Source organism: Rhinatrema bivittatum, chromosome 19 (genome assembly GCF_901001135.1).
Source record: "Rhinatrema bivittatum chromosome 19, aRhiBiv1.1, whole genome shotgun sequence".
NCBI classification, from domain to species: Eukaryota; Metazoa; Chordata; class Amphibia; order Gymnophiona; family Rhinatrematidae; genus Rhinatrema; species Rhinatrema bivittatum.
Window position 1 is genome coordinate 2,855,648 of NC_042633.1, and position 232,421 is coordinate 3,088,068.

The 232,421-nt window shown below is 46.0% G+C and overlaps 1 pseudogene; it reads left to right on the forward strand.

Annotated features, from left to right (window-relative positions):
• Nucleotides 1–62,099: 62,099 nt before the first annotated feature.
• LOC115081052 lies at nt 62,100–190,242 on the forward strand (annotated as a pseudogene).
• The last annotated feature ends 42,179 nt before the right edge of the window (nt 190,243–232,421 follow it).

Genomic DNA, 232,421 nt, shown 5'->3' on the forward strand with positions numbered 1-232,421 from the left:
AAATATAAACAATATCGAGTAAGAAAAGGGAAGTGATTATCCCCTTGTACAGGTCCTTGGTGAGGCCTCACCTGGAGTACTGTGTTCAGTTCTGGAGACTGTATCTCTGAAGAGACAGAGACAGGATGGAGGCGGTCCAGAGAAGGGCGACCAAAAGGGTGAATGGTCTTCATCGAATGACTTATGAGGAGAGATTGAAGAATCTAAATATGTGCACCCTGGAGGAAAGGAGGAGCAGAGGTGACATGATACAGACTTTCAGATACTTGAAAGGTTTTAATGATCCAAAGACAATGACAAACCTTTTCCGTCGGAAAAAAATCAGCAGAACCAGGGGTCACGATTTGAAGCTCCAGGGAGGAAGACTCAGAACCAATGCCAGGAAGTATTTCTTCATGGAGAGGGTGGTGTATGCCTGGAATGCCCTTCCGGAAGAAGTGGTGAAGACCAGATCTGTGAAGGACTTCAAAGGGGCGTGGGATAAACACTGTGGATCCATAAAGTCTAGAGGACGTGAATGAAGAGTGGGTGGCTCGCGGGAATGACGGCTACTGCCTGGAGATAATACCCTTATTCAATAAACATACACACGGTTAATGTGACTCCAATATTGCTCTAAGCTTCAACGGCAAGAGGAAACGTGGAAAAAGATTTGCATTCACAAAAAAAGCGGGGAGTAGCTTGCTTGTTACGGCAGTTGCTACCCCAAACCAAATAAGCCTGGTACTTCACTTTCAATGCATATCCAGCATAGCTCTTTGCTTCAATGGCAGGAGAAAAAGTCTCATAGTTAACTTTCAATGCATATCTAGCATAGCTCTCTGCTTCAACGGCAGGGGGAATGAAGAAAAGTGGTTCTATATACAGACAACAACCAACAAGGTCTGAATTATTTAGTCTGGGTAAACAAATAAGCATGAGTATAGCTTGCTTATTGTGGCAGTTACTACCCCCTAACTAATTAAGCTAGATATTTCACTTACAGGCAGTTCCAACACTGCTCTCTACGTTAATGGTGGGGGTGGAAGGGAAATAGAATCAAAAGGTTACTAAGAGCCAAGAGTAACAGATAAGTATGAGAAAAAAAAAAGTGCAAAACTTGCTGGGCAAACTGGATGGGCCGTTTGGTCTTCTTCTGCCATCATTTCTATGTTTCTATGTTTCTATTTTTTATATTTTTGTGATTATACTGAAAAGGGGGTAAAAAAGCCAATTCATGACTAACTGAATAAACAGCAGGCAAACTTGTAAGCCTGTCGCTCATGTGCCAATAGGCCTCAAGGGATTTTAATCTGTACTGGCATAAAACACCCCATTATTTTTTTTTTATAGCCTTGCCAAAAGTTCTTAATGAACAAGCGTCAATCTTGAAAGATAACTATAATGAAGATCTCATATAAAATGCTGTGTAAGTAACTTCTCTTGTAGAATGTATGTTATGGGGCACTTATAAACCAGCACAGTGTTTGTGACCACATTTGCAACCAGTGACTATCTCAGGGTGACTGGAAATCAAAAGATCCCTGGTATCAGGAGCAAGATGGTGGATCAGAGTGGACGACAGTGAGAGTGCTCCGTCAGTGTTTTCCCCTTAAGATTCTGCAATGCCGCATACCGTGAGGAAAAGGCGAGCCAAGGAGCGAGGAGTTCTGCCTTCTTCCTTGGTTCTCCTAATTTAGGTCCAATGGATGCCCACGTCATCAGAAAAGCAAATGCTCCAGGAGAAGGCGAGCCAAGGAGCGAGGAGTTCTGCCTTCTTTCTTGGTTCTCCTAATTTAGGTCCAATGGATGCCCACGTCATCAGAAAAGCAAATGCTCCAGGAGAAGGCTCGCAGCAGGAGGAGCAGGAAGAAGTAGAACCCGCTCCACCATAAGAGCTCCAGACAACTCTGTCCCCAGAGGATTAAAGACCTCCGGAGAATCTGGCGGCATGGCGGCTCTTGGTATCGCTTTCTTCATCGCTCGGAGGTGTGGAGGAAGAAAATCCTGATGTAAGCGAACTGAGTGTGGGAGATCCGGGAGGCCCTGTAAGGCCTGCAATACAACTTGTAACACATCCTCTGTAACCGGAGGAGCTGAAGTCGGTATGGAAAACCAGCAACGAGGTGAGGGTTCTTGGCATAAAACAGTAATGCATGGGAAAACATTGGTTAGGCCTCAAGTAATGTCTCTGGACTCAATTTGGGATGCTATCCAGAAATTAAATGAAAACTTATTTCTACAACTAAACCCTTTGATAACTATAATAGAACAAATGGATATTCGTGTAAAAAATTTGGAGAAAGAGGCAGAGGTGGGCAAAAAGGCTGATTCAATGTTGGAGGAACAATTAAAAGAATCTCTTAAAGTTCAAAAGAACATTATATTGGAAAATCAGTTGTTACTAAACAAAATGGAACAACTAGAAAACCAGTTAAGGGGGAAAAACCTGAGATGTATACATTTCCCCAAAGATCCACTGGTGAAATCGAGAGATATGTGGAAAATATATTTGGTTGAGTCATTGAAAGTTCCTGAAACGGTTTTGCCAATGATGTCAAGAGTATATTACATCCCCCCATATAAGAAATCAACAGAAGTGGGAAAAGGAATACAAGTTCTCACCCCTGCATTCCCAGAATTGGACTTCACAAATAGGGATGTGAATCGTGTCCTCGATCGTCTTAACGATCGATTTCGGCTGGGAGGGGGAGGGAATCGTATTGTTGCCGTTTGGGGGGGTAAAATATCGTGAAAAATCGTTAAAAATCGAAAAATCGAAAAATCGAAAAACCGGCACATTAAAACAGGAGATCGACTGCAGGAGGTCGTTCAGCGAGGCGCCGGAACCCTCGCTGAACGACCTCCTGCAGTCGATCTCCTGCCGGCGCCATTTTCCGTACGGAAAATGGCGCCGGCCATACGCGTATGTCCGGCGCCATTTTCCGTACGAAAACGATTCGCGGCGGGAAATCGCTCCCTGACCCCCGCTGGACCTCCAGGAACTTTTGGCCAGCTTGTGGGGGCCTCCTGACCCCCACGAGACTTGCCAAAAGTCCAGCGGGGGTCCGGAAGGACCTCCTGCCGTCCAATCTTTTTCGTCTATGGCCGCCGCCATTTTTCGGCGCCATTTTGGAAAATGGCGCCGGCTGAAGACGACAAGATTCAGAGCAGGAGCCCGTTCCGGACCGCTGCCGTTCCGGACCGCCGCTGGACCCGCAGGTTATTTAAGTTATTTGGGGGGGGTTCGGGAGGGTGGGGGATTTAATTTAAAGGGTCGGGGGTGGGTTTTAGGGGGTTTTAGTGTGCCGGCTCACGATTCTAACGATTTATAACGATAAATCGTTAGAATCTGTATTGTATTGTGTTCCATAACGGTTTAAGACGATATTAAAATTATCGGACGATAATTTTAATCGTCCTAAAACGATTCACATCCCTATTCACAAACGTTTTGGAATCCACCCAGAAAGACAAGTCTCTCCGTCTACCTTAATTGTCTTTCCTACTTGAGTCGGATAAGGACTGGATATTGCGATTGTACTTTAAACATTGAACTGAGTCTTTTCTTAGTTTAAATCTACTCAATCCAGGAGAAGATCTTTTCTTCAATTGAGATCTCAAGTAACACAATTGCAATATCTTTGTGTGCGACATTGCGGACGGGATAGAAGGTAAGGTTTGTCTTTTTGCGGATGACACTAAGATCTGCAACAGAGTGGACACGCCGGAAGGAGTGGAGAGAATGAGACGGGATTTAAGGAAACTGGGTCGAAGATATGGCAGCTGAGATTCAGTGCCAAGAAGTGCAAAGTCATGCATATGGGGTGTGGAAATCCAAATGAACTGTATTCGATGGGGGGGTGGGGGGGGAAGGCTGATGTGCATGGAGCAGGAGAGGGACCTTGGGGTGATAGTGTCTAATGATATGAAGTCTGCGAAACAATGCGACAAGGCGATAGCAAAAGCCAGAAGAATGCTGGGCTGCATAGAGAGAGGAATATCGAGTAAGAAAAGGGAAGTGATTATCCCCTTGTACAGGTCCTTGGTGATGCCTCAGCTGGAGTACTGTGTTCAGTTCTGGAGACCGTATCTAAAAAGAGACAAGGACAAGATGGAAGCGGTACAGAGAAGGGCGACCAGGAAGGTAGAGGGTCTTCATCGGATGACATACGAGGAGAGATTGAAGAATCTAAATATGTACTTCCTGGAGGAAAGGAGGAGCAGGGGTGATATGATTCAGACTTTCAGATACTTGAAAAGCTTTAATGATCCAAAGACAACGACAAGCCTTTTCCGTCAGAAAAAAATCAGCAGAACCAGAGGTCATGAGCTGAGGCTCCAGGGAGGAAGACTAAGAACCAATGTCAGGAAGTATTTCTTCACGGAAAGGGTGGTGGATGCCTGGAATGCCCTTCTGGAGGAAGTGGTGAAGTCTAAAACTGTGAAGGACTTCAAAGGGGCGTGGGATAAACACTGTGGATCCATCAAGTCTAAAGGGCGTAAATAAAGAGGAGGCAGCAAAACACTGCACGGAGCGGCAGTAGCCACAGAGGCATTCATGGAGCGAGATGCCAGTGGCCAGTGGTTGGTGTTCCACCTTCGCGGAGCGGAAGGATGGAGGGCTGCCATCTCCAAAGAAAACACTGCACGGAGCGGCGGTAGCCACAGAGGCTTTCACAGAGCTGGATGCCAGTGGCCAGTGGTTGGTATTCCACCTTCATGGAGCAGAAGGATGGAGGGCTGCCATCTCAAAAAAAAAAACAGGGGTGGGTAAGAGTATGGGGCAGGGGTGTGGCCTGCTTGTTACAGCGGTTGCTACCCCTAATTGAGCTGGATGTTCCCTTGGATGCAGATACGGTGCTGCTCTCTACATTGGTGGTGGGGTGGAGGGGAATTAGGGCCGGAGGGTACTGGAAGCCAATAGTAACAGGTGGGAGAGAGAAAAAGGGGGGGAAAAAAAAAAAGGATAAAGTGCGTAGCTTGCTGGGCAGACTGGATGGGCCGTTTGGTCTTCTTCTGCCGTCATTTCTATGTTTCTATGTTTCTTTCTTTTTGCTCAAATGCCCATGCAAATGCATAATTAGGTTTCAGGGTAATACCTATATGTTTTTTGTGCCACAGCAGCTTTTAGAGTTTTTGGAAGAAAAAAAGCCTATTATAAATGCTTCCTCTCCTGTAGCTGCTAAATGAAAACCAATGACTTCAGTTTATTCGATCAAAATTAGCTTAATGAATCTGATCTCATATATTTCCTCTTGTTAGAAAATTATGCTTGAAGTTGTGTTTTGTGTCCTCCCCTGTCGTGGACTATATTGACAATATTTCCTGTATTTGTTATATGAATATTCTCATTCACTAAGTGGCTCAAATTACCTCACGTATTTAATATCAAAAAAACACCACACCACTCATGAGGATTAATTTATGTACTTATTTAAAACTGTTGTTTTCAAAAGGTATTCAGTATCAGTGAGAATCGTGCTCTTTCAATCTCCAGGCTCTTGCCCGCAATGGGCTTCAACCAGTATCATTAATAAGCACATGGCTTCACATCATATACTGCTTCCCATTTATTTTAATTTATCCTTTTCTTCCCAAAACATTGTTATTATTTTAACTCATTCTAAAGCAAATAATTTCTTTTATGCTTCTATACTTTTCTACTTTTCTACTTAAAAACATCTCCAATACCTACCCAAATTTAAGTATACTTATCTTAAATTTAATCTTTTTAAATTTAGCCTGCTGCGTTCACTCCACTCAATACACCCGACATTGACAATGTTTTGGCATAATTTTGTGCCTTCTTCAGGGGATATTCCTGTATCTAAATACAAAAGATCACATCAGTCTTCAAACAACATTTAAATTTGTTAAGTATTAAATTTACTGCCTCAGCTGAACCTACCGTTTTCTCTTAGCCACCCTGGCTTAACTTCGCAGCTCTCACAAATGGCGAAAAACACTCTCCCGCTGTTATGATTCCTGCTTGCGGAGCCCATCCCGCGAGCAGGCATCTCCACCTCACTCACCTTACTGATACTGCCAACTTCTGTCTTCGTGGCCTAGTGCTGCTGCCGCCGACACTGAGACCTTCCTGTGCGCCATGCTCTCGACCAACCAAGCGGCCAATGCCAAGAAGTGCAGAGTCATGCATCTGGGGTGCGGCAATCCAAAAGAGCTGAATGTCTTAGGGGGTGAAGGGCTGTTGTGCATGGAGCAAGAGAGGGACTTTGGTGTGATAGTGTCAAGTGATCTGAAGACCGTGAAGCAATGTGACAAGGCGATAGCTAAAGCCAGAAGAATGCTGGGCTGCATAGAGAGAAGAATAACCATTAAGAAAAAGGAGGTGATAATCCCCTTTTGTTGGTCCTTGGTGAGGCCTCGCCTGGAGTATTGTATTCAGTTCTGGAGACTGTACCTCATAAAAGACAGAGACAGGATAGAAGTGGTCCAGAGAAGGGTAACAAAAATGATGGGGGTCTCCATCAAATGATTTATGAGGAGAAGTTGAAGGACCTAAATATGTATACCCTGGAAGAGAGGAGGTGCAGGGGGGATATGATACAGACCTTCAGATACCTAAAAGGTTTTAATGATGCACAATCAACAAATGTTTTCCATTGGTAAGAAATCAGTAGATCTAGGAGTCACGTAATGAAACTCCAGGGAGGATGACTCAGAACAAACATCAGGGAATATTTCTTCTTAGAGAGGGTGGTGGATGCCTGGAATGCCTGGAATGCCCATCCAGAGGAGGTAATGAAGACAAAAATGGTGAAAGATTTCAAAGGGGCATGGGATAAACACTATGGATCCATAAAGACTATTATTTATTTATTTATTTTTCAATACTGACATTCGATATGGTATATCACATCGGTTTACATATAACAGAATGTCTAAGGCTGGCCTTAATGACATGATACAATATAACAGTTTAATTGAGAACCTAGCTAACTATATACAGTAGATTGATAGAAGATAAAAATAACATGCTTGTTAACTTCAATTACTACGGAGTATATACAGGTTTAGGTTAATTATGTACAAAGGCTGGGCTGGGAACAGGGGAGGGGCAGGGAATGGGGTGGGGGGAATGTTGGTGGTGGGGGGCCGTGGTGGGGTCATTTATCTGGAGGGAATAGAGGATAGAACATTTAAAAAAAAGGCTAGAGGATAGAAATGAAGAAAAGAATGCATGGGGGTAAGTTGTTGGTGTGGTGGATACTACCCTTAACCAATAAGCCTTCATACTGTTGATGCAACTCCATTATTGCTCTCTGCTATAACGGCAGGGGGAAAAGAGGAAAAGGGGAATTAGATTCAGACAGCAACCAATAAGGACATTGAATTTTATGGTTTGGGAAAACAAATAAGCATGGGGGTAACTCACAGATGCAGCTGTTACTACCCTTAACCAATGAGCCTGATACTTTTGATGCAACTCCAACATTGCTCTCTGCTTCAACGGCAAGAAGTAATGGGGAATTGGACTCAGACAGCAACCAACATGGGCCCTGACTTGGCTGGCTTGGGAAGCTAAGAATGGGGGGTGACCTGTATGGCGCGGCAGATGCTACCATAAGCTTGCTGGACAGACTGGATGGACCATTTGGTCCTTTTCGGCTGTCATTTTCTCTGTTTCTCTGTTTCTAATAGGAGAATCAAGCTTCCTAGTCTGTATGCAGCTCTTGTGCTGCATAATTCGTGCCTTTCTGGCTGATTTAGTGTAGCCTATGTACAATTTTAAACATGTATCACATACTGATCAGAGGAAAATAATAAACCACAATTATAACAAACATTTTTATAGTTTATTAACAAAACATTATCAAAGATATACTAAACCACTATCAATATCAGATATTGTATCCACTTATATGCCCCACATGGTATCACATTTTAAATCCATACAATATTATTGCCCCGTATTAACAACACACGTGCTTTACCGACCATTCATACCTAAATCCACACATAGTACTGATACATACACCATAACCACTCACATATAAAATACATACATAATGGAGTTGCAAATGACAAACCTTTTCCAGTGGAAAAAAATCAGCAGAAACAGGGGTCATGATTTGAAACTTCAGGGAGGAAGACTCAGAACCAATGTCAGGAAATATTTCTTAACGAAGAGGGTGGTGGATGCCTGGAATGCCCTTCCGGAGGAAGTGGTGAAGACTAAAACTGTGAAGGACTTCAAAGGGGTGTGGGATAAATACTGTGGATCCATAAAGGCTAGAGGATGTGAATGAAGAGAAGAAGCATGGGGGCAGCTTGCGGGAATGATGGCTACTACCTGGAGATTAATACCCTTATTCAATAAACATACTCACTTTCAATGCGACTCCAGCATTGCTCTATGCTTAAGCGGCAAGAGGAAATGTGGTAAAAAGGATTTGCATTCACAAAAAAACAGGGAGTAGCTTGCTTGTTGTGGCGGTTACTACCCCAAACCAAATAAGTCTGATACTTCACTTTCATATCCAGCTTCAACGACAGGGGGAAACACTGATACTTCACTTTCAATGCATATACAGCATAGATCTCTGCTTCAACGGCAGGGGAGGAAGAGGAAAAGAGGATTTATATTCAGGCAACAACCAACAAGGACTGAATTACATAGTCTGGGTAAACAAATAATTATGGGTGTAGCTTGCTTGTTACGGCGGTTACTACCCTGAATCAATTAAGCCTGATACTTCACTTGGAATACATATCCAGCGCAACTCACTGCTTCAACAGCAGGGGGGAATAAAGAAAAGAGGAATTATATTCAGGCAACAACCAACAAGGACTGAATGGCACAGGCTGGGTAAACAAATATGCGTGGGCATTAGCTTGCTTATTGCAGCAATTACTACCCCTAACCAATTAAGCTAGATACTTCACTTAGATGCAGCTCCAGCACTGCTCTCTACATCAATGGCGGGGGTGGAAGGTAACTAGAACCAAAAAGTTACTAATAAGGGCCAAGAGTATCAGATAAGTATGAGGAAAAAAAAGTATGAAAGCTTGCTGGGCAGACAGGATGGGCCGTTTGGGATTCTTCTGCCATCATTTCTATGTTTCTATGTAACACAAAAGGGAAAAATTCCCTGAAACATTTGCTTAAAATATATCTTACTCCTAAAATATGTTACCAATAGTACCCTCAGGATTAATGGGTTCAAAATTCCAATAGCTCAAACAACCTATCTTGACTCATTATAAGTCCCAAATGAACTCCGATTCCCAATAGCCAACCGGTATGAATCCAATCAGTTCAATTCCTAGAGAAATGAATCTCCCATAAATCTCCTAGAGATGGGATAAAAAAGCCAGTTCATGCCTTACTGAATAAACAGCAAGCAAACTTTTAAGCCTGTCACTCATGTGCCAATAGGCCTCAAGGGATTTTAATCTGTACTGGCATAAAACCCTCCATTATTTTTTAATAGCCTCACCAAAAGTTGTAACTGGGTCTTCGAGCGCCGGGCCTATTTTAAAAAGGCCCGGTGACGCGTGTACGTCCCAGGACTTGCAAAAATGGGCAGGGGAGGGGGCGGGGCATGGGCGGGGCAGGGCGGTCTGGGGGCGGGGTCAGGAGCCCGGCACAGCGGCCATAATTGCCTCTGTGCCAGGGATTGCGCCGGCAGTCGGCCGGTACGTGCAACTTACTTCAGCCCCAGGAACAAAACTAACAAAAACAAAAAGTAGGGGGAAAGGGCGGGGAAGGTAGGGGAGGGGACGGGAAGGGAAGGTGGGGTTGGGGGGGTAGGGACGTTCCCTCCGAGGTCACTTCGATTTCGGAGTAGTCTGGGAGGGAATAGGGGAAGGCAGCATGGCTCGGAGTGGGCTCGATCCCTGGAGAATTGATCCCCTACCTCGAGGGTGTGAGTACCAAGCGCCCCGAGAATGGGAAGGTGACCCCCACACAAGGGGAAGGGTTACAACAGCAAAACCTGTCAATATAATATAAAGTGATATTTTTATCTCAGCAGGCTGGACTTTGTACTTTTCCATGTAAAATCTATTATAAATACATAATTCTTCCCTGTGTGTGTGTGTATGTGCTCCTAGGGCACCCGATACCCTGGCACCACCATGGGATCTGGGGGAGGTGCTGAAGAGTCGGGCAGTGGGGGTGTCAGTTTTTAGAGTTTATATTGCTGGAGGGAGCTGGGGATTTTTTTTGATGGGCCTGGAAGATGGACTGAATAAATGGGGAATAAATGCTAGCACCAGCTCTGATGACTTCATTTCTCTCCGGCTCTGGAGTCTGTTGATTTATTCTGTACCAACAAGAGAAAAAATGAATTCTCAACCCTCCCTGTATTTCAGAGATTGTGTGACGATGCCATTAATAAGCATCTGAGATGGAGCATGAAACCTTTAAATATCAGAACTGAGTTCTATGTAGATTTGGAGAAGAAATGCAATGTGTTTATAGCAGCACTGAGTCTGTCCCTCCATCCATCAGTCTATCTCTGTCTGTGTGCATCTATCAGGGCAGAAGCCTATGGATGGGCAGAGTCCAGGAGTTAGTGCTGAGTGCATGAGGGGAGAAAGTCCATTTGGCTGCTTTGGCTTGGAAGCAGGGCGAGTACATGTTGAGCTATTAAAGACCACGGAGGCAGAGGACAGTGAGAAAAATACATTTACCTACTTTGTGTTAAACTTACAGTGGGTACTTTCACAATTCTGTCTGATCATTGTGCAAAGCACGTAAAGGCTCCATCCATTTTACTCACGTTTACAACCAATGGCTGTGATCCAGGTCAGATGTCACCTGGACCAGGGCCGGATTTAAGTTGCCACTGCCTACAGGCAAAGCGTAGGGAGAGGGGTTTGTCTGCATTCACTGCCCACACTCTCCACGAAGGCAGAGTACAATTTATCCCCCTGTTCCCCCTGCTGAAATGATCCCCTCTTAGGGTATCCCTCCTCACTTTTATGTTGGGACACCGGCACCAGAACAAAAGCAACCACAAGTAGAGCCAGGAAAATCAGCGCAGGGCCTCCTACAACCCTCACATGCTCACCGGCCTTTTGGCACCCGGCCCTTCATCCCGCATGGGTTTCCTCATACTATAGAAACCCATTTCAGGGGAGAGGTGTCAAATGGCCGTGAGTGTATGAGGGTTGCAGGAGGCCCCACGCTGAGTTTCCTGGCATTGCTTGTTGTTATATTTGTTTTGGGGTCGGCATTGCAGCGTAGAAGTGAGGGGGCCTGGATTTATGTAGGCATTGGCTGCAACATCACTTCAGCATCTAGAAGTATTTAGCACTGGAGGTAGTTTCTTACGTTGCCTAGGCCTAACTTCAGACCTGACTTGGATTGAAAGTGACTTGGTATAGAGGTTAGAACTATAGTTTTAATTCTGCATCACAGATGATCTCCTGTTGGGTCTGGCCCCTAATCCCCAGCTCCTGCCATGAAAAAGACAGATTGAAAACTCTTCTGGACCTTGTTCTCACCCATCTCCAGCCCCCTAGTATCTTAAAGCATCTTCTGGCTATGGACTGGGTCTTCACAGTGAACTAGTGATCCCCAGTCCCTCCTGACCCACTGATGCTCTGTTTCTGAGATTCCAAGTCAGGGTTTCTGTATCTTGTAGTTGGGTATGGATTTCATATTATCTGACAGTGAGGGGTCATTTTTGGAAAGGTTTACATGGGGGCTGTGTGTGTGAAATCATGATATACCTGTGCATGTAATCCCCGTGTGTGATAAGTGAATTTTCTGAAGACAAGGTTACTTGTACTTCCTTGTGAATAAAAATGAGGGTGTTTGAGGGATTCTGGGTGGGGGTAGGAAGTCCATGCACAAGTGAATATTTTGTCAGTGTTGTCCGTGCAAATTCCCATCATGCTGTTACCCCTGCTAGTCAAGTCACGGAGATGAAATCACACTTTTATTTTGTCTGCAGTTTTTGGATGGAAGGTCAGGGGACCTTGATGGGGGTCTCAGGGGGAAGTGATGGATGTCTGAGTGAATTGGAGGAGGTGTCAGTGAGCTGGTGATTAAAGAGTGTGCACAAGTGAGTGTGTTTATAAGTGGGGAACACTTATACATTACAAAGTTCCTGCCTCTGCACATAAACAATGGGGTTATTGCATGCACAGGTTACAATTATTTCCTGTTTAAAATATATAGGCACACTTTTATACAATAGGTACAGAAAGTATGTGGATCCCCTTAGTAAAACAATGTCCACATTCAGATGTGCACAATTTCTGGGTGGAGATACGGGGTATTTGATAAACTCTACATTCCCCACCATACTGTTTGCAAAATACAGCTTTAACTTTAGATGTACCCACTTGTGTGTGTATGTGCTGACTTATGCACACCATTGAATATTATTCCCTTAATATCCTTACAGGTTAATCTTAAAAAATTACTACAACTTCCTGGCCTTGGTTTTTGCAGTGGAGGAGATTAACGAGAGCTCAGAGCTCCTCCCCAACCTCACACTGGGGTTCCACATTATCGATTCTTACAACTTTCTGACTCATATGATTTCTGCTGCCGTGAAAATAATTTCAGGAAGGAGGATCTGGATCCCCAACTATAGCTGCCGAACATCTGGCACCCTGGCTGCAATAATTGAAGGCATTCCTGCTGAGGAATCAAGTCAACTGTCCAATGTGCTGAGGATCTACCACTACCCACAGGTCAGGGGGTGCTCTTCTCGATTTAACTTTACATCCTGCTGCATAATCCTCCCCTCCTGAACGTCATCCTCCATGGAAATGAATCCAACTTGTTGTGCACAATCACTGAAATGTGACACAGTGCAGAGAATTAAAGAAGGGTAGTAAGTCCAGATGTGCACAGAAAGGCAATGATAAAATGTGACCCTGAAAGAGTCAGTAAAACCCGGGCACTGTGGCACACCTACGTTTTCATAAACCTTGCTGAGGGCTCCCGTGTTACTGACGTGTGGTGGAATAAGTAGAAGGTGTGCAGGGCAACAGCCATAAGGCAAGATTTCTCGAGGAGAGGTAGAGATCATGGTGTAGGGGGAGGATGCACAATTCTCACATTACTGTGGGAGCATTCTCTAACCATTAGTAATTTTTGTAAATCAAAATAAAACGTTCTGACAGAAATAGGGATGTGAATCGTTTTCCATATCGTCTTAACGATAGAAATCGTGTGGAAGGGCAAGAAAATCGTCTTAGGCACGATTTTTTAGTTAAAAAATCGTTAAAAATCGTTTTTTCCGATTAGTGCGCACTAACTCGAGTTAGTGCGCACTAACTGGGAGTTAGTGCGCACTAACTGAAAATGATACAATTTGACACTTTTCAGGTCAGTTAAGGTCAGTTTAGGAATGAATATGTATTCCTATTGGCTGCCCTCTTATTTATTCATGTTACCAAGTTTCCTACTGACAGTATATGGGGGATGGGAAATGGAAACAGTTGGTAGCTTGACAAAACAAGTAATGTGATCAGTCAATGTGACTAGAACTTGTGCCCTAACCCTGATACCAGGGGTATTGTGATCTTCCTGCACACAGTGCCCTATCCCTATTAATACCAGGAGTGTTGTGATCTTCCTGCACACAGTGCCCTATCCCTAATACCAGGGGTGTTGTGATCTTCCTGCACACAGTGCCCTATTCCTGATACTGGGGGTGTTGTGATCTTCCTGCACACAGTGCCCTATTCCTGATACCGGGGGTGTTGTGATCTTCTTGCACACATCCCGGTATCAGGGATAGGGCACTGCATGCAGGAAGATCACAACACTCCTGGTATTAATAGGGATAGGGCACTGCATGCAGGAAGATCACAACACTCCTGGTATTAATAGGGATAGGGCACTGCATGCAGGAAGATCACAACACCCCTGGTATCAGGGATAGGGCACTGTGTGCAGGAAGATCACAATACCCCGGAGGAGTGAGGGTCAGGCAGCTCCCCCCTGTCTGTGAAGCCAGCCTCTCACTAGTAATGCAGGGAGGGAGCTGTCTCAGACTTCACCATCCTCCCCCCCCCCCTCACCCACACACCATTCACTAGCTGGGACATGGGGGAAGTCAGGAGTGAGGGTCAGGCAGCTCCCCCCTGTCTGTGAAGCCAGCCTCTCACTAGTAATGCAGGGAGGGAGCTGTCTCAGACTTCACCATCCTCCCCCCCCCCCTCACCCACACACCATTCACTAGCTGGGACATGGGGGAAGTCAGGAGTGAGGGTCAGGCAGCTCCCCCCTGTCTGTGAAGCCAGCCTCTCACTAGTAATGCAGGGAGGGAGCTGTCTCAGACTTCACCATCCTCCCCCCCCCCCCTCACCCACACACCATTCACTAGCTGGGACATGGGGGAAGTCAGGAGTGAGGGTCAGGCAGCTCCCCCCTGTCTGTGAAGCCAGCCTCTCACTAGTAATGCAGGGAGGGAGCTGTCTCAGACTTCACCATCCTCCCCCCCCCCCTCACCCACACACCATTCACTAGCTGGGACATGGGGGAAGTCAGGAGTGAGGGTCAGGCAGCTCCCCCCTGTCTGTGAAGCCAGCCTCTCACTAGTAATGCAGGGAGGGAGCTGTCTCAGACTTCACCATCCTCCCCCCCCCCCCTCACCCACACACCATTCACTAGCTGGGACATGGGGGAAGTCAGGAGTGAGGGTCAGGCAGCTCCCCCCTGTCTGTGAAGCCAGCCTCTCACTAGTAATGCAGGGAGGGAGCTGTCTCAGACTTCACCATCCTCCCCCCCCCCCTCACCCACACACCATTCACTAGCTGGGACATGGGGGAAGTCAGGAGTGAGGGTCAGGCAGCTCCCCCCTGTCTGTGAAGCCAGCCTCTCACTAGTAATACAGGGAGGGAGCTGTCTCAGACTTCACCATCCACCCCCCCCCCCCCCTCACCCACACACCATTCACTAGCTGGGACATGGGGGAAGTCAGGAGTGAGGGTCAGGCAGCTCCCCCCTGTCTGTGAAGCCAGCCTCTCACTAGTAATGCAGGGAGGGAGCTGTCTCAGACTTCACCATCCTCCCCCCCCCCCTCCCCCACACACCATTCACTAGCTGGGACATGGGGGAAGTCAGGAGTGAGGGTCAGGCAGTTCCCCCCTGTCTGTGAAGCCAGCCTCTCACTAGTAATGCAGGGAGGGAGCTGTCTCAGACTTCACCATCCTCCCCCCCCCCCTCACCCACACACCATTCACTAGCTGGGACATGGGGGAAGTCAGGAGTGAGGGTCAGGCAGCTCCCCCCCTGTCTGTGAAGCCAGCCTCTCACTAGTAATGCAGGGAGGGAGCTGTCTCAGACTTCACCATCCCCCCCCCCCTCACCCACACACCATTCACTAGCTGGGACATGGGGGAAGTCAGGAGTGAGGGTCAGGCAGCTCCCCCCTGTCTGTGAAGCCAGCCTCTCACTAGTAATGCAGGGAGGGAGCTGTCTCAGACTGGTATCAGGGTTAGGGCACTGTGTGCAGGAAGATCACAACACTCCTGGTATTAATAGGGATAGGGCACTGTAAGAGATGACTGTAGTAGATTGAATAAAGATCTGATGTTTCTGCTCTCCTCACACCAAACAAAAACAACACACAAGCAGAGAAGCCCTTCTTACAAAGCTGAGCTAGTGAGTTAAGTAGGAGGAAAAGTAAACATACTGGTGCCAGTGTGGCTACTTAAAAAATACACTTACCAACAATCAATTACATATATTTGAACTGTGTACAGTTCCAGCCAGGACCACCTTTCTAAAATGCACAGTGATTGGCAAATTCAACATGCACTAGCATTTCAGGTGCCTGCTAACAAAAATAATAAACAAACAAGTTCTAGTCAGGTGAGTGCTGATCATTACATTACTTTTTTTGTCAAGCTTCCAACTGTTTCCATTTCACATCCCCCCAACCATATTGGTAACATCAATAGATAAGAGCACAGCCAGCCAATAGGAATACATACATACATATTCATTCCTAAGTGACCTTTACTGACCTGGGAAGTGTGAACACTTTGTTTCATTTTCTGTTGGTGTTCGTTAGTTTCCAGTTCCATTTCCCATCCCCCCAACCATCACCTCAGTGGTAACCTTGGTAACATCAATAGATAAGAGGGCAGCCAGCCAATAGGAACACATATTCATTCCTAACTGACCTTCAGTGACCTGGAAAGTGTTTATTTGTATCATTTTCAGTTAGTGCGCGCTAAATCGAGTTAGTGCGCACTAACGGGGAGTTAGTGCGCACTAACTCGAGTTAGTGCGCACTAACACGATTTAACGATTTTTAACGATAAATCGTTAGAATTTCTATTGTATCGTGTTCTATAACGATTTAAGACGATATAAACATTATCGGACGATAATTTTAATCGTTGAAAAACGATTCACATCCCTAGACAGAAATACAGTTTTACAATCACAATCAGATACATGGGATGCACTGCAACTGAAAAAGTGGTCAGGTACTTAAATGGTATACGTGGACAATTACCAATACATTTTAAAAATGAACTAATAAAGTAAAAATATATTCCCTGTACATACTCCGATCAGTCCAGACTGCTGGGTTTTACCTCCCTTCCAGCAGATGGAAACAGAGGAAAACTTGAAGGGCACCCCCTATAAGTTCGGTGCACCACCTGCAGCCCCCTTCAGTATTTCTCTGTCTCCAGCAGATGAAGGTGGCAGAACCTGCAGTCCTGGTAGTTTGGTGTTTGAAAAAAACAAGACAACAGAATCTATTCCAATCTGGCTAAATCAGACATATTTCTTTAAAAAAAAAAAAAAAAAAAAAGAGAGCACTTTGCCTACCAAGGAGAAGTTTCTTCTGAGCTTCCTTCCTTGGTTGCGGGCTTGCGGGGGTTAAGCTTACAGCAGCCCTCATTCCCGGAGCATTTCTACACCGGCGAGTGACTGAGGGGATTTACCAGTGGGCCGGACCCTCCCCTCCTGGCCCAGAGAAGATAGTCACTTATTCCTCTGCTGAGGCCTGAGCTTTCACTAACTGCCTTGTTTAAAAAAAAAAAAAAAAAAAAAGAGGATTTCAGCAGCATTTACGGTCTCCCGCGCGCATCGTGTTGTGCTGCCTGCGGGGAGCCGGCAATGCGGCTCTCCCCACGAAAACCTCTGCTCCCGCTGTATCCCCGGGGGAGAGGGCCCATCGATGGCAGCAGCCGGCGAGAGGGGGAAGTCTTCGGCACGGTCCCGAGGTGCGGGTAAACCGATGCTGTCTCATAGTCCTAGGCCTGCCCCGATCCCGCGCAGCGCGGGAACGGCGGACACTTTGTGTTCTTTAGATGCTGCTGCAGATTTCTCTGCAGGGGGAGGGGATCTCCCTCCGGCGTTGTCTCCACACGATCAGAGTCCAGGGTCTCCCCAGGATTCATTGGCAGCCTCCTCTGGACCTCTAATGACCCCCCCCACCATGGGGAAAGTTAAAGGGCCAATCCTCCTTTTCGGCGGATTTTGTCTTGATAATGCACAAGGCTTATTTAGCTAGCCTTATGCCATCAGGGGATCCATATCCTAATCCTTGCCAGCTGGGGACCGAATTCCCCCCCCCCCCCCCCCCCGTGAAGGTTTCTAGGGTGGATCCTCCTGAGGTGTCTCTCAGTCGGATGGTCCGGGGAGCGTCGGGTTCAGGTGACCATTTGGCCAAGGGTAATCCCGTTCCGGTGGATCCGCTTCAGGCTGATGTGGACGAGGATGCAGAGCGCATGGCTCCTGTGGAGGGGGATGATCCTCGGGTTCTTTGGTTGTTTTATAGGGATGAATTAGAGCCAATGATCCCACATGTTCTTGCAGAGCTGGGAACTCAGGTCGCACAAGAGCCGCAGGGACAGGACATAGTGGATCCAGTTCTTTCTGGACTACGCCCTCCGGCTAGAACCTTCCCTTTTCCTCCCATGTTACTCCAGCTTATGTTCCGGGAGTGGGATACTCCAGAAGCTAGCCTTCATGTGGGGCGGGCTATGGATAAGTTGTATTCACTGCTGGAGGATTCTCTGGACCTCCTCTGGGTTCCTAAGGTAGATGCAGCCATATCAGCGGTCACGAAGTGTACGACTATTCCAGTTGTTGGAGTGGATGCCCTTAAGGATCCCCAGGATCGTAAGCTTGAAGTTCTTCTCAAGAGAATCTTTGAGGTGTCGGGTCTTGGTGTTAGGGCGGCAGTTAGCAGTAGTTTGATGCAACGTGCGAGCCTCAGGTGGGTACAACAGCTCCTGGGTGCCAGGGAACTTTCCATGGAGGAGGCAGAGCAGGTGGATCGTTTGGAGGCGGCAGTGGTGTATGGCACTGATGCTTTGTATGATCTCCTTTGTACTTCTTCCCACACGATGGCTTCTGCAGTGCTGGCCCACAGACTTTTGTGGCTTTGTAATTGGTCAGACGATGTTTCGTCTAAGTCACAGTTGGGAACACTTCCCTTTAGAGGGAAATTCCTCTTTGGAGACGATTTGGAACAACTCATTAAATCCTTGGGGGATAATAAGGTGTACAAGCTCCCTGAGGATAGGCCCAAAGCCTCCAGGGGTTCCGGTTCTCGTTTTCAGGGTCAGCGCCAGTTTCGTCTGTCTAGACCACCCACCTTTAGCCAGCGACAGCCAACAAGAAGGCCCAGTCTTGGACTCATTCCTTTCAAGGCCACAGACCGGCCCATGATGGTGTCGTTCTGGGTGCAGCAGGAACTAAGTCCTCACAATGAAATAGCACCGACCAATTCCTCCATTCTGGTCGTAGGGAGGCGGTTATCCCTATTTTACAAGGAATGGCTCAAAATAACATCGGACCACTGGGTTCTAAGCATCATAGAACACAGTTTCGCATTAGATTTTGCTCGTCTGTTGTGCAACCTGTTTCTGGTGTCTCCCTGCGGGTCCTTGGAGAAATGACGCCATGTCTCTCAAACGCTTTGTCGGTTGGTAAACCTAGGAGCTGTGATCTCGGTTCCTCTGGAGAAGCAAAGGCCCGGAAGATATTTGATTTATTTTGTGGTTCCCAAGAAGGAAGGGTCTTTCTGCCCAATTTTGCTCATGAAGAGGGTCAACAGAGCCCTTCAAGTGCCCCGGTTTCACATGGAAACTCTACGGTCCGTCATTGCCTCCATCAGAGGAGGCGAGTTTTTAGCTTCCCTTGATCTGACAAAGGCATACCTACACAAAGGGATTCACAAGGACCATCAGAGGTATCTGTGTTTCATGGTTCTCGGCAGGCATTATCAGTTTCAGGCCCTCCCATTCGGGTTGGCCACCGCTCCCCGTATCTTTACCATGGTAATGGTGGTAGTGGTGGCAGCTCTCTGGCAGGAAGGGATTCTGGTTCATCCATACATGGACGATTGGCTCATTCGAGCAAAGTCAGAGGACCTATGCAGGAAGGCAGTTGGCAAAGTCATGCAGACCCTTCACTCTCTTGGGTGGATCATCAATTCCACCAAGAGTCAGTTGTGCCCTACATAAATCTTGGATTTTTTGGGAGCACGGTTTGATACTCAGATCGGGGAAAGTCTTCCTTATGCAGGAGCAGATAGACAAGCTGACATCTCAGGTTCGTTGTCTCTTGTCCCTGCAGGTTCCCAAGGTCTGGGATTACTTGCAGATACTTGGTTCTATGGCGTCTATGCTGGAGTTGGTTCCTTGGGCCTTCGCTCATATGAAACCATTGCAGAGGGTTTTGCTCTCACATTGGGATCTCAGATCAGAGACGTTTCAAATTCCCTTGCTGCTCCCGGAACCCACCGGGTCCATTCTCAATTGGTGGCTGATCCTGAATATTTGACTCAAAGGGTGGATCTGGAAGTCCCTCAGTGGATGATTGTGACAATGGATGCCAGTCTTTCCGGTTGGGAGGCAGTTTGACAATCCCAAGTGGCGCAAGGCCAGTGACATGGCAGGAGGCGCAGTGGTCCATCAGTCATCTGGAAACAAGAGCAGTGTGACTGGCTTTGCGGAAATATCTTCCCCTCATCCACTATCAGTCGGTGAGGGTACTGTCCGACAATGCGATGATGGTAGCATACATAAACCATCAAGGAGGAAAGAAGAGTAGTCCAGAAGCCTCAGAGGCAGACAAGCTCATGGCCTGGGCAGAGCAAAATCTGGCCAGGATAGCGGCTTCTCACATTGCTGGGGTAGACAACACTCAGGCAAATTTTCTGAGCCGTCAGTGGCTGGATCCCAGAGAGTGGGAGCTATCCAAGGAGGCGTTCAAGCTCTTAACTCATCAGTGGGACATTCCCCGATTGGATTTAATGGCGACTCGTATGAATACCAAGGTGCCATGATTCTTCAGTCGCAGAAGAGAACACAGAGCAGAAGGAGTAGATGCTCTTGTCCTTCCGTGGCCCTGCAACATTCTGCTCCACATCTTTCCTCCTTGGCCCCTGGTGGGCAAGGTCTTAAGAAGAATAGAGGCCCATCTGGGGACAGTGATTGTACTAGCTCTGGAGTGGCCATGGAGGCCGTGGCTCGCAGATCTAGTAACCTAGCAGTGGATGGTCCGCTCCGTCTAGGTCATCTTCCAAATCTACTGAGGCAAGGTCCAGTATTTTTTGACCAGGCGGATCACTTTTCTCTAGCGGCCTGGCTTATGAGAGGAGACAGTTAAGAAAGAAGGGTTATTCAGATACAGTCATTTCCACTCTTTTGCGGGCACGTAAATTATCGACCTCTCTTACGTATGTCTGGGTCTGGAAGGCTTTCGACTCTTGGTGTAGAGGATTAAAGGTTTCCCCTCGGCATGCCTCAATATTTCACATTCTTGCCTTCTTGCAGGAAGGTTTGGCGAATGGGTTAGCTTACAGTTCTCTAAGGGTTCAGGTGGCTGCCTTAGGCTGCTTACGTGGAAAAGTGGAAGGAGAATCCCTAGCCGCTCATCCTGATGTAGTGTGTTTTCTTAGAGGTGCGAAGCACTTGAACCCTCCTCTTCGGGCTGTTTGTCCCTTTTGGAGTTTGAATTTGGTTCTCCGAACGTTGTGCGAACCTCTTTTCGAACCACTTAGGTGAGTTACTTTAAAGGACCTAAAGTTAAAAGCAGTCTTTTTAGTGGCTATCTGCTCGGCTAGGAGAGTGTCTGAGCTTCAGGCTCTATCTTGTGAACATTTTCTTCGGTTTTCTGACTCGGGGGTTTCCCTTCGAACGGTTCCATCATTTCTTCCTACGGTTGTATTGGCTTTTCACATGAACCAGTCAGTAAAGTTGCCAGCTTTTCCAGACCTGGATCAAGAATCTCTTCATGCTCACAAATTGAGGATGTTGGATGTCAGGTGGGTGCTTCTGCATTACTTGGAGATCATTAACGAATTCTGACTGTCAGATCATCTCATTGTCTTGTGCAGCGGTCCTAAGAGGGGACATAAGGCTTCCAAAGCTACCATTGCTCATTGGCTAAAGGAAGCTATTGCTTCAGCATACATATGTCACAGATGCACGGTTCCTGACGGTCTAAAAGCTCATTCACTTCAGTCTCAGGGTTTCACCCCAGGAGATCTGTAGAGCGGTGACTTGGAAATCTTTGCATACTTTTGCTCGGCATTACCGTCTGGACGTTCGGACTCCGGATTCCGACAGTTTTGGGAGCAGTGTTCTTCAAGCGGGGCTTTCTAGGTCCCACTCCATTTAAGGCAGCTTAGGTACATCCCACCAGTGTGGACTGATCCGGGTGCGTACAGGGAAAGGAAAATTGGTTCTTACCTGCTAATTTTCGTTACTGTAGTACCACAGATTAGTCCAGACGCCCACCCCAAATAGGAGTTATTCAATTTGCGAAGTCCACTCGAATCCTTTTTTTCCTTCAAGTTTCCTGGAAGACTGCGTAGCAGAATGAAGATTTCAGAGTGCTCTTGACCTGTATGTAGTTTTTTGTATTACATTTCCATAGATTTTATCTAGCCATTGGATTTGGATTGCTGTTAGAAGTTAAAATTCAATTTCTGCTTGATACTGTTTATACTGAAGGGGGCTGCCATAGGTGGTGTACCGTACTTACAGGAGGTGCCCTTCAAGTTTTTCTCTGTCTCCATCTGCTGGAAGGGAGGCAAAACCCAGCAGTCTAGACTAATCCGTGGTACTACAGGAATGAAAATTAGCAGGTAAGAACCAATTTTCCTTTAATATTCCATCACAGTTATCAGATTCCTTTTAATTAAAGAAGAATTTAACGGATGAAAATAGGGCAAAATGTGAAGAGCACTGTCTTTTGCTGTGCTGAAAATATTTGAGAGAATATATCCCTAAAGCTGAATAACTTAGTTTCCTGTAATTACCACCTTCTGCTCTCCAAGATTACACCGGATCTCAGAATACTACTCCCTTTACTTATCTTTTTGCTGGGTGGAACAGCATCAATTACAATGAACATCTCACCCAGGATTAACTTTATTTTTAGGATTAATTCCCTTGAAAAAACTTAGATTTTTCTAAAGAACTAAATAGAAGCATCACGAGGTTTATATGGAGAGGGGACAGGCCTAGGGCAGCAGGGAGTACTTTGTCACATATCACAGCACAATGATGATTTGCACTCCCGCACTTTAAAATGAGCTCCTGGCAGTCTTCTCCATGGAGTAAATTGAAAATAAAGAGAAATATTGGGCAGATCTGGAAAGGGATCTTCCTCCTAATGATGATCTTACATTTTGTCTATGGAGTCCCAGCCATTTAGGAAAATTATTGACCCTAGAATAACTCCTAATTGTAGTTGGGTTACAGACCTGGAAACTGATGGCTACAGATTTCCTTTGTTCTCTCTCTGCTTCCTGTTTCCTATGCGCAGATTAAACAAAGAGTTTAACTCGCTCTTTACTGACAGAGGAGGCAGCTTCAGCAACTTCCAATTTTATGTAAGGCTTTCTTTGTTTATAATAGCACATTCATGATTTCACCCTAGGACCTTTTGAAAAAATCATTATAAACAAATAAAGAAGGCCTACTGCCCCCAAACTGGAGATGACAGATACAGAAATGCTGGGGAAGCAGGAATCCTGTCCTCAGCTCCCGATGTCCTGGCTTGGGAGTCTGTACAGAAAGTTAAACCTCTTCCTTAAAGATCTCTTCCTGTTTAGCTTCCAAAGTCAGAGAGAACTCATCATGTTTGAAGATCTGCAGCTAAAAGGAACAGAGGATGGGGAGCAGCAGTCATTTGAAAAGACAATTAAAAATGCTACCTAATTTTTTTGCATTCTTTTATTTTATTGGCGATGAAATGGAAGAGCACAATCAACATAGAATGTGTTTCATTTTGTTTATTTTGTGTTGTTGCCATTGTAGTAACCTATAAATGATGGCAGACAGATCTGAATGGTCCATCCACTCTGCCCAGCTGCTTAGGGAAGTAACTGCTGCTCCATGTAGGTGACCTCCATGCAGAAAATATTACACCTAAAGTTAAAGCAAGAACAAAAGAACCATCCCCTGCTTAACAAGTGTGGTGACGCTGACAGGATGATTTTTTCAAAAGGTCCTAGGGTTAAATCATGAATGTGCTATTATAAAGCTGAATGTTAAAAGGCTGACGTGCACTGAAATTAGGGGAAGTGCGAATATGTCAGGCTCATGCACACTGAGTGGATTTTAAAAGCTGTCCGGATACGCCCATAAATGTCGGAAATTCTCAGAAAGGGTTGGGGTGTGGACATGATCTGGGTGGGACGTGAGTGGTGCATGAACGTTTTGTGACTTTAACCAGAAATTTGCATATAAATATTTAGGCAATCCGGCGCGCACCAAGGCTCCCTACCCCGTAACCTTACTTCTGCTATGGATGACGTGTGGCAAAAAGAAACAAAACGAGGCATTTCGGAGGGGTTTAAAAGGTCTGGGGTAACTGGGGGGGGGGGGGGGGGAGGGGTTGCAGACTATCAAACCAGGGGGGACTGGAGTGCCTGGTAACTGGGTGAAATGGGCACTAACTGGTAGAAGTGGGAAATGCGTCACTGCGCGTCCCGTTTAAAATTTCCTCACAAGTGGTAGAAGCGGCTTTTGCCTGCCCAGGCACGCGCCCACCTAAAATTGGGCGACGTCGGCCCGTATGACATAGTGAGGGCAAAGGTAGTGCCGGCGCCATTTTGAATACTGGCAATACGGCCCGTGTGCAGGAGGTCGCTCCCGGACCCCCGCTGGACTTTTGGCAAGTCTTGTGGGGGTCAGGAGGCCCCCCCAAGCTGGCCAAAAGTCCCTGGGGGTCCAGCGGGGGTCCGGGAGCGATCTCCTGCACTCGTGACGTCGGGTCACAGGAACCAAAATGGTGCCGGCGCTATCTTTGCCCTGTCATATGATAAGGGCAAAGGGCCACCGGCGCCATTTCTATTAATGCAGCCGTGGCCAGAGAGCGGGAGATCGTGCCGGGACACCCCCCCCCCCCCCACTGGACCCCAGGTAATTTAAAACATTTTGGGGGGGTTCGGGAGGGTGGGGGATTTATTTTAAAGAGTGGGGGTGGGTTTTAGGGTTGTTTTGGTGTGCCGGTTTTCCCGCCCTCCCCCGATTTACGATTTTTTGACGATAAATCAGGGGAATTGCTATTGTATCGCGGCTCTAACGATTTTTGACTATTTAAAATATATCTGACGATTGTTTTAAATCGTCAAAAAACGATTCACATCCCTAGTGGGCACCAATGACATAGGAAAATGTGGGAGGGAGGTTCTGGAAGGAAAATTTAGGCTCTTAGGTACAAAGCTTAAATCCAGAACCTCCAGGGTAGCATTCTCTGAAATGTTCCATGTTCCACGTGCAGGGCTCCAGAGGCAGGCAGAGCTCCAGAATTTCAATGCATGGATGAGACGATGGTGCAGGGAAGAGGGATTCAGTTTTGTAAGGAACTAGGGTACCTTTTCGGGAAGAGGGAGACTTTTCCGAAAGGAGGGGCTCCACCTTAACCAGGGTGGAACCAGACTGTTGGCGCTTACTTTTAAAAAGTTGATAGAGTAGCTTTTAAACTAGAACAAGGGGGAAAGCCGACAGTCGCTCAGCAGTGCATGGTTCGGAGGAATGTATCCTTGAAGGATACTAATGAAACAGGAGAGTTAGGGCATCCCAAGAGAGGTTCCAATAATTAGAGATGTGGTTCATTTATCACAAATTAGGCAATTTCAACGAAATTGCCTAATTCGTCGTGGGTCGGGAGCCCCGAACCCCGAAACGGATTTTCCCCGACCTTCGGGGAAAATCCATTTTTTGGGTTTGTACAGGGAGAGGGGCATCCCCAGGCATTACAATTAAATATAATACAAACACCCCCCCATCCTGATCCCTTCCCAAGACTTACTAACATCCCTGGTGGTCCAGCGGGGTCCCACGAACTATTTGTTCCTCCGTGCCCGGCGTGCCTGCCTCGCTCAGAATGGCGTTGAAAGCCTCTGAATTACTATGTCACAGGGGCTACCGGTGCCATTGGTCAGCCCCTGTCACATGGCCATCGGCGCCATCTTGTGCTCCTACCATGTGACAGGGGCTGACCAATGGCGCCGGTAGCCCCTGTGACATAGTATGGGCAAAGTCTATTGGCGCCATTTTGGTTACAGGCAGCCGACAGCCCGAGGGCAGGAGATCGCTCCGGGACCCCTGCTGGACCCCCAGGGACTTTTGGCCAGCTTGGTGGGGTCAGGAGGGTGGGGGGGTTGTAGTTAATTCAATTTTAGCAGGGAAACAAATAAGAATTAACGCATGAACGTATCGGGGACCCTCCTTGCCGAATGCAACGTATCTGCCCCCCCCCCAACAAATACAAATCCAGAATGCAACGTATGGAGTCCCTCTGCACATCCCTAGTGCTGGGCAAAACTGATCTTGTTTTCTAGCCAGTCAAGGAAGTTATTTTGAACTGTGTTTGAATTTCTGAGCTGGGCCACATTGACCTGGTTTTCTAGCCAGTCAAGGAAGCACAAGGCTTCTGGATAATGTAATTTGAAGACCTTTGGACAAAGAACTAATTAAGCAAAAAGCAGCGGCCATGAAAAGCAGTGTTAAAAACTGGAAGCACAGCTGAAGCCAATTACATCGTGCCTGATATTAAAAAAACTTAGACAGATAAATGTGACTTATCTGGCTAAGTGATGCCACTGAATACCCAGCTACAGTCAGCAAGTGCCACTAAGCCAGATAAGTGACTTATCCAGCTAAGTTTTTAGCCAGATAACTTGTGGGCAGAGAATGGGAGGATCAGGGAGGAGTCAAATTACCTGGATAACTTATCTGGCTAACTCTGGTCGGAGCACAGGGCTGTCCTAAAGTTAGCCACATAAACTTGTCTGGCTAGCTTAAAGATAGCCAGGTATATTCAGTGGTGCTGTCTGATCACTGAATATCCTGGCTAAGGCCTAGATTCACCATTCTAATGCAGAATGGTGAATCCAGTGAAAACAGGGAGCGGAGGTGCAAAAGGGGGGGGCGGGCCTGAAAAAGCCAGCAGCCATCGCACCACTGCAGTGTTATTACTGCCGGCTTTTGCTAGAATTTCCATTGAAAGGTGGTGCTATTGGGTGCACTACTGGAGACAATAATGGTGCTTATCTTATCGCGGCCAGCGAAGACATCGCAGCGTTTGCCTCCTTGCTGCCTCAACTCCTCCCCTCACTACCCTGACTTCACCCCCGTCAAGCTATCACAAGCGAATAGGGACTTTTCATGTGCGATAGCCGCTTATCGCACGCAATAAGCAATAGAAAATGACCCCCTAATTTTGCTGGATAAGTAAATCTGGCTAATTTTCCGAGTCGTACAGTGGCTGAATATGGACCTCAAAGCTGTTAGCTTTTGTTTAAATAAAGAGAGCGCTGCCTATAGGAAGGAAGGGAGAAAGAACTTGAATGAAGATGATGGACACTCTGCTTGGGTGTTAACAAAAATTGACTGCAATCAAAAATACTGAAAGTCCAATTCACAACAAAAATTCCCGAGATAATCTCACAGAAAATGAACAGTCCCAAAATACCTCTCTCTCAGTTCTGTTAGCTGAGTCCTTGTCACACTCAATGGTTTACAGGAGTGGGGGAGGATCTGGGCTGTAGGGGGTGCTTATAGCCGACTTAAGTGTCAGTATGTGTTAGCTTACACTCCCAGTTACAAACATTGGATCAGGCCTGGGGTAATGTAAAACCCTGTCCCGATCCAATGAGGTACAATCTGCAGCATTTGGACTCTTCACCCACTAGGAACAGTAAGTTTGAAACTTCCAGGTGGGTGCACGCGCGTATGCCAGCTCACGCCAATGGATGCAGCTGTTTTATAACATACGTGTGTATATGCATGCATAATATAAAATGGGCTGTAGGTGCATACATGTGCATGCAATTTTATATGGACATGTGCATGTGCTTGCAGATGCTGCCTCTACTAGGGGAATGCATTTGTTTGCAACGTATGAGCAATCCACAACGTATATGTCCATATTCTTTGTATTCATGGGGTTGCAAAACGCAAGGCGATTCCCCACGAATATAACATATCATCCGTTCCATCCGTTTGGCGCCGCACACTTTTCTTAGCCGCCATTTGAAATCGTAGAACACCATTTGGGTGTATCCATAACCAAAAGCCAGCGCTTTCCTGTGAGTCATCAGTGACCTCACAGCCCTGTCACAGTGGGTCGGACAGGTTGGCAAGGAGACCAGAATGCAACGTATCAGCGAAAAGAATTTTTGCAAGGCAGCCAATCGCGCTCTCACTCAGTGGTCGGTGACGCTTTTCCTCATGACCCAGCACTATATATACTTAAGCACGCAGCATGCCACGCACTTTCTTTGCAGGGGTTATCTGGGGAGGCCGGGAGGTGGTCTGTCTCTGCAGAAGGTAGCTGTACTCAGAGCTAGTCTGAGTTTTCAAATCTGTATTCAATTGCTAGCTCGGCTAGTTACTTAGATAGAAAAATATATTTGTTCTTCATTTGGCTGCAGTGCCAGCTAGACCTGTTGTTTTTTTTTTAAGCACTTTTTTTAGTTGATCTGAGATGGTCTCTCTGTGCCATGGAGAGAAGCTGCTAGCTAGTTTGCTAGAATTTCCATTGAAAATATATTTCATAGATTTTCCTGCTGTGCCAATTCCAGCATTTTGGTTAACTGCATTTTTTAATTGAACTCACTCAGTCTGTCTGTGCACTGGGCATCATTGCCAATGGGCACTGGGTAGTTTTGCAGACTCAAGTATATTGGGACAGTGGGTGTTTGTGAAGCCAAATCCCCAGTGAGCCTCTTTTGTAGTTACAAGCTCGGTGTGTGCACACACATTACATTAGTGCATATCAAGGCACTGTGCCCATGGGCAGCCAGTTTTGCAGACTCAAGTATATTGGGACAGCAGTGGTTTGCGTGCCAAATCCCCAGTGGACCTCTTTTGTAGTTATAAGCTCGGTGTGTGCACACACATTACATTATTGCATATCAATGCATTGTGCCCGTGGGCAGCCAGTTTTGCATTCTCAAGTATATTGGGACAGTGGGTATTTGTGAAGCCAAATCCCCAGTGGGCCTTTTTTGTAGTTACAAGCTCGGTGTGTGCACACACATTACATTAGTGCATATCAAGGCACTGTGCCCGTGGGCAACCAGTTTTGCAGACTCATGTATATTGGGACAGTGGGTGTTTGTGAAGCCAAATCTCCAGTGGGCCTCTTTTGTAGTTATGGTGCAATCTAAACTCTTTGGAGGGGCAGGCAGTTCCATCCAGAAAAAAATGAAATCTAAACATGGTGCATCGCCACCACCTGTTTCTGACCCTGTAGTTTTGGAGGTGAGGGAAGGGGAGGCTGAGTCATGCAAGACAAAATGGCGACACCCAAAAGCAGCAGTGGGACAGCAGTCTCAACTTAGCATTGACAATGTAGCACAGGCACTGTTTGCTTCTGATTCCGATGAAGAATCATCTTGTGTGGGATTCTCATCAGAAACCGAGGAAGTAATACCTGACAAAGTTTTAGGAGGATTAGTTAGTCATGTCTTAGCCTCCACTTCAATGTAGCAGGGGAGAGATGAAACTGATGATGATGAGGAGGAGGAAGAACAGTCAGCGCAGGCACAGAGTGTGACTGATGCCACTGCCATTTTTTCTCAGGGTGCACTCACTACTTCAGCTCCAGTGACAGCATCCACCCCCAAGGCTATACAGAAGAGAGGATCACGAAAGACATCTGCGATTTGGAGCCACTTTAAAGTGAGGGAGGACCCGCGTTTCGCTTGGTGTAAACACTGTGGCAGGGTTATTAGCAGAGGCAAGCAAATGGGACATCTATCTAATTTTGGCATGATGCATCATATGAAGAGGCAACACCCAACAACAGTACTGCCATCTGGGAATGGTGGCAGTACCAGTCAGAGGACCCCTTCCAAGCAACATAAAGTGGTTGAAAAAGAGCAGAGTCACCCCATGCCCTCAGCCCATTCTAGAAGTCAGGTGGCAGGCCAGCAACCCCCTAACATTTGGCAGAAGCGACAACCCACCATGGAGAAAATGGGGATTGTGGTAACACTATCCCGGGGTAGGAGGCAAGCTGCCTCAAAAGTTTTAACCAGGAGCATTGGGGAAATGATTGCCCTTGATGACCAGCCCTTGCAGTTAGTGGAGAATATGGGTTTCAAGCGTTTTCTGAAGGTCGTAGTTCCAAATTACAAACTTTCCTCCAGAACCACATTTAGCAGAAATGTCATCCCCAGCCTGTAGAAGCAGTGTTGCAGTCGCATCCAAGCACTGCTAGCTAAAGAAGAGAGGAGTGTGCATTTCACCTGCACTTTATGGACCGCCATGAATGTTGCACACCTCTCCCTGACAGCACACTGATGGGACCTAGCTGAGGCAGGGGCAGGCAGCAGGTCTATTACTGAACAAGTATCAGGGTGGAGGTGGGCTTTACTGCACACCCACCTGATGGACCAGGCCCATACCATAGGCAATATTCTAGCACATATCAGACAGATGCTAGAGGGCTGGCAACAACACCAGCGAGACAGGAATCCTCAGGCAGGGCTCTTTGTCACAGACAATGGTGCAAACATGGTTGAGGCAATACCAACGGGCTCTTTAAGAACATCCGATGCATTGCACAAACTCTGCACCTGGTAGTGAAGTCAGCTCTGGGGTTGGAGTCCAATGACCAAGAGAATGAATACTTGCATAGGTTAATACTGAAGTGCAGGAACATAGCAGCGCACTTCCACAGAAGTGTGAAGGCGGGGCAGGTTCTCCAACAAAAGCAGACTGATTTGGACATGCCTCACAAGCGTCTCATTCAAGACATTACCACCCGGTGGAATTCCACTTTGTGATGCTGCAGAAGCTAGTGGAGCTGCAGACAGCCCTTCATGAATTTTCTGGTTCAATGGACATAGGTGTGCAGAATCCCCTAGGGCATCATGGTTGGTTAGTCATGAGTCAGCTGGTAAAAATCCTGCAGCCCTTCAAGGATGTCCCGGAAAAGCTGAGTTCAGAAGTGCCACCTTGGCTAACATCGTCCCTATAGTTAATTTCTTGGATGAAAATTTGGAAGCCTTTAAACAGGAAGAGGGAATGACAATTGAGGTGCTGCATTGCCTGGACGTTTTGCAGCAGCTGGTGGAAGAGAAATTAAGCCTTTAACAGAAGAGAACACATACATGCTCGCCACAGCCTGTGATCCCCGTATGAAAGGGAAACTCGCCCTACAGATTGTCTCCTATTGGTGAAGGACCTGCTGTTAGCAAAACCCCGTGAACAGGAGCATCATAGGCAGAGACAGATTAGGCGTGAAGCAGAGGAGGAAACAGCGGGAGCTTCAGAGAGTTGTGCTAGCCCAAGCAGGAGCAGAACTCTGTCAGCGACAGCTAGTACCTCTAATATCCCTGGCACAGTAATTACACCGAGCATAACGCGGGTCTTCTGTCACTTTAAAATGTGCCCAGATCGCAGATTTCTTTTGTGATCCTCCTCTCTTCCGCCCTGGGGGTGGATGGTGGCACTGGAGTTGAGGTACTACTGGGTGTGGGTGGTGCACCCACTGCACCCGGCGAAGCAATGCCAGCGGGGGCAACAGTCACCCTCTGTCTCCCTTCTGACAGCTCTTCCTCCTCCTCGATATCAGTGGAATGTCTCCCCTGCCGCAGATTTCTGGAGGTGGAGGCTAAAACAGGACTAACTGACAATTCTACCGAAGATTGCCTCAGGTATTACATCTTCCGTTTCTGATGAGAATCCCATCCAAGAAGATTCTTCTTCTGAATCAGAAGCTAACAGTGCCAGCGCTACCTTGTCACCGCGAAGTTTTGCAGGACACTTCTGTCCCCTGGCTGCTCTTGGGTGTGTAACTTTTGTCTGGCTAGACTCTGCCTCCTCTTCACTCTCCTCCAAAACTACAGTGCCAGAACAGGTGCTGGCGATTGCAAAGTTTCATGGTCTGATTTCTTTTTTTTTGCCATGGAACTGCCATCCCCTACAAAGACGTTTGATTGCGACAGTTGCCTTTTTACCTGTACTGGTGGTGTTGCGCTGGTGTCTTTTGCGGTGCCTCCGCTGCCATTCCCACTAAGTCGCTTGCATCTCCCTTTCCCTGACATTATGGATTTAATGTCAATGAGTACTAGTGGTAACACTGCCCACTGTCCCACAATAATAATGTTCGGTCAGTTTAAAATAACTAAATTAACAGACCCACTCAAGAAGAATGCTCAGTCTGTTTAAAATAACAAAATGAACGGACCAAGTCAAGGACAATGCGGTTAAGTCTGTTTAAAAATAGCAGATTGAACAGACTCGCTGAAGGCCAATCTTCACTCTGTTTACAATGCCCACTGCCTCACTGCCTGCCTGGCAATGCACGGAATGTGTCTGTCTGTGTGTGTGCAGTGAGTGTACAGAGAACAAGCTTCCTTTTCAGTAGATATGAGGCAGGGTACTCCCAGCCCTGGAACTGCTGCCCACCCAGCACTGAACCACTCAAGGACAATGCGGTTAAGTCTGTTTAAAAATAGCAAATGTAACAGACTCGCTGAAGGGCAATGTTCACTCTGTTTACAATGCCCACTGCCTCACTGCCTGCCTGGCAATGCACGGAATGTGTCTGTCTGTGTGCACTGCAGTGCACATAGAACTAAAGTAGATATGAGGCAGGGTACTCCCAGCACTGGAACTGCTGCCCACCCAGCACTGAACCACTGAAGGAGAATGTGTTCACTCTGTTTACAATGCCCACTGCCTCACTGCCTGCCTGGCAATGCACGGAATGTGTCTGTCTGTGTGTGTGCAGTGAGTGCACAGAGAACAAGCTTCCTTTTCAGTAGATATGAGGCAGGGTACTCCCAGCCCTGGAACTGCTGCCCACCCAGCACTGAACCACTCAAGGACAATGCGGTTTAAGTCTGTTTAAAAATAACAAATTGAACAGACTCGCTTAAGGCCAATCTTCACTCTGTTTATGCCCACTGCCTGCCTGGCAATGCACGGAATGTGTCTGTCTGTGTGTGTGCAGTGAGTGCACAGAGAACAAGCTTCCTTTTCAGTAGATATGAGGCAGGGTACTCCCAGCCCTGGAACTGCTGCCCACCCAGCACTGAACCACTCAAGGAGAATGCTTTTAAGTCTGTTTAAAAATAGCAAATGTAACAGACTCGCTGAAGGGCAATGTTCACTCTGTTTACAATGCCCACTGCCTCACTGCCTGCCTGGCAATGCACGGAATGTGTCTGTCTGTGTGCACTGCAGTGCACATAGAACTAAAGTATATATGAGGCAGGGTATTCCCAGCCTTGGAACTGCTGCCCAGTGCCCACCCAGCACTGAACCACTCAAGGAGAATGCTTTTAAGTCTGTTTAAAAATAGCAAATGTAACAGACTCGCTGAAGGGCAATGTTCACTCTGTTTACAATGCCCACTGCCTCACTGCCTGCCTGGCAATGCACGGAATGTGTCTGTCTGTGTGCACTGCAGTGCACATAGAACTAAAGTATATATGAGGCAGGGTATTCCCAGCCTTGGAACTGCTGCCCAGTGCCCACCCAGCACTGAACCACTCAAGGAGAATGCCTTTAAGTCTGTTTAAAAATAGCAAATGTAACAGACTCGCTGAAGGGCAATGTTCACTCTGTTTACAATGCCCACTGCCTCACTGCCTGCCTGGCAATGCACGGAATGTGTCTGTCTGTGTGCACTGCAGTGCACATAGAACTAAAGTAGATATGAGGCAGGGTACTCCCAGCACTGGAACTGCTGCCCACCCAGCACTGAACCACTGAAGGAGAATGTGTTCACTCTGTTTACAATGCCCACTGCCTCACTGCCTGCCTGGCAATGCACGGAATGTGTCTGTCTGTGTGTGTGCAGTGAGTGCACAGAGAACAAGCTTCCTTTTCAGTAGATATGAGGCAGGGTACTCCCAGCCCTGGAACTGCTGCCCACCCAGCACTGAACCACTCAAGGAGAATGCTTTTAAGTCTGTTTAAAAATAGCAAATGTAACAGACTCGCTGAAGGGCAATGTTCACTCTGTTTACAATGCCCACTGCCTCACTGTCTGCCTGGCAATGCACGGAATGTGTCTGTCTGTGTGCACTGCAGTGCACATAGAACTAAAGTATATATGAGGCAGGGTATTCCCAGCCTTGGAACTGCTGCCCAGTGCCCACCCAGCACTGAACCACTCAAGGAGAATGCTTTTAAGTCTGTTTAAAAATAGCAAATGTAACAGACTCGCTGAAGGGCAATGTTCACTCTGTTTACAATGCCCACTGCCTCACTGCCTGCCTGGCAATGCACGGAATGTGTCTGTCTGTGTGCACTGCAGTGCACATAGAACTAAAGTAGATATGAGGCAGAGTACTCCCAGCCCTGGAACTGCTGCCCAGCCAGCACTGAACCACTCAAGGAGAATGCTTTTAAGTCTGTTTAAAAAATAGCAAATATGAGGCAGAGTACTGCCAGCCCTGCCTGGCACTGCCCAGGATAAAATGTACAGACTCACTCAATAAGAATGTTCTTTTTTTTTTTTTCCCTAACAAAGAATCTGTTCTGTGTTGTCTATCAAATCTGGTTCTGTTCTGTGTTGTCTATCAAATCGGGTTCTGCTATCTTCTCTGCCTCAGCCTGCCTAAGCCCACCCTGCACGATCCCGATCCCACCTCCCCACTGAATCGCTGACAATGTCCGTCAGTCCTCGTGCTGCTGCTGCTTTTATAGTGCTGCTGGCTCGTCAGGAAATCCTCAGAGAAGCACGGAATGACAGCGCGATTCGCTGCATTCAGTGCTTCTCTGAAAAGGTGAACGCAGATTTGCTGCGTTCCGGTATCCATGCCGACCTGTCCCACCCTTTCCTGTGAGTCACTGAGACTCACAGGACAGGGTCAGACAGGTTGGCATGGTTAACGCAGGGGCGCCGCCATTTTCAGGTAATCCGGGGCTCCGAGCTCGAGTCGCAGGTAATGGCGGCGAGAAAGCGCGCGCATGGCGATTCGCCGTATCCGACATATCTATGTTCATTTATGTCGGAAATCTGCTCGTATACGCCCCATCTTTTTTTTAAGTAAAAAAAAAAAATTGAGTTGCGTTTTCCATATGCGGTCAATCCGAATGCACATCCCTAGTACCTCCTCCTCCTCCACTTCAGAACGCCAAAGGCATGTTGCCCATAAAGATTCATCTTTTGTGCTATGGGCTAGAGAGAAAGCAGCTGGCATAGTGACTCTAAGCCCACCCAAGCAAAGGAGACACCAGCACAGCTGTCAGTGACACGGTATCTCTCAGAGCCCTCAAAGAACACACAGACAGATCCACTGGCATATTGGGCATACAAGTCCACTGTCTGGCCACACCTAGCCAAAGTAGCTCAGCGATATCTGTAATGTCCACCAACCAGTGTGCCCAGTGAACGTGTCTTTTCAATGACAGGGGATATCATGAGCCCCAGCCACTCAAGGCTGGCACCAGAGTTGATGGAAATGCTAGTGTTTTTGAAAGTAAATCTGTCTTTGATTGGGTTTCCAAATTTTACCTGTAAATGGCAAGATGAATAAAAGCAATTGAATGCCTTGCAGCAGCTCCAACTGCCTCCTATGCTCCAGATAATATAAGCATTGCAGCACATGTACCTGACCTGAAACGCTGTGCCTGTCCGTCCACTATCCACTGGGTATTAAAAAATAATCTCCAGCTCAGTTCTTGCTTCACAAATGGCAGTCTCTATTGCTCTAAAAGCATCCTCTGTTGAATTAACTTTCAGAAATGAAAAAGATGCAATTTTCTTCTGGCAGTGAACCAGTTCAGTAAGAAGTGACAGGTCTTACTACAACATACCTGCACAAAGGAAATCCTTGAATGCTGTGCCTGTCCGTCCAGGTCTTATGTCCCTAAAAGGGTATGACCTCTGTCCTCGAACGCTGTGCTTGTCCGTCCAGGCCTTATGTCCCTACCTGGGCTTGACCTCTGGCCTTGAATGCTGTGCCTGTTCATCCAGGTCTTATGTCCCTACAAGGGCTTGAACTCTGTCCTCGAATGCTGTGCCTGTCCGTCTAGGCCAATGTCCTTAAGTGGGCTTGACCTCTGTCCTCGAATGCTGTACTTGTTCATCCAGACCTTAAGTCCCTACGTTGGCTTGACCACTATCCTCGAATGCTGTGCCTGTCAGTCCAGGCCTTATGTGCCTATGTGGGCTTGACCTCTGTACTCAGATGCTGTGCCTGTCCGTCTAGGCCTTATGTGCCTACATGGGCTTGACCTCTATCTTCGAATGCTGTGCCTGTCTGTCCAGGCCTTATGTCCCTTCAAGGGCTTGGCCTCTGTCCTCGAATGCTGTGCCTGTCCATCCAGGCCTTATGTCCCTACAAGGGCTTGACTTCTGTCCTCGAATACTGTGCCTGTCCGTCCAGGCCTTATGTCCCTACAAGGGCATTATCTCTGTCCTTGAATGCTATGCCTGTCCATTCAGGCCTTATGTCCCTAGAAGGGCTTGACCTCTGTCCTCGAATGCTGTGCCTCTCCATCCAGGCCTTATGTCCCTACAAGGGCATGAGCTCTGTCTTCGAATGCTGTACTTGTCTGTCCAGGCCTTATGTCCCTATGTGGGCTTGACGTCTGTCCTCGAATGCTGTGCCTTCCTGTCCGTCCAGACCTTATGTCCCTAGAAGGGCTTGACCTCCGTCCTCGAATGCTGTGCCTGTCCATTCAGGGCTTATGTCCCTACTTGGGCTTGACCTTTGTCCTCGAATGCTGTGCCTGTCTATCTAGGACTTATGTCCCTATGTGGGCTTGACCTCTGTCCTCAAATGCTGTGCCTGTCCGTCCAGGCCTTATGTCCCTACAAGGGCTTGACCTCTCTCCACGAATGCTGTGCCTGTCCATCCAGGCCTTATGTCCCTACAAAGGTTTGACCTCTGTCTTTGTATACTGTGAATGTCCGTTCAGGCCTTATGTCCCTATAGGGGATTGACATCTGTCATCAAATGCTTTGCCTGTCCGTCCAGGCCTTATGTCCCTAAGTGGGCTTGACCTCTGTCCTCGAATACTGTGCCTGTCTGTCCAGGCCTTATGTCCCTACTTGGGCTTGACCTCTGTCCTCGAATGCAGTGCCTGTCCATCTAGGCCCAATGTCCTTAAGTGGTCTTATTTATTTATTTATTTATTTGTGATTTTTATATACCGGACTTCGTAGGATAACATCAGTTTGGTTTACATTATAACTTCAAAATCAGCAAAACAGAGGCTTTACATAGAACTTATAGGAAAACAGTGAATAAAATAAAATAACATTTTATTTTATTCACTGTTTTCTCCCTCCGGCCCTCCGCTTCTCCCTCCAGGCCCACTTACCTTCGCCTCCCTGCAGCCCTCCACAAATCCAGCGCAGTGGTGACGTCATCACCAGGCGTCGCCGAGGGGATTTAAAAACCCTCTCTCCTCCCGGCGTCGCGCGCTGGGCGTCGCGCGCCGAAGGAGAGCGACAAAGGGGCCCACCCCTTTGTGCGCCCCTTCGTGCAGCCCCAGCGGGCAGCCAAATAGCCAAAGCTCTCTTTCCACGCCATCACAAATCAAATTAATAAGAACTAACCGTCAACCCCTCGCAAGCAATAAATGGCCCTCCAATCCACGCAACCTCGGCAGAACCCCAGACTCTTTATTTATTTATTTATTTATTTATTTAGGATTTTTATATACCGACATTCTCGATACAAATATCGAATCAGGTCGGTTTACATAAAACAAAACTGTCGCGGTTAAGGCGTTACAATAAACAGATTTTCTGAACATAAGAACATAAACATAAGTTACAATAAAAACATGTTACAATAAACAGATTTTCTGAACATAATAACATAAATATTCAATAGATAACAATAACTCGTCAAAAGACGAGAGTAAATGTAGAAAATGGCTAAAAATAGACGGTGAGTTAAATTGGGGTGGGCAAGTGACAGTGAACAATGTTGATAGGCATAAATATGAGTAATGCATGAGCTAAAGAACTAATGCATCAACAAGGGAGTCTTTCAAAACAAGTGTGCTGTCCAGATAAGGCGTAATCGGGCCTTGAGGGGATATGGGCGGTCATGGAACTTATAGTGGACTATTTTGTTCTTTGACCCGTGTCGGAGTATTCCTGCGATTCCGGAAAGGCTTGCCGGAAGAGCCACGTTTTTAGGTTTTTCTTAAAAGTTATGTGACATGTTTCCTGGCGTAGATCCGGCGGTAATGAGTTCCAGAGGGTGGGCCCGGCTGTGGAGAGTGCTCGTTTTGTTAGTGAAGTTTTGATCGGGGGAGCATATAAGGAACCTTTGTAGTTGTATCTGATAGGTCTTTGTGATGTATGAGGGCGGAGTTGCGAGTTTAGATTTAGGTGGGCGATGCCCATGATATCCTTGTGGATCATTGATAATGTCTTGAATGTGATTCTGGCTTTTATAGGTAGCCAGTGAAGGCTGTGAAGAATTGGTGTAATGTGGGCTCTTTTGTTTGTGTTGGTGAGTAACCTCACCGCGGCGTTCTGCACCATCTGTAGGGGTTTTGTGGATAAGACCGGAAGACCTAGCAGTAGCGAGTTGCAGTAGTCTAACTTAGACAGAATTATAGACTGAACTACTAGACGGAAGTCACTGAAGTGAAGGAGTGGTTTCAGATTTTTGAGCACTTGAAGTTTGAAATAACATTCTTTAGTTATGTTGATAACGAAGGATTTAAGGTTGAATTGATTGTCGAGACGCACCCCTAAATCTCTGACGGAAGGGGAGTGGTTAATGGATGATTTTGCGAATTGTGTTGCGCTTTGGGAGTTGATGAGAGTATGGTTTTCATCTGGCGAGATGATGAGGATTTCTGTTTTATTTGAATTGAGTATGAGGTTCAGGCTGGATAGCAGGGTATTGATAGATTGTAAGCAATTGTTCCAATGTGCCCAAGTTTTTTGCAGTGATTCTGTGATAGGAAGGAGGATCTGGATGTCATCAGCGAAAATATAATGCTTTAGCTTGAGGCTGGAGAGTAGGTGGCAGAGTGGAAGCAGGTAAATGTTAAAAAGAGTAGGGGAGAGAGATGATCCTTGTGGTACTCCTCGGATTGATTTAATAGGAGGTGATTCTTCGTTATTGATCTTGACTTTATAGAATCTATTCTCCAGGAACGATTGAAACCAGCTATGAGCTTCTCCTTGAATTCCTATATCGGATAGCCGCTCAAGAAGGATGGTATGATTGACTGTGTCGAATGCGGCGGATAGGTCGAGAAGAGCGAGAAGGTATGGTTGTTTTCTTTCAAGATTGAGAAGGATGGTGTCAGATAATGATGCTAGTAGAGCTTCTGTGTTTTGCGATTTCCTGAAGCCGAACTGGAAAGGGGAGAGTATGTTGTTCTCCTCCAAGTACTCAGATAGTTGCTTGTTGATGAATCTTTCCATCACTCTTGAGATCAGGGGAAGGTTAGCGATAGGGCGGAAGTTTGCAGGGTCAGCCGTTGAAAGGTTAGGTTTTTTTAGTAGGGGTTTCAGAATGGCTATTTTGAGTTGATCTGGGACCTTTCCTTGAGTTAAAGAGCAGTTGATGATGTCTGCTAATGCTTTTGAAATGGTGTTGGGAGTCGATAGCAGAAGATTAGAGGGTATGGTATCCAGTGGATGAGAGGAAGGTTTAAGCTTATTGAGGATGATTTCGATTTCCAGTGATGATGGGGTCTCGAACGATGATAAGCTGCATTCTTTGTTATGTGATGAGGGGCTGGGGGGCGTTGCTGTCGGCTGTTGGGTGGAGATTGGTTTAAGGAGGTTGGTGATCTTTTTATCAAAGTAGATTGCTAGTTCCGAGGCTTTGTTGGCTGCTTGTTCGTCCGGGATGATAGGTGGAGAGGGTTTTGTTAGGGATGATACAAAAGAGAATAAGGCTTTGGAGTCAAATGCGAAGTTGTGGATTTTTTTTGAAAAGAAGTCTTTTTTGGCCTTGAGGATGGCTAGTCTGTATGTGTTGAGGTGGGATTTGTAGTTTAGAGTTGTGATGGAAGAAGGAGCCTTGCGCCAGCTGTTTTCTTTTTTCCGAAGTTCTTGTTTAAGGATTTTAAGTGTTGGAGTGTACCACGGATGTCTATTGGCTTGGGGTGGTTTCAAGGATTTGGTGGTGGAGGGACATGATAGATCTGCGACCTCGTTTGTTATCTTGAGCCAGGAGTTGATAGCTGAGGAAGCGTCTGTAAGATCCAGTCGGTCGAGTTCTTTGGTGAGCAGATTGCTGAGACTGTCTATGGAGCAGGGTTTCCTGTATCGTATAGTGGTTGCCGGGTAGATGGGACGAGGCTGGTCTTTAATTTGAAGATTGGCATAGATGAAGTGATGGTCGGACCATGGAACCGGGACGCAAGTAGGGTTATTGGTCGGAGTTATGCCGTCGTTGAGAAAGATCAGGTCTAGGGTGTGTCCCGCTTTGTGCGTGGGATCTTTAACAATCTGATTGAAGTCTAGGTGATTGAGTGCTGTGAGAAGGATGTCGCAGTTATGAGATTGACGAGCGCTGTTTACATGTAGGTTAAAGTCTCCCATCAAGATGGCTGGTTTGTCCTGCTTAAAATGTTTGGTTGTGAATTCAATTAATGGTGAAGGGTCTGTATCTAAGGTTCCTGGTGGTGAGTAGACTAAGGCTATTTGTAGATGGTCTGAATTGAAAAAGGCAATTTCGGTATTGTTTATTGTAGTGGATAGTTGCGGTGAGAGCCCAAGGCCCTTTTTTGTGGCTAGCAGGATCCCTCCACCCCTTTTTTTGATTCTGGGGACTGAATGTAAGTCATAGAGGTGGTTGGGGAGCTAGTTTAGAAGAACAGTGTCTGTGGGTTTCAGCCATGTTTCAGTAATGGCGCAAATATCGGGGTTGTTGTCCGTCAGGTGGTCATTGAGAAGATGGAGTTTTTTTGTGATCGATTGGGCGTTGAATAGTGTGAAGGTGAATAGTGTTAATCCTAGCATTTGAGAGATGGGGGAAATCATAATTGGAATCAATCTCTGGTGTCGGATGCCTAGAATCCTGGGTTTGCTAGATTTGAGTTTGGGAGTGTAAGGGATTGTGGGTATAGTGATAGGGTGCATGTTGAAGTGCTAGTGTGTTATATTGTATCCTTGCTTGAAATCAGGAATTGTAGTTGGGATTACAGGGAGCTGGGAGCCTGAATGGAGGTTAGGTAGAGACTGGTTAGATATGAGCTAATCTGATCCCGTGGATTCTAAATTTATGGTTTAGAGGTATCTGGGTCTGGATAATGGTGGGCTCCGGTAGAGAGGTGGGGCGTATAGGAGTTGTCTCCTAGGTTGGCGTTGGTAGTCTGTCGCCCGCTGAGGTAGTATATTGATAGTAGTGGTAGATTGGATGAGAGGTTGCTGTATGTAGATTAGATGAGTGGCTACTGGATGAAGGATGGATGAGTGACTGCTGGATGAAGATTAGATGAGTGGTTTCTGAGTGACGATAGAATACTTGCTGGAGATTGCAATGTTAATTGTTGGGTTAGGATAAAGGTGATTGCTGGCGCTAGGTGTGGAATGTACTGGGCACTCTAAAGAAGGCAAAGGTGAGGTTGTTTGTCTCTGGATGTGTCGTCCTGACCTTGGAGGTTTAAGAGTGAGTGCTAGAGGTATTAGTGAAGGTTTTGCAATGGTAGACTTGGAGGGTGTAAGCGGCCCTGGCTCTGGGACGCTCCAAGGGGCGTGCTAAGGGGCAGGCCCCTTAGGTCGCGCTCCTTCGGGCGCGCGACGCCGAGGGGAGTGGCAGGGATTTAAATCCCCCGCTTACCTCGTCTGCTGACGTGGAGGTCGGGCCTATCCCTGATAGGCTGGTTCCTTCGTTGGGGGAGGCACGCCGGGACAAGCCTCGTGGCCGGAGCTGGAGCCCCCGGGGTGAGTGCTTTAAGTTTTTATTAGGCCTTCTCAAGACAAGGACAACGCCACAGAAACTACAAGGACCAACGCCACAGAGACCACACTACAGAGACTACACCAACCACGAGACTACGCCACAGAGACTACACCGACCACGAGACTACGCCACTGAGACTACGCCACTGAGACTACACTTCAGAGACTACACCTCAGAGACTACTCCTCAAAAGCAAAAATGCTGAACCGCTTACGCACCTACAAATCCCTCATCCCTATAATGATTTCCCCCACCACTCAGTTTTTAGGACTCTCTCTACACACCATCATTCTATTTAACGCTCAATCACTCACTAACAAAACAATAATACTCAACGATCTTCTGCAGGATACAACCCCAGACTTTTGCGCTATAACCGAAACATGGCTAAAATCTTCGTACATCGCCCTCATAAACCAATTACCAACACAGACCGACAATTTCTTCTCTATCCCAAGGCAAAAAAAAGAGGCGGGGGTATCTTCCTAGCTGTCAAAAATTCTCTGAGATTCTCACACTACCCAATCCACTCCGCTACAAACTAGAAATAGGATTGTTTAAATCTGAACATCTGCAAATCCTCCTAGTCTATGACCCTCCAGGCCTACTAGATTCTGATGCCTCTCCCATTCTCGAAATCATAGCCTCTCACTTAAACTTAGACACCCCTGCTATAATCTTAGGATACTTTAACTTGCATGTAGACAAAGTCCCTCTCTCAACAAATTGCGAAGCTTTCCTCACAGCAATGCCAGCAATGGGTTTCAAACAACAAATCAATAAACCTACTCACAAAGCGGGCCACACGTTGGATCTTCTATTTACTAACTCCGGTATTTCACAAACCAAACAACCAGAGTGCAAACAAGTCCCATGGTCAGACCACTCAATAATCTCCACTACTTTTTCACTATTACAACCGGACTCCAAACAGACCGCCAGTCCATCATTTATCTACAGGAAACCCTGCGCCTCAGAGTACCTCACCAAGCTCCTAACCCCGGATCTCGCATATATAGACGTCACCTCACCCAACACAGCCCTCCAATCCTGGTCCAAAATAACAGAATCAGTAGCCAACATACTAATGTCCTCTGACAACAAAAAAGCTTAAACAAAATGTGTCTAAAAGACAACCCTGGTTTAACGAGGAGCTGCGAAAACTCAAACACCTGCTTCGTCAGAAAGAAAGAAAATGGCGTAAAGCCCCCTCTCCTTCCTCACTATCCGATTACAAACGTTCTCTCCACTTATACAAAAACATGACCTTAAAAACCAAAAGAGACTACTATGCCAGCAAGATCCACCACCTCATCTTCGACTCTAAAGCTCTTTTCACCTACGTCTCCAGTCTCACTAAAGCTATCACTCCAGATATTCCAACAGAATTATCACAGACAAAAGCAGACGAACTGGCTCTTCATTTCAGTAAAAAAATCTCCGACCTCCTCAAATAACTGTCACCAAACAAGGGCACATCCGATAGTACATATATTCTCCCAAACAAAGACACTCACCTAAACGCCTTCGAACCCATCACCACTTCAGAGATTCAATCGGTTCTGAAGAAAATGAAACCGTCAACACACCCGTTTGATCAAATCCCGTCCAAATTACTTCTTCTAATCCCGGATACTATATCGAAATCTCTAGCCGACATCATAAATTGTTCCCTGTCCCAGGGTATCTACCCAGACGACCTCAAAACGGCTTCAATCAAACCACTCCTAAAAAAAACCCAACCTAAATGCGAACGATCCCAACAATTACCGCCCCATCTCCAACCTTCCGTTTATAGCCAAAGTTATGGAAAAACTAGTAAACACCCAATTATTAAATTACATCGAGGATCACAAGATCCTCTCCCCGAATCAATATGGATTTCGCAAAGAATCAAGCACGGAAACACTTCTTCTCTCCCTCACGGATTTCCTACTCTCAGGCATAGATAAAGGTCACGCTTACCTATTAATCCTCCTCGACCTTTCGGCTGCCTTCGATACAGTCAACCACCACCTCCTCATAAAACAACTAGCAAACATAGGAGTGAAAGGCACAGCACTGACCTGGTTCAAAACTTTCTTGGACAACAGAGGATACAAAGTCAAAATTCATAACAAAGAATCACATTACTTTCCTTCCTCTCAAGGGGTGCCACAGGGCTCCTCCCTCTCACCCACGCTCTTCAATGTTTACTTGCTCCCTCTCTGCTTACTACTAACGAAACTAAACCTAAAACACTTCCTTTTTGCAGACGATGTCCAGATCGTGATCCAGGTAAAAGAATCCATATCTAAAACACTAGAATTCTGGAATAGCTGCCTAACAGAAATCAACCACCTCCTCACCAATCTAAACCTAATTCTCAATGCCTCAAAAACGGAATTTCTACTTATTTCCACGGAAAACAACAACACCCTTTCAAAGCCACCATCTATCCTTCAAACCTCTCACGTAAGAGACCTAGGAGCCATCATGGACAACCGTCTCAACTTAAAATCATTCATCAACCAAACCACCAAAGATTGCTTTCACAAACTACATATCCTAAAAAGAATAAAACCTTTATTCCACTCACAGGAGTTCAGAACAATTCTTCAAGCAATAATCTTCTCCAAAATAGATTATTGTAACTCGCTACTACTAGGTCTACCAGCTTCCCACACCAAACCTCTACAAATGGTGCAGAATACTGCTGCCAGAATCCTGACAAACTCTAGGAGAATGGACCACATCACCCCAATCCTCAAAGACCTTCACTGGTTACCGATCCATTACAGAATCATATACAAATCCATCACCACCATCTACAAAGTCATTCACCAACAAGCCCGGATCAACTTACAAATTCCCTTCAAAAAACACTCATCCATCAGACCCATCAGGGAATCCTACAAAGAATCTCTTCAGGTGCCTCACGCAAAAACCATGCATCATAAGTCTCTCAGCGCCAGAGCATTCTCAACCGCAGGTCCACCATTATGGAACTCCATCCCAGCGGACCTGAGACAAGAACCCTGCCTTCCAACATTTAGAAAAAGGCTGAAAACTTGGCTTTTTAAAAAAGCCTTTCCAATCCCTAACTGAGACCTTTACCAGACATCTTAACCACACTATCCAAGCTCCGACTGAGACCTACACTCCACATCTCAACCACACTATTAAAAATGGTTTTAAACAACAAACTTTGTCATTCGCTGCCATCACCTTCACAGTGTTAACACTATCATTTACTATTCAAATCACATTTAATCGGACTCAATCTTGTAACTTTGTAAATAATTTGCTGTAAGTTATATCCCTCTCTTCTCACCTCTAACTCCCAGTTATTTATTTCCCTGTTTTATTGTAACTGTCACTCTCCTTACAATGCTCTTGTTACAGTTGTTTGAGTTATCACTTTTATTGAACACTTTGTTAAAATGTAAACCGGTTTGATGTGATCCATGTCATGAAAGCCGGTATAGTAAAAATAATAAATAAATACATAAAAATAAATAAATAAACTATACAATGAACGAGGCTTAAATAGAGAGACTTAAATAGAGGTTGTTGGATAACTGAGATGGTATTGAGAGAAATGATTTGGGGATGGAGTAGGGGGTAGAGGGTGGATGAAGATGGATGGAATGTATAGAGGGGAGAGGGGTTGTATATTGCATATAGGGAGGGGAATGAAGAGTTGCAAGGGTTGCATGGTGGAAGGAAAGGAGGAGTTGAATAGATTGCAAGGAACTATTTACAATAGATGCATTGGGGAGGAAATAGCATATATGTTAATAAAACTATATACAAAGTGTACATTATTGATGATATGTAAGTCAAGGCATGAAGTTGAAAATCCAAGATGGTAGCAACTAAGAGAGGGAGTTATCTTTTGAGGGATCGTAAAGTTAGAACTGAGGGATCTGTTAGGGGCAGGGACGCGGGAGAGGAGGGGCGTTATTGGGATGGGGGGGAGGGTAGAAGGGAGGTATGGGGGAGAGTTGAGGGGTGGTGAGGGTAGAAGCATTGTGTGGCAGGGAGAGAGTTTTGTCGGCAAAGAAGATTGAAGGGTGAGCAAAATGAGTGAGTTTTGGTAATATGTACTATTTGAATGCCTTCGTGAAAAGCCATGTTTTGAGTTTTCATTTAAATGTTTTATGGCAAGCCTCTTGGCGTAGATCTACTGGCATAGTGTTCCAAAGGGTTGGTCCTGATACAGAGAGTAGACGAGCTCTAGTTGCAGCCAGTTTGGTGGTTTTGTGAGAGAGGGTTAGCATGGTTGCATGATATTGGTGTCTTGTGGGTCTCTTGGCTTGGTGGAATTTAAGGGAACCGTTAAGCCAGTATATTTCTGGGTTGTAAAGGGCTTTGTGAATGAGAGAGAGGGATTTGTACTGAATGCGAGAAGTAATAGGGAGCCAGTGAAGGTTCATGAGTATGGGGGTTATATGCTCATTTCTGTGTGTGTTGGTTATGATTCGAGCAGTGGTGTTTTGTAGAATTTGTAAGGGTTGTGTGACACATTCTTAGGTAACCCCAAGAGGAGGGAGTTACAGTAGTCAAGTTTGGATAGAATTGTTGCTTGAAGTACAGAGCGGAAGTCAGTGGGGTGTAGAAGAGGTTTCAGTTTTTTGAGGGTTTGGAGTTTGAAGAAGTCATTCTTTAGGGTATTGCTGATTAACTTCTTTAGATTAAAGCTATTGTCAATGATGACCCCTAGGTCTCTGGCATGTTGAGAAAGCTGAAAGGAGGGTGGTGGGAGAGATGATAGGGGGGGGGGGGCGTTATGTGGTGGCTTGGTGACTTGATTAGCATAATTTCAGTTTTAGTGGTGTTAAGGGAAAGATGAATATAATTTAGCAGTTTGTTGATTGAGAGGAGCGTGGAGTTCCAGATTTTTAAGGCATTCGGGAGAGTGTCTGAGATAGGGATAAGTATCTGTACATCATCTGCATAGATGAAGTGGGGTAGCTTGAGGCTGGAGAGGAGATGACAGAGAGGTAGGAAGTAAATATTAAAAAGGGTGGACGACAGGGAGGATCCTTGTGGGACTCCTTGGTTAAGAGGAATGGCTTTGGATTCATGATTTCCTATTTTAACTTTGAAATTGCGGTTACTGAGGTACGATCGGAACCAGTTTAGGGCAGATCCGGAGATACCAATCTCAGAGAGGTGTTGCAGGAGAATGTGATGGCTAATAGTATCAAAGGCAGCAGAGATGTCAAGGAAGGTGAGAAGGAAAGATTGTCCTTTGTCCAGGCCTTTTAGTAGATAGTCAGAGAGGGAGAGAAGAAGGGTTTCTGTGCTGTGGAATTTCCTAAAGCCATACTGAGAGGGGTAGAGGATGTGATTGTCTTCAAGGTATTCCATGAGCTGTTTATTGATAGTTTTTTCCAGGAGTTTAGAGATGGAAGGGAGGTTCGAAATGGGGCGGTAATTGGAAAGATCTGAGGGATCAGTTTTTGGTTTCTTCATTATGGGCTTAACAATAGCTTGTTTGAGGGAGTCCGATACAAAGCCAGAGTTGATTGAAGAATTTATGATATTGGCGATGGGTTTAGCAATGAGTTTGGGAATAGTTAAGAGGAGTTTGGTAGGGATCGTGTCAGAGGGGTGAGATGATGGTTTGGCTTTCTTGAGGAAGGATTCTACTTCAATGGCAGTGGTGCAATCAAGGGTAGACATGCCCTTGAGAGGGTTTCTGGGGAGCGGCTGGTGTGCGTCTTGGTGGGTTGGTGTAGGGGATGTGGTAGTGGAGAATTGGTTAAGCAACTTGCTTATTTTATTGTGGAAAAATGTAGCAAGCTCTTCACATTTCGTTTTAGTTTGACCTCTGTCCTCGAATGCTGTGCCTGTTCGTCCAGACCTTAAGTCCCTACAAGGGATTGACCTCTGTCCTCGAATGCTGTCCCAGTCTGTCCAGGCCTTATGTCCCTACGTGAGCCTGACCTCTATCCTCGAATGCTGTGCCTGTCCGTCCAGGCCATATGTGCCTATGTGGGCTTGACTTCAGTCCTCGAATGCTGTGCCTGTCCGTGCAGGCCTTATGTCCCTACAAGGGCATGATCTCTGTCCTCGAATGCTGTGCCTGTCCGTCCAGGTCTTATGTCCCTAAAAGGGTATGACCTCTGTCCTCGAACGCTGTGCTTGTCCGTCCAGGCCTTATGTCCCTACCTGGGCTTGACCTCTGGCCTTGAATGCTGTACCTGTTCATCCAGACCTTAAGTCCCTACATTGGCTTGACCTCTATCCTCGAATGCTGTGCCTGTCCGTCCAGGCCTTATGTGCCTATGTGGGCTTGACCTCTGTCCTCGAATGCTGTGCCTGTCCGTGCAGGCCTTATGTCCCTACAAGGGCATGATCTCTGTCCTCGAATGCTGTGCCTGTCCGTCCAGGCCTTCTGTCCCTACAAGGGTTTGACCTCTGTCCTCGAATTCTGTGCCTGTCCGTCCAGGCCTTATATACCTATGTGAGCTTGACCTCTGTCCTCGAATGCTGTGCCTGTCCATCCAGGCCTTATGTCCCTACATGGGCTTGACCTCTATGCTTGAATGCTGTGCCTGTCCGTCCAGGCCTTATGTCCCTAAAAGGGCTTGACCTCTGTCCTCGAATGCTGTGCCTGTTCGTCCAGACTTTAAGTCCCTACAAGGGATTGACCACTGTCCTCGAATGCTGTGCCTGTCCGTCCAGGCCTTATGTCCCTACGTGGGCTTGACCTCTATCCTCGAATGCTGTGCCTGTCTGTCCAGGCCTTGAGTCCCTATGTGGGCTTGACCTCTATCCTCGAATGCTGTGCCTGTCTGTCCAGGCCTTGTGTCCCTATGTGGGCTTGACATAGAAACATAGAAACAAAGAAACATAGAAATGACAGCAGAAGAAGACCAAACAGCCCATCCAGTCTGCCCAGCAAGCCACGCAGTTCATCCATTTATTTTCTTTTTTCCCACCCTTTATCTCCCTCCCACCCTTCTTCTCCCTCCCACCCATCACTATTGGCTTCCAGCACCCTCCGGCCCCAACTCCCTTCCACCCCTCCACCATGCAGAGAGCAGCACCGTATCCGCATCCCAGTGAACATCCAGCTCAATCAGGGGTAGCAACCGCCGCAACAAGCAGGCCACACCCCTGCCCCATACTCTTACCCACCCCTGCTTTGTTTGTTTCCTGTTTTTGTTTTTTTGGAGATGGCAGCCCTCTGTGAAGGCGGAACACCAACCACTGGCCACTGGCATCCCGCTCCGTGAATGTCTCTGTGGCTGATGCCGCTCCATGCAGTGTTTTGCTGCCTGAAGGTGGAACACCTACTGGCCACTGGCATCCCGCTCCGTGAACGCCTCTGTGGCTACTGCCGCTCCGTGCAGTGTTTTGCTGCCTCCTCTTTATTTTCGCCCACTAGACTTGATGGATCCACAGTGTTTATCCCACGCCCCTTTGAAGTCCTTCACAGTTTTAGACTTCACCACTTCCTCCGGAAGGGCATTCCAGGCATCCACCACCCTTTCCGTGAAGAAATACTTCCTGACATTGGTTCTTAGTCTTCCTCCCTGGAGCCTCAGCTCGTGACCCCTGGTTCTGCTGATTTTTTTCCGACGGAAAAGGTTTGTCGTTGTCTTTGGATCATTAAAGTTTTTTAAGTATCTGAAAGTCTGAATCATATCACCCCTGCTCCTCCTTTCCTCCAGGGTGTACATATTTAGATTCTTCAATCTCTCCTCGTATGTCATCCGATGAAGATCCTCCACCTTCCTGGTCGCCCTTCTCTGTACCGCTTCCATCTTGTCTTTGTCTCTTTGTAGATACGGTCTCCAGAACTGAACACAGTACTCCAGGTGAGGCCTCACCAAGGACCTGTACAAGGGAATAATCACTTCCCTTTTCTTACTCGATATTCCTCTCGCTATGCAGCCCAGCATTCTTCTGGCTTTTGCTATCGCCTTGTCGCATTGTTTCGCAGACCTCATATCATTAGACACTATCACCCCAAGGTCCCTCTCCTGCTCCGTGCACATCAGCCTTCCCCCCCCCCCCCCCCATCGAATACAGTTCATTCGGATTTCCACTCCCCATATGCATACTTTGCACTTCTTGGCATGAATCTCAGCTGCCATATCTTCGACCACTCTTCCAGTTTCCTTAGATCCCGTCCATTCTCTCCACTCCTTCCGGGCGTGTCCACTCTGTTGCAGATCTTAGTGTCATCCGCAAAAAAGACAAATCTTACCTTCCTATCCTCTCCACTCCTTCCGGCGTGTCCACTCTGTTGCAGATCTTAGTGTCATCCGCAAAAAGACAAATCTTACCTTCTATCCCGTCCGCAATGTCGCTCACAAAGATGTTGAACAGGACCGGTCCCAACACCGATCCTTGCGGTACACCACTTAAAACCGGTCTCTCTTCAGAGAAAGTTCCATTTACCATCACACATTGTCTTCTGTCCGTCAACCAATTTGCAATCCAGGTCACCACCTCGGCACTCAAACAGTTTAACCTGGGACAAGCTGGGTAAAGCAGGGCACTTCCTGGAACATTAATAGTCCTTTATCTATTAAATGATCTCTCAGTACTTATGTGCCACTATTAAACAGATTATAAAGATAGCTCTACAATAAGAGAAATGCAGTTATACTGAATCTTAAAGCAAACGAATTAGCAAAGAACCAGACCAATAATATACTCCAGCCTGTGCACTGGACCACAATGGCTCTCCTGCTCTAAGTTTACCTCCCCCAAGGTCTGAGACACACCCAATCCAGTTAGATTAGGTCACTTCTGGAAGGTTATCTGTCCTTTTTGGTCAATTGTTTTAAAAAACAGTCTTTATGCCCCAATATTAAGATTTGAACAGATTATTTGTGCCAGCTAACTCCAAAAGAGAAAGAGATTTTAACAGATTAAAAGCTGGAGAGCTTTTTTTGGGTTTTTTTATTCCCCTTAACTTTATGCAGCAACCAAACAGCAAATTAACTTACTAGAATAATATCTTACTATAAAGAAATGAAACACAGACTATAAAGAAAATTAAAACACAGACAGGAATTATTCACAGAAGCTTTCTACAAAACTTGAAAGTAATAAGCAAACATACTTAGCCACAATGCAGATTTCACATGCAAAATGCACTTCCACCAAGAGAAATCCCTCCAGCGTGTGCACATAGAAACATAGAAATGACGGCAGAAGAAGACCAAATGGCCCATCTAGTCTGCCCAGCAAGCTACGCACATTATCCATTTTTTTCCCCTTTTTTTCTCTCCCACCTGTTACTATTGGCTTCCAGTACCCTCCAGCCCTAATCAATTAGGGGTAGCAACCGCTGTAACAAGCAGGCCACACCCTTACCCCATACTCTTACCCACCCCTGTTTTTTTTTTTTTGAGATAGCAGCCCTTCATGCTTCCGCTCCGTGAAGGTGGAACACCAACTACTGGCCACTGGCATCCCGCTCCGTGAATGCCTCTGTGGCTACTGCCGCTCCATGCAGTGTTTGAATGCCTCCTCTTTATTCACGCCCTCTAGACTTGATGGATCCACAGTGTTTATCCAACGCCCCTTTGAAGTCGTTCACAGTTTTAGACTTTACCACTTCCTCCGGAAGGGCATTCCAGGCATCCACCACCCTTTCCGTGAAGAAATACTTCCTGACATTGGTTCTTAGTCTTCCTCCCTGGAGCCTCAGCTCGTGACCTCTGGTTCTGCTGATTTTTTTCCGACGGAAAAGGTTTGTCGTTGTCTTTGGATCATTAAAGTTTTTCAAGTATCTGAAAGTCTGAATCATATCACCCCTGCTCCTCCTTTCCTCCAGGGAGTACATATTTAGATTGTTCAATCTCTCCTCGTATGTCATCCGATGAAGACCCTCCACCTTCCTGGTCGCCCTTCTCTGTACCGCTTCCATCTTGTCCTTGTCTCTTTGCAGATACGGTCTCCAGAACTGAACACAGTACTCCAGGTGAGGCCTCACCAAGGACCTGTACAAGGGGATAATCACTTCCCTTTTCTTACTCAATATTTCTCTCTCTATGCAGCCCAGCATTCTTCTGGCTTTTGCTATCGCCTTGTCGCATTGTTTCGCAGACTTCATATCATTAGACACTATCACCCCAAGGTCTCTCTCCTGCTCCGTGCACATCAGCCCTTCTCCCCCCATCGAATACATTTCATTCGGATTTCCACTCCCCATATGCATGACTCTGCACTTCTTGGCATTGAATCTCAGCTGCCATATCTTCGACCACTCTTCCAGCTTCCTTAAATCCCGTCTCATTCTCTCCACTCCTTCCGGTGTGTCCACTCTGTTGCAGATCTTAGTGTCATCCGCAAAAAGACAAACCTTACCTTCTATCCCGTCCGCAATGTCGCTCACAAATATATTGAACAGGACCGGTCCCAACACCGATCCTTGTGGTACACCACTTAAAACCTCCCTCTCTTCAGAGAGAGCTCCATTTACCATCACACATTGTCTTCTGTCCGTCAACCAGTTTGCAATCCAGGTCACCACCTCGGCACTCACTCCTAAGCTTCTCATTTTATTCACCAGTCTCCTGTGCGGGACCGTATCAAAAGCTTTGCTGAAATCCAAGTAGATGACATCGAGCGCTCTTCCTTGATCCAATTCCTTGGTTACCCAGTCAAAAAAGTCAATCAGATTTGTCTGACAGGATCTTCCCCTGGTGAATCCATGCTGCCTCTGGTCCAGCAATTATCCCGACTGTAGATAGTTCACTATTCTCTCTTTCAACAGTGACTCCATTAGTTTTCCCACCACCGAAGTGAGGCTAAGCGGTCTGTAGTTACCAGCTTCCTCTCTGTTCCCACTCTTGTGAAGCAGAACCACCACAGCTCTTCTCCAATCACTCGGCACCGCTCCCATTTCTAGGGATCTATTGAACAGGTCACACAGCGGACCCGCCAGCACATCTCTGAGCTCCCTCAGTATCTTGGGATGAACCTCATCAGGTCCCATGGCTTTGTCTACTTTCAGTTTCCCCAGCTCTTCCCATACATTTTCTTCTGTAAATGGAGTTACATCTACTCCACTCCCCTCCAGTATCTTGTTAACTAGGGACGGTCCTTCTCCAGGGTCCTCCTTCGTGAACACAGAACAGAAGTATTCGTTTAATATTTCTGCCATTTCTTCGTCTCTCTCCACACATTGATCCTTTCCACCTTTCAATTTCACTATACTACTTTGAACTTTTCTCTTTTCACTGATGTATCTGAAAAATGTTTTGTCACCTCTCTTTACTTCCTTGGCAATCCTCTCTTCTGCTTGACTTTTTGCTCTCTTGATAATTTCTTCGTCTCCCTCAGTTCTACCAGATATTCTTCTTTGTGCTCTTCTCTTTGGGATCTTTTGTATTTGTTGAACGCTGTTCTTTTAGCCTTTATTTTGTCAGCCACCTCCTTTGAGAACCAGATAGGTTTCATTTTTCTTTTGCTTTTCTTTACTTTTCTAACATATAGAGCAGTTGACTTGGCAATTGCTCCTTTTAGATTGGTCCACTGTTGATCCACTTCTCTCACATTCTCCCAGCCTTTTAGTTCTTCCTCCAGGTACTTCCCCATTTCATCAAAGTTGGTGTTTTTGAACTGCAGAACTCGGGTTTTTGTGCTTCTTTTCCGTATCTTTTTTGTGATATTAAACCATACCGTTTGGTGATCACTGGTGCTGAGGTGGGCGCCCACCTGGACATCAGAGATGTTATCTCCATTAGTGAGCACTAAGTCAAGTATTGCTCCTTCTCTCGTGGGTTCCATAACCATTTGTTTGAACAAAGCTACTTGCAGGGCATCCACTATTTCTCTACTATTATTAGATTCTGCAGATGGGATTCTCCAGTCTACATCTGGCATATTAAAGTCTCCAACGATCACCACTTCTCCCTTCTTTCCTATCTTTTGGATGTCTTCAACCAGATCTCTGTCCAGCTCTTCCTTTTGGTTTGGAGGCCTGTAAACCACTCCAATAAAAATTGATGTCCCATCTTTTTTTAGGTTGGCCCATAGTGCTTCTTCATTGCCCCATCTTCCTTGCAGCTCCGATGCTTGGATATTGTTTCTGACATAAAGAGCCACTCCTCCCCCTTTCCTGTCCTCTCTGTCTTTCCTTAACAAGTTATAGCCCGGTATTGCCGTATCCCAGTCATGAGATTCCGTAAACCACGTTTCCGTGACAGCAACAACGTCCAAGTTCGCCTCCACCATTAGGGCTTGCAGATCTGGGATTTTATTGCCCAAACTACGAGCATTTGTGCTCATAGCTTTCCAGCTTTCTTCATTCAGGTTACTGCTGTTTCTGGACTCCTTTTGTGACCACTTTAGTTGAGTTTTGTTATCCACTTTACCCATTGCCTTTGTGTAAGGGAAAGGATTAGTGCCTCTGATGGCAGAGTCATCCATCACAGTGAGCTTATTCCTTTGGTTTCTGATCTGGAATTTCTGTGTGCATTGGGTTTTTTCTCTCTTTTCAGATAACATTTCAATCTTTTCCTCAAGAACTTCTTCAGTATTTAATACAGAGAAGGCATTTTGTACTTGTTGCAGTTGATACAGTGTGTGTCTCTGCATCACAGGTCTGATTCTACCAGATCCCACTATAATTCTGTATTTTGAGTTCCTTAATGCTCTATGTGAGTGAGAGGGTAATCTTGTGGGCTGCACAGCTGTCAAGAATGGGTGTCTGTGGGTCACAGGTCTTATCCTGCCTGAGCCCACTGTAAACCCCTTTGGTTTTGACTTTTGGTTTTTATGTGGTTATGTGGGATTAACTCCTGAATTATATAAAGTGGGTGAAACTTTCTTTATTGCTTCCAATTCAGCATTATCTTTAGCCAGCTCTTTTTTCAAGGAAGACAGTTCTGAGCATTTAGGGCAAACCCTAAGTTTCCAGATGACTTCCCTGACAATAAATGTTCCACAATGGTTACATTGGATAGTCCTCATTTTGATAAATTTATCTGATGGATAACACCTAAGGAACAACTAAATTACAAATTTATCCTGTTGCCAATTGTATTTAGGTAGACTATATTAGAACAACAAACCTAGGGGTGGGTGGGTAGAGGGGTAGGGTGGGAGGGAAGCAGACAGAATAGCAAAATTAAAGCTTTGTAAAAAGGCTTAATTTAAAGAATTCTTAGCTTTGCCGAGTAAGTTGGACTGTAGTCTCTCCTCTCTCTTTCAAAGCAGACTAGAGCTGGCCTGATCATCCACTATGATGCACTAGTCACCTGTTAAGTGTCTGTTAAAAACTCCCTCTTTTTTTTTTTTTGGTATATTTTATGAATGCTTTTGGAACAGGCTACCACACAACAATTTAAATCACTTATAACAATATCTGGAGAAATAGGCACATAAGATTAATAGTAGACAGAATAGCAAAATTAAAGCTTTGTAAAAAGGCTTAATTTAAAGAATTCTTAGCTTTGCCAAGTAAGTTGGACTGTAGTCTCTCCTCTCTCTTTCAAAGCAGACTAGAGCTGGCCTGATCATCCACTATGATGCACTAGTCACCTGTTAAGTGTCTGTTAAAAACTCCCTCTTTTTTTTTTTTTTTTGGTATATTTTATGAATGCTTTTGGAACAGGCTACCACACAACAATTTAAATCACTTATAACAATATCTGGAGAAATAGGCACATAAGATTAATAGTAGACAGAATAGCAAAATTAAAGCTTTGTAAAAAGGCTTAATTTAAAGAATTCTTAGCTTTGCCAAGTAAGTTGGACTGTAGTCTCTCCTCTCTCTTTGAAAGCAGACTAGAGCTGGCCTGATCATCCACTATGATGCACTAGTCACCTGTTAAGTGTCTGTTAAAAACTCCCTCTTTTTTTTTTTTTTGGTATATTTTATGAATGCTTTTGGAACAGGCTACCACACAACAATTTAAATCACTTATAACAATATCTGGAGAAATAGGCACATAAGATTAATAGTAGACAGAATAGCAAAATTAAAGCTTTGTAAAAAGGCTTAATTTAAAGAATTCTTAGCTTTGCCAAGTAAGTTGGACTGTAGTCTCTCCTCTCTCTTTCAAAGCAGACTAGAGCTGGCCTGATCATCCACTATGATGCACTAGTCACCTGTTAAGTGTCTGTTAAAAACTCCCTCTTTTTTTTTTTTTTTGGTATATTTTATGAATGCTTTTGGAACAGGCTACCACACAACAATTTAAATCACTTATAACAATATCTGGAGAAATAGGCACATAAGATTAATAGTAGACAGAATAGCAAAATTAAAGCTTTGTAAAAAGGCTTAATTTAAAGAATTCTTAGCTTTGCCAAGTAAGTTGGACTGTAGTCTCTCCTCTCTCTTTCAAAGCAGACTAGAGCTGGCCTGATCATCCACTATGATGCACTAGTCACCTGTTAAGTGTCTGTTAAAAACTCCCTCTTTTTTTTTTTTTGGTATATTTTATGAATGCTTTTGGAACAGGCTACCACACAACAATTTAAATCACTTATAACAATATCTGGAGAAATAGGCACATAAGATTAATAGTAGACAGAATAGCAAAATTAAAGCTTTGTAAAAAGGCTTAATTTAAAGAATTCTTAGCTTTGCCAAGTAAGTTGGACTGTAGTCTCTCCTCTCTCTTTCAAAGCAGACTAGAGCTGGCCTGATCATCCACTATGATGCACTAGTCACCTGTTAAGTGTCTGTTAAACTCCCTCTTTTTTTTTTTTTTTTGGTATATTTTATGAATGCTTTTGGAACAGGCTACCACACAACAATTTAAATCACTTATAACAATATCTGGAGAAATAGGCACATAAGATTAATAGTAGACAGAATAGCAAAATTAAAGCTTTGTAAAAAGGCTTAATTTAAAGAATTCTTAGCTTTGCCAAGTAAGTTGGACTGTAGTCTCTCCTCTCTCTTTCAAAGCAGACTAGAGCTGGCCTGATCACCCACTTAGAGCAGGAGACCACAATGGCTCTCCTGCTCTAAGTTATCTCCCCCAAGGTCTGAGACACACCTAATCCAGTTAGATTAGGTCACTTCTGGAAGGTTATCTGACCTTTTTGGTCAATTGTTTTAAAAAACAATCTTTATGCCCCAATATTAAGATTTGAACAGATTATTTGTGCCAGCTAACTCCAAAAGAGAAAGAGATTTTAACAGATTAAAAGCTGGAGAGCTTTTTTTTGGGTTTTTTTTTTCTTAACTTTATGCAGCAACCAAACAGCAAATTAACTTACTAGAATAATATCTTACTATAAAGAAATGAAACACAGACTATAAAGAAAATTAAAACACAGACAGGAATTATTCACAGAAGCTTTCTACAAAACTTGAAAGTAATAAGCAAAAATACTTAGCCACAATGCAGATTTCACAATGCAAAATTCACTTCCACCAAGAGAAATCCCTCCAGCGTGTGCTCGAATGCTGTGCCTGTCCATCCAGGCCTTATGTCCCTACAAGGGCATGATCTCTGTCCTTGAATGCTGTGCCTGTCCATTCAGGCCTTATGTCCCTACAAGGACATGATCTCTGTCTTCGAATGCTGTACCTGTCTGTCCAGGCCTTATGTCCCTACGTGGGCTTGACCTCTGTCCTCGAATGCTGTGCCTGTTCGTCCAGGCCTTAAGTTCCTATAATATCTTTAGCTCTGTCCTCGAATATTGTGCCTTCCTGTCCGTCCAGACCTTATGTCCCTAGAAGGGCTTGACCTCTGTCCTTGAATGCTGCGCCTGCCTGTTCAGGCCTTACGTCCCTACTTGGGCTTGACCTTTGTCCTCGAATGCTGTGCCTGTCCATCTAGGTCTTATGTCTCTACTTGGGCTTGACCTCTATCCTCGAATGCTGTGTCTGTGCGTCCAGGCATTATGTTCCTACAAGGGCTTGACCTCAAACACTGTGCCTGTCCATCCACATTTGGAATGTACGAACATAAAAAGCTGACTTAAGATATTTTGAGTTTGCGTATTTCATATGCTCAATAGTTTTCGTGACCTTCATAATATGGGCCATGTTCTCTAAATCTTTCCTAGGTATCAACATTAATGTTTCTTCTAGTATTATCGAAAACTGGTGGTAGTGGGACTCTAGTTCATCCTCTTTGTTCCCATAGTTTGCACAGGCATTGTAGGGTACAAAGTCAACATAGGTTGATATTGTCGATTTGGGCGGGAGATGACGTTAGCGCTTCTTTTGGTCCTAATGGCTGAACCCTCGTTGCAAAGGGAAACCTCAGTCTATGGCAATTCAAACTATTAATCCTTCATAGCATGGATCCTTATATAAAACAAACAATTTTCTTTAGTTTCAGGGCAGAGAAGAGAACTTCCTCTGTCTTGCTCATGAAGTCATAATCTGTTTGCAAATGCTTAAATCCTAACAATCTGTACCATTATACACTCTAGGGGCCAACCCATTCCAGGGAGCCCTTTCCTGCTCAAAGGAAAGGGAACTCTCCCTGGGTGTAGCAGCCTATCTCTTAGCACCTGTTGACCCATGTTCAGAACGAGAAAAGAGCTCAACGGTACTTAGACTGTGGCAAACACAGTGAGACCATGCTCACAGTGAGACCATGCTCCACGTCGCCATGCTTTGAAGGCTAGTGCTCCACTCTAGGGGCCAACCCATTCCGGGGAGCCGTTTCCTGCTCCAAGGAAATGGAACTCTCCCCAGGTGTAGCCAGCCTGTATCTACCCTCTGCCACTCTGCCTTGCTGCCATACACCAGATGACTCACTCAACTCCTCGTGGTGTTCTTGCCACTATCATGGTTCCTCAGTGTGTTGGTGCTAGTCTTTCTGCTTGCTACGTTCCCCCTTCATTGTGCTGTAGGATGTTGATGCCACTTGTCTTGCCGCTTTGCCTGTCGTGCTGCCTTCTAGAGTTCATGCATCTGTTGTCGGTGCTCTTTTTTGAAGCTGTGGTGTGTTTTTGACACTCTCGCTGTTACGGCCCCGGGCCGTGTCCCGGTTCCTGCGCTCACCCCGGGGCCGGTCCAGACCGCTGGAGTGATTCCCTGGCCGAAGCGGCCTGGTCTGGCTCCTGTGGTGGCGTTCTCCCTGCGAGGGAGACGCCATCATCCTCCCGTCGCTGGCCACGCCACTTAGGCATGGCCACGCGCAGGGGCTCTGGATTTAAAGGGGCCAGCGCAGGAGAATGAAGCTCAATCCTCTGGATGACGTCAGACACTGCAGCTGGCCTAGAACCTGCCTTGCAATGAAGTTCTCTCAGTTCGCTGAGTGTCAAGTTGCTGCTTGGATCAGGATCATCTCTACTGTCTTCTGGCTTCCGACCCGGCTTCGTCTCCTGACTTGTCTTTGGCTTCCACTCCTGGTTTTGGTATTGTCTTCTGACTTCTGACCTGGCTTCGTTCCTGGACTCCGACTTGGCTTCTTCCATCACCTCAGGTATCCGGTACTTGCTGGCCCAAAGGATTCTCCTAAGTCCCAGCAGTTTGGGCTCTCACGGGCTCCTCCCGATGGGAGCCGTGGGTTTCCGAGGATGAAGACTCTTCCAGCCTCCTGGGCCCAGCCATCCTAACCATCCACCTCTTCGGCCACTGCCTGGATTCTTGGTCGCATATGGTCCTGCCTAAGTCCAAGAGGCCCGGGTCCCTACAGGCTCCTCCTGGGGGGACCTCGGGATTCCAGTGGTGAAGTCTCCTTCAGAGTCTCTTCAGTGCCGCCTTCAGGCTGTGACGCTTCCTGTGGGTCCCCACAGTATAACATCTACCATCTCAGCCGGCCCAAGGGTCCACAACCGTAACACTTACTGCTGCTTTGCACCTCTATTAAAGCATTATTGCCACTCCTGGTACCCCTTTGCCCCTTTACAGTGCCTTAGGCTAGTCATGCCACTTTGGTGCCACTTTGCCACAGTCTAAGTACCTTGGAGCTCTTTTCTTGTTGCACGAACGTCACACGCGCCCGTCTATGCGCTTTCATTGGCCGGAGCGCCCAAATCGACGGGCGCTCCGGCCAACGAAAGAAGGCTTCGCTCCGCTCGTGCCGGAGAGGGCACAGAACAGTGTAGGGCTCACGCCGAGCCAGGAGAACCGGGATCTGCGCGGGGGGGGGGAGGAACGCTGCAAGCCACTGCCGAGCCAGGAGAACCGGGACCTGCGCGGGTGGGGGGGGGGGGGAGGAACGCTGCAAGCCGCTGCCGAGCCAGGAGAACCGGGACCTGCGGGGGGGGGGGGGGGGGGAGGAACGCTGCAAGCCGCTGCCGAGCCAGGAGAACTGGGACCTGCGCGGGGGGGGGGGGGGGGAGGAGGAACGCTGCAAGCTGCTGCTGTTGCCGAGCCAGGAGAACCGGGTAAGTTGGCACATGTCGAACTGCTTTGGGAGGAGGGGACTTTCGGTTTTTAGGGTTAAAGTTGGGATTCACTTCCTGGTGCCTGTCATTTGAAATGTCATTTGAAATGACAGGTACCAGCGCACCCAGGATACTGTATAGGCGCTGTATTAAGCACCTATACAGAAAAATGGGTTGCGCGGGCCTAACGCTTCGCCTAACGCTTTGCAGACGCGGCTTGCATTTGCAAGCAATTTAAATAGAGTATCGAGCGGTATGTGATCAGAACAGTGCGTGGGACAAACGAGGGTGCGCCCGGCACTGCCGCACTCTTTGTAACGCGGCCTTACAGTATCGACCTGCTAGTAAGGGCAAATGTCCGCTGAGGATATGGCGCCGACGGGCTGTTGCCCTTACTATGTCACATGGTGTACTGATGTCATTGTTGTCTCCGTATAGCATAGTAAGGGAAAGGTCTGCCGGCGCCATTTTGGTTGCTGGCATCCGACAGCCCTACTGAATGCGATGTGTCCTGGACCGTTCCTGTGGTGCCGGCGGAGAAGCACGGACTTTTATCAGGTGTAGTGTGTGATCGGAGTGCAGTGCGTGGGTGGGTGGAAGAGGGTACATTAATTTAAATTCAGAGGGTGTGTGAAATGCGTGGCTTCCCAATGTAGCAGCCAGGAATTCGTGTTTTGGTGTGTTTTGGGAGGGTGGGTGAAGTAAGTGACATTGGCAGGCGTGTGGGTGGGGGTGTGTGGTGTGATGAGTGTGGATTTATGTGTGTTATGAGGGAGTGTGAATGAAAGACAATAGCCTTGTGTGGGGGTGTGGTGTGGTGTGTGAATGTGTGTGAAAGGTGTAAGAGGTTGCGCTTGCGCTGACGGCCACCAGATGTCGCTGTTTTGTGTAAGCAATTTTTAAACTTGTATTACCTGTCACAGGTGTGACCTATATGTAATGTAAGTGTATAAGATCCTTCCCGTATGGGAAGTGAATGTTGTGTGCAAATTTGAACGCATTCGGTTAAGCGGTTGGTGAGATTAGCGACGACGTACAAACTTTTTAACATTTTTATTTATATAGATTTAAAGGCAGCGGCCACGCTGTGGAGCTCGGAGCTCGGTGTCGTGTGTGGAAATGTCACTTTGGCTTGCCCCCTTCATACTTACCTTGATCCCCATTGCTCTCCCCCCAATTCTGCCTAGAGACGCCACTGACTTTCTGTGACCTTAAGCGTTACTATAAGAGGATGGGGGTGCGGGGGGAGGAGGGTGCACAAATGCATTGACCCCCAGGCACCGGAGAATTTCGGTACCTCTGCAATTACCAGGAAAGACCCAGCACTCCTGGTCGAGGGAGAAGGGACTCCTAATGGGGCTGGGATCTCCTATCTCTTTCTCGGATGGTAACCAGCTGGACTTGTGGGTCAGAACGTCCTGAAATGTGAACAGAATTCAAAATGATCTCTTTCATTCTCAGTGGGCAGGAACTGATGCCAGAAATCCAAAATAACAAGAACAAAGCACTGCAGAAATGTTCCTTTCCTCTTCCCTGTCAGTAATCTGTCAGGTCACTGCTGTCCATTCTTACTTGGGTGAGGGAAGCACCTTCCTGACCTCCCAAGGAAGGGGAAAAATCCTCCTTAGGAAGGCACAGGGTCCCAAAAAGCAAAACCTAGTGAAAAACAAAACAGCTCTTCTCGAAACTTCTCTCAAAATCTCCTTCCCTCCTCCAGGACAATCCCTTCCATATTGTGGGGCACTGGCACAGGGCAGAGTCTCTTCCCTTGAGTCAGGCTGTGAAACCTAAAACAGAGATCAGCCACCATACTACTTCTCCAACTCAGCACTGCAAAATGCAGAAACAAAAGCCACTTCCCCTGTATTAGGCTGTGGGACCCAAAATAGGGAGAACTCCAAAATTGCAGCAGCTCAACACCAACTCCAAACCTAGAGCAAACTCCACTGCTCCTCATACACATCCTGCTGACTAATCCAGGCAAAGCTCTATGAAGGTGCCTGCAGGGATCGTCTCCAAACTACTCTCCCTTACTAAAATCCTTAAGCTAGGGACCAACTGGATAGTGGAGACTTAGGGTCTCTACATGAGAAATGAAAGGAAATTAATACAAATACAAAGATATCAAACAACCAACATGAATGAGGAAATAAACTGAGAAATGAAAGAAAGCACATTGTCTTTGCATGCACCTCCCTCACCTAACCTGAGTGGCTGTTCCACACTGGTGTATGATGTCACCTCTCACTCAGAGCTCAGCATAGCTGCCCTGCCGCTGCGTGCAAGTTGGCTTTATCTTCCATTTTCAGTCTTTTACTTTTCCAGGTATAATTATGTTTTGAATATGCAATATGTGAATGAAAATGTAATCTCACAATGACAAAAACTGTGAGGAATCCAATATATTTATTTCAACAGATCAGCTACACCTCCCAGAATCTTCTTATGAGTGACACTGTTAAGTTCCCTTATTTCTACCGCACCGTTCCCAGCGAATTGTCCCTCTGCGCTGGGATACTCAAGCTACTGAAACATTTTGACTAGACCTGGGTTAGTATCATGGCATCTGATGATGAAAGCAGCACGAGGGCTGTCCAGATCCTAAAAGAAGGGATTGAGCAGAATGGAGGCTGCGTTGCAGTCACAGAAACCTTCAGTCACAACAAGGCCATAACCGAAGAGCAGATGATTAAAATGATCAACCGCATGCTGGCAACTAATGTGTTCATTCTTTACTGTCCTTCAGAATATGCAGGGAACATATTTACGATCACAAGGGATGTTATTGTACCTGGCATTGTCTGGATCACCACAGCTGAAATGGACATTTACTCCTCCTATGTCATAAACGTACATGGGCTGAACGAAACCTGGCAGCAAAGAAACAACTTCCTGGCATTCACAGTAACAAAAAAGAATATTCCAAGCTTTTCTAAATTTATCCGTGAGGTGAATATCACCTTGTTTCCACGTGATCTGAACCCTATAGTGTGGTGGAAAATGCTATGTGACAGCCGATGCCCCAAGAGCATCCAAAGATCCTGCAGCACTAATACGACACCATACAGAGAACTGCATTGTAACAGGAAATACTTTGGGAGCAGCTATAGCGTATACAATGCGGTGTACGCCCTGGCACACGCACTGCATGACAGGGTCACTTCTGGCTCTGGAAGCAACGCTGTGTCGCAAGGAGACAGTGAGAGATTTCTGGATTTCAGGCCATGGCAGGTAACATGCTTTGTCAGTGTAATGAAATAATCAGAAAGATAAGTGAGGGACATACAGTGGCAGAGTGTGAAAGGGAAGCAGGACGCAGGGCAGACCCTAGGCTTATGCAGATGTTCACAGAGTGCTCTTCATCTCTACATTAGAAGCCAAGCTGAGCTCAGCAGATAAGGAGAGGGGGAAGAAAAGAGAAATTAAAGTCTCTGTTTGTTGATAGAATTGAAAAAAAATGAAAGTGTGGTACAGAGCAGTCAGAGGGAAGCCAGAGAATAGACTCGGGCTGGACTCTGGCAAAATCTTTTATAAATCTCTTTTTTTGTAGAAAGTAACAGACAAAGCACCTTTGCTACTCTCAACGGTTCAAGAAACAAATGTGACAGTGCAATTCTATTTCTTGAGGCTCGAGGGGCTGCCTAACCCCTCTAGGTCCTGCTTATTTACCCCTGGCTGAAGGGAACCTCCCTGACCCAGAATCCCTTGCTGGGTGAGATTTAAGAAGGACAGGGCCAGATAGTCATGTCTGATCCTTTAAGGTGCCTGAGGGAGTTTCTAATGCACTACCTCACAGAAGGGTTTTGCTAGAAAGGTGAACAATTAAATAAAACAAATAAATGTAAGCCAGAAGCTTAAGATATTATTCTTGCTCTGACTAGCAAAGGTGAATTAAATTGCAAAGGGGAGAACCCCTGTTCACTCTCTGAAGTAAAGAATTGCTAGGGAAGAACAGTAAAGGCAAATGGTGACGTGAATTACTTGGCAGTACCTTTGTTGGTTGAGACAAAGAGGAGCAATGCAAATACTTTCCTTTGAAGCCTACAGATGTCCTTCATACCTATGTAAGTGTTAAATTACCCTCTGGCTCCACTATAAGGGGGGGGGGGGGAGGGGGTACCATGGCTGGAAGCCATTGGTATTATCCCCTGAACTGCAGTGACACCAAATGGACCTGGCTACAATTGCTAGGATTAAATGAATATTTCCACAGAAGGAAATTTTGAGTTGAATGGAGCTATGGCAGTTCTTGGAATCAGAACTTGAGGTGTTATCCCAGACCAGAGCCAATGAGGAGCAGGAGATCGATTGCTAATGAATTTTTTAATTAAGTATAAAAGAAAGGTTGTCTTTTGTGTACAGTCAGACAGGCCGAGCAAGGAAAAGACAGAAAGACATAGCAATGAGGTAAGGTTCCTACCCCAGCCACATGACTGCTACCACAAAGGAAGGAGCAGTTGCAGATAGATGGGAGCATTCCTCATAGCCATAGTCTGTAGAATAGTAATTATATAGCAGTGCCAAGAAAGCAGTGGTTTGTTATTTTGTAGTGAGGGAAAAGAGTGTGAGTTTCAGGTATTTTCTGACCTTTTGATTCATTTTTAGCTAGAAGGACAGTATTTAGAATAGTATCTGCATACATTCAGTATCAGGCTGACTTAGTTGCAGGGAAATTCAGAAGATTTTTCATGATTTTATACAGAGTAGAGAGGGAATTTATATATATATATATATACATATATATATATTTTTTTTTTTTTTTTTTTTGTGAGAACCGGGACTTCAAATCTCCTGAAGCAAGTAGACCCTGTAGCTGAGCTGAGTATAGGATCTCAAGCATTTGCATCGGCTTCATGAAGCACACAGTGGAGCAGCTTGTCTAAAGAACAGGAAAACAGAACTCACTTGAGACTTAACTGAGAACTTATGTTATTATTTTGGCCAGAATTTAGGTGGGAGTTTGAAGTATTTTGCAAGTGAACTGAACTCAAGTACAGAGCAGTGCTAGTGATTTTTCTTTTATAATCTTGCAACCTAATTTATCTCATTTTGCCATGTTAATAAAATCATCTTTCATTTTTTAATGTAGTGCCATTTGTCTATGTTTGCTATAGAGTATAATAATCCTAATACATTGTGTAACTGTGCAAGCATTGATTTTAAATGTCATACTTGCTGTAGCTACATAAAGTGGATTTTATGTTATCACTTATTGTTCTATTCTCTGCTCTAGCCTCTCCTTCCCATCCCTGGGAGACCCTTTAGTTATGTGGGTGCAATACATGTATCTGTCCCTAAATACACAGCTGAGAGGTGGAGTTATGTTTGTGGCCCTTCCCACAATATGGGAGAGGTTTACCTATACATTAAAGTATCTCCATGTAGGGGGAGGTGGGCAGAGAGGGAGAGGAGAAGTGACAGCCCACAAAAAAGTGATCTATGAGATCATGAGGAGTTCTCAAGCACTTGATGGCTACGTTCCAGTATTAATAAATTCTAGGGGTGTGCATCCGTTTTTGACGTATTGGCGATCTGCAACGTATTTTGTCTTATCCGTTAAATACGTGGGGAGGCGAAACGCATCGCGACTCCCCACGTATTTAACGGATTTTCTGTTTAATTCGATGCGCCCAGCGGCGCGCGCTTTTCTTCGCCCCCATTAGCTACTTACTATCTATGATTTGCACAAAATGGCAGCGCCCCTGCGGTAACCATGCCGACCTGTCTGACCCTTTCCTGTGAGTCACAGTGACTCACAGGAGAGGGTCGGACAGGTCGGCATGGATACCGGAATGCAGCGTATCCACGCTGACATTGTCTGAGCTGCACTGAATGCAGCCAATAGCGCTGTCATTCAGTGCTCTCTGTCGATTTTACTGATGAGCCAGCAGTATATAAACATCAGCACGAGGAGCCACGCACTTAATTCCAGCGATGCTGTGGGGAGGTGGTCTGGGTGGAAGAGGGAGGAGGCTGAACTAAGAGAGATAGGCTACTAGTAAAGGAAAGAAAATTATTCTTTGTTTTGCTGCAGTGCCAGGGTCAGCTACAGTCACTACTAGTCCTGTTTCTTTCAAGCTGTTTATTTTGGTCATCTCTGACTGAGAAGAGAAGCTGTGCTAGGTCAGCTAGCACTGACCACCATTTAGGGTGTTGGGCTGACTTGGAGAGATATATTATTTTCAATTTCATCCATTTTTCTGGAGTGACAAAAATTCCTGCTTTTTTTAATTCCAATTACTTAGTCTCTCAGTGCACTGGGCTTCACTGGGCAGTTTAACAGGCTGGGTCTGTGCAGTCAAGTGCACAGGGAGTCTGCCTCTTTTGTGCTTACAAGCAAGCAGCTTGTGTGTGCACGCCACACACATTAGTGCACTGCCAGGCACTGTGACAGTGGGCAGTGGGTAGCTTTAACAGATTGATCCTAACTATTGGGTGGGTCTGTGCAGTCAAGTGCCCAGGGAGTCTGCCTCTTTTGTGCTTACAAGCAAGCAGCATCTGTGTGCACGCCACACACATTAGTGCACTGCCAGGCACCGTGACAGTGGGCAGTGGGTAGCTTTAACAGATTGATCCTAACTATTGGGTGGGTCTGTGCAGTCAAGTGCCCAGGGAGTCTGCCTCTTTTGTGCTTACAAGCAAGCAGTGTCTGTGTACATGCCACACACATTAGTGCACTGCCAGGCACCGTGACAGTGGGCAGTGGGTAGCTTTAACAGATTGATCCTAACTATTGGGTGGGTCTGTGCAGTCAAGTGCCCAGGGAGTCTGCCTCTTTTGTGCTTACAAGCAAGCAGAGTCTGTGTGCACGCCACACACATTAGTGCACAGCCAGGCACCGTGACAGTGGGCAGTGTTACTACTCAGTGACATTAAATCCATAATGTCAGGGAAAGAGAGATGTAATCGAGTGATTGGGACTGGCAGAGGAGGCACCTCAAAAGACACTTGTGCAACACCACCAGTACAGCTAAAAAGGCAACTGTCGCAATCTAAACTCTTTGTAGGGGATGGCAGTTCCATGCCAAAAAAAAATGAAATCTGACCATGATACATCGCCATCGCCACCACTTGTTTCTGGCCCTGTAGTTTTGGAGGTGAGGGAAGGGGAGGCAGAGTCATGCCAGACAAAATGTAGACACCCAAAAGCAGCAGGGGGACAGAAGTCTCAACTAACACTTAGCGTTGATAAGGTAGCACAGTCACTGTTTGCTTCTGATTCAGATGAAGAATCTTCTTGTGTGGGATTCTCATCAGAAACGGAATAAGTAATAGCTGACAAATCTTCGGTAGAATCAGTTAGTCCTGTCTTAGCCTCCAGAAATGTGCAGCAGGGGAGAGATGACAGTGATAACAAGGAGGAGGAAGAGCAGTCAGTACGGGCACAGAGGGTGACTGATGCCCCCTCTGGCATTGCTTCTCAGGGTGCACCCACTACCTCAACTCCAGTGCCAGCATCCACCCCCAAGGTGTTAGAGAGGGGAGGATCACGAAAGACATCTCTGATCTGGAAACACTTTAAAGTGACGGAAGACCCGCGTTATGCTCGGTGTAATTACTGTGCCAGGGATATTAGGAGAGGCAAGCAAATGGGACATCTATCTAACTTTGGCATGAACCATCATATGAAGAGGCAACACCGAACAAGATTACTGCCATCTGGGGATGGTGGCAGTTCCAGTAGGGGGACCCCTTCCAACCAGTGTGTAGTGGTAGGAAAGCAGCAGAGTCAGCCCATGCCCTCATCCCCTTCTAGCAGTCAGGCGGCAGGCCAGCAACCCCCTGACATGTGGCAGAAGCGACAATCCACCATGGAGGAAATGGGGTGGAGTGTGGTAACGCTATCCCTGGTAGGAGGCAGGCAGCCTCAAAAGTTGTAACCAGGACCATTGGGGAAATGATTGCCCTTGATGACCAGCCCTTGCAGCTAGTGCAGAATGTGGGTTTCAAGCGTTTTTTGAAGGTCGTACTTCCAAATTACAAAATCCCGTGCAGAACCACATTTAGTAGAAAGGTCATACCCAGCCTGTACAAGCAGTGTCGCAGTCGCATGCAAGCACTGCTAGCTAAGGCAGATGGAAGAGTGCATTTCACCTGTGATATCTGGACCGCCATGAATGCTGCACACTCTTACCTCTCTCTGAGATCACACTGATGGGACATGGCTGAGGCAGGGGCAGCCAGCAGCTCTATTACTGAAGAAGTATCAGGGTGGAGGTGGGCTTTACTGCACACCCACCTGACGGACCAGGCCCATACCACAGCCAATATTTTAGCATGCATTAGACAGATGCTGGAGGGCTGGCAACTACTCAGCGAGACAGAAAAACACAGGCAGGGTTCTTTGTCACAGACAATGGTGCAAACATGGTTAAGGCAATAAGCGATGGGCGGTTTAAGAACATCCGATGTTTTGCACACACTCTGCACCTGGTAGTGAAGTCAGCTCTGGGCTTGGAGTCCAGTGACAAGGAGAATGAATACCTGCATAGGTTAAAACAGAAGTGCAGGAACATAGCAGCCCACTTCCACAGAAGTGTCAAGGCGGGGCAGGTTCTCCGACAAAAGCAGACTGATTTGGATATGCCTCACAAGCGTCTCATTCAAGACATTGCCACCTGGTGGAATTCCACCTTTATGATGCTGGAGAGGTTACTGGAGATGCAGACACCCCTTCATGAACTTTCTGGTACAATGGACATAGGTGTGCAGAATCCCCAAGGGCATAATGATTGGTTAGTCATGAGTCAGCTGGTAAAAATCCTGCAGCCCTTCAAGGATGTCATGGAGGAGCTGAGTTCCAGAAGTGCCACCTTGGTTGACATCATCCCTATATTTAATTTCCTGGATGAACATTTGGAGGCCTTTAAACAGGAAGAGGGAATGACTGCTGAGGTGCTGCAGTGTCTGGACGTTTTGCAGCAGCAGGTGAAAGACAGATTAAGGCCTTTAAAAGTCGACCGCACATACATGCTCGCCTCTGTCTGTGATCCCCTTGTGAAAGGTAAACTCGCCCTACAGTCTAATTGTCTGTCATTTGTGAAGGAGCTGCTGTTAGCAAAGGTCCGTGAACAGGAGAGCCATAGGCGGAGACAGATTAGGCTTGAAGCAGAGGTGGAAACAGCAGGCATGTCAGAGAGTTGTGCTGCTAGCCCAAGCAGGAGCAGCATTGTGTCAGCGACAGATAGTTCCTCGTCCTCCACGTCAGAACGCCCAAAGCATGTTGCCCATAAAGATTCATCAGTTGTGCAACGGGTGAAAGAGAAAGCAGCTGGATTGAGGGACACTGAGCCCGCCCAAGAACAGGAGACATCAGCACAGCTGTCAGTGACACGGTATCTCTCAGAGCTGATAGAGAAAATGCAGACATTTCCGCTGGCATATTGGGCACACAAGTCCACTGTCTGGTGACACCTAGCCAAAGTGGCTCAGCGATATCTGTCATGTCCACCAACCAGTGTGCCCAGTGAACGTGTCTTTTCAATGACAGGGGATATCATGAGCCCTCACCGTTCAAGGCTGGCACCAGAGTTGATGGAAATGCTAGTGCTTTTTTAAGTAAACCTGCCATTGCTTGGGTTTCCAAATTTTCCTTTGAATGGCAAGATGAATAAAAGCAATTCAAAGCCTTGCAGCAGCTCCAATTGCCTCCTATGCTCCAGATAATATAAGCACTGCAGCACATGTACATGACATGAAACGCTGTGCCTGACCGTCAACTATCCAGGCCTTGTGTTCCTACAAGTGTTTGACCTCAACTGCTTTGCCTGTCAGTCCAGGCCTTGTGTTCTACAAGTGTTTGACCTTGATTGCTGTGCCTGTTCATCCAGGCCTTGTGTCCCTAGGTGGTATTGACCTCTGTCCTCGACTGCTTTGCCTGTCAGTCCGGGCCTTGTGTTCCTTCAAGTGTTTGACCTCGATTGCTGTGCCTGTTCGTCCAGGCCTTGTGTACCTAGGTGGGATTGACCTCTGTCCTCGACTGCTTTGCCTGTCAGTCCGGGCCTTGTGTTCCTTCAAGTGTTTGACCTCGATTGCTGTGCCTGTTCATCCAGGCCTTGTGTCCCTAGGTGGGATTGACCTCTGTCCTCGACAAATTTGCCTGTCAGTCCGGGCCTTGTGTTCCTTCAAGTGTGACCTCTATTGCTGTGCCTGTTCATTCAGGCCTTGTGTTCCTACAAGTGTTTGACTTCGATTGCTGTGCCTGTTCATCCAGGCCTTGTGTCCCTAGCTGGGATTGACCTCTGTCCTCGACTGCTTTGCCTTTCAGTCCGGGCCTTGTGTTCTTACAAGTGTTTGACTTCGATTGCTGTGCCTGTTCATCCAGGCCTTATGTCCCTAGGTGAGATTGACCTCTGTCCTCGACTGCTTTGCCTGTCAGTCCGGGCCTTGTGTTCCTTCAAGTGTTTGACCTCAATTGCTGTGCCTGTTCATCCAGGCCTTGTGTTCCTTCAAGTGTTTGACTTTGATTGCTGTGCCTGTTCATCCAGTCCTTGTGTCCCTAGGTGGGATTGACCTCTGTCCTCGACTGCTTTGCCTGTCAGTCCGGGCCTTGTGTTCCTTCAAGTGTTTGACCTCGATTGCTGTGCCTGTTCATCCAGGCCTTGTGTCCCTAGGTGGGATTGACCTCTGTCTTCGACTGCTTTGCCTGTCAGTCCGGGCCTTGTGTTCCTTCAAATGTTTGACCTCGATTGCTGTGCCTGTTCATCCAGGCCTTGTGTCCCTAGGTGGGATTGGCCTCTGTCCTCGACTGCTTTGCCTGTCAGTCCAGGCCTTGTGTTCCTTCAAGTGTTTGACCTCGATTGCTGTGCCTGTTCATCCTGGCCTTGTGTCCCTAGGTGGGATTGACCTCTGTCCTCGACTGCTTTGCCTGTCAGTCCGGGCCTTGTGTTCCTTCAAGTGTTTGACCTCGATTGCTGTGCCTGTTCATCCTGGCCTTGTGTCCCTAGGTGGGATTGACCTCTGTCCTCGACTGCTTTGCCTGTCAGTCCGGGCCTTGTGTTCCTTCAAGTGTTTGACCTCGATTGCTGTGCCTGTTCATCCAGGCCTTGTGTCCCTAGGTGGGATTGACCTCTGTCTTAGACTTCTTTGCCTGTCAGTCCGGGCCTTGTGTTCCTTCAAATGTTTGACCTTGATTGCTGTGCCTGTTCATCCAGGCCTTGTGTCCCAAGGTGGGATTGACCTCTGTCCTCGACTGCTTTGCCTGTCAGTACGGGCCTTGTGTTCCTTCAAGTGTTTGACCTCGATTGCTGTGCCTGTTCATCCTGGCCTTGTGTCCCTAGGTGGGATTGACCTCTGTCCTTGACTGCTTTGCCTGTCAGTCCGGGCCTTGTGTTCCTTCAAGTGTTTGACCTCGATTGCTGTGCCTGTTCATCCAGGCCTTGTGTTCCTACAAGTGTTTGACTTCGATTGCTGTGCCTGTTCATCCATGCCTTGTGTCCCTAGGTGGGATTGACCTCTGTCCTCGACTGCTTTGCCTTTCAGTCGGGCCTTGTGTTCCTACAAGTGTTTGACCTCTATTGCTGTGCCTGTTCATCCAGACCTTGTGTTCCTACAAGTGTTTGACCTCGATTGCTGTGCCTGTTCATCCAGTCCTTATGTCCCTACCAGGGCTCGGCCTCTAACGCTGTGGCTGTCTGTCCAGCTTGGAGCTAGGATATAGTTTTCATGACCTTCATAATACGGGCCATTTTCCCAAGCTGTTTCTTTGTTGATACATTAATGTTTCTAGTGCTATAGAAAACTGGTGGTAGTTGTACTCTAGTTCATCCTCTGTGTTCCCATTGTTTACAGAGGCACTGTACGGTACAAAGTCAACATAGGTTGATATTGCAGATTTGGACTTGAGTAGTAGTATTCTTATTTCTGAGAGCTCTTCAAGTTCCTTTGTCATCAGCTAAAGTGCGTAAGTACAGTCGGTATTCACTAGACGCCAACGGAAACACCCCGCTCTAGGGGTGAACCCGTTCTAGGGAGTCCTTTCCTGCACAAAGGAAAGGGAACTCTCTCCTGGGCCAGCCTGTCTTTCCCCTATCAAAACCACAGGGACCAGACTACCTCCACTCTGCCAGCCTGTCTTGCCCCTATCAGCTTTCTGCCACTCTGCTTTGCTGCCATACACCAGATGACTCACTTAACTCCTTGTGGTGTTCTTGCCAATCTCATGGTTCCTCAGTGTGTTGGTGCTAGTCTATCTGCTTGCTATGTTTCCCCTTCATTGTGCTGTTGGATGTCAATGCCACTTGTCTTGCTGCTTTGCCTGTCATGCTGCCTTCGATGGTTCATGCATCTGCTATCGGTGCTCTCTTTTGAAGCTGTGGTGTGTTTTTGACATTCTCACTGCTGCTTTGTGCCTCTGTTAAAGCACTCTTGCCACTTATGTTACCCCTTTGCAGCTTTCTAGTGCCTTAGGCTATTCATGCCACTTTGGTGCCACTTTGCCACAGTCTAAGTACCTTGGAGCTCTTTTGTTGTTGTGATGATTGCTCCCCAGAAATTTCATGAAAACTGATAATAAAACCCCAATTCTGCAGCCAAAAATAGGCTGGAAATCCTTCCCCCATTGACTTTAATGGGAACTGAAAACATATTCACATATCGACGTATCGGGGGCGCCATACGTCCGAATGCAACGGATATGACCCCCATCGAATACGTATCATGAATGCAACGAAATGTTTTTGGCTGCACATCCCTAATAAATTCAGACATGCATAGGAAGTACTGAATGGGAATCAGAGTTATGTATACTGACTACAGAAATCCAAAGGGAATACACAGAGAGTTGTATTTTGATGTCCACAAAGCAGGAAAGTGACCTCAGCGTGATAATATCTGATGATTTCAAAGTATGGAAACAGTGAGACAAGGTTATTGCCAGAGCTGGAGGGATGCTAGGGTGCATGGGAAGGGACAGATCTAGTAGAGAATAGGGAGTGAGTTTGTCATCGGACAGGCCCAGGCCCCTAGTGAGAACTCAGTGGGAGTATTGTAGAGATGTGCATGCTTGAACTTTCTTGTATTCATTCATTTCATTTTCGTGGGGGTCAATATGCTTTAGATTGTTTCATATGTGTGTGTTGGCGGGTGGGGGTGGCGGGGGGGGGGGGGGCGTCCCTGGCCATTTTGCTTCATTTTGTTTGTTTATTTTTGGTAAATAATGCACCTTTTTGCAAATAAGTGCACAATTGGATAATTATTAAATGACCCCACTGATCAAGCAAACCCCCCTCTCTCTCACAATCCCAGCAGCAATTCCTGGCTCTAGTGACAAACCCAGTACAAAAAACGTCTAATGCCGTCCAACAACTCAGAACAAAATATTCCTGGGGCTGGGCCTCCTAAGTGAGGCTAACCATAGTCAATGTATCCCTGAGGCCTAGTGGTGGAAGGAGCGGGTCTCCGTTGCTCTTGTTGCCATTTTTCAACATGTATGGAGTGATTGCTGGAGGGGGACCGCACCCTGCTGATTTGTTTTGGTCTTACTCTGAGGTCATATAAATTTCCAAGTGCTAAAACGGGTCACATTGGTTAAAAGTTTGGGAAGCCCTGAAATAGAGAATGGCAACCAAAATGATAAAGGGGATGGAATGGCTCCCCTATGAGGAAAGGCTAAAGAGGTTACATCCCTTTAGCTTGGAGAGGAGGCAGCTGAGGGAGGATAGGATAGAGGTCTATAAAATCATGAGTGGAACAAAATATATAAATGTGAACTGGTTATTTACTGTTTTGAAAATATGAAAACTAGGCGGCACGCCATGAAGTTTGCAATTATCACATTAAAAACAAATCGGAGAAAATACTTTTTTGCTTAGCATACAATTAAGCTCTGTAATTCAATACTGGAGGATGTGCTAAAGGCAATTAACATAGCTGTGTTAAAAAAAAAATTGGAGAAGTTTCTGGAGGAGAAGAACATAAAATGTTATTAATCAGATATACTTGGGGAAAGAAATTACTTATCATTGGGCTTTATTTATTTAGATTTTTATATTCTGCTTTTTGCACTTTAAATTGGATAACATTCAGGTACTGTAGGGATTTCTCTATCCCCAGAAGGCTCACAATCTATGGGGGTCATTTTGTAAGTATATCAAACGTGAAAAGGGACTTTTTGCGTGCAATAGCTAAATAGGGGTGGAGTCGGGGTGGCATCAGCACCAGAAGAGGAGGAGTCTGGGCGGCATCGAGGCGGATGCTGTGAAAACTTCGCTAGCGGCGATAAGGTAAACCATGTTATCGCCGCCAGTATCGCAGCCAATAGCACCACCTTTCATGGTGGTGCTATCGGGTGCGAAAGCCGGCAACGATAACACTGCGGTGGTGCGATCGCTGCCGGCTTTCGCAGGTCCGCCCCCCGCTTCTCCCCCCGCCCCCCATTACTATGAAATTCAGAGAGCTCTGTGTCATTAGAAAATCTAGCCCTATGTTTGTACCTGAGGAAATGAAGGGTAAAGTGACTTGCCCAAGGTCACCAGGAATGACAGTGGGATTGAACGCTAGTTTTTCTGGTTCATAGCCCACTGCTCTGATCATTCATTAGCAGCATTCTATCTATCTTCTCTTTGGGATCTTGCCAGGTGCTTGTGACTTGGATTGACCACTGTTGGAGATAGGATGCTGGGCTTGATTTATTTATTGAGAAGCTTTTATATACCGATATTCATTGGTACATCATATCGATTTACATGGAACTTAACGAGTTACATGGAACTTATCGAGTTACATGGGGATTGGAGGAGGTAACGTAAAAACTTGTGGGATTTCAGGGAACATATCAAAGGTGGAAAATTTAACATATTACAATAACATATAATACATTTAACATATTGCATTAACAATAATAAGAGAAGGCTTGTTTGAAGAAACAGGTTTTAAGATTTTTTTTAAATTTCTGGGCGTAGTGTTCCTGGTGGAGGTCAGGAGGCATGGCGTTCCATGTAGAGGGACCTGCAATGGAGAAGGCTTGTTCTTTTGTGGAGTTAAGGTGTGTGGGTTTTGGGGCGGGAGTGTGTAGGGTTCCTAAGTAGGCTGATCTTGTAGGTCTGTTGGAGATATGGTAGTGAAGGGAGTCATCTAGCCAATGCATATTTTGGTTGTGTAGGGTTTTGTGTATGATAGAGAGAGTCTTGTAGAGAATTCTGAATAATATTGGGAGCCAGTGGAGGTCTCTAAGGATGGGGGTGAGATGGTCTTTTTTGTGGCAGAGGCGTTTTGCAGCATTTGGAGAGGTTTGATGGTTGTTGCGGGGAGGCCTAGGAGTTGTGAGTTGCAGTAATCGATTTTGAAGCATAATGTGGCCTTCAGTACTGTACAGAAATCATTGCAGTGGAGGAGGGGTCTCAGTTTTTTTAGGACATGGAGCTTAAAATAGCATTATTTTATGGTGGAATTGAATGTTTTAAAGTTTAATTGGTTGTCTAATATGACACCTAGGTTTCGTGCATGTTGTGAAAAAGATAATGAAGGGGGAAGGGGGTGTTATGCCAATTTCAGTAAGACGGTTAATTAGAATGTTGTGGCTGATGGTGTCAAAAGCAGAGGATATATCAAGCATGGCAAGAATGTAAGAGTGGCCATGGTCTAATCCCTTAAGTAGTGTGTCTGTGAGGGAGATTAGAAGGGTTTCTGTACTGAGGAATTTACAGAAGCCAAATTGGGAAGGGAATAGGATATTGTGTATTTCTAGGTGGTCAGAAAGTTGGATGTTAACTACTTTTTCTGTTAGTTTTGCTAAAAAGGGTAGGTTTGAGATAGGCAGGTAGTTTGAGGGATCTGCGGGGTCAAGGTTAGGTTTCTTTAGAATTGGTTTGACTATGGCCTGTTTTAATGAAACCGAGACATTGCCAACTGAGAGGGAGCAGTTGATAATCTCAGCAATGGGTTTGGATATTGCTTTCGGGATTAAGAGAGATTTTGTGGGGATAGTGTCAGATGGGTGTGATGAGGGGTTTATTTTCTTTAGGATTGATTCAACTTCAAAGGCGGAGGTGGTCTCAAGAGAGTTCATGATAGCATTTGGTTTTTTTAGGAGTGTGTTTGTGTGTGGGGTGGATGGGGGGAAGCGTGATATGAGTTCATAAATTTTGTCATTAAAGTAGGAAGCAAGTTCTTTGCATTTGGTTTTGGAGTCCTGGTCAGATATAGGGAGGGGTAGGGTTTTCATAAGATCAGCTACATAAGAGAAGAGAGCTTTGGTGTTGAACTGATAATTATGAATTTTAAGGGCATAAAAGTCACGTTTAGCTTTAAGGATGGAGGTTTTCTAGGTGTGAAGGGAAGATTTGTAGGAGGCAAGTTGGTTGGTGGAAGGATCTTTGCACCATTTTTTTTACTTAATTCTGATGTCGTGTTTAAGGTTTTTTAGTTCCGGTGAATACCAGGGTTTTTTGGAGATATGCGGGTGATTGATTTCTTTGGTAATTAGAGGTCATAGTTTGCCAGCAATGTTTTCAGTGAGATTGTACCACGAGGAGAGTGCAGCTTCTGTGCTAGATAGGTCGAGTTTGTCCAGGGTGTTGGTGAGGGAATTGACCAAGTCATCTTTGTTGCATAGTTTTCTGAAGTGTATAGTATTGCTGTGTGTGGAATGCGGTGTTGTTATTTTATTTATGGTTAGTTTGGTTTTTATGAGATAGTGGTGGGACCAAGGGACGGGAGTGCAGAAGGGGGTGTCAGTGGATTGTATGCATGAGTTTACAAAGATTGAGTATAGTGAATGGCCTGCTTTGTGTGTAGGGGAGGTGATGATTTGTTTGAAGCCAATGGCAGTTAAGGAATTTAGCAATGTTTCGCAGGAGGCAGATAGTGGGGTGGAATCCACGAGAAGGTTGAAATCTCCGAGTATAATGGCTGGGATATCTATGTTATAAGTTATGAACTCAATGAGGGGGGAGGGGTTGTTATTGAGGAGACTGGGGGGGGGGGGGGGGGGTAGACTAGGCATATTTGTAGGTTGGATGATTTGAAGAGTTCAATTTCAAATCTGGATGAGGTATTGATGTTTAGGTGTTTTAGTTTAATGTCTTTCTTGGCTGCTAGTAGAAGACCTCCACCTCTTTTTTTAAGCACTCTTGGTCTGATCCAGGAGGCAAATTCTTATGTTCTTACCTAGTCTGCCCATCAATCCAACCAATTTAGCTTTACAATTCCCATCACTCTCTCAGAGATCTCCTATATTTATCCAATGCTTTCTTGAACTCAAATGCTGTATTTTTCTCCACCAAATCCACTGGGATGCTGTTTGATGCATTCACTCCTCTCTTTGTAAAGAAATATTTCCTAAGATTATTCCCAAGTCTACCTCCTTTCCCTCTCATCCCATGAACCCACATCCTAGAGCAGCAGAATGAACAGCTTCCTGTCAGATACCACTTCCTCCCCCACCAAAGTCATGTTGCCCACAAAGAAGCATCTCTCTTAATAGAAGTCATAGCTAAAGCAGCTGGCAGGAGAGACTCTCTGCCCACTACCCCAGCACAAATATCTGTGACCTGCTATCTCCCACAGCCCATCAAGGATATGGATACCGATGCCCTAGCATATTGGGCAGACCTAGCCAATGAGGCTCAGCACTATCTTTGTTTCCCAACAACCAGTGTTCCCAGTGAAGTGCTCACTGCAGACACAGAAAGGTTCACTTTCAGGAACTTCTGGCAGGGGCAGGTTGCTATCAGGGCAGCAGATACATGACGATGACAAGGAGGAAGGGCCACATAGCAAAGCAGGATGAGTGATGGGTTAGCATATGCAGGCAACTCAGGGGTTTTGGCTGCAGTCATGGCTCCTGGCCTGATCCTGGTCTGGGCTGTCACTGTTTCCATCTCTGCTTGTTGGGGCCTGGCCTCCCCATGAGCCACTTCTTTTCCTGAACTACTGCTGGCAGGGCCTGGGGTCCCTGTTATCCAGGATTTCACTTCCAGCTCTGCTCTTCCGAAACAAATAATTTTAGTAGCTTTTGTGTGACATCATGCATTGGCATGCACAGACATATCCTATGTACCTGGAACCCCTAATATTTAATAATAGAGAGAGGTAGCAAACATACAATTGTGACATCATATGTACATATATGGATATAGATAGCTATAGATATAGCTGCAGTATGTAGATAGATAGATATAGATAAATAGAACTAGATATATAGTGTTGGATTCGTGGACCCTTGAGCCGATCGGAACCGAAAGGTGTACTGCTGCAAGGTAGCAGCAGAGGCCCCGATCGGGAGGCGGCAAGGACGGAGATGTGGCTGGACCGAAGAAGACCCTGGGACGCCCTTTGCGACCAAGGGCTAGGCAAGGAAGAAGGGAATGGATGGAGCTGACACAGTGGTGAGGAAGTCTTCGCCCTGGAAGCCGAACCTCCCCCGAGAGGAGCTCGTAAGAGTCCGGCCGCTGGGACTTAGGAGATTCACCCTGGAAGCCGGAGTCCCCCCAGGAGGAGCCCGTAGGGACCCGGCCGCTGGGACTTAGGAGCGCCCGCAGGGGCGGAGTCAGACGGGATCCAAGGTCGAGTGCCAGAGGGTCGTTGCTCACCAGTCCGGAGTCAAGTGCCAGAGGGTCGCCGCTTGCCAGTCCAAAGTCAGAAGCCAGGGGATCACCGTGAGCCAAACCGGGGTCAGAAGCCAGGGAATCGTCGTAAGCCAGTCCAGAGTCAGGAGCCAGGAAACACAGTCAGCCAATCCGGGATCAGGAATCAGGAAGACCAGGAGAACACAGGATGCAGCAACTGGAGACAGGAAACCTGGGAACCTCGTTGCAAGGCAAGGAAGGCTAGTAACTGCAGGGCTTAAATAGCCCTGCAGCGTCTGACGTCAGGAAAGGAGGAGCCGTGCTTTCCCGTGCTGGGCCCTTTAAGAACAGGGCTCAGCCACGCGCGCGTGCCTAGGGGGCGGGGCCAGCCGCGGGAGGACGCCGGCGGCGAAGAGAGAGCCGGCGCATGGCGCCTGAAGGCCCTGCAGGCCCGCGCGGGGTCGGAGCACAAGGAGGGAGCTGCGCCCGGGGTCCCGAGGAAGGAGAGGTGACCGAGGACCCGTGGCGGGGTGAGTGGCGATTCCGGGGCCGCCCCGGAATCGCAACAGTACCCCCCCCCCCCTTACGCCCCCTCCCGGGGGGTCTCGGCTTGTCCGGATGCGCCACATGGAATAGGTGAAGGAGGTCCTTATCCAGAACGTGCGAGGAGGGCTCCCAGGAATTCTCCTCAGGACCGTATCCCTCCCAAGAGAGGAGATACTCCCAGTGATGATGATGGAGGCGGACATCCAACACCTCCTTAACCGTGTACGTGGCCCCGGGGTCAGAAGCCACCTCAGGGGGTTCCGGAGGCAGAGGTCAGAAGCGAGAGAGAACCACAGGCTTGAGAAGGGAGACATGGAAGACATCATGTATTCGAAGGGTCGAAGGAAGACGTAAGCGGTAGGAAACCGCGCCCACATGTTCGGCTACTTGGAAGGGTCCAATGTAGCGAGGCGCAAGCCTCATGGAAGGAATCCGGAGCTGGATGTTCTTAGTACTGAGCCATACCTTAGATCCGGGCAGAAACACTGGAGCACGTCGCCGAGATTTGTCTGCGTAGGCCTTGAACCGGGCGGCGGTGCGGTGGAGCTTCTCTTGAGTGGCGTGCCATAGCTGATGAATCTGGTTGGCCGTCAGTTGCGCCGCTGGCGAGGAGGTGGATACTGGTAACGGTAGTGGAGGTTTGGGAACCTTCCCATAAACCAGCTGGAAGGGAGACTGTAGCGTGGCGGAGTGTCGATGGCGATTGTAAGAGAACTCGGCCCATGGGAGAAGAGCAACCCAGTTGTCCTGTTGCTCCCCTACAAAGGCACGGAGGAACGCTTTCAGAGTTCGATTCGTGCGTTCAACTTGGCCATTGCCCTGGGGATGGAACGCCGTGGTTAAGTCCAGCTGAACCCCAAATTTTCTGCAGAGTGCCCGCCCGTATTTTGCCGTGAATTGGGGCCCTCGGTCCGAGGCAATATGTAGAGGCAAACCATGCAGTCGGAAGATATGCTGGATGAATAGTTCAGCTAACTCAGGAGCCGTAGGTAATTTGGCAAGTGGCACAAAATGAGCCATTTTCGAGAAGCGGTCAATAGTGACCCAAACCACAGTCTTCCCCTGGGACGGGGGCAGCTCAACGATGAAATCCGTGGAGATGTGCGTCCACGGCTCCGTGGGTACAGGGAGTGGCTGGAGGAGTCCCCAGGGACGACCAGGCGGGGTTTTCTGCTGCGCGCACGTGGGACAGGATTATACGTACAGGCGGACATCCTCCTTCACCCGTGGCCACCAATAGAACTCCGTCAGTAATTGAAGAGTCCGGGTGATCCTGGGGTGACCCGCCGTCAGGGAGTCGTGTGCCCATGCTAGGACCTTCCTTCTAGCACGTACCGGGACTACCACCTTCCCCGCCGGTGCAAGTTCGGTGGCTGCCAGTCGGACTTTAGCCGCGTCCAAAATGTATTGAGGGGGTTCGGAGGCGTCCTCAATTTCAGTAGTGCGTGAGAGGGCGTCAGCCCTAGTATTCTTGGCCGCTGGTCGATACCGAAGGGTGAAATCGAACCGGCTGAAAAAGAGGGACCAGCGTGCCTGCCGGGGATTAAGTCTCTGCGCCTGGGACAAGAACTCTAAATTTTTGTGGTCCGTGTAAACTACGATCGGATGTTGGGCCCCCTCCAACCACTGGCGCCACGCTTCAAAGGCCAACTTAATGGCCAGTAGCTCCTTGTCTCCGATGCCGTAGTTTTTCTCTGCAGGCGAGAACTTGCGGGAGAAGTAGGAACATGGCCGAGTTTTCCCGTCCTTGGAAGTCTGGGACAGGACGGCCCCCACGGCTACATTGGAGGCATCCACTTCCACAATGAACGGGCGTAGGGGGTCCGGGTGTCGGAGGCAGGTGTCCTGGAGGAAGGCCTCTTTAAGGTCGTGGAAGGCCTGTACCGCAGTGGGAGGCTAATTCCGGGCATCGGCATCCTTGCGGGTGAGAGCTGTTAAAGGCGCCACTAAGGAGGAGTAGTGCGGGATAAAGTGGCGGTAAAAGTTGGCGAAGCCTAGAAAACGCTGGAGCGCCTTAACTCCCGCAGGTTGTGGCCAGTTCCGGATAGCCGCGACCTTATCGGGATCCATGCGGAAGCCGGTAGAGGAGATGATGTAGCCCAAAAAGGGCAAAGCTTCCTCCTCGAACTGGCATTTCTCCAGTTTAGCATATAATCGGTTCTCTCTTAACTTCAGCAAAACCTGGCGCACATGTTGACGGTGTTCCTCAAGGTCCCGGGAATAAATCAACACATCGTCGAGGTAGACAATAACGGAGGTATACAGGAGGTCGCGAAGCACCTCGTTCATTAGGTTTTGGAACACGGCTGGGGCGTTGCAGAGACCGAATGGCATGACGAGGTACTCATAATGACCGTCCCTGGTGTTAAAGGTGGTCTTCCACTCGTCTCCCGGCCGAATCCGTACGAGGTTATACGCCCCTCTAAGATCCAGCTTGGTAAAGATGCGGGCCCCCTGCAGGCGATCCAGGAGTTCCGGAATCAGGGGCAACGGATAACGGTCTCGTCGAGTGATCTGGTTCAAGCCCCGGTAATCGATACAGGGCCGAAGAGACCCATCCTTCTTGGTGACAAAGAAGAAGCCGGCTCCTTCCGGGGACTTGGATGGTCTTATAAAGCCTCGGTCTAGATTCTCCTTGATGTAGGCAGACATGGCCTGGGTCTCCGGCAGAGACAGAGGATAAACTCTACCGCGAGGAGGCGTGGTGTCCGGTAGCAAGTCAATCGCACAATCGAAGGGGCGATGCTCAGGTAGTAATTCTGCCTTCTCCTTAGAGAAGACATCCCGGAAGGCCTGGTACTGGGGTGGCACCGTCAGCGGAGCTGCCAGAAGCGGAAGTGTCTGAAGCGGGCGAGCAGGAAGACAGCGACGGGCGCAGCCTGGCCCCGAAGATGTGATCTGAAGCGAGTCCCAGTTGATTACTGGGGAATGTTTCCTGAGCCAGGGGAGTCCTAAAACAAGTGGATGAATGGATTTCTCCAGGATGAGAAAAGAGATCTCCTCTTTATGAAGCAGTCCGACCTGAAGCTGGAGTAGTTGTGTACGAGTGGTAATGGTCCCTGGGAGAGGGATCCCCTGGATGGACGATACCCGCAAGGGTGGTTCTTGAGGCACGACTTCAAGATGCAGTTGTTGTACCAGATCTCGGAGGATGAAATTCCCCCCGGACCCGGAGTCGATCAGTGCCAAGGTATCGAATCCCCCTCCTGGGAAACAGAGTCTCGTTGGGACAGTACATGGGGAGTTCGGAGAGGTACTGCCTAGAGTCAGCTCCCCACTAGACTCTAGGTTCGGCCGTTTCCCGGACGCTCTGTACAGCGAGCCAGAAAGTGCCCCTTACCACCGCAATAGAGACATAAGCCCTGCGAGCGTCTATGCCTCCGTTCTTCGGCCGAGAGAGGGCCCCGGCCCAATTGCATAGGTTCTTCAGGCGGAAGGGCAGGTGCCGCAGGAAGCGAAGCTCGGGCCCGAGGTGGCGTGGTTCGACGAGCGGCCGGCCCCTGGACGGGCCTTCGCTCCCGGAAGCGGCGCTGGATGCGTCGGTCCACTCGTCCAGCCAGTTCTACGAGCTCTTGGAGGTCATCCGGAAGGTCCCGAGCCGCGAGTTTGTCCTGGAGCCGTGGGGAAAGACCCTCCAGGAATATCCCATGCAGGCTGTCCTCTCCCCAGGCCAATTCGGTGGCAAGGGTCTGGAACCCCAATCCGTATTCCTCTAGGGGGCGATTACCTTGTCTCAGCTGGAGGAGTTCCGAGGCAGCAGTAGAGGCACGAGATGGTTCATCGAAAATCCTCCGGAAGGCCTTGACGAACTGTATGAGGTTATTTAGTCGGGAGTCTTGGCGCTCCCAAAGGGAAGAAGCCCAAGCCAGGGGTCTCCCGTCCAGGAGAGAAATAATGTAGGTCGTCTTGACCCGGTCTGTAGAGAACTGCACAGGCAGAAGGTCAAAGTGGATGTAGCATTGGTTGAGGAATCCCCGACACGCCTTCGGATCTCCAGCGTACCGTGGCGGGGATGGCATCTGTACCAGGACAGGGGAACCCACGTTGACCTGAGACGAGGATGCGGAGGGACGAGCAGCGGAGGCCCCTTCCACACGATCCACCAGGCGTTGAACGGTCGACATCAAGGTATCAAGGCAGGACTGTTGTTGTTGCAGCTTCTGGGCTATGCCTGGAATAGCCTTGAGACCGGCAAGGTCCGCCGGGTCCATGGCCTTGCAATCTGTTGGATTCGTGGACCCTTGAGCCGATCGGAACCGAAAGGTGTACTGCTGCAAGGTAGCAGCAGAGGCCCCGACCAGGAGGCGGCAAGGACGGAGATGTGGCTGGACCGAAGAAGACCCTGGGACGCCCTTTGCGACCAAGGGCTAGGCAAGGAAGAAGGGAATGGATGGAGCTGACACAGTGGTGAGGAAGTCTTCGCCCTGGAAGCCAAACCTCCCCCGAGAGGAGCTCGTAGGAGTCTGGCCGCTGGGACTTAGGAGATTCACCCTGGAAGCCGGAGTCCCCCCAGGAGGAGCCCATAGGGACCCGGCCGCTGGGACTTAGGAGCGCCCGCGGGGGCGGAGTCAGACGGGATCCAAGGTCGAGTGCCAGAGGGTCGTTGCTCACCAGTCCGGAGTCAAGTGCCAGAGGGTCGCTGCTTGCCAGTCCAGAGTCGAGTGCCTGAGAATCGTCGCTTGCCAGTCCAAAGTCAGAAGCCAGGGGATCACCGTGAGCCAAACCGGGGTCAGAAGCCAGGGAATCGTCGTAAGCCAGTCCAGAGTCAGGAGCCAGGAAACACCGTCAGCCAATCCGGGATCAGGAATCAGGAAGACCAGGAGAACACAGGATGCAGCTACTGGAGACAGGAAACCTGGGAACCTCGTTGCAAGGCAAGGAAGGCTAGTAACTACAGGGCTTAAATAGCCCTGCAGCGTCTGACGTCAGGAAAGGAGGAGCTGTGCTTTCCCGCGCTGGGCCCTTTAAGAACAGGGCTCAGCCGCGCGCGCGTGCCTAGGGGGCGGGGCCAGCCGCGGGAGGACGCCGGCGGCGAAGAGAGAGCCGGCGCATGGCGCCTGAAGGCCCTGCAGGCCCGTGCGGGGTCGGAGCACAAGGAGGGAGCTGCGCCCGGGGTCCCGAGGAAGGAGAGGTGACCGAGGACCCGCGGCGGGGTGAGTGGCGATTCCGGGGCCGCCCCGGAATCGCAACATATAGTTGTATTTTTCTTTAACTGTAACTGGATGTTGAGTGAGGCACTGGATGTACTTTGATAATATAGGTTAATCCTGTGCCCTATGGAGATGAAGATGAGACCGACATATGTTGAGGGCCAGGAAGGGGAAAATGAAATTGTATTTTCATTATATAAGGAAGAGTTTTGTAAAATAATCTTCTACAAGCCACACATTTCCCCTGCTCTCATTGAAGACAGGGATAGGAAATGAATTTCAGCATTAACCAGTTAAGTCCCTCTGATTCTCTCCCACCTCCTGAACCTCCTATGTTTTGGTGCTAAATAGAGCTGCTTGATAACCCTGCATGACAATGTGCAGCCACCCTGCATGGGCCAATCTCCCCCTGAGGGCTCTGGGCAGCTGCATAATAGGGAAATGCATTCATTTCATTTCTCTGCCTGTGTGTGAATCGTGTACACACCTAAGGGTATATTAATGTGCTTAAAAAGGGAAACTAAATAAGGTGTTTCTATGAAAATGAGTCTCTCTATTTCAGCAATCACATTTTAGGATTTTCTCCACCACCTGCTCATGTTTTTTTATTTTTCTCATCTTCTTTATTTCTTCATTTTTACAACTATGCGCAGTTTCAAAATAAATATTTTCCTTCTATAATTGTGACTAAAATTTTGCAAATATAAACTTAATCTTTTTAAAAAGTATATGAAAATAGGTTATGGGTGTTCAGGAAAAAAATTCTTCATTTTCTCTTTTGTTTTATTTTTTTTCTTACTAAATTTCATTTCATTTTTTTATTTTTGTATATGCTTTAGCATGCACAAAACTATTTATCCAGTGCTAGCTTTAGCGCCTGATAAAATACTAAAAAAGATTCTAAATTAATTCCTGTGGTGTTTTTCTAGAATTTTCTTTTCTAAATGACATTAATTGAATCACCAAATGCTAGGGAAGTTTTCATGTCATTTCAGCACAAAACTGAGTACTAAAATCAGGTTCACTCTGCGTGTGCTTTAAGCTATGGGTGTAGCCCTGCTGTTAGGGGAATTACTGAAAACATCTCCCTCCTTCTTTTTCAGCTTCATCGTTATCTGAAGAACGTCCACTATAAGAATAGTCTGGGTGATGAGATCTTTTTTGATGAGAATGGAGACCTCCCCATTGGTTACTATATAATAAATAGGGCCGGTCTACGCAATGGGACACAAATGTCTGAGATTGTTGGGAGTTATAACCCTTATGCTCCTCAGGGGAGGGATTTCACCATCGATGAGAAGGCGATTGCGTGGGACGGCGAGTTACTCCAGGTTAGATTTAAGTGACATTAGAACATGATGGAAGGAACTGTTTCCTTGTGATTAGAAATGTAGAAATTTGATGAGAGAAGAAGAACATATGGTCCATCTAGTCTGCCTTCTGTCCAATTTATCCAGCCCTACAATTTCCATCTCTCCCTCAGAGATCCAATAGAAACATAGAAACGCTGCCCCAAATGCTGGTGCTTGATAAAATAACAGAGAGAGAAACAAAATTTCTAAATCTGGATGGGAAGAATAATGCAGGTAATATGTTCAAAGGAACCTGCCATGCAGGGCTCATTCCCTCATCCTGCAGGCTGTCTGTGGACCGATGCTCAGAGACTTCCAGCTCATTCTGATCTACCACTGGTTTACATCATTTCCTACACTCAGTGCACAAAATGCAATGTTTGGACTGAGTTCATTCTACACCTGATACCATTAACCAAGTACAGAAAGGATATTCCAACTAAGAGAATATGAGCAGTGAGTGCGCGTTAATATAATCTGAATATGGGGGGGGTGACTCACAAAATGGAAGGTGATAACAATTCTGAGAACATTTCCATTTATAATTTTCAGGTGCTCTAATCAGCCAATGGTAAACTGTACAATCCCTGGTTATCCTGTTTGACATTTCTCTCCTGATAACAGGTGTAGGTCACAAATAGAGGGCACGATGCAATAAGAACGTGTAGAAATTAGGCGCTTGTATTGAACGCCTGTTTTCCTAACGCGTGTACATCCACCTTTCCTGGGCACGTGATTCAATATGTTAATGAGGTGCCGTTCAATAAAGGACACATTGGGGATCAATTGTGCATCCCTAGCACCTCCTTGTCATTGGGTGCTCAGGAGATGTGGCTGTGTGCAGTTTAGGAAAATGGATGCTGAAATTATGAGCATCCATTTTTCTAACCTGACTGCTATCAAGACTTTTTTTTTCCTTATGCTGTCTTCGGTGGTCAGAAAAGCAGTATTTTCTGCTATTTTGTGAAGGCTTGGGGTGCATCAAGATGTAACATCAGTTCCGAGTTAAAACGTGAGCACCGGATGCACGGTAAGTTTTTGCTTAGGGAGAAATGGCAAATACACTCATCTACATGGCATTTACATATGATAAGTGCTATGAGCTACGTGCCGGTTTGGATATGCTAATCCCATTATTACATCGGGTGTTTTTCTAGCGCGTCTAAAACGTGCACGTCAAGATGTGCACTACACTGAGCACACTATATTGCATCAGCCTCAGAGAGATGGAGTGAGTTCAGTGTTCTTAACTAGACCTTTATCAGGAATGACAGCAGAATGCCTCCTCTCTCCTCTCCCTCACCCGATATCTCTGTCACTCAGCCCCTTCTACTGGTGCATCCTCTGAGATCCTGAATCTGTGTGCAGCCTTCTGCCTCCTGCCTCCCTGCATGCTGTCCTGCATAACATTGGAGATCCACCACAAGTTACCCATGCTCTTCCTAGCAGTGAGGAACAGGACTCTGTCTCCCATCCTGCATGGCCCAACACAACCCCTACATATTCTGTTGTCCTGTGCTGGGCTGTGAAAGTGGATCTTTGTGATCCATCACATGAGGCATGCTGGCTCCATGGTCTTTTCCTTCTCGGCATGGTGCCACCATCTGGGTGTTCTCCCAGGCCAGCAGGCCCCATTTTGATGAGGAAAGTGTGAGATACTACAGCTGCAGCATCTTCTTTCCCTCACTACAGTGCCCAATGAGGCTGCTATCCTGAGCTGGCCAGGCCTGCCTTGTGCTCTCTTTGCTCCAGTGCTTTGGTTGCCATCTGGTGATTTCACAGCACAGCGCCCCCATGTGGCAGATCCCAAAGCAGTAGAAGAAACAGGTCACAGACAGATGGACAGGACATGGAAGTGAGACTTTATTAATTCATTTTTAGAAAGAAGACCTAAAAGGAAACTCTGAAATATAAAAGTAGGCTGCAAAAGCATCAAAGGTGCTGTTTTTATACCCTGACTCTTAGCAACAGAGAAACTATTTAAATGTAATGGAAATATCAAAGGTATATTCTCATACTGCTGATTCAATTTATTAATTTTAAGTGTAACCTGTATAATAGAAACGGGAGTGGTGCCCAGTGATTGGAGAAGAGCGGTGGTGGTCCCGCTTCAAAAGAGTGGGAGCAGAGAGGAGGCTGGAAACTACAGGCCGGTTAGCCTCACCTCTGTGGTAGGAAAAGTAATGGAGTCGCTGCTGAAAGAAAGAATAGCAAACCATCTACAGTCAGAAGAATTGTTGGACCAGAGGCAGCATGGATTCATCAGGAGAAGGTCCTGTCAGACAAATCAGATTGACTTTTTTGATCGGGTGACTAGGAAATTATATCGAGGTAGAGCGCTCGATGTCATCTAATTGGATTTCAGCAAAGCTTTTGATACAGTCCTGCACAGGAGACTTGTGAATAAAATGAGAAGCTTAGGAGTGAGTGCTAAGGTGGTGGCCTGGATTGCAAACTGGTTGACTGACAGAAGATAATGTGTGATGGTAAATGGAACTTATTCTGAAGAGTGAGCGGTGTTAAGTGGAGTGCCGCAAGGATCGGTGTTGGGACCGGTCCTGTTCAATATCTTTGTGAGCGACATTGCGGACGGGATAGAAGGTAAGGTTTGTCTTTTTGTGGATGATACTAAGATCTGCAACAGAGTGGACACGCTGGAAGGAGTGGAGAGAATGAGACAGGATTTAAGGAAGCTGGAAGAGTGGTCGAAGATATGGCGGCTGAGATTCAATGCCAAGAAGTGCAGAGTCATGCATATGGGGAGTGGAAATCCGAATGAAATGTATTTGATGGGGTGTGAAAGGCTGATGTGCACGGGGCAGGAGAGAGATTTTGGGGTGATAGTGTCTAACGATCTGTAGTCGGCGAAACAATGTGTTACGATCAGTGGACCCTTGGGCCAGCCTTGCAGATGAGGAAGGAACATTGAAGAGGATTCCGCAGAGATGGAATGGCCAGGAGGCAGAACAGAGCCAGGAGACCAATCTGGAGCTTCACCAATGGAAGCCTGAGGTCCCCCCGGGAGGAGCCCGTGAGGATCCGAGTCACGTGGACTTAGGTGCGGTCTCCCGGAAGCGATAGCAAGCAGGAAGAGTGAACGGTCCGATGATCAGGGCTGGCAGCAGTCAGGAATTCCAAAGAATGTAACGGATTCAGAAACCAGGCAATCAGGCCGAAGGAACAAGGCAAGACTAGAACAGGAACAAAGGCTGGAACACAACTAGACAACTCACAGGAGTCAACCTCATTGCAAGGCAAAGTCTCAAGGCAGGAGCTGGGTTTAAATACCCTGCCGGCGTCTGACATCATCCCGGGGGCCGGCCGAGATTTCCCCCCACTGTCCCTTTAAATTCCTCCTACTTGCACGTGCCTAAGGGGGCGGGGCTATGTGAGGAGCTCGGCAGCTTCTCCTTTGTGGGGACACCGCCACGGAGGAGGCCTGGTCGAGCCTCGCAGCAGTTAATCGGGCGGTCCCGGAGGAGGTAAGGGCCCAGTCGCGGGTCCCGGGACCAGGATCACAACACTATGTGACAAGGTGATAGCTAAAGCCAGAAGAATGCTGGGCTGCATAGAGAGAGGAATATCTAGTAAAAGAAAGGAAGTGATAATCCCCTTGTACAGGGCCTTAGTGAGGCCTCACCTGGAATACTGTGTTCAGTTCTGGAGACTGTATCTCCAAAGAGACAGACACAGGATGGAGGTGGTCCAGAGAAGGGCGACCAAAAAGTTGGATGGTCTTCATAAAATGTCTTATGAGGAGATATTGAAGAACCTAAATATGTACACCCTGGAGGAGAGGAGGAGGAGGGGTGATATGATACAGACTTTCAGATACTCAAAAGTTTTTAATGATCCATGGTCAACAACAAACCTTTTACGTTGGAAAAAAATCAGTAGAACAAGGGGTCATGATTTGAAGCTCCAGGGAGGAAGATTCAGAACCAATGTCAGGAAATATTTCTTCACAAAAGGATGGTGGATGCCTGGAATGCCCTTCCGGAGGAAGTGGTGAAGACTAAAACTGTGAAGGATTTCAAAGGGACATGAGATAAGCATTGTGGATCCATAAAGGCTAGAGGATGGGAATGAAGAGAAGAGCCATGGGGGTGCATTCTGGAGTGGAGGCTAGTACCTGGTGATACTACCCTTACTCAATAAGCCTTTGCACGGTTAATGCAACTCCAACATTGCTCTCTGCTTCAATGGCAAGGGGAAATGTGGAAAAGAGGATTTGCATTCAGATAACCATCAACAAGGACTGAACTTCACAATCTGGGTGAACAAATAAGCGTGGGGGTAGCTTGCTTATTATAGCGGTTACTACCCTAAACCAATTAAGCCTGATACATCACTTTGAAAGCATATGCAGCACTGCTCTTTGCTTCAATGGTAGGGGGAAATGTGGAAAACAGGATTTACATTAAGACAACATCCAGCAATGCATTGATCTGTGCAGTCTGGGTAACCAAGCATCAGGGTAACTTGCTTGATGCGGTGGTTACTACCCTTAACCATTAAGCCTTATGCTCACCTTTGATGCAACTCCAACATTACTCTCTGTATCAATGACAGGGGTTGGCAGGAAATTTGAATCAAACAGTTACCAACAAGAGCCCTGAACTTGGTGGTTGATAAAACAGATAAGTATGGGAAAATAAGCGTGGGAGCTTGCTGGATGCTAGAAATATTGCCCAAGATATTGCCAGATCAACCAGATTGTCTGATTCCAGATTTTAATAAAAGTTGTTTTGTTTTTTTAAATCAAAAAAGTGCTTCTAGCTTGCCACAAATATAACAGGATATGTTGGTTGGTACTATAAAACTAACTTATTTGAAATGGCTCCTATCTAGACAAAAGAGTAACAGTGCATTTAAAAAGTGACAGCCCAGTGTTATGTCAAGTCATCCAGATTTTATTTTCTCAATGTTTAGTTACCTGTACGTGCCAAATGCAGCCATAGCTGCCCTCCTGGCTTCAGGAAATTAATCAAGAGAGGAGAACCCGTCTGCTGCTATGGATGCATCCCCTGTCCAGAGGGAGAGATCTCCAACAAAACCGGTAGGTGATATCATCTGATCATGTGGCAGGACCTATCTCCACGGCTCTTTGAAATTATGAAGCCTGCCAAAGACTATGCAGATGAATACAATTTCATGGGGGGGTACAGCCAGTTATTTCACAGGCAGGCCTAGATGTCTCTATTTGAAGAGTGAGGAAAAAAAATGTCCAGATTCAAATATTCTTGTTTTTCATCTATTTTTGTTGTGCAGAAAGTTTGTAGTATTATGACTTAGCTGCCTTCAAACTGCAAGTGTGCTTAAGAACATGCCATACTGGGTCAGACCAAGGGTCCATCAAGCCCAGCATCCTGTTTCCAACAGTGGCCAATCCAGGCCATAAGAACCTGGCAAGTACCCAAAAACTAAGTCTATTCCATGTTACTGTTGCCAGTAATAGCTGTGGCTAATTTCTAAGTCAGTTTAATTAATAGCAGTTAATGGACTTCTCCAAGAACTTATCCAATCCTTTTTTAAACACAGCTATACTAACTGCACTAAGCACATCCTTTGGCAACAAATTCCAGAGTTTAATTGTGCGTTAAGTGAAAAAGAACTTTCTCCGATTAGTTTTAAGAGAGGATTGCCAAGGAGATAAAAAATGGTGACAAAACATTTTTCAGATACATCAGCGAAAAGAGAAAGGTCCAAAGTGGTATAGTGAAATTGAAAGGTGGTAATGATCAATGTGTGGAGAGAGACAAAGAAATGGCAGAAATATTAAACGAATACTTCAGCTCTGTGTTCACTAAAGAAGACCCTGGAGAAGGACCATCTCTACACAACAAGAAACTGGAGGGAAGTGGAATGGATATAAATCCTTTTACAGTAGAAAATGTGTGGGAAGAGCTAAAGAACCTGAAAGTGGACAAAGCCATGGGGCCTGATGGGATTCATCCAAGGATATTGAGGGAGCTCAGAGATATTCTGGCAGCTCCGCTGCGTGACCTGTTCAATAGATCCCTAGAAACGGGAGTGGTGCCAAGTGATTGGAGAAGAGCGGTGGTGGTCCCGCTTCACAAGAGTGGGAACAGGGAGGAGGCTGGCAACTACAGACTGGTTAGCCTCACTTCGGTGGTGGGAAAAGTAATGGAGTCACTGCTAAAAGAGAGAATAGTGAACTATCTACAGTCCGGAGAATTGATGGACCAGAGGCAACATGGATTCACCAGGGGAAGATCCTGTCAGACAAATCTGATTAACTTTTTTGACTGGGTAACCAAGGAATTGGATCGAGGAAGAGCGCTTGATATCATATACTTGGATTTCAGCAAAGCTTTTGATACGGTTCCGCACAGGAGACTGGTGAATAAAACCAGAAGCTTAGGAGTGAGGGCCGAGGTGGTGACCTGGATTGCAAATTGGCTGACAGACAGAAGACAATGTGTGATGGTAAATGGAACCTTCTCTGAAGAGAGAGCGGTTTTAAGTGGTGTACCGCAAGGATCGGTGTTGGGACCGGTCCTGTTCAATATCTTTGTGAGCGACATTGCGGACGGGATAGAAGGTAAGGTTTGTCTTTTTGCGGATGACACGAAGATCAGCAACAGAGTGGACACGCCGGAAGGAGTGGAGAGAATGAGACGGGATCTAAGGAAACTGGAAGAGTGGTCGAAGATATGGCAGCTCAGATTCAATGCCAAGAAGTGCAAAGTCATGCATATGGGGAGTGGAAATCCGAATGAACTGTATTCGATGGGGGGGGGGGAAAGCTGATGTGCACGGAGCAGGAGAGGGACCTTGGGGTGATAGTGTCTAACGATATGAAGTCTGCGAAACAATGCGACAAGGCGATAGCAAAAGCCAGAAGAATGCTGGGCTGCATAGAGAGAGGAATATCGAGTAAGAAAAGGGAAGTGATTATTCCCTTGTACAGGTCCTTGGTGAGGCCTCACCTGGAGTACTGTGTTCAGTTCTGGAGACCATATCTACAAAAAGACAAAGACAAGATGGAAGCGGTACAGAAAAGGGCGACCAGGAAGGTGGAGGATCTTCATCGCATGACGTACGAGGAGAGATTGAAGAATCTAAATATGTACACCCTGGAGGAAAGGAGGAGCAGAGGTGATATGATACAGACTTTCAGATACTTGAAAGGTTTCAATGATCCAAAGACAACGACAAACCTGTTCCGTAGGAAAAAAATCAGCAGAACCAGGGGTCACGATTTGAAGCTCCAGGGAGGAAGATTCAGAACCAATGTCAGGAAGTATTTCTTCACGGAGAGGGTGGTGGACGCCTGGAATGCCCTTCCGGAGGATGTGGTGAAGACCAGAACTGTGAAGGACTTCAAAGGGGCGTGGGATAAACACTGTGGATCCATAAAGTCAAGAGGCCGCCAATGAAGAGTGGGTGACTCACCAGAATGACAGCTACTGCCTGGAGACAATACCCTTATTCAATAAACATACACATGCTTACTGTGACTCCAACATCGCTCTAAGCTTCAACAGCAAGAGGAAATGTGGAAAAATGGATTTACACTCACAAAGAGGGGAGTAGCTGGCTTGTTACGGCGGTTACTACCCCAAACCAAATAAGCCTGATACTTCACCTTCAATGCATATACAGCATAGTTCTCTGCTTCAACGACAGGGGAGAAGAAAAAAGGGGTCGCACTCACAAAGCGGGGAGTAGCTGGCTTGTTACGGCGGTTACTACCCCAACCAAATGTGTCTGATACTTCACTTTCGATGCATATCCAGCATGGCTCTCTGCTTCAACGGCATGGGAGAAGACTGATACATCACGCATTTCCAGCATAGCTCCCTGCTTCAACAGCAGGGGAGAAGAAAAACCACCAATAAGGACTGTATAACATAGTCTGGGTAAAACAAATAAGCATGGGTGTAGCTTGCTTATTGCGGCGGTTACTACCCCTACTACCCCTAACTAATCAAGCTAGATATTTCAATGGTGCGGGAGGAAGGTAAATAGAACCAAGAGCTAAGAGAAACAGATAAGTATGAGAGAAAAAATGTGTGACGCTTGCTGGGCAGACTGGATGGGCCGTTTGGTCTTCTTCTGCCGTCATTTCTATGTTTCTATGTAAATGTGCCACATGCTAACTTCATGGAGTGCCCCCTAGTCTTTCTATTATCTGAAAGAGTAAATAACTGATTCACATCTACCCATTCTTGACCTCTCATGATTTTAAACATCTTTATAATATCACCCTCAGCTGTCTCTTCTCCAAGCTGAAAAGTCCTAACTGTTGCGTCCGTCGGTCGTAGACGGCTGCAACCGCTCTGCTTCAACTCTCTCTTACCCTTTTCCTCCTCCCTTGGAAAGATGGCTGCCTCCACTGGTGTTTGCCGAAACCCTTGGCGTCTCCGAGCCAGCATGGGCGTCCCCGTCTGCCATGCTTCTTCCTGAGTCCTCCTATGGCACGCGCGTGCACGCTGCCTACGTTTTTGTATACGTCATGGGGGGAACCTCGGGGGCTGCCCTACCGCATGACATCAGTACCTCCAGGTATTTAAACCACCGCTCCGCTCCAATTCAACGAGTTAGCAAGGACTTCGGTTTTGCTACTCTGACCGCTTCTAAGCTGCTCGCTTGGATTCCTCGCTACCCTCCGTGGTTTCTCGCTCCTACGGAAGCTCTGGGTACCCGCTCCTCGGGGGCCCTTCGCTTCCACTCGCCCTCCGGGTTTACTTAGCCTAACCTTAAGGACACCAGCTCCTCGGGGGTCCTGTCTGTTTTTTTACAGGAACCCTCGGTGCTCCTAGGAACTCGCTCCTCAAGAGCCTATTCTGCTCAGGGCATCCCGCACCTCGGACCTCGGGTCCCTCTCTTCATTCATCTACCAAGGAAGGGATCAGCACTGCCGCTCTGTGAGTATCACTACGCTTCAGCTCTCCTCATTCCACCCTTCAGGTTCACGGCCTATCCCACACTGCGGAACACTACCGGACCTTTGCTACATCTGGGTGAGCCCATCAACTATAGAGACTGTCTGAGGTATTACAGTGATATCGTTGGACTACAGCGCTGTCCGTTCCTGGGGCAAGATTCTACCTCATCTACAAGCAGTACAATAAAGCTTTCCTTTCTCAGTGTCCTCTTACTAGAGTCTAGCCAATCGTTGTGGTTCCTCACGGGGCCCCTCCCCGTGGGAGGAGTCATCACCACTTCGACCAAGAGTCCACAGTATGCCACAAACCAAACACTAACCTCTTAATCTTTCCTCACTGGGAAGCTGTTCCATTCAACTTATCATTTTGGTCACCCTTCTCTGTACCTTCTCCATCACAATTATATCTTTTTTGAGATGCGGCGACCAGAATTCTACACAGTATTCAAGGTGCGGTCTCACCATGAAGCGATACAGAGGAATTATGACATTTTCCGATTTATTCACCATTTCCTTTCTAATAATTTCCAACATTATGTTTGCTTTTTTGACTGCCACAGCACACTGAACTGACAATTTCAATGTTTTATCCACTATGACGCCTAGATCTCTTTCTTGGGTGGTAGCACCTAATATGGAACATAACATTGTACAACTATAGCATGGGTTATTTTTCCCTATATGCATCACCTTGCATTTATCCACATTAAATTTCATCTGCCATTTTGATGCCCAATTTTCCAGTCTCACAAGGTCTTCCTGCAATTTATCTCAATCTGCTTGTTGATTTAACTACTCTGAACAATTTTGTATCATCTGCAAATTTGATTACCTCACTCGTCATATTTCTTTCCAGATCATTTATAAATATATTGAAAAGTAATGGTCCCAATGCAGATCCCTGAGGCACTCCACTGCCCACTCCCTTCCACTGAGAAAATTGTCTATTTAATCCTACCCTCTGTTTCCTGTCTTTTAGCCAGTTTGTAATCCATGAAAGGACATCGCCACTTATCCCATAACTTTTTACTTTTCCTAGAAGCCTCTCATGAGGAACTTTGTCAAACGCCTTCTGAAAATCCAAGTGCACTACATCTACCGGTTCACCTTTATCCACATGTTTATTAACTCCTTCAAAAAAGTGAAGCAGATTTGTGAGGCAAGACTTGCCCTGGGTAAAGCCATGCTGACTTTGTTCTATTAAACCATGTCTTTCTATATGTTCTGTGATTTTGATGTTTAGAACACTTTCCACTATTTTTCCTGGCACTGAAGTCAGGCTAACTGGTCTGTATTTTCCTGGAGTGCCCCTGGAGCCCTTTTTAAATATTGGGGTTACATTAGCTATCCTCCGGTCTTCAGGTGATTTTAATGATAGGATACAGATTTTTACTAATAGTCTGAAATTTCATTTTTTAGTTTCTTCAGAAATCTGGGGTGTATACCATACGGTCCAGGTGATTTAATACTCTTCAGTTTGTCAATCAGGCCTACCACCATGATTTGGTTCAGTCCATCTGAATCATTACCCATGAAAACCTTCTCCAGTACGGGTACCTCCCCAACATCCTCTTCAGTAAACACTGAAGCAAAGAAATCATTTAATCTTTCTGCGATGGCCTTATCTTCTCTAAGTGCCCCTTTAACTCCTCAATCATCTAACGGTCCATCTGACTCCCTCACAGGCTTTCTGCTTCAGATATATTTTAAAAAGTTGTTACTGTGAGTGTCTGCCTCTACGGCCAATTCTTTTCAAATTCTCTCTTAGCCTGCTTTATCAATGTTTTACATTTAACTTGCCAACGCTTATACATTATCCTATTTCTTCTTTTGGATCCTTCTTCCAATTTCTGAATGAAGATCTTTTGGATATAATAGCTTCTTTCACCTCCCCTTTTAACCATGCTGGTAATCGTTTTGCCTTCTTTCCACCTTTTTTAATCTGTGGAATACATCTGGACTGTGCTTCTAGAATGGTATTTTTTAACAATGACCACGCCTCTTGGACATTTTTTACTTGGGGAGTGGCATGCAGTTTGTACTAAGCCTTTGTCTTAGCTGCATCTTGCTGGCAATAAAAGTCTATCTTTACGGATCAGTTGTCTGGACCTCTTTCCTGACTTTTTACTGACGGTTACATTTGGCGAGCCAGCCAGGAGGTGCCAGGGACGCTATATTAGCCCCCCAGTTGGTCCGGCAGTTTGGTGGCGGAGTGATCCTCCAGACTTACCTGGTGAGTGGCCACCGCTGAGTTCAGTGATCAGGTTTCTGAGGGGACCATTCCACAAAAATTCTTCTGAGACCTCTGGGCTGGTGATCCGGAAAGAAGGCTTTCTTGATGATCGGAAGTTAGAACTTTGCAGGCGAGTATGTTGGGGAAATGAAATATGAAATAAGAAATATTTTAAATCCGATCCGTTATTACGAAGGATCGAGGGGACTTTGATCACGCCCCGCGCAGTGGCCGAGTAAGAACTAGGTTCTGAAACCCCACAGCGATTTGGGAAAGATTTTGGGAACAGGTTTCTTGTTGTGTGAAAGAGAGTGAGTGGCCTCGCAGTTCTAGGCTGGGCGACCGCGTCCTAGTCGGGGCGATTGTGACCCTATTGTGTCTGGCGGATACGGACCCCTTACCTGTCCGCTTTCCCTTCCCTCCTTTGTCTGTGTTTCTATTCTAAAAATGGGTGGGGGAGGTTCTACTCCATTAAAAACCATGACGGAACACTTTAGTGAAGTGTTCGATAAGCATAAATGCACGAAATCAGGAATGATTCAGCGATGTGCATATAAATGGCCGAGTTTAGGAGATTCTGTGAATTGGCCTCCAAAAGGAACTTTCGATTTTCAGACAGCCACCAAAGTTCAAAATATAGTAATTGTAGAAGGAAATCCAGGATGTCCCGAAGATATACCATATATTGATGCCTGGATTGCAGTTATTCTTGATCCACCGTCATGGGCAAAAAAGTTAGTGGAGGGAGCCGCCCTCATAATGATGGCACATATACAAAAATGAAAAGACCGGAAGTCCTCATACCGGAAGAGAAGGGAAAAGACGGCCATTTTAGCTATAAAAGAAGATACGTCATCTGTGGCGGCCATCTTTGTAGCGAAAGGAAGTAATGGAGATCAAGTGAAAGTGAAAGTGCAGCCTCCTTTAGTAAAACCCATATTGGCAGATGAGCCGGAAAATCCCCCTCCACCACCGTATGTTCCAATATATCCACAACTCCCGCCGACTCCCGCTTATGAACAAATCGATTCTTTAGCAGAACCCGCACTTGCAACAGAAACCGTAGAAGCGGCGGAACTTAAAAAGGATGTGGGAACATCCGTTTCAGAGTGCACTCGAAGTAAAATAAAGACCGCAAGTTTACAGCTACCAATTAGAGAAACTGCAACTGTAGTGCCAGTACCACCAACAGAAGAAAATGATTTTATTACAACACAAACTATAAAGTTATTTACATATGTACCTTTTTCATCTGCTGATCTTTTTAACTGGAAACAACATGGTCCTTCATATGCAGAAAAACCAGATCAGATGATTGACTTTTTATCTGGAATTTTTACAGCTCATAATCCTAATTGGGATGACATTCGTCATCTAGCCTCCTTTCTTTTTACTACAGAAGAACGACGACAAATACAGCAAAATATGGAAGAATCAGCTAGAGAAGGAGCTGGTTCAGATGGAAGCCCTGATGAAGCAATGAGGGAATTTGCCCCTCTTACAGACCCCCTTTGGGATTATCAGACATCAATAGGACGAGAACGTATAGCTGCTTACCAAAAAGCCTTCCTAGAAGCTTTGAAGAAAGGAAAAAGAAAAATTATGAATATGAGTAAAATACAAGACATTGTGCAGAAAAAAGAAGAAAGTCCTGGAGATTTTTTAGAGCGGTTAATGGATGCTTATCGCAAATATAGTCCTTTTGATCCCGAAGATTCAAAAAATCATTCTATCATAGTAATGAGTTTTGTAGGACAGTCATACTCAGATATACGTCACAAACTTCAGAAGACACAAGGATTTGAAGGAATGACTATTAGCCAATTAAAAGCAATGGCAGACAGAGTTTATGGAAATCGGGAGATAGAAGAGGAGAATAAAGATAAAAGAGAAGCTGGCCGTCGAATGAGAGAAGGTGTTAGTCTTCTAGCTGCAGCCTTAGAGGAAACTAATTTTGGAGACCAAAACAGTTATCATCAAGGATATCCTGGATATAGAGGAAGAGGTAGATCTCCATTCAGAGCACCATTCAGAGGAAGGTTATTCAGAGGAGGATCATTTAGAGGAGGAAGAGTGCCCTTAGGACAAAATCAATGTGCATATTGTAAGCAAGAAGGACATTGGAAATCTGATTGTCCAGAAACACCACAACGAAAAGAAAAAGGATATAAACAACATCCCAAATCACAAGAACCTGAGTGGCAATTGGCATTAGATGAGATGTCTGGAGATGATGGTGATGATGCTGGACGAGATTCCTGACTAGATAAGGAAGATCTTCCACTTGATCCTTTAGTGGAAATAAAAGTGAGAACAAAGACATTTAAAGGACTATTGGACTCAGGAGCACAACGATCAGTCATGACTACTGCAATAACTACTCCAACATCAAAAAGTATTTCCATTGTAGGAGCTTCTGGAAAACCACTAGCAGCTCCTATTCTTCAAAATCGACAGATTCGAATTGGAGGACAATTAGTATCTCACCAATTTCTTTATGTTCCAGGATGTCCAGTGCCATTAATTGGTAGAGATCTTCTTTGCAAACTAAGAGCAAATTTACAATTTGAACCAACTGGTGAAATTAAAGCTTCATTTGCTGATAACCCAGTCTCTTTAATTTGTCCTCTTCAAGAAGAATGGAGACTCCATCTTCCTGTTATTGAAAAAGCAATTGAACATCGATATGAGGAAGAAACACCTCTCAATGAAAAACGAAGACAATTGATGGACAGTATACCTTAAGTATGGTCTGAAAATAACCCAGGAGGATTGGCTAATGAAGCTATCCCTATATGGATCGAAATGAAAGAAAATGCTCAGATTATTAATCAACCTCAATACCCCATTCCATATATGGCCAGACAAGGAATACAAATACATCTTCAAAGACTATTTGATTGGGTATCCTTAGACGAATTCGATCTGCTTGGAACACTCCTTTATTGCCAGTAAAAAAGCCTGGAACTAATGATTACCGACCAGTGCAAGATCTAAGAAAAGTGAATAATCAAGTGGCAGATTTGATAGCCCTTGTGCCAAATCCATATTCAATCCTGGCTCAAGTTTCTTCTAGTTCCAAATGGTACAGTGTTATTGATCTCAAAGATGCCTTCTTCTCCGTTCCAATAGCGGAGAAATGTCAGAAAATTTTTGCCTTCACTTGGGAAAATGCCCAAACTGGAGAAAAACAACAGTATACTTGGACTCGTTTACCTCAAGGATTCAAGCATTCACCTACTCTGTTTGGAGAACAAATGGCAAAAGACCTGAAGATGTATCAGGTTATATATGGACCCGTTGTACAATATGTGGATGATCTCTTGCTATTTAGGGAAACCTATCATGAATGCGCAGTATCAACCCTACACTTGTTAAAGACTTTGTACTCGAAAGGGTATCGTGCAAGTAAAAAGAAAGCGCAAATTTGTGAAGTAGAAGTGGAATATTTGGGCTTTCGTATCAAAGAAGGCACTCGTCGCCTTGGAATCTCTCGTACAAGTTCTATAAGAGATCAACCTGTACCAACCTGTAAAAAGGAACTCCATGCATTTTTGGGAGCTGCAGGATATTGTAGACTTTGGATTGCTAACTATGCAATCATTGCCCAACCATTGTATGATAAACTATGAGGCAAAGAAGCAGAATCTCAGCCCTTCCAGTGGGAAAAACAAGAATTAGCAAACTTACATCAACTGAAAGATGCCTTGATCTCACCCCCTGCTCTAGGATTACCTGATATCACAAAACCATTTCATCTGTTCATAGATGAGAAGAAAGGAATGGCCATTGGGGTATTGACTCAAACTTTAGGATCGTGGGAAGGACTTGTTGCATATTTGTCAAAAGGGATGGACAATGTTGCTAAAGAATGGCCTGGCTGTCTTCGAAGCATTGCTGCCGCATGCTTATTAATACCTGAAGCCGTTAAATTAACATTTGGACAAACTCTGCAAGTGACAACTCCCCATACTATTCAAGGATTACTTGAAACTCATGGACCAAAATGGATGACTAATTCACGTCTGGTCAAGTATCAAGCTCTGTTATGTGAAATGCCTGAAATTCAAATACAAGATAGTAAAAACTTGAACCCAGCTACTCTAATGCCAGCACCTGAACCAGTTATTCATAACTGTGAAGAAATCATGGCTACTGTACATTCCAGTAGACCCGATTTGAGAGATCAACCTTGGCAAGGACCTGGACCTTATTCACTGATGGAAGTAGCCAATTTGTAAATTGAAAACGTGTTGCTGGATATGCTGTAGTTTCTGAAGATGAAATTGTTGAAGCTGAACCTTTACCCCCAGGAACATCTGCACAAAAAGCTAAACTGATTGCCCTTACTCGAGCCTTACAACTATCAGAAGGACAAACTGTCAATATATACACGGATTCTAAATATGCCTTTCTTACAATTCAAGTACATGGAGCCCTATATAAAGAACGAGGATTTTTAACTGCAGAAGGAAAACAATTAACCAATGCACCAGAAGTACATGAATTACTAAATGCAGTCTGGTTACCTCACAAAGTGGCTGTAATGCATTGTAAAGCACATACAAGAAAATCAGATCCTATTGCTCAAGGAAATCAAAGAGCGGATACAGCAGCAAAGGAAGTAGCTCGAGAACAACATTTTCAAGCAGCCACAACAACATGCCCTCTTTTACAGTTTCCAAGTGAAGTTCCCATCTATACTACAAAAGAAAATGAATGGGCACAATATGAAAACTTTCATCAACAAAATGGATGGTGGATTATACAAGATGGTCGAATATGGATACTTGAAACTATTGCTTGGATAATAGTTAAAGAAGCACATGATAAAACGCACCTTGGCCGTGATTCATTAGCAAAATTACTGGGAAAAACATATTATATCAACCGAATCACTCAATTAACTAAGCATGCAATCAACCAATGTATCACATGTGCGCAGAACAATCCTCGAAATGGACCTGCTCCTGCCCCTGGACATATTCTTCGAGGAACTATACCTTTTCAAGTCTGTCAGATTGATTTTACCCACATGACTCCATCAAAAGGATACAAATCCATATTAGTGGCAGTCTGCACTTATACTGGATGGATTGAAGCTATACCTACACGAACAGAAACAGCTAAAGAAGTTACCACTTTACTTCTATGTCAGATTTTACCACGATATGGACTTCCAAGACAAATAAATTCTGACAACAGACCAGCCTTCACTAGTGAAGTGACTCAACAATTAAGCAAGATTCTGGGCCTTAATTGGCATCTGCACTGCACATGGAGACCACAAAGCAGCGGAGCAGTTGAGCGAGCTAATAGAACTTTGAAAAGTCAATTAGCAAAATTATGTCAAGAAACAAAAACCAAATGGCCAGATATCCTACCATTGGCTCTGCTAAACATCCGATGCACTCCAAGAAAATCTGGCCTGACACCTTATGAAATGATGTATGCAAGACCACCACCACTTCCATCGTTCCCTGAATCATTACAAATCCAAGGAGAAATGTTACTCAGCAAACAATTAAAAGGATTACATGATACAGTGATGGCAATCCGCACCTATACATGTGAAACGGAACCATTAATTCTGATTACCCCAACTCATAAATTTCACATTGAAGACACAGTGTGGGTAAAGGAATGGGATGAATCTGACTGCCTCAAACCTCGATGGAAAGGACCATATACCATACTGTTGACTACTCCTACTGCTGTAAAAGTCTCTGGTTATCCATCATGGATACATTGGACCCGGATCAAACCTGCCTCCAATACTTGGCAGGTCTCCAGGATTGGAGAACAACAACTAAAATTCACCAGAAACATACCAAAAGCTGAGTAATACAAATGTTGATTCTGAAGAATACAAATAAACACATTATTTCTTTTCCTTCTTTACAGGCATAATAATACATGACTTCATCACTTTGGAAGTGGGCCATCTGTGCTCTCCTTATCATCACTTTAAGTATTATATGCCCATCTGAAAGTTCTTGGAAATGGTTCATCTGCGCTATCAGATCACTAACGAAGCAGCTACCTCTCCAATTGATCACACGACAAAGGAGAGAGGAGACTAAACCCACTCTATATTTCCAACATACAATTTTCAAAAAGATTTTTTATATATATAACAATTAAATACCCAACAAATGACAATATCATAAAGATTTTAGCTCTCGTGATAATGTAATCTGCAGCCTCTCACCTGAGAGACTTTAAATTTGGGTCCGGGTAAGTTGAGAATATTTTAGACTCCCCAATATAGGATTGATCATATGTTGTAGTGGTGAATGTGTTGTAAGATGGGCTGTGTGGTCTGTTTTGAGTAGTTTTAATTTGTGTTTTTAATTTTTAGGGTATACAGAATATATTGGCCTGATTTGATAGTTACAATTCCCCTGAAGAAGACTGGACCTCAGTTGAAACATGATTCATGTTGGGATGTTTAAAATTTAACAGCAATGCAGTGTATCTGCCTGATTGAAAATTTGAATGGCTAAGTATTCTATTTTTGAATTCAATATTTAAAGAACGTTAGTTCTAAGAAAGTGGTGAAAATTTATACATTTATAGAATTAGATTGAATAAAGGTAATAGGTGGGTGGACAAATGACAATAAATGATTATAAATAAGAAGCTCTAAAGGCTGATTACTAGAGATGTGAATCATGTCCTCGATAGTCTTAACGATCGATTTCGGCTGGGAGGGGGAGGGAATCGTATTGTTGCCGTTTAGGTGTTTAAAGTATCGTGAAAATCGTTAAAATCGTGAGCCGGCACACTAAAACACCCTAAAACCCACCCCAGACCCTTTAAATTAAATCCCCCACCCTCCCGAACCCCCCCAAAATGCCTTAAATTACCTGGGGGTCTAGCGGGGGTCCAGAACGGCCTCCTGAAATCGAATCGTGTTGCCTTCAGCCGGCACCATTTTGCGCCGCCATTTTGCAAAATGGCGGCGCAAAATGGCGCCGGCCATAGACCAACACGATTCGACTGCAGGAGGTCGTTCCGGACCCCCGCTGGACTTTTGGCAAGTCTTGTGGGGGTCAGGAGCCCCCTCCCCAAGCTGGCCAAAAGTCCCTGGGGGTCCGGGAGCGATCTGCTGCCGCGAATCGATTTTTGCAATTCGCAGCAGCAGATCGCTCCCGGACCCCCAGGGACTTTTGGCCAGCTTGGGGGGGGGCTCCTGACCCCCACAAGACTTGCCAAAAGTCCAGCAGGGGTCCGGAACGACCTCCTGCAGTCGATCTCCTGCCGGTGCCATTTTCCGTACGGAAAAACGATTCGCGGCAGGAGATCGCTCCCGGACCCCCGCTGGACCCCCAGGGACTTTTGGCCAGCTTGGGGGGGGGCTCCTGACCCCCACAAGACTTGCCAAAAGTCCAGCGGGGGTCCGGAACGACCTCCTGCAGTCGAATCGTGTTGGTCTATGGCCGGTGCCATTTTGCGCCGCCATTTTGCAAAATGGCGGCGCAAAATGGCGCCGGCTGAAGACAACACGATTCGATTTCAGGAGGCCGTTCCGGACCCCCGCTGGACCCCCAGGTAATTTAAGGCATTTTGGGGGGGTTCGGGAGGGTGGGGGATTTAATTTAAAGGGTCGGGGGTGGGTTTTAGGGTGTTTTAGTGTGCCGGTTTTCCCGCCCTCCCCCTTCCCCGGATTTACGATTTTTTGACGATAAATCGGGGGAATTGTTATTGTATCGTGGCCTTAACGATTTTTAACGATTTAAAATATATCGGACGATATTTTAAATCGTCAAAAAACGATTCACATCCCTACTGATTACAGCCTGCGGCCCATTGCGTGGTGAGAGACTGCAGATTACATTATCACGAGAGCTGAAATCTTTATGATATTGTCATTTGTTGGGTATTTAATTGTTATATATATAAAAAATCTTTTTGAAAATTGTATGTTGGAAATATAGAGTGGGTTTAGTCTCCTCTCTCCTTTGTCGTGTCATCTGCGCTATCTACATCATCAGTTCTGCTCTACTATGGATCACTTTCATTATCTTCAGAGAATCATTCAGTTACTAATGATAATCATGTGCACAATAACAAGATCTCTCAACTCTCCATTAAGTCAAAATTGCTCTGAATGTATCAAACAAGTGTGCACTACAACTCAAGATGGATTTCAACTTGTTTTCACAATAATACACCAATCTCAGCCTCCATCATCCTGTATATCAAAACCTGCTTGTTCATTGAATACTACTCAAGGATATCAATCTTTTCATCGATGTACTTTGAACAACAAAATTATTTGTCATTCTCCAACCACTAGAGATGTGAATCGTGTGATCGATCGTCTTAACGATCGATTTCGGCTGGGAGGGGGAGGGAATCGGATCGTCGCCATTTGGGTTTTTAAAATATCGTGAAAATTGAAATCATGTCTATTAAATGACGTGTGCAATGGTCTGATAATAAGCTACACCTACTTGAAAGAATGTATAAAAGTTCACTCCCCACGGGGAGTGGCATGCAGTTTGTACTAAGCCTTTGTCTTAGCTGCATCTTGCTGGCAATAAAAGTCTATCTTTACGGATCAGTTGTCTGGACCTCTTTCCTGACGGTTACACCAGTAATCGTTTTGCCTTCTTTCCACCTTTCTTAATGTGTGGAATACATCTGGACTGTGCTTCTAGAATGGTATTTTTTAACAATGACCATGCCTCTTGGACATTTTTTACTTTTGTAGCTGCTCCTTTCAGTTTTTTTATAACAATTTTTCTCATTTTATCAAAGTTTCCCTTTTGAAAGTTTAGCACGAGCGCTGTGGATTTGCACACTGTTCCTCTTCCAGTCATTAAATCAAATTTGATCATATTATGATCACTATTGCCAAGCGGCCCCACCACCGTTACCTCTCTCACCAAGTCCTGTTGTAACCGTCAGTAAAAAGTCAGGAAAGAGGTCCAGACAACTGATCCGTAAAGATAGACTTTTATTGCCAGCAAGATGCAGCTAAGACAAAGGCTTAGTACAAACTGCATGCCACTCCCCGTGGGGAGTGAACTTTTATACATTCTTTCAAGTAGGTGTAGCTTATAATCAGACCATTGCACACGTCATTTAATAGACATGATATGTTAGACATCTTATAGCAGCAATCGTATTAATACAATACAAAATATTATTACAAAATGGTAGTGCGTTTCACTGAATGTCAGTACGTAAGTGCGTAGTGCATGCCATTGCATATCAAATGTTAGTACATTCAATATGGCTGTGCGTTTCAATGCGTTTCAATGCTGGCATTATTAATTAGAAATTCTCAGTTTTCTCATTCAACGATTGTTCATAGGATTGAGCTCCTACACCGGCATGGTTAAAAGGGGAGGTGAAAGAAGCTATTTTAGCCAAAAGATCTTCATTCAAAAATTGGAAGAAGGATCCAACAGAAGAAAATAGGATAAAGCATAAACATTGGCAAGTTAAATGTAAACATTGATAAGACAGGCTAAGAGACAATTTGAAAAGAAGTTGGCTGTAGAGGCAAAAACTCACAGTAAAAACCTTTAAAAATATATCCGAAGCAGAAAGCCTATGAGGGAGTCAGTTGGACCGTTAGATGATCAAGGGGTTAAAGGGGCACTTAGAGAAGATAAGGCCATCGCAGAAAGATTAAATGATTTCTTTGCTTCGGTGTTTACTGAAGAGGATGTTGGGGAGGTACCCGTAATGGAGAAGGTTTTCATGGGTAAAGATTCAGATGGACTGAATCAAATCACGGTGAACCTAGAAGATGTGGTAAGCCTGATTGACAAACTGAAGAGTAGTAAATCACCTGGACCGGATGGTATACACCCCAGAGTTCTGAAGGAACTGAAAAATGAAATTTCAGGCCTATTAGTAAAAATTTGTAACTTATCATTAAAATCATCCATTGTACCTGAAGACTGAAGGATAGCAAATGTAACCCCAATATTTAAAAAGGGCTCCAGGGGCGTTCCGGGAAACTACAGACCGGTTAGCCTGACTTCAGTGCCAGGAAAAATAGTGGAAAGTGTTCTAAACATCAAAATCACAGAACATATAGAAAGACATGGTTTAATGGAACAAAGTCAGCATGGCTTTACCCAGGGCAAGTCTTGCCTCACAAATCTGCTTCACTTTTTTGAAGGAGTTAATAAACATGTGGCTAAAGGTGAACCGGTAGATATAGTATACTTGGATTTTCAGAAGGCGTTTGACAAAGTTCCTCATGAGAGGCTTCTAGGAAAAGTAAAAAGTCATGGAATAGGTGGTGATGTCCTTTCATGGATTGCAAACTGGCTAAAAGACAGGAAACAGAGTAGGATTAACTCCTCACAATCCTAGTCAATGACCTCCCGGCACCTCCCCTATATCCCCCCCTGCCCCCTTGTACAACCCCCTTGTACAGCAATAGTAAATGACCGCCTATTCCATGTGCAACACCTCTCTGCCCACCCCACCCAACATGTACAGCTCCCTCTGCCCTCCCTACCCCGCCCTATCCCCTAAACATTGTTTCCCTAATACTCCTCCTCTAAAAGGCCACAGTTTCCCTCGCATCACACCCATCCCTACCATTTCCCCCCTTCCCTCCGCTCCTTTCCCCTCCCCACTCCCCCCCCTAAATTCCCCTCCCCACTCCCCCCCCCCCAAATTCTTCTGCCTTACTTTCTATTGTACAAAATTTCATATATCAACTTAATATTGTTTTTTAGTTAATGTTGATTATTTAACCAATTTTATTAGTTCATGTTGATTTTCTAACCAATTTCTACGACGCTCGTTAGCAGTATAAAAAAAAAAAAAAGCTTCCTACATCTTTTATCTAGCTATCCCTCTTTCAGTGTTCATTGTAATTTCCTTTCTCAGTTACCTGTAAACCGACATGATATGTTTTACGAATGCCTGTATATAAAAGCTATAAATAAAAAATAAAAAATAAAATAAATGGACAATTTTCTCAGTGGAAGGGAGTGGACAGTGGAGTGCCTCAGGGATCTGTATTGGGACCCTTACTTTTCAATATATTTATAAATGATCTGGAAAGAAATACGACGAGTGAGATAATCAAATTTGCAGATGACACAAAATTGTTCAGAGTAGTTAAATCACAAGCAGATTGTGATAAATTGCAGGAAGACCTTGTGAGACTGAAAAATTGGGCATCCAAACGGCAGATGAAATTTAATGTGGATAAGTGAAAGGTGATGCATATAGGGAAAAATAACCCATGCTATAATTACACAATGTTGGGTTCCATATCAGGTGCTACAACCCAAGAAAGAGATCTAGATGTCATAGCGGATAACACATTGAAATCGTCGGTTCAGTGTGCTGCGGCAGTCAAAAAAGAAAACAGAATGTTGGGAATTATTAGAAAGGGAATGGTGAATAAAACGAAAATGTCATAATGCCTCTGTATCGCTCCATGGTGAGACCGCACCTTGAATACTGTGTACAATTCTGGTCGCCGCATCTCAAAAAAGATATAATTGCGATGGAGAAGGTACAGAGAAGGTCTACCAAAATGATAAGGAGAATGGAACAACTTCCCTATGAGGAAAGACTAAAGAGGTTAGGACTTTTCAGCTTGGAGAAGAGACGACTGAGGGGGGATATGATAGAGGTGTTTAAAATCATGAGTGGTCTAGAACGGGTAGATGTGAATCGGTTATTTACTCTTTCGGATAATAGAAAGACTAGGGGGTCCTCCATGAAGTTAGCATGTGGCACATTTAAAACTAATCGGAGAAAGTTCTTTTTTACTCAACGCACAATTAAACTCTGGAATTTGTTACCAGAGGATGTGGTTAGTGCAGTTATTATAGCTGTGTTTAAAAAAGGATTGGATAAGTTCTTGGAGGAGAAGTCCATTACCTGCTATTAAGTTCACTTAGAGAATAGCCACTGACATTAGCAATGGTAACATGGAATAGACTTAGTTTTTGGGTACTTGCCAGTTTCTTATGGCCTGGATTGGCCACTGTTGGAAACAGGATGCTGGGCTTGATGGACCCTTGGTCTGACCCAGTATGGCATTTTCTTATGTTCTTATGGTTCCCTGTACATACCAGGATCAGTGCAGACAATGGGTTATCTCTCCCTTCCAGCAGATGGAGTCAGATAGAACTTTGAAGGATGCTTCCTTATAAGATAGTGCACCCTCTACTAATCCTCAGTATTATCTTGACTCCAGCAGATGACAGTGGTGGCTTTCGTTCCCCACTGAGATGACTCGAAAGCTATTTTAGGAATGTTCTCTATTTTCCTCAGCTTTCCTTTCTTTTGGATGGATCAAGTCTAATTAAAAAAAAAAATCTTTGAATTTTGAATTTTCTGAGGGAATTATTTGGAGAGCTTTCCGGTAGCCTCCGCTCCTGTTTTAGTGGGAGCATTCTATTGCTTGCAGGCAGTACTATTTGCAGCTCTCCCCCTCCTCCTATCTCTGTTGTCGGGGTAAGTTTGTTTTTATTTCCTTTTGACAGGTTATTTCCTCTCTTCCTCTCTCCGGGGAGCATGTCAGTGTTGCCGGCCTCTCCCCCTGTTGCTGCTATCTGACCCGCTGTCCCTGAAACGCTATTTTCCTCGGGGCAGCCGGCACAGAGAGGCGTTATTCCTCTGTGCCTCTATCTGTGGGTCAGTGGCGTAGCCACGTGTGGGCCTGGGTGGGCAGTTGCCCTCCCAATTTGGACCCAGGCCCACCCAACCAGAAGAGGCCTTTCGGAGCATTGCCGTCGTAGGATCCGGTCCCCGCTGACCCAGCTGCTCCATGGTCCTCCTCCGCTCGGGCTTAAAATGCTGTCAGCCCGGGCGGAATGCGGCAGGACAGCTGGAGTCAGTGGCACTGGCATGGTCTCTTCTTCCCGCCCCCCCTCCCCCCGCGGCCCGGAAGCGGAAGTGGTGAGCAGCGAGTGCGTGCGCGGGAAGAAGAGACCATGCTAGTGTGGTCAGCATCGGCCCGAAGAACAGAAGAGAGGTGAGGTCTGAAGAATGTGCAGCGCGGCTCGGAGGAAAATGAAGAAGATCGTCAACCCCCGCCGCCGATGGGACTCCTCCTCCGCGAGGGTTGAAAGTGAAGTAGGTTGCTGCTGCCTTTAGGGATGGACGTGGAGGAGGCTGTTGCTGCTGCTAGTTTGGGGGGGGAGGGGGAGTGAGTGAATGAGCAAGCATGTGTGTGTGTGAGATAGCATGTATGTGAATGATTGAGAGCCTGTATGTGTGTGACTGAGAGCTGGTTTAGGTGAGAGAGCATGTGAGTATGTGATTGAGAGCATGTGTGTAAATGAGAGAAAGAGAGAGAGCATGTTTGTAAGCATGTGAATGAGAGTCTGTGAGCGAGAGAAAAAGGCAGCATGTATGTGTGTGATTGAAAGCCTGTGTGTGTAAGCATGAAAAGATAGACAGCATGTGTGTAAATGTGTAATTAAGAGCCTATATAAGTGAGAGAGAAAAAGCATGTATATATGTGAGCGACTGAGAGCCAGTGTGTGAGAGAGAGAGAAAGGAGAAAGTTGCAAGCAAACCATCCCTCCTCCTGCTAATTCAAAACAATTTCATGGCATCTGGATATCAAATGTTCTCAAGTATACAGAGCAAAAAATGTTTGTATCCTTATTTTTCATTACTGGGTCTTTGTGTCTGCTATTTTTAAATATTTTATTGGTATCTAGACATTTTTTATATGATTTTTTAATTATTGGATATTCCATTCATCAGCTGTATTTGAAATAATCTGTTCTTTTTGTTAGTATGGTTTTACTGCTACTGATTTTATATTTCTTGATTTATTTTATAAGGATGGGAGATGTTTCTTTTTCCTTTGTTACACTGCATACAGAGACTCTGGCTTGTTGCGGTTTCCAATTCAGTTTTTGTCTGCATGCTTCTAGTTATGCATTTTGGTCTCTTTATTCTTTGTTAGGTGAGGGTCAGCACATGTGACTCAGGTGAGGTTTTCTGCTAGCGTGTAGTTTCTGTGTAGGGCTCTAGAGCAGCCTGACTTGGTCCGTTCTCCTAATAGGAGATTTATTGGTGTCTTAAGGCCTGGTGTAATATTTTCAGTGTTGCCTTTTCTTAGGTAAGGTGGTTACTGTTTAAGTGCTGGAAATTGGTGCTGTTTTGGTGTGGGATGTTTACTATTTATGCAATTTCTGTTCAGACAGAATATGTATCTTTCCTTGTGTCATTCTTAACAATAAAAATAATACTGGACCTTTATTTTTTATTTTCGCCGTGAATTGTAATGAGCAGTGTGTCACACATGTGAGCATGGTCTGTCAGGTGTGTCACGATGGGGAAAAAGGTTGAGAACCACTGCATTAAAGAGTCAATGTGGACAGGAAGGGGCCAGACAGGTCGCCATAGGATTCCATCTCCACGGTGGCAGAAGTAGGACTTTGGCTGTGCCTAATGAAAAAGCCCTGTGTGGGTGTGGGTGAGAATGGGAGCCTGGGTGCGCGTCTCTGTGTGCATAAGAATGGGAACCTGGGGGGTGAGAGAGTGAGAGCTTGTGTGTTAGGGAGTCTGTGAGAAAAAGTATGTGTGTGTGTGTGTGTGTGTGTGTGTGTGTGTGTGTGTGTGTGTGTGTGTGTGTGTGTATTTGAGGGAGGAAAAGAAGAAGACAGTAGGAGACGAGAGAGACTGAAAAGGATTAGGAAATGAGTAACAAGGTAAAAATGGGAAAAAGCGACCAGGACCAACTGATTAGAAAAGTATAAACATCAGACAACAAAAGTAAAAAAATAATATTTTGGGATTTTAGCAATTGGACTATGCCATCTTTTGGAATGTGCATTTCTTATATTTTTAATTTGGCTCTTTCTTCAGTATTCCACTGTTCTGAGTCTAGTTTCTCAGGCTTTCTATTTTGGTTTTGTCTGCGTGTTTCTGTTTCTAATTTGTAGTCTCTTATTTCTATATTATGTAAGGGTTGGTCTCTGTTTTGCCTGTGTGTGTGTGTGACTGAGGTGCAGTATTTCAGCTAGCGTGTAGTTTCTCTGTAGTATTCCAGCTTGTTCTGTAACTCTGATAAGTGATATATTAATGTTCTAGGGTCTGGTTTAGTATTTGCATTGCTACTTTTTCATAAGGTTGCTGTTATTTGAATCCTGAGAGTCAGTGCTGTGACTGTACGGTATGTCAAGGTTCTAGATGTCTCTTTGCAGGAGTTTCTATTACTTCACAAAATAGCAGTGGAGGGATTATTTTCCTGAGGTGACACCAGAATTTGAGTATTCTTTTTTACATGTTAACATAAAAACATGCCATACTGGGTCAGACCAAGGGTCCATCAAGCCCAGCATCCTGTCTCCAACAGTGGCCAATCCAGACCATAAGAACCTGAAAAGCTCCCAAAAACTAAGTCTATTCCATGTTGCCATTGCTAATGGCAGTGGCTATTCTCAAAGTCAACTTAATTAATAGCAGGTAATGAATGTCTTCTCCAAGAACTTATCCAATTCTTTTTTAAGCCCAGCGACGCTAACTGCACTAACCACATCCTCTGGCAACAAATTCCAGAGTTTAATTGTGCGTTGAGTGAAAAATAACTTTCTCTGATTCGTTTTAAATGTGTTACGAGCGTGCGCGGGCGCGGTCGTCTCAGGCGGGTGGTGAGCCCTTGGGCCACGGCAGGACCCCAGGAGGAGCCCAAGGCCACACCGTGGGAGGTGAGCTGAGCAGGCATGGTGAGCCAGGCAGGCAGGAACAGAAGCAGGGAGTCCGACCCTCAGCCGGACCTGCATGCCCATGGTAGCCAACACGGGGAAGTTGACTAGTGAACGGTCCTCCGACTGTTCCCGGCCCTTTCGGACCTGCCGCAGGGAACGGCAATGGGCAGCAGGCCGGACAGAGGCGAGGGCAGACAGAGTCCTTAAACGGAAGACATCAGACGGGGCAGAAGCAGGCTGAAGCAAGACTGAGACATCAGGACAAGGGCTGAAGCGAGACACAGGAAAGGTCCAGGCGAGCAGGAACTCCGATGCTGGGATACTCACATCCGAAGCCCCCTCGGCTGGCAGAAGCTCAAGAGCCCGTGGGACGAATCCCTCCTGTTGGCCACTCCAGGGCCCAACAGGACAGAAGGCTCAGGAACCAGGTCAAGGCAGAGACAGGAAGACATCCGGACAAGGGCTGAAGCAGACACTGTAGACAAGGCTGGACGGGAACATTGCACTGTCCATCAGGGCGCCCTACTCAGCCCGCCCGTGGGACTGAGTCACGGACCACCCTGTCCCAGACGCGCCCTACACAGCCCAGGAAGGCTGGTCGCGGACCACGCTGAGAAGGAGGGTGCGGGGAAGACCCAGGCGAACAGGAACTCCGATGCTGGGATACTCACATCCGAAGCCCCCTTCGGCTGGCAGAAACAGGAGCAGACATCAGGAAACACGTCAAGGCAGACATCAGGAAACATGGAGGACCTGGATCGGCAAGGTTACAGACAACTGTAATGCACAATCCGAAGGCCGAAGACAAGCAGGAGTCGGAGTCACGGACCAGAGTCAAGGCAGGCTGAAGACAAGCAGGAGTCGGAGTCACGGACCGGAGTCAAGGCAGGCTGAAGACAAGCAGGAGTCGGAGCCACGGAGGACCTGGATCGGGAGAGGCCACAGACAACTGTGTAACCCAATCCGAAGGCCGAAGACAAGCAGGAGTCAGAGTCACGGACCAGAGTCAAGGCAGGCTGAAGACAAGCAGGAGTCAGAGTCACGGACCAGAGTCAAGGCAGGCTGAAGACAAGCAGGAGTCAGAGCCACAGAGGACCTGATCGGGACAGGCCACAGACAACTGTGTAACCCAATCCGAAGGCCCTGAGGAACTGACAAGCAAGTCCTTAAATACTGGAGGTTGCAGGCAACTCCCTGGGAGGAGTTAGTCAGGACCGCCCACCGCTGGTCCTATAACTAGGGTAGAGAGCTGCGGGCCAGCCCCTAGGGAAACGGGCGTGGCTGGTAACAGGAAGTCCAAACGCTGAGGCTTGCAAGCCACAGGCATGCCTCAGGAGCAGCTAGGCCTCTCAGGCCCTGGAGCAAGTCCTGGAAGATGCGCAGGCGAGGCCCTGGCTTCAAGGCGGCCTCAGGAGGAAGGTAAGAGACCTCCTGCAGTGCAGCAGCAGGGGGGATCGCAACAAAATGTGCCACATGCTAACTTCATGGAGTGCCCCCTAGCCCTTCTATTATCCGAAAGAGTAAATAACCGATTCACTTTTACTCGTTCTAGACCTCTCCTGATTTTAAACACCTCTATCATATCCCCACTCAGCCGTCTCTTCTCCAAGCTGAACAGTTCTAACCACTTTAGTCTTTACTCACAGGGGAGCTGTTCCATGTGAATTGTCCTAGCTCTGCTCTGCACCTGTTCTGATGTTAAATGCTGTTTTATTGTAGTTATGATGATTTCTGGCTTTCTGCAAAGAAGATTCATGAAACAATACATTAATTTTTGTTTTATTACATGATTGGATCTGATTGTTTGTTTTCTTTGCTTTTCACATGATATACTTGTGCATTTATAAACTGCAAAAAATATAAAATTAATTAATACAGATTAATAAGGAATTTTTAATGCTGGTAAGTGCTGGAAATAATTGAGTTAAAATATTTTAAAGTTTCTTGCATGATGCATAATGGCTGTTGCAAACTACTTAGAAAGCCATTGTAGGGTGCAGCATATGGCATTATTTATCAATAAGAATACAACTACCGTAGTAGGTCTCACACCTGCATGCCTATAGCCCACCCATGTTAACCTTATGCCCACCCAAAAAATCAATTCTGGCTACGCCACTGCTGTGAGTCTCTGAGGGATAGAGAGAGAGCAGGACTGAAGTGGAGGCTATTACCCGCTTCTTACAGCCACGAACCTGGTGAGCGTGAGGAAGAACAGGCTGAAGCGGAGGTTTTTCCCGCTTCCTGCAGCTTTAAACTTCACCTGTTTCTCACGTTAAGAACAGCTGGTTCCCTCACAGCTCCGTTGGGTTTCCCCATGCCTCATTCGTCCAGGTGCTGCGCTTCTGGAGAGCCCGGGTCGAGGCTCTCCCGCGAGGGGATTTGCACAGCTTGCCTCCCTGGTGGGGAGGGACCTCTCAACCGCCAGACTGCTCTGGTTCTCGTCTTCTGGCGCGCCTCGACGCTCAGGAGCCGGCCCCGATCCCGCTGACCGCAGGAACGGTGGCCATTTTGTCTCCAGACTCGGCTGCTCCGGCGCTAATAGGAAAAGAGCAGGACGCTCCTTTTTCATCTCAGCCGCTGGTTTTGACACCCGTTCCACCTCTGGAGCCTTTTCCTCCGTCAGGGGATCTTCCCACTCTTCCTCCATCGGGGCCACCTCTGTTTTCCACGGATTTTGTTCTCCTGCTTCACAATACTTACCTGGCCAGAATGGGCCAGCACCAGGAAATTTTTGCGGGACCTCCTCCTCCTAAGGTACCCAGAATGGCTGATTCCACTGAGGTCTTGGGAAATGCCCAGACCATGGGAAGTGCCCAAGGGTCAGCGGTCCCGGGACCAGGGGTACCTCTGACCACCTCAAGTGATCCGAGGGTCCGTTTGGTACACCCCTCTGCGGGGGGGGGGGGGGGGGGTGTCTGTACTTCAGCAGGACCCGAATACAGATGAACCTTCAACTACGGCTCAATTGGAAGGGGATGATCCTAGAGTCCTGCGGATCTTCCAGAGGGATGAGCTGGACCCCCTCATTCCACATATCCTACAGGAATTGGACATTGAGGCCACTCAGGACCTGCCTGAGCCTAATCCACCAGCGAAGAAAGGGGACCCCCTTCTGGCGGCTCTACGTCCAGGGAATGGGATTCACCGGAGACCTCCTTCAAGGTCGGTAGAGCCATGGATAAGCTTTATCCTCTCCCGGATGATTTCCTGGAGCTTCTTAAGGTTCCCAAAGTAGATTCTGAATTCTCAGCAGTGACGAAAAGAACTACCATTCCAGTAACGGGTGGTGCAGCCTTGCGAGATCTTCAAGATCGAAAGCTGGAAGTTTATCTTAAGAGAGTTTTTGAGGTGTCCGACCTGGGGGTCCGGGTGGCCATTTGTAGTTCCTTCGCTCATCATGCAGGCCTCTGCTGGCTTCAACAGCTGCTCAGCTCCCAGGAGTTGCTCTTGAGGAAGCACTTCAGGCAGACCACCTGGAGGCCGTCATAGCATATGGAGCAGACGCTCTATATGACATTCTGAGAGTATTGGCCAGATCTATGGTTTCTGCAGTCTTGGCTAGACGCCTCCTCTGGCTTCACAACTGGTTGGCGGATTCTTCTTCCAAGTCACAGCTTAGATCCCTACCCTTCAAGGGCAAGCTACTATTTGGGGATGATCTGGACCAGATTATCAAGTCCCTCAGAGATAATGACGTACACAAACTGCCAGAGGATCGCACTCGTTCTTCTAGGTCTTTTAATTTCACTAGAAGCCAATTCAGGAATCAACGTCGTTTCCGCCAGGCAAGGACTGCAGCTCCTTGTCAGCCGTCCTCTCGATCTCAATCCTGGACTCAGTCCTTTCATGCCCAAAGACAGCCCCGCTCTGGTCCGGCCCAGAAGATGTCCTCCAAGTCTTCACAATGAAGCTATGCCAGCCCACTCCCCGATCCCCAGGATAGGGGGACGTCTCTCCCTTTTCTACGAGGAGTGGGTCAACATCAGGTCAGATCAGTGAGTCCTGGATATTCTAAGACACGGCTATGCGTTAGAATTTGCTCGGTCGCTAAGAGACAGGTTCCTCTTCGCTCCATGTAGCCCAGTCCAGAAACAACTCATAGTCCGGCAGACACTCGACAGGCCTCTGGCTCTCGGAGCGATTCGTCCGGCCCCCCCCGGAAGTGGGCTGGGGACATTATTTGGTATACTTCGTAGTCCCCAAGAAGGAAGGTTCCTTCCGCCCGATCTTGGATCTCAAGATGGTCAACAGGGCCCTCAAGATTCCCCACTTTTAGATGGAAACCTTGTGCTCCGTGATAGCGGCGGTACACTCCGGAGAATTTTTGGCCTCCCTGGATCTTATGGAAGCTTATCTACACATTCCCATCCTCCAAGTGCACCAGCATTTTCTGCGATTCAAGATTCTGGGACAGCATTTCCAGTTCCAGGCTCTACCCTTTGGTCTTGCGACCGCTCCTCGAACCTTCACAAAGGTGATGATAGTAGTAGCTGCCGCTCTCCAGAGGGAGGGAGTCTTGGTGCACCCATACCTGGAAGACTGGCTCATTCGGGAAAAGTCCTCAGCCCAGTGCCACCGGGTGGTCGACAAGGTGTTGACGCTTCTTCACTCCCTCGCTTGGGTGGTCAACTTCGCCAAGAGCAGCCTTTCTCCATCTCAGTCTCTGGACTTCCTGGGGGCACATTTTGACACAGCGCTGGGTAAGGTGTCTCTGCCCCTGGACAGGGCTCATACACTCATAGCTCAGATACAGCGATTCATCAGTCTCTCGCTTCCAACGGCGTGGGATTACCTCCAGGTCCTGGGATCCATGGCTTTCACCATCGATCTGGTTCTCTGGGTGTTTGCACATATGCATCCCTTACAGCTCGCCTTGCTCTCCCGCTGGAAGCCGGTATCTCGGGACTTCCACGCCATCCTTCCTCTCCCGCAGGGAGCCAAGGACAGTCTCTCATGGTGGTTCAACCTGTCTCATCTTCTACAAGGTGCTCCTTTGGACATCCCGAAATGGATAATCGTCACGACAGATGCCAGTCTCTCTGACTGGGGAGCGGTGTGTCAGATGAGTTCTGCGCAAGGGAGTGGACACCGTCCCAAGCAACTTGGCTTATCAATCGCTTAGAGACAAGAGCAGTGCGTCTGGCATTGAAACGCTTCCTACCTCTCGTCCATCATCGCGCAGTCCGAATACTCTCAGACAATGCGACCACTGTGGCCTACATCAATCGCCAAGGGGGCACGAGGAGCCAGCATATCTCTCGGGAGACAGGCAGGTTGATGGCATGGGCGGAGACTCATCTCTCCCACCTAGCGGCTGCCCACATCTCAGGCATAGACAACGTTCAAGCCGACTTTCTCAGTCGTCAACATCTAGATCCCGGAGAGTGGGAACTCTCAGAGGAGGCGGTGAATCTCCTGTTCCTCAGATGGGGGACCCCCTATTTGGATCTAATGTCAACCTCCCAGAATGCCAAGGCAGCTCAGTTCTTCAGTCGCAGAAGAGAGTACGGCGCAGAGGGAGTGGATGCATTAGTCCTCCCATGGCCCCGTCATGTTCTCCTCTACGTGTTTCCCCCTTAGCCTCTGGTGGGCAAGGTGCTCCGGAGAATAGAGTCCCACCAGGGTCCGGTAATGCTGGTGGCGCCGGAATGGCCCCGTCATCCGTGATTTGCAGACTTGATCAACCTCGCAGTGGACGGACCTCTTCATCTGGGTCACCTTACACGCTTGCTGCATCAGGGTCCAGTATCTTTCTCCCAGGCAGATCGCTTCTGTCTTGCGGCCTGGCTTTTGAGAGGCGCCGGCTGAGATGGTGTGGATGCCCAGAGGCATCTCCTCAAGACTAGAAAGATGTCTACCTCCATCTCCTATATCAGGGTATGGAAAGTTTTTGAGAACTGGTGTGCCTCCATACCTGTGTCGCCATGGACAGGGACTGGACAAGGGTCTGGACTGGACAAGGGTCTGGCCTACAACTCACTGAGAGTGCAAGTCTTTGCCCTAGGCTCTCTACTTTATCAATGAGAGGGAACTTCCCTCTGTCTCACCTGAATATCATCCAATTCCTAAGGGGGGTGAAGCACGTGAAACCCCTGGTCCATGTTCTTTATCCTTCGTCGAGTCTCAATATCATTCTCCGAATCTTGGTCAGTCCACCCTTTGAACCCATGCATTCCGCGACCCTCAAGGATATCATTCTCAAGACGGTTTTCCTTGTAACTATCTGTTCTGCCCACAGAATCTCGGAGCTTCAAGCACTCTTGTGCAGAAAGCCCTACCTTCGTTTTACGGATTCGGGAGTTTCCTTGCGCACTGTGTCTGCTCTTCTGCCCAAGGTAGTTTCCGAGTTCCACTTGAATCAGATGGTAGAGTTTCCATCCTTCTCAGCGGATGCATCGGCGGATCTATGCAAGCTAGATGTCAAGCGTATCCTCATTCGCTATCTGGAAGTCACTAATGATTTTCGCTTGTCGGACCATCTTTTTGTTCTCTGGCATGCTCCGAGGAAGGGGGCCAAGGCGTCGAAAACTACCATTGCTCGCTGGCTGAAGGAGGTGATCTCAGTGGCCTACATTGGAGCGGGTCGACAACATCCAACGGGTGTCAAGGCCCATTCTCTTCGAGCTCAGACTGCTTCCTGGGCGGAGATGCAATCAGTCTCATTCCAGGAGATTTGTCGAGCGGCAACTTGGAAATCGTTACATACCTTTGCTCGTCATTATCGTCTACACATACAGTCACCTACTTTTGGCTCCTTTGACTCTAAGGTCATTCGAGCAGGGCTTTATGGGGCCCACCCTATGTAGGGAAGATTTGGTACATCCCACTGTCTGGACTGATCCTGGTACGTAAAGGGAAAAGAAAATTATTCCTTACCTGCTAATTTTCGTTCCTGTAGTACCAAGGATCAGTCCAGACGCCCTCCCTGATTGTTTTATTGGGTTTGGGATTGCCACTCTGCTCAAATTGTCCTTCAGTGCCTTTATTCCTTTGGCTGGTTAATGGTTCATTCTGCAAGTTTGTTGTTTAACACTGTTTTGTGCCTTTTGCACACAGTTATTTGTTACTTAATTTTAATGTTCTTGATCCATCCTGGTTTTCTTCTTTGCTTTGATATATTCAATACTTCAAAGTTCTAATTGACTCCATCTGTTGGAAGGGGGAGATAACCCCACTGTCTGGACTGATCCTTGGTACTACAGGAACGAAAATTAGCAGGTAAGGAATAATTTTCTTATGCTTTTGGTACCTTGTGTTGTATACCTGTTTCTGTACCAGAAGCCGAGCCTCTAAGCTATGAGTTCCATTGTTCAGAAGATGGGAGAAGCTGTTAATGACCTGTGAGGCTTGCCCATGTTCAAGAGGGTCTCACAGCTGCTTTTGAGCTAATGGGCATGTGCCAAATGTCACTGCCCACAGCCTCATCACCCCTAAGCCTATCAGGTTCCTGAGAATTTTTTTGGTATGTAAATTGCTATGTCCCATCTACTCTTTGGAAATTTTTCAAATAAATCTCTCTCTCTCTCTGTATATAAAGATTGATTGTTTGTTTTAGAAAATATTTAGATAAACATTTATATTTGATATCTTTTGTGTATTATCTCATCCCAGTTTCAAAGCCTTATAAGGCAGCCTAATACACTCACTCTCACACCCGCTCACTGACCTGCACGTAGCTATACAGCTGGCTCATTCCAATAGTCTCCACCCTCCACTCTCTCATCCTAACAGCAGTTTCAGTTTAGCTCCTGTATACTAGGGCGACAGTTCTAGACCAAGCCCTCCTGAGTGTCCTTGCTGTAATGGCTATAACACTAGAGTAATAGATCATTTCTTAGGTCTTATCTCCTCTAAATGCCAGAAATATGTATATAGCAATGCCACAAACACAGTACAGCTTTTAGGGGGTCACGTCCTGTTAGCATCATCACTACTACCATCACACAATGGGGAAACAAGGTGCTGAAAAAAAGTGGCCCGATCTCCACCAAGAAGCCTTCTAGCAGAGAAGAAATGTCATAGATGTGCAGGTAGAAGCTTTTTTCAAAGGAAATTGTCTGCATCAAGTTCTGTTCATCCACATCTGTGTACAAAAATCTAGTAATGCCAAAAAAAGTAATACATATTGTGGATAACTTGATATGGTGAACTGGATTTAAACAGATGGAAGAAGTTTAAAAAACTGGAGAGGAATGCTTTAGACTGCAAAATCCCAAGGGATAGGTACAGTATTTCATTTATATTTATTAACCTCACATACCTTACTTATAGCCAATCAAGGCGGTTCACAACTATCTAATACAAAAATACATCATTTAAAACTTAAAAACATATTGGAAGCAAAAGTCTTTTAAGCACAAAGAAGAGAGAGATCTGGGGTCATCATATTCAATGACCTTAAGATGGCCCAACAGGTGGATAAAGTGAGGGTAAAAGCCAAAAACATGCTTGGCTGCATAGGGAATGGAATGGTCAGCAGAGAAATGGAGATGATATTGCTCTTGTGCTGGAGGTGGACCCTTAGCCTGGTGCAGGATTTATATGGCCCTCTGGTCGGACCCAGAGAGCACCTGCCACCAGGAGGCGGAGCACACTAGGAGACAGAGGCTAGCTGGAGCTTCATCAATAACAGTCCGGGGTTTCCAAAGGTTGAGCCCTTGGGTACCCAGACCGCCTGGACTTAGGTGGACCTCAGATGGTCTCCCGGAGAGGTATCACAGAGGTGTGCCTACCACGAGCAAGGGTGCACGGCTGATGCAGAATGGATGAGCTAGACCTGACCCGGAAGCTCCGGAGACCTCAGGGAGGCAACAGTTCAAGGTGGTCCTCCGGGTGAGGCAGTCTGCGCCTGTAGGTCGAGCCAAGTGGAGGCCGCGGTTGGTTTCCAAGCAGGTTGGCCCAAAGATCACAGGAGGCCAGAAGAGAGTGTCCAAGGAAGTGCAAGGGTCAGAGCCAGAGTATCAGTCCAAGAGAGGTCAGCCAAAGCAGGGGTCAATACCAGGTTCAGTCCGTGTGAAGTCGAGGCAAGCGAGGGTAGGTTCCAGTTGGCAGACAATAGAGTGGTCAGGCAGGCAGAGGTCAGTACCAAAGGTCAGTCCAGATAGGTACTACATGGGAAGGATACAGGAACATGGAGACACTGGGACTGGAGAGCTGGAACAGGAGACACTGGAAACATGAAGACAAATTATAACAACAACGGTGTCGACCCAATTGCCAAGGCGAGGCTCTGGGGGAAGAGCCTCGCCTTATATACCAAGTCTATGTGATATCATCTCTGGGCGCCGTGGACCGAGTTCCCACGCTGGGCCCTTTAAAGGGAAGCGAGGCCCGCGCGCGTCTAGTGACGGGGACGACACCATGGAGGACGCCGAGCCCCGGCATGAGGAGCGCTGGGAGCTGGAAGGCCCCGACGGGCCTGGGGACGCCTGGGCGATGGGAGCTGGCTGCATATGCTAACAATGGGGAGCCGGAGCTGGTGGACGGAAGTGTGAGGTGAGTGGTACTAGCCGCGGTGCCGGCACGGCCGAGAAACGTAACAGTACCCCCCCTTCTAGGCCTCCCCCTTACAGGCGTGGGCTTCTCAGAATGGTTCTGGTGGAATCCCCGAATCAGATCTTTATTGAAGATATTGTGTGAGGGCTCTTAGGAGTTTTCTTCTGGGCCGAAACACTCCATTGACAGGAGGTACTCAAAATGGCCCAAACGACGTCAAACATCGAGGACCTCTTTGAACTGAAGGGCATTCTACGGTTCTGGAGTATGCTGAGTGGGAGTAGGAGGCCTTTGGGAAGGCCAGGAGAGGACCAAAGGTTTCAACAATGAGATGTGGAACGTGTTGTGGATTCCCATGGAGGCAGGGAGTTGCAATTGATAGGTAACCGCACTAATACGTCGCAGAATGGAGAAAGGACCAATGTATCTGGGAGCTAGTCGTTGAGATGGTAGTCGTAGTCGAATATGTTTCGTGCTTAGCCAGACCTTTTGGCCAGGCCGGAACAGTGGTGCAGCCTGATGATGGACATCAGAAAAACGCTTGGCACGCTCGGCTGCTTGGTTTAGTCTCTCTTTTACCTGATTCCAAAGTCTCCGTATAGTTTGTGCTGTAGACTGAGCTGCAGGTGAAGGTACACTGAGTGGGACCGGTAGGGGTAGGTGTGGTAGGCAGCCAAAGACTACCGCAAAAGGTGAGACATTAGTGGCAGAGGCAACATGAGTATTGTTGGATAGTTCTGTCCAAGGCAGGAGGTCAGCTGAGTTATCTTGCTGGTCATTGACATAGAGTCGTAGAAATTATTTTAAGGAACAGTTTGTCCTTTTGGCTTGGCCATTTGCTTGCGGATGTAATACTGAACTTCTTACAAAGTGATCTCCAATATTTAGCAGCAAATTGAGGGCTCTGATCGGAGATGATTTCCTGAAGTAATCCATGCAGATGGAGTACGTTGGTTAGGAAGAGTTTGGCTAGCTCTGGAGCTGAATGGAGGCCAGGTAGTGAGACAAAGTGGGTGATTTTTGAGAAGCGGTCGATAATGACCCAGATTACTGTGTTTCCCCTTGAAGGAGGCAGGTCCACGATAAAGTCAATGGGGAGACTTGGCCAGGGTTCAGTGGATGCAGGAAGAGGTTGAAGGAGGCCCATTGGGAGGCCAGTCGGAGGTTTTTGATATGCGCAAACTGGACAGGAGTCCACATAGCCACGGGAGTTCTTTATCATACTAGGCCACCAATAGTGCCTTCAAAGCATCTCGAGAGTCCGGGCTCGACCTGGGTGACCAGGTAGCTTAGAGACATGAGCTCAACAGAGCACACATTCATGGAGATGGCGAGGGACCACCGTTTTCCCGGCTGGTACCATGGTGGTTACTGCAATCGATATGCAAGCTGGATTGATAATGTGCCTGGGAGTTTCGGGTGTATCTTCCGGCTCGATGGAGCGAGAGAGTGCATCTGCCCGGAGAGTTTTAGCTGCCGGGCGATAGCGGAGCTCAAAGTTGAAATGTTCAAAGAACAGGGCTCAGCGGGCTTGTCTGGGATTGAGCAATTGGGCATCCTTGAGGTGTTCTAGATTCTTGTGGTCAGTAAATATTGTGAACTTGTGTTTTGCCCCTTCCAGCCAAAGATGCCATTCCTGGAGAGCTAGCTTCACGGCTAGGAGTTCACGGTCTCCTATAGTGTAATTTTGTTCCATGGAGGAGAATTTGTGTGAATAGAAGGAGCATGGTTCTAAGGTTCCTTTAGTGAAGTATTGACTCAACTGCTCCCGTTCTGATGGCGGATGTGTCAACTTCAACGATGAAGGGACGGTTAGGATCCAGATGACATAGACATGGACTGGAATAGAAGGTTTCCTTCAAGGTGTGGAATGCTGACTGAGCTTTGGGACTCCAACCTCGGAGGTCACATCCCTTCCTAGTCATGGCAGTTAGTGGAGCGGCTAGAGAGGAGTAGTTAGCAATAAAGTTTCAATAGTAGTTTGTAAACCCAAGGAATCTTTGTAGGGCATGGAGGCCCACTGGTTGTGGCCAATCTCGAATACCCTGGAGTTTATCAGGGTCCATGGTGAAGCCACCGTTGGAAATAATGTTGCCTAAAAATGGGAGACTGGGTTGTTCGAAAATACATTTCTCTAATTTTGCATAGAGATGATGGTCTCTGAAACGTTAGAGGATTGTTTTTGGGTACTTGCCAGGTTCTTATGGCCTGAATTGGCCACTGTTGGAAACAGGATGCTGGGCTTGATGGACCCTTGGTCTGACCCAGTATGGCATGCTCTTATGTTCTTATGTAGTGTGTATGTGACTCAGTGTGCATGTGTGAGAGAGTAAGTGTGCATGTATGTCAGCATGTGTGTGTGCGTGAGAGTGTGTGAGTCAGTAAGTATGAGCTTAGGACCACAGTAAATAATGGTAGAAAAAAAGACCCAAGTTGCCATCCAGTGTGAATCTCAGCATGTGCATGAGTATGCATGAGTGTATCAGTGAGCATCTCAGTGTGAGCATGCATGTGTATATGATTGAGTCAGCATATGTTTGTGTGAGAGTCAGTAAGAGAGAGTGATGTGTGTCTGTGAGTCAGGGTGTGCAAGTCAGTGAACCATCCTCTTCTTGCAGAAACTCACATTCAGTTCTTACACACACCAGTTGCAGGCAGGGGGAGGGTGCTCGGATAGCCCTCACCTCCTGATGACGTTGTCAGAGATGATAGTCAATTCTACCAACCAGTAAGATAAATTCTTCCAGGGAGACGGGGATCTTGCTGGCAGCCAATTCGTCCTTAAGAGCTGGAGACAGTCCCTCGAGGTAGAGTGCCCTTAAGCAGTCTTCTTGCCAACATAGTTCATTAGTTAGTGTTCTGAACTCTACTGTATATTCAGCAAGCAGGTGAGAGCCTTGATGGAGGTGGAGCAGGTGGTAGCCAGTGACCGCTTGTCGGCCCGGGTCTTTGAAGGTACGTCGGAAGACGGAGATGAACTGAGAGAGCTTGCAAAAGATGGCGTCAGATGCTCCCAAAGTGGGGAAGCCCATGCCAGGGCCTTCCCCTCCAGGCGTGAAAGGATGAAGGTGATCTTAGTTATTTCATCAGGAAATAGCGAGGGTTGCAGAGAGAACTGCATATAGCATTGGTTTAAGAAGCCTCAACAAAGGCGCGGATCCCCATTAAAGCAGGGTGGAGCTGGGAGGGCAAGCGGTGCTCGAAAGGATAAGTTTTGGGCAAGACCTCCTGAATTGGCCATGACAGACTCCTCCAATTGAGAGCATAATATTTCCATGGAAGAGGCCAATGTTTCCAGGACCAGTTGTTGTTCTCGGACACGATTAGCCAGACCAGGAATGGCCTGCAAGGCAGGAGATTCTGCCGAGTCCGTGGCGTTGGCAACCTGTTGCACTGGAGGTGGACCCTTTGCCTGGTGCAGGATTGGTACGGCCCCCGGGACAGACCCAGAGAGCACCTGCCACCAGGAGGCAGAGCACACTAGGAGACAGAGGCTTGATGGAGTTTCACCAATAACAGTCCTGGGTTTCCACAGGTTGAGCCCTTGGGTATCCGGACCGCCTGGACTTAGGTGGGCCTCAGATGGTTTCCCGGAGAGGTATCGGAGAGGTGTGCCTATCACGAGCAAGGGTGCGCGGCTGATGCAGAATGTATGAGCTAGACCTGAACCGGAAGCTCCGGAGACCTCAGGGAGGCAACAGTTCAAGGAGGTTCTCTGGGTGAGGCAGGCAGCGCCTGTAGGTCGAGCCAAGTGGAGGCTACAGTTGGTTTCCAAGCAGGTTGGCCCAAAGATCACAGGAGGCCAGAAGAGAGTGTCCGAGCAAAGTGCAAGGGTCAGAGCCAGAGTATCAGTCCAAGAGAGGTCAGCCAATGCAGGGGTCAATACAAGGATCAGTCCGTGTGAAGTCGAGGTACGCGGGGGTCGGTTCCAGGTGGCAGACAGTAGAGTGGTCAGGCAAGCAGTGGTCAGTTCCAGGTGGTAAGCACAGAATGGTCAGGCAGGCAGTGGTCAGTTCCAGGCGGCAAGCAAGAGAATGATCAGGCAGGCAGAGGTCAGTACCAAAGGTCAGTCCAGATAGGTACTACCTGGGAAGGATACAGGAACACAGAGACACTGGGACTGGAGATGCTGGAACAAGAGACACGGAAACACGGAGACAAACTATCACACCAACGGTGTCGACCCGATTGCCAAGGCGAGGCTCTGGGGGAAGAGCCTCGCCTTATATACCAGGGCTATGTGATGTCATCTCCAGGCACCGCAGACCGAGTTCCCACACTGGGCCCTTTAAAGGGAAGCACAGCCCGCGCACACCTAGGAACAGGGCCAACACCATGGAGGACGCAGAGCCCTGGCATGAGGAACACTGGGAGCTGGAAGGCCATGACGGGCCTGGGGATGCCTGGGAGCATGGCGGGTGATGGCAGCTGGCCGCAGACGCTAACGAGGGGGAGCCGGAGCTGGTGGACGGAAGTGCGAGGTGAGCGGGACCGGCTGCAGTGCCGGCGCGGCCAGGAAGCGTAACAATTGTCCCTGTATAGGTCCCTGGTGAGACTTCATTTGGCTACTAGAATGGTCAGTGGTCTTCGTTCCAAAGCATGTGGGGATAGACTTAAAGATTTAAACATGAATACCATAGAGGAAAGGGGAAAAAGAAGATAAATGATAGAAATATTAAAATATCTCAAAGGTTTCCATGCATAGAAGGTGAGCCTCTATCAACAGATAAAAGGGTCATGAGATGAGAGTGAAAGGGGGTAGACTCAGGAGTAATCTCTGGAAATATTTCTTTGCAGAGAGGGTAATGGAACGGCCTTAGTGGAGGTGGTGGAGATAAAAATGGAGTCTGAGTTCAAGAAAGCATGAGAAGAATACCAGGGGTCTCTGAGGGAGTGATGGGAAACGTAAAGCTAAATTAGTTAGGTGGATGGGCAGACTAGATGGGCCATGCGGTCTCTTTCAGCCCTCATGTTTCTATGTTTCCATGAAGCTACTAGAGGCCAATTTTCACTTTATTTCTGCAAACACCACCTCTCCTCCCAGGAAGAAGCCTGCTTTCCATTAAAAGGAATCCTTTCATTATCTTTCCAACACTAACGTCCCCCCCATGCTATGGAAATCTGCTTGCCCTTACAGCATTTCCCCCAGTGCCACTGCCTTCTACCTGACACATTGGCACAAGGAGTATGGAAAGGTTTTCTTATAAAAGCACACAGCTGTGAACTATCACGAACTAAAGATGTAACTATTAGCTCATCACCTCACTAACCTGAACCCCTTATAATGAAGAAGGAACCACACAAAGCTTTCCTTTCGTGTCTGTGTAAAAGCACCTGGTGAGAAATGTCTATTCCACAGCAACTTCCTGACCAGACATATACATTAAAAAATAAAACATGGAGTACGATGGTTACAAAGAGCAAAGGTAACCCTTTGGACCACAACACTCTGAAGGCTTCTAATACAAAGCGGACAAACAATGACTCAGATGAGTGTATCGTGGTGAAAGAAGGGCCTCTCCCTCTTCTCTAGAAGGTGAAGTGCGTAGGCCATGGTCATAATGGAAAAGGCTTCAGAAAATGAGGTCATCATCCACATGTGCCTTGGATCTCTAATATTCAATACTATATTTGCCAACACTACACACACATATAATAAAGTAAGGATGTGCAATTGTTTTTCCCGAATTAGGCAATTTCAGCAACAATGTCCAATTCCGCCTCCACCATTAGGGCCTGCAGGTCTGGGATTTTGTTGCCCAGACTATGAGCATTTGTAGTCATAGTTTTCCAGTTGCTCTTCCCATTCTGATTTTTTGAACTAATTGATTGTGTTACTTCCTCTTCCCTCTTCCTGTTTTGCTTGGGGGTGACATGCCAAACTCACTGGCCACCTCCTGCCACCTCTGCTCCATAGTTTAAATGCCTGATCATGTATGATCTGAATTTTTCACTTAGCATCCTCTTTCCTGCCATTGACAAATGTAGGCCATCCTTACCACATAATCTTTTATTGCTCCATACACGTCCCCAGCCTCCAATGTATCCAAAGCCACTTTCCTTACACCAGGTTATGAGCCCGGCATTGAAGTTATCTATATGGCATGACCTATCCTTTCCCTTTCTATGAACAAGTAATACTTTTGAAATGTCTTTGCCATATGTCTAATCCTTTTCCTTAGATTTTTGAAATCTTTCTGTACTTTATGGACACCGTTTCCAGCAAGATCATTGGTCCCCAGATGGATGATATCATTGATATCATAGTGCTTACTTTCTTTTTTTTTTTTTTTTTCAATTTAAAATTTATTAATTTTTCATCAATGACAAACATCATGAAAAAAAACCATGAAAAAAGAATCAGATATGTATATGACTTCCATCAGAACATATAAATTCAACAAACCCAAAGAATATTGTCACATATCCCATAATTGGGGGAGATAAAAGAAACTTAAATATAGAATTACTACCAAATTTATAATTTGTTGTAAAAGCAATTATACAGAAGAATCCAGGAGCTATATATTTTTTACTGGGCCATAGTCTCAGGAGTCGCAACTTGATTTTTATCTACAATAAATGTTTCTAAATGTGTAGGGTCTACAAAGCCAAATTTCTTCCCTTGATAGTTAATCAGGCACAGGCATGGAAACTTTAAAAAGAAAGTGGCTCCTAATGCCAAAACATGTTCTCTTAAAGATAAAAAATATCTTCTTCTTTCTTTAGTGGCTCTGGCCACATCAGGAAATATTTGGACTTTGTGTCCACAAAACAATATATCCTTGCACCTGAAAATCTTTTTAAATACATTTTCTTTATCCTGCTCAGCTATACATGAAACAAAAAGAGTTGCTCTATTATTAATCAGGTCCACCGACTCTTCTAAAAAAGTCGATATACCTGGAGAAGATTAGGATTCCACTGCATTTTGTCCTCCAGAGCTTCTAGAGGGTTTCTTAGGCAAATAATATATTTTGGATAGTTTTGGGATTTCCTCTTCCTCACTTTCTTTTATAATCGCGTCACCACCTGGCTTGCATTTCTGTTAGCTGAGGGTCTTTTAACTGTTCTGTCCCCATCAAAATGAGTTCCCAAACTGGTTTCTCTGTTGATTCCAGGTGGGGAGCTCATCTTTAATCTTCCCAGAGAGGCCTTCCATGAATATGGCAACTAGGGTGTCTGGTTAGGGATGTGCAGCCGGAAAATTTTCGTTGCATTCGTGATACGTATTCGTCGGGGGTCATTTCTGTTGCATTTGGACGTATGTGCCCCGATACGTTAATACATGAATTTGTTTTTCGGTTCCCATTAAAGTCAATGGGGGAAGGATTTCCAGCCTATTTTTGGTTGCAGAATAGGGGTTTTATTATCAATTTTGATGAAACGTCTGGGGAGCAATCATCAGAACAACAAAAGAGCTCCAAGGTACTTAGACTGTGGCAAAGTGGTACCAAAGTGGCATCAATAGCCTAAGGCACTGTAAAGGAGCAAAGGGGTACCAGAAGTGGCAAGAGTGCTTTAATAGAGTCACAAAGCAGCAGCAAGAGTGTCAAAAACACATCACAGCTTCAAAAGAGAGCACCGATAACAGATGCATGAAACCTCGAAGGCAGCACGACAGGCAAAGCGGCAAGACAAGTGGCATTCACATCCTACAGCACAATGAAGGGGGAACATAGCAAGCAGAAAGACTAGCACCAACACAATGAGGAATCATGATAGTGGCAAGAACACCACAAGGAGTTAGTGAGTCATATGGTGTATGGCAGCAAGGCAGAGTGGCAGAAAGCTGATAGGGGCAAGGCAGGCTGGCAGAGCTGAGGTAGTCAGGTCCCTGTGGTTATGATAGGGGCAAGACAGGCTGGCCCATGAGAGAGTTCCCTTTCCTTTGTGCAGGAAAGGGCTCCCTAGAATGGGTTCACCCCTAGAGTGGGGTGTTTCCGTTGGCATCTAGTGAATACCCAGAAGCTACTGACTGTACTTATGCACTTCAGCTGATGACAAAGGAACTTAAAGAGCTCTCAGAAATAAGAAACTACTACTCAAGTCCAAATCTACAATATCAACCTATGTTGACTTTGTACCCTACAGTGCCTCTGTAAATAATGGGAACACAGAGGATGAACTAGAGTACAACTACCACCAGTTTTCTATAGCACTAGAAACATTAATGTGGCAACTCAGAAACATCTAGGGAAAATGCCCTGTATTATGAAGGTCATGAAAATTATATCCTAGCTCCAAGCTGGACAGACAGGCACAGCATTAGAGGTCAAGCCGTGGTAGGGACGTAAGGCCTGGACGGACAAGCACAGCATTAGAGATCTAGCCATTGTAGGGACATAAGGCCTGGACAAACAGGCACAGCAGTCGAGGACAGAGGTCAATCCCACCTTGGTACATAAGGCCTGAACGAACAGGCAAAGCAATCGAGGTCAAACATTTGTAGGAACACAAGGCCTGGATGGACAGGCAAAGCAATCAAGGTCAAACACTTGTAGGAACACAAGGCCTGGACGGACAGGCACAGCAATAGAGGACAGAGGTCAATCCCACCTAGGGACATAAGGCGTGGACTGACAGGCCCAGCAGTCGAGGACAGAGGTCAATCCCACCTAGGAACACAAGGCTGGATGCACAGGCAGAGCAGTCGAGGACAGAGGTCAATCCCACCTAGGGACATAAGGCCTGGAAAACACTTGACACCCACATTCTCCACTAACTGCAAGGGCTGTTCATCAAGGGCACAACAATCTAGGACAGAGTCAATCCCACCTAAGGACACAAGCCCTGGATGGACAGGCACAGCAGGTTTTTTGTCTTTATTTATTTATCTTGCGATTTTCATACATTTCCAGTACTTCATAGTCGATTACACTCAGATACTGTTGGTATTTCCCTATCCCCAGAGGGCTTACAATCTAAGTCGAACCCTTGTAGGAACAGAAGGCCTGGACGGACAGGCAAAGCAGTCAAGGTCACACCCTTTTAGGGACATAAGCCATGAATGGACAGGCACATCAGGTTTTATGTCGTTATTTACTTATCTTGCTATTTTCAAACGTTTCCAGCACTTCATAGTCATAAGAACATAAGAAATTGCCATGCTGGGTCAGACCAAGGGTCCATCAAGCTCAGCATCCTGTTTCCAACAGAGGCCAAAACCAGGCCACAAGAACCTGGCAATTACCCAAACACTAAGAAGATCCCATGCTACTGATGCAATTAATAGCAGTGGCTATTCCCTAAGTAAAATTGATTAATAGCCATTAATGGACTTCTCCTCCAAGAACTTATCCAAACCTTTTTTGAACCCAGCTACACTAACTGCACTAACCACATCCTCTGGCAACAAATTCCAGAGCTTTATTGTGCGTTGAGTGAAAAAGAATTTTCTCCGATTAGTCTTAAATGTGCTACTTGCTAACTTCATGGAATGCCCCCTAATTCTTCTATTATTTGAAAGTGAAAATAACCGAGTCACATCTACTCGTTCAAGACCTCTCATGATCTTAAAGACCTCTATCATATCCCCCCTCAGCCGTCTCTTCTCCAAGCTGAACAGGCATAATCTCTTCAGCCTTTCCTCATAGGGAAGCTGTTCCATCCCCTTTATCATTTTGGTTGCCCTTCTCTGTACCTTCTCCATCGCAACTATATCTTTTTTGAGATGCGGCGACCAGGATTGTACACAGTATTCAAGGTGTGGTCTCACCATGGAGTGATATAGAGGCATTATGACATTTTCCGTTCTATTAACCATTCCCTTCATAATAATTCCTAACATTCAATTTGCTTTTTTGACTGCTGCAGCACACTGAGCTGACGATTTTAAAGTATTATCCACTATGATGCCTAGATCTTTTTCCTGGGTGGCAGCTCCTAATATGGAACCTAACATCGTGTAACTACAGCAACGGTTATTTTTCCCTATATGCAACACCTTGCACTTGTCCACATTAAATTTCATCTGCCATTTGGATGCCCAATCTTCAAGTCTTGCAAGGTCCTCCTGCAATGTATCACAGTCTGCTTGTGATTTAACTACTCTGAATAATTTTGTATCATCTGCAAATTTGATAACCTCACTCGTCGTATTCCTTTCCAAATCATTTATATATATATTGAAAAGTACCGGTCCAAGTACAGATCCCTGAGGCACTCCACTGTTTACCCTTTTCCACTGAGAAAATTGACCATTTAATACTACTCTCTGTTTCCTGTCTTTTAACCAGCTTGTAATCCACGAAAGGACATCGCCTCCTATTCCATGACTTTTTAGTTTTCGTAGAAGCCTCTCATGAGGGACTTTGTCAAACGCCTTCTGAAAATGCAAATACACTACATCTACCGGTTCACCTTTATCCACATGTTTATTAACCCTTTCAAAAAAATGAAGCAGATTTGTTAGGGAAGACTTCCCTTGGGTAAATCCATGTTGACTATGTTCCATTAAATCATGTCTTTCTATATGCTTTACAATTTTGTTGTTGAGAATAGTTTCCACTATTTTTCCTGGCACTGAAGTCAGGCTTACTGGTCTATAGTTACCTGGATCGCTCGCTCACTGGTCTATAGTTACCTGGATCGCCCCTGGAGCCTTTTTTAAATATTGGGGTTATATAGTCGATTACACTCAGGTACTGTTGGTATTTCCCTATCCCCAGAGGGCTTACAATCTAAGTCGTACCCTTGTAGGAACATAAGGCCTGGACAGTGGATGGTCAGGCACAGAGTTTGAAGTCAAGTACATGTGCTGCAGTGCTTATATTATCTGGAGCATAGGAGGCAGTTGGAGCTGCTGCAAGGCTTTCAATTGCTTTCATTCATCTTGCCATTCACAGTGAAAATTTGGAAACCCAAGCAAAGGCAGGTTTACTTTCAAAAATACTAGCATTTTCATCAACTCTGGTGCCAGCCTTGAGCGGTGAGGGCTCATGATATTCCCTGTCATTGAAAAGACACGTTCACTGGGCACACTGGTTGGTGGACATGACAGATATTGCTGAGCCACTTTGGCTAGGTGTGGCCAGACAGTGGACTTGTGTGCCCAATATGCCAGCGGATCTGTCTACATGTTCTCTATCGGCTCTGAGAGATACCGTTTCACTGACAGCTGTGCTGGTGTCTCCTTTGCTTGGGCGGGCTGAGAGTCACTCATGCCAGCAGCTTTCTCTCTCTCCTGTCGCACAACAGATACATTTTTATGGGCAACATGCCTTGGGCATTCTGAAGTGGAGGAGGAGGTACTATCTGTCGCTGACACAGTGCTGCTCCTGCTTGGGCTAGTAACACAACTCTCTGAAGTGCCCGTTGTTTCCACCTCTGCTTCAAGCCTAATCTGTCTCTGCCTATGGCACTCCTGTTCACGGACTTTTGCTAACAGCAGGTCCTTCACTAATAAGAGACAATCGTACTGTAGGGCGAGTTTCCCTTTCACACGGGGATCACAGATTGTGGCGAGCGTGTATGTGTTCTGTTCTGTTAAAGGCCTTAATCTCTCTTTCACCTGCTGCTACAAAACGTCCAGTCAATGCAGCACCTCAACTGTCATTCCCTCTTCCTGTTTAAAGGCCTCCAAATGTTCATCCAGGAGATGAACTACAGGAATGATGCAGCCACGGTGGCACTTCTGGAACTCAGCTCCTCCATGACATCCTTGAAGGGGTGCAGGATTTTTACCAGCTGACTCATGACTAACCAATCATGATGCCCTAGGGGATTCTGCATACCTATGTCCATTGTACCAGAAAGTTCATGAAGGGTTGTCTGCAGCTCCACTAACCTCTTGAGCATCATAAAGGCGGAATTCCACTGGTGGCAATGTCTTGAACGAGATGTTTGTGAGGTATCCCCAAATCAGTCTGCTTTTGTCAGAGAACCTGCCCCACCTTCACACTTCTGTGGAAGTGCACTGCTATGTTCCTGCACTTCTGTATTAACCTATGCAGGTATTCATTCTCTTTGTCATTGGAATACAACCCCAGAGCTGACTTCACTACCAGGTGCAGAGTGGTGCAAAACAATGGATGTTCTTAAAGCACCCATCATTTATTGCCTTAACCATGTTTGCACCATTGTCTGTGACAAATAACCCTGCCTGAAGATTCCTGTCTCGCTGGTGTAGCTGCCAGCCCTCCAGCATCTGTCTGATGCATGCTAGAATATTGGCTGCGGTATGGGCCTGGTCCATCAGATGGGTGTGCAGTAAAGCCCACCTCCACCCTGATACTTCTTCAGTAATAGAGATGCTGGCTGCCCCTGCCTCAGCCAGCTCCCACCAGTGTGCTGTCAGAGAGAGGTAAGAGTGTACAGCATTCATGGCGGTCCAGATATCGCAGGTGAAATGCACTCTCCCCTCTGCCTTAGCTAGCAGTGCTTGCATGCGACTGTGACACTGCTTGTACAGGCTGGGGATGACCTTTCTACTAAATGTGGTTTTGGAGGGACTTTGTAATTTGGAAGTACGACCTTCAGAAAACACTTTAAACTCACATTCACCAGTAACTGCAAGGGCTGGTCATCAAGGGCAATCATTTCCCCAGTGGTCCTGGTTACAACGTTTGAGGCTGCTTGCCTCCTACCCCGGGATAGCGTTACCGCACTCCACCCCATTTTCTCCATGGTGGATTGTCACTTCTGCCACATGTCAGGGGGTTGCTGGCCTGCCACCTGACTGCTAGAAGGGGATGAGGGTGTGGGCTGACTCTGCTGCTTTTCAACCACTGCACACTGCTTGGAAGGGGTCCCCTGACTGGTACTGCCACCATCCCCAGATGGCAGTAATCTTGTTGGGTGTTGCCTCTTCATATGATGGTTCATGCCAAAATTAGATAGATGTCCCATTTGCTTGCCTCTGCTAATATCCCTGGCACAGTAATACACTGAGCAAAACACGGATCTTCCGTCACTTTAAAGTGGCTCCAGATTGCAGATGTCTTTCGTGATCCTCCCCTCTCTAAAGCTTTGGGGGTGGAAGCTGCCACTGGACCCGAGGTAGTTGGTGAACCCTGAGAAGCAATGCCAGGGGGAGCCTCAGTCACCCTCTGTGCCTGTGCTGACTGCTCTTCCTCCTCCTCCTTATCACTTTCATCTCTCCCCTGCTGCACTGAAGTGGAGGCTAAGACAGGACTAACTGATCCTCCCGAAGATTCTTCTCCTATTACTTCTTCCGTTTCTGATGAGAATCCCACACAAGAAGTTTCTTCATCTGAATCAGAAGCAAACAGTGACTGCGCTACCTTGTCAACGCTAAGTGTTAGTCGAGACTTCTGTCCCCCTGCTGCTTTTGGGTGTCTATATTTTGTCTGGAATGACTCTGCCTCCCCTTCCTCACCTCCAAAACTACAGGGCCAGAAACGTGGTGGCGATGGCGATGCATCATGGTCAGATTTCATTTTTTTCAGGATGGAACTGCCAGCCCCTACAATGAGTTTAGATTGCGAGAGGTGCCTTTTTTTTTTCTTTATGCATTTTTCACAATATAAATTACAAGCATTTACTTGGTTTTTGGTAATTGCGGTATCAGTATTACATAATAACCATCATATGACAATTCAATAATAAACAAAAGAATCAAATATACTGATTATCCTAACTAAATAAAGGAAATTTTAAGAGAATCCAACTTTATCAGTAAAAGATGGAAAAACTGAGCAATAATTTCTATATAGGTAATTAAACAATAAAGAAGGTACAATAATACCCCTATTTACTTTTTATACCGGCTTACCTAATTCCCCAGAAGACCTTTCAATTGCTCAGGCTCCTTCCAATCTATATAAATAAAAATGTTAAATAGTTTGTACGTCGTCGCTAATCTCGCCAACCGCTTAACCGAATGCATTCAAATATGCACACAACATTCACTTCCCATACGGGAAGGATCTTATACACTTACATTACATATAGGTCACACCTGTGACAGGTAATACGTTTAAAAATTGCTTACACAAAACAGCGACATCTGGTGGCCATCGGCGCAAGCGCAACCTCTTACACCTTTCACACACACACCACACCCCACCCCCACACAGGGCTATTGTCGTTCATTCACACTCCCTCATAACACACAGAAATCCACACTCATCACACCACACACCCCCACCCACACACCTGCCAATGTCACTTACTTCACCCACCTTCCCAAAACACACCAAAACATGAATTCCTGGCTGCTACATTGGGAAGACACGCATTTCACACACCCTCCGATTTTAAATTAAAGTACCCTCTTCCACCCACCAATGCACTGCACTCTGATCACACACTACACCTGATACAAGTCATTGCCTCTCCGCCCGCACCACAGGAATGGTCCGGAACACATCGCATTCAGTAGGGCCGTCGGATGCCAGCAACTAAAATGGCGCTGGTGAACCTTGCCCTTACTATGCTATACGGAGACAACAATGACGTTGGTACACCATGTGACATAGTAAGGGCAAGAGCACGTTGGCGCCATATCCTCAACGGACATTTGCCCTTACTAGGTCACGAATCCTGACGCACTACTTTCACCGGTGAAGTTTTGTGACATGGCAGCCAGCGGAACAAACCCTAGCACACACCCTCGCCACCGGCTGGCAGTTTACACAGGTAGCCGGGGAGGAGCACGGTGGGGGACCGTTCTCATTTTCCACCGCGCGTTTTTCAAAGGGGGGGGGCACTCATTCTCCACATCTCCCGAGAGGGGGGCTGTAGCGTGGGTTGCTCTATTTCACCGGGTTGGGGGGGGGGGCAGGAAGGTGTGCTTGCATATTTAAACTATTCTTTGCTGGTGCTGTTCATTTGGGGTAAAAAAAAACAAAAAAACCCACACAAACTATAACCTTTACTGATCTCTGAAAGCTAGTGGATTAGCCCTCCAAAAGAAACTTCTCTACAGACACATTACTAGGTGGATTAGGCACTCCCCTATTTTTATCCCTAAGGATCACAACCTCCCACTGACTGACCACATTTATACACACCAATTCATTTCTTATCTATCAGCATCGTAACTGCTTTTTAAGGTCTGGATCCTCTTACCTAAGAAGGCATTAATTTTTGCCCTGTGCATTTCTCTTGCTCTTCGGACATTACAGTCCCATTTCCCTTGATCCTTTTACACACCATTCATACATCTCTTGCAATTCACCAAATTGATGCCTCGCAGAAAATCTAACTTATGTCGGTGTACTTGCGCTGTGTTAGCGGCACAACGCCTTAGAACTAGGAGCACAGAGGAGGAATGGGCAGCAAAAAAAAGCACAACAAGGACAGAATAGCTGTAGGAAGACAGCAGGAAGCGGCCGAGCAACGTGCATCCAGACTGCTAGAGGCACGCTTGCGATCACGGCAAGCACGTTCCGCTGCTCACAATCTCCTTCGTTCACAACACCATGCCCATGAAACGCTGACAGTGGCTGAAATCCCTCTAACACCGACAGCACCTCAACGTCAGCCATGGATCCCACATCAACTGTCCAAACATTATAATCGACTTGCTTTCCGATACAACCCACATCAGGATTATACTTTCATACGGCATGTTCTCATTGGCTCTATGACACACGTGTGTCCATACTGCAAGGCTATGAAATTTCTGGGAGAAACAAAGGGGATGTGTTGCTATCAAAAATTTAAGGACCAATATCATAGAAGCTACAATCTTGACAGGACCTTTCAAAGGTGAAGATGTACTCATTTCTCGCATCCATATCATTCCAACAGATATGCCATTTCAATTTAAAAAATTGCAATTCTCAATTAGATTGGCATTTGCAATAACCATCAACAAAGCTCAAGGACAATCTTTACACCTCTGCGGTTTACATCTACAAACCGATTGCTTCTCACATGGACAATTGTATGTTGCATGTTCATGAGTAGGCAAACCTGACATTTTGTATATCTGCACTAACGATGGAACAATAAAAAAATGTCGTATACCCACAAGCATTGCAAAATTAAACATATTACAGATATCCCCTGGCTCTGTTCTGTTTTTTCAACTTAACTAGGCTCAGCCACAGCAACGCGTGGCAGGGTACAGCTAGTTTAACTATACATCTGCATGGGTATTTTAACAGAAAAAAGCCCCCCTTGTCTACAACCTCCTTTTTTAAAGCTAGAAATTTTTTCCTACGTAATTGTGCATTTCTTATTAAGTCGGGAAAGATCCATATTCTTTGCCCATAGAATGTTTTAATTCTGTTACGGAAAAAAAATTTCATAATATTCTCTTTGTCTGCTATAAAGGCAAACTGTATTAGGAGCTTGCCTCTATTTCTAACTTCTATTTCCTCCTGTGATTTGTTTAACAAATCTGAAATACCTAACGATTCTTGAATACCTTGTTCTTGATCAGTTATTTTTCCCCTTCTTTTTCCAGATATTTATTCTGTCTTTGATTGCCATTTTCTTGTTCTTTTTTCCTCATCCCAACATAAAAAGCCATAATTATCACTGGGTAAGACTGGTCTGGAATTTTCAATTAGAGCTCTCAATTTGAGAGTAACTAATTTTCCTATAATAAAACATATTGGTCCTGTTGAATTATTTAAATCTTATTTAACACAGATTTAAAAAATTCCAGGCGAGAGGTGCCTTTTTAACTGTACTGGTGGTGTTGCACTAGTGTCTTTTGAAGTGCCTCCTCTGCCAGTCCCAATCACTTGACTACATCTAGCTTTCCCTGACATTATGGATTTAATGTCACTGAGTAGTGCCTACCACTGCCCACTGTCACGGTGCCTGGCTGCGCATAAATGTGTTTGGTGTGCACACAGAAGCTGCTTGCTTGTAAGCACAAAAGAGGCAGAACCCCTGGGCACTTGACTGCACAGACCTACCCAATAATTAGGTTTAGTCTGTTAAAACTACCCACTGCCCACTATCTCGGTGCTTGGCTGTGCACTAATGTGTTTGCCCACAGACGCTGCTTGCTTGTAAGCACAAAAGCGGCAGAGCCCCTGGGCACTTGACTGCACAGACCCACCCGATAATTAGGTTCAGTCTGTTAAAAATACCCACTGCCCACTGTCACGGTGCCTGGCTGTGCACTAATGGTTGTGGTGTGCACACATACACTGCTTGCTTGTAAGCACAAAAGAGGCAGAGCCCCTGGGCACTTGACTGCACAGACCCACCCAATAATTAGGTTCAGTCTGTTAAAACTACCCACTGCCGATGGGTGCTGACATCACCAACAGAGATGGCAGCCTGAACCGGAGCTCCGGAGCACCAAAACATCGCTATTAATTAAATCACTGTCCATCCTTCTTCAGCCCTAGCTATTTTAGACCGTAGATATACAGCATATCACAGAGCATGGCAGCAAAGAGAAAAGGAACGGATTTGAGCCGGTATTCATATACTAACGGTGACAGCAAAAGAGACGGCCTAGAGCCGCATGGAGAGCTTGAGCGGGCCGAATCCTCCGGGGCCGGTGGAGACCACTCCTCCTCCGAAGAACCTGACTCGCCTACTTCGAGGCCCACTCGTGATGAGTTTCGCCATTGGTTTAGTGAAATCCTTCGGGATCTAAAGAATAATAAGCAGGAAATAATGGCGAAAATTGAGGAACTTAAAGAAGAAATGGCGGAGATAGGCCGACGCGTAGAGGATTGCGATCTCTGCTTGGATTTTCAGGCTGAAAAACCTGACAAACTACAAGCACAGAGTGAGCGGATCTCAAAAGAGGAAGCTAATCTTTCTCTGAAAATTGAAGATCTGGAGAATCGCAATCGCAGATGTAACCTGCGCATATGTGGAGTTCCCGAGACGGAAGCCTATCGAGACTGCCATGCGGTGGCGAGGGACATATGCAAATTCTTCCTTAACCAACTCACAACAGATGACACACTGGCCAGAGAAAAATTAATTGAGATAGAAAGGGCTCACCGTACGCTTGGACCTCGGCTAACTAACCTGCCGAGAGACATTATCGTGTGCTTCCTGCGCTATCCTCTTAAGGAGCAAATTTTACGCATCGCAAGGTAACAACAGTCTTGGAAGTGGGAAGAAAATCTCATATCCATCTTCGCTGACCTAGCCCCTGCAGCGCTTAAACGCAGGTATGAGTACCGGGAAATCACCGCTACCCTGAGAAAAGCTGAGGTCCGGTACCAGTGGTTATACCCTGAGGGAATCGCCATTACTTTCGATGGTGTGACGACTAAGTCAAATTCGCTGGGTGAAGCAGTGGCTATCCTGGAAGCAGTGGGTATTCAAGCAAGCGTATCCGTGCCGATCACATCTAGGGAGCGGCCTGAACCCCCAAAGTGGCAGCGAATTGAGAAAGGCGGGCGGCGATTGCGGCGGAATCCTGAAGGCCCGACTCCCTCTTCCTTGGATGAACCAAGCTGAATTCTGCCTCATTGACTGTAATTTGCACTCTTTTTTTCTTTCTCCGTGCACATGACTTAAGGAGAATCTCGAACACATATCTGGTTGTATATTATCATATACTATCTTGTTTATAAGGCTGATATAGTTTTCATAAGGTTCTGACTATAGAGAGCCATTCGGGCACACAGGCTGAACAGGGGAGGAGAAGTTTCCCATGAGTTAGCTTTTGGAGCTCTGGGGGGGCTGTGTACTGTGTTTGGGGAGTGCATAGGCCCTCAATCCCACGCAGGTGGGCCATGCTGACATGGTTTCTGCATGGGGGAACTAGGGGTGGGAGGAGAGGGGGGGAACTGGGGTGTGTGCGTGTAGTGGGGGGAGGGGTAGGAATGTTGCAGGGATGGTGTGTGATAGATAGTGATGGGTATGGTACAGGGGACGAAGATGTGCATGCTTTTCTTACATGGGATAAATGTCGATTCTTGGGGAATGCTGTTTCATGTTGTGAACTGGAGGTATGGGTCTTTAGCTTGATATCTTTCCAACAATGTTATAATGTCACTTAACATTTTGTCCTTAAATGTAAAAGGCCTCACTATCCCACGCAAGCGTCAACTGTTAAAGCAGGAAATACATACACATAAGGCAGCTATTATATGTTTACAGGAAACACATTTAAAACACAGGTATGAACACCTGCTGGCGTGGCCCGAGTGGGCATACAGTTTTTTTTTTCTGCTGCTCGGAAGAATAGCAAATATGCGGGAGATTGCATATTTTTTAAAAAGGGAAATGATTATATAATTAAAAAGCATGTAGAGGATCCCGAGGGATGCTATTTGCTGATTAAATTTGAGTGCCAGGGGGCTCTCTATACTCTGGTTAATATATATGCACCAAATTCTGATCAAAAAATATTTCTGGATCAGATTGATCTGCTACTAAATAGAGAGAGCGAAGGCAATCTGATTCTCACAGGAGACTTTAATTTGTCTCTGACTCCCCAACTGGATAATTCTGGTGGGAGTAATCTTAATACAAGCCCTCCGAGGCGGTGCTTATGAGCGCTTATAAAGAAATGGAATCTCCTTGATGTGTGTCGGTATTATAACCCCCAGACTAGAAATTTCACCTTTTTTTCTGCACCACATCAGTCATACTCTCGCATTGACTATTTCCTAGTGGACAGAATGTTATTGCCTTAGATAAAACAGACCAACATCCACAACCAACATCCACAACCCCTTCCTCCCTTTTCTGCCTTCCCTCCCCTTCTATCCTCTTTAAATCTTTCTGGACTTGATATCTTTTTCTCTGATATTGTTTAATAGTTCAAATGGTTATGTACTGCTACCCATCTGTTAAGTACTGTTCTTTCTAATGCTCTGTTACAAGATATTATACACTTTTGTAAACCGTTATGATGGCTCAACCGAATAACGGTATATAAAACTCATCAAATAAATAAATAAATAAATATCACTTGGTCAGATCACTCACCCATAGAAATAGAAATAGACGATTTGGCGGGAGGGGGAGGCTTTCACCCTTGGAAATTGAATGATTCTCTCATTCAGGACGCAGACTTCTGCAAGACTCTACATAGTACTATCGCACATTATTTGTCTTCCAATGAGGGTTCCCCAGCGCTGGTGTGGGTGTATATGAAAGCAGTAATGAGGGGCCATTTAATCGCTCAGGGGGCTAAGGCTAAACATAGCCATTTGAAAACCAGGGAAAGATTGCTGGGGGACATTGCTGCACTGGAAATCAGCCACAAGCAAACATTGTCAAAGAAAACATATGCAAAATTACAACTCCTCCGGCAAGAATTGCAGGGGTTGGCAGATGCAGAGCTCTCAGCCAAATTAGCACTGCTTACACAGGAAAAATTTGAATGGGGAAACCGGTCTGGTAGGTTACTTGCCAGATATTTAAAACAAAAAGTAAGGAGGGCGAACAAGCAGGAGTGGAGGAATAGTAGCCGCAATCTACATCTCTGGATCCGGGGAAAGGTCTTACCCCGACGACCAGCTCAGCGTCTACAGCGTCGGAGGGTGAGGCAGGAGGCAGGACCGGAAGCGACGTTAAGATCGGCCACCCAGCACTCCCCAACCCGAGGGCGAACAAGCAGGAGTGGAGGAATAGTAGCCGCAATCTACATCTCTGGATCCGGGGAAAGGTCTTACCCGACGACCAGCTCAGCGTCTACAGCGTCGGAGGGTGAGGCAGGAGGCGGGACCGGAAGCGGCCTTAAGATCGGCCACCCAGCACTCCCCAACCCGAGGGCGAACAAGCAGGAGTGGAGGAATAGTAGCCGCAATCTACATCTCTGGATCCGGGGAAAGGTCTTACCCCGACGACCAGCTCAGAGTCTACAGCGTCGGAGGGTGAGGCAGGAGGCGGGACCGGAAGCGGCCTTAAGATCGGCCACCCAGCACTCCCCAACCCGAGTGCGAACAAGCAGGAGTGGAGGAATAGTAGCCGCAATCTACATCTCTGGATCCGGGGAAAGGTCTTACCCCGACGACCAGCTTAGCGTCTACAGCATCGGAGGGTGAGGCAGGAGGCGGGACCAGAAGCGGCCTTAAGATCTGCCACCCAGCACTCCCCAACCCGAGGGCGAACAAGCAGGAGTGGAGGAATAGTAGCCGCAATCTATATCTCTGGATCCGGGGAAAGGTCTTACCCCGACGACCAGCTCAGCGTCTACAGTGTCGGAGGGTGAGGCAGGAGGCGGGACCGGAAGCGGCCTTAAGATCGGCCGGCGTACAGCGCACAGCAGAGCCAGCGCGACGCTGAAGCCGCGCGCGCTAAAGGGGCGCGCAGAGAAGCAGGCTTTGCCGGGCTTCGCCGGATTCGCCGGACTTCGCTCTTTGACTCAAGTAAGACTGTTTCTTCCTCCTTCTTGTTTGGGGTCATCTAGTTTTTGAAATTATCTACTTATTGAGGCGGAGCTTGTTCTCTTGTGTGTGTTTTGGGGCAAAAATGCCTCCAAAATGGAAGGGGAGTGTAAGAGTTTTTCCTGCTCTCCATGCATCATCTCTCCAGCAACAAGAAAGTACAAGCTTTATGGCTTCGCCTATACTGCAAATTAAAGGTACCAAGGACTCTGGTGAGCCGGAAGATCAGGGAGGATCTTCCGTGCCTGCAGAGGAGGTATCCTTGAGCCCCAACATCGGGCTACCACCTGAGCAAAGGGTACGGGGAAGTCTCCCTGAGGTTGAGGACCCTATTACTGACTCCCTACATTTAATAAGGGAGACAGAAGGCGAGTCCCAGGAAAATCTTTCAGGTAGACAGGAAGATCTTTTGCCTACCAGTATTATACCAGGTATTCTTACCCGTCCAGCTCTCGTAATGATGGATACACTGTGGGATATGTTGGCAGGAACTATGACAAGTATTAAGAAACTGGAAGGGAAAGTTGATTTATTATGTGTAAAAAACCAACAAGAATATTCAACAACGCAGAGACAGATCAAAGACTCAGAAGATAGGATTAAATATTTGGAAATACAAGAAAAGAAATCTTTGGACTTTAAGGCTATGGTGGTTAAAGACAAGGAAGCAAGGTCCAGAAGGATAGAGATATTAGAAAATAATACTAAGCGTCTAAATTTAAGAAGTCTAAATTTTCCCAGAGTAGTTGGGGAAGAATCCCTAATAACACTAAAGAAATTCTTAGCTGAAACTCTTGGTTTTTCTTCTGAGTATTCTCCAGCTATTAGCAATTGTTACTTCCTTCCACGATCTAAAAATGAGAATGATAGATCAGAAATGTTTCAAGGGGATTTATCAAACTTCTTGGAGGACTCCTCAGCTAATATTATTAGCTGGGGAACTTTATTGGTAAATTTTTATAATATTTCTGATATTAATTCAACAATGAAAAGATATTTTAATAGATATCCAATTAACTTTTTTGGAAAACAAATAAAAATGTTTCCTGATTTGGCAATTTCAACTCAACAGCGGCGTAAAGCCTTTCTAGTCCACCGCCAAGAAGTTCTTTCAAGGGGTTTTTCATTTGTACTGCGTTTTCCTTGTAAATGCATAATAAAGAGGCAGGAAGATATGTATATATTTTTCACCCCAGACCAGTTAAATAGTTTCTTAGAATCATTGAGAGTACTTTCTTCAACCCCAGTGTTAACTTAGAAAGGAAATGGTATATGGATATGCTAGAAATTCTTTGAATAAATTGTTTTTGATCCTACTTACTTACTTGGCATTCCCGCAAGTCACACTAGACCACTCCAACTTCTACAAAATGCCGCCGCTCGCATCCTGTCAAACACAAAGAAAAGAGATCACATCACCCCCGCACTTATGGAACTACACTGGCTCCCTATACAGTCACGAATTCTTTATAAAACTCTCTCAATCATACACAAAAGTCTATTAAACTCCAACCTCAACTGGCTCAACCCCCCCCTCGTACCCCGTACCTCCAAGAGACCTACACGCCCAGCACTCCAAGGAACACTCCAAGCCCAATCTATTAAATCCTTTAAGCTTTCCTCCACTATTAACAGAGCCTTTTCTCTGGTCGGCCCCACGATATGGAACTCTATGCCCCATGATATTCGCACTGAGACCTATACCCCCGCTTTCAAAAAGAAACTTAAAACCTGGCTCTTCCAACAAGCTTACTCCATCACACCCCCTATTACATAACTCCCCCCCGACCCTTACCCTTACTCGGATTTCCTGTTATGACCACCTCTATGCTTGGCGATTTGGTACTGTGCACTAATTCTGTATATAGTTTTGATGTAAATAGTTTTGATGTAAGGGCTCCCCCCTAATTTCAATTATATGTTTCCTAGTTCAGTATATTATCTGTTTTATGTAAGGGCCCCGCCCAATGGTTTTGTGTTCACTGTAAACCGATGCGATGTGCGAACGGTCATCGGTATAAAAGAAACGTTAAATAAATAAATAAATAAATAAATATATTCTCCCATTATCTAATGAAACTAAACATCCCTCCATTTTGATTGATATGTTTAATGGTAAAGTTTATTTTAATGAAAACGGGTATGTATTGCTTAATTTGAAATTTCAAACTATACTATTGTATTTCATATGCAATAATCGGTTTATTATATTGATTTGAAAATTGAGAAATAAAGAATTAAAAAAAAAAAAAGTAGTAATACAAAACCAGATCATAGGGGTACAGGGACTGGATGGTAATCTGCTAAAATCCCCCCCAGACATCCGACATCACTTTCAACAGTTCTACCAGATGCTATATGAAGCAAACCCTTCCATATCAACAGAGCAGATAGGACAATATATTCGGGACATAGACCTGCCAGTGCTTTCGGAAGCGGAGAAGGCTACCCTCGACAGGGAGATCACTTCGCTAGAGATCTCTCATGCAATTCGTGACCTCAAAGCCAACAAGGCACCAGGGTTAGATGGCTTCACCCCACAATATTATAAGACTATGGCGTCTTCTTTGGTACCCCCTCTCAACGCCTTGTTTAACTTTCTACGCACCGGGAATCTCTTGCGCCCTGAAGCAAATGTAGCCGGCATTACCATATTAGGGAAGCTGGGCCGAGACCTCACACAATGCGATCATACAGGCCCATTTTACTTATTAATATAGACCTTAAATTGTTAGCAAAGATATTGGCATCCCGTTTAAATTTGATACTGCCACGGTTAATCCACTCTGATCAGGCAGGTTTTATACCTGGCCGAATGGCGGCTGATAATACCCGGAAAATCATCGATTTAATCGGATGGGTAAAGGAGCGATCAATACCTGCGGTTCTTCTCTCTGTGGATGCAGAAAAGGCATTTGATATGGTGCACTGGCCTTTTCTGTTTCACACCTTACGGAAGATGAACTTTGGTCCCTTCTTTCTCAATTGGTTGGAGCAATTATATGCTAACCCAAGAGCGAGAGTAAAGGTCAATGGCATGTATTCAGAGGCTTTTCCAATCACCAGGGGCACGAGGCAGGGCTGTCCGCTGTCCCCATTGCTTTTCGCGCTCTTTCTAGAACTGTTGGCTATCAAAGTCAGAGCGAACAACTTAATCAGAGGTATAGCAATTGGTGAGCAAGAATATAAAATGTCCATATTCGCCAATGACATCCTCTTCACTCTGGCCAATCCTTCTAGCTCCCTTCATATGACTCTGGAAGAACTATGGGCTTTTGGAAAAGTTTCGGGTTTCACGTTAAACGTCGACAAATCCGAAATTCTAAATGTGTCCACCCCCCAGGCAGAGCTGAATGTCCTGAAATCGATGTTTCCCTTTAAATGGGCAACTAAAAAGATCAAATATCTTGGGATCCACATTAGCGCAGATAATCCGGAGTTATATCAGTTAAATTATCCCCCTCTCATTCAGAAACTCTTTAAGGATCTAGATAGATGGTCCGATCTATATTTGTCGTGGTTCAGTCGCATAGCAACTATAAAGATGAATGTGTTACCTAGGCTGGGATATTTGTTCCAATCACTTCCCATAGATGTCCCAAAATCTCATATTAAGCGGTGGCAACAGAGAACTTTTTCTTACATATGGAAAAGAAGGCCGCCCAGGATAGCTCAAGCAACATTGTATAGGCTTAAGCTTAGAGGGGGGCTGGGAGTCCCGAATCTTAGGTAGTATCTCACCGCTGCTCAATTTCGAGCCATATTTGATTGGCATAGAACCAAAGAACAGAAGCAGTGGGTGATTATAGAGCAAAATATACTAGGGGGGGCCCCGCTTCGCTCTCTATTATGGCAACCCAAAAGCTCTAGGCCTCCATTGTCTGCCCCATCAATGGTGACTAGAACCACTTTGAGCATCTGGGAGAAATGGAAGCCTCGATTCACAGGTACTAGGAGATATTTTTACAGTTCCCATATTAGAACCAACACCCGCTTCCCTGTGGGCAGGCACTCTGGGAGGGGAGGGGAAAGGGATCACAAACATGGGGCATTTATGGGATGGGCGGACATTCCTTTCCTTTCCAATACTCTCAGCCAAATATCATTTATAAGAGACGGATATCTTCCCATACTTACAACTCCATCATTTCTTCCAAGTGGAAAATGTGGGTAATGACTTAGCTCAGCGGAAGACCCAGATGGAAAATTGGTGCGCTCAAGCTGACACACTATGGGGGGGGGATCTCTCAGGTGTATAGTTTTATTAATAAGGACCCCCAAGCAAAGCCCGCTTTTATGATTGCTTGGGAAACAGACCTAGGCAAGACCCTACCAGAGGACGTGTGGGACTCTATTTTCTTACACACTAAAAAGAGTTCAGCATATTCGGCTCTGGCAAAGAACAGTTATAAAATTTTGTTACGATGGTATTATACTCCAGAGCACTTACACAAAATCAATGCTTCTTACAGCACTGATTGCTGGAAGGGCTGTGGACATATAGGATTATAGACAGTGCTGGGGAGGAGCCGGCTGGGAGAGAGGTTCTGGAAGCCAAATTTAGGATTTTAGGTAGGAAGCTAAAATCCAGAACCTCCAGGGTGGCATTCTCTGAAATGCTTCCTGTTCCACGTGCAGGACCCCAGAGGCAGGCAGAGCTCCAGAGTTTCAATGCGTAGATGAGATGATGGTGCAGGGAAGAGGGATTCAGCTTTGTAAGGAACTGGGGAAACCTTTGGGGAAAGGGGAGACTTTTCCGAAAGGATGGGCTCCACCTTAGCCAGAGTGGAACCAAGCTGCTGGCACTGACTTTCAAAAAGGAGATAGAGCAGCTTTTAAAGTAGAACAAGGGGGAAAGCCGACAGTCACTCAGCAGTGCATGGTTCAAAGAAATGTATCCTTGAAGGATACAAATGAAACAGGAGAGTTAGGGCATCCCAACAGAGAGGTTCCATTAAAAGCAAACATAGTGCATATGCCTATATGTAAAAAATCACCAAAACTAATGATTTCCGAATTATCCCAAACAACTGAAAAGCAGGTTGTTAAAACAAACAAAAAACACACTTTGAAATGTCTGTATGCCAATGCCAGAACTCTAAGAAGTAAGATGGGAGAGTTAGAGTGTATAGCAGCAAATGATGAGATTGACATAATTGGCATCACAGAAACTTGGTGGAAGGAGGATAACGAATGGGACAGTGCTATATCAGGGTACAAATTATATCGCAATGATAGGGAGGATCAACTTGGCGGGGGTGTGGCACTTTATGTCTGCGAGGGTATAGAGTCCAACAGGCTAAAGATCACACAATGCTCAGTAGAATCTATATTTTATTTATTTATTTATTTATTTAGGGATTTTTATATACCACAGTACGTAAAAAGATACATCACCGCGGTTTACAATAAACAATAATTAGCAACAGGCTTTACAGATAACAGGTATGAAAGATAACAGGCAGTACAGACAGTAAACCATAAATTAATATAATGTTGTACATACAAGAATGATATTGGATGTAACTAAAAATCATTTACTAACCAACACAAAACCTTAGAACATAAAAGTCAATAATAGAGCTGATAGTAACCACAGGAACTAAATCCCATATGTGTTGGGTAAGAGTATAGTGATAGGAGTATACTACCGTCCACCTGGACAAAATGGTCAGACAGATGATGAAATGCTAAGAGAAATCAGGGAAGCAAACCAATTTGGCAGTGCAATAATAATGGGGGATTTCAATTACCACTAAAAAAGGAACAGTTGATTGCTAGAGTGCAACGAGCTCCACTTATCTATACACAAAAGACGTCGCAAGCTATAAATTTTTCATTTTTCTGTGCAATAGACTTATTGAAGGTGATGGACCATCATACCACCCAGGGTTGGTTAGGCAGTAAGCCAAGCTTTCAACCACAACGGGTCATGTTTAATCATCGGTCCCTTACAGTCTTTAATTCCTCAAAATACCACTTTATTATCAAATAAATGTCTTTTTAATGTTTTTCTTTTTTATTATCTTCTTTTTTATGTTATTAAAATGGTTTCAATGTGACGGTGTTGACAGTAGTAAAGGACGGTATTTGCCTTACTTGTGCTGAGCGCCGCCGCGCTTCCAAAAGATGATGTTTTCTTACTTGTGCTGAGCGCCTCCGCGCTTCCGATTTCGTTTACAGCGCTGCCGCGCTTTGCAGGTGAGAGTTGTTCAGGAATGGCTTTGAAGGGATAGACTTTCAATGTTAAAGATGCTTGCGCAGTCCGACGTACGTTTCGCTTTGCGCTGCTTCAGGGACTGTATCCACATCAAAAGATTGTTGCGCCTGAACTTAGAAAATGCAAGGTTTAATTCCCGTCAGAGTTTTACTTGGTACTCAATACCTTGGTTTGACACCCGTCAAGTTCACATGGTAATTGATACCCTTTAAGATAAAAATGGTCATGACACCACATGTATCTCAAAAACGATTTTTGCACCAAAACTTCTTAAAATCGTATGTGCACTTCCCAAAAGGATTATAAGAATTAAAGATTTTTAAATCACAACTTACCGCATTCAGCCGCCTAGTCCTCTTATCGGCATTCTGCTGAAGTGCCGCGAGATCTGGCATGATTTTATGCAGAATCACCCTACTGCACCTGTATGCTTGATTTGGCAACTAAGTGAATCCACCAGTCTGCCAAATCACGCACACAGGTGTAGTAAGGTAAATTCACTTAGTTGCCAAATCAAGCATACAGGTGCAGTAGGGTGATTCTGCATAAAATCATGCCAGATCTCGCGGCACTTCAGCAGAACGCCGATAAGAGGACTAGGCGGCTGAATGCGGTAAGTTGTGATTTAAAAATCTTTAATTCTTATAATCCTTTTGGGAAGTGCACATACGATTTTAAGAAGTTTTGGTGCAAAAATCGTTTTTGAGATACATGTGGTGTCATGACCATTTTTATCTTAAAGGGTATCAATTACCATGTGAACTTGACGGGTGTCAAACCAAGGTATTGAGTACCAAGTAAAACTCTGACGGGAATTAAACCTTGCATTTTCTAAGTTCAGGCGCAACAATCTTTTGATGTGGATACAGTCCCTGAAGCAGCGCAAAGCGAAACGTACGTCGGACTGCGCAAGCATCTTTAACATTGAAAGTCTATCCCTTCAAAGCCATTCCTGAACAACTCTCACCTGCAAAGCGCGGCAGCGCTGTAAACGAAATCGGAAGCGCGGAGGCGCTCAGCACAAGTAAGAAAACATCATCTTTTGGAAGCGCGGCGGCGCTCAGCACAAGTAAGGCAAATACCGTCCTTTACTACTGTCAACACCGTCACATTGAAACCATTTTAATAACATAAAAAAGAAGATAATAAAAAAGAAAAACATTAAAAAGACATTTATTTGATAATAAAGTGGTATTTTGAGGAATTAAAGACTGTAAGGGACCGATGATTAAACATGACCCGTTGTGGTTGAAAGCTTGGCTTACTGCCTAACCAACCCTGGGTGGTATGATGGTCCATCACCTTCAATAAGTCTATTGCACAGAAAAATGAAAAATTTATAGCTTGCGACGGATTTCAATTACCCCAATATTGACTGGGTAAATGTAACATCAGGACTTGCTAGAGATATAAAGTTCCTGGATGTAATAAATGATTGCTTCATGGAGCAATTGGTTCAGGAACCAACAAGAGAGGGAGCTATTTTAGATTTAATTCTTAGTGGAACACAGGATTTGGTGAGAGAGGTAACGGTGATGGGGCCACTTGGCAACAGTGATCATAACATGATCAAATTTAAACTAATAACTGGAAGGGGGACAATAAGTAAATCTGCAGCTCTAACACTAAACTTTCAAAAGGGAAACTTTGATAAAATGAGGAAAATAGTCAGAAAAAAACTGAAAGGTGCAGCTGCAAAGGTTAAAAGTGTTCAACAGGCTTGGACATTGTTTAAGAATACAATCCTAGAGGCACAGTCCATATGTATTCCACGCATTAAGAAAGATGGAAGGAAAGCAAAACGATTACCGTCATGGTTAAAAGGTGAGGTGAAAGAGGCTATTTTAGCCAAAAAATCATCCTTCAAAAATTGGAAGAAGGATCCATCTGAAGAAAATAGGATAAAACATAAGCATTGTCAAGTTAAGTGTAAAACATTGATAAAACAGGCGAAAAGAGAATTTGAAATGAAGTTGGCCATAGAGGCAAAAACTCATAATAAAAACTTTTTTAAATATATCCAAAGCAAGAAACATGTGAGGGAGACGGTTGGACCATTAGACGACAGAGGGGTTAAAGGGGCTCTTAGGGAAGATAAGGCCATTGCAGAAAGTCTAAATGAATTCTTTGCTTCTGTGTTTACTAATGAGGATGTTGGGGAGATACCAGTTTCGGAGATGGTTTTCAGGGGTGATGAGTCAGACGAACTGAACGAAATCACTGTCAGCCTGGAAGATGTAGTAGGCCAGATTGACAAACTAAAGAGTAACAAGTCACCTGGACCAAATGGTATGCATCCTAGGGTACTAAAGGAACTAAAAAATGAAATTTCTGACCTATTAGTTAAAATTTTAACCTATCATTAAAATCATCCTTTGTACCTGAAGACTGGAGGGTGGCCAATGTAACCCCAATATTTAAAAAAGGCTCCAGGGGCGATCTGGGTAACTATAGACCAGTGAGCCTGACTTCAGTGGAAACTATTCTCAAGAACAAAATTGTAAAGCATATATAGAAAGACATGATTTAATGGAACATAGTCAACATGGATTTACCCAAGGGAAGTCTTGCCTAACAAATCTGCTTCATTTTTTGAAGGGGTTAATAAACATGTGGATAAAGGTGAACTGGTAGATGTAGTGTATTTGGATTTTCAGAAGGCTTTTGACAAAGTCCCTCATGAGAGGCTTCTACGAAAACTAAAAAGTCATGGGATAGGAGGCGATGTCCTTTCGTGGATTACAAGCTTGTTAAAAGACAGGAAACAGAGAGTAGGATTAAATGGTCAATCTTCTCAGTGGAAAAGGGTAAACAGTGGAGTGCCTCAGGGATCTGTACTTGGACGGTGCTTTTCAATATATATATATATAAATGATCTAGAAAGGAATACGACGATTGAGGTTATCAAATTTGCAGATGATACAAAATTATTCAGAGTAGTTAAATCACAAGCAGTCTGTGATACATTAGAAAATGCCATACTGGGTCAGACCAAGGGTCCATCAAGCCCAACATCCTGTTTCCAACAGTGGCCAATCCAGGCCATAAGAACCTGGCAAGTACCCAAAAACTAAGTCTATTCCATGTAACCATTGCTAATGGCAGTGGCTATTCTCTAAGTGAACTTAATAGCAGGTAATGGACTTCTCCTCCAAGAACTTATCCAATCCTTTTTTAAACACAGCTATACTAACTGCACTAACTACATTCTCTGGCAACAAATTCCAGAGTTTAATTGTGTGATGAGTAAAAAAGAACTTTCTCCGATTAGTTTTAAATGTGCCCCATGCTAACTTCATGGAGTGCCCCCTAGTCTTTCTACTATCCGAAAGAGTAAATAACCGATTCACATCTACCCGTTCTAGACCTCTCATGATTTTAAACACCTCTATCATATCCCCCCTCAGTCGTCTCTTTTCCATTGCAGGAGGACCTTGAAAGACTGGAAGATTGGGCATCCAAATGGCAGATGAAATTTAATGTGGACAAGTGCAAGGTGTTGCATATAGGGAAAAATAACCGTTGCTGTAGTTACACGATGTTAGGTTCCATATTAGGAGCTACCACCCAGGAAAAAGGTTTTGGCATCATAGTGGATAATACTTTAAAATCGTCAGCTCAGTGTGCTGCAGCAGTCAAAAAAGCAAATAGAATGTTAGGAATTATTAGGAAAGGAATGGTTAATAGAATGGAAAATGTCATAATGCCTCTATATCGCTCCATGGTGAGACCACACCTTGAATACTGTGTACTATTCTGGTCGCCGCATCTCAAAAAATGATATAGTTGCGATGGAGAAGGTACAGAGAAGGGCAACCAAAATGATAAAGGGGATGGAACAGCTTCCCTATGAGGAAAGGCTGAAGAGATTAGGGCTGTTCAGCTTGGAGAAGAGACGGCTGAGGGGGGATATGATGGAGGTCTTTAAGATCATGAGAGGTCTTGAACGAGTAGATGTGACTCGGTTATTTTCTGTTGTGGAGCACTAGGAGAGCGATCCCACTCTGTATCCAGGCTGAGACTGAGGTTTCAGAATGGATATGAGATGTGGTATGCACTGAATGCAGCAAGCTAAGCAAATAAGGAAGCCTATCATCAGGACTGCAATAGGAAGGAGTCGTGTGATGCCACCGATATTAGGAAGCCAGGACCATAGCCAGTCCCAGGAAGATATCGGTGTTCTCTCAGAGAGCGGTGCCTCAGCGATCATGTTCTCCATCTGCTCTATGGTATGTGTGAGATTTGCTTTATAATCTGATATGTATACACAGCAATGAGATCCAATTAAGGCACAGACACCCCCTTTCGAGGCTAGGATCGTATCCAAGGCATAGCGGTTCTGTAATGCTATCTCTCTAATCTGAGAAACTTCTGTTGTGAGTAGTTTCAATGCCTGAACTGTCTGATTAAATAGAACAGTTGTCCAATTAGCTAGGATGTGCAAGTCTCTATAATTCATAGCTGTTCCCATTGGGGGAAACAGGCTTCTAGCTACCTGAGTTTCTGTATATTTATCTATGGGACTCTTGATCGCCTCCCTTTTGTTACGGAGCCTTGCTTTAGGTAAATTTTTGACTGCATAGTATGAGGGGAGGATGTAGCCTAGAGTGCATCTGCCTCTCCAATTTGGGGGAATGTGCATATATGCTCTACGCCCGCATAACATCCAAATGTTCCCTATCTGGTTAGTGAACCATTCACGGGGCTGTTTGACTTGTTGAACCATAGCAGATACATATTCACACAAGCCAAATTGCTCATCTGAGAATGTTTCTCCTCTTTCACACCTTTCTGCGTTCCCTAAGGAACATCCTGAGATTAGCCAATTACACATATAATGGGTAAAACTATGCAAATATTCTGTGATATTTTGTGAGAATTCTGGGTGTGTTGTTACATTAGAATACGATCTGATCATGATCTCTTTTAATACAATGGTTCGGCCACAATATGGATATTTTCCCACCTGTAGTCCTTCCCCATTTCCAGGATCATACTCCCAACAAAGAGCGGCAGTCTCTTGAATTCGGCTACCGATGGGTATTATGGTGTTACCAACTGGAGAATTGAGGGGGTAACCTCCTGGCCATGGGAAATTCATCCATCCAGTAAGATTAAATGGTACGGCATGCATCATTAGTCCTCCGCTGGTATGAGTTGGCATGTGTGTGCAGATCCAACAGTCTGTTTGATTCAACAGGAGTGAGAAGTTCTGTGCATTAAGGATGTACAGGTTATCCTGCCAGGGTCCTTGTTCAGCTACGGCCATGGCTGGGGAGATAAAGCAAAATATGAGGGTACAGAACACAATTGTTATTGAGTTGGCATTCAGGCAAGGGAAGGCAGCTAGTAAGAAGTTCTCTGGAATTTTCTCAGAGCCTTGCTGTTCCAGGAGCTGTGCAGATTGAGCAGATAGCACTTTGATCTGTCCCCAGGTCAGCCGGTGCTGCTTTTTGCGGGGTATCCGGTCTCTGTCCTTCTGAGGGTTGTGGAGGCTCAGGGAGAAGTTGGGGATCGGGTCCTGTAGACCTTGATGCCATGCCATCTTTCCAAGGTTTCACGTGAGCAGAGGAACGGGGCCATGCCAGACAGGGTTAGGCAACATTCTATACAAAACTGACGGTTGTGGGTGACTGGCCCTTGTCCCATAATGATTATCTACGGCTGTGGTCTGATTTGAATTTGATATGTTTAGATGATTTAACGTGAACAATACTTTGTTCAGCCAGTCCTGTTTAGGGGGGAGACCAATGGCTTTCCCTGCTGTTTGTTTGTGTTTATTCAGAGCTTTTTTTAGGGTGAGGTTGGCTCTTTCCACAATTGCTTGCCCTGTGGAATTATAGGGTATCCCAAATATGTGCTTAATGTTCCATTGTTGGCAAAATTCAGCAAAGGAATGGCTACTGTAAGCAGGGCCATTATCAGTTTTCAAACAGAGGGTAATCCCATTATAGAGAATGCTTTAATACAGTGATTAATGACATGTTTAGTAGTTTCCCCTTTCTGGGGCGTTGCCCAGAGAAAATGGGAAAAAGTATCAATGGTTACATGTAGAAATTTCCAGGGGGCAAATGAGGGGTATTGGGTAACATCCATCTGCCAGATTTCATTGGCATGCAATCCTCTTGGGTTCACGCCCATGGAAGGGGCAGAGGTGATTTGTGAACATTGGGGGCATTGCTGTACAATAGCTCGGGCTTATTCTAATGGAATATTAAATTGTTTTGCAATAGACTTTGCGTTTTGATGGAACATGGTATGGCTATTCCATGGTGTCACAGTAAGTACAGCCTGTTTTGTGGCTGCATAGCAATGGCATTGCCTTCAGAAATCCAGCCAGGGAAAGGCTGATGGCTCCTAATATGAGCGATGTGAAGTTGGTGTGTGCGGTGTTGGAGGGTTGACTGCAGTGTCAGAAAGAGGGATAGCAGGTTCCCATCTAATGAAGGAGTTACATATGCTCCAGGAAGAGAAGAAGCAACATTACAAACATACTGGCTATCGGAAATAATGTTTAAATCAGCATTCATAAAGCATTGCAACGCGAGAATGACAGCAGCTAGTTCTGCCCTTTGCGCTGGGGTGGCGTAATTTTAGTTACCCAATTTCCCTGCACTTGCCAGGCAACTGCCCCCCATTTTGAGCCACCGTCAGTGAAAACAGTCTGCGCTTGTGGTAAGGGGGCGGGTGATAGGCCTGGATAAACGGAGCGTGGAACCTGATTGAATGCAAGGATACGGGGGTCTGCTGGAATGTGGTAGGACATTTTTCCCATATAGTCTGTGAGCGCAGCTTGCAGTGCTGCAGATTGGCTTAGCATTCATAGAAACATAGAAACATAGAAATGACGGCAGAAGAAGACCAAACGGCCCATCCAGACTGCCCAGCAAGCTTCACACATTTTTTCTCTCATACTTATCTGTTTCTCTTAGCTCTTGGTTCTATTTCCCTTCCTCCCCCACCATTAATGTAGAGAGCAGTGATGGAGCTGCATCCAAGTGAAATATCTAGCTTGATTAGTTAGGGGTAGTAGGGGTAGTAACCGCCGCAATAAGCAAGCTACACCCATGCTTATTTGTTTTACCCAGACTATGTTATACAGCCCTTATTGGTTGTTTTTCTTCTCCCCTGCCGTTGAAGCAGGGAGCTATGCTGGATATGCTTGAAGTATCAGTTTTTCCTTCTCTCATGCTGTTGAAGCAGAGAGCCATGCTGGATATGCATCGAAAGTGAAGTATCAGGCACATTTGATTTGGGGTAGTAACCGCCGTAACAAGCCAGCTACTCCCCGCTTTGTGAGTGCGAACCCTTTTTTCTTCTCCCCTGCCATTGAAGCAGAGAGCTCTGCTGGATGTGTGTAGTATCAGTTTTTCTTCTCCCCTGCCGTTGAAGCAGAGAACTATGCTGTATATGCATTGAAATTGAAGTATCAGGCTTATTTGGTTTGGGGTAGTAACCGCCGTAACAAGCCAGCTACTCCCCTCTTTGTGAGTGCAAATCCTTTATTCCACATTTCCTCTTGCTGTTGAAGCTAGAACGATGTTGGAGTCACAGTAAGCATGTGTACGTTTATTGAATAAGGGTATTGTCTCCAGGCAGTAGCCATCATTCTGGCGAGTCACCCACTCTTCATTGGCGGCCTCTTGACTTTATGGATCCACAGTGTTTATCCCACGCCCCTTTGAAGTCCTTCACAGTTCTGGTCTTCACCACATCCTCCGGAAGGGCATTCCAGGCATCCACCACCCTCTCCGTGAAGAAATACTTCCTGACATTGGTTCTGAATCTTCCTCCCTGGAGCTTCAAATCGTGACCCCTGGTTCTGCTGATTTTTTTCCTACGGAAAAGGTTTGTCGTTGTCTTTGGATCATTAAAACCTTTCAAGTATCTGAAAGTCTGTATCATATCACCTCTGCTCCTCCTTTCCTCCAGGGTGTACATATTTAGATTCTTCAATCTCTCCTCGTACGTCATCCGATGAAGATCCTCCACCTTCCTGGTCGCCCTTCTCTGTACCGCTTCCATCTTGTCTTTGTCTTTTTGTAGATACGGTCTCAAGAACTGAACACAGTACTCCAGGTGAGGCCTCACCAAGGACCTGTACAAGGGAATAATCACGTCCCTTTTCTTACTCGATATTCCTCTCTCTATGCAGCCCAGCATTCTTCTGGCTTTTGCTATAGCCTTGTCGCATTGTTTCGCAGACTTCATATCATTAGACATTATCACCCCAAGGTCCCTCTCCTGCTCCGTGCACGTCAGCCTTTCCCCCCCCATCGAATACAGTTCATTCGGATTTCCACTCCCCATATGCATGACTTTGCACTTCTTGGCATTGAATCTCAGCTGCCATATCTTCGACCACTCTTCCAGTTTCCTTAGATCCCGTCTCATTCTCTCCACTCCTTCCGGCGTGTCCACTCTGTTGCAGATCTTAGTGTCATCTGCAAAAAGACAAACCTTGCCTTCTATCCCGTCCGCAATGTTGCTCACAAAGATATTGAACAGGACAGGTCCCAACACCGATCCTTGCGGTACACCACTTAAAACCGCTCTCTCTTCAGAGAAGGTTCCATTTACCATCACACATTGTCTTCTGTCCGTCAACCAATTTGCAATCCAGGTCACCACCTCGGCACTCACTCCTAAGCTTCTCGTTTTATTCACCAGTCTCCTGTGAAGAACCATGTCAAAAGCTTTGCTGAAATCCAAGTATATGATATCGAGCGCTCTTCCTTGATCCAATTCCTTGGTTACCCAGTCAAAAATGTCAATCAGATTTGTCTGACAGGATCTTCCCCTGGTGAATCCATGTTGCCTCTGGTCCATCAATTCTCCGGACTGTAGATAGTTCACTATTCTCTCTTTCAGCAGTGACTCCATTACTTTTCCCACCACCGAAGTGAGGCTAACCGGTCTGTAGTTGCCAGCCTCCTCCCTGTTCCCACTCTTGTGAAGCGGGACCACCACCGCTCTTCTCCAATCACTCGGCACCACTCCCGTTTCTAGGGATCTATTGAACAGGTCACACAGCGGAGCTGCCAGAACATCTCTGAGCTCCCTCAATATCCTTGGTTGAATCCCATCAGGCCCCATGGCTTTGTCCACTTTCATGTTCTTTGGCTCTTCCCACACATTTTCTACTGTAAAAGGATTTTCATCTATTCCACTTCCCTCCAGTTTCTTGTTGTGTAGAGATGGTCCTTCTCCAGGGTCTTCTTTTGTGAACACAGAGCTGAAGTATTCGTTTAATATTTCTGCCATTTCTTTGTCTCCCTCCACACATTGATCATTACCACCTTTCAATTTCACTATACCACTTGGACCTTTCTCTTTTCGCTGATGTATCTGAAAAATGTTTTGTCACCATTTTTTATCTCCTTGGCAATCCTCTCTTCCGCTTGACTTTTTGCCAACTTGATTAATTTCTTTGTCTCCCTCAGTTGATACAAATATTCTTCTTTGTGTTCCTCCCTTTGGGATCTTTTATATGTCTTGAATGCTGTTCTTTTAGCTTTAATTTTGTCAGCCACCTCCTTTGAGAACCAGATAGGTTTCAATTTTCTTTTGCTTTTCTTTACATTTCTAACATATAGAGCAGTTGCCTTGGTGATTGCTCCTTTTAGATTGGTCCACTGCTGATCCACATCTCTCTCGTTCTCCCATCCTTTAAGTTCTTCCTCCAGGTACTTCCCCATTTCCTCAAAGTCTGTGTTTTTGAACTGTAAAACTCGGGTCTTTGTGGTTCTTTTCCCTATTCTTTTAGTGATATTAAACCATACCGTTTGATGATCACTGCTGCTGAGGTGGGCGCCCACCTGGACATCTGAGTCAAACAGTTAAGCCTGGGACAAGCTGGGTAGAGCAGGGCACTTCTGGATGGCTCTCTTTGCTTTTAGGTCAATTGTTTTAAAAAACAGTCTTTATGCCCCAATTTTTAGTTTGAACAGCTTATTTGTGCCAGCTAATTCCAAAACAGAGAGACTTAAACAGTTTACAAGCTGGAGAGCGATTTTGTTTGGGGGGATGGGTTTTTTTTTTTTTTTGTTTTTTTCAACTTATGCAGCAAACAGCACAATTAACTTACTACAATAATATCTTACTATAAAGAACTGAAACACACACTATAAATAAAATTAAAACACAGACAGGAATTAAGAACAGAAGCTTTCTACACAACTTCTAAGCAATAAGCAGAAATACTTAGCCTCAATGCAATATACACTTCCACCAAGAGAAATCACTCTAGCGTGTGCACGGGACCACAATGGCTCTCCTGCCAATCTCTTAAAGGTAAAGGGACAATTATATTGGTCACATCAAGTCCCAGTAAAACTCTGCTACGTTCTCGTCCTTTAAAGATTAATTCTGCATGCATATGCGATAATGTGCTAATTGTATGCGAAGGGCTGTGTGGTAAGTAGAGCCATTCAATGATTAATGTTTTATTTCCTGTCTGCTTTTCGACTAACTGTGTTAAAATTGCTGTAGGCTGTTTTTCGGTTGGGATCAGAATTAAAGTGAGAGGAACATTTTCAGTGCATCTGTCTACCCATATCAACTTTAATGCTTCATTGACCTGTTGAAAAATCTTTTTCTGCTGTGGTGTTAACGTAATTAATTCTGCTGGACTTGTTCTGTTCCTTAACACATCAAATAAGGGGCTTAACATATATGTGGGCAAACCCACATAAGGACGATGATTGAACCCAGTAATTGTTGTAATTGTACATATGTAAATGCATCATTCACTTTTAGCTGTGGGATTTGAGGACTAGAGTAAGTTTGCAACATATTGTGACCTAAATATAAAAATGGTTCCTGTTTCTGAACCTTTTCAGGGGCAATTTTCAATCCATGTTTGGCTAGTTCAGAGGATAAATGGAACAGCCAGTCATCTGGGATTCGTGGCACAGCCACTAAAATATCATCCATATAATGATAAACTAATGCTCGTGGGTAGCACTTTCGAAACCCTTGCAATGCTTTGTCTACAAAGTATTGGCATAATGTGGGACTGTTCAACATTCCTTGTGGTAAAACAGTCCATTGATAGCGCTTAGTTGGTCTCTGGTTGTTTAAAACAGGGACCGTAAAGGCAAAGAATTGTTTGTCTTTTTCACATAGTGGTATGGTGAAAAAGCAATCTTTCAAATCTACTATTAAAATTTGATAATCTCTAGGAATCATGTTCGGATTTGGAGTGCCACATTGAAGCGGACCCATAGGTTGCAGAATAGCATTAATGGCTCGGAGATCGTGGAGAAGTCTCCATTTCCCTGATTTTTTTTTTTTATCACAAAAACAGGTGTATTAAATGGACTGACTGTGGGTTCAATGTGACCAGCAGCTAATTGATCATGTACCAATTCAATGAGGGCCTGAAGCTTATCGTTAGGCAGGGACCACTGCTCTACCCATATGGGTGTGGTGGATTTCCAAGTTAATGGAAGAGCAGTGGGTTTACTATGAAACATGCTTAATCTTCTAGTACAATCCGGGCTTGAAACTGACTCAGTAAATCACGTCCCCATAAATTGATATGAATGGGAAGGATTACTGGTTTTAAATGTGCAGTGCCTGAGCCGGAGGGATTTGTTACTGTTAGCCAGCAAGCACTGCAGCGGGCTACCTGTCTTCCTCCCACCCCCCACACTGAGGGAGAGTCTACTGTTGGCCAGTCGGTGGGCCAGTTATCTGTGGTTATGACTGAGACATCAGCTCCTGAATCTAAAATGCCTTCAAAGGGCTTACCATCTAGCAAGTAGGTTCTCCTTGGTTTCTCTTTTCTGATTGCCTGAGTCACTGCTAAAATGCTAGGATGCAGTGTTGGGGCTCGGATGGATCCGAAGCCGCTGGAGTCTCTGGTAGTCTGCTGTCCTCCTACGGGCAAGACACAGGGGACCATGACTAGCTGTGCCCAGGAGTCCCCTTTGTGCAATGTGAGGGAGGATTTGGTTTCAAATTGGATCATAATAGTACCTTCATAATCAGAATCTACAACTCCTGGAATGACATAGATCCCTGCCTTGCCTGCAGTGGATCGGGGTAGAATCAGCCCGACAGTTTGTTCGGGCAGAGGGCCTGTGAGCTGAGAGGGCATCAGAATGACCTGCCCTGGGAATGCTACAAATTTTGTGTCTTTATTAATAAGATCTATGCCAGAACTGCCAATGACATCTGTAGCACTTGATTGCGCTTGGATCTTAGGGACTGCGACAATTGGACTGGGGCTTGTCGCTGGCCCGGAATCTAGTTTCCCTGATTAGTACTTCTGCATTGATTTGCCCAGTGGAACCCTTTCTTACATTTTGGGCACACAGTTTTTGGTCGTGACCTAGAGACCCCTGCAGAATCAGTTCCCTTATACGCCCCGCCACCTGGGGCACGACACTGTTGTTTAAAATGGCCGGGTTTTTTACAGTTAAAACATGTGCCTTTGGGTGTGTGAAATTGACCTTTCTGCAGGGCAACAGCGAGGGCATCCATTTGAAAAGCGTGGGTGCCCACATCTGCACAAGCTTTAAGCATGTCTGCTAGGTTGTAATCAGGTCTGGCAACTATGGACTGCAAAACCTTACGACAGTCAGCATTTGCGTTTTCAAAAGCTAGTTTTAATAGGAGTTCTACGCTCGCTTCTGAATTATCTACCTGTCGCCGAATGGCTTCCTGTAAGCGATCAATAAATTGTGTAGGGCTCTGTCGCTGTTTGTCGAGTCATTATAAATGACTTTGTGACCTTTCCAGATTCGGGAATCCTTTTAAAGGCTTTATTTACGCAGTGGACAATTGCTGAATAGGCGACCGCTGGTATGCCAAGTGCCTGTTGTTCTATGGTGGCAAATTGACCTGATCCAAATAACTGTTCTGGTAAGTAGGCACCACCTGAAGCGGTTCCTGCTATCAGTGCTTCTCTTTGATATTCAGATTCCCATACCACATACTGAGCTGGGGTGAGGAGCATACGGGACAGGTCTTTCCAATCTTGGGGAACTAATTTATAGCCGTTAGACATTGCCTCAAGTAGCCCTCGGGTATAAGATGAATGAAACCCTGTCTCCTTGATACTTGTGCGGAGTTCTCTGAGAACACTATAAGGAAGGGCAGACCAATTCATTTCTCTCCCGCCCATATCATTGATCCTTTCTGTGATGGGAAAGGCTTGAAGTCCTTCTAAAAGTTCTTCTCCTGTAAGGTTACCTTTTTTTTGTTCTTCTTGAAAACCCATACGGACTGCGCCACAAGGGTCAAATTGTGCCTCACTTGTGTTTAAGGGCTGTTTTTCTGAATAAATTTGGGAAGTCTGACTGGTCTGTGTCACGGGTTCTGGCATGGGAAGCTGAGGATACAGGGAAGTTGCTGCTTCTAAAGTAGTTTGCAAGTATGGTGGGGGAAGAGTATACGGATCAGGGGTACTGATAGGTAGCCTGTCTATTTTTTCATCGTCTGTTTTTAAGGACTCATGAGCTGAAGATGGTGTTTTGAGATTTTTGGTCCCTATGTGTTCCAGAGCCTCTGTACATTTTTGACACAGTAACAATTGCCTTATGGGAGCTCTCGGAGACATATGAAGACTATTCCCTATGTTAATCCAGTCCTGAATATCCAGAGTTCCAGCCTCCGGATACCAAGGACAACGGAAAACTATTTCTCCTAGCAATTGTCCTACGTCTTTCAATTTAACTTGTACTACTTCTCCCTTGGTGACAAAATAATAATTCCTTATTAGTTTTGTTAGTTCTTCCGCATGACTTTGATGCTGAACTGAACTTTTCCCTCCCATACTCACGAATGTTTGAAAACAGACCCACTGAGAAAAACGTAAAAATACTTACACCTACAGGAGTAGGTCTGCTGATTTACGGTGCGCACCTAGGCTTTCTGTCCAGCCGGATGAGCAGGGAGTTGTCACGTCTCGGGTCCCTCCTTGGAACAAGACTTTAGATCACGTCGGGGTCACCACATGTCGCAATGAAAACACCTCAGACGGTCTTCAGGGTGAAGCGTGCTTCCCATTTTGAGAAGCCTCCTCTTTTTATTGTAAAATGATTACATAGCATTGCATACGTCACATGTTTACTGCTACAATATTTCCACATAAATGTTTATGCTGACCTTTTACTACGTGGGTGCAGAGAGGTGCAAACGGTCAATCTTCAGGCAGGGAGGGGGGAGGTCATTAGCTGGTCATGAGGCAATGGTACTGAGCTACCTAGGTGTGAAAACCCACATAAATGCAAGTAGGTCATAAACTAAGCTAGTGCTGTAAAGCTGTGCCCTAGATATGTTCCTTGCAGACTTCCTGTTAGCTATAGACAGGAAATCTGTTTGCTTGCTGCGGTCGGAGCAAAACGTTTTCTTTATACTAAGAGTAGGTTTTAAGGAAAAAACCAGTTAGAAATGGCAATGGAGTTTCCCTTCCCATGACGTGGTTTTCCAGCAGCCTGGAAAGCAGAACTCCTATCCCACACGGACCCATAGGTTGCAGAATAGCATTAATGGCTCGGAGATCGTGGAGAAGTCTCCATTTCCCTGATTTTTTTTTTTTATCACAAAAACAGGTGTATTAAATGGACTGACTGTGGGTTCAATGTGACCAGCAGCTAATTGATCATGTACCAATTCATTGAGGGCCTGAAGCTTATCGTTAGGCAGGGGCCACTGCTCTACCCATATGGGTGTGGTGGATTTCCAAGTTAATGGAAGAGCAGTGGGTTTACTATGAAACATGCTTAATCTTCTAGTACAATCCGGGCTTGAAACTGACTCAGTAAATCACGTCCCCATAAATTGATATGATTGGGAAGGATTACTGGTTTTAAATGTGCAGTGCCTGAGCCGGAGGGATTTGTTACTGTTAGCCAGCAAGCACTGCAGCGGGCTACCTGTCTTCCTCCCACCCCCCACACTGAGGGAGAGTCTACTGTTGGCCAGTCGGTGGGCCAGTTATCTGTGGTTATGACTGAGACATCAGCTCCTGAATCTAAAATGCCTTCAAAGGGCTTACCATCTAGCAAGTAGGTTCTCCTTGGTTTCTCTTTTCTGATTGCCTGAGTCACTGCTAAAATGCTAGGATGCAGTGTTGGGGCTCGGATGGATCCGAAGCCGCTGGAGTCTCTGGTAGTCTGCTGTCCTCCTACGGGCAAGACACAGGGGACCATGACTAGCTGTGCCCAGGAGTCCCCTTTGTGCAATGTGAGGGAGGATTTGGTTTCAAATTGGATCATAATAGTACCTTCATAATCAGAATCTACAACCCCTGGAATGACATAGATCCCTGCCTTGCCTGCAGTGGACCGGGGTAGAATCAACCCGACAGTTTGTTCAGGCAGAGGGCCTGTGAGCTGAGAGGGCATCAGAGTGACCTGCCCTGGGAATGCTACAAATTTTGTGTCTTGGTTAATAAGATCTATGCCAGCACTGCCAATGATTTCTGCTGCACTTTGATTGCGCCCGGATCTTAGGGGCTGCGATAATTGGGCTGGGGCTTGTCGCTGGCCCGGAATCTAGTTTCCCTGACTGGTACTTCGGCATTGATTTGCCCAGTGGAACCCTTTCTTACATTTTGGGCACACAGTTTTTGGTCGTGACCTAGAGACCCCTGCGGAATCGGTTCCCTTATACGCCCCGCCACCTGGGGCACAACAATGCTGTTTAAAATGGCCGGGTTTTTTACAGTTAAAACACGTGCCTTTGGGTGTGTGAAATTGACCTTTCTGCAGGGCAACAGCGAGGGCATCCATCTGAAAGGCATGGGTGCCCACATCTGCACAAGCCTTAAGCATGTCTGCTAGGTTGTAATCAGGTCTGGCAACTATGGACTGAAAAACCTTACGGCAGTCAGCATTTGCGTTTTCAAAAGCTAACTTTAGCAGGAGCTCTACGCTCGCTTCTGAATTATCTACCTGTCGCCTAATGGCTTCCTGTAAGCGATCAATAAATTGTGTGTAGGGTTCTGTCGCTGTTTGTCGAGTCATTATAAATGACTTTGTGACCTTTCCAGATTCGGGGACCCTTTTAAAGGCTTTATTTACGCAGTGGACAATTGCTGAATAGGCGACCGCTGGTATGCCAAGTGCCTGCTGTTCTATGGTGGCAAATTGACCTGATCCAAATAGCTGCTCTGGTAAGTAGGCGCCACCTGAAGCGGTTCCTGATATCAATGCTTCTCTTTGGTATTCAGATTCCCATACCACATACTGAGCTGGGGTGAGGAGCATACGAGACAAGTCTTTCCAATCTTGGGGAACTAATTTATAGCCGTTAGACATTGCCTCAAGCAGCCCTCGGGTGTAAGATGAGTGGAACCCTGTCTCCTTGATGCTTGTGCGGAGTTCCCTGAGAACACTATAGGGAAGGGCGGACCAATTCATTTCTCTCCCGCCCATATCATTGATCGTTTCTGTGATGGGAAAGGCTTGAAGTCCTTCTAAGAGTTCCTCTCCTGTAAGGTTACCCTTTTGTTGTTCCTGTTGAAAACCCATACGAACCGCACTGCAAGGGTCAAATTGTGCCTCACTTGTGTTTAAGGCCTGTGTTTCTGAATAAAATTGGGAAGTCTGACTGGGCTGTGTCACAGATTCTGGCATGGGAAGCTGAGGATACAGCGAAGTTGATGTTCCTGAGGGATTTTGCAGATCTGTTGAGGGATGAGTGTGTGTAGTAGCTGTGCTGATGGGCAGTCTGTCTGTTTATTTACTGTCTGTTTCTGAGGGCACATGAACTAGAGGTGGTCCCTTGAGATTTTTAGTCCTGATGTGTCCTAAAGCCTCTGTACATTTTTGCAAGAGTAACAACTGCCTTATGGGAGCTCGTGGAGATGTATGCAGGCTATTACCTATCTGAACCCAATGATCAACATTCAGGGTTCCAGATTCCGGGTACCAGGGACAATGCCAACTATTTCTTCCATCAATTTTTCCATGTCCCCCAATTTGATATGTGCTATTTCTCCCTTGGTGATGAAATAATGATTCTTCACCAGTTTTTTCAGTTCTTCCGCATGAGCTTTATGCTGAACTGAATGTTTACCTCCCATACTCATGAATGTTTGGGAACAGACCCAATGAGAAAAACTTAAAAATACTTACACCTGCGGGAGTAGGTCTGCTGATTTACGGTGCGCACCTAGGCTTTTGTCCAGCCGGATGAGCATGGAGCTGTCACGTCTCGGATCTTGTCTTGGATCAAGACTTGAATCACGTCGGGCTCACCAGATGTAGCAACAGCAAAGTTTAGCAGCAGTGAAGACACCTCAGACAGTATTTATGGTGAAGCGTTCTCCCGGCTTCTGGGAAGCCTCCCCTTTTATTGTAAATGATTTCACAGCATAGCATAGGATACATACGTCACATGTTTTGCTGCTACAGTGTTTTTCCACCATAAATGTTTGTGCTGACCTTTTACTAATGTTTTTCTGCGGGTATTCGGAAAGCACCTTCAGACAGCTTTATGATCTAAAAGGCAAATTTATTGATAGCAATACAAAGACAATATAGAAAGAGGAACAAGGAATAAGAGGAAGTCGTTGTTTCTCTGGAGACGCAGGTCAGTGGCAATTGGCATTCAGCTTGCTTCTCAAAGCGCAGAGCCCTCGGGCTGGAGTTTTTAAACTTTTTGCATTGTCCAATAGAAATACATTGATGCGCATCCTGGGTGTGTTATCTTCTTCTAATATCCAATTATGAACGTTACTTTATAGTCCAATCAGGTATCGTCTCTGGGGTGTTGGCTTCTTCCGGTACTGAGCTTGCCAAAGCACATGGTTGCGAAAATATGTTGCCAGCAAAGTCAGGAAATACAGATTAGGCCTAAGGCCTATATACATTCCCCCCTTGAATCGTTGGGAAACGATTCACCAATGAAAGGCTGAGATTGTATTTCCTGGATTGGGATGGTCATAGCATCAATTTAGTATGACCCACCTTTTAGACTGTTAAAAATGGCTTCCATATTCTTTATGGTGTTGAATCATTCTTTTTATATAATTCACAATCACAATCGTTCACGCATTCTCATTTTGTACTGTGCTTTATTGTCATTCAAACTCACATTCATCCTTCATTCAGGTATTGTTCTGGCCTTCTTCCAGTTGATCCAAGATTCTGTAGTGTGGTCCTATTGGCAGCATACCAGTGACCTATATTTCCAATTATTCCTCTCAATGATTGATTATTGATTGTCAATGAATGGTTAGTATAGTTGAAGCAATAATCCATCATTTTACTCAGGGTTAATGCCACTGTCTTAGGTTGCCCACGGTACGCAATCCTAATGATTGGCTACCTGGTGCTTACCCGTCATCGTTAAGCATAACAGCCTGAGGAGATAACATTGCTGCTGGTAAAATAAAAACTTTCTGTTGTCTTTGCAGATGTTGTCTCAGGCCATTAAAATAACAAACTTCATTCATTCTCACAATTAACCATTGCAAACTCACTTAGAAATGTAAGCCACTTTAAACTGTGTTTCCCGTCAATTAAACCAAATTCTGTGAAAATACAACCTTATCCTTTAGAAAATCTCACTCATTAGCTTCAGAAGGAGATTCAATCATGCTCATCATCAGATGTTGACGAACTGCAGCAACTTGAGAGTGTACCTCAGATGTAGAATTTACCATAATATTGAGTCCTGGCACTTTCGGCATAGCAGAAGCAAAGGTGCTTCCAAAGCGGCGGAAACAAAGGCAAATGCATTATGTCTTAGCCTACCATGCATTTGAAGGTTATGAGAATATAAACAAATGCTTCAAATCTAAATTAGGAATAGGATGTCGAAGGAGACATCCATATGGATGAGGGATAAGAAATCTCTGTAACCAATGGGATGGTATCTACAAACTCTACTAAATGTGATGTTTAAGAATAGGGAAATCAAATGAATGTCATAATTCTGTCTTCAATTACCAAGAATAACTATATAAACATTTGGAACTACATCAAACCTTTAGACTTACTAAATGTACTTGAATTGAAGAGGACATGTCTGTCTGCGCAGCCTATTCACATGAGCTGCCTAAGAACGGTGTGAAGGCTGAACTGACAAACTATGCTGTGGCACGTTGCACCGGGCTGCCATTGGCTCGCTGACATCTGAACAAGTCTGGACTAGGAAGGGCAGAATGTAGCAACTGGAGAGGAATATAACGTGGAAAGCAATAATGAAATCATATAATAGATGGTAATTCAAACCAGTTATCTATGGGACTTAGGGATGACTGAGTATCTATAATGAACATGAGAGAACTGGGAATAGCAGCAAAACGTAAGTGTTTTAAATTAATGTGGTGTGTAACATGTAGGTGTATGTAGATGTATGTAGATATCCAAATCATGGCATTATATGGGCTTGGTGTGTATGGCAATCAATTATCATTGACATTTGACAAAACATAGTGTGGGATAATGCATAACAGTTGATCTGTGTGTAAAGAGCTGACAATTTGGGAATGGATCTGATCTGATCAGGGCAATAAGATTCACACAATCATGAGAACTGCATTAATGTAGAGTACAACAACATGAAGGCAAAATATAATCAAGCAAGAGTAGTAAAGTTCAATGATGAGTGGAGGATGAATTCTGTGTTAAGGCTGAGACTTCCGTAGAAGGGATGGGAAGAATGGAGTAAGTCCCATAAATGTTGTTTTCACGCTTTCAGTGAGGTGTATCAACTTTTCATTCATCACGGCCTAATGGGGATATGTGCTTCTTTAATGGTTTCAGATACCTAATATGGTAAAGTAGCATAAAATCAAATTAAGCATTTAAAGGAAAGTCATCTGCGGTAAGCTAAACCACAAACAACGAATATTTCAGACATTACATTAAACATAAGTCACACTAGACTGACACACACTCATCCATCCTTCAAATATACTTTTATTATCTTAACATTAGACAGACAACAGATAACATATAATATGAGCTCAAAATTCGTATCAAAAATGTATCAAAAGAAAAGTGGATCAAAAATCAAAAATGTGTATGAAAAATAAAAGTTCAGAATTCTGTCCAAAAGGTAGAAGAAGGAAAATAAAACTAAAGGTCCTTGAAGTCCTTGAAGACCTGAAAAGTAAATACTAGCATACAATTGAAATATCAAATTAGCAAATATTGTACATATAGATTTCCAACCAATAATATTAAATAAATTCAATCAATAATGTTCTGAGCTTATAGTCAATGTGTCATACCAAATAATTAGAATAATTAGAACTCAAATATCAAATAATTAATACTTAAATATGCTACATTTTAAACTAGCAACTATTTCCCTTTTTTTTTCTTCCGTTCGTAGCACAGCCAGTGCTGGCAGAACAGATAAGCAGTGCTATGCCTTGCAACACTTACTTCCCCTTTTTTTTCTCTAAGATACAGTTTAACTCTTTAGCTAAAATGTCTTGCCAAACTCATAATTCTCTTCTCAGAATCATAATTCAGCAGCTCAGATTCTAAATTTTAACACTAGTATATGTTCTTGTCAGTACTCCAGTTCAGTATTAAAGGAATGTGAAGTCAGTAACGTAATAAAGGATCAGTATGTAAAGTTGAGAGCAAAGGGGATTTAAATTGGTGGGAGATGTGTCTCGCTCCCCCCTTGATCCCTCTTTTACCACAAACGTACAGTTCAGATCAGAAAGGAAATAACATGTTGTAAGAGGAAGATATCGCATGCGCTTGGTGATCACCTTAATAAAAATGCATTCACATTGAAAAGAGGAACTTACACTTAAAACTTAAACTATACGGTACCGTCAAAGGATTAACTTACTTATACTAAAAATGCTTATACTAAAAATATACCTGCAAATGATAACACAACTAAATCTCAATAACTTGAACAATAAGACCGGTAAATACATTAACATGGGAAGCCTAGCAACCCGTTATATCTGTCCACAAGCCCGTTACTTTTAGGGCGTTAAACGTCTGTGATGGCATTACAAAAGTTCTTCAATCTGATAAAAACTGACCACATGTATCTGATCCCAGTGCATGGCTGCTGTCCCTACTACAGAAGGCAGGGAGCCACATAATTAGTCAGGCAAAGTCTGTAGAGACATATCTATTTATTTTTGGATTTTATATACCGGAGGTTCCTGTATGCTACGCGTATCACTCCGGCTTACATGACAGACATCAGGAAGGCTGGCAAAGATTTACTAGTCTTTTGTACACAAATATCCTAGGTAAGCAAATTCTTATCTTAGCTTCTTTGTCCTAAAATGAATACTGCAGTAATGCAAGCAATAGCTATAAAAATAAGGCTCAGAATAAGGAGGTTTTCCTAGATGTGGTTCTATTCAAAACTGTATTTCATATTGAGTTCACACTGTGTCCTGTCCAAGCTTCACTAAGGTGGCAATGTAAGGTCCTACATATGCTGATACCTTCTCTGATATGTGTGAACTCACATTATCTGGGGACATGCTCTCTAAAAACTCAGGTTTCCTGTAACGGAATACAAGGGCCCATGAAAGGCACTCCTTCCAGGTGTTTTCTGCTTGCCCCATTACTTGGTGTAATCTGGTTTGAAACAGGCCATTATATTGTCTTACCAAATCATTTATTTCACGCCGACACTGTTTCTGCTTATTATACCACTGCGATATCAGCAGTGAAGCTACCTGGCCCAAAGTCATGCATCTGGTCATGCATTTGGAGGCATGGTTACGGCTTCCAGCGCTCCGAACAGTGTTCAGTGCAATTGCAGTCAGGGATCCTTCTAGAGGACAGACTCTCATTTGTGGGCTTAAGGCAAGTGTCCATCCATGAAATGAATCAACCCAAATAGTGACATAAAAAAATGAACGATCTAATTTAGCAATTTTGGCTGCTGGAGGGCCAGCGGCAGCTGAAGTTACGGTGACTAGTTCAGTTTCCTCACTACTTTCCGTATTCTCATCGCTACTTACAATCAAAATAGGCATAGATCGGAGGCAGGGAGTGGGTGACAGGTCAAAAGGTTCAGGAATTGGTGGCAGTTCAGGAATCTCAGAAGGTGGTGATAATACTGGAGGTGGTGGTGAGGGTGGAGGTGAAGGAGGCAAAGGAAGGGGTGTTGGAGGAGGTGGTGGACGAGGGGGTGATGAATCATCTGGCACAAGAATAGTACTCGGTGCAGAATCTACTGGCATTCCAGCGTCTGCTGAATTGTGCATATCTACAATTACCGGGCTTTCAACTGGGTCTACTAACCACATGCCGTATTCCTCAAATGCAGGAACAGCATCTTCAAAAAGGTCATCTTCAATCTCAACTGTACTGAGTTGGGGTGTGCTTGTGTGAACTGTGGGGCTTACTTGGGGTTCTCCTTCCCTTTCTGAAAGTGCAGCAGGATCTGAATGTAAATTACCCACTGCAGTCACTGTTTCTTCAGGCACTAAACAATCACGAACATATAGTGAATCATATGGGGGCGGTGACACCTCTCTATCACCAGTAATAGCTACTAAATATGTTCCTGTCATAGCGAACCATCTGGACACTTGTATATGGTCCGCTAGCCTCTTATTGTATTTTGCCCTTGGCTTGCTATACCTGTTCTTAAAATAGGCTATTAGCTGTATGAGCGTGGACGGGTCAAAGGAGCCCCCTACTGGCCATTCTAGGGAACTATCCCTTGCTGCCCACGCAACCCACTTAGAGTGGCATTTGCGAATTAATTTCTCATTGGGCTTATGCAGAGCAATGACTCTGCTCAGGGGACATGACGGACAGACCTCCCCTGCTATCTTGGGACCTCTTAATATTGCAGACCAAAACTTCGACATAATTATTTAAAAATGATTTTCGTGTAGCCACTCTCTTATGAGAAAGAGTGGTTCAACCTTACCTTAATTGTAGTTTTCACCGTACCGTGAATCCACGCTTCCGGTGTGCTGTACTTCTTCAAACACGAAGGTATTCACAGCGGGGCAGGGAGAGACAGCCTGCAGACAAGGTACTGAAGACCTATCTACTCCTTTCCGTTCGACTGGTTACCGTTTTCTACTGTACTCGGGCTCCAGTGCGTTACCGCCGAAACAACCGGGATAGGGCCAGAAGGCAGCGTCAAATCTGCCAACTGTTTTCGAACTTATTAGCACACTAACGGAAAAACCTATGACTCACTCGTATAAGACAAGTTTTACTTACCTTTCCAGACAGCTCCAAGTACGTATTCCGTGGAATGCTTGATCTGAAGGCTTCTTATTTCTTGCGGTACGTCTTCCCGCTTCGGAATCCACCTGACTAGTTTCTACTCCGTCCCGGTACGCATCCCGCGTATCCCAGTATATATCCCACGTATATGCCCGTATATGCCCGGAGCCCCAGGTGGTATGTCGAAATATTCAGCTTGGACTTACTGATTGGTACTGTACTAGATCTGCCAGATAGCAGTGCGCGCCAGGTCTAGGAAATAATAAAAGTTACTGAACAGTTTTTTTTTCTTTTCTTTGAGAGTAAAACTTACTTCCTCAAATGCTTCCTTCGTGGTTTCTGAAGTGCCTCAGGTCTCAAAAATTTCAAAGTAGATTCTGGATGCTTCAGGGTGGGTTCCCACTCCCGATCAACGGCACCCCCACTTCCTTCGATGCTGGTAATGAGATATCCCTGAAGGTGTGCTGGTCCGCGATACCCGCATCAGGTCATCCGCGTCACGGAACAATCCTCTGCTACCATTATGTTTTTCTGCGGGTATTCGGAAAGCACCTTCAGACAGCTTTATGATCTAAAAGGCAAATTTATTGATAGCAATACAAAGACAATATAGAAAGAGGAACAAGGAATAAGAGGAAGTCGTTGTTTCTCTGGAGCCGCAGGTCAGTGGCAATTGGCATTCAGCTTGCTTCTCAAAGCGCAGAGCCCTCGGGCTGGAGTTTTTAAACTTTTTGCATTGTCCAATAGAAATACATTGATGCGCATCCTGGGTGTTTATCTTCTTCTAATATCCAATTATGAACGTTACTTTATAGTCCAATCAGGTATCGTCTCTGGGGTGTTGGCTTCTTCCGGTACTGAGCTTGCCAAAGCACATGGTTGCGAAATATGTTGCCAGCAAAGTCAGGAAATACAGATTAGGCCTAAGGCCTATATACACTAAGTAGGCGCAAGTGGGCAGTAGGTGCAAGCGGTCAGTCTTCAGGCAGGGAGGGGGGAGGTCATTAGCTGGTCATGAGGCGGTTGTACTGAACTATCTAGGTGTGAAAACCACATAAAGGCAAGTAGGCCATGAGCTGTTCTGGGGCTGCAAAAGCTTGCACTAGATATGTTTACTGCAGACTGATTTCCTGTTAGCTAGTGACAGATGAAGGTTGTTACTTGCTAAAGCTTGCTGCGGTCGGAACATGACATTTCCTCTGCACTAAGCGTAGGCCCAAGAAAAAGACCGTTAGACGTGGTGATAGATTTTAGCCCCTGACGTGGCCTGCCAGCTGCCAGGAGGCCAAGCTCCTAATCCCCACAATAGTCGTGCAGCACAGGAACCAGATGCTGCAGCGTGGAAGATGGTGAACCTGGGTGCAGGCGCCTCCTGCAGGTCTACAGCAAGTGTACCCAGGCTAAGCAAAAGTCTCAAGAAGGCACTTGGTGAAAACAGGTGCTAGGCCTCTAGCGGTGTGGGAAAACAAAAGTTCAAATAAGCTGGCGCCTCCAGCAGGTCGGTAAACACAGCAAAAAACTGGGACTGAAGTTTTTTTTTCCTTTTAAAAAACAAAAATTCCTTTGGCAAAGAAACTTCGGAACTTGGCACAGGCCCATCACAAGGACATGAACGCCGGACACATGGCCTTCGCAATCTGTTGTGGAGTGCTAGGAGAGCAATCCCACTCCTGGGAGATGTATGTGCCCTTGGGCCGCGGCTCGACGCCAGAGAGGTCTGGAGAGGTGCCGCGGGAGGCTTGGCATGCCCGAGCATGGGCTGGACGTAAGCAAGCTGGAGTGAAGACTGGAAGACAGGCCCTCCTCCAGACCTGCACGCTTCGGAAGACCCAACAATGCAAAGTTGGTCTTGTGAACAGTCCTCCGACCGTTCCCAGCCCTTTCGGACCTGCCGCAGGGTACGGCATGAAGCGGCAGGCTGGATGGAGGCCAGGGCAGCGAAGACTGGAACATGGATGCAGACGGGACTCAAACGAGGTAGACTCAGGCAGAGACGTGGACTCAGGGACGAGGTAGTGGAAGTGCAAACGCAGACTCAGAGACAAGGTACTGGACGTGCTGACGTAGACTCAGAGACGAGGTACTGGAGGAAGAGACGTGGAGTCAGGAACGAGGTATGATGCATACAGGAGACTCAAGGGCGAGGTACGAGACTGGCAACATGATGCACCCTACACAGCCCACCCGTGGGGCTGGTCACGGACCACGACAGGGGTTGCCACAGGATACCAGGCTTTCAGAAGTTTCAGGAACAAGGTAAGGCTTTCTCAAGGACTCAGAAACAAGGTGCATGGCTAGCAACATGAAGCGCCCTACTCAGCCCCACCCGTGGGGCTGGTCACGGACCATGACACGGCTTGCCGTGAGGCACCAGGACATTTTGAAGATACAGGAACGAAGTGCTAGCTTTCAGGAGATTCAGGAACAAGGTAAATACTTCTCAGAGACTCAGAAACGAGGTACATGGCTTGCATCATGAAGCGCCCTACTCAGCCCACCCGTGGGGCTGGTCACGGACCACGATATGGCTTGCCGCGAGGTACCAGGACATTAAGCAACACAGGAACAAGGTGCTAGCTTTCAGGAGGTTCAAGAACAAGGTACTTAGCTTTCAGGCGAATTCAGGAACAAGGTACAAGGCTTGCATCATCTGGGCTGGAACATGGATAGCGGATTGGAAGACAGACCTAGGCAGGAACATGAACAGGCAAACATCAGGGCTGGTACAGCAAGCAGACATCAGGACTGGAACAGTGGGTAGACATCAGGACTGGACAAGGAGCTCCAACAAAGAACACAGGACCTTGAAGAAGTGCTGGAACACGGACAACTTCCTGGAGCGAAGGATCTCAGGAGTGACCAACTCCTTGCGAAGGCAAAGACAGACTGAACGCTGAGCCCTTTAGTAGAGCTGAGGTGGACAACGCCCAGGGAGGGGTCAGCATGGGGCCACACCTGGCTGGCCCTTGAAGAGGAGCAGAGAGGTGCGCGCCCACGCCCTAGGGAGCTGTAGAGAAGAGCTGGAAGCTGGTGGCGTCCTCAGCCATGTGGAAGGCCCAGGGAAGCAGTGGAGCAGCCCTGGGCTGGAGCTGGGTGAAGGCAGGTCAGTGGAGCAGTTCCCAGCTGCAAGGACTGAAGCAGGAAGAAGCAGAGAGAGGTAAAGCTGGCTGCAGGCACCGGCAGAGAGAACAGAGAGCTGCAAGGACTGAAACAGGAAGCAGGAGAAGGGCCGACTGCAGGAACGGCTCCATGCCGTGAAGACAGCAGGCAGAGTAGAGAGCTGTAGCAGGCTGCAGGCACTGGCAGGGACGGCTTCCCTGCCAGGCAAGGACCCGGGCTGAAGCAGGCACCGGGTCCTGCTTCAGGGACCTTTAGCCGCCCTGCTGGCTAAAGGTCCCGGGATCGCAGCAGCACGTCGGGGAAAGGCAGAACAGCAGCAGAGGAACCGGCCGCATAGCAACAGCTGCGGAGACAGCCCCAGCTGATTCAGGGAAGGAGAAGCAGCAGCATCAGCAGCCCGACTGGCTGTGAAGATAAGAGCCTGCCCCGCTCCTCGCGGGCAGGATCGCAACAATTTTCACTTTCGAATAATAAAAGGACTAGGGGGCATTCCATGAAGTTAGCAAGTAGCACATTTAAGACTAATCGGAGAAAATTCTTTTTCACTCAACGCACAATAAAGCTCTGGAATTTGTTGCCAGAGGATGTGGTTAGTGCAGTTAGTGTAGCTGGGTTCAAAAAAGGTTTGGATAAGTTCTTGCAGGAGAAGTCCATTAACGGCTATTAATCATGTTTAGTTAGGGAATAGCCACTGCTATTAATTGCATCAGTAGCATGGGATCTTCTTAGTGTTTGGGTAATTGCCAGGTTCTTGTGGCCTGGTTTTGGCCTCTGTTGGAAACAGGATGCTGGGCTTGATGGACCCCTGGTCTGACCCAGCATGGCAATTTCTTATGTTCTTATCATCTCAGCCATAGAGAAAGAACCAGTCAGAGGAGCAAAGCGGCAGCAAGAGTGGCCATAACACCCCATGGCTCCAAAAGTGAAGTTAACGGACGTCACCCGAGGCGAATGGCAGGATAAGCTCCAGGCTCCGTGTAGCTACGGGGAAGAAAAGCATTTAAAATAAGCGAAACAGCCCGTTAAGGTATCCCGACGAGATTTTACATATCGGGGTGAAGGATGGCAGCTCGCTGCAAAATGGTGGATCTTTCAGAGTTCTCATATTGGGGCTCGGCCACGAGCTCGTCTGTGCTGCTGCCTGCTGAGGAAGCCAATATGGCGGACGGAGCCGCGCGGGGAGAAGGACTGAAACCTGAGGCCAGCGCTGGCAACTCCTCAGAGGGAAGTGAAATAAAAATTTGGCTCTAGGAAGCCAAAAAAGAAATAATACAAACATTAAAAGCGGAAATAAAAGAGAGCATAGGGGCACTGAGGACTGAGGTGGAAGAAATCGGGGAGAGGCTCCACGTGGTGGAGCAGGGAGCAGATGAGCAGGCCACAGTCATTCTGCAGCATGCTAAGGATATCCAGCTTCTACATCAGGCTAAAAATGACTTGCTAAACAAAGTGGAGGACCTGGAAAATAGGCAGAGAAGATGTAATATCCGTATCCGTGGACTTCCGGAGCAGGAGGGGACAACAGACTATGTGGAGCTGGTGCAGGACATTTGCAAAGCGGTACTCAGCATTGATGCACAGAAACCTTATGAACGTACTATAGCAATCGATAGAGCGCACCGAACCCTAGGTAAGCCTGCCAACAATAAACCTAGAAATATAATAGCCTGCCTGCATACCTTTGCAGTCAAAGAGTTAATAATGGCTAAGGCGCGAACGCTCTGACAGATAAAATGGCGGGGGGCGGTGATTCAAATATATAATGATCTATCTTCAGTATTATTATTGTAAAGCCTGTAGCTGTTAAATGTTATTCTGTTTAACCTGTTATATGTAAAGCCTGTTGCTAATTTACTGTTTCACTGTAAACCGAGGTGATGTATAACTATATGTACCGCGGTATATAAGAATCTATAAATAAATAAATAAATAAATAAATAAATAACCCTGCAAAAGCGCAGGGAGATGAAAAGCGTCACCGAAACCCTGCGGGCTGAAAACGTGCGTTACAGATGGCTATACCCATTTGGAATATTGTTTACTATAAGTGGAGACACCTGCGTGGCTAAGCAACCAGGGGACGCGGAAAAGTTCCTGCGACAACATGGAATTGAGATAAAAGGATCTGATACAAGCTCCCAAGCTGGAAGAAATGGACTGGGCCCCCGTTGGCAGCGTGCGGGAAAAGGAGGAAAACGCCTACGCCGACAAGAAGGTGCCAAAGAGGGACAAGGGCCCACTGAGGACTGAGTCAGGATGGGGGCTTGAAGAGCTCTGGATGAGTGTGATTCTATGTGGCAGGGGAACCATGAGGAGGAAGTTCACAGAAGAAACTATGTGGTGCGGATGCTGCGAAGTCTCGCAACGCAAAGGATGGGGGGACCACAAGAGAGTATTCTGCATATGATGATAGCATTGTTGGAGGGGGGTGGGCTAACTGGGGGGTAGTTTCTGAATGGGCAAATATATACTATACATAGTGATTAAGATGTTTGGTAAACGCTACACGGGATGACGTTAATCCTCCGTTATGTTGTGGGTGAGGCTGACTTCCTCACTAAAAATGGTTAGGGTTGGGGGGAAACAGGGGGTGGTATGTGACAATTATCTGTAAGAAAATAGGGGGGGGGGGGGGGGTAGTAAGCAGTACGGATGAAACACTAGTTGGGAAGCTTTTTCACGACATGTTCTTAATGATCTATTATGGCTGATATACGACTGGTATCCCTAAATGTTAAAGGCCTGAACCATCCGAGGAAACGCCAGCTATTATTTAAGGATGCGAAGGCTCAGAGAGCCTCTATTTACTTTGTACAGGAAACACATTTGTTGAGAAAGGATGAGAAATTACTCCGAGATAAAGATTTTCCCAATATTATTCTAGCATCTAATGGGGAAGGGAAAAAGATGGGAGGGGTGGGTATTTTGTTCGCTAAACACCTGAGAGTAGAAATTTTAGAGAGCAAAAAGGACCGACAAGGTAGATATATCGCAGTGGTAGCTAAACTTGATAACATTCTGGTTACGTTGATTAGTGTATACGCCCCCAATCAAAATCAAGGGGCTTTTTTTACCCAGTTAGAACAAGAACTTGGGGGGTTTATACAGGGAACTCTGTTGCTGGGGGGGTGATTTTAATACTATTTTGAACCCGCAAGTGGACCATAGTAAATGGCCTGGAGGGGGGAGTAAGGAGAACAGGGAACGGCTGAAACTGCTGATGGATCACTGGGGATTGGTGGACCTTTGCCGTCACCAGCACCCCAAGGATAGGGACTACTCATTCTTTTCCAGAGTACATGGAACCTATTCCCGAATAGACATGTGGTTGGGGAGTAAGCTCTGGTGCATGGGTTGCAAGGAGACTAAAATCGGTAATATCACTTGGTCGGACCATGCAAATATTCAGGGTACCTTTCGATTGGTGCAGGAGGAAAGAGGGACTCAATACTGGAGGCTGAATAGTAGCCTACTAGCAGATAACAATTTCTGCGAAATTTTAACTCAAGAAATCCAGGAGTACTTTGACTTTAATGATAACGGTGAGATGGCCTCCAGAACAGTATGGGATTGCTTTAAGGCGGTCATACGAGGGAAATTAATTGCTCGAAAGACGGCCATACGAAGAGAGAATAAAAGAGCGAGGGATGAGCTGCTCATGGCTATTGGGAACCTGGAAAGGAAGCATAAACAGAATGGTGGGTGGCGCACACTAAGAGAGTTAGATAAAAAAAGAAATGAACTACGTGTATTACTAGATGGGGAAATACTAGATAAGCTAGACAAGAATAGGGGGCTTCATGTCCTAGAAGGGAATAAGCCAGGACGCTGGTTGGCAAGACAATTAAAACAACAAATTGCCCAGAGCACTATATTTAAAATTAAAGATATGCAGGGCAAGTATATCCTGGATAACAAGGGCATCCGGAATAGATTTGCGCAATTCTACATTGAACTATATTCGTCAGGGCCACATATTCCACCTGAGCGGATTGAGGCCTATTTACAGGAGATCCAGATGCCAGCCTTAACGGAAGCCCAAGTCCAGATTTTGGATATGCATATCACCAAGGGGGAGATTGCGGATGCTATTACCAGTCTAAAACCGTTTAAAGCGCCCGGGTTAGATGGATTTACAGGCCTTTTCTATAAGAAATTTAAGGACCTTCTGGTCCCACGCCTACAGGGGGTTTATAAAGATATGCTTACTACTAATTCCTTTCTGGCTTCTATGGAGATAGCAGACATAATGGTGATACCTAAGCCGGGGAAAGATAAGTCTGTGTGTGGCTCCTATTGACCTATATCCCTCCTAAACTTGGACTTGAAGATACTAGCCAAAGTATTGGCTCGTAGGTTGAATATGGTGATACATAAGCTAATACATCCTGATCAAGCGGGGTTCATTCCGGGCAGACAAGCCGGGGATAATATTAGGAAGGTGGTAAATTTAATATGGACAGCACGAATGCACAATAATCCCTCCGTGTTAATTGGAGTGGATGCTGAAAAGGCATTCGACAGAGTAAATTGGGATTTTCTGTTTGGGGTCTTAAGAAAGGTGGGGTTGGGAGACAATTTCAGGGCATGGATTGCATGCCCTGAAGCATGCATGCCCTAAAGCATGCATGCCCTAAAGCATGCATAAAAATAAATGGCTCTTATTCACCCCTCTTTGCTTTGGGACGGGGTACGAGGCAAGAGTGCCCCCTATCACCTTTGTTGTTTGCGCTGTTCATGGAGCCCTTTGCAGCTAGGGTACGACAAAATGAGGATATTAAGGGCATAGTAAGTGGGGAAACCCAACATAAGATTTTGTTATTTGCTGATGACATTTTATTCTCTATTGCAAACCCACAGCTGACTATGCCAATCTTGATACAGGAATTGGAGCGCTTTAGCGCTCTTTCGGGATTCAAGGTTAATATGACAAAAACGGAGATTTTAAATCTTACACTTACCGAAACTCAGAGAATTAGTATCCAAGATCACTTTCCATTCAAATGGTCCACGAGGGGGTTAAAATATCTGGGTATTATGCTTCATGCAGATTGGAAACAATTGTTCTCTTTAAACTATGCGCCTTTGATGTCAAAAACAGCTAAGGACCTAGAGATATGGTACCCCTACAGGTTATCCTGGATGGGGAGAGCGGCTACAATTAAAATGAATGTGTTGCCGTGGTGGCTCTACTTGTTTCAGACACTGCCAATAGAGGTGCCAGCCAAATTCCTGAAGAGATTGCATATTAAGATATTTCATTTTATCTGGCGGAGGAGACCACCTCGTATAACTAGACAGGTTCTACATAAATCCAGGGAAGAAGGGGGCTTGGCGGTGCCAAATTTTAGCCGGTACTATCAAGCCGCCCAATTAAGGGTCATCTCGGAATGTGTGGCGGGGAAAGAACTGAAATTATGGGCAAGGATTGAGCAGGACACTGGAGGGGGGTACCCTTATCACATAGAATCTGGGGGATGCCTCGGAAATCGAGGGCCCAAGAGGTGGTTAATCCCTTTACGCAGGTTACTCTACGTCTGTGGCAGAAACATAGAGCCAGGTTATCAGGATCAGGTTTGGTTTCACCTCTGTTGCCGATTGGGTTATATAAAAATAATTACTGGATATCCTGTGAGGGAGGTCCACCTGACCGTTGGGGAAGATGGGGGATCTGGTATTATGGCAATTGCTAAAGGAAAAGCAAATTATACCTTTTCGGGACTTACAAAGCAAATATGACCTCCCAGACACAGAAAACTATTATTACCTACAACTACGGCATTGCCTGTTGGATCTATCCCATACAGTCGATGTGTTTCGGAAACAGACGAACTTCGAAGCCATGTGTGGTACTTATATGGGAGCGAAGGGCGCTATCTCTAATATATATATATGGTTAGCGGAGGCGGATCTGGCAGAGGCCCGATATCAGCGAGCGTGGGAAAGGGAGCTGAATCTACAGTGGACTACTACGCAATGGAAGCCATGCTTTGGTTATTTAATTCAAAAATCTATTTCGTCTAATATATTGGATAGAGATGTGAATCGTGTCCTCGATCGTCTTAACGATCGATTTCGGCTGGGAGGGGGAGGGAATCGTATCGTCGCCGTTTGGGTGTTTAGAGTATCATGAAAATCGTTAAAATCGTGAACCGGCACACTAAAACCCCCTAAAACCCACCCCCGACCCTTTAAATTAAATCCCCCACCCTCCCGAACCCCCCCCCCCCCAAATGCCTTAAATTACCTGGGGGTCCAGCGGCGGTCCGTAGCTAAATTGGGGGAAGGGGGAGGGCAGGAGATCGACTGCAGGAGGTCGTTCAGCCGGGGTCCGGAACCCCCGCTGAACGACCTCCTGCAGTCGATCTCCTGCCGGCGCCATGTTCCGTACGGAAAACGATTCGCGGCAGAAAATCGCTCCTGGACCCCCGCTGGACCCCCAGGGACTTTTGGCCAGCTTGGGGGGGCCTCCTGACCCCCACAAGACTTGCCAAACTCCAGCGGGGGTCCGGAACGACCTCCTGCAGTCGAATCTTGTTGGTCTATGGCCGCCGCTATTTTGCGCCGCCATTTTGCAAAATGGCGGCGCAGAATGGCGCCGGCTGAAGACAACACGATTCAATTGCAGGAGACCGTTCCGGACCGCCGCTGGACCCCCAGGTAATTTAAGGCATTTGGGGGGGGGGTTCGGGAGGGTGGGGGATTTAATTTAAAGGGTCGGGGGTGGGTTTTAGGGTGCCGGTTTTCCTGCCCTCCCCCTTCCCCCGATTTACGATTTTTTGACGATAAATCGGGGGAATTGGTATTGTATCATGGCCCTAACGATTTTTGATGATTTAAAATATATCGGACGATATTTTAAATCGTCAAAAAACGATTCACATCCCTAATATTGGACACCAACTATAAAATGTTGTCCAGATGGTATCTAACACCTGTTAAATTACATAAAATGTATCCCACTCAAAGGGCAACCTGCTGGAGGCAATGTAGCCAAGAAGGTTCTTTCCTTCACATTTGGTGGACAGATACAAACTGTGATACATCAGATGTTACACATTTATTTGGGTTTGCGGCCAGAGGTATACTTGTTATCGGCCTATCCGGACTCATGGAATGTGTTGAAATGGACCTTGATTCATCAAGTACTCTGTGCGGCGAGGCAGGAAGTAGCGGCATGCTGGAGATCAGCATGGGTGCCGACAATGCATTCTGTCTCGTATAGACTCTGGCAGCTGCATTATTGGCATTATCTTCGGGCTCAGCAACTCGACAAGATGGAGAAACATGTGGTACTCTGGGAACCTTACCTGCGATGGTATAAGGACTTGTGAGGCATATGGGTTCTTGGGATATGGGAACGATCCCCCATTGACAGAAAGGGGGGCCACAGTATTGGAGATCTCAGGGGATGGAGCAAATGGAACTCAGTGGGAAACGGTGTGGAAGAAGGGTGGGGATAAATAGCTGGAACATCGATCCGTACTGTACATCTGGAGTTATTATGAAGCAGGGGAGGGGAGGGTAAGGGGGAAAGTAGGGGGGTGGGGATGGGGAAGGGAATTGGGGGGTAAAACAGAAAACTGAGGCATTCGTGTATTATGTTCAAAGTTTATTGCAATTTGTTTATATGTTATATCAATGACTTCTGTTACTGGATTGTTTATACAGACAGTGCCAATAAAAATTTATTAAAAAAAAAAAAAAAAGTGAAGTTAACAACAGTGGAAATAACATTCCAAGGCTCTACAACTAGGAAAAATAGCACCAAGTGTTGCAGGGACAGCTCAAGACACCATGAAGGGGGAACAAAGCACCGAAAGAGGCAGAAAACCCACAAGACAGTGATAGAGGTTCAAAACAACTGAAAAAGATGCATAAACACCCCAATACATTACAAAAGTGGCAAAATAGTCACCGAGAGGGGCAAGAACCCCTTAAGACTCCAAAGAGCACCAACCAACTTGGTAGAAAGCCCTAGGCACTGAGAAACCTGAGAAAATCCCAAGATGAGGCCTGACGTCTGTTAGGATCGTAGACCCTTGTGCCGGCTGAGACGGCAGGTGTAGTGCTGTGGAACCCCACAGTGGGCATCGCAGCCGGGAGGCGGCGCTGAGGAGAGCCTTCGAAGAGGGCTTCACCACTGGAAGCCCAAGGTCCCCCCAGGAGGAGCCCGTAGGGACCCGAGCCTTTTGGTCTTAGGTGGATAAGAACATAAGAACATAAGAAAATGCCATACTGGGTCAGACCAAGGGTCCATCAAGCCCAGCATCCTGTTTCCAACAGTGGCCAATCCAGGCCATAAGAACCTGGCAAGTACCCAAAAACTAAGTCTATTCCATGTAACCATTGCTAATGGCAGTGGCTATTCTCTAAGTGAACTTAATAGCAGGTAATGGACTTCTCCTCCAAGAACTTATCCAATCCTTTTTTAAACACAGCTATACTAACTGCACGAACCACATTCTCTGGCAACAAATCCAGAGTTTAATTGTGCGTTGAGTAAAAAAGAACTTTCTCCGATTAGTTTTAAATGTGCCCCATGCTAACTTCATGGAGTGTCCCCTAGTCTTTCTACTATCCGAAAGAGTAAATAACCGATTCACATCTACCCGTTCTAGACCTCTCATGATTTTAAACACCTCTATCATATACCCCCTCAGTCGTCTCTTCTCCAAGCTGAAAAGTCCTAACCTCTTTAGTCTTTCCTCATAGGGGAGTTGTTCCATTCCCCTTATCATTTTGGTAGCCCTTCTCTGTACCTTCTCCATCGCAATTATATCTTTTTTGAGATGCGGCGACCAGAATTGTACACAGTATTCAAGGTGCGGTCTCACCATGGAGCGATACAGAGGCATTATGACATTTTCCGTTTTATTCATCATTCCTTTTCTAATAATTCCCAACATTCTGTTTGCTTTTTTGACTGCCGCAGCACACTGAACCGACGATTTCAATGTGTTATCCACTATGACACCTAGATCTCTTTCTTGGGTTGTAGCACCTAATATGGAACCCAACATCGTGTAATTATAGCATGGGTTATTTTTCCCTATATGCATCACCTTGCACTTATCCACATTAAATTTCATCTGCCATTTGGATGCCCAATTTTCCAGTCTCACAAGGTCTTCCTGCAATTTATCACAATCTGCTTGTGATTTAACTACTCTGAACAATTTTGTGTCATCTGCAAATTTGATTATCTCACTCGTCGTATTTCTTTCCAGATCATTTATAAATATATTGAAAAGTAAGGGTCCCAATACAGATCCCTGAGGCACTCCACTGTCCACTCCCTTCCACTGAGAAAATTGCCCATTTAATCCTACTCTCTGTTTCCTGTCTTTTAGCCAGTTTGCAATCCACGAAAGGACATCGCCACCTATCCCATGACTTTTTACTTTTCCTAGAAGCCTCGCATGAGGAACTTTGTCAACGCCTTCTGAAAATCCAAGTATACTATATCTACCGGTTCACCTTTATCCACATGTTTATTAACTCCTTCAAAAAAGTGAAGCAGATTTGTGAGGCAAGACTTGCCCTGGGTAAAGCCATGCTGACTTTGTTCCATTAAACCATGTCTTTCTATATGTTCTGTGATTTTGATGTTTAGAACACTTTCCACTATTTTTCCTGGCACTGAAGTCAGGCTAACCGGTCTGTAGTTTCCCGGATCGCCCCTGGAGCCCTTTTTAAATATTGGGGTTACATTTGCTATCCTCCAGTCTTCAGGTATGAATCCTATGCGACCAAGGATCAGAAGAGCAGCCTGCCGAGGTATCTGATGATGAGAAGGTGCCCAGGAGGTCAGGAGAGACTTCACCCTTGGAAATCCACGGTCCTGCCGGGAGAAGCCAGTGAGGGCCCGAGCCGCTGGGGCTTAGGAGAAACCTCCGGGCGGTGAAGAAGATGTACCTGCGGCAGTGGAGAGAGACGAAGCCGAAGTCCAGAACAAGCCAAGGTCGGGAGCCAGAAGTCAGATGTCGAATGCCAAAACTAGGGACGGAAGCTGAAGCTGGAGTCGAAGAACGAAGCAAGGTCAGGAGCCAGGAATCAGATGTCGGATGCCAAAACCAGGGATGGAAACTGAAGCCAGAGTCAAAGAACGAAGCAAGGTCAAGAGCAGGAATCAGACGTCATGAACAAGCAGGGCCCGGGAAGCAGGAAGCACAACTAGCTACTCCGAAGAGTGTACCTCGTTGCAAGGCGAAGGTTAGCTGTGACTGCCGGGTTTAAATAACCCGGCAGCGTCTGATGTCATCAGGAGGCTGTCGTCAGTTTTCTCGCGCTGGCCCCTTTAAATCTAGAGCACCTGCGCGAGTGCGCCTAAGGAGCACGGCCAGCAGCGGATCGGTGGCGGCGTCTCCCTCGCAGGGAGAACGCCGCGATAGGCCGCATCTCGGGCCTGGACGGCCGGAGGGGAGCTCCTGCGGCCGGGGCTGGCCAATGGTGAGTGGGGATCCCGAGGCATGGCCCGGGATCGCAACAATGTCTTTTCCTTATGGCATCATTAGGTGAAGGAGATGGCTGTTCAGGCTTGGAGCTGATCTTCTCTGGATGCTAAGATGCTGCTGAAAAAACACACCAAATGCTCTTTAGCCTCTAGCTGTTTAATATCCTGTGATTTAGGTTATGGACCATTACCTGAGCAGCAGTAATAATGAAAGAGAGAGGCACTAATTTTGGTAGCTTCACTAATTCTGTCTCTACCTTTTGCTATGGTATAATCTGTCAAATAGGTAAAAGATTCTTGAAGGTATACAAATAAAAGTCCCTAAACCACTAAAATTCTATAATATTATAAGGACCCACTTCTATTTAAAACATAAGAACATAAGAACATGCCATACTGGGTCAGACCAAGGGTCCATCAAGCCCAGCATCCTGTTTCCAACAGTGGCCAATCCAGGCCATAAGGACCTAGCAAGTACCCAAAATCTAAGTCTATTCCATGTAACCATTGCTAATGGCAGTGGCTATTCTCTAAGTGAACTTAATAGCAGGTAATGGACTTCTCCTTCAAGAACTTATCCAATCCTTTTTTAAACACAGCTATACTAACTGCACTAACCACATCCTCTGGCAACAAATTCCGGAGTTTAATTGTGCGTTGAGTAAAAAAGAACTTTCTCAGATTAGTTTTAAATGTGCCACATTCTAACTTCATGGAGTGCCCCTAGTCTTTCTACTATCCGAAAGAGTAAATAACCGATTCACATCTACCTGTTCTAGACCTCTCATGATTTTAAACACCTCTATCATATCCCCCCTCAGCCGTCTCTTTTCCAAGCTGAAAAGTCCTAACCTCTTTAGTCTCTCCTCATAGGGGAGCTGTTCCATTCCCCTTATCATTTTGGTAGCCCTTCTCTGTACCTTCTCCATCGCAATTATATCTTTTTTTAATAAACACATGCATAATGTCAAATATTATCCCACAATATAATATCAAAATAATATTTTTATTCACTACAAAGGCTTGTTTTTTACAAAATTAGATTTAAAAAGATATCAAATAATGTAGATAAAAACACTACAGATTAGATCAGATTACAAGGGCATATTATTGCGTAAATGACTTGTGTAGATGTATATGTAAAATATTTGGGAAGAACATATTTTTTTGACAAGGACAGATGCTCAAAATTATGAAGACACATGACGAGGGAGCATATAGAACACTCCCCACATATGAACTGGCCACATAATCCCAATGTATTACATTGAGTAGGCACCACAGAGGAAGTCAATAACTTAACAGTGGTTCTTTTTGGAAGTAATAATGGGGAATTCTTTGAACATCTCATCAGTTTGTAATATGTGCCAATGATTTCCATTGACATTTTGAATCTTAGGTGAATATTGTTAATACGGTATGGTGCATAGAAATCGAGTAATTGGAGACTTGTCTGATCGTAGCAAAAGATTCTCATGGTTAGCATACATGGTTCTTTTATTAACATGTTTAATACAGGATTGAGGATAACCCTGTTCTGCAAAACGTGACGATAATTATTGAGTTTTCAAACTGTCCAATTGTAATACATAATCAGCGTAATCTTAGAAATTGGCCAATTAGTATATTATCTTTTAACGATTTAGGATGGAAGATCGAAAAGTACAGTACTTTTGTCTGTGAGTTTATAAAAAATGTGGCAGGGTTTTGGGTTTCTATCATACAACAGTGGCAAGAGTAGAAGGAGGAAGCCCATGGGTGGAGGTGCAGGCCCTGAGGTAGCTGATAAAGGAGGCAGGTGTGACCTGCAAATGATCCAGGCTGGTAGAGAGGTTATGCAGGGTTTGTATGATCTAGGTCTGGTTTGTTTCCTGCTGCTGGATGGCTTGGGAGATGCCCCATAGGAAATTCAGAGTGGAACTTCAGATGAGTAAATGGCCTCAGCAATCTGTAATGTGGCATGGAGTGGACCCTTGGGCTGATGTGAGGAGGGCATTCCATGAGGTGGCTGTCCCACTTGGTAGGCTGCAGGCCGAGACAGAACAAGAGTGGTCAGAGTCTGAGGTGAGGCCATGGCAGGCCACAGGCAAAAGTATAGTTGAAGTCCAGGCAGAGTCATGGCAGACACCCAGCATGGCAAGGTCAGTGTCCAGTCTCTCAACAAGAGAAGATCAAAGCCAAGGAGCTGAAGACCATATAGACATGGACAAGGCAGGAAGACAGAACTAGACAGGAAGGCTGGCACACAAAAATGAAGGAACAGGGCAGGAGGCCTGGGACACGGCAAGGCAGGGACACAGGAACAAAGCAGGACAGAAACCAGAAGCAACTAGTACTGCAGGCAGGAGCACAGCAGGAGAGCTGTTGCTGAGGAGCTGAGTGGTAGTACTGAGCTTCCTTTTATACTAGAGAAGCAATGACATCATCAGTCAGTGTCCTCCAAAATTGCTGGTTGCATGGCCTATAAAGGGTTTCAGGAAGTGCAGAAGGTTCCTTCCAGGCCCTAGGATTGAATAAATTACAGAAAAGTATGGGGATCATTTACTAAGTATTTTTCCCATAGACAAAGAATGGCATAAAAGCCTTAATAAATCCAGCCCTATGTCGGCTGTGTCTAGAGGTAAGGGATATTACACCACCTTCATAGTACCTAAAGGAGAGGACCAGCAGAGGCAAGGCTGCCATGGGATCCCATCTCTAAAGTGGCAGAAGAAGTGGTCTGGCTGTTGCTGAGGAAGAGGCCCTGTATATATGTGTGGGTGAGGGCATCTTTGTGTTTGTGAGAGATAGGTTTGGAGCCTGGGTGCATGTGAGAGTGGGAACCTGAATGTGCATGTGTGTGTGACAGGGGCTGACCAATGGCACCGGTAGCCCTTGTGACATAGTAAGGGCAAAGGCTATTGGCGCCATTTTGAATACTGACAGCCGACGGCCCGAGTGCAAGAGATCGCTCCAGGACCCCCACTGGACCACCAGGGACTTTTGGCAAGTCTTGGGGGGGGGGGGGTCAGGAGGGTGGGGCTTTTATTCGTTAATGATATGTTGCATTCTTGGGGTTTCGCCATACGTTTCAGAACCCTACGAATGCAATGAATAGGGACCTATTCATTGCGGATTGCGCATTCGTTCAAAACAAATGCACATCCCTACTGCCCTTAATCTAAGGCTTAGGGATAAACTGCAGAGAGAGGCAGTTACCTTTCCCTTATCTGCAAAAACTGACAGTGCAAAGGTGTTATTATCTTAAGTGAACCCAGCATGCAGAATGTATTTGTGTTTTGTATTTTCTCATCCCAAAACACCCCAAAATATCCATCCATTCAGCACATTCAATAGTTTATCTGGTGAGAGGAAAAATGCACAACTATTTGGCCAATTGAATATGCACTTTCCTAAAATATCAGGAAGTACAAGTGGAAACTTCCTTTTACCAGCATGAAATGTATATAATCTTTTAATAACTGCTTCCAAAATACTACAGCATCGTAAATTCAATAATATTCTAAGCTGCAGAATCAAAGAATCCCTGAATATTAATAAATATTTATTATTTTTAGCGAATTGTAATAGCATTTTTATTATTTTACAGTTTTTTACCATTTTTCTTGCTTGTAAACCGTTGTAACAGCATGTTCCAAACAACGGTATATAATAACATATAAATAAATAGATAAATAAATAAATAAATAAATAAATGTGTTCATTCACGGATCTGAAATTGAAGCTGCCTGTGAGATACTGACTAAATATTTTCTCTTCTCAGATATGGATGCCTGTACAAAGTGCCCAGAGGACAAACGGTCCAATCAGAAGAGAGATGCCTGCATCCCAAAAGTGATAACCTTTCTGTCCTATGAAGAACCTTTGGGGATAGCTTTGAGTCTAATCAGCATTTGCTTTTTTCTAATCACTGCTGTCATTCTAGGAATCTTCATTAATTACAAAGACACTCCCATAGTGAAAGCCAACAACCGGGAACTCAGCTACATTCTCCTTGTTTCCCTCATGCTCTGCTTCCTCTGTTCCTTGATATTCATCGGCCTTCCTAAGGACATAACCTGCATTCTCTGACAGACTGTCTTTGGGATCACTTTCTCCATCTCTCTCTCCTCCATTCTGGCAAAAACCATCACTGTGGTCATAGCCTTCCAAGCCACCAAGCCTGGAAGCAAGCTCCGGAAATGGATGGGTTCCTGGTTCTCAAACTCTATTGTCCTTTCCTGTTCCCTTCCTCAAGCCTTTTTATGTCTTGCCTGGTTATGCACTGCTCCTCCTTTCCCATATCTTAACATGCAATCAGAAACTGGAGCAATACTAATTGAATGTAATGAAGGGTCAATAACTGCATTTTACTGTGTTCTGGGTTATCTGGGACTTCTGGCTGGTCTCAGCTTCTTCATAGCTTTCCTAGCAAGAAATCTGCCTGACAGTTTCAATGAGGCCAAGTACATCACCTTCAGCATGCTGGTGTTCTGCAGTGTTTGGGTGTCCTTCATCCCAACGTACCTGAGCACCAGGGGCAAGTACATGGTGGTGGTGGAGATATTTGCTATCCTGGCCTCCAGTGTGGGACTGCTGGGCTGTATCTTTATCCCCAAATGCTACATTATTCTCCTGAGGCCTGAAAGGAACAACAGGAAGTACCTAACAAAAACCTAGAATGATTAATATCTGTTTAAATGACTGATAAATTTAATATTATCTGGCCAGTTCATATTGATTGATCTGTGTTTTGCCCAGAAATGCATCATTGATCCAGAGCATAGTCCTTTTCATATTTATATTAAATTCAGAATAATGTGTAAATAGATTTTGAATACAACTTTTTTTTTCTCATCTAGGAGGATGTGATCACATTTTTAAATCATTCTGTGCTCTCTTTGTACAATATCATTTTAGAAGTTGTCACCACCATTCACCACACATTTTATATTTTATGTAGTATAAATCTCTTTTTGAAGACTTATATGAGAAATCTATTATTGAAACATTTCTTTCCATATCCTTCCCAGTAGCTCTAGAAACAGGGATGTAGGGTGATGTAGGGTGATATCTCCTGTTTACCAATGATGCACCAATTATGAATTATAATAGCCATGTACAGGATAAATTCTGACAGGCCCAGTCCCTGCTACAGCAAAGGAAGGAATTTTACCCAGGTGAGCTTTAAACTGCATTGCATCAGTGGAAAGAGAGCCCTTGTCCTAATGCAGAGAAGGAAGCCTTATCAGATGTGCCTCTTTGTCAGATCCTGTGCAAATAAAGAAACCAGACAGCAGACTTGGAGGAGCTGAGGTAGACAGAGAGGTACATTGCTGAGACCTTCAGGGACATAGTAGCCAAGTCCCAAATCCAGTCTGGCAGCTCCAGTGCTGCCTTGAATCAGAAAGGTCTCCCAGTAGGAGAACATCACCCTGGTGTAGCAGGAAGTGATCTTGTAGCAAGGTCATGTTCTCCAGGTGATGTATTATCCTCTCACACTGAGGACAAGTCTCCCAAGGTTATTGCCCAGGAGGGAAGGGTTAGGTCGGCCATCATAGTTGGTGATTCGATTATTAGAAATGTAGATAGCTGGGTGGCTGGTGGACGTGAGGACTGCCTGGTAACTTGCCTGCCTGGTTCGAAGGTGGCAGACCTCACGCGTCACCTAGATAGGATTATAGACAGTGCTGGGGAGGAGCCGGCTGTCGTGGTACATGTGGGCACCAACGACATAGGAAAATGTGGGAGAGAGGTTCTGGAAGCCAAATTTAGGATTTTAGGTAGGAAGTTGAAATCCAGAACCTCCAGGGTAGCATTCTCTGAAATGCTTCCTGTTCCACATGCAGGTCCCCAGAGGCAGGCAGAGCTCCGGAGTCTCAATGCGTGGATGAGACGATGGTGCAAGGAAGAGGGATTCAGCTTTATAAGGAACTGGGGAAACTTTTGGGGAAAGGGGAGACTTTTCCGAAAGGATGGGCTCCACCTTAACCAGAGTGGAACCAAGCTGCTGGCACTGACTTTCAAAAAGGAGATAGAGCATTTTTTAAACTAGAACAAGGGGGAAAGCCAACAGTCACTCAGCAGTGCATGGTTCAGAGAAATGTATCCTTGAAGGATACTAATGAAATAGGAGAGTTAGGGCATCCCAACAGAGAGGTTCCATTAAAAGCAAACATAGTCCATGTGCCTATATATAAAAAATCACCGAAGCTAATGCTTTCTGAGTTATCCCTAACAACTGAAAAGCAGGTTGTTAATACAAACAAAAAACACACTTTGAAATGTCTGTATGCCAATGCCAGAAGTCTAGGAAGTAAGATGGGAGAGTTAGAGTGTATAGCAGCAAATGGTGAGATTGACATAATTGGCATCACAGAGACTTGGTGGAAGGAGGATAACCAATGGGACAGTGCTATTTCAGGGTACAAATTATATCGCAATGGGTAGGGAGGATCAACTTGGTGGGGGTGTGGCACTTTATGTCCGGGAGGGTATAGAGTCCAACAGGATAAAGATCATACAAGAGAGTAAATGCTCAGTAGAATCTATATGGGTAGAAATCCCATGTGTGTTGGGTAAGAATATAGTGATAGGAGTATACTACCGTCCACCTGGACAAAATTCCGTATTGCAAAATGGCGCCGGCCGTATGGCCTCATTGCCGTATTGCAAAATGGCGCCGGCCGTATGGCCGTATGGCCAGCGCCATTTTGCAATACGGCCATACAGCCGGCGCCATTTTGCAATACGGCTCGAATGCAAGAGGTCGCTCCCGGACCCCCGCTGGACTTTTGGCAAGTCTTGTGGGGGTCAGGAGGCTCCCCCAAGCTGGCCAAAAGTCCCTGGGGGTCCAGCGTGGGTCCTGGAGTGATCTCCTGCGCTCATGACGTCGGGGGACAGGAACCAAAATGGCGCCGGCGCCATTTAACCAGTTTGTAATCCACGAAAGGACATTGCCTCCTATCCCATGACTTTTTAGTTTTCGTAGAAGCCTCTCATGAGGGACTTTGTCAAATGCCTTCTGAAAATCCAAGTATACTATATCTACCGGTTTATCTTTATCCACATGTTTATTAACCCCTTCAAAAAATGAAGCAGATTTTTTAGGCAAGACTTCCCTTGGGTAAATCCATGTTGACTGTGTCCCATTAAATCTTGTCTTTCTATATGCTCTACGATTATGATCTTGAGAATAGTTTCCACTATTTTTCCTGGCACTGAAATTAGGCTCACTGGTCTATAGTTACCCGGATCGCTCCTGGAGCCATTTTTAAATATTGGGGTTACATTGGCCACTCTCCAGTCTTCAGGTACAATGGTTGATTTTAATGATAGGTTACAAATTTTAACTAATAGATCAGAAATTTCATTTTTGAGTTCCGGTCCAGGTGATTTGCTACTCTTTAGTTTGTCAATCTGGCCTACTGTTATACTGTGGACCCTTGACCCGGAACGAGAGAACACCCACCTGAGGAAACGGGATGTCCTTTGCCTCCGGAAGGTGGACGCCAGGAGAAACAACCCCTCAGTACCCTTAGCGACGGTCAAGGCTGTAGGGTACAGGCCAGGGAGCCCAATACCGGGGTCCAAGAGAGGCAGGGGTCAGTGAAGATCAATTCCAATCCGGGTCTAGGCAAGCAGCAGGCAGAGCAAGGTCAGGTATAATCCGGGTCGAGGCAGGCAGCAGGCAGAGCAAGGTAAAGTCCAATCCAGGTCGAGGCAGGCAGCAAGGCAAAGCAAGGTAAAGTCCAATCCGGGTCGAGGCAGGCAGCAGGGCAAAGCAAGGTAAAGTCCAATCCGGGTCGAGGCAGGCAGAAAGGCAAAGCAAGGTAAAGTCCAATCCGGGTCGAGGCAGGCAGCAGGGCAAAGCAAGGTAAAGTCCAATCCGGGTCGAGGCAGGCAGCAGGGCAAAGCAAGGTAAAGTCCAATCCGGGTCGAGGCAGGTAGCAGGGCAAAGCAAGGTAAAGTCCAATCCGGGTCGAGGCAGGCAGCAGGGCAAAGCAAGGTAAAGTCCAATCCGGGTCGAGGCAGGCAGCAAGGCAAAGCAAGGTAAAGTCCAATCCGGGTCGAGACAGGCAGCAAGGCAAAGCAAGGTAAAGTCCAATCCGGGTCGAGGCAGGTAGCAGGGCAAAGCAAGGTAAAGTCCAATCCGGGTCGAGGCAGGCAGCAAGGCAAAGCAAGGTCAGGCAAGGCAGAGTCGCACCAAAGAGCACAGCAAAGCACGGGACCTGTTGTGAAGGCGTCTGTGCCTGCACTGCACCGCGTTTAAATTTCCCTCACTGCTGACGTCAGTTTCCAGGGCCGACCTCGTCCTCGCGATCCAGCCCCTTTAAGGGGCGGGGCTAGTCGCGTCGCACCCGATGCCGTCCTACGACGGCAAGACGTCGTTACACTGCGAGCCGTGCTCCGCGGGCCCTGGGAAATGGCGTGTCGTCCCGCCGGCGGGGAAGAGGTAGGGAGGCCCGATCGCACGCAATCGCGATCGGGCCTCACAACATTACCCCCCTTCTTACGCCCCCTCCTGGACGGGCCTGGTTTCTCCGGATGGTGCAGATGGAACTGGTGAAGTAGAGACTTATCCAAGATGTTGACCATCGGCTCCCAGGAGTTCTCCTCTGGACCGAACCCATCCCAAGCGATCAAATACTCCCACCTCCGATGATGGCGACGGATGTCCAGAACCTCCCGAACTCGGTAAATGGCGTCATCCTCAGAAGCCACAGAGGGAGATGGACACGGAGTCTTATGAAAGGAGGACGAGATCAGAGGTTTGAGGAGCGACACGTGGAAAGAATTGTGGATCCATAGAGTAGACGGAAGACGTAGCCGATAGGTGACCGGACCCAGACGTCTGCAGATGAAGAAGGGCCCTATGTAACGAGGGGCAAGCCTCATGGAGGGAACCCGGAGACGTAAATGACGGGTAGACAACCATACCCGATCCCCCGGGTTAAACTGAGGAGCAGGCCTGCGATGTCGGTCAGCAGTACATTTAGCAGTCGCGGCTGCACGATGAAGGCGAGCATTAGTAGCTACCCAAAGGTCATGGAGCTGTTGGGCGGACAACTGAGCAGCCGGGGAAGCCACAGACAGTGGAAGAGGCAGTGGAGGGCGAGGTTGCTTACCAAAAACAATCTGAAACGGAGACTGACCGGTGGCAGAGTGGATGTGTGAATTATGAGCAAACTCTGCCCACGGGAGGAGGAGAGCCCAATCATCATGACGGTGATTCACAAAAAGGCGAAGAAACAACTTCAGACCCCTGTTGACCCACTCTGCCTGCCCATTACCTTGCGGGTGAAAGGCAGTCGTGAAATCTAGTTGGACGCCAAACTTCTTGCAAAGCCCACTCCAATATTTAGCCGTAAATTGTGGACCCCGGTCCGAGGTAATGTGGAGGGGAAGGCCATGTAGACGAAAAATATGAGTGGAAAAGAGATCCGCCAGTTCAGGGGCAGAGGGCAACTTGGCCAGGGGCACAAAATGGGCCATCTTGGAGAACCTATCGACCACCACCCAGACCACCCGGTTCCCAGCGGATAGAGGAAGGTCCACAATAAAGTCCGTTGAAATATGGGTCCAAGGCTCCCGCGGAGGAGGAAGGGGTTGGAGGAGGCCCCAAGGTTGACCAGGTAATGGCTTCTGTTGCGCGCATTTCGGGCAGGATGCAACATAGGCCAGCACATCTTTCTTCATCTGCGGCCACCAGTAATAACGTGCGAGAAGGTCCCAAGTACCAGTTCGTCCCGGATGTCCAGCGGACAGGGAATCATGCGCCCATGAAAGCACCTTAGGACGCAGTCGGAGAGGTACGACCGTTTTGCCAGAGGGTATCGTCTCGGTAACCGCAAGCATCAGCTTAGCAGGATCAATAATGTGATTAAGCGTCTCTGGTACATCTTCAACCTCAAAAGACCGTGAGAGGGCGTCAGCCCGTCTATTTTTCGTTGCAGGACGATACCGAAGAATAAAATCGAATCGAGAAAAAAACAGTGACCAGCGGGCCTGCCGGGGATTGAGGCGTTGTGCTCGGTTGAGATATTCTAAATTTTTATGGTCAGTGTAGACCGTGATGGTGTGTTGCGCCCCCTCTAACCACTGCCTCCATTCCTCAAACGCCATTTTAATGGCCAGTAACTCCTTATCACCAATCCTATAATTTTTCTCTGCAGGTGAGAATTTCCGAGAAAAGTAAGAACAGGGAAACAGGACTCCTCGGGCAGAATGTTGGCTGAGAACCGCACCAACCGCGATTTCAGATGCGTCTACTTCTACCACGAACGGGCGGTTAGGGTCTGGATGATGGAGACAGGGTTCCTGTAAGAAGGCTCTTTTGATATCCTTGAATGCTTGTGTGGCCTCCTGGGACCATATTTTGGTGTCCGCTCCTTTCCTAGTGAGGGCGGTGATAGGCGCTATAATGTGGGAATAATGTGGGATGAAACTTCGATAGAAATTGGAAAAGCCAAGAAATTGCTGTATGGCTCGTAATCCTTTGGGCTGTGGCCAATCTTGAATACAGGCCACTTTTCCCGGATCCATCTGGAAACCGGTGGTGGATACAATGAATCCCAAAAAAGGTATTGACTGTTTTTCGAAAAGACATTTCTCTAATTTCACAAACAGTCTATTTTCCCTTAGTCGTTGGAGGACTTGACGAACATCCTTACGGTGGGCATCCAGATCCCTGGAATAAATGAGGATATCGTCTAGGTAAACAATCACTTGCTTATATAACATGTCCCGAAACACCTCATTCATCAAGTTTTGGAACACCGCAGGTGCATTACACAGGCCAAAAGGCATTACCAGATATTCGTAGTGGCCACTACGAGTATTAAAAGCGGTTTTCCACTCATCTCCGGGTTTAATTCATACCAGATTATAGGCACCTCGTAAATCCAGTTTTGAAAAGATCTTGGCACCATGTAATTGGTCGAGCAGTTCTGGTATCAACGGCAATGGGTAACGGTCCTTGTGGGTGATCGCGTTTAGTCCTCTGTAGTCAATGCAAGGTCTCAACAACCCGTCTTTCTTCGGAACAAAGAAGAAACCGGCCCCAGCTGGGGATGTAGAAGGTCTAATAAATCCCTGTGCGAGATTCTCCTCGATATATTCGGCCATAGCCTGTGATTCAGGTCCAGACAGTGGATAAATCCTGCCTCTGGGTGGGATGGCGTTGGGTAGTAGATTAATTGCACAATCGAATATTCGATGACAGGGCAAGATCTCCGCTTTTTCTTTAGAAAAGACATCTGCAAAGTCGAAGTATTGATGTGGTAACTCAATCCTGGCAGTAGCTAAGGATATCGCTGATTGGTGAGACCAATGAATACAAGTCTCTTGACATTCGGATCCCCAAGCTGCAATTTGCAGGGTCTTCCAGTCAATGTGTGGAGAATGTTTTTGTAACCAAGGTAGACCCAGTACCACTGGGTGGACAGTTTTTTCCAAAATAAAAAACAAAATCTCCTCCTTGTGTAGAATCCCGGTAATAAGGGATATGGGAGCAGTATTACAGGTGACTCATCCAGGCAGGTTCTCACCTTGAATAGAGGAAATAAACAGTGGTGTTTTGCAGACCTGTGTTGGAATTTGAAGCTGATGGACGAGTTCAGCTAGAATAAAATTTCCCCCAGCTCCGGAATCGATCAAAGCTTGGGTGGTGAAAGATCCGTGTTCTCCTTGCAGTGTCACCGGAACCACGAATTGAGGAGCTGGGTTGCCCCCTAGGGTCTGCTCCTCGGAGATACCTAGGACCGGTAGTTTCCCAGAGGCTCGGGACACTGAGCGAGAAGATGTCCCTTGTTGCTACAGTATAGGCACAGACCCATCCTCCTTCGGCGTTGTTTCTCCTCGTGTTAGTCGGCTCCTACCGAGCTGCATGGGTTCCTCTTTCTGCTCCCTGGGAACCTCTGGAGTAACAGGAGCTATTAACGGCCGGGATAAGTGAGGAGCTAATGGCACGAAGCGACGGGGAGGTCTGGATTCCTTGGCCCGTTGTTGAATCCGTCGGTCAATGCGACCCGCCAAATCAATGAGTGCATCGAGGTCTTCCGGAAGCTCTCGTCCAGCTAGTTCATCTTTAATACGGGGGGATAACCCCTCCAGAAAGATGCCTCGGAGGCAATCCGAATGCCATCCTAATTCTGAAGCCAACGTGCGAAATTCAATGGCGAAGTCGGCTAGCGTATGAGAACCCTGGCGTAGATTAAGGAGTTCTGACGTGGCTGTAGCAAGTCTCCCGGGTTCATCAAACACTTGACGAAAAGTGGAAATGAATCTGGTTAAATCGTTCAAAATTGGATCTCCTTTTTCCCAGAGGGGAGAAGCCCATGCCATGGCCTTCCCGTCAAGCAGGGATATGATGAATGAAGTCTTTGTCCGGTCGTTAGGAAATTGTTACTCTTGTAATGAAAATCGGATGTAACATTGGTTGAGAAATCCTCGACATACCTTAGCCTCTCCAGAGAACCGAGGTGGTGCAGGTAAGTGTGATACAGAGACTGAGGTACTAGGCGGAGGTGGTGCCGGAGCTGCTGCTGCAGCCCCGCGGGAAGCATCTAATTGCCGCACGAGTCTATCCACGGTAGCATTTAAAGCCTCCAGACTCAGTTGTTGCTGCTGCTGCTGTTGTCGCTGCTGCATTAGCTGTTGGGCAAGCCCGGGAATAGCCTGAAGACCGGATAGATCCACCGGGTCCATGGCCTTCACAATCTGTTATACTGTGGACCCTTGACCCGGAACGAGAGAACACCCACCTGAGGAAACGGGATGTCCTTCGCCTCCGGAAGGTGGACGCCAGGAGAAACAACCCCTCAGTACCCTTAGCGACGGTCAAGGCTGTAAGGTACAGGCCAGGGAGCCCAATACCGGGGTCCAAGAGAGGTAGGGGTCAGTGAAGATCAATTCCAATCCGGGTCTAGGCAGGCAGCAGGCAGAGCAAGGTCAGGTATAATCCGGGTCGAGGCAGGCAGCAGGCAGAGCAAGGTAAAGTCCAATCCGGGTCGAGGCAGACAGCAAGGCAAAGCAAGGTGAAGTCCAATCCGGGTCGAGGCAGGCAGCAAGGCAAAGCAAGGTAAAGTCCAATCCGGGTCGAGGCAGGCAGCAGGGCAAAGCAAGGTAAAGTCTAATCCGGGTCGAGGCAGGCAGCAAAGCAAAGCAAGGTAAAGTCCAATCCGGGTCGAGGCAGGCAGCAGGGCAAAGCAAGGTAAAGTCCAATCCGGGTCGAGGCAGGCAGCAGGCAGAGCAAGGTAAAGTCCAATCCGGGTCGAGGCAGGCAGCAAGGCAAAGCAAGGTAAAGTCCAATCCGGGTCGAGGCAGGCAGCAAGGGAAAGCAAGGTCAGGCAAGGCAGAGTCACACCAAAGAGCACAGCAAAGCACGGGACCTGTTGTGAAGGCGTCTGTGCCTGCACTGCACCGCGTTTAAATTTCCCTCACTGCTGACGTCAGTTTCCGAGGCCGACCTCGTCCTCGCGATCCAGCCCCTTTAAAGGGCAGGGCTAGTCGCGTCGCACCCGATGCCGTCCTACGACGGCAAGACGTCGTTACACTGCGAGCCGTGCTCCGCGGGCCCTGGGAAATGGCGTTTCGTCCCGCCGGCGGGGAAGAGGTAGGGAGGCTCGATCGCACGCGATCGCGATCGGGCCTCACAACACCTACTACATCTTCCAGGTTCACAGTGATTTCGTTCAGTTCGTCTGAGTCATCACCCCTGAAAACCATCTCTGGAACTAGTATCTCCCCAACATCCTCATTAGTAAACACGGAGGCAAAGAATTCATTTAGTCTTTCTGCAATGGCCTTATCTTCCCTAAGAGCCCCTTTAACCCTTCTGTCATCTAATGGTCCAACCGACTCCCTCACAGGTTTCTTGCTTTGGATATATTTAAAACATTTTTTATTATGGCGCCGGCGCCATTTCTATTAACGCAGCTGTGGCCCGAGAGTGGAAGATCACACCGGGACCTCCCCACTGGACCCCAGGTAATTGAAAACATTTTGGGAGGGTTCGGGAGGGTGGGGGATTTATTTTAAAGGGTCGGGGTGGGTTTTAGGGTTGTTTTAGTGTGCCGGTTTTCCCGCCCTCCCCCTTCCCCTCCCCTCTCCCCCGATTTACGATTTTTGACGATAAAACGGGGGAATTCCTATTGTATCGCGTCTCTAATGATTTTTGATGATTTAAAATATATCGGACGATATTTTAAATCGTCAAAAAACAATTCACATCCCTAGAAATCAGGGAAGCAAACCAATTTGGCAGTGCAATAATAATGGGAGATTTCAATTACCCCAATATTGACTGGGTAAATGTGACATCAGGACTTGCTAGAGACATAAAGTTCCTGGATGTAATAAATGATTGCTTCATGGAGCAATTGGTTCAGGAACCAACAAGAGAGGGAGCTATTTTAGATTTAATTCTTAGTGGAACGCAAGATTTGGTGAAAGAATTAACGGTGGTGGGGCCACTTGGCAACAGTGATCATAACATGATCAAATTTAAACTAATAACTGGAAGGGGACAATAAGTAAATCTGTAGCTGTAACACTAAATTTTAAAAAGGGAAACTTTGATAAATTGAGGAAAATAGAAAAAAACTGAAAGGTGCAGCTGCAAAGGTTAAAAGTGTTCAACAGGCTTGGACATTGTTTAAAAATACAATCCTAGAGATGCAGTCCATATGTATTCCGCGAATAAAGAAAGGTGGAAGGAAGGCAAAACGATTACCGTCATGGTTAAAAGGTGAGGTGAAAGAAGCTATTTTAGCCAAAAAACATCCTTCAAAAATTGGAAGAAGGATCCATCTGAAGAAAATAGGATAAAACATAAGCATTGTCAAGGTAAGTGTAAAACATTGATAAGACAGGCGAAGAGAGAATTTGAAATGAAGTTGGCCATAGAGGCAAAAACTCATAATAAAAAATGTTTTAAATATATCCAAAGCAAGAAACCTGTGAGGGAGTCGGTTGGACCATTAGATGACAGAAGGGTTAAAGGGGCTCTTAGGGAATATAAGGCCATTGCAGAAAGACTAAATGAATTCTTTGCCTCCATGTTTACTAATGAGGATGTTGGGGAGATACTAGTTCCAGAGATGGTTTTCAGGGGTGATGACTCAGACGAACTGAATGAAATCACTGTGAACCTGGAAGATGTAGTAGGCCAGATTGACAAACTAAAGAGTAGCAAATCACCTGGACCGGAACTGAAAAATGAAATTTCTGATCTATTAGTTAAAATTTGTAACCTATCATTAAAATCAACCATTGTACCTGAAGACTGGAGAGTGGCCAATGTAACCCCAATATTTAAAAATGGCTCCAGGGGCGATCCGGGTAACTATAGACCAGTGAGCCTAATTTCAGTGCCGGGAAAAATAGTGGAAACTATTCTCAAGATCATAATCGTAGAGCATATAGAAAGATATGATTTAATGGGACAAAGTCAACATGGATTTACCCAAGGGAAGTCTTGCCTAAAAAATATGCTTCATTTTTTGAAGGGGTTAATAAACATGTGGATAAAGGTAAACCGGTAGATATAGTATACTTGGATTTTCAGAAGGCGTTTGACAAAGTCCCTCATGAGAGACTTCTACGAAAACTAAAAAGTCATGGGATAGGAGGCAATGTCCTTTCGTGGATTACAAACTGGTTAAAAGACAGGAAACAGAGAGTAGGATTAAATGGTCAATTTTCTCATTGGAAAAGGGTAAACAGTGGAGTGCCTCAGGGATCTCTACTTGGACCGGTGCTTTTCAATATATATATAAATGATCTGGAAAGGAATACGACGAGTGAGGTTATCAAATTTGCGGATGATACAAAATTATTCAGAGTAGTTAAATCACAAGCAGACTGTGATACATTACAGGAGGACCTTGCAAGACTGGAAGATTGGGCATCCAAATGGCAGATGAAATTTAATGTGGACAAGTGCAAGGTGTTGCATATAGGGAAAAATAACCCTTGCTGTAGTTACACGATGTTAGGTTCCATATTAGTAGCTACCACCCAGGAAAAAGATCTAGGCATCATAGTGGATAATACTTTAAAATCGTCGGCTCAGTGTGCTGCAGCAGTCAAAAAAGCAAATAGAATGTCAGGAATTATTAGGAAGGGAATGGTTGATAGTACGGAAAATGTCATAATGCCTCTGTATCGCTCCATGGTGAGACCGCACCTTGAATACTGTGTACAATTCTGGTCACCGCATCTCAAAAAAGATATAGTTGCGATGGAGAAGGTACAGAGAAGGGCAACCAAAATCATAAAGGGGATGGAACAGCTCCCCTATGAGGAAAGGCTGAAGAGGTTAGGGCTGTTCAGCTTGGAGAAGAGACGGCTGAGGGGGGATATGATAGATGTCTTTAAGATCATGAGAGGTCTTGAACAAGTAGATGTGACTCGGTTATTTACACTTTCGAATATTAGAAGGACTACGTGGCATTCCATGAAGTTAGCAAGTAACACATTTAAGACTAATCGGAGAAAATTCTTTTTCATTCCGCACAATAAAGCTCTGGAATTTGTTGCAAGAGGAGGTGGTTAGTGCAGTTAGTGTAGCTGGGTTCAAAAAAGGTTTGGATAAGTTCTTGGAGGAGAAGTCCATTAATGGCTATTAATCAATTATACTTCGGGAATAGCCACTGCTATTAATTGCATCAGTAGCATGGGTTCTTCTTAGTGTTTGGGTAATTGCCAGGTTTTTGTGGCCTGGTTTTGGCCTCTGTTGGAAACAGGATGCTGGGCTTGATGGACCCTTGGTCTGACCCAGCATGGCAATTTCTTATGTTCTTATCTTCTTTTCTATCTCTAGACCCCCACCCATTAAAATTTGTTAGGATCTGGAAGGGAGAATTGTCCGGGATCTCTCAGTGAACAACAAATGTCTGTGTAGCCAACGGAGAGGTGAATACAAGAAAACAATAATTTACAAAATAAGATGCTTCCTGGCTTACACTTGCAGGATGATACAGCCAAAATAAGTAGTAATGCTGTTTTCTCCTTACCAGGAATCTGTAGAGGAGACACAACAGCAGACTGAAATACTGCAGCTGCTTCCAACCCCTATAAAACACCACCACCAAGGACACGTTGTACCAGCAAGGGGCCTAATGCTGGTGACCCCTTAAGAGCAGCTTCAAAACAGGGAGGGTTTGCCTGGGACCAATGAAGACTGGGCTGGGTGTTGCCCACCCCCTCATATTGGAGAGGATACCATCATTATAACTTCCCCTAAATCTTCTCAGGTACAAATGACTCTTTCTCCAGAGCTTCAGCCTCTCACTGTCAGGGTCCATGCTTTGGGACCCCAACTACTCTTACAAGAATTGTTTGAGGCTCTTAGATCTTCAAAACCTGATGCACCATCAACTGAGAGACGCTACAAATAGGCCAGTTATAAAGGATAATAAACTGTCAGTGGGGACTTACCTAAGTATAAACCCATGTCTAATCTTTCAGCTTTGGCTAAGATTATAGAATAAAGTGTTTTGCTACAGCCTACCTCATATCTGAAGGAAAATGCAAACAACAATTTGGCTTCAGAAAATCACTTAGCACAGAGTTACTTTCACTGGCAGCATGGACAGTTTAAATTGCAGATTAGAGCATGACCAATCTGGAAACTAAGTACAATTACATATCTCGGTGGAATTTCATACTATCAGACATGATCTGTTGCTTTTCTTTTGGAGAACTAATGGGGTGGATTGGGGGTGATGGTTTGATTTACCTCCTTTCTGAAGGCCAGAAGACAGTGTGTGCATATAGGTGACAGCTGCTCGGCTGGAGATCCCTGTTGCATGAGGTCCCACAAGGTTAAGTGCTATCTTCTGTAGATAACTTATTGCACTTATGAAGCACTTTATCCCAAGTGATAAGGAGGATGATATCCCAATTTTACCATTCCAGAATTGTCTTACTAGTATTACACATTGGTTACCAAATAAAGGGATGGCTTTAAGTATTCATAAGAAGCCATTAATAAGAATCATATGGTCTTATCATAAGAGGAAGTTTAGTTTATTTATTTATTTATTTAGGGATTTTATATACCGATTTTCTTGATACAGATCAAATCAACTCGGTTTACATAGAACGATAGTACATTAACAGTAACTAGTTACCAATCTTGATGTAGGATAGAAATTTGGGGATGTTTGTTGATTCAAAAATTACTTTGAAATCACAAATCAGCATTTTATAATTAATAGTTAAGTCATTAAAATGTATTTTCACTGCTGCAATGTTTCGAACAGTAGTACAAGTGTTAGTAATGGGGCACCTCGACTACAGAAGCAGTTTGTTAGCTGGGCTTTCAGAAAAGTTGCTTTGGGCTGTCCAATCAATACAACATGCAGCGGCAAGACTGAGAAGTGGAATTGGCTTTCTTGAACATATTACTCCAGTACTGCGAAAACGACATTGTCACACAATGAAATACAGATTACACATTAAAATACTGGTGATTACCCATCAGCTGCTCTATCCAGAGGAGTCATGCATTGTAGCACCTGAGCTGCATTGATAGAAGCCATTTGACATAATCAGAAAAAGCCTAACAACAGTTCCTGAGGTAAGCAGCTACTGGTTGTAGAATAATCGTACAGTCTATAATCACAATGTTTTCTCTGTATTCAAAACAACATACACACCTCATTCACACTAAAAATGTACTAGTACATGTAAAAACACCACACTTGTTTCATATCCCAAATATGCATATCCCATAAGTCCACATGTGAATGCTAACTTCTCATTAGTGTTTTTTCTTTTTTTCTTTTCTTCGTTTTCTCTAATGGTTCAGAGTTCATTATCCCCTAATCAGAATTCCAACGATGACTTGTCAAATGTCTAAATTCACATCAGATTATTACTCCAACAGTCCAGTTCATAGGATGCATTGATTTCTACGGGTCCACTCCATTCCCATGGTGGAAAGTAAAATATAAATGTTTCAAAAGCCTTTCCACCATGGGAATGGAGTGGACCCGTAGAAATCAATGCATCCTATGAACTGGACTGTTGGAGTAATAATCTGATGTGAATTTAGACATTTGACAAGTCATCGTTGGAATTCTGATTAGGGGATATTGAACTGAACCATTGTGATTATAGAATTTATGAAATAAAGATATTTAATCAATATGAAGAGGTATATACATTGATAAATTGGTGAGCAGAACGTAATTTCTTCTTGTTATCTTTGATAAACAAGTATTATTGGACAAGGGATTTTTGGTTTTGGTATTAGTTTGTAGGAATAATTGTACAGTGCCAAAAAACGGAAAATAAATCAAATTAATCATTAAAATAAATATGAACATTCTCTCATGTTGCCCCGGTTTTTTGGAATGAGTTGCCAGTTCATATGAGGTAGGAGAAGGATATAAAATATTTTAGGAAACAACTGAAGTTGCTATATTTTAAGGAGGCTCTTAAGTAATTATATTGTGTATTTTATTCATATTGATGATGTTCTGTTGTCATATGTATGTGTCTGTTAAATATACAAATTATACATTTTAATGTATTTTTTTCTTAATTTTATGAATGTACCCTTTGAAATCCACATTGATGGAAGAAACAAAATATAAAAATATTTTCATAAATAATAAACAAGCAAACAATAAATTAGGAGCTCAAACAGCTGCTTTTAATCACTGAGAATTCATAGAATAAGATTTTGGGGAGCAAGTTCTTATCCATGAAATGTTACCTGACCATTTTTACTCAGATATTAAGTTGAACATAGCTTCATCTGAATTCTGCTGAATTCACCTGGCTACAGTCAAACTTACCCTAGTAAAGTGATGCATCTAATGTTAGAACAGCCCTAGGACACGATCAGGCTTACCTGGATGACTTTATCTGGGACAGCACTGACTATCAGCTCTGTCTGGTGAAATGTAAACCCATCCCCAGAGTTCTCCAATGCTGCCTCATTTTTATCTAGGAAATGTTTACCTAGCTAATGGTCTACTCAGCTAAAAATTGTCCATCGCCAGGGGCAGGGAAATGAAAACTTTGGGTATTTCTGGCTAAATCCTGAACTTAGCTGGACAAACCCACTGAATTTTTCCCTCTAAATGATACGACCCTCTGGTTATCTGGCAGCATATGATGTGCAGAAAAAGTCCATGAATATACATTACCTTTTACATAGATTAAATGTAAGGGGTTTTTGTATTACAGTAATGAGATATTTGTATGCATCCTACTAATTAGAAGATAGCATCCAGGAATAAATAAATAAGAGATCAAATAGTCACTGCCTACAAGCATGGACAATTCATTGATTAATGTCCTGGAAAATTATTCTGGATAGAAGTAATTTTGTGATCTGCAAAAAAGGATTCCCCATCATCCAAAAACATGAGGATGGAGTATTCATGTACTCTAGAGACTCAAGTGGCTGAGACTCCTCCACATTTAAATGTGGACTTTCATTTCAGTGGATGGTGACATAGGATGTTTTAAAAGGTTGTTTTTTTTTAACATTATATTAAGTTATAAAATAGCCTGGCCTCTTGCACAAGTGCGCCCAATTTTTATTTTTTTTTTAATTTTTTAATTTTTTAATTTTTTTTAAATTTATATTTATTGCATTTCTCATAATTATTACATAAAGTAATTCTGATACAGAGGTAAAGCATGAACATATAGAAAATCAATTTCAGTTACATAGAAAAAAAACCTCTACAAGTACCAATTCTAGGATAATATTTTAGGTAATATTAGCAAACATTGACAAAAAATAAGTCTAAACTAATGGAGCAATACAAGGAATTTATTAAACTTAAGACTTCTCATTGTTCTCCCTCATTACATTTCTTCTTTTCCCCTAAATACAACCTTTAGGAGTGTATATCAAGAAATACTCGTAGTTGGTCAGGGAAATTAAAGATATATGAATTTCCTTGATATTTTATATAGCATTTACATGGATAACATAAAGAGAACTGTGCTCCTCTATCTTGTACTTCTTTTCGAAGTGCTATAAAGTTTTTACGCCTAATCTGTGTTATACGAATAATGTCTGGAAATATTCTCACTGGTGCTCCATAGAAGTTTAATTTTTGCTGTCTAAAATGAAGTTTTAACACTTCATCTCTTTCAGCATGAGATACAAATTGTACTAAAAGAGTTGCTCTAGTCTCAATGGTTGATTCAAATGATTTTTCCAAAAATTCTGTCAGGTTAAAACTTTCTGAAGGTTTTAAATCAGTTTTCCCCTTATTTTGTTGTTGTAAATAATAAGCTTTTGATAATTTAGGGAGTAAATTTTCAGAATACTTTAAAATATTCTTTAAATAACTATTGAATATGTCGACTGGAGTTACCAAGTGGACTAATGGAAAATTTAGTATTCTCAAATTTAATTTCCTATTCTGATTTTCAATCATTTCTAACTTCCCTTCATGTTCTTGAATTGACTTTATTAAGTTCACCTGTGTTTCTTTTATTTCAGCCATTTTTACATCTACTCCAGTTATGTTCTTCTCTAAACTTTCTATACTTCCTTGCATATATACATTCTTTTTCAACACTTCCTGCACATTCGAAGTTAAATTATTTATAGATTTCTGCATTTTCATTATCATCAGTCCCAGTTCCTCTAAAGTGAGCTTCTTGGGAATAATCTCTTTAATTTCTTGCAATTTACTTCCTGATATCATTTCTCCTAGTTGTAACAGAGACTCAGTTCCTCTCCTAGGTCAGAGCCTTCCCTGATCTCCCCGGACTTTAGATTTTCACTGTCCACAGAGATTGTTGTTACATTTCCAACTTCTCTATGGGGATCAGGTAGTGCTTCTGATATTGTTAAAGCTTGCTCCAGATCTCTGAATGGAGGAGCCGGTTTCTGCGGGGCACCGGGGGTTAAAGATGTCTCATTGGCCAAAGTAGAAAGCTCCTGCTCCTGAGCTATACTACTAGCGGCCCCAACCGGTGTTCCTTCTGTGGGAGTTTGAAAACAATCCGGGATAGTAGACTGGTATAACTTCACCGGGGTGGAAGTCATGGACGAATCTCTTAATTTTGCCTTCCTCTTAGAATGAGGCATGGCACTTAGCAAGTAATAATTTGTCTAGTTCCAAAAACAAAACACCTTCACTGTTCTCAAATGACAATGAGAAACAAACTTTACTTATCTTGTTGTCGTTTGCTAAGGCCGCAACTTTTCCTTCATAAATCAAGTCCTCTGTCGTCCGATGCGTCCGACCCGGACGAAGCCGGACAAAGCCGTGCGCGCGCCTTCACCGCGCGCGGCTTAACCGTTGTGCCGGCGGCGTCGCGCCTGGGGTCCTGCCTGGCTAAGAGGCCCGCGATATTTCCTTGCCTGCATCGAACTCGGCTGTTTGGTGACGTCGGAGTAGGAGGAGCCGAGTAGAGTTTAAAATCCTCTCTACCCCGGCAGACGTTGCCGCACTTTTCCTGGGGTCCTGCCTGGCTAAGAGGCCCGCGATATTTCCTTGCCTGCATCGGACTCAGCTGTTTGGTGACGTCGGAGAAGGAGGAGCCGGGTAGAGTTTAAAATCCTCTCTACCCCGGCAGACGTTGCCGCACTTTTCCTGGGGTCCTGCCTGGCTAAGAGGCCCGCGATATTTCCTTGCCTGCATCGGACTCAGCTGTTTGGTGACGTCGGAGAAGGAGGAGCCAAGTGCACCCAATTTTAAGTGGACACACGCCTGTGCGCGCAAAAGCCACGTCTACCGCGTCAGTGGGGGAATTTTAAAAGAGACACATGCCAATGCCATTTCTAGTTTTCCCAGTTCATTCCCAGTTTGTCCAGTTAAGAAATAGGTCTTCCAAACCCCCGTGGTTTAATAGCCTTCCTTCCCCCCTGTTAGCCCTGACCCCTAAAACCCCAGTGATCTGCCTAGATTATTTTATTTTATCACTTCCACGTCATCCATAGCAGAAGTAAAGTTACGAGGCTGGAGACCCCAGTGTGTGTCAGATCACGTAAGTATTTACGCACAAATTTCAGGTTAAGATCCTGGAGTGCCCATGTCTCGCTCATGCCCCGCCCTTTTTTCACAAGTTACGAGAAGTGCATGCACTGGTATTTACGTGCGTATCTGGGTGACTTTTAAAATCCACTTGGTGTACGCCAGCCTCACATATTCACCCATCCCTTGATTAATGCATACATTGGGCTTTTAAAATTCACCTTTATCCGAGTACCTGGGCACAGGCCAATGAAAGTGCACACGTGTGCCCGCGTGCTGGATTTAAAATATACTCTGATGTAAAAGAGCAGAATGTGTGATGAAAAGAATAAAGATCAATGGCAGGCAGGATTTGGAAAGAGAGTAAATGATTGATCGGTGTTAAGCTCGATAGAGTCTGCACAGGAGTCTGGTGAAACCCCTCCTCTAATACTGCTGGCTCTTCTGGAGACCACATCTACAAAACATGACATGGACAAGGGACCGTAAATGAAATTCAAAGGAGGTTCCCTACTATAAGCAAAGATAGAGGTAATGATGGGGGTAACATTTTACTCTAAAGAATAGGGAAAGGGAAGATGTAAGGCAAACACTGAAACAGGTTTCTAACTTCAATAAAACACAAGTAGGTAGCATTTTCCATAGAAAGAAAGGAGGTGTTATATGAAGGAAAAAGAGAGAGTTCAAGTGAAAAGGAGACTGAGAGCATATTTTTTCACAGACAGGTTGGAGGATGCGTGAGGAGGTAGCTGCTAAATCAGAGTCAGAATTCAAACAGGGACTTCAGCATCGTGGGGATAGAGGGAGAAGAACACGAGTGCAGGAGAATCAGTGACCGCACAAATGGGCAGACTGGAAGGACCAAGTAGTCCCTGTCCACTGACCTCTTCTGTGTTTCTTTATTTCAGTGACTATGGATTTGCTAAGAAGATCTGAAAAAATAATAAAACATTACCAGCCTAAAAATCCTTATTCCATGTTTATTCCCAGCTCCATATTCAGTGGAGAGCTGAGAGGTAAAGTTACCCAAATAACCTTTCACAGATACTCAGCAGCAGTTAGCAGGATAGGGAGCCACTGAATAGACCCACCTGAGGTACCCAGGTAAAGCTGACAGAGTAACAGGACAATCCTTTACCTGAGCAGACTTACCTGGCTAAGTTTTCACTCTGCCCCGAAATGCCCCCCACGCAGGTTATTATTTACCTGGATAAGATTTATCTGCTTGGCAGGGTAGGAAATACAAAACTCAAAAGGTTACCCCATAATCTCTTTTAAATATTGGCCTCTAAGAATTCCCTTGGTGCATTTCCCCTTCTCTTTACCTTGTCAGTAAATGTCTTTTATTAGCAAGTGACTTATTTGCAGCCTCTGGGGACAATGAACCCTCAGATTTTTATTAAAGCAATAATATCAGAATAACAGTGGCAGGAAAATGTTATATTGTTAGAAGACCCCCACCTCCCATCTACACCTAAAGATCCCTTCAGTTACATCTACAAGTCATGCCAGTGTCCACCTAAAACAAAACTTTAAAGCAAGTCTCAGAGAGGAGAGAAGCATCTTATGGAGGATGCATCAAATGAACGTATGTGAAATTTGTATATATTTGTGATTCCCCCAAATATGAAATCACCAGCCTTGTAGTATCCTGAATCTTCTTTAGAAGTCTTGCACAGGACATTATAAAGCAGCAATATAATCAGAACTACAGCCGTGAAACAGCTTATCCTGGGGTAATGCCTGCCCTTCCTGCACACAATTCATGAGAATGCTGAGGGCAGTTTTATGGGTTTTGTGAATCACGTCCAATTGTATTTTTGAGTGATGGGCACAAAAAATATATTTATATGTACTAAGGTTCACACGTGGACGTCTTCCTGGACACAAAGGAGACTGAAGAAAGACAGCAACACCGCTGATGAGGGGAAGCCTCTATTTGTAGCTGAGATCCAACATCTGAGAGGACCCCATGTGCTCCTTATGGGGACCTGCTGCATACAGGCTGAGCCTCAAGGGATAGCTGCTTCTCGTCTGTGCACTTAATATTAAATATAGGTTGTTTTAAGATATAAGGGTACAAAAGTCAAGCTTTCAATAACAGAGAGACAAATATTAATTTCACTGTAATGCTTGGTGAGAGGATTAATAACACTAATCAGCCGCATTGTGCATTTGGTATAGAGGGCAGTGAACTTCTGAGATCAGAATCTATGAGAAATCTGATTCCTTGCAGGACACAGGCAAGGTCACAGTGCATAAGACAATACCTTCAGCCTTAGTACATGAATTATCAGGCTTTTCCCTGTTCTCCAAAAGTGGGAATACCCAGGACCGGCGCGTCCATTAGGCGAACTTCAGCGGTCACCTAGGGCACCGAGCCGTAGGGGACGCTGAAGGGCAGCCACGTGGTGCCGCAAGCAGGGCCTATCCCGCTCACGGCAAAGAGAAATAGAGACTGAGTGCTGAAACAGGTAGGGGAGGGGGGCGCGACACTGTGTGCTTCTCAGGGCTGCTTTTCGGCGCCCCCTACGGCTCGGTGCACTGAGAAGCACACAGTCGGTGCCAAAATAGGTATGGGGGGGGGGGGGGCACGACCGGGGAGTGAGCGTAACCGGGGGGGGGGGGCAGCTGTGCAAGGGTCACCTAGGGCACCCAATACCCTTGCACCGGCCCTGGGTAACTGCAGAACAGGACTAACGTGTTCTGTAACTGGACCTGACGTGATCTGCGAGCCGCTGCAGTCTGTAGAAACCGTAGGGCTTTAAGAGAGGATTTTTCAGGCCTGCATATAGGGAGATGCAGAATCAATGGGAGTTAAAATAAATGCTGGAATAACAATGTGAAAGTCCTTATCCCTGAAAACTGCATTTGCTGACCCCTTTAACCGGATTCTTTAAGTCTCTCAAAAGCACTCGCCCTTGCCTCTCGCTGCCCTTGTGAACTGCTCTGCCCGATCCTCTGCCTCCCACAAATATTCTCCCTTAAATTCCAGTGCAGTTTTTCAGTCTGCAAACACCTCTTAGTCTGCATCATCGCTGAACATGTAAGAAATGTGGCCTTCAAGTATTTAGAAAAGTATTTAGAAATGGTCTTTGTTGCCTGTCAGCCTTGACGTTCTGAGAATAATTTCATGACAGCCTGCATGGCAGCTAAGTCTGTGCTTATATTGCAGGTGCAGAAAATGCCAAGCATTGTCAGAGGGCAATTTCAACAGTGTAAGAAAGTGAGCAGCTATGCTCGCCGGTGCACCCACAAAGCAGATGCCAAGGCGCCTTATCTCCTTTCTGGGTAGTCATGAGGAGATTAGATGCGGGGATTCAGTCAGTCTGAAGCAATATCAACATGGCAGCAGTTGGCTCCTGAGGTGCTGGTGTAACCCGGGCACTTCTCGGGTTCCCAGTAAGCCCTGGGTGTTTAGTGACAGTGCCAGTCAGTCTGAGGAGGATGGAGTTGGAAGGTCCATGCAGATGCAGCCCCTCCTTGGGTGGTGTTTGCATGGCCTGACCACTGCTATTATTATATAACCGTGCCCCTGCTACACGCTGGGAGGCAGTCCTTTGAGTTCAGTACTGAGTACAGAAGGTAGAGAGGAGTTGGGTTTTTATTTTACAGGCCCAACCGGCTTCAGTCAGGCAAGTCCTGATTAGTGGTCCCAGCCAGGGTCGGAGGAGGTTTTCTTTCCTGTCCACTCTCTGGCTGGTTTAGACGATTCCCCTCTGGGTCATTTTCTGGAACTTTTACTCTAAGTATTGGGCTCTCTCTCGAGCTGTTCAGTTCCTGGGCTCAGGGAACAGGGAACTCCAGGTCTGGGCCTGGGCCTGCCCTCCGTGAGCCTCAAAGAGGAAGGGGGTGTCAGTGACCCGCTGTGAGCCACCAGTTTTTTTCTGAGTGTTGTAAACCTAATTTCAAGCTCCAGATTGGATTTTCTGACCACCCTTCCTTCCTGCTGAGAGCATTATGAATCCTGCTCCAAGGCATCTCTCCCATCAGGGACCCAAAGGAAATAGCAAGTCTGAATCAACAAACTGTGAGTAAAGGCAAAGCCTAACATCCAAGACGTTCCCCATCCTCTGCTTCCAAATCCCCAGGGAGAGAGAGAGAGAAAGAGAGAGAGAGAGAGAGGGAGAGAGAGGGAGAGGGAGAGAGGGAGGGAGGGAGGGAAAGGGAGAGAGAGAGAGAGGGAGGGGGAGGGAGAGAGAGGGAGAGAGAGAGAGAGTTTATCCCTCTGTGCAGACAGAGACTGCAGCATTGCAGCATTGCCAGCTGGAAGGGCTGGTTCTGCCCAGCTCATGGACACCACCTGGAGCCCTAGTTTTTCCAAAGCCCTGGAAATTAGGAACTCCCCAGGCTGGCATTTGACCTTCCTGCACAAATTGAGGAGGAAATGTGACAAGTGAACATCCTTGTGCTGCTGTGGATTGAGATCTATAGAAACATAGAAATGACAGCAGAAGAAGACCAAACGGCCCATCCAGTCTGCCCAGCAAGCTTCACACATTTTTTTTCTCATACTTATCTGTTTCTCTTAGCTCTTTGGTTCTATTTCCCTTCCACCTCCACCATTAATGTAGAGAGCAGTGATGGAGCTGCATCCAAGTGAAATATCAAGCTTGATTAGTTAGGGGTAGTAGGGGTAGTAACCGCCACAATAAGCAAGCTACACCCATGCTTATTTGTTTTACCCAGACTGTGTTATTCAGCCCTTATTGGTTGTTTTTCTTCTCCCCTGCCGTTGAAGCAGAGAGCTGTGCTGGATATGCGTGAAGTATCAGTTTTTCTTCTCCCCTGCCGTTGAAGCAGAGAGCTATGCTGGATATGCGTGAAGTATCAGTTTTTCTTCTCCCCTGCCGTTGAAGCAGAGAGCTATGCTGGATATGCATTGAAAGTGAAGTATCAGGCTTATTTGGTTTGGGGTAGTAACCGCCGTAACAAGCCAGCTACTCCCCGCTTTGTGAGTGCAAATCCTTTTTTCTACGTTTCCTCTTGCTGTTGAAGCTTAGAGCGATGTTGGAGTCACAGTAACCATGTGTATGTTTATTGAATAAGGGTATTATCTCCAGGCAGTAGCTGTCATTCTGGCGAGCCACCCACTCTTCATTGACGGCCTCTTGACTTTATGGATCCACAGTGTTTATCCCACGCCCCTTTGAAGTCCTTCACAGTTCTGGTCTTCACTACTTCCTCCGGAAGGGTGTTCCAGGCATCCACCACCCTCTCCGTGAAGAAATACTTCCTGACATTGGTTCTGAATCTTCCTCCCTGGAGCTTCAACTCGTGACCCCTGGTTCTGCTGATTTTTTTCCTACAGAAAAGGTTTGTCATCTTTGGATCGTTCCATTTGCCTCATTTTCATCAGTAAAGATTAATTTGGACACTAACACAGTGACTCCCGTGGTTTCTTTGGCACCCAGCACCCATTGGGATAGGAATACCATTGGTCACCACAGGGATCAGATAAAGGACACAGGGAAGTCACCCTTAGCACTCGGGGCCCTGGGGGAAGGTGAGTCCCCAGGCCCTGGAAGAAAGAGTCAGGGTTCCAGCTGGCCTGGGAGGGTTCCTGTCCCCACGAGTACAACAGATACTTTTATGGCCGATCAGGTAGCAACCTGTGCCTGGGGAAGGGGGTACACTTGTGTTTGGAGGGGATGCGGTCTCTCTGTGCCTCAGGGTGAACTTTGGCCTTGGGGGAGGTGGGAGAGAAAGAGAGAGCAGTGCTGGACTTGGACGAGGGAGGGGAGAGGGGACATTGGGGAGAAGGACAGAGAGCAGTGCTGGGCTTGGACAAGGGAGGGGAGAGGGGACATTGGGGAGAAGGACAGAGTGCAGTGCTGGGCTTGGACAAGGGAGGGGAGAGGGGAGAGGGGACATTGGGGAGAAGGACAGAGTGCAGTGCTGGGCTTGGACAAGGGAGGGGAGAGGGGAGATTGGGGAGAAGGACAGAGTGCAGTGCTGGGCTTGGACAAGGGAGGGGAGAGGGGACATTGGGGAGAAGGACAGAGTGCAGTGCTGGGCTTGGACGAGGGAGGGGAGAGGGGACATTGGGGAGAAGGACAGAGTGCAGTGCTGGGCTTGGAGGGGGGACTGGGGAAAAGGAGTGTGTGCAGTGCCAGACTTAGACCTGAGGTGAAAAAGCAAGAAGAGTTCATATTTACATTTTTTATTTTACATTTTGATGTTACTTTATAGAAATGGTTGTTCATTCTTGAGTTTTGCTTTCTTTTTTAGGGGGGACGAATGATTGGTGTTAGGAAGAAAGGAAGGGAATAGAGAATAGTGGAAGTATTTATTTATTTTATTTATTCCTTCTTATTAACCTCTAACTCAGGAAAACCTGGTGGAAGTAATCTAGGGCATGTTATAAAATCGGGCGTAGATTTGTGCGCGCCGGGTTGCGCGCACAAATCTACGCCCGTGCGTAATTCTTAAATTCCTGCCCATAATTTTTAGAATCGCTCTTTGTTTATCCTATTTAATTTTCACATATAGTTTATGTAGAAAATATTAACATTTTAAACTATAAACTATGCAAACATTAATGGGAGCATTCAAATGAATCGTTTATTTTGGCGGGTTTTTCACTGACACCCAGTAGACATTGCCGTGGGCATTTTTAAATCACTTTGCCACTAGAAGGCAAAACAAGAAGAATGAAAGTTTTTTTAAAATTCACAAAGCAGTATTGATTGCTTTATTTTATGCGCAGTTTCCCCTAATCTCTGCCCTGCCAATTCTATGCGAGAATTGGCACCATTCTGTGCCAATTCTCGCACAGAATGGTGAATCCAGCGGTAACAGGGGGCGGGGGGCCTGCGAAAGCCGGCAGCCATCGCACCTCCGCGGTGCTATCGCTGCCAGCTTTTGCACTCAATAGAGCCATCGTGAAAGGTGGTGCTATTGGGTGCGCTACTGGCAACAATAATGGGTCTTACCTTATTGCCGCCAGTGAAGTTTCCGCAGCGTCCGCTCCGACGCCGCCCTGACTCCTCCTCTTCCGGTGCCGGCTCCACCACGATCTAGCTATTGCACGCAAAAAGGGACTTTTTGGTGCGAAAAGTCCCTTTTCACGTGCGATAGGGTTAGAAGATAACCCCCAAAGATTGTTAACATACTTTTTAAAGAACTAATTTACATTTTTTAGAGAATGTATGTCAGAACGTTTTGTCATTTGTTTTGTGTTTTTATATGGTTCCTTAAACATTACATTTTTTTGTTTCATTTTTTGGCTCATCTATACTGAACTAATGTGTCTCCTTTTTGCTCTGTGTATCTAATCGTATTTTATATCTTTTTAGACCACAATAGAGAGGAGTTGGAGCTGTGCACTAATCTCCTGTTAAAGAACTATTGGCTACATACAATCCATTCACATACAAAGTCTGAATAACACAGGTACATTCCACACCATTTGTAACTGAACTATACAAACAATATCATCTTTAAAATATGCTGATCTCACATATTTATAAATAAAAAAAAAATCCTTTGTGTTCATATTTTTAAATAACTCTATGTGTGTATACAATTTTTTTATTTATGCTTACATTATTTGATACAAGCCGTTAAGCCCGTTAAAACGGGCTACATTACATTTTGTTTTCAGTCCATTTTCTAACACAGCACCCTTCTACACTTTTTCTCCCTCTCTCCCCCTTCCCCTCGTTCACTCCTCCCCTTTCCTCCACTCAGTCTTACTCACCCTCTGTCTCCCACTGCCTTCTTCCCCTCACTCTCACCTCCCTCCACTTCCCTCAGTCACTCCCACCTCTCTCCCCTTCCCTCAGTCACTCCCCACCCTCTCTCAATCCCATCCCCTCCCCCTCAGCCCTCCTCCACTCCCTTTTTCTCTCCTCCACAACTTCTTACCCTTCCACTTACTCACATCCCTGTCTCTCACCTCTCCCTCATTCTCCCTCTCCCCCTTCCACTCACATCCCTGTCTCTCACCTCTCCCTCATTCTCCCTCTCCCCCTTCCACTTACTCACATCCCTGTCTCTCACCTCTCCCTCATTCTCCCTCTCCCCTCACTCTTCCCCACCCCCTCCCTCCCTCCCACACACTCACCCACTCCTTCCTCCCTCTCACTCAGTCCCTCCCCCTCCCTCCCTCTCACTCAGTCCCTCTCTCCCCCTCACTCAGTCCCTCCCTCCCACTCAGTCCCTCCCTCTCACTCAGTCACTCCCTCCCACTCCCTCTCTCCGTCCCTCTCACTCCCCGTCCCTCCCACTCCCTCCCTCCCTCTCACTCTCTTCTCCCTCTCTCGCTACTGGCCGCCGCTGCTACCGCTGCCGCTACCGCCGCCGCCGCCCGCTGCCGCCCGCCGCCGCCCGCCGCCGCCTGCTGCCGCCACCGCTACTGCCGCCGCCCGCCGCCGCTACCGCCGCTACCACCGCCGCCCGCTGCCGCCACCGCCGCTACCGCCGCCGCCCGCTGCCACTACCGCCGCCCGCTGCCACCGCCGCTACCACCACCGCCACCGCCGCCGCCCGCTGCCGCTACCGCCGCCACCGCCCGCTGCCGCCACCATGTTTTTTTTTCCTGACGCTGCCTAAGACCGACGTGCTCGCCCGCACATGCGCAGTAGAGCTGCTCTCTACTGCGCATTTGCGGCACGTCGGTCAACCTTCATTTATTAGGTTGATATATGTTGTCTTTTACGCTTCTTAATACGTTTTTTTATACATGTGCCTTTATATGTTATTTATGCAGTTTTAATATGTCTATTTATTATTATTTATTATGGCCCCTGAGAAAGCCCTTGTTTATGGGCGAAACTTGGCCCGAGTCGGGCAGTCTATTATATGCTCAATACAATCCTTTTCCTTTGACCTCATTCCACCTCTGGTTTCTCTCTCTCTGAAGTGCAGATGGGCCATGGCTGCTGTCTCATTTTCTATTTCCCTCCTGACCTGCTGGATGTCCTGCCACCAGCAGGGGGCATTGGAGAGCAGCTCTCGTCTGCAATAGAAGCTGCATGGGGCTCTGTAGGCTTCTGAGACCTGCTGGCTCCCTGCAGTTCAGATTACAGAGGGAAGCTGGCAAAGTACGAAGAAGCAGCACTCGGTATATCTGCTTCCAGACTTCTGCTTTTCAAGGATTGGGGGTGGGGTGGGGAAAGGCACGGTTGATTGTGCCATGGGGTATGGACGAGAAGGAAGGGAAAGTGCTGATGCCAGGAGATGGGGGGACAGGGAAGTTGATGATGCCTGGTGATGGGGGAGAGGGGTGGAGGGGTTGATGATGCCAGGAGATGGGGGGACAGGGAAGTTGATGATGCCTGGTGATGGGGGAGAGGGATAGGGAAGGTGATGATGCCAGGAAGGAGATGCCAGGGGGTGGAGTGAAAGTGTTATGGTTTTGGCCTGTAGCCTGGTGTGGTGAACACCACCAGCAGGAGTGAGACAGGACAGGAGGATGGGACCAATAGCAGGTGATCTGGTGAGGCTGGGTAGAGTCTCCGGAGCCAGGTGCAGGTTGATAAGAATCCCTGGAGCTGGATGCTGGCTGAGAAGGCCTTCTGGAAATAGGTGCTGGCTGAGAAGGGTCTCTGGAGCTGAGAGAGTGGTGGTAAGAGTGATCTTCAGGAAACACTGGAACAGAATGTGGGTATGTGTGGATGTGAATACAGGTAAGCGTGAACTGTTACACTGGAACTGAGTGCAGGTATGGGTGAAATCAGAATAGCGTGCAGGTAAATGTGAGACTGGAGGAGGGGACCCAGGACAAGGAAGACAGACAATGAGAGAACTAGACAAACCAGGACAAGGACTACACTGAACATGAAACACAAAATACCCGAAGGCAGCAAGGCAAAGAAGTCCAAGGGAAGCAGGGGGAAGCAGAAGAGTAATAGCACAGCTACAAAGGGATTCAGGGAGAGAGGGGACAAGAAGGCAAGGAAGAACTAGAATGCCTGTAGACCACAGAGCAAGATCAGCAAAGAACCAGGAGGCCCATCGTCCACAGAGCAAGGAAAGCAGGATGCGCGCAAGGCAAGGAATAGATGGCTAAAGCAGGGAGCCCAAAGGAACTCGATGCCAAAGCACCAAGGCAGGGGCTAGGCGGGGTTAAATAGAGAGTTCTGGATATGGGGCAGGTAGGCAAGGAAGGCCGGGCCAGCCAGAGGAGTGTGCTCATGGGGGGCCTCTGGTGGTGAGGAGGCTGCACAGCAGCTAGAGTCGTAACAGAAAGGGAAGAGAAGGTGAAGATGGGGTGGGGCAGAAGGAGAATCATTATGAAGATGTGGGTGGAGAAGAGGAAGGGAGAGAGCGGGAAGGTGATGATGCTAGGGGGAGAGGGAGAGGGAAGATGATGTTGATGTCAGGTGATGGAGGGAAAGGGAAGAGAAGGTGCTTGGCATGGAAGGTGGAGGGAGAGGGAAGAGAAAGTGAGAATGCCAAAGGGTGGAGGCAGAGGGAAGTTAATGATGGTGCTGGGGGTGAGGGAGAGGAGTAGATGGAAAGAGAAGTTAATGCTGAGGATAATGCAAATGAGGAGAAGGGATGGAGGAAATTAGAAGGTGATGGTTATGCAAGGGAGTGGGGGAGAAAGGTAGATGGGAAAGGAAGCCGATGATGATGACACCAGGGGTGAAACGGTGGAGAGAGAAGATGATAATGTCAGGAGTGCAGGAGAGGGGTGGAGGGAGGGGGGGAAGAAGTGGTGGGAGAGGGGAGGTGATAATGATAACAGAGGGTGGGGGAGAGAGAGTATGATGATGACAGGGGGTGGGATGGGGGTAGAGGGGTAGAGGGTAAGGCATCATGAGGATGAGAGAGGACGTGCAGAAAAGTAGGGAGAGAGAAGATGATGATGCCAGTGCGTGGGAGAGATGGGTGAAGGGAGAGGGAAAGTGATGATAACAGAGGGTGAGGGAGAGGGAAGATGATGATGACAGGGGGTGGGGGAGAGGAAGGAAAGGTGATGATGATGATAACAGAGGGTGGGGGAGAGGGAAGATGATGATGTTGATGATGACAGGGGGTGGGGTAGAGAGTTAGAGGGGTAGAGGGAAAGGCATGATGATGATGATGATGACAGAAGAGGTGCAGAAGATAAGTAGGGAGAGAGAAGGTGATGATGCCAGAGGGGTGGGGGAGATGGGTGGAGGGAGAGGGAAAGTGGTGATGATAACAGAGGGTGGGGGAGGGGGGTAGAGGAGTAGAGGGAAAGACATGATGATGATGATGACAGAAGAGGTGCAGAAGATAAGTAGGAAGAGAGAAGGTGATGATGCCAGAGGGGTGGGGGAGAGATAGGTGGAGGGAAGGGAAAGGTGATGATGATGATGGTGGTGAGGAGAAGAGATGGAGGGAAAAAGAAAATGATGATGATGATGCCAGGAGGTAGGGGAGAGAGGTGGAGGGAGAGGGAAGGTGATAATGATGCGATGGGGGAAGAGATGGTGGAAGAGGAAAGATGATAATGATGATGCCAGTGGGTGGGGAGAGGGAAGGGAAGAAGATAATGATTTGAGGGCAGAGGGGTGATTATGACGCAGGAGAGTGAGGGAAGGTTGAAGGGGATTTTTGTTTGCTCTGGAATGGATGAGATGATTTCTTTAGAAAATTCTCCAACCACTTCACGCATTTGTCAGGCAGGACCTTCCAAAACCATAGACTTATATATGCCGCCCTTCCCTTTAGTTTCGATGCCTGATGACCTATGACCTGAGTTTCTTAATTAGAATTATTTTCTCTGTCACAAGGTCATCGTTACTGCAGTGCGCTTTACTGTTCCATACCTGGACCCAGCTTCCAACATATTTAAAACCTTCTGCTTTTCATTAGGTACTGGGACAAGTATGGAGGTTGTATTTATTTTGTAACCTTTTCTCTCTGTTTCCATAAACAGATACAACTTCTGAAAAGCTCAAGCTGCTTCCCCAGAATATGGAAAGCTCTCTGCACTGCTAAAATCCTCTTTCTAGTCAGCTTATTGGCTCTCAAATGGATTATAATACAAATGTTATAGCATTTACTTTCTTCTTTAAATATACCAATAATCTGATTTGCAATTCCACTGTTACGATGGCCGACCGCGGAGCCCGCGACCGGCCTTCCTCACCCAGCGTCGTGCCGCCATGGTGGGGGTGGGCCCTGGCTCCCCAGCGATGGGGGGGTGTGCCGCCAGCGCAGCTCTCATCTTCATGGTCCTGCTTGTCACCAGCGTGCCTTGGAGCATGGCGGTGCCACCGCCGCCATCTACTCCTACGTCTTGGCCCCCTAGGCGCACGCACGTGCCCCTCTAGTTTATTTAAAGGGCCCATGGCAGGCAAGGGCTGCTGGCCCTTCCTGATGATGTCATTGGACCAGCACTATTTAGGGCAGGCTCTGGCAGTCAGAGGGGACAAGAAGGCAAGCAAGAACTAGAATGCCTGTACACCACACAGCAAGATCAGCAAAGAACCAGGAGGCCACAGAGCAAGGAAAGCAGGATGTGCGCAAGGCAAGGAACAGAAGGCTAAAGCAGGGAGCCCAAAGGAACTCGATGCCAAAACACCAAGGCATGGGCTAGGCGAGGTTAAATAGAGAGTTCTGGATATGGGGCAGGAAGGCAAGGAAGGCTGGGCCAGCCAGAGGAGTGTGCTCATGGGGGGCCTCTGGTGGTGAGGAGGCTGCACAGCAGCCATGGTGGGGGCGGGCATTATGGCATTATGGCATTTTCCGATCTGGCTGCACTGAAGGCCGTCCCTGGCATTTTCCTTGGCAACAGGTCTCCATGCTTTCCAGTCGTGCGCTTCGTTGCTGCTCCTGTTCCAGTACTCACTCCAGTTCCAGTTCCTGCTTCAGTTCCAGTTCCTCATCCAGCACCCATTCCAGCTACAGTTCCTGCTTACCTTCTGACGGACCTCCTTGGCTTTGACCCTCTGCTCAGACCCTCTGCTCAGACCTGACCTTCCCTTTAGCCACTTGACTCTCTGCTTGGACCTAACCCTGTCTCTGCTGCCACCTGACACTCTGCCTCTGGACATCTTCTCTGGGATCAACCATGCGGAGGTCCGCCTAAGTCCAGCCGGCCCCGGTACCCAGGGGCTCAACATGTGGGGAGACGAGGGCTGGTATTGGTGAAGCTCCAGTCGGCCACTACTTCCCGCTTGGCCTCGCCTCTCAACAGTGGGGACTCATGGGGGGCCTTCCCCCACAGATGGCACTAACACCACCTCAGGCCAAGGGTCCACCCCCGCAACAGATTGCCAAGGCCATGGACCCGGCGGAGCCATCAGCTCTCTATAAGAACATAAGAACATGCCATACTGGGTCAGACCAAGCGTCCATCAAGCCCAGCATCCTGTTTCCAACAGTGGCCAATCCATGCCATAAGAACCTGGCAAGTACACAAAAACTAAGTCTATTCCATGTTACTGTTGCTAGTAATAGCGGTGGCTATTTTCTAAGTCAACTTAATTAATAGCAGGTAATGGACTTATCCTCCAAGAACTTATCCAATCCTTTTTTAAACACAGTTATACTAACTGCAGTAACCACATCCTCTGGCAACAAATTCCAGAGTTTAATTGTGCATTGAATGAAAAAGAATTTTCTCCGATTAGTTTTAATGTGCCCCATGCTAACTTCATGGAGTGACCCCTAGTCTTTCTATTATCCGAAAGAGTAAATAACCGATTCACATCTACCCATTCTAGACCTCTCATGATTTTAAACACCTCTATCATATCCCCCCTCAGCCGTCTCTTCTCAAAGCTGAAAAGTCCTAACCTCTTTAGTCTTTCCTCATAGGGAAGTTGTTCCATTCCCCTTATCATTTTGGTAGCCCTTCTCTGTACCTTCTCCATCGCAATTATATCTTTTTTGAGATGCGGGACCAGAATTGTACACAGTATCACCATGGAGTGTATACAGTATCATCATGGAGCGGTCTCACCATGGAGCGATAAAGAGGCATTATGACATTTTCCATTTTATTCACTATTCCCTTTTTAATAATTCCCAATATTCTGTTTGCTTTTTTGACTGCTACAGCACACTGAACCGACGATTTTAATGTGTTATCCACTATGACGCCTAGATCTCTTTCTTAGGTAATAGCACCTAATATGGAAACTAACATTGTGTAACTATAGCATGAGTTATTTTTCCCTATATGCATCACCTTGCACTTATCCACATTAAATTTCATCTGCCATTTTGATGCCCAATTTTCCAGTCTCACAAGGTCTTCCTGCAATTTATCACAATCTGCTTGTGATTTAACTACTCTGAACAATTTTGTATCATCTGCAAATTTGATTACCTCACTCGTCGTATTTCTTTCCAGATCATTTATAAATATATTGAAAAGTAAGGGTCCCAATACAGATCCCTGAGGCACTCCACTGCCCACTCCCTTCCATTGAGAAAATTGTCCATTTAATCCTACTCTTTGTTTCCTGTCTTTTAGCCAGTTTGTAATCCACGAAAGGATATCGCCACCTATCCCATGACTTTTTAATTTTCATAGAAACCTCTTATGAGGAAGTTTGTCAAACACCTTCTGGTCCTGTTGTAATTTTTTCCACTTCTGCTAAATCCCATAAAATCAATTCCATGAACGTTTTGATAGATGGATCTATCGGTCCTGGAGGTACCCAATTGGAAGTAGGGCATACAATAGATGTATCAAACGATTCAGCAGCTTTTGAAAAAAATAGTATTACCTGAAGTTTACGAAAAAACTTATACAGGAATTTCCTGCATTTGAAACCGTTGTAAAAATAATACGGGACGAATGATAGTCCTTTGTATGCCCTACTTCCAATTGGGTACCTCCAGGACTGATAGATCCGTCTATCAAAACGTTCATGGAATTGATTTTATGGGATTTAGCAGAAGTGGAAAAAATTACAACAGGACCATATTACAATTTAACATGTGAGGAATTTTTGGCATTAAAAGAATTAAGTTCAGAACCTACAATAGTTATTAAGAAGGTTGATAAAGGGGGTTCTATTGTGGTTCTTGAGCGCCAAAAATATATTGAGATGGTATTAACACATGTTCAAGACACTTTGAACTATGAACAGCTGTCACAAGATCCTACAGCTCGGTTAATAACTAAAATTGATGAAATTATGGAAGTCTATCATTGCAGGTTATTTGATGTCAAGGGAACAGCGGTTTTTACGGGTGAAATATCCTGTGGCACAGACTATTTATATGGTCCCTAAAATTCATAAAGATTGGTGTAATCCACCGGGACGCCCGATAGTTACTACTATTGGTTCTTTATTATCACCTTTGTCTAACTTTATAGAAGCAGTCATTCATCCTTTCGTGGCAGAAGCTCAATCGTATTGCAAGGATACAAAACACATGTTAAATAAAGTACAAACTATTTCTAAAGTGGGTAGTGCGTTATTGGTTACTTTACACATTCAAGCACTTTACACAAACATTCCGCAGCAAGCTACTTTGGAGATACTGTTGGAATGCTTGGAGAGACATCCAAGACCTCATCGTATACCAACTGAATTTTTAATGTCTTTGGCTGAGCTGGCGCTGTGTGAAAATGTTTTTCTTTTTCAAGATGTCTGGTATCGACAGATCTGAGGGACTGCAATGGGGGCCACCATGGCCCCCAGTCTTGCTAATTTATATGTAGCCGCTTTTGACGAGAACAAGATATATACAGCTTCACAATTTGAAAATGTTACTAATTGGGTCAGATACATAGATGATATTTTTTTTCTGTGGCATTCTACTGAGAGCCGTCTAATTAGTTTTCATCAGTGGTTAAACACTCTAGACAGTAATTTACAGTTCACAATGTCGTACCATCATGACATGATTAACCTTTTAGATTTATAGATTAAAAAACACAATGATGGTCTGTTGACATCGCTTTACAGAAAACCATGTGAAGCCAATACACTTTTACATTATACCAATTTCCACCCGCATCATTTGTGGAAGAATCTTCCAGTGGGACAATTTTTGAGGCTACTTCAGATTTGTCATTCGAAATATGATTTCATCCAACAAGCAGAACATCTAAAACGACAGTTAGTAGGTCGCGGATATCCTTTGAAATATGTTAAAAAAGCTTTCAAGCGTGCATATAATGCTGAACGACAGTGGTTATTGCTGGATCAGTCGAATGAACAAAATGACTGCCCTATAGTTTGTATTTAATTAGGCAGTTTCACGCCCCACACCCCAGAAAACCCAAACCCCTGGGAGGGGGCCTTAAGAGAGGGGATACTGTTATGACCATCGGTCGCAGACGGCTGCGACCGCTATTACTCACTTCATGTGTCACTGCCCTCTCTCCTCTGGAAAGACTCGCGGCAGTAGCTAGCCATTTCCGATCCTCATGGCTCTGTTCCAGGACTCTCCAGGGTGTCTCTGGCTATCCGCTCCTCGAAGGGCCCTATACCTCTTCGCTGTCTGCCTAGTACTCCCGATCCTCGGGGGTTAGTCCAGGGACTTCTCTAGTGACTCTCTACCTCGGTGTACCCCGTGCTGCAGACCATAACCATTCTACCCTTCAGTGAGTCTCTACCTCGGTGTAGCCCGCGCTGCGGACCATTGCCATTCCACTCTGCCTGTGGAGACCAACGTGGGTGGACCCCGCCCCGGGGCCCACTGCCTCAATGCTCTGCTTCCTGCAACCTTATGCTGGCGTACCCCGCTCTGCAGACCATTGCCTGTGCTAGTGGACTAAGACTGTGCCATGCTTCTCCCGCTCCTTGGGACAGCGCCTTATACCCTGATACTCATCCACTCCCTGCTCTTTGGTGTAGCGCTTGCCTCTCTTCAATACGGTACAGCACCACCCCGCTTCTCGGAATAGCGTGCTCTCGCATTACCAGAGACTCTAAGGCTTCCCCATGTCTCGGGTAGCCTTCGTCTTCCACTTGTGCTGACTCTCCCGGTGGCTCCTCCCCTGGGGATTGCTCTGACATGTATTCTCCTTACACTGCATGCGTTCCCCCTCCTCGGGGTCTGTCCAGTCCTCCACCACTAGGGGGACCTACTCTGGCTGGCTAATTTTCACGCACACCTTGGTCTCCACTCTTCCTGTGCTATTGGGCTGTGCCACTCCTAGCTAAGATCTCACCTCCCAACGGTAAGGCTCAGTGGGGCTCCTCCCAGTGGGTGGTACCACCTCTCACCTCAGGCCAAGGGCCCATGAACCTACAAATCCTAACACCCACAGCCAATCATAATTAACAAAATCAATTCAGTTTAAAATAAAAACATACACAGAAAATGTCTAATATAGTCAACATACAATTAAAAAACCTATGGCCTAGATTTATCAAACTGCACAAAATATCATATGCGATAAGAAAAGGGGCATCTTTTATGGTAATAGCCTACTTATCACAATGTACTTTGTGGTAATACCTGCATAATTGCATTTCCCTACCTGTAAACTGTTTATTTCACCACCATGGGGGAGGGGGGAGAGAGAGCCTACCTACAAGAAGATTTTAGTAGCTAACTATTTATACTACTATAGGAGGCCTACCTAGTAACTCAAAGTGAAGTTTAGGTAGTACTGTAGGGCTTAGGGGCCATTTTTACATGCAGAGTGAGACGTATGAACAGAACAGTGCACTCTTGTTAAGATTTGATGTCCTTCGGGATGAGGAAACTCACACAAAGTTGGCATTTGTACAATGTTCTCTCAACCTAGCTTGATGGACTCTCTACCTGGGTAACCACTCAAGAGCTCTGCGGCTCTTGGAGGACCAGTTGCGGGACTGGTCTCACACCCCTTTAGGGGTTGTCCTCACTGCTGAGGATATGTCCTGCCTCCTTACATAGCTAGCACCGGTCCTTCAGGGTGATGTAGTATATTTTATAAGAGCGGTCCCCATCCCACACAGGGAACCATCCCACGACGCCATCTTTCCCCCTGGGAAGCATTATCCAGGCCTGACTCCTATGAGACTCCACATTCCTCACTGCCCTTGACTTAAAACCTAGGGGAAGGACTGAGGTAGAGAATCTCACTTCCCCTAGGGAACTGAGCTGCTGCCTCAGTCTAGCCTCTGTCAGGAATGGTGGCACGTTCGGTAGTACGATTCATACCCCTTGTACATCCAGGGGCTCCGGAGAATGGAAAATATCTCCTACAATTAGCCCAGTGATCAAGGCTTTATGGACAGCAGCTAGGTAGTGTAAAAAAAATCACCGCTCTGTTGCTTTCCCTGCTTGCAGAGTGGACATTCTCTGTCCCTACGATTTGTGCTGCCGCCAGCGTGTATTCATGGATATCATCCGTGCCAGCATTTCACACCGGATCGCATGCTTGTGGCTCAGGCCACAACGCCCCCCTGTGATGACATGTGAGGGGGGGGGGAATTGGCCTGCTCCTGTCATTTCCGGTGGGAGGGGTGGGGAGGATTCTAGCCACAATGTCTGCATAAGACTGTACAGCCTTAGGTGGTGGGTTCGGGCTCAGTTCCTCCTGTCTCGACTTTTTCCTTTTCTTTTTCCCTCCCTGGGCTTCTCCTCCGGGACCCCTGATGTCCTGGCTGTCTGCACCCTGAGTGGTGGGAGGGATAGACCTGCCTTCAGACTTGATGCTGCGTGCTAGAGTTCTGACCTCCAGTGTAGTAACAAGATCAGGAACTCTTGCAGTGGACGCTCCATGGGGATTACCCATGGGGTCTTTGCTGGTGCTGGCTGGGGGGGGGGGGGGTGTCCATCCATTAAACCACTCTTGAGGTTCTTACCAATGTCAGTCTTGGTTTGCTGCTCACCCTGGGGGGTCACCCTTGGGTTTTACAGGTGCAGCCTTGAGTCTTCCCCGGGGTTTATCCACCTTTTTGAAGACTTCCTTCAAGGAAGAGGGTTCCTCCACAATAGGTGCCTCACTTAGGTGAGGCACGGAGAGGATTCCCTCCACCCCGGTTTGTCCATGGTAATGGGCCCACTGCACCCACTGGACCAGCTGGGCAATGCAGATCTCTGAAGGTCTCTGGAAATTTCCAGAGGTTCCCTCCCCTGGAATCTCTGGCCCCAGCTCTTGACAGGGCACTTGGGTCAGTTTCCCTGGCTCCTTCTTCTTCCTGAGCTTAGGTTGTGCACCGGAGTGCTTTCGCCTCCACCTGGCTGGGCCCTTCCGGGGCATGACGACCTTAAGTGTGGTCCCAAGGTGTCTGTGGTGCTGCCGCTGATGACCAGGGGAGGGGCCTCTCCGCAATACAGGGGCCATAATTATGTCACAATTGGTGAAACCTCTTCTGGAACACTCAGCCCTCCTGGTCCTCAATGTGCTTGGGTGAGGCAGTAAGTAATAGCAGCTGTAAATCCAACTCCTCTGAAAGACAAAAAACAGAAGAAAAAAAAAAGGAAAAAAGAAGATTCTCCCCTTCTCAGAGGGGAGAAAGAACCAGGGGAAAAAAAAATAAATTTCGTCTGAAAAGAAACAGAAAAACAGCTCCTCTCTGCTCAGAGAGAGAGAGAGAGCTCAATCCAGCAGCCCCCAGAGAGCAGAAGCTGCCTGCGAGCAGAACAAAAACTGCCCTTCCCAGGTACTTTGAGCCGCAGCTGAACCAATGGGGACAGAAGGAGCTTGATTATGCAGCTGAGCAGGACACCAGGGAAAGGCACACACCTGTCCCAATGATTAAGGACGAGGGTGAGCTGGAAGAGAAGCTCAGCTCTTCAGACGAGGAGGAGGCCATGGAGTTGGAGGTCTCTGCAGAGGAAGCTCAGGACACAGACATGGAGACAGAGTAAGTGAAGGATTACTCTGGAGTTTGTGACTGTTTTTTGTTTAAGCTGTGCTCAGGTGGTGGTTTTGTGTTTAAGGACTGGAAAGACTGTGTCCTGCAGCACGACAGAGAGGAGTTGGGGAGAGTTGTGCTACTGCCAGGCAGGGCGCTGCTTTGCTGGCTGAGGAAGCCAGGCAGAGGTGTTTTCCCCTATGAACTGTGAGTTGGGAACTTATGGTTGAGTTCCAGTTGAAGTTATAAAAAGGACTGTTTGGTGTTACAAACTGTGTTTTGTGATTATTTTTGCTGAGAGCTGGTATGGACCTGCTGCAGGGGACTTTGGATCACTCGTGCAAGCCCTGTAAAGATACCGGTGGCCCACGTCGGGGTCGGAGGAACTAATTGCTTCTGAGTTTACAGAAGGGATCCACCTGGAAAAGAAGCATTGGTGTCCGGAGCAGCTGTGGATCTTTCTGGGAGTGGCAAACCTTCACAACATGTACAAGATATTAAATTGATGCTTATTTATTTATTTATTTGTTTGTTTGTTTATTTAAAGAGTCTTTTATACCGACGTTAGTCGAAACATCACATCGGTTTTCATCAAACAATAGGACAGAAATTACAAAAAACAGGAGAAGGGTGGGGGGTACAAAAAACCAAAAGGAAAGCAAGGAAGCATAGGAACAAGTAATCAAGTGAACTATCAAGTCTTAAGAATAATATCAGAGTCAATTTCAGATCGGTATAACATCACAAATCAATAGTCGTCAAGGATTTTGGGGAAAGGCTTGTTTGAATAGCCAAGTCTTGAGTTGATGAGTTGATGAATACACCCCAAAGAGAGCCCACATGTCAGTTTGAAAGTTACCTTCTTATTGAGAAACACGGGTCCAAATCACCCAATGATTTCAATAATGATAGAAAAGACACGCCCTAACATTCTTCCTGACTTCTAAATAATCTAACTCAAGATTAAAGTCAAATGTAAGTGAGTTATACAACAGTGATGCTTGATGACTAACAGTTGTTTGTTGAGTGGTCTCTAAACAAATCTCAGTAGGTGAAAATTGATTTAAACCCTGTTTGGAAGAATAATAATGCATTATAAGATCAGAAAGATATGTTGGCTGACCTGTGTGCAATACTCACAACGGATGTAAATTACATAAATTGACATACTTTGCAGACCCAGCATATATAAATTTGTCTCATGCATATTCATTGTGGATATTTTGAAATGCCAATGGGCTGTAGGGTCACCATGACAGGTTTGGTAAACTCTGGTTTTCAGGATCAGAGAGAGAACTGGCTGTGAAGATGGATGAAATGATCATCAGGATGTAATCCACTCACACAGAGTTTGGATAAGATTTATCTTTCAGAGATGCCACCAAGCTTTATAAATTTTTTGTGAAGTGTCTGCAACCTCTGGCAGCACTAGATTGGAGGAGATGATATTAATTGTAAGTTCTAATGTTCAACTTTACGAGGGGTGATTTTTTTAGATCTGCTGTCAACCAAGTTCTTTTCTTATTTTCTAGGGCTACTGTTCAAGCAAAATTTATTTTCAGAAAACAGGATTACATCATTTAAATTCTGATATTTATTTATTTATTTATTTATTTATTTAAAGGCTTTTATATACCGGAGTTCATGTACTAGTACATACCACTTCGGTTTACACAGAACCAAAATTGGAAAATTACATCAAACAATTACATCAAACAAATGGGTATAAATAACAGGGCTAACTTTGTAGGAACTTAGAACTTGGGGTAAAGGAGAGAATAGGACCAAGTGGTAACAGAACAATCAGGTCTATCCAGTACCGAGCGGTAGGAAGAGCTGCGTTAGTGCCCAGGGCACCCGCGGTTGCCGCACGCACAGTGCAGCTCACCTACCGCTCGATCCTGAACAATAATTTTATGCAAATGAAAACCGCGTCTAAGAAGGGTCCGTGAAGCCTTAGGCCCGCGCAACCCATTTTACTGGATAGAGCGCCTATACAGTATCCTGGGTGCGCGGGCCTAACGCTTCACGCCACGCTGGTATCTGTCATTTCAAATGTCATTTGAAATGACAGATACCTCTCCCCTCCTCCCAAAGCAAAAAAAAAAAAAGCGAAAAAAACGTAAAAGCAAAAAGTAAGTCGCTTCGCCGCTTCACTGTCAGTGTCTCTTCTTCCCTCCTCCCGGAGCAAGGCTGCTTTTCGCGCCCTGCTCCGGGAGGAGGGGAGAAGAGACACTGACAGCGGCGAAGCAACTTACTTTTTGCAACCCTGATCAGACCTCTCCTGCCTCCTGCTGCGCGACTTACATTTTGCAGCCGTCCGGCCATCTGGAAGAAGGTATCGCGGCTCCCCTGCCTCCCGGAGGCGAAGATGGATGCCAGCATGGGGGAAAGCTGCCCCTGTGCATGCAGTTGGCTGCTCAAGACGTGACGTCACATGCCGTGATGCCAAACGTCGTGACGTCACGTCTTGAGCAGCCAATTGCATGCACAGGGGCAGCTTTCCCCCGTGCTGGCATCCATCTTCGCCTCCGGGAGGCAGGGGAGCCGCGATACCTTCTTCCAGATGGCCGGACGGCTGCAAAAAGTAAGTCGCGCAGCGGGAGGCAGGAGAGGTCTGATTGGGGTTGCAAAAAGTAAATTGCTTCGCCGCTGTCAGTGTCTCTTCTCCCCTCCTCCCGGAGCAGGGCGCGAAAAGCAGCCTTGCTCCGGGAGGAGGGAAGAAGAAACACTGACAGTGAAGCGGTGAAGCGACTTACTTTTTGCTTTTACGTTTTTTTCGCTTTTTTTTTTTTTTTTTTTGCTTCGGGAGGAGGGGAGAGGACTGGGGCTGCCCCGGAGACCGGCACCCATGATCGCGGCCGGGGCAGGTGAGCGGGGGCTGGGGGAAAGCTTGCCACCTACCCTTACCCCTGCCTCTACCGCAGGGGTAAGGGTAGGCGGTAAGTTAGCAGGTTAAACGAGCGACAAAACGGCAGGGAAAGATAGCGATAGTCGGGGCGCGGGTTACGGGATGCTAGGGAATAGCTAATTCGCTCGTTTGCATGCAATATACATGCCGTGTGCGGAAGGGGTTGGCCGGGGATTTTAGGACGCGGTAGGAGTAGGTTAAAGTGGATTCGGGATCGCAGGAAGGGATAACGCGGCCGGAAAGTGAGTAAAATGCGGCTTAGGAGCAGGGTAAACGCGGCCGCACTTTACAGGATAGACCTGAATGTAAATAGCTAAATAATAAATACAAATTCTTATAATAAATACAAATGCTTACAGATTATAGTCTTCAAAATAAGTTTACATCTTCAGAATTAGGATTAAATCTACAAGAACTAGCAGTTACATCTTCAGGATTGTAGACTTCAAAGCTGAGGTTACATCTGGCTTAAGAGGTATTAGTGTAGCATGCTCTAAATTTAACGATTTGGAATGTGAGACCAAGAAATACAATTAGGAGTTGTGGCATCAGACATCTGATTAACGTGATTATGAAGTGCAAGACTGAGTCATGGTCTGGGACGTGGCTCTGAGCGAAAACTTTAAGTGAAGGCTTTTGTAAAGAGCCAGGTTTTGAGTTTCTTTTTGAATGTTCGAGTACAAGTTTCAAGATGAATGTCCGTGGGGAGGGCATTCCAATGGAGGGGGCTGGCAGTCGAGAATGCACGTTTCTTGAGTGAGGACTTGGCTGAAGGTATGTGTAAGGTGCCTAAATAGCTGGTTCTGATTGGTCTTGATGACGCATGTAGACGAAGTGGACAGCTTAGATCTAGCGACGTTTGGGAATGGATGGTCTTGTGTGTTATAGTTAGCACTTTGAAAATGATTCTGGATCTGATGGGGAGCCAGTGTAAGTTTTTTAGTATGGGTGTTATGTGTTCACCTCTGCTGGTGTTAGTAAGAATCCTTGAAGCGGAGTTCTGCAACATTTGTAGAGGTTTGGTGGTGATGGCTGGAAGGCCAATAAGCAGAGAGTTGCAGTAATCGATTTTAGAAAATAAAATTGTTTGGAGGACTGTTCTAAAGTCCTGAAAATGTAGGAGAGGTTTCAGCTTTTTCAGAATGTGTAGTTTGTAATAGCATTCTTTCGTTGTGTTCTTGGCAAATTCTTTGAGGTTCAGCCTTTTGTCTAAGGTAACACCAAGGTCTCTTACTTGAGTGGAATTGATCATTGGGGGTGTGGTTAGGTTGTTGGTAGGCTGAAGGTTCTCATCTGGAG